This window comes from Eptesicus fuscus, chromosome 5 (genome assembly GCF_027574615.1).
Source record: "Eptesicus fuscus isolate TK198812 chromosome 5, DD_ASM_mEF_20220401, whole genome shotgun sequence".
Classification (NCBI taxonomy): domain Eukaryota; kingdom Metazoa; phylum Chordata; class Mammalia; order Chiroptera; family Vespertilionidae; genus Eptesicus; species Eptesicus fuscus.
The window spans coordinates 12795445-13083802 of record NC_072477.1 but is presented as its reverse complement, the minus strand read 5'-3'; the positions used below and the strand labels follow the sequence as shown (position 1 = coordinate 13083802).

The window sequence follows — 288358 nt, the reverse complement described above, 5'->3', positions numbered from 1 at the left end:
ATTATGCTAAGTGAAATAAGCTAGTCAGAGAAAGACAAGTATCACATGATCTCACTTATATGTGGAATCTAATGAACAAAATAAACTGATGAACAAAATATATCAAGAGACATAGAAGCATGGAACAGACTGATGAATCTCAGAGGGAAGGAGTGGGGAGAGATTAACTTGGGAATTTATATGCATATATGCATAGCCCAGGGACACAGACAGTAATGTGGTGAAGGTGTGGAAAGGGTGGATACGGGTGGAGGGGGTCAATAGAGAAAAAAGGGGGGATGGGCGTCTGTAATACTTTCAACAATAAAGATAATTTTTTTAAAAAAATGTTCAGTAATTCTCAATAAATGATTTTGTCATAGTCATAAACATCTTCAATCATTAGTACAAAGATACCTCAACTGGGAGTAGCCCACTGTGTTATTATCATAGTCAAGTTCTGGGGCATTGAAATATGGACAGCCTGGTAAACTTCTACTTATGAACATCTGACTTGAAGGAGGCCTACTTCAACTAGCAGCTGGACGATAATGTATGTAAACTTAAATTCAAAGGATACTCCAATAAAGGAATTAACTGGGACCTATGGCGGTGTGTTGACCCCATGCATGCTTCCATTTATTCTTTTGAAAGCTATTAAAATACACACTTTTAAAGTCAGCATTAGGAAATTAGAAAAATTTCCTAATGGTGATTTTATACTAAGAATTGAGTGAAGGCTTGCCTTAACCAAAAATGATTGCTCCCCTTTCTAAATTTCTTTTGGTAAAAGCCAGGAAGGAATTAACTTACAAATAAGACTGACTTAAAAATATTCCTACATATGCAAAATAAAATAAAAGAGTAATAAGCAGTTAAATTTCATACCAAGTTGCACTACACTTTGGGTGCTTTTCTCTTCCCTCTCCAAGATTTAGTAACTACCTGTTCTATACCTGAAGCCCACTTTGCTTCTAAAATAATAAAGGCAATGAAAACAGCTAAGACTTATTGAGCATTTTCTAATGCCAGCTTCATTGTACTACCGATGTCATTTCATATAATTCTCACAACCACAAGGGGAGGTTGATAATCCTGTTATTCCCATTTATTCAGAGAAGGAAAGCTTTTAAAGAGATTAAGTAACTTGTCCAAGGTCACTAGAGTTAAAGTCAGAGCCTTTAAACTTTACATGGTATCACTTCTTTAAACTTGGCAGCAAACATCAACTTGTCTTACAGCTAGCTTCTTTTTTGTTTATCATGTAAGATTTGAGCGCCAACTCTCAGAAAAGAGGGTTTTATATTATGCTTTTTGGCATTCTTAGCCCCTGGATCCAGGGCTCAATGAATGAATAACCAAATGGTGAATAAATAAGTGACTAAAAATAATTAAAATACCTTTCAGCCAAGGCAAAATTTACTGTTACTTTCAGTTTTTCACATAGATTATTTTTAATGCTTTAAATCTTTGCAGCAAAGAACAGAAGGCTCATATTTTTGTTTTGAAAATACATTCCAGAATGGTATCAGAGGAACAAAGCTAAATATTATTATAATTTGATGTGAGGATAATTTTTTCATGTGATGATAATTTGGAATCCTTCCTCAGAGACAGCCCACAAGCCAGCAAGGCTTACAGAATTGGCTTCAGAAAGTACAAGGGAGACAAGATTGGACCTATTAAGACCTGGGCCTGCACCTCTGGTTGTTTATCTAAATGAAGGAGCTCATTGGTACGTTTGTTGACCTATACAGAAGCTGAATTTTTTTCTAGAAGTATCTAGTTGAAACCAATTTTCTCAGAATAAATACAGTGGGCAAGTGCATCACTGAACCACATTTCTGGTTCTTGCACTCTTAGTAATGGCACAGATTGAACCCTGTGTCCAAGGTCCTATTTGGAAAACTGCTCCATACTACAGAGTCTTAGACATTTGCTCCCAGAAATGATAGACAGTTTCAAATCCTTTAAAAACAATATTTCCTCTCTTAGCACCATTAAGGTTGGTGACTTTTCAAAAAATACTTGTAATTGATTTTTAGAGAGAGAGGAAGGGAGAGGAGAGAGAGAGAGAGAAACATTAATGTGAGAGCAAAACATCCATCAGCTGCCTCCTGCATACCCCCCTACTGGGCATCAAGCCCAAAACCCTGCCATGTGCCCAGACCAGGAATTGAGCCTGCAAACTTTTGGTGCACTGGACAATGCCCAACCAAGTGAGACACATCAGCCAGGGCAAGATTAGTGGCTTTTAAAATAATTTAATATTTGTCAAACACCTAAAGCTCCTTGAAACATTAATATAAATATGAAAATCACCCACAAGGTAGGCAATAAATGCAAATGACCCTTAATGAAAAGGGAAATGAATCTTGAATTAGGCACAAAGTAAATTAGGCTATTTACCTTATTTGAATAGAATTTGCAAACACTAATCATAGAAGTTTTTCAGTTTCAGTTATTTCTAAACAAAACTTAAAAAAACCTTTTTAGTGCTTTTCAATAGTTGATGGTAAAAATCTGCACACAGAAATAACATTGAGCTAACAATGAGATTAATTTTCAGACTTTTTTTTCCCCATGAAATGTAGGTCTTGAACTGATGTACATCACTCAGTAGAGGCTGGGACAGAGCAGCCACCAAATATCAGATTTGGTGATGAGTATTTACTGGAACTTCTTTGTGTTTATCTCTAAGGTTGTCAATTGCCTTACACCTCTTGGTGTTGAGACACATTTGCAGTTACATTTGTCACAGTCTTGGAACTGTGTCCTAAAGTTTAGTTAAAAGACATAATAAGCTAGGCCAACCTCTCAGAAGTTTGGATGCTTATCTGCACTCCATTAAAAAAATCTAAATGGCTTTTGATATAATATTCTGACACTTTCCATTTAGATCTTGTTTGAAAGAGCAAGGGCAGAGGCAATCAAAAATAAAATAAAAATGTGGGGGGGGGAGAATAAATATTGAAACTTTATGCGCATAAAAGATTTAAATTAAATTTGTGCTGAAGGTCTGAAGAGTGCCCTGATGGAAACTCTGCCTAGCTACTGCTGTAGCCAAACCATTTTCCCTGTCTAGCTGAGAAGTGCACATGTGATAAGGTTAGCCAAAATTCTTGTCTATGCAGACTGTCTATTCCGCAAGTCTCTAACAAGGTGGAATATCAGAGTTAAGACCCTTTTATCTTTCTTTTCTCTCATTTGTTTTTAAACAAGTTCCTGTTTTTACAAGTTCGATTAAAATGGAACAGAACTTGCACAACAAAGACAAGCCACGTCCCCTCATCCTCATGACCCATCCTACCCACCTTATACTAGCACTGCTGATGCTGCTCCTCCTTGCTCAGCGCGGCGCTCACTCCATGTTGTGATGGTGATAAAGGCATACCCAGGGTTGGGTAAGGGAAAACTTGGCCTCAGCATTTAAATGTACCCGGTGGGTGTTTGGGAATCTTTTTTTTTTTAATTCTTTATTGTTGAAAGTAGTGCATATGTCCCCTTTTCCCCTCATTGACCTCTCCCAGCCCACCCCTGAGCCCCAGCCCAGGCCTTCAACCCCCTATTGTCTGTGTCCATTTAGGGTCTGATTGTTTCTTCTACATTCCAATACTTTACATAGACTAATGTTGATCCAATGGAAGGATCGGGAATTAGGAGATGAGATGACTCTCTGAAAAGGAAGAATAATAGAAATAATAGAAATCAGATCATAATGTATACACTGAAATATTACACAGGCATTCAGCTTAAGGAGTGATTGGTAAATAATCACTGGAATGGTTGGAGAAAAATATTTAGCATGTGTTTGACTATCACTGACGGACCCTAACTACTCAGTAAGTGTTAATACAGGAATGAGTGATTGAATGCATAAATAAATGATAATCAATAAAAAGGTCATTCCATCTTTGTATTCACAGTTACTCTATCTAATTATGATTTGAGGAAACAGTGTTGTAATTGGGATGAAAAATAGATAATCAACACAGTCCTTTAATGAATAGAATGCAGCACTTTTTTACTTAGAATGTTTTAATTACTATATCTTTAACTATAGTTGTTATTACAAAATGTTCTAAGCTACAGAAACCACATAAAATAAGTAAACAAATCCTGAGCACATAATTAACATGTTACTATGTCATAGGCATTCCATCCCTTTCTGTTCCTTATATTATGTTGATGTCATTCACTGTAAGTATTTCCTTGGAGCCCAGAATGTGCCAGGTACTATTTTATAAGTTAGAGATACACAAGGAACAAGATGAACAGGTACCTCTGGGGGAAAATTAAGAAACAACCAATAACCAAAATAAATAAATAAATATAGAAACAATGTCATTTCAGAACATAATAAGTAATACAAAAACAATGTGCTATGGTAAAGTTAACTGAGAATAATTGGTGTTTCTTAATTAGAACAGGTGTTTCAGGAGAGACTATCTAAAGAGGTGATAATTAAATGTTTGACCTAGACAACAATACAGTCTAGAAACTTCCCTTTGGTGCCTGATTTTGTCATGGATGTCCTACTGCTAAATTCACACCTACCTTGATAATCTCCAAAAACCACTGCTAGGCTTGACTGAGAAAGAATTCCTCAGAAGGACTTTTAAGACTATACTTGCTCCTTATTTTGTGGATCTTCCAATGCTGTCAGATTTCAGGCTTCTTTTATTTTGACGTTCCTAGATGCATTTTTTTTTTCTTTCCACTAGTTAATTGAGGACATGTCTGCCATTTTTCAGCGGTTGTGCCAGACTCATGGGCACAGTGGGATACTCATCTTCTACATTTGTGTTTCTTGTCAAAAGCAAACAAACAAAAATACCCAAGTTGTTGAAATTGCTGAAGCAGACCACTATCTTTATAGCTGTAGAAAAAATATTCCTTCACATTTTATAAAAACATTTGGTTTATTAATATTAATAATATTAAAAATATTATTTAGCATATCAGATTTTAAAAATATTAATTAGCATATCAGATTTATTTTACACCCACCTTGTATAAGACATAAGTAGGTCATCTGTCTAATGAAAGTATATCAGTAATAAACTATATGCATTGGTGTATCATATGAGGTAAAACAATTACTTGATTTCATTTAGTAAGCACTTCTTAGTTTATTTTGTATGTAGTCAGATTGACTTCTCCAAAAAATAGACTGCTTGTAAGAGAAATCCTTAGTTGGAAATGAAGCCTTCTGACAGTCTAATGCTTCCTGATTTAGTGCTGCTGCCATGAATGACACCTGGGATGTGAGGCTAAAGCCATATGCAATAAAATGACATTCATCCAGTGGCACATCCCCCCCTGCTTTCAAGACACTATCTCTGTTGTCACACACACACACACACACACACACACACACACACACACACACACATACAATGATTTTCACTCATACACAAAAAGAAAACCAAAACACATAAACACAAAATTACAAACAAAAGAACAGGAAAGACACACATACACCATTACTTTCACAAAAAGAAAAACAAAACATAGAAACACAAAAATGCAAACAAAAGAACAGGAAAGACTCTCTCTCTCTCTCTCTCTCTCTCTCTCTCTCTCTCTCTCTCTCTCTCTCTCTCCTCTCTCTCTCTGATGCACACACATCATTAACCCACAGGATTGAAGAGTTTAAAGCATAGCTTCTTTTAGCTTACAGAACAAATGCAGCCATCCTTAGACCTCTAAAGTTTTTAAATAGTACATTATATGATGGTTTCTTTGACAGTACCTAAAAGAGCCTCATGCTGACTTCAACTCGAACACTTACAGATTTTTTTCTTCTTCCTCTTCATTTGGCAATGTAATCACTCATTACCACGTCTGGCAGCTCTTGTATTGGTAACTTGAAATGTAATGTAGTCGGTTCATTTCCCTCAGCAGGTCTCATAATGTCCTCCTTTCTTCTGTCCATCGAGCACTCAGAGCTTCAAGGAAGCGTAGTTCATGTCCATCGATGCTTCCCTATTTTCTGTCAATAATTCAATTGCTTGAATACAAACATACAAATATGCATATAATTACAGAATTGAATAATTAATTAGGACAACAAAAGTTCAGGTAAGCCTTATCTGAAGAAGTAACACTTAGGTTGGGACCAGGTGAGGAGCTGGGGAAAGAACATTCCAGTTAGGCGGAAGAGCAGAAAATAAACAAACCCCAGTGTGGCTGGTGATCAGGGAGCAGAAGGAAGTCCTCCAGCCATAATTCTAGAGGGGAATGCAGAAGCCACATCTTGTGGGTATTTGTAGGACAAGCTATATAGTTAAAATTTTATTCTAAGTGTTAAAAGATGAACTGAGATGTGAATTATGAAGAATTTACTTTGGTAAACATTGATTCCAATTGGGCAATGCCAAATTGGATGTGGTTAGGAGCACTTCACCCACCGGAGCTAGGGACAAGGTGTTTTTGTTTTTTGGTGTTTTTTTTTTCATTAGTTTTGAGAGAGAGAAACATTGATTTGTTGTCGCACTTATTTATGCACTCATTGGTTTGATTCTTGCATGTGTCCTGACCAGGGACTGAACTGCAACCTTGATATATGTGGACAATACTCCAACCAACTGAGCTACTGAGCCAGGGCCAGGAGCAAGGGTTTTATAGAGAAGATGGGGAAGCAGAGCAAGGACATTATTTTGACTGGCTATGATTTAAGTGGTTACATTATTTGGGAAAGTCTACTTGGCTGTTTGTGATTGGTTTTCTTTTTCACCTTGAGACATTTATAGGAATTGACTCTGGCTTCGGTTTTGGTTTGCTTATGTAGGTGACTAAGGCATTAGAACCACCTCAGTTTAATGCCTTATTGTTTGGTTATTTTAACACAAATGTAATGGGAAGTCAGTTAAGGAAATTATAGAGAAGAGTAGAATTTTATATGGTAAAATGATGCCACCTCAATCAAGCTCTCACTGTTCTCTTCTTTTCCACATTGCTTCCAAGTTAACCAACTTCAAAGAAAGTTTCTGGTTCACTTTATTAAACTCTTATAATCTCAACCACTGCTCTTCATGGAGAGCTTGCTGTGTGCATCTCAACATATATGACCACTGTTTGCTGCTACAGAAACTCTGCTGATGGAGGAATTAATATTCTCACCTTAAAGATAAGGGAACTCATGGCTGTATAGTTAAATAGCTTCCCACTTTACTCCAGGTTTGCCTGACTCCCAAGCTTGGTATAAGACATTATCTATTCTCTTCCCAAATCACATTGTCCCCCTTGCCACCTCAATTGCATTTGAACTCATAAATGTCTTCTATAAAGCCTATCTGACTACATTCATACATCCACATTGATCTCCCTCTATTCCCATTAAAAATAACTTTGTAGAATTTGTTTCCTTACCCACCCATCCCTACCTCTGACCTCTTACCATGTATAACAGGCTTATTCTATCACCTTGGATGATAAAATATGTTCTAGAAAAACCGCTGATCAACAGAGAAGCTCAGCTTCAGTCACACTACCTCCACTACTTGGGCCTCACTGAGCCTCACAAAGTCATATTTAAAATAGAAATGGTAATCTTCAGCTTACCTACCCTCCAGGAATGAAGTAAGGAGTCCATTAAATATTGTACATGGAGATTCTCTCTCTCTCTCTCTTTAAGTAATTCTTTTTAAAAATTATATTTTTTATTGATTTCAGAGAGGAAGGGAGAGGGAGAGAGAGAGAGAGAGAGAGAGAGAGAGAGAGAGAGAGAGAGAAACATCAGTGATGAGAGAGAATCATTGATTGGCTGCCTTCTGCATGCCCACTACTGGGGATCAAGCCCACAACCCTGGCATGTGCCCTTAACCAGAAGGATGGAACCTGGGACCCTTCCGTCCACAGGCTAAAGCTCTATCCACTGAGCAAAACTGGCTATGGCTGGAGACTCTCTTTTAACTCTAGAGGATATCTTGTTTTAGACTTTTAAAAAATGTTTGTCTTGAGAGCTACAACTGGTTCCCCATCCTCCTTCTGTCCAAATGCTACCATGTCGAAGAACTGAGAACAAGGAAGTGTTGTGAATGCTAACTGCTGTTATCCTGTGTGCACTCTCCTGTCCATACCTAAGTAAAAATAAATTTGGACCTTTTCTCACGTTTTCCATGTATGGGTAGGCTATCATTGGTGCAAAATCTGTAGAAGAATCATATTTCTGCTATCTGCATCCTCACCAGGCCTTCCATGTTGCCACGAGAAAAGCAAAGCCCAGTGGGTCAGAGAACAGGCCCAAGCAACAGGCAGGTCTGAGTTGGAATCCTGGCTCTTGTACTTACTATCTGGATAATATTGAGCAAAAACATGAACTCTCTTAGCCTTAGTTTTCTCATCTTTCAAATGGGATTGTTAATTACATCTTGTCCCTTGAGTTGTTGTGAAATTTAAGTCAGGAAAAGCATGGGTAACATGGTGTCTGGCTTTCTATTAACTGTTAGTATGATCATCCTTCTAGGTATAAATATTATAGTGCCCATCTGTGTATTTCATTATCATTAGTTTCCTGGAAGTTCCGTTAATGTGCATTTGCTAAATAATTCAATGTATCATCTATTCCTTAGGACTTTTCTATGTAACAGCCATTTTAAGCAATCGAGCTGATCAGATTTTCTCTAACAGATTTCCAATCAGCCTAAGGTAAACGGTAGCCAGGTTGCCTGAAGCCTTCGATGAAAGAAATTGCATTCTGTTTTGTCAGCTGACAATGCCATTTCCCACAGACTACAAGCAGTCTAATTACATTTAATGACTTTTATCAGTTTTTAATCACTGTATTTTAGTGTACTTAATAATTTAAAAGTCATTACTTATATCAAGTCTTATTGTTCATGGAATATAGAAATAGCCCAGCTGCAGAAGTAAAGATAGAGATTGCATTACTGGTTGATTTGCTTGAGATGAATGGTGCCTTTTGTAACACTGCGTAAGCAGAGTATGGAATTGTTCCCACGTGACCATGCAAAGAATGCACCTGTAATTGATTTAGGTTGCCTTCCTTAACCTCTGAAACATTTAAACTAGATATTAACTATCTTATAGTACTACGATAAAATCATCACAAACTTTACATTGTCAATATTTTGAATCTTCTTACCATAAATTAATAACATAGAAAATTTAGGGATAAAATATTAAGTACTTTAGACAAGGAGGGCTTTGGAAAACACTTTACCAAAAAAATCTATATTGCTTTGGAACTATATTAATAAATTTGATTTAAGAAGATTTAATCATGTCAGTTCTTATTTAAATTCATGGGATTAAACTGAAGGCTGGAACTGAGAATAGAGGGTTGGTTTGTATTTTAAAGACATTGTGAACATAATTTGGTGTCTAGATCTTTTGTAATTGAAGAGTTTAGTTCATTAAGCAGGTTGTCTTTAGAGCTAGTGAGACAGAGCCTACCATTACTTTAGAATTTCTTAGAACACTGAAGTCAACTTTGCCAAGAAGTTCTTTGAAACTTTTAACTTTCAACTCGAGGGCATTGATAGACACCTACAACAGGAATAGGGATTCCAGAGCTTAACTGTGTCCAAGCCTCACAGGCAACTGTCCACTGAGGAACACAACTGATTTAGCCCGTCTCTGGTGCTCTGATCTTTGTCCTATCCCACAGCCTGAACTGGCATGTGCGAATTCTCTTCCTTAACAATGGATTGGGGGTTTGGACAGTCTGCTATCAAAACCAAATTCTTCCCACCGGTAGCTGCGTAACACTGGAGAAGTTATTTTATTCCTCTTTTACTTCCATTTCTTAATCTGTAGAGTTAAGATAATATTTATGTTTATGTTAGGAGATTTTGTGAGTATAAAATAAGACAATCTATGTAACTTAAGGTAGTGTGTGTCTAATAAATGTTCACCATTGTTATAATATTCTTATTTATATTAGTAATGTTTTTAATTGATCTTAGAGAGAACAGAGGAAAAGAGAGAGAGAGGCAATCAGTTGCTTCTCATACTCACCCCCACCAGGATCAAACCCACAACTTGAGTATGTGCCCTGACCAGGAATCAAGGCTGACACCTTTTGGTGTACAGAACAGTGTTCCAACCAACTGAGCCACACCAGCCAGGGCTTATTTTTATTATTGACTAGTGGCCCGGTGCACAAAATTTGTGGACATTAAAAGGGAATTAATTAGAGGAAATATTTTAATATTTCTATTTGCCCTTTCTCTATAATAGAAGTGTCAGAGGTGAAAGAAAATTAGTAAAATGTATATGAAAATCTCCCTCCTATCAGAATCTGGGGCGTGCCTCGGGACCTAGAGTCAAGTCCCCGCCCACTACCCGCATGCACTTCAAAAACGCAGGAGACCCATACCCGGCCGGCCCCACCCCCATTGGGTGAGACCCAGCCCCACCCAGCCCCACCCCTGTCAAGCCCTTCCGGGCAGGGGGCACAGCCTCAGGTCCCCCAGCTGGGCACTGTGTGGGGGTTGTGGCCTGAGGTCCCATATCAAGCCCCGCCAGGTGTGGGGCATGGCCTGAGGTCCCCCATCAAGCTTTGCCGGGCGGGGGGACACTGCCTGAGGTCCCCCATCAAGCCTCGTGAGGCAAGGGGCACAGCCTGAGGTTCCCCATCAAGTCCTGCTGGGCGAGGGGCGCAGCCTGAGGTCCCTGTCAAGCCCCGCAGGGCAGGAAGCTTGACCTGAGGTCCCTCGCCCTGGCCAGGTGCCATGTAGCCTCAGGTCCCTGCTGTTCAGTTGTGACGTTATGGCATCCCGGCTAATTTGCATAGTCCTCTATTATATAGATAGATATGTAAAAAACACCAGTAAGAAGGTGGAAATTGCAGAAAACAAAATAGTCTGCTAAGAGGAGTCAGATTTAAAAGGTAGCATTTCTAAAAGTGTCAGTTTCTTCATCTGGAAAATTGGGAATAATTATATTGTCTACTTCTGAGTTGTCTCAAGGATTCAGTGAAATAGTGCATTAAAGCATTTAATCCAGTGCATTGCACATTGTAAACATTTGAAAAATGGTAGCTATTATGATGACGGCAGTGGTAAATAGAATGACATGAGATCAGGGTTATTATCCGTGGAGGAAGCTGGTTGCAATGTTCAGACTACAGGCAGGGAAACCCTTGAAAGGAATGCTGCATCTGTCACTGTCTCACAAAAACATAAAGGAAATTGTCGATCCTCATCTGCTTAAAGCCCCGTACGCCCTTCCCATCGCTGTATCTGAGTCTTTCCCAAATTTGTCATTCAGGTGCCGCTTTCACATATCTTGGCATGCGGTACACTTCCTGACTTTGTCTCCTGCTAAGGAAAAATGTTCAGTAACATGTTCGAGCCTGAGTTATATTTTTCCCAAACACACACACACACAGAAACAAATTTGTAGCTATCAGAGTTAGAAATCAGATCATGTATGCACCAAGGAAAATCCTGCTTGATAGCATGTGTTCTCTTTGGGGAAAACACTGAAACTAACCTCTATTAGTCGCTCCCATCACTGTTGCACGTCAGATCTAATAAAGTGAGGTTCCGAGAACGAGCAGAGCGGTCACACTGAATTCGGTTATTTTGGTCGATTTGTCAACTGTGGCTGTTTGTTGGTTCTCAAAGCCCTTTCCCTCCAGGCAGCCAGTCCTGGAAAACATTCCAAGATCTTAACGTGTTACAAGCAGCTCAGAACTTGCATAATGTTTTCCTTATCTCACTTATTGTGCATGGATGTATGTTATTAGTGTTGCTGTGTATAGTGTGGGCATATGTATATGTATCTTATTATTGTTTTAGTTTGTGTTGCCTAGGCAGATGAAATCAGGATGAGATACTTTGAAATGTGGGCCTAAGGCTTCTATAGAAAACTGAGGTAAAGGACTGAAGTTAGTATTTCCAGAGACCCACTCCTTCCCCCAATCTCTTCTTGTTATTGTTTTCCTTCTTGAAAATGGAAGTAAAGTTGAGTCATTCAGCTCCAGTGGTTCAGGTAATTTTCTCACCTTCACCCTTCACTCTGAAATAGAGGCGATTAATGGTTACAACTCCTAGTAGCCGGCGAGATAAGAAAGATGGACTAAGACAAGGACGGGCATAAAACAGCTCATTAAAGCCTTGGTCTGCCCCCTCTTGGCTCTGAGAGCCGGGGAGCGATCATTATACACCTTGTGATTCTCAGCGTGCGGGGCCCAGCCTTGCGGAGAGGACGGCACAGTCCTCTCTGAACTCCCTGGGAGCCTCGGTCCGGTTTTCATTTCACACTTGATTCAACTCCTCGCTCCAGCGACTGAGCCAAAAACGCACCTGAGCCTGCGTGCGCGCAGCACCGATCATTTCAATTCACGCTGGAGAGGTGGAGAGTCTAATACAAATTCTTCAAAAGCGTACACACTGGGGCTTTTAGGGTGGATTCTCTTCGAAATCACTTCAGAAAATGACACCGTTTGGAGCCAGAAAACAAATTACTTTTTTTTTTTTTAGCTCCTGACCCACCTTCCCAATTATGATATTTCCATGGTCGAGCTTTTCTTTCCAGGGTCTTAATATGGACTTGGACTCGAGTTTACATAAAACAAACATTATTCTTCTTAAATGCAAAATACCCTTCTTTGGTCAAGTTGGCTGAATGCGACAGGCTACTGGAGAGTGAGGAGAATCCATCTTTCATCCTAAATTGGCTCTTGCCTGAAAAATAGCCACATGCTCTAATAATCAAAAGTTACTATTTCCAAACTTGGTATTTTCTAGATGATACCAATATTGATAGTTTAAAGTTAAATATAAAAATTAAAAGTAATAGCAACCCAATAGTGGAACCAATTGGTGATTTAAAAAAGAAACTAAATTAATAGTTGAGTATTTATGACAAATTTTTATTGTTATTTTAGCAATAATGAAACATTTTGTTATTACTAAATTTTTAGTTAACAAATTTAGTAATAACATTTGGAGCTACTGTAAACCTTTTGATTAGCTGAAAATAAAAAAAAACACACAGAGAAATTAATATTAGCCATATTTTGAACTTAACATTTATTTGAAATTTGGTGTAATAGGGGGGGAATATAATTTTTTCTCTATCTTTCTGGAATCTTGGCTGAGATCACCCTGTAGTAAAAGACAGATTAACAGGAGAAAAAAAAACAAAAAAAACCAAATAGACATTAATAACATGAATACCTCTCTTATGCATGGGACACCTTCCATTTCATGGGATATCTTAGCCCTGGGTAATGAATGTTGATTAGACTAGAGAACCAATCCCAGTAAAGCCAACTTAATTGCAGTAATAGGTTTAGGCAGGAGATTTTGACTCAACACGGGACAATAGAAATAAAGGTTGTGGGGGTTTTTCCGGGGGAGGGCGTTTAGGGAGGAGGGATGGGAGGATGATGACAGGAAACTGAGACATGAGAATAGAACAGATCCCTACCTGACCTTGGATATTAAAGCTCATAATGTGATGCTTGGAGCTGCTGTTAGGCATATTGTAAACACATTGCAGAGCTACTGTCCTAGAATAATCCACCTCCAAAATATATTTGTATAGGAGATAAAAAGTTCCTTCTGTTAAAGTAATTTGTAGTAAGATTTTCTGTTAGCCAAACTTAAGAGCATACTAATTCACTTGAACTTCAAGATTTTGGACCTGTCACTAAAAATGTATTGTCCCTTCCCTATGTCTGCTTTAATCAGATTAAACTGAATAAACCAAAGTTTCTTTCCATCTATATAAATTCTGCTGCAGTTCCAGTGGATTTCCAGGTAAACTCTCTAAGTACTTACTTGGAAATTAATTATTCTTCCATCTTATGGCTCTGCCATCTTGATGGATGGTTTCCAGGGTTACTGAATGAGGAGAGGAGAGAGCTAGGGAGTTAGTGCCTCAAAATGATGGTGACTTCCATTCACAGTGCACTGGCCAGAGCTAGACCATAACCCAGATGAACCACAAGAACTTAGAAAGTGTAGAAGCTATTCCATGAGCTTTAAAATCCCGTTACAGTGAACATAGTCTACACTTAGAGATGTTAGATGTTAGGATTAGGGAATTTACTTCTTTTAATATATAAGCATAAGAACAGACTCACCTGATTCCCTTTATTTCTCTCAATCATTTAGAGGAAATCTTTTGGAGATTTAATTACAAAGAAAACGTTTTACAAGAGTTGGGAGAACAGGAAAAGTGTAGGAAACTGTACGTGTGTATAGCAGAAATTTCATAATGATCGTGTCAACATAAGAACGTCCAAACCTATAATTTTTATAAGACTTTATTCGAGCCAAATTGACGACAATGCCAGGAAGCAAGATCTCAAATGCTCCCCTGAATAATTAATCTCTTTTATGCTTATGGAAATTAAAGGACGAAGACATGAAGGTGGTAAAGCCAAGTGAGGATCGGATTATAGGACAGTTGACAAGATCTTGTGCTTTCTTCAGGGTAGTTGTACTTCACAGGTGACTGAAAAAGGCATTTCAAAGGTGTGTTAACCATAGCCTTGGCCAGATGGCTCAGTTGGTTGGAGCATAGTCCCATACACCACAGGTGTGTTAACCTAAATGCACAGAAACAATGGACAGGACTCGCTTAAGACAAGATAAACTTTTTACTAGAGAAGTTATAGGCCTGAGGACTGACTACTTACTATGACCTGCCCAGTTAAGAATTTATGATCAGAACACCCTATGAGGTTACTTTGGTTTAGATTTACTACAGTGCCTCTTTTCATCCCCAGTGGGACTGGTTCGGAGCCCGGACACTGGAGTCCAATGGACCTGTGGTTTTGTACCAGCTTGTTCACACCCTAGCCATATAACTTAGGGAAAGATTTTAAAGTATTTAAGCTTAGACTACTCATCTGGAAAGTGAGAATAATATTAAACTCTGTTCTATACAGTATTACATAAAATGTGCTTGACTCATAGAAAAATGAATAATAATTACAAACATTATTTTTATATGGTACTAGAGGCCTGCTGCACAAAATTCATGCACTGCAGGGGGGGGGGGCGGGTCTCTCAGGGGATGTCTGACTGACAGGGAGCAGGCCTAAGCTGGCAGTCAAACATCCTTAGAGCTGCTGCGGAGGCGGGAGAAGCTCCTGCCACCACCGCTGCGCTCACCAGCCATGAGCCCAGCTCAGGGCTTCTGGCTGAGTGACACTCCCCCTGTGGGAGCACATTGACCACCAGGGAGCAGCTCCTGCATTGAGTGTCATCCCCCTGATGGTCATAACGACCTGTCGTTCCACCATTTGGTCGATTTGCATATTAGCCTTTTATTATATAGGATTATAAGCATGGTGTTCAATAAACTCGTCAATAACCTACATAGAATCTTAACAGTCCCATGTGGCACAGCCATCTCTGTTGTGTGTTTTCCAACAGCAGCAGATAATCCTCTAGTTCTCAACAAACACTGGTTGGGTGTCCCACAAATTCAACTGAATTCTGACTCTGTCCATGTAAAGAGAGTGTCATATCCCACTTGTGGGATTGATGGGCTCAGTCCCACAAGACTGCTCCCACTTTAGACACCAATTACAAGTTTAGGTTATTACCTGAGCTTCTAACAAATTGCTGTAAATCAGAGGTTCCCATCATACACCTCCTTGGATTCAATTAATTTGATCTGGCTCACAGAATTTATAGGAGCATTTATTTACACTTACCAGTTTATTGTGAAGGCTATGATAAAGGACACAGAAAATCTCTCAGATCAAGAGGTACATAGCATGAGGTCAAAAGGGTCCTGAGCATAGGAGCTTCTCTCCTTATGGAACTGGGACTTGTGGAAGCATTCATCAACCCAGAAGTTCACTAATTTTCCTTGTTAGAGAGTTTCTACAGATCTTTAATCTCCAGCCCATCCCCTTTCTCTGAGGAGGGCTGTGGGTGGGGCTGAAAGTTTCAGCTCTGTAATTATTTGGTCTTTCTGGCAAGCAGCCCTATCCTAAGGCTGTCATTGTCCTGCCCCAGTCACCTCATTAGCGTAAACTCAGGTGTGATTGAAAGGGGCTCATTGTGACTAACAATCCCTCAGGAAATTCCAAGGGTTCAAGGAGCTTTGTGCAAGGAACTTGGCACAAAGACCAAATATATTTCTTAAAAATTATACCATACCGACAACATTTTCTTTCAGTCTGTAAGTTTGCTATTCAGCATGTATATATTATCCTTAAAATGCAGAATAGGTAGAATTAATAAATGTGTCTTTGTACAAGGCAAGTAGACCATTATTTCTTAACAAACTTTTTCCTGTTTGCTGTCCATGTTTAGTATTTTATGATCATGTCACAATTCTGTCAGTGGAAAGAGGGTAGCAAAAGGCACTTAAGTAAAGTATATGTATGCATATATTAAGCAATATCAGCAAATGTAATTCCATGCCAATAAAGGGTGGGAGATTTTCTCAATAAATAGAGCTTGGGTTATAAATTCTTCTGCATTGTATTTCCTAACTCTCCGCAGTTATCCATCAGAAAGAATGCCAGAGAGGGTCTGTGATATTGATATTTTAAGTGCATGTTGGCATAAATAGCATCCTTATTCTTCAACCATAATTGTGTCAAAATTTGCTACACTTTCTGATTTAAATACACAGAAAGCAGAAACAGCTTAGGTATAAAAGACTCTTAATCCTTTTATGCCACCAAAGGCCAACTTTTTCTTTAATGAATGGTGTGTGTGTGTGTGTGTGTGTGTGTGTGTGTGTGTGTGTGTGTGTTGGTGGCATGGTTCATTGGAAGACCAGGGGAAGTGGTGTTTGCTTCCCTTTCTTTTAGTAGCTCTCCATTCATTCATCAAATCCTTACTTACCACTTGTTATGTGCTGAAAACTGGACTAAGCACGGGTGACAATACCAAAGAGAGCAAATGCGTTGTGTTTTTAATAAGTGTGAAGCTTAGTAGTAATGATAAATATTAAATAAATAAGATCATTAAAGTGTGATCAATGTCATCGCATGGCAATATGTTATATGAATATTTATCTGGTGCTCTTGATACTGTTGTAATTTAACCTAGTTATCATGAACTGGAAAGGAGTACAGCATAGACCAAATATTATGGGCATGCCATTCATGCAGCTTTGCCAGCAAGCTGCTGTTTAACACTCTCCAGGGCTATTCCCCACAGATCACTGTGGAAAGGTGCACATGCCCAGTAAAGTCTGGGTGAAATAGGGAAGGTACTTGTCTGTTAGTGACACGTGGGAACAGGTCATTGGCCAGAGTAAGTTTGATCACTGCACAGGTGAGAAATTTGGGATATTTAATCTCCTAAACAAGGAGTTCTCTCTCTTGTTTATTCATGCTTGACTCCTGGCTTGCTGGGCTCTCAAGATCCTGCATTCTTTCCCACCTCATGTATTTGTAATTACGAAAATGGAAAAAACATAAAATAAGTATGGATCTGGGTTTTCTGAAGCTGAGTACATCAATTTTCAAGATCTATGGACTTTAGACATGAGCTTAAGGTAGGCAAGAGTCCTGGCTTTCAGTCTGTCTATATTAGAGATAGAATGGGCTGATGGTAGTTGGTTAACTAAACCTCTTGTGTATGGGCTTTTCAATGACTAGAGTTGGTATCATTTACCTGAATATATGAGTATATATAAGTATGTATCTATGATTGTTTTATTACTGGTTTTATAGATTTATTAATTTATTTAAGATGTCAGAGTACTATGAACTTCAGATAAAAAGTATTTTTGACAACTTCTAATTTCAATCTTTTTCTTATTTTTTTTCTTATTACTTTCAGTGGGTGGGGTTCATTACTGGGTGATAATAGATGCTTTTGCACCCTGTTGTAATCATCTTAGAGCAAAAAGCCTTTGTTGGTTTCTTTGTTTTTCTTCTTCAGGTAATTATTTTCTAGAATTCCAGGACTGGTCCAATTCCAGGACTCTGAAATCAAGGTGAAGGAGATTGTAATAATAAAGGTCGTCAATGGCCCTGATATTCATCACATAACTTGTGCTGTATACATGAACTTTTGTCTAATTGTGAATCACTTTGTCTGAAGTCCAGAATGAGATGGTTGGATGAGTGATAATGACTAATTTGGTAGGTTCTAGTGCAAAGCTCAACACAGAAACAAATTGGAAATATCAAAGATGAAGAATAAATGATGGCAGAAGTTACTGAGTTTTGAGGGAATGTGAGGAGGACAGGTGAATGGGGAATTGTGAGTGGAGATAAGGGAGATAAGCTGGTTGGCTATTGTGTAGCTGGGCTACAGAAAGGAGTTATGCCTGTGGACTGCAGTGTGCTTATGGCATAAGAAGTACTGTGTTCTGTGTGTCGAAAGGATGGATGCAGTGTGGTGGCCCGCAAGAATGGGTTAATTGGAAAGAATAAAATGCATCTAAAATGCAGTGCCTCCTGGACACAGTATAATTGGCTCCCAGTGGCACATCGAGGCGATATGCCAGGTGCTGGCGTTGGCAGGGAATGGGTTCTCAATTAGGTAAATCTATCCAGTTCTTACCACCAGCACTGCTCATGCTCAGGTCTTTGGCAAAGCTTATTGCACTAACCGCCTAACAAGTCCCCCTGCTCCCCCTCTTGCCCCTTTACAGTCTGCTTGCCACACATCAGCCCAAGAGATCCTTTCAATTTGTGAAGTTACATTACATCAGTCCTCTGCTCAACAACCTCAAATAGTTCTCATTTACTCAGTAAAAGCCAAAGTTCTCATGGTTTATAAGTTACTATATGTTCTGCTTCCCCTACTCCTTCCCACGTTGACCTTAAATTTGACACCCCTCCCCTGAGTCCGTTTCCCTCCAGCCACAGGTGGCTCCTCACTGTGTCTCCAACACGTGAGGCACACATCTTCCTCCGGGCCTTTGCACTTGGTGCTCCCTCTGTGGACTAAAGAGAAACTGTCTGGAGGTAACATCTCAACAGACTGAGAAAAAGCAGTTTGCAGTTTATTTTCTGCATGTGAGATTCAAGAGGAAATGTAAGGAAGATTACATGAAGGCGGGAGAATGCAAGATGGAGATTGGATTACAGGATAGTTAGGATTCTCTTGAGCTCTTTAGAATGAGGGGTCTGAATGGGGGCATTACAATGGTGTGTTAACCTAAATGCACAGAAACAAATGGGCCTGGCTTGCTTAAGTTAAAGATAAGCCTTTTAGTAAAGAAGTTACATGCCTGGCACATGACTGCCCACCCTGACCAGCTTAGTTAGGAATTTATGATAGATAACCATGTGAAATCACTTTCTTTTCTTTTAAAAAATATTATTGCTTTTTAAAATTTTATTGAATTTATTGGAGTAACATTGGTTAATAAAATTACATAGGTTTCAAGTGTATAGTTCTATAATACATCATCTGTATATTGTAATGTGTTCATCACCCCAAGTTGTCCCTTACATCACCATTCATTCCCACCTTTACCTTCTTCAACCTGCCCCATCCCTCTTTTCCTCAGTTATTACCATACTATTGTCTGTGTCTATGAGGTGTTTTTTTTTAATTAATTCCTTCACCTTTTTCACCCAGCCCCCACAACCTCCTTCCATCTGACAATTGTGAGTCTATTCACTGTATCTATGAGTCTGGTTCTGTTTTGTTTATTTAGTTCATTAAATTGCACATAGAAGTGAGATCATATGGTATTTGCTTTTTTCTGACTGACTTATTTCACTCAGCATAATACTCTTCAGGTCTATCCATGTTGTCACAAAAGGTAAGGTTTTCTTCTTTTTTATGGCCCAATAATACTCAGTTGTGTAAATGTACCACAGCTTTTTCATCTACTCATCGACTGATGGTCCCTTGGGCTGCTTCCAAATTTTGGCTGTTGTAAATAGCATTGTAACGAACATAGGGGAGCATACATTACTCTCCATAGAAACTCTCTCCTGGCATGCTTTACCTTAGTGAGGTATATTATACCTCCTCAGGACTCAGGTTGTGTTAGCTTTTTAGAAAGGCCTTTTGGGCTTTGTCTGCTCTCATAGGTACTCGAAATCCATGTCTCCAACTAAAATTATCTGTATAGCAATTATCAACTTCAAATATATGTGTGTGTGTGTGTGTGTGTGTGTTTATTTTATTTACTTCTCCATCTCCTGACACTTAAACCTGATTTATTCCAGTACTTAAAGGTACCTGGAATGTAGCATATTATCAATATTTGTTTGTTTAAGGAGTGACTCATACAATTGGGCCATCCCTTTAATATACAGAGATACCAACTATGTATATACAAAGCATATGTTGATGAATATATATTACTTATGTTTAATGAGCCAGAAAATAAAAAGTAACAATAACAACAACAACAAAAAAGAAAAACACACAAAAAAACAACACAACAGTGAAAAAAAAGAGGTATGGGTAGGCAGAGAGGGAGGGAGGGAGACAGAGAGAGAAAAGAGGACTGTCAACATTAAGAGCTACCAAAAGAAGAGGACATTTTAGAGAAATCCCAGAAAATGACTTAGAGTGAACCACTGGCTTAAAAGCTGTGGGGTCATTGGGCACCTTTAAGAGGAGATTTTTAATTTTGAGGAGGATGGAAGCAACACATCAAAGTGTTTAAAGGTCAAAATACACCTGGGGAAGAGAGCATAGGCTTCTTGGAGAAATAAGTAATTCCAAGTCTGGGGCAGGAAATGTACCTGGAACATCACTTAAGCGTTGCCAGGTTAGCAGACATTGCCCTGCCCCTCAGTGAAATTTAGTAATGCCCTAGTGAGCCCTGGAGGAAGTGCCCTGCTCCTGAGCAGACTGTGTACCTCTGCTCCCACTGGTTGACTTGTTTGATTGCTAAGAGTCACTTCACATTCATTCCTAAGTTTATTCAGTTGCACTTTTTATTGTAATTATTGAATTTAGTAAAACATTCTAGCCCTGACCGGTTTGGCTCAGCGGATAGAGCGTCGGCCTGCGGACTGAAGGGTTCCAGGTTCGATTCCGGTCAAGGGCATGTACCTTGGTTGCGGGCACATCCCCAGTGGGGAGTATGCAGGAGGCAGCTGATCGATATGACGTTTCTAACTCTCTATCCCTCTTCCTTCCTCTCTGTAAAAAATCAATAAAATATTTAAAAACATTCTATAAATGGATTAAAATATTTTAAGAAAGCTAGCAAAAGAGTACTTGAGAATCAGTTTGAAGAGGGCCCCCATTGTCCAAAAATTGAGACATTAATAACAATAAGTGCTATTGAGTGAAACACATGAAATATGATTATATACGGTACATGCATTCATAGTGAAAACAAAATCAGCAAAGAAAGCAAACTGGTCATCACTGGGAGATACTGGGAACATGCTAATTATTTTGAAATGGGTAAATGAAGAATCGGGCATTTACATTGGCCTTTTGATACTATAAACTAATAAACCAGGTATTAGATGAAGGGAAATTTCTCTTTATACAATGTTTATCTGATAAATAAGGGAGACCTTGTAAAATTTGGAATGGTTGTTTTGAAATTCTATTTGAACTGGTGAACCTAGGCACTGATCATCAACTGTTAACATACAAAGAGAGACAATCAGACACTTTGTTTTCTGATAGAAGAAATACCACCTACCACAGAAGCAGAGCTGCCAGAAGAAACATAACTGAATCTCATCAAGCTTCTATAAACAGCTACCAATTTACAGAGGAACAGATTCATTTGCACCATGGAAATGTAATCAACAAAATGCAGACAGTGGGAAATGTACAGGACAAACAACCCAGTATCTTCAACAAATCAATCACAGGGATAAATAAATTAGGTGGAACTTAGAAAAGAGTCTTAAAGAAACATCAGCCAATTACATTGAGTAGATATTATGTGGACTCTGATTTAAATAAGTAAAAACTAATAGGCATGAGACAATGGAAATTAGAATACATTGGATAGTTGATGTTATTAAGAAATAAATGTTAATTTTATCTTAGCTGTGCTAAGGATGTTTCATTATCCCTTGAAATATTTATGGCTGAAATCTTATTATGTCTGATATTTTCTTCACAATTAATTTTTATTATTTTCCCTTAAAATGTTTCTCTAATAATTAACTCTTTGTGCTAAGCTTGTGTTTGCCAGAGCAAAGGCTGAGATGAGGATTGTGTGTAAGTGGTTTACAAGGAAACCCTCTCAGGAAAAACCCTCAGCAGAAAGAGGATGGGGAAGCAGAAGCATAGTGAAAGGGGAAAACTATTACAAAAAATGTAATTTAATATTTATGAGCTTTCTTTCAATCCTCAATTCGGTTATAATTTCCTTGATAAATAAAATAAAAATCTCTGGTAATTTATTGTACTCCCAGTGGCCTTTCCATTGAGGTGTTCAGTGATATCTGTTAATGCTAAGTAAGCACATAATTAGGATTTTTACTTAATTTGATGATTTTCTTTCTTCAAAAAAAGAAAGAAACCCTCTTTTTTTTTTCACCCACATAGTATCAGCATAAGGGAGGCCTTTATTATTTTCCACTGAAGAGGTCACTTAACCATTATTCTTAAAACTACATAGCCCATAATTAATCTTCATTCTTCATTGTCTCTTCCACACAGAAACAAATTTTATAAAAACCTAAAGAATATTCAAAAGTGGACATCCATGACCATCTGGAATCAGGGACCAGCCTCATTTTCTATCTTTCTCTAATAACATTTCCCTACCCAAACCATCTTTTTCAATCAAATAAGTCAGTACAGTACCTCTTGAAAATTCTTTGGCTTTTTCCACTTTTATTTTTTCTTCAAAGAAAATTCAATAAAAATAATGTATGTGAAGAAATTTTATCTTTAAGATATTTTTGAGGAACAAAAATATCACTGTTGCTATGCCTTCAAAATGCCAATTAAGATTTTTTTTTCTGTTTTTAAACATTTTATCAAGCTGTTGTGCATAGTAAATATAATTGCAAAATTGGGTAAACCTCCATTATACACATAATATTTAACCTCATGTGAGTTTTCTCGTATGTTCAGCAATTATTGATTTGCTTCTATTGAGCTTCTCCCACGGTGTCAATTTTTGGTCACTTTCCTCCTGTACAACATATGCTCTCCCTTCACACTCCCCCCGCCCCCAAAATATCTCCATCTCCAGAGATATTTATTACTGTCTAAGAGGAACATCACAATTCAGAGATTGGTGTCCTTTAATTTACCTCAACATTTCTCTCTAATAATTAACGCCTTGTGCTTAGCCTGTGTTTACAGAAACAGAGCCTGAGATGAAGATTGTGTGCAAGTAATTTGCTAAGGAAGTGATCTCAGAAGAGATCTACAGCAGCTGCTCTCAACCTGTGGGTCGCGACCCACAGGTTGAGAAGCGCTAGCAGGGTCGCCTAAGACCATCGGAAAACACAGATATTTACATTATGATTCATTAACAGTAGCAAAATTACAGTTATGAAGTAGCAAAGAAAATAATTTTATGGTTGGGGGTCACCACAACATGAGAAACTGTATTAAAGGGTGGCGGCATTAGAAAGGTTGAGAACCACTAATCTAGAACAATGTTTGGGTCTTGAACAAATATTAAGAATGATTGATGCCGAAACCGGTTTGGCTCAGTGGATAGAGCGTCGGCCTGCGGACTGAAGGGTCCCAGGTTCGATTCCAGTCAAGGGCATGTACCTTAGTTGCGGGCACATCCCCAGTAGGGGGTGTGCAATAGGCAGCTGATCGATGTTTCTCTCTCATCGATGTTTCGAACTCTCTGTCCCTCTCTCTTCCTCTCTGTAAAAAATCAATAAAATATATTTAAAAAAAAAAGAATGATTGATAATAGATGTTTCCATTGATAGATGTCCTGAAATACACAGTCTGTTTTTAAGGACCCACAAAGTCAGGAAAAAGTATTGGTAATAATAAATATGTGCCTGAGCAAGTAGGTAATGTTTATGAAAGAATAGTAGGGATCCAACCACAGAGATGGAGACTATCTTAGGTGGTTTCCACTGGTAGCAAACTCTGAGATACTGGTTTACATGCATCAAAGAACACTCAGGAGTAGCACCTGTGAGGGTCCAGCAAAGTAGAACTGGAATCTTTAGTAATACCAGAGAGGTAAGGTAGGATCATACTTTCTGGGGGAAATACATGAAAATGAGTCAGGGACTCAAAGTACTACTTGAGTACAGGGACTGAATCCCATGATTTGTTGTATCAAGCGAGAGCTTGAAGCCAAGAGCAAGACAAGATTTTGATTACTGTAAGCAAAATATTATGTAATAGTAGAGCAAACATGAAGGTTAACATGATTATATAGACTGAGTTATCACATTTAACCCTTACAGCAACCCAATAAAAAGTGGTTAATATCATCTTCATTTTAGAGAGGAAAAACCTTAGGTGAAGTTTAAGTAATGTGCCCAAGTTCATACATCTTCTAGATGGAACATTTATGTCTAAATCCCAGATACCTCTAACTCTAGAGCTTAAGTTCTTAACCTCAATGCTGAGATTTTAGTCTTGAGCTTTGGAACTATGGGAGAATCATCAGGCGCTTGACCATTCAGGTTTATAAGGACATGGCCTATTGATGCAATGTGTCCAATATCAAGACGCTCCCCCCAAGACAAAAAAAAAAAATTTCATAATATACTAGAGTTAGAATGCTGTTTCAAACATTAAACATCATTAGTAAAAATCCAGAACAGGCCAAAATTACTCTAAACTTTTTGTTCTTTCTGTGTCATAACTCAGCTCCAGTAAAGATTGGTGTTATGAAGCTGAGTACTTGTCACTATAAGTGTGTTGACAGTGGATTCCAAAGAGGAAAAGCAACATACATCATGGGATTGATTAAGCTCATTGGTCTCAAGCATAGAAACAAAAAGTATGGATAAAATGATATTGTTTGCATCATTGTTCTTTATTAATATGTCAGCAAGCATGAGACCATTTCCATCTAGCTACTATATAATTCCAATTTAGGAACAGTATGAGAGTAATTAGCTCAACATTACCCATAGTCACTTGTTTATCTCTATATATAAAAGCCTAAGAGACCGTTACAACCGAACAACCGGAACAACTGGAATGACCAGTCAACCAGTTGCTGTGATGTGCATTGACCACCAGGGGGCAGATGCTCAACGCAGGAGCTGCCCCCTGGTGGTCAGTGCACTCCCACAGCCAACCTCCTGTGGCCAGCCAATCGCCCATGGTCCCTCCCCCATCTGCCCTCCCCCCGGCCAGAAGGCCCCAATTGGCCTGTCACCCGCCTGCCATGGTGGCACCATGGCAGTGAGGGAAGGAGGGGAGGAAGTGGGGAACCATGTGGTGGTGGGGCACCGATGGATGGTGGCGTCGGTGTCTCGCGTCCGTTGCTTCCGCACCTGGCTAAGTGACCATCGCCTCCTCTTTGGGCCCTGGGCTGGGATGGAGGACCGGGGGTGGGTGGCGGCAGATGAGGCCACTTTCCCAGGGGTGCTGAGAGCCGGCTCTCTCCTTGGGACCAATGGCCAACCTTCCTTCCCCTCCCCTCCACCCCTGGACGGCAGGCCCCGATCAGCCCAGCCCCAATTGGCCCTGATCGTTGGCCAGGCCTATGGACCTCACCGGTGCATGAATATGTGCACCAGGCCTCTAGTCTAAAAATAAAACACTGAAGGGCATGTTGGCAAATTAAATAAACATGAGCCCTGTTCATAATAAAATAAAAATGCAATACATCCAAAGAATGTTCTTATATCAAACTTTCCCCCATGTCCTAATTAACTGGCTGGAATAACTTTCTAAGTTCATCTTATTTAGCATTTGGAAATGCAAGATGTTTCATTTAATGGAAAATCTGCATTTTATTCTAAAGCTAGAAACAAGACTTTGGTTTTGTTGTATTTTGTGAATAACAATTCACAATGGAAACAGATTTATTTTAGGATGATCTTTTATTAAGTATAAAAATACAAATCCTACTAAATTAAAAACTAGAATGAATGTCAGGAGTCCTACTCATATGCAGAAAAACTGTAAAAAAGTTGTTACTAACTGTGATATAAGCAATAGAATAAAAATTCATGAAGTTGGCACATCAATGCTAGTACATAGCACTCAATGACAACAAGCTGAATAAGTTATACATATTCAAAGAATGGCATGAAGAACTGGATGACTGAATAACTGAGTGAGTGAATAAATTCATAATTAAATTTGAAAAGTGAGCTTAAACAATAGTACTGGTTCTAAAATTCTTAGCCATTTTCTGACCTCATTCCAGTTTCTAATATCTGTAAGTTTGAATATTACATATTCTGATTAATTGCATAGGAATCTACTTAAGAAAAAAATTAAGTAGGGGAAGAATTGACAGTATAAATCTATTTGGTTGACACCATATACATCAAGGTGACAACAATCTTTATAAAGTAGCTAGCAGACTTTTTGATGAAAAAAAAATTTTTTTTGAATCAACAAATCATAGACTTCCAGGCAGAACTGTGTTGCAGTCCCGTTTGTATATATCAAACATATGCCATAGATCACAATATGATCTCTCCATACCCACATTAGCAAAACCTAATGCTTGATTAATGCATTATATTATTAAAGGCATAGTTCTCTTCAGCTCCATATGGTATTTTTGAAAAAGAATTTTTTCCTAGAAAATTAAAGAGGCTGATGAGCATTTTTTTCAGTTTGTATCTAAGAATTATGATATCTATCTCAATATTTCAGTTCTGAGAATATTTCAAATAGTATAATGAAGAATTGACTTGTATATATTGCTTATATGGACTTATTGTGCATTTTTTATTAAAAGAAATTTGATATTTACATAAAAGTAATTTGTGAAGGTACCTTGACTATCGATCAGAGGAGTTTGGTTGTTTCTATACCCAAGGTGCGTGAGAAGGAAATATATTTTATTAGATTACATTAAATGTGTTTTATTATTAAAAAGGACTATTGTCAGTGTATGCGCTACAATGTAGATAACAGTTTGGATTCCAATATAATTGAGACATGTCAAAAATGCATCTATTTCACACCAAGAAAAAAAATAGAGAACAAGACAATGTTAGTCTAGAATAACTTAGAACAATGTAGGACTTCTGAAATGGCAAATTGAAAAACTGAAAAATTATCTCCCCCAAAACAATGATCAAAACTGGACAAATTATCAAAACTAACCATTTAAGGACTCTGGAAATTGACTAAAAGCATACAATAAATGAGAGACATGAATTTAAGAAAATAGACTAAGTCTTAGTGAATATAGTGAGGGACTATGGCATTACTCTGTTCTCACCTGCCCCAGCTCTGTCATCCAAAAGTTCCATCTGGGAATGCAGGGCATGCATGGCCTGAGGACCAGTGGGCTCACTGTCAAAAGGTCTGCATGCACAATGCTGTGTGCAAACTTAGGAGAGATTGGAGGGGCCCCAATGAAGCTACTGAATTTTAGGCCTTGAGAATAGATAAAGTAAAACAAGCCACAGACTTATAAATGCCTAATTTTTTTTTTCATCCTCATCTGAGGATGTTTTTCCATTGATTTTTAGAGAGTGGAAAAGAGAGGAAAAGACAGTGAGAAATGTTGATGTGAGAGAGATACATTGATCAGTTGCCTCCTGCATGTGTTCCAACCAGGGCCCGGACCAGGGAGGAGCCTGAAACCAATTCCATGCCCTTGACTGGAATGGAACCCAGGACCCCTCAATCTGCAGGCCAAGGCTCTATTCACTGAGCCAAACAAGCTAGAGCTAAATGTCAAACTTTGAATGCATTCTTCAAACTACAGAGATCTATTGGCAAAACTCAAAAACCCTATTGGTTCAAAGTGTTTGAGTATGACTAAACCAGCATTGACTATATGCTGACCCAAGACTACACCAAAGAAACCAACCTTAAAAATAAAAATTTAGGGGAAAAAAGCACCACAAAACAAACCTATAAACAAGTTACTGAGCTGAGGCACCAGTCACCACCAAGACTGCAAGTTAGTCCAAGCAAGTCACCAAACAAATTATTAAGCAACTGAAAAAATAGAAAGAAATATCAACCATGACAGAAGGAATCAGAATATAGAATTGCTTTAATGTATTATTTTAAAAAGTCTATGTTTTAACAATAAAATCATGAACTATATAAAGACATGAGACTTTTTGACCCATTAAGATTTATATTGTAATTCCTGGAGCAACCATTAAGAAAATACCTTAAAAAACATAGTAAATAACTCAGCAAAAGAATTTGAATGGCAATTAGGTACTTATCAATTTAATAGTAGGAATGGCAATAAAAGAAGAAGAGAGAGAGATAAAAATATATAGGAAATAATATAGCAAATGGCAGACATAAATCCATCCATGCCAACAATGACATTAAGCATTCATGGATTAAAATCTTCAATCAATTCACATGGGAGATATAGCAACTATAAACCTGTACACAACTGACAAATATTCAAAAAATTATGTGAAGCAAATTAACAAAATTAAAGGGAGAAATAGAAAATTAACAAAAATATTTGGAGGTCAACTAGAGTGAAAGCCAGCAAGAGTATTAAAAACAAGACATCTATCCTATATAATAAAAGGCTAATATGCAAATCGACTGAACGGTGGAATGACCGATCGCTATGACATACACTGACCACCGGGGGTCAGATGCTCAATGCAAGAGCCACCCCCTGGTGGTCAGTGCGCTCCCACAGGGGGAGCGCCACTCAGCCAGAAGCCAGGCTCACTGCTGGGGAGCGCAGCGGCAGTGGCAGGAGCCTCTCCTGCCTCTGTGACAGCACTAAGAATGTCTGACTGCTGGCTTAGGCCCACTCCCCAAGGGCTCCCAGACTGCAAGAGGGCACAGGCCGGGCTGCATTCAAAGTTTGACATTTAGCCCGAGTGCAATAAATTTGTGCACTAGGCCTCTAGTATATATATAAAAGCCTAAGCGACTGTTATGGTGAAACGACTGGAATGACCGGTCGCTATGATGCACACTGACCACCATGCAGGGGCGGCCCCCTTGTGGTTAGTGTGCTCCCACAGCGGTAGCGCCACTCAGCCAAGAAGTCGGGCTCACATCTGGCAAGCGCAGCTGCCACAGTGGAAACCTTTCTCGACTATGCGGCAGCACTACCGAGTGGCAGCAGCAGGTGCAGCGGGCCGAGATGAGCACTAGCAGTGTGGCGCCTGGCACCAATTTGGGCTCCTCCCTGGCCGCCTGCCACTTGACGTACTGCTACATCCCACGAGGGGTCCCGGATTGCTAGAGGGATGTCCCACTGCTGGCTTAGGCCTGATCCCAGTGCCGTTCTCTGTAGAAGGCAGTCAGTCTGAACAACTCAGTGACTCAGGGAAGTGCAGGGAACTCAGGGTGAGCCTGCCTCCGTGCTTGACTCACTCACTCGATGGTATTCGCAGGACAGACCGTGGTGGCCCAGCCCGTGCACATTCAGCAGCTGCTGAAGCTCAAGCAGCAGGTCGTGCAGCAGCAGAAGGCCATCCAGCCACAAGCCGGCAGTCGAACATCTCCTGAGGGGTCCTGGACTGTGAGAGGGCACAGGCCAGGCTGAGGGACCCTCCCCCCACCCCAGTGCACAAATTTTGTGTACCGAGCCTCTAGTAAGATTATAAAAGACACTCTCAATAATGATGACTAAACTGACATTTTTAGAGCACTCTAAAAGCAATAGAAAAAAAAAAATACATGGAACATATTCAGGAAAAAAAACTATATGCCAGGCTACTAGAATTCTCATTTTATTTATAATTATTTGATTTCTACAAAGTATGTTTTCTAGTCACAGGGAATTTGCTGTGGAAATAAAAAAAAAAAATTAAAGTGTTAATATATGCATGACCTTGACAATCTTCTCTGCATCTGAAGATTCTGGAAAAAGATAGTTGCAAACTGACCAGTAAGTTGTTTGTTTGTTTTCTTATTCATTTGAGGTCATCAACATGATTCACACATGTTCTTAGTGGTCCCTATTTACAATAGCAGATGCAAATCTGTATTTGTGCCTTGTGTCACTCTGTATCCCCAGCAATCTTGAAAAAATGAAAAATGCTAATTGTTGAAAAGAAGTGATCTCTTTTGTAACTTTAACATATTTATAAATCAGAAATATAAATGTAACTCCATAGATTTTATGCTTATTGATCAAATAATTTTCAAGTAAATTGACTAGGAATAATTTCCTCATAACCTTCCTAAAATGTTATATCACTAACCAAGAAAAATGTACTTAAATTTCATATTTCTCTGTTGGATTTTTATTGCAGAATAGGTGACTGAGTTTTGCCAAATGTTGATTTTTCTTGTTAAAGGCCAATATTTTTCAAGACTAATGTGAGATCATAAACTTCACTTAACAAGTGTCTCAGGGCTGAAGCCTTCAGGAAAATCCCAATGTCCTGGCTATTATTTATAAATTAAAAAAGAGTAGAGAAGTCAAGGAAAGACAATAAGAATGATTCCCTCTTTCTTGCTTTTAGCATCTTTGATATATAATTTTCACCAGAGGATTCTGAACCAACCATACAGTTGATTGATTTGAGCAGGTGATAGGGTAACAACTGCCTTTAACCAAGAAAATAACTTTGTGTTGTGCAGTGAAAAAAATGAGAGTGGCCCAGGTGATTTATATTTTTAGCCTTAGGGCAAATCCATTGATTATTTTATATTTTATTGCGATTTTGTTGAAAGTGGAAGATTTCTCCCTCATGTTGTCTGTCTTTGGTCAAATAAAAAATGGCAGTAGGATTTTCAAGGAGTCACAACAATTCAAGAATGTAGGGTGGGCTTTTTGGATCATGGTGCCTCTGCTGATATTTTGCATGCCAAACACTTTATAATTGTCTACTAAATGCTGTGATACTCCAGCATTTTGCTAGGTGCTACTGGAAAATACTATCAAAGAGTAAAATTTGACCCCAATATATGTGTTTGTATGCATGCAGGTATGTGTTCAGCGATATGTACATTTTCCTCTTTAGCTAGAAATTAAGAGAAAATTCAATGCTACATTTTATGATATTGTCTGTAATTTTAAAAATACAGTTCACAGTGAGCATCTGAACAACATGTTTTGAAGTAAGGTTGAGGAAGACTGTAAGCTCTCCAATTCATCAGTCCTGTGAGAGTAATGAATTTCAATCACCCATCCTCCATCCTTTCTGAATGAAAGGCTCTAGTGATTGAGTGCATGTTGTTTTCATAAAACTGTGCTATGAGACAAACTAGGGGAATCGGAGTCAGTAGAGAAGGTTAAAGTTAGTACTTAGGCCCAAAATGATGTGTCAAGTAGACTTGAGCTCTCAAGCTGGCCTTATTAGCTTTCAGGAGCACCATGCAAGTGAAGGATCAGTTCAGTTCAGGGCTAGCAGACAAGTATATTTATATGTAGATGTACATCCTAGTTTTGGTGGTGAAAATTTCCTCTTCCCTCAATTCCTTCCAATAATTCCAGGATTATCTGTCTAAATCTTTAGGTTAACTTAAGCTTCTACTTTTACAAGCACTCCCTTGCTTATTTTCTACTTTTTTTATTCCAACCAAAATCAGAAAAAAAGCTCTGCCCTCTTATCTTAGTCGTCTTGGGCTTTCATAATAAACTAGAGGCCTGATGCATGAAATTCATGCAAGGGGCTCGATCCTCGCAACCGTGGCGGCTGCCTCAGCTCTCGTAGCCCCGGCTTCGTCTGGAAGGTCATCCGGAAGGACGTCCGGAAGGTTGTTCAGCTCTCTGGTCTAATTAGCATATTATACTTTTATTATTATAGATTATTATAGATTATCTAAGACTGGGTAGTTTAAACAGCAAACATTTATTTCCTCACATTTATGGAGGCTGGAAGTCCAAGACCAGGCCCTGTCCCTGCTTTATAGACAGCTAGCTGTCTTTTTGTTGCATCCTCACATGGTGAAGAGGGAGAGGTCTAGCTATTTTTCTCTTCTTCTAAGGACACTGATTCCATCATGGGGGCTCCATTTTCATGACCTAATTGCTCCCAAAGACTGTACCCGCTAATACCATCTCCTTTGGGGTTATGGATTCAACATATGAATTTTGGAGTGGCTCAAGTATGCAGTCCACAATACCCCTGAACATGTCAGTGCTGATAGGGTCAACCAAGGAGCACCCTCATTGCTTCTGCCACCCAACATTTGCAACACCGTCTTTGCATGTGTGCACATGTGTGTGTTCTTGCATGCATATATTTGTGCACATGTATGTATATGTTAAAGGCACTGTCTTTTATCAGAGGGGACCCTGTGAGTCACTGGCTCCCTGGCTGTAATTTTGTTATTATAATAACTTAGTGAATTGTTATTTCTTAAAGGGCTGAGCTAGAAGACAATGTACTATGCAGTCACTACTCCCACGTTACTTAGTTCATTCTTTTTAAACCAAAGGTATAAGTCTTAATCTCTCACAAAAATTAACTTTTATGAATTTGGTTTATATTTTATTTCATAAACCAATAAGTTTCAACAGAAATGAAGTTTAAACTTTTACTAATAATGAAAGTATATTCCTGGCAACCTAATTTGATAATATAACATACAATCTATAAACCTAAAATTTATCACAATAAATGTAAAGCTAATGGCTTAATTTTAAGCCCATTTGGCTCAGTGGATAGAGAGTCGGCCTAAGGACGAAGGGTCCCAGGTTTGAATCCTGTCAAAGGCATGTACCTCAGTTTCAGGCTCTTCCCTGGTCTCCCTGGTCGGGCTCGTGATGTGTTTCTCTCACATCGATATTTCTCTCTGTCTTTCCCTCTGTCTAAAAATCAATGAAAAAATATCCTAGGGTGAGGATTAAAAAAGAAAAAAAAAAAAAGAACTTACTCTACTTCAATATATTTTTAAGTCTTCTATAAAGATTTCATTTTAAAATTTACAACAAACATGTGGGATATTGTTACTCTACCCATTTTACCAACAAATAGATTGTGTGGTATTGTGAGGATAAGAAACTTGATTAAATGTACATGGTTAGTAAGGGTAGGACCCAGAACACCAACCTGCGACATATGAATTCAGAAAACAAACTTTTAATATAATATCTGCTTAAGGATGGTCTAAATGATTGGTTCATCAGTCTTAGAGGTTTATTAATAATCTGGGTATGCAAATATTTATTCAGTATAAATAAGCCTGTTAACAGCAAAACTTTTCCATAAGTTAAAAAACGAAAGAAAAATATACTCAGTTAATACAAATGAAAGGTTTATACAAACACATATATTATTTCAATGTGTTAAACGCACATTTTACAAAATTCATAAGTCTTCCCATTAATACATTTAAAATAAAAATAAAATAATTATTTTCCATGTCCCTATTCATTTACAGAGAAACACAGGATATCCTTTTTCAAATAAATTGGAAAAGAACAGGATCCTATCACCATTACTGTTGGGAAAAGTCATTTTAGCTGACATTAGTATTGGTAAAACATTTCAAATATTATATTTCCCTCTTCATACTAAAAAAATACAAATACCCCAAACTTGCTAACCAAGCTGATTGCAAAACTAGCCTGCTAACCACAACATTTTCCAGAAAGCTACACAGCTAGCTATATTTTCTCCTCTTAATTTCACTAAGAAATAGTTCCTATTGCAACTTGAAACACTCCACTGACTCATGTGATACCCTCCAGTTGTTTCTCCAATTATCTAAAGAGGCATGCTCCAAAGACCCCAGGCCAACTCTGCGCTGAGGTTTAATGTGATATGCAGGCTCGCTCCTGGGGTGTCCGAGCAATGGAGCCTCTGCTTAGAAACTCCTTTCCAGTGTGAACTGGTCATTTCCGGTTCTACTGGAACACGATATATTTTTATTTGTATTCTGGGTTTGACTATTTTCATCACAGCTTTCAAGAGGAATAAATATTTTTAAACAATTAATAGCATGTAACAAAAAAGAAATCAATGACAACTATACATAGAAAAATATCCAAAAGTAATCAAATTCCTATGTGTAATGCAAAAAATTTGAGAATTAACTGACATGATATTGATGAAATATGAATGCATAGAAAATTAGGATGAGTATATTTGAATAGATCAATTTATCCTCAACTTATTTATTACTTATATTTATTATAAAAATGTAGAAGCTTTCACTATTTTCTTAGCGTTTAACACTGAATTTTTGATCCATTGATGGTTTTATTTAATACTAGAGGCCTGGTGCACAAAATTCATGCACTGGGGGGGGGGGGGGTGTCCCTCAGCCCAGCCTGGACCCTCTCCAAACTGGGACCCCTCGAGGGATGGCCAACTGCCCGTTTAGGCCCAATCTCACCGGGATCGGGCCTAAACCGGCAGGAGGACATTCCTCTCACAATCCGGGACTTCTAGCTCCAAATCGCTCGCCTGCCTGCCTGCCTTCCTGATTGCCCCTAACCGCTTCTGCCTGCCAGCCTGATCACCCCCTAACCACTCCCCTGCCAGCCTGATCTATGCCTAACTGCTCCCCTGCTGGCCCAATTGCCCCCAACTGCCCTCCCCTGCTGGCCCGATTGCCCCCATTACCCTCCCCTGCCTGCCCGGTCGCCCCCAACTGCCCTCCCCTGCAGGCCTGGTCCCCTCCAGCTGCCCTCCCCTGCTGGCCCTGTCACCCCTAACTGCCCTCCCCTGCCAGCCTGGTCACCCCTAACTACCATCCCCTGCAGGCCTGGTCCCCACACAACTGCCCTCCCTCCTCTGCAGGCCCAGGTTACCCCCAACTGTTCTCCCCTGCTGGCCTGGTCACCCCTCACTGCCCTCCCCTGCTGGCCTGATCACCCACAATTGCCTTCCTTTGCCAGCCATCTTGTGGTGGCCATCTTGTGACCACATGGGGGCAGTCATCTTTTGACCACATGGCTGTGGCCATCATGTGTGAGGGTGTGATGGTCAATTTGCATATTACCCATTTATTACCTAGAATATCTGTGAAATTTTACTAAGTTCTTCCCTTTATATAAGTGTTGGACTGTGGGTAAAAGAGAAAAGATTTTGACAACTTTTCAGTTTCTCTTAGGTCTCTGATGTATTCAGGTTTGGTTAATGTCTTTTTGATAAAAATAATATTTTGTGTTTTCTTAGGAAGTTAACTATTTTATCCAGTATTGCTAATGTATTTGCCTATACTTGAATAAACAATTTTTATACTTCCATTATAATACCCTGTATTAATATTTATTTTTATTCTTACTACTAATTTTTTTGTTTTCTCCATTTCTCATGGCTAGATTTCCTAGTTTCTTATTTTTTTAATTATTTATTTTAAATTAGATAAATAATTCTTAGCTTTACTTCTTATTTCTGTTATTTCTTGATTTCTCATTTTATCATTTTCAGCTGTTTTTTTAACTAACCTTTTCCATAAGTTAATTTTGTTATTTTTCCTTACATTTAGTTAAATATAGTACTTCCTTCATTCATTTATTTTAATTCTTTCTTATTTAACAATGTATGCATTTAAGCTTATAATTTTTCTAAAAATAACTTCAGTTTATTACATAAAATATTGTTGTTATTACTCTTTAGATCTGTGTTCTGCACTATGGTAGTTATAAGTCACATGTACTTTCTCAAAGTTAAATTTAACTTGATTAAGATTAAATAAAATTTAAAATTTTATTTTTTCATCACATTAACCACAATAGGTATGCACATACTTACCAGTCTTTTTAAATTTTTGTTTCAGGAGTATTAATTCATACTAGATTAACTCTTTTGTAAATTGATTTATCCTTTTAATAGTACATAAACTATACCATTCAATTTCAATGAAGTGTAGTGAATGTCTGTGTGTCTAGTTCCATAGTCAGAATATTGAGTTCAAATCCTGACCCCTTTATTTAACTGGCTATTTGATCTGGAGATAGTTGCTTAACATTGTAATATTTGTAAATGGAGATTCTCTAGTAACATTCTCATCTAGCTGTTTTGAGTATTAAATGTCATATTACACATACAGAAGTTAGCCTATTGCCAGTTACATAATGATTGTTCAACTAAGTTTAACTTTATAATTATCAGTAGTAATCATGTAGGTTTTCCTCAGTTTGTAGCAAGTGCGTATTCTGCATAACCATTAGGCATTTGGCTATTTACTTACAAGTTTTCATTCTTGAATACAATATCATTTGAGTTCTTGATGTGAATTTTTAAGAATCTCTGTAGGTTGAAACATAACTTTAAATTGTTGGCTAAAAGGGGCTGAGCATTTAAATTGTAATAAATATAGGGAAATCTCCCTAACAATTTACCCTTCAACCAAGAAAGCATGAGCAGAGCTAGTTCCTCACAGTTTTCCAATAGTAGGTCTATCACTATTCTTAATTTTTACCAGAATGATGCAATTAAAACAATTCTAATCATTTTAATTTGCATTTTCATTCTACTAATGAATTTGATTTTTGAATCTTGTTTATTTGCCATTTGCATTTTATTGTGTATAAATTACATGATTGTATACTTTTAGCTTTTCAATAGGGCTGTTTGATTCTCATGGCTTTGTCTGTCTGTGGGCATTCACTTATACATATATTGGGAAATGTAGATATTTTATAAACATTTATCTTTTCTTGTTATACTTGTTGCAAATATTTACAAATGTTAAATGTGAGGAAGTACTTAGATCTTCAAATTCTCTTAGGAATACAGGTGCAAACACTTTGAATAGTAGTTTTTTAAAAATATTATGGTTTCTCAAAATACCTTTGATTCATCGATAGCTGGACTTTTCTGGAGTTAGTAATAAAGAGAAGTAGTAGATTTGGAGTTTATTTCTTTCATTATATGGCAGATAGGCAGGCATTCGATTGTGGTGAGTCAAAATGTTGTTTAAGTTCCCTGGGTAAGGAACAGGCAAGCAACTTGTCTCTCTTTCAAGTAGCTTACATTTTTTGTTTGTTTTGCTTCCTCTATCTTGTAGATTATCTAAAGCTTATTCAAGATGAACCACTCATCTCTCCCATAGGACTTTAATTACTTGTTTTGATGATTCCCTATAATTCAGTAATGCTTCCTGTGCCTCTACTCTCTTGGTTTAAAGTTTTCCCAATGGAAAAACAAAAAAGCAAAAAAAACTCTCTCCTCTGGAGAATCCTACTGGTTGCTTGATAAATAATTTCTTACCTCCTACTTCTCCACCGAATTAATCCTATGGGCATTCCTTCTATTCTTCTTGGGCATTCTGTTCTTCCTGGGTGTCCTCCTCCTCCTTCTTCTTTTCCTTCTTTCCTATCTTTGTAGAAATTCCAATGCAATGTGAGAAAGTAGAAATATGTATAGTCAAAAGTGGTGAACTTGCAATTTGACATTTTCTATAAATGCTTTTCAATGTGCATCCAGCTTTGAGGATTGTAAGAATTTGACAGTTTGTCTTTGATTAGTACATGTTACTTTAAAAATAGATTTTTTTTTTGCCTTTTTTCATTATCACTATGCTTTTTTACCTATTCTTTATATACTAGAGGCCCAGAGCACAAAAATTCGTGCACTGGGAAGGGGTCCCTCAGCTCGGCCTGCCCCCTCTCACAGTCCAGAGCCCTCAGGGGATGTCCTACTAATGGCTTAGGCCCGCTCCCTCTAGGGCTCCCTCAGTGGGAGGTGACCGGGCCGATCAGGGGAAGTCGCCATCCCCATCACCCTGCCACTGCTGCCTCTGGCCTCCCTCTGCAGGAGGTGACCAGGCCTATCAGGGTAAGGCACCGCCCCCATCACCCCACTGCTGCTGTCACTGCTGACCACCGCAGCCACGGCAGCCGCCTGCCCTCAGCCCTCACAGCAACTTTGTCCAGAAGGACGTCTGGAAGACGTCACGTCTATCCAGTCTAATTAGTATATTAACCTTTTATTAGTATAGATTGTTTTAAATGATAACATATGCCACTTTAAGCATGTCAGATTTTCAGAATGATTGTTTTCACTATATTGCCACAATAATTAGGTCAGGTCCCAAGAATTATCACCAGAAAAATTAGTATATTTGATTTTTCCCCCTCATATTTTCAAAGACTAAACTGTTATTTTTTAAAAAATATTTTTATTGATTTTGGAGAGGAAACATCAATGATGAGAATTATAGATTGGCTGCCTCCTGCATGCCCCACACTGGGGATGAAGCCCACAACCCAGGCATGTTCCTTGACCAAGAATTGAACCGTGACCTCCTGCTTCATAGGTCCACGCTCAACCACTGAGCCAAGCTGGCTGGGAAAAACTGTTTTGGTTTTTATCCAATGATATTACTGTCATGCGCATATAAAAATGGTTATTTCTGCTCAATCTGATAAGTTAACAAATGTCATATTGACCATGGTCAGACAGAGTTTTGGCACACACACCAAAAAATTGCAATTGCAAATGATCATTGGTAGCATTCTTCAGGTGTACCCACCAAATAACACAAGTGTGGTTTTTTGAAAGATCTGAACACAATTTACAAGTATATATTAAAAGGTGCTATTAATGCTCTATCAATTTATAACTGAATTCCCAAATTGTGACTTTATTCAAGAGTTAGTAACACAATATCTGAATAAAATGAGTCTCATGGGGTGATCTTATAAAATGGAGGCCTCTGAAATGCAAACTTCTCAGGTTATACAATCTATTAAAGTGGAAGTAATTTAAAACAGTCTGTTTCTTGTTAGTCTTTAAATATGCAAATAAGAAAGACTATTCAATTCATTTGTTTCTATTTATGCCATTTCCAGATGGGAACGTAACTAATCATTGTGAATTCATTCCCACTTTCCAGCCTCTTGAGTTTGTACCCTAGCTTTTAAGAAACAAATTGATGCCTAAATATTACATATTGAATTTTAACTATTATAACTAATTCCAGCCCTAGATGGTATGAATTTATAAACTCCAACAATGAAGTATTGTTGTCAAGTTATTGCCTTGTGCAGTTTAGCCTTGGGCTTTTAATATATGCATATCAAGAAATTCATAATGAGTTTAAATAATACTTCATTAGTGAAGAAAGAATTTTATTTATTATGTTCTCACATTTTACCTTGAATTGAGACTTTGTGACTTCTTGCATTGTTCAAATGAAGTCACTGTATTTTGTTTGTTTGTTTAAGGAAATATCTTCATTTTTCTATCAAGAAAGAGGTATTCAATTTTCACAATTAGAGGAATTTTCCAGATGGGGTTCTAATTCTTTGGTGGAGATGGCCTCCTGTTTGCTATAACATATTCATATAAATGAATTTACTGAATGAAATTAAACTAACCTCATGATTAGAGGGGACTCTAGAAGATTGAAGAATATTATGCTACTTATATGTACTTCTTTAATCAGATACCTAAATTTAATATGAAGTTACCAGATTGTTCTTACCAATTATGGTTCTTTATCACCAGTAAAAGAAGTACGCATCTATTAAATTATTCATTTACTTAATCTAAAATTATTGAGTATTTTCTAAATGTCAAATGTGAATTCTTATCTATATTTTAAAAATACATAATTTGAAGATTTATATTGAACACACACACACACACACACACACACACACACCTTCCTGCTAGCTAGTGTTCACAACCATAGTTACAGCCAAACACTGAAAATTGTCTTTATTTGCTATCTTTACCTCTCAAATACACTTTTCTACCTATTTTACCATAGAATTCATAGGGAAATTGTTTCCCAAAAAGAAAAGATGTACCCAAGGATATCAAAGGTGATAGATCAATTAAGTTAAAGACTGAGTAATGTCAAATTGGATGTTGCTTGTGTTGGATAATTTCAGTAGATGGACAAGGGGTTGTTTGTTGTTAGTTCAGGTAATAACAGCATTAAATACGCTCCAACCATCCTATTACCCCAATATATTATAACAATTTCCTGCTCATTTTTATTTAGCAGAGGGCACCTTTGAGTTCAAAAGTCAGTAATCAACCAAGTAACCAATTACAGCCATTCCCAGTTGTTTGAGCTAGTACTTAAATCCTTCTACAGTAATGCATTGTTATTGACACAGCCTGATCAGAGGTGATATTTTCTTCCTGGTCTGGCATCCTCAATGTATTCCCAGATATTTTTTCATATTTCTGCCAGTATAAATTAGCAACACTTTACAGTTGTTTAATTGTTAAGCTTTCTCCTCTGAAGTTCGACTTTGAGATCCTACTCTCAATTTCAAACTGGGCTATCATTCTTGCTAAAGGTCTGGAGGCAATGGGAAGTGATGAAGACATCTGGCTTCCTGATGCAAGGTGACCCTTCAGGCAAAGTCATTTAAGCAAGGCAGAAGGAGTCTCATCAGCCAGAGGTAGGCAGGCTGCTGCTTCTGGCCAGCAACACTTAGTTGGGATTTAGCATTCAGATTCCCTGAAACACCTAATACACCATCAAATACAAGCTGCTTTTATTTCTTATAGCTCTATTTTATTCCCACCTGAAGCTTTACGTAAGATGCTGGATACAACTATGATTCCAAATTAGCAGGTAACACATGAAATTTTGAATTTGATTTTTGGCTCTGTTGGTCAAAAATGTATTGGGCACCTTTAATATAGAAAATATCAGTAGAGAGATCTACCTTGTAATTTTCTATCTTTATTCTTTGTAATATACATTTCTCTCTTATCCTGCTGTAAATACATTTTATGTATTTTCCTTGTGGTTTAGTTTTAAACAATGTCTATTTTCCAAACTGTGGTGTGTTTTTTTTTGTTTTTTTTGTCTTTTATTATCATTTACTTTTAGCTTTTCTTTACACTTCAGATTAGAGTGTGTTTCTAATGGACATACTAGATTATCTTTGTCTTTTTTATGGTATATTTCACTCAGCTGTATTTAATGCAATTAATGATGTATTTAATTTTAAAATGTAACCTTATGTTGTGCATCATACTTATTTCCTATCATTTTTCCTTTCTAACTTAACTTTATTCATCATTCTTTTTTCTACCCTGTGGTGGCTTAGGGTAAATGTATGTAGATGGTTTTCAACATTGATTAAAGGAGCCCCTGTTGCTTATGGAAGAGCATCTTAGAGAAGGGATTCCTACATGAATCAGCTGCAATCTCTACCACGAGGGAGCTTTAAATCCGTGAAGGGAAAGAGACACAAATAGGGATGCTAACATAAAGTAGACAGCACTGAGATCAATCAGTCTGTGGAAGAGAGATTAACTTAAACAAGGGAGTCCTTTTAGATAACCTGAAAGTTGAGCAAGCGTATTAAAAACAGATGGTAATGCATTAAACACAGGATTGTTGAGTGTAGGTAGAATATAATCACTGCCTTCAAGAAGCATATGATGTGGTTATGTGTAAACATTTCTTTTTTCTCTTTTTATTAATTGAAATAATAATTAAAATTGGTTAATATGTTCACAGTGTTTTTGGAGCATAAGGCTGGTATCAGAAAAGTTTTAGTCTTCTGAGTTAAAAGGGATGATGGGCTCTCTAGGGAAATATTTCCACATCCACAAAATCTTAGGACTGGGAAACGTTTCATCACTGAGATTTTCTTGTGGGGAAATAAACGAATCAATATGATAGTGTATGGCATAGAATAAAAACCTGGGGGAAAATACAGTTGCATTCTGGTTGAGCAGTGTCATTCAACACACAGATCAAGAAAGACATGGGTAACTTTGTACTTTTATGTGGAGTTGTCATTGAGGGAGAGGGTAAGCAATGCTCAATTTTCTCCACAAAGCACCATGGTAGTGTTTTGTGTGTGTTTTGTTTTTTTGTTTGTTTGTTTTTCACAGTATTTCTTCAATATGCCTTAATTAATTCTGTACTACAATCCAGACACATGTGACAAATGCATGAGTAAATAAATGCACTGCAACAAAGTGATCAATACTGATAAAAAGGGAGATTTTCTCTTTGCAAGGCCAATCAGACTTGCTGTCTAAGTAAAACTTGTTATGTAACTAGGATGTTCTAGAGTTGTATGTGTCTAGCTCTTGTGTAGATCCTTCACAGGTGCCCATGTGACATTAATTGTCACAACCCAGGACTACCTTTTGAATCATGGAAATGTCTTAATTTGCAAAACTTTATAGATAGAAGAGATGAGTGGTACAGGGGAAGATCTTTTCTCTAGCATAGGTAGGGAATTAATCAGATGGTTATTAGTACCAAATCCTAAGGTAGTTTAGCTGGTAGAGAAAAGTGAACCTACTGAAATAAATTTAATTGAATGCTAGACATAGAAAATTTTGGTGGTGATTTTTCTGCATATATACTTAGTATATAATTAATAACTTTTAGGTAATATCCAATATTTTGATTAACTTAGGTCTGCAAGGTTAAAAGAATCTGAATAAGGAGGTCAGGAAGTACAATGTGTACTATAAAATCGTAGTTACTAACACAGCACTACATACACGCAGGCACTCAATAAATATTTCTAGATGGGAACTTGATAGGATTGTGAGTACCTAATGTGGCTATTTATTATGTGAGGAAATGGTAATGAGAAAAAGTAGGTATATAACATTTTAATCCATTTTTCTTTGTTCAGGTGCAACTGAAAGCTTTTAAATAATATAGCTAGTAATCAAAAACTGAATGCAGGCCTGATTATACAAACAATTTAGGGCTTTGTCAGTCCTCTTCAAGAACACTTTGATGTGATCCTGAAATGCATTTCAACTTACCAACGTGTAAAAATACAACAGTATCTTCATCAGGGTGCTATTAACATGAGCGTGTCTGCTTTCTAAAATTGATGAGGCTACCTGCTTTTGATTTTTGCACTTTTTTGTATGTATATGATGCTTCAAAAAGAGTTTTGTTAAAAATATTATGGTGCTGTTTTTTGCCCATGGTTATAATATACTGGAAGCCTAGTGCACGAAATTCGTGCACGGAGGGGGGGTTGTCCCTCAGCCCAGCCTGTACCCTCTCCAAAATGGGACATCCCTCTCACAACCCAGGACTGCGGGCTCCCAGCTGTTTGCCTGCCTGCCTTCCTGATTGCCCCTAACCGCTTGCCTGCCTGCCAGCCTGATCACCCCCTAACCACTTCTGCCTGCCAGCCTGTTTGCCCCCAACTTCCCTCCTCTGCCAGCCTGGTCACCCCTAACTGCCCTCTCCTACAGGTCTGATCACCTCCAACTGCCCTCCCTTGCAGGCTTGGTCCCTCTCAACTGCCCTCCCTTGCAGGCCGGGTGCCTCCCAACTGCCCTCTCCTGCTGGCCATCGTGTGGTGGCCATCTTGTGTCCACATGGGGGCAGGGATCTTTGACCACATGGGGGCAGCTATATTGTGTGTTGGAGTGATGGTCAATCTGCATATTACTCTTTTATTAGATAGGATAGAGGCCTGGTACAGGGGTGGGAGCCAGTTGGTTTGTCCTGAAGGGCATCCCAGATCAGGTGGGGGTTCCTTTGGGGTGTTGGGCGGCCTGAGCGAGGGGCCTGTGGTGGTTTGCAGGCCGGCCACGCCCCCTGGCAACCCAAGCAGAGGCCCTGGTATCTGGAATTTATTTTCCTTCTACAATTGAAACTTTGTAGCCTGGAGTGGAGCCAAGCCTGGGGCTCCCTCCGAGGCCCGGCAGCCATTTGTGTTGGGGTTATAATTGAAACTTTGATGCCTTAAGCGGGTGGGCCCAGCCAGGGTGTGCGGAAAGCTTTGCTTCCCCTGTTGCCGGTGGCAACCCTGGCCTGCTCTCTCAAGCTCCATTCTGCTGCCATTTGTTTGAATTTGTTTACCTTCTGTAATTGAAACTTTGTAGCTTGAGTGGAGGCTTAGGCCTGGCCAGGGCAGGTGAAAAGCTTGGCTTCCTCTGTTACCTAGGAAACCTTGCTCTCTGTGGCTGTAGCCATCTTGGTTTGGGTTAATTTGCATACTCGCTCTGATTGGATGGTGGGTGTGGCTTGTGGGCGTGGTTTGTGGGTGTGTCGGAGGTATGGTCAATTTGCATATTTGTCTATTATTAGATAGGATTCTCCAGTTGTTGTTGAATAAAATGGACTTCAGCCAAAACCAGTTTGGCTCAGTGGATAGAGCGTCGGCCTGCAGACTCAAGGGTCCCAGGTTCGATTCCGGTCAGGGGCATGTACCTTGGTTGTGGGCACGTCCCCAGTGGGGGGTGTGCAGGAGGCAGCTGATCGATGTTTCTCTCTCATCGATGTTTCTAACTCTATCCCTCTCTCTTCCCCTCTGTAAAAAATCAATAAAATATGTTTAAAAAAAATTGACTTCATGTGAATTGGGAGACAGTGAATGTGAAGGCCGGATTGGAAGTGGACATGGAATGGAAGTAACAGACAAATCATAGAATGTGTTCATGTGCACAGGTACACCATCAGATTTGTCCCGAGAGAGGGGAGAACCAGTTAAGCATTTTAAGCTGAGGGTGACATGATCCGATTTCTATTTTAGGAAAAACACTCCTGCGGGCAGTGATTAGGCAGGATGTGGGGAGGGCTTTAGAAGGAACACCAGTCTGAAAGGAAAGGATCAGTTTCTTCTGAGGTAGTGCCCTAACTGCTCCTTATCTGATTGTCAGATGGATCACTGGTTGCTCTAACTTCTCTATCTCCAAAGGAGAAATATGTCAGGCAGATATCATGATCCTCTTTCCAGAATTCCCTTAATCACCCTTGCCTTTTCTGTGAGGTAGAGCCAATTTATGTTTTCACTCTCTCCCTTGGATTTAAGGAATCAGACAAGCAGTGTGTTGAGAGGAGGAATAGCAGGGCATGCTGGGTACCCAGATAATGAATCCTGTTTGGCTTTCCCTCCGAGAATGGTGAGTGGTGTCAATATAAATATAAACTGGGCACTCTTAAATTATATTATCCAAAGGAAGAATGTGGCTGATACTCATAGAAACATGGCTATGATCCATTATGTATTTGTTTCTACTAGTGGACATGAAAGTAGGAAAATAAGTATTGCATACAGGATCATGATGTCCAGTTAATTTCCAGATTTGGTTGAACTTCTTCCTTAGGAAACTCATTTTCTGGCTTGAGCTCAGATGTCATCAGTGGTGGAGTGTGGCAGAGCGATACTTCTGATAAAGAACAACTTGAGGACCCTAAATAATAGATTCAATGTTGGGATACATCAAAGTACCCAATTAGAAGACACAGTGGACCAGATTCAATGTGCTGGCAAAAAACTGGTACCCAGGCAGGTCAAGGCACAAGAATAAAACAGAAACATAAATCTCAGTATGTGACACTGGCCAGGCTTATGTTTTCAGCTTTTCTAGTGCTCTGGCATACCCTGGGTCCATCTTCCACGATCCTCATCCCATTTGAACAAGAAACCTTCTGAATTTCCACTAAATAAAGACCTTGTTTAATTGCACAATGAATTGCCAGAATATTTGGATAAAAATGATCACCTTCATTTTGAAGGCATTATCAAATTTGACATTTTTTTAGGGAGTTGGATCTTGAGGCCAGGAGGTCAGTAGATCAGCTGATATTAGACATGAGAAGTTTATGTGAATTGAGTTAGTTGAAACATGGAAGTAAATGAGTTCTGTGAATTGCATTAGTTAAAAACATGAAACTAAATGAGTTCTCATAAGTCTGTAGATTGTAGGGCAGGAAGACAAGTTGCCTAATCATTCTCTCCCTAAATTGGCTAAATTGGATTCCAATATATGGCCAATGCTAAAGAATAAACCAATGTTCATTCAAATAATTATCATCAATAAAGCTGGGGGGGAGGGGGCGTAGTTATAAGGCCAGAATTTCAAAAATAGTCTATTACAACTTTGTTTCAATTTTATAAGTACTGCGTGCTAACCAATTGCGCCACTGGAGCTCCAACTTTGTTTCAATCTTCAAAGTAAATGTGAGGAAAGCCAATGGCTACTAACACCTTCACCAATTTAAAAACATACATTTTCCTTGGACTAGTTTGTTACTTTCAAGCAGGTGAAATCCAGAAAGAAAGGTAAAATGCCAAAATGTGTGGAGTCTGACTGGTCCATGACACTTAAGTACAGGCAACATTCCAAGCATAACAGAATGACATTAGTGAAGCTATGTTCTTGATTTTCCAGAATAAATCTGCAACTCCTAATGGGCTAGATCCGTGGTCGGCAAACTGTGGCTTGCGAGCCACATGCGGTTCTTTGGCCCCTTGAGTGTGGCTCTTCCACTAAATACCACGGCCTGGGCAAGTCTATTTTGAAGAAGTGGTGTTAGAAGAAGTTTAAGTTTAAAAAATTTGGCTCTCAAAAGAAATTTCAATCCTTGTACTGTTGATATTTGGCTCTGTTGACTAATGAGTTTGCCGACCACTGGGCTAGATGATTCAGATAAGCATGGATCTCAATGCAAACTTTTACAAGACTTTTTTTTTTTTTTAAAGTGGGCCCAACCAGAAAGCCTAATAACTCATAATGGTGCATGTTTTGAATTTTCACTTGAAAATGGCTACTGTGCCTAATGAAGCATGCATTACAATATAATTTTATAGCATTGTTCATACAAGGATGGATCCCAACTTATTAGACCTGTATTGCAAATACCATTCTTCTCAATAAGTTATTGGCCAGTGTACCTATAGGTGGAGGGAAGAGATCTGTGAGAATGGGGCCAGATTGACAAGGAAACATCACCTTGCTCATTATGCTCAAGGCTGAGATATGAAGCCTAATGATACACTGACATATCTCTTGAACAGTTTTGCAATACTTGGCCATCCTTGGGGAGTATTGCAGTTTGGGGAGCTTATTTTTCTTTTAGTTCTCTATTTTTTATTAAATCAGGGTGTGGGGGATGGAGAACCAAGTCTACTAGCCAGAAAGTTTAATCATTCTGGTTATACACAGCATGTAAGATTTGACCTACAACTTTGGGAAGATTTTCTCTGCCAAAGAGAAATTTCAATTTGATAAAGACATAAATATACATGTCTTTTGTAGGTATGTATATAAAACCATTTATTAATGTTCAGATTTTAAAATGCTAGAACATTCAGTTACTGCTGCCAACATTATTGCATTTTTAAAATGTTATCTGGTATTATTAGTAACCACAGGATAAAGCTCAGGAAAAATTTCAAAGAAAATTTCATTTTTTGCCTTCAGTCACCAACCATTTATTTAGCATTAACTGTGTGGAATTAACATGGCAAAGGAAAAGGGAGCTACTGGTGGAGGGAGTGATTGATAATGTTTTATTGTTATCTGAGCCACCAAAATATTTTTAAATAAGAAACATTGAACAAAACTTATAGGAAAGATTTAAATTATAATATAGGAGTTAGATTTTAATTAGATTGGGCATTTCATTACTTTCCCCTCATTAACCTATGAATGAGAGCTTTGGAGATAAGCCAATTTACTTACAGGATATTTTTTTAATTGAGATATAATATTGTATATTTTTGGTGTATAACATATTGATTTGACATATTTATATTGCAATATGATTACCATTTTAACATTACCTAACACTTCTATTTCATCACCATAATTATAATATCTTTCTGTGGTGGCAACAATTAAGATCTAGTCTTTTAGGAAATTTAATAATTATAATAGTTTCTCATCTATAATTGCTGTGCTGAGGATTAGATTTCCAGGGCATATTTATCTTCTAGTTACAAATATGTATCCTTAAAAACCATCTCTTTCATCCCTCCAACCCCCAAGAATATATATTTTAAGTATATGAATATATGTAACTATCTACATCTCTAGATATTAATTTGATCATTAGAATTGTAATGAATATTGAGCTTTTTAGTTTGTTATAACTTTCTTAGCCCCAAAAGACAGATACTTACTTTGAAGAATTTTGTGCATTAAGCAGGATAATGGGTGGGATCAATAGAAAAATTATAGACATGAAGAATTTTTCCAGGAACCCACATATTACACTATTTTTTAACTTTCCAAGTCTATTTTATCTCAGTGGTGGCCTTGCATAACCACTAAGGGAATACAAACAAAGGCTTAATTAGGCTCCATTGTCTCCCAAATAAATTTTATGAGGGAACGCCCTGTCTTGTTATTTTGTGAAAAAAAAAAAAAAGATTGTTTTGTTTTATGTGTATTTTCAACTCACCGTTGGGTGGAAAATTGATTGTATCACCCATTCATAGACTCTGCTTGATCAGGAAACTTGAGACAACATGGATAAGCACATACTGTTGAACAAAAGAAACAGCCTCTCTTTCTTATTGGCCAACGGTTTGTCTATATCAACGTAATAAAGTCTTCCAAGATCAACTCATGCTTCCTACACAGAGTTGCATTATAATTCTAAATTTTGGCACTTTGGAAAAATTAGGAGAAAAAGCAGGAAACACTCAAAAATAGCTTTCTTAACTGGTATGCTTAGTTATCATAGTCTAACTCTAAAAGAGATTATCAAGCCCTCTGTAACCTGATAAATAAGATACAGCTGTGTATATCTGTCTTATTATTCAGCTTTATGTACACAATCCATTTATGTTTCTTCTATTTCATCTGCTCTTTTCCTGTCAACCTAAATGAGCTATTTTTTTGAGGGGGATGATTTATCAGGAAAAATGCATTGTAAAATTGCTAGCCACAGAATTTTAATTAGAACTTTAATCAAGAGACAAATTCAAAACTATAATGAATGGTTTTTCTATACCTTGAAATGTTATTGCAGAATTCAAGATTTTGTAGTTAGATACTTATTGTTCTCAAGTAAAGTTCTGTGCCAACTAGTTCAGTTAATTGTTAGCCCCTCAGACAGACAACAGGGTGAGAAAGAATATAGCATTTGTTAAGAAACTGGCATCTCGTTAACAACTTATATATCATGATATAAATCTAAATTTCCTTTTAAGAAATGGTTCAAATGCCATCTCTTTTGAGACACCTTCCCAGACTGGTGGGTCAGTAGCTTCCTTCTTCCTTCTGCAATGCTTTGTGCAGCCATGAAATGATTAAACAGAAAATGCCATGAGTTGCTATTGCCACAAGGGATGCTTAATATCATGCAGAGAATATAAGGCTGACATAGCTGCTTTCCATGGGAGAATCTCTTGTTGCACTCGACCCTAGTTCTGAAGATGTCCCTTTTGCTAAATTATGGAAGAGTAAATGCTCCTAATGAATACCACACAAAGTCAGTAGACCCAGCAGTCCAAAGAAGGAACACAAATGCTGGACAATTTAAGAAAATAAATCTGGAAAAATACCAACCCAGAGATAATTCTTTCAATGACATTTGGATTAGGGCTTTCCCTATTATAGGAGAAAGAGAATGAAAAGTTCTATTCAGAGTCTTTCTGAATATAATTATTTATTATACTTAAGTTAAATGCATGCTAATAAACTGCTTAGTAGTCATTGTGTAGTGTAAAATCAACTATTCTCAAATTATATATATGGCTTTTCCTTTATAAACTTCAAGTTAAAAAATATTAATTACAAAGAGACAGCTGGCTTATTTGAACCTTGAATGCTTTCTAAGAATATGATTCACAGTTAAAGAATAATTCTCAATGATGACTCTTCTGATTTTTACTGAATGTGCTAAACAATGCATAAGTGTATCACTTTATCGTGGCAATTACCATTTTGTTAAAATTGCATATGAATTTTCCTTTTTTAGAGAGAGAGAGAGAGAGAGAGAGAGAGAGAGAGAGAGAGAGAGAGAGAAAGAAAGATCAGTTGTTGTTCCACTTAATGCATTCATTGGTTGATTCTTATATGTGCCCTGACCGGGGACCCAACTTGCAACCTTGGTGAATTAAGACCATGCTCTAAGCAACTGAGCTACCTGGCCAGGACAAATTTTCTATTATTTTATGTATTCCTAGACATAGGAGCTATATTATGACCCTTTATATATGTGTCATAAAGAACACCCAAATTAGGGTATGGATAGAAGCACCATCTTGACCTTAGTTGATTGTTCTAAAAAGAGGCATGCAAGTTAGACCAGTGCATTCTTTCACTAAGATTTCAAACTTCAGATACATCAAACATATTGGTCTTTTTTATTTCTTGGATAAAAATGTGACAGTTAAGGCATTTGCCATGACTTCTACAAGGGTGTATTTTTTGTTTGTTTTTTAATCCTCTCTGTCCTGAGCAAAACAATTTAACTAAGGTATGGATAAAAGCCAAGGCTAGTAACAGGTAGACAAAATCCTAATAAGGTTTTTCTTAAGGACCATATAATTTCTATCTTTGGTTTTTATGAGACTCCTAAAATTCTTTTAAGTTAGTTTGAGATCTGTTTCTGTTAGTTGTAGCCATAAAATCACTAAATAATATGGGTGGTGGGTGTGGAGAGGCAGGAAAGCGTTTCCAGTTAGAAATCATCAGGTTGTAAATATATTCTCTTCACAAGAGTTTGTATATATAAAAAAAGTGTGTCTAACTGGGAAATTAATGAGGATCTCATGGAAATCCAAGAACAGAAACCCTAACTCAGGCAGGCCTGTGACAGCTAGAAAGGGAGATAAAACATCATCAGGCAGGCCCCTCTCTCAGGGGGGAAATTTCTCATGGCACCTGTGTTTCTTTCTGCACGTCGAATCCATTTTCCTTTCTAGACCAATTTGTTTTCACTTACTATTTATGGTCAAGGCTCTACTAAATCATTGGGTTGCCTATGACCTCACCAAGGCACCAAATCACCTTATTATATCTGGTATCTGGGATAATATGAACCACAGAAACAACAATAACTAACATATAAAGTACTTATTATTTTCCTGAAATTCCATCCATTCGAGGCACGGAAATGTGACGAAGGCCCCACTAATCATTCAAATCCATCAGAGATAAGTCAAAAGTTAGTTATGTGAAAAAGCAGGGCTGCGGCCATCCATTTTGGTGATAGTGGGAGTCCCTACATCCCACTGAGAGCATAGGCTGTCCTGTCTCCAATAGCAGTTCCAGTGACAGTACCCACCACTGCTATCAGTGAATAAATTGTGGTCTCTGCTCCTCACAAAAGCAAGAGTGGACTTCAGGAAAAACTCTGCCATACAATTAGAAGTCCGCTAACCTGGGCCCTTTAAGTGTGATCTAAAAAGTTCCCGCAGTTCTATGGTCTTTGTAATATCCTCTTAGATTTTCCAAATGTGGTATAATCACTGAGGTGCATTTTGAGCACACTTGTTATATATTTTAAACCATACAAACACACCTGAAATATCTTTAGCCTTTACTTCTATGTTATTGAAGTGGGTCTAAAAGTAAGCCTAAATAGACATTAGGGAGATTATAAAGCTTCTGAATAGATCCTGTGTAAGCCAGGAGAAACTATAAATGGATCCCAAATCCAAAACATAGATAGATAAGCCAAAAACAAACAAGAATATAAATAAATAAACAAAACTCTTAGAAGGTTCATGCTGCAATATGCCCAGGAGAAGGCAAAATATATTTACATTATTTTTTTAATCTTTATTGTTGAGAGAATTACAGATGTCCCTCATTTTCCCCCTCATTATCTCCCTCCACGTGGTTCCTGCCCCACCTCAGGCCTTTGCCACCCTATTGTCTGTGTCCATAGGTAATGCATATATGCTTATAAGATCTTTGTTTAATCTATTCTGGCCCCTCACCCCCACGTCCCTCTAAGAATCTTCAGTCTGTTCCATTTCCATGCCTCTGATTCTATTTTATTCATCAGGTTTTTTTTTTTTGTTCATTAGATTTATTATTCCTTTATTTTGATTTTTAGATTCAATTGTTGGTAGGTATGTATTTTTTGCCATTTTGTTGTTCATATTTTTATCTTTTTTTTCTTTTTTCTCTTCTTAAAGAATACCCTTCAACATTTGATAAAATATTGGTTTGGTGGTAATGAACTCCTTTAGCTTGTTCTTGTCTGTGAAACTCTTTATCTGGCCTTCAATTCTAAATGATAGTTTTACTGGGTAGAGTAATCTTGATTGTAGGTTCTTGCTATTCATCACTTTGAATATTTCTTGCCACTCCATTCTGGCCTGCATAGTTTCTGTTGAGAAATCAGATGATAGTTGGATGGCATTTCCTCTCGGTAACTAATTGCTTTTCTCTTGCTGCTTTTAAAATTCTCTCTTTGTCTTTAGCCCTTGGCATTTTAATTATGATGTGTCTTGGTTTGGTCCTCTTTGGGTTCCTCTTGATTGGGACCCTCTGTGCTTCCTGGACTTGTAAGTTTATTTCTTTCACCAGATAGGGGAAGTTTTCTGTCATTATTTCTTCAAATAGGTTTTCAATATCTTGCTCTCTCTCTTCTTCTGGCACCCCAATAATGCAAATGTTGGCATGCTTGAAGTTGTCCCAGAGGCTCCTTACACTATATTCATATTTTTAGATTGTTTTTTTCTTTTTGCTCTTCTGATTGGGTGTTTTTTTTTGCTTCATCATATTTCAAATCATTGATTTGATTCTCGGAATATTCTACTCTACTGTTGAATCCCTATATATTTATTTCAGACAGTGTATGCTTAATTTCTGACTGGTCCTTTTCCATTTTTTTTCTTTTTTGGCATTCTTACTAAGATCCTTGAAAATCTCACTAAGTCCCTTGAAGGTTACTAGTAGATTCTTGAATAACCTTATAACTGTGGTTTTGAACTCTATATCCAGTAGTTTCCTTTCTTCTATTTCTTTCATTTGTGACATGTTTCTTTGTCTCCGCATTTTGGCTGCTTCCCTGGATTTGTTTCTATGTATTGGGTAGAGCTTCTATGTCTCCTTGAGTTGATAGAATGGCCTTATGTAGTAGGTGTCCTATAGGGCCCAGTGGCTCAGCCTCCCAAGTCACCTGAGCTGGGCCCTCTAGATACACCCCTTTGTGGGATGTGAGCACAGTCTTGTTATAGTCTCGGCTTGATTGTTATTGGTGTCACTGTGAGGGATTAACCTCCAGGCCAATTGGCTGTGAGGACCAGCTGTAACTACAATGGGAGAGCTGCTGTGCAGGAGATACCCCTATGGAGCAAGACTTGCTTCAGTGGAGTTTTGGTGCTCAATGAGTCTGCCCCTTCAATGTGTCTCTTATGAGTATGTAGAGTTGTCATCTGATATGGTCTGATACTCACTACTGGGTACATTGGCTCTTGGGTCTCCAGGGAAGTGCAAAGTCAGCCACTGCCTGGGGCCACCCAGCAGGAGCTACAGAGAGATCTGCAGATTATTCCTCTCTGTATGGGGTTTGGAAGTGCCCAGACAAGGCCAAGCTATAAAGCAAGGCAGGTTGGTGCTGGTGCAAGGCCTTGGGCATTTTATTGATAGGTTTGGGGTTCCCTGACGCAGCTTCAGCTTGTTTAATTTTAGCCTGAGCAAGGACAGGCAATTTATATGCAAAAGCCTCTGCACAACAGCTTGAGTGGGGTGTAAATTAGAGGAGGTGGGATCTTAGGGAATCACCAAGGTGGAGCAGATAGAAATGGTGCCAGTCAGCCCTGCGACCTTAGAGGTCCCAGTGTAGGAACAATGATCCCTGCTAGTACCTCCCTCTGGGAGAAAGCTGCCCCTGAGCTCCTTCCCCAGTGCCAGACTATCCAGTTCTTCCTCATATGTGTCTCTGTCCCCCAGAGCCTCATCCTGGTGCTGGAGCTCAGAGGAAGCAGGATCTTGTAAGTTCTGTTTGTGGTGCCAGCCTTTTAAAAGGAACAGCTGGGTCACAGAGCCCCAATCCGCACTGTTTTTTACAGCCCATAGTTATGGGGACTTTTCTTTCCAGCTCTGGGACCCTGGGCTGGGGGTCTGGAATGGGCTGGGACCTGTTGCTCCTCTGGACAGCCTCTGCAGAGACGATCTCCCTCATTATTAAATGATTAAAATGATTAAAAAAGAGGCTCACGTGGGTGCCAGATGTGGTTGTGGGAGGCGGTGAATATAAGTGTTACCTATGCTGCCATCTTCCTATTTCCATTCTTGTACAAACACCTAGCCTCATTTAAGTCCTTCTTCAATTCCAGTTTAATTCCAAACATAATAAAGAATCTTTAAGGAAATTTAAAAAATGTACCTGCTACATGCTTTGAGTGCCTATGATAATCTCAGTTGTTCTTGCTGTTTTCTACTATTTGAGGAGTAAATAGCAGCCATAATTGATTCAAATCCCTTAGCACAAGCAAACTAGTTTTGTTATGTTGTTTGCTTAATACAGTAGAATTCTGGCTTCCTGTTTTCCTGATATATCCCCAAAAGTATTTTTAAAGCCATGTATCTTAAAGTTTTTTAAGGTCTCATCTTAAAATTTTTATTTTTACCCGGGCAATGTGGCTCAGTGGCAACATATGAGCCAGAAGGTCACAGTTCAAGTTCCAGTCAGGGCACGTGCCTAGGTTGCTGACTGGATCCCCAGTGGGGGTGTGCAGGAGGCAGCTGATCAATTATTCTCTCTCATCATTGATGTTTCTATCTTTCTCTCCCTCTCCCTTCCTCTCTCTGAAATAAATAAAAACATATTTTTTAAAAACAAACAAAAAAACACCAAATTTTATTCTTAGTTGAAAAAGTTGCAAAGAAGACAATTTCTAGCATATTATCAATACTGACATTTTAAAATAAAACTGTTAACTAGTCTTTTAAATGTACTAAATAACTACAAATATTATTTTATATCCACCTTAAAAATATATATGAACAAGTTTTTCAAGTGATGCACATTTAAATCTCTTCTTTTTCTCCCAAAACATATTCCATTCTACAACCTTCTCATAATGTTATTCTAATTTATTATATACTTGAAAGTATTTTATCAATTACAATTTATATTCTTGTAAGCAATAAATATACATATTGTATATATATATTGTAGAAAATGAAAGGGATGATGTTTAAAAAATTTGTTGTCACTAAAGTCTATAAATCTTTTTAAAACTCTGGATTGTATCATTAGTACAAAATTGATCAAAGCAACATATCTTACAAATTATGTAAAATAGCTATAAAGCATTAAAAGCAACAGTTTTTAGTAATGCATTTCTTAATCAGATATATCATTTTCTTTAAGTAATGCTTGTATTTATGGATGAATATTATTTGTTCCTCACATTGGAAAATATAGATCATTGATTGTATTTCTACTTCACTTTTTATAAATGGAAGCAATAAAATGTTTAGGTCATATAAACAATGTGTAACTAAATTCATTACAAACTATATGCAAGCTATCAGCTGAAACTCTAATTCCATCCTCTTTCATTTTTGTTGAAAACACTAATTTATAAAATGACCATTCTCCAGGAAGTTACTTTGAAAACACCAATTTATAAAATGACCATTCTCCAGGAAGTTACTTCTTAATTTCCATTAATTGTTCCAAAAAAAGAAAAACCCACAAGAAAACAACTTTACTGAGGCTAAATTAATGATTGTTAATTATACTCATTACTCTTTTATTTGGAGGCATCTTATTTAACTGGGCACACTCAAAAATATTTGGAATAGTACTCATATTTACTTTAATTTCATTCGTTAATGCAATCTGTCTTGGTGATAGGATTTAATCTCATTAACTAATTTAAGTATATTTTTATATGCAGATGCAAACCAAAATGTGGGTGAATGAGAGGAGAGTCTGCTCATCCTTGGTGAGAAAGTCCAAAATGCAGAGTGTGCATGGAGGAGCAGACAGGTATTTCTGAGCTGAGTTTGAAAAAGTTTGGATATTCAGAATCTGAGAAATACACAGGGTAATAGCCTCTGGTATGTTATTAATTTTTATAATTTAACTCTCAGATTAAAATTCTTATCTTTCTAATAACTAACTTCTTAAATACTAATAATTGCAGTATTATTATTACTTAAGGCCATCACTATTTTTGTTTGTTTGTTTGCTTTTCTATTAAACAGAAGCAATAGAAACTAAATATAGCTAGGGAATATATATCTAACATAATTAAGTGAGAAAGTTGAGGTCATATCAGTAAAATCATTTGTTATTAAAATTTTCATAGACTCATGTATATAATAGTACTGTTTGAGAATTTTATTGTATAAAAATAATTTATCTGATTTTGCATAAAGGTGATATTTTATTTTTGTTGGTTACGGTCAACTTAAAGTAATCATCTGCTAAAGGCTCACTGTATTTTATAAAGACTAAATTGAGGGAGCCTAAAATTCACTTGGAAACAATATATGAAAGAAAAAAATAAAGAGAGTAAAGGAAAGAAGTACATTAAATAAAATAAATGAAGAGAAAGGAAAGAAAGAAAAAGAAAAGGAAAAACAAATAGCCTTTTTCCAACAAAACTCATTCCCTGCAAAAGGCATATTGAATATTGACATCTGAGTGTGTCTTTCAGATGCGAGATATCTGCTTGTCCAATTGGTATGGCTCAGAGATTGAGCATCGACCTATGAACCAGGAGGTCAAAGTTCAATTCCTGGTCAGGGCACATGCCAGTAGAGGGCATGTGTGTAGGAGGCAGCCAATCAGTGATTCTCTCTCATCATTGATGTGTCTATCTCTCCCTCTCTCTTCCATTCTGAAATCAATACAAATATATTTTTTAAAAAGAAAGAAATCTACTTATTTTGTAGAATTTTATTTCTTCTTAATTTAAAGAGCACAGCAGAATAGGTTGGATATTTTGAATATTTGAAAGCGGCCACATGACTCCCAACTTTCTAAAAAGGAGTCTAAGCATTTAGTAATGCATTTGTTTATTTTTGAATTCTGCTCTATTTCACAGAGTATTTCAAGCAGCTCAGAGTTTCAACATATCAATACAGTTAGAGTACTTATTCTGGCCCTATTCTGTGAAGCTGTTATGTGAGTGATCTATTTTTTTTAGGCACCAGAATTCTGACTACAATTGTCAATATGGTGCATCTGGCTCAGTGCAAGCACTGGTAATTGAAAATATAGAGAAAACCACTAAAATGTTAGAATCTATATGATGGACAAAAAACATATGTGAGTTGTTAACTATTAAACTAAACACATATTTTAGTTCCAACAAATCATAATTAATAGACTATCTACAGCTTGGCTGAAAACATTCTTAGCCAAAAGTGGGTCTGAGATTTATGTATTTTCCATTTAAGTGTGTGTGTTGTTCTTTTTTTTAATATTTCCCATAGTAATTCCTATGATCTCTTCTCTAATTCTTCATTGCAATTGTGCAATTCCAAGTATGGAATTTTCACCAATGTATTTGTCTCACCTCTGCTGTTTTTCTCTAGCTCTTTTTCAGATCCATGCAATGTACAGTTTTAAGTGAGCTTACAATTTCCATTGCATGCTCTAAAATACATATGCAACAATCCTGGAGAGTGGCTATTCATTTTCTAGGATTATCATAGAGAATACCACAATTAGGTGGCTTAAAACAACAAAAATGTATTTTCTCATAGTGCTGGATACTGTAAGTCCAAAATCAATGTGTTGGCCTCCATGGATGGTTCGTTCTTGCCTCGTTCAGCTTCCAATAGCCACAGATGTTCCTTGACTTATAGCAGCATAACTCCAATCTCTAACTCCATCATCACATGGTTGTCTTCCCTGTGTGCCTGTATATTCACATGGCACTCCCCTTTTCTTATAAGTACATCAGTCAAACTGGATTGAGGCCCACCCTCATGCCTTTATCTGTACTTCATTATATCTGCAAGACCTTATTCCAAATACAAAAATATTCATGAGTACCAGGATTAGGGCTTCAACATATAATTTTTTAGGGCAAAAGCCAACCCATAACAGATTAGAAATATTATTTTTCTCTTTGCCCTAAGGTTGAATAGAAGATACTGACTTTAGAGACTGTTAAAGTTTGGGGAGTAAGAAAGTTTATTTCCAAAAGTTTTTGTTTTAATAGGTAATATTTTTTAATCTCTATTTTTATTAATCTGGATAGAAAATACTATACACATTATTTTCCCATTTATTATGAGCTTGCTTTAACCATGTTGACCAAAGTGACTGAGAAAACAATCTGAAAAGGTAAATTCTTCTTTTGGAAATAAGACTCTGGCTTTTTCTGTGTTACTCCTACCCTTGAAAACTATAATCATTGAAAAAAATACTAAAATTACTTTGAAGGCATAAGAAAGCTATCAATACCCTGAAAATATGTAGCTGTGAGATTCATAAAGGGAGGGAGAATTCCTAGGGGTGAGGGGTATGTTTGATCTTAGTATTCCCCTACACACATTTGCTAATTTAAAAGTTAGCTTTTAAATTGTATTATTATCAAAATAATAAAATATAAGTGTTTGTGGGGAAATTAGCTTTTACATTCTATTATTGACTTTGGTATTAATTCATGGTGTGTTCACTTGTGATAATTTATTAACCAAAGACATCAATTTATAAGTTTTTGAATATTAAAATGAAAAACATGAGGGGAGCATTCTATATAATGGGGATTTGGATCTAGATAATGAAAAATTATTAACTTATTAGATTCTCTCAACCTAGTATTCTTCTATATATCAGGCCTTGGTCTCCATAATCATTCTAATGGACAGCCACTACAGGTATGAGGGATTTAGATGTTGTCAGCAGTACAGACCCAGGGGACTACTTGGTTTATAGAATGTCTGTTTCTCTATCATGGTATTCTCCCATCCATCTGCATCCTGCTCAGGGAGATTATTTCCTGGTGTAACTCAATGAACATAGTGTAATAAAGCGTATCCCCACCAGATTGGTATTGGTAATGCTGGCTCATTCAGTAAAATGCAGGCACCTCACTTCTCCCCAGCCTGAGACAGAGATAATAAATAGTTATGCTTTTATTTCACGAAGGAGAAGCTGGAGGGAAGGAATTTCAGGGATTTGCATGAAGTTGCCTATGGGATCAGTAGCAAAGTTGGGAGTGCAGACACTCAGTGTGTTTCTCCAAGTGCCTGATTCCACTGCCAGGTGCATGCTTCCAGTGCGAACTTTTCCTGGGGTAGCACAATAGAATCCACATGGTGGTTAAGGTCCTCGTTATATTTCTCACAGGAAGAATGAAAACTGAGCACCAGCTTTCAGGATACACCGTGATTATTGTGATGCTGGCTACAGTGGATTTTCCCAACAGCTGTAAGATCACAAGTTCAGAGGAAGTTAGATAAAATGACTTTAGGTTTAGGGGTTCGCATTTGAAGAGTCATATTTCAAAGTGCTTTAGGGAATAACAACCAAAAAAATAATAACAATAACACCACTACAACCTCAAAGAAATGACCTTTGCGTAGTAGGTGGAATGGTCATCTGAGAAAAATCCGAGCAGCTTGTGTCTCGCTCCAGCTCAACACGTCATAAACATTCAGTGAGTCAATCCTCCCCTGTAAATAGGCTGCAGATGTGGAGTTAAACAATGGGAATGATTTCTGGTGATGAAAGGTTAGGGAACCAGCCTGGATCCCTTATTGTTTGCTATTGTCCGCTGCATCTGCCATCTGCTGCATTACAAGATTTTGGCACTGGTCAAAGTAAGAAGACGCTTAACTTCTGTGGCCTTCATAAAAGTATATAGGGAACGCAATGGATTTCTTGGAGCCTTTAGAAATATATTTTAAGTTCAGATAAGTTACAGTTGGGAGCTTTGTTCTCTCAGATTGATTTAAATGCCCTTTGTTGGTGTTTATGGGTTCCTGCTGGGGTATAGCCATGAAGTACTCCAGCGATTTTCAACCTTTTTCATCTCATGGCACACACATGCTAATTACTAATATTCTACAGCACGTTTTTTACCAGTCTGACAAAAAAAAAAAAGTATAATTTTGATTCATTCACGCCAAGTGACAATTGTGTTGGCTGTTGTCATTTTTTTTATTTGACAGTCTAAGGGAAGAGAGGTCAATGCCCCTGACTAAATAGTCAGGTACTGCATGTTTTAAAAATTCTTGTGGCATACCAGTTGAAAATCGCTAAAGTAATCAACTATGAGAACTCCAGAAATTAAGAGAAAAATACAACCACCAAACACAAAAGATGCTTCATCTGTCACACCTGTTGCTTTCTGGGTAAGGTGGTAGTTTAGGTAACATAGCCTTGTTTGGGGGTTAGGGGAGGTCACATAACTGTGATTATAGGGCTTCCAAAGTTGACTCTCAGAGAAGTGGCAATGCACAGCAATATTAGCTGTGTAAGTGTGGATTAAAAGAGCATAGACCAACAGCGGGCATATGAATGCTGAAAAACATAGTTTGAATAGGAGGGAGACAGAGAAAGAGAGATAAACAGATAAGGAGAGAGGAGGGGAAAATTCTGTATATTTATGTTTTAGGCAGACAGAGGTGCATGAGGAAAATATATTAAAAGTGAAAATATGTGTAGCCCTAATTCTTGACCTTTAGAATCACCTAATTTATACAGAGTTTATCTAGAATTTCATTGTATGAATTGATTGGCCTTTCTAGGAGATGATGGTTAATGTTGTTGTGCTTTGTTTTGTTTTTTTGTCAGAGTTGACATTTTATTCTTTTTTATTCATGATACAATGTAAAACCAGTGATGACCTATTAGGTCTGACAAGAAGTTGGCCAAAGAAATTAGACATTATTAAGAAATCTATTTGGCCCTAACTGGTTTGGCTCAGTGGATAGAGCATTGGCCTGAAGACTGAAGAGTCCCAAGTTGGATTCCGGTCAAGGGCATGTACCTTGGTTGCGGGCACATCCCCAGTAGGGGGTTGTAGGAGGCAGCTGATCGATGTTTATCTCATCAATGTTTTAAACTCTCTATCCCTTCCCCTTCCTCTCTGTAAAAAAATCAATAAAATACATTAAAAAAAGAAATATATTTGATGTGATTGATTTATTTTTCTAAATTTATCTTTATTGTTGAAAGTATTACAGATGTCCCCCTTCTCCCCCTGTTAACCCCCTTCAACCTGTTACCATCCCCTTCCCAGGCCTTCACCACACTATTGTTTGTCCATGGGCTATACATACATACATATAAGTTCTTTGGTTAATCTCTTCTCAGCCCATCCTCTTCTCTCTGAAATATGTCAGTCTGTTGTATGCTTCAATGTCTCTGGATTTATTTTGTTCATCAGTATTTTGTTCATTAGATTCTACATATAAGTGAGATCAGCTAGGTGTTAATGTTATCAATGGGGTGCCATCTGTGTCCCAATTTGTTACTGGTGGAAGTGGAGTTCTTGTAATGTCACAAGAAAAGGAATTTCCTGAGACTCACATGGTAGGGTGGACGACCTTTATTTCCATGGAATTAAATCCCGGGGTTTCCACTGTCCCATTTCCCTCTGTGCTGCTGTTGGGGAGTACTTACTCCTTCATCCTGCTCAACTATGCCAACCATTGGGTCACAGGCCCTCTGCCAGGAACTGGACCTCCGTGGACACCAGGTATTAGAGAAGTTGTAGGCATATAAAAGAGTCTTTATTGCAGCCCAAATAGCTAATGCTACTAAGGAGCTACCAGATAAAACAGTTCTTCAAAGTAGCCTTACCAAGTAGCCACTGTACAAAGCAGCCCTTGCTAATACAGTAGCAAACACAGGAGCCATACCAAGCAGCCACGCACCAGCTGGTCAGTAATACGTCTTCCCCAACGCAGCCCCGTACTGGCTGGTCAGTAACATACTTAATACCAACATAGACAAAAGTGGTTCCTTGCCAAGTAGTGACATCATTCTTTGGGTTACAGAAAGGCAGGCTTGCGTAGTATAGTGAGATTACTGTGTCCTTGCTTTGCACCTGCCTCTGGGAAACTGGCCTTGGCCTTGAACATCCGGTGTATTCTAGACAGGGCCCCACACCTGCCATGGAAAAAGTCCAATCTTTTCTTGCACAGGGCTAGAATTAAGGCCACCACCCAGGGCCTCTGCTCCGTATGAAAGCACAGTCCAGTCCAGCATCTGGCTAGTTTAGCTTGTGTTCCCGCTGCAGTTCATTGAGTGTGGGGGCCACACAGCCATGGATCATGTGGTTTCTTAATGCTACATGGTTATGGAGAAAAAAACTGGCGAGTGCAAGGGTGAGTTTGGGTCACAGAGCCAGCGCACCAGAGCACAAGGGCAGAACAAAAGAGAGGGATCTCTTTGTTTGGGGTAATATATTCCCAAATCTATATGGGCTTGCAGTCAGGTCTGCCCCTTAGCCAGTCCATTGTTTCCCAGGCTAGAATGACACGGAAGTACCTTTCCTATGGCACCCCGACTTCACTGCACAGGCACCCACCACTCCCTTTGTTAGATCCCTTCTTCCAATGATCTGTAAAGAATAGAAAAGTGGTTTTCTGGGGAGTGTGAAGCTGTAGCTTCCTGGATAAGCTGCCCAGATGACCGTGCTTACAAATGTCTGGCCTCCCTTTTTCTATTATTAATATTAATAAAGTAGCTAATTAGGACAATAACATTGAGACAGATTCTATTTCAGGCCAGGTGTCAGAAGAATCTGGAGCTCTGATAAATGCAAATTTGCTTCCTTCACTCAGAGTTACCTATGGCTCAGACATATAAGCACACATAATAAAGATGGATATGTACTTAAAATGTGGTTTTACAGAGAGCCAGAGACATTCTAAAGGGGGAATAGAACTTGTGTAGACATGGCCTGATTTTCAGACATAAACAAGTGATTATATCAGTCTATCTTGGGTCTTTAATTACCACTTAAAGAAAGAAAATTTTATAAGGTTAAACAAACATTTTGCTCAGAAAACTCTTGCGCTTAATGCACCAGAAAATAGTAGTTTTGTGGAGTGGTTTGGAAAAACTGGCTTATCCGGGAAAGATGGGGTACATTAGAACTTCAACATGAGCTAAAACAGCACCTTCATTGCCCTCTTGCCTCTGAGTGACCTAAAATCTAGTGGGACAATTACGACTCCTGAGACAATCCTAATCCTGAAAAGATACAACTCATCAGAAAACAGAATCATATCCTTTAAGACAATGCTAGCCCACCTCTCCCCATCTATCCCAATATAGCCTGTATTTACTCAAGATAATTCTCTCCACCTAAACCTTCTTATACATCTTCCTTTCTACAGCCCCCTTCACCATGACTGTGTTGAGGTTTTCATCCCATTAACACACCTATTTTTTGTCTTATGGGGAGTCTATTAAAATAGGAATAAATAATAGAAAGATAACTAGAAAATGCTCAAACACTTCAACTTTTTAAGTAAAGGACACTTTTAAGTAACCCATGATTTAAAGTCATAAAGAGAAATAGAAAATGTTTTATCTTAATGTCAAAAGTAAAAGATACCAAGAATCTTTTGATACTCCTAAAGTGATACTTTGTGAGAAATTTATAGCTTTATATATTTTTTTGAAAAAAATAATGGTCTAAAATCAGTGACCTAAGGTAGCATTCTAAGCACCTAGAAAAGGAAGAGATAAGTAAATCCAAAGTAAGGAAGAAAATACTTAATACAAGAGTAAAAAGAAAAATTTAGAAAGCAAAATGCCTCCAATTTTGTTTATTCTTAAGATTGCTTTGACTATTCTGGGTCTTTTGTGGAGCCATATAAATTTTTGGATTCTTTGTTATAGTTCTGTGAAATACACCATTGGTATTTTGACAGGAATTGCTTTGGGTAGTATGGACATTGTAACAACGTTAGTTCTCCCTATCCATGAGCAAGGTATATGCTTCCATTTATCTGTGTCTTCTTCAGTTTCTTTCTTTAGTCTTATAATTTTCCGAGTTCAGGTTATTTACCTCCTTGGTTAAATTTACTCTTTGTTTGTTTTTGTTGTGTGTGTGTGTGTTTTTTATGCAATTATAAACGGGATTGTTTTCTTATTTTCCCTGTCTAAGAGTTCATTATTAGTGTATAAAAATGCAACCAATTTTATTCAATTTATTTGTCAGTTCTAGGTGTGTTTTTTTGGCAGACTCTTTAGGGTTCTATATACAGTATCATGTCATCTGCAAATAATGACAGTTTTGCTTCTTCCTTTCTAATTTGGATGCCCTCTTTTCTTCTTCTTGTCTGATTTCTCTGACTAGGAATTCCAGTGTGATGTTGAATAAGAGTAGTGAAAGGACAATCCTGTCCTTGATCTTAATGTACATATATGCAATGGAATGTCACTCTGCCTTAAAAAAAAGAACAAAACCTTACCATTTTCAACAGCATGGATGGACTTAGAGGGTATTATGCTAAGTGAAATAAGTCAGTCAGAGAAAGACAAATATCCTATGGTTTCACTTTTATGTGGAATCTAAAAAACAATACTAAAAAAAAAAGAGAGAGAAACAGACTCATAGATACAGAAAACAGACTGATGGTTGCCAGAGGGGAGGGAGGTGGGGAACTGGGTGAAAAATGTGAAGGGATTGAGAAGTACAGATTGGTAATTATAAAATAGTAATGGGGATGTAAAGTACAGCATAGGAAATACAGTCAATAGCATTGTAATAACTACGTATGGTGTCAGGTGGGCACTGGAAATATCAGGGGGAATACTTTGTAAAGTATATGATTGTCTAACCACTATACCATATACATGAAACTAATACAAAGTACTATTGAATTTAAAAGATAACTGAAAATAATAAAATAAATAAAACAAAGGACACAATTTGAGAAAATTTGCATTAATACTATTCTCATCCACTAACTCAAGATTCATATAATGTCAATAGACTGTTACTGATATTGTCACTCTTACCTGGTCCCTATCAGAACTCCACATCTCTCTCTCTGTCAGATGAAGGCTAGATATTCTTCCATCATCCACTTGCCATAGTCATTCCCACTATTTTCTACTGCCACATGGCTTTCTTCCATAATGTTTTGAAACTACTTCCTTATTTATAATGTCCCCTTATATTTCTTTAATATTGCTGTGGTGTTTTTTTTTGTGTTTTTTTTTCTCTCACAAATAATCAATGACTCAAATTTAAATCAGTTTACTTACTTTTCTGAAGCCATGATTTTCTTTGCTACTTATGCATCATTTTACGGTCAGTATATCCAGTCAAGGACTATCCATCACAAGTATCTCTTAATAATCCAATTCAATTGTTATCATCTTCTCACTTAATGCAAATTTCCCACCTATCACCTTTCTCATTATGTCGTATATGCAACTGAATCCTGTTGACTTTTCTGAGGCCAGTGGCCTCTTAGTGTTCTGGGTCTTTCCTACCCTCAAGTCAGTATTGCCCAACTGTCCTGTTTTGTATGGCTATTTTACCTCAGATCAACCCCTTCATGTCCTTCCTCCTTGCTTGAGCCTCAACTGATAAGTACTATTGGAGAAATATGCAATAATGTTCCAACCTGCTTCATTAGGAATTCAAACTTATAAGACTCCACTTTGCCTTGATTGATACTCAGCAATCCTTCTGAAACATCTAAAACAGAGCCTGGTATCGAATTTCCCAGTAGCGATAGTCTTCTCTCTAACTACCTCCCCTAATTCCTCTGACCCCTGCCACTTGGAATTACATATTTTGTGCAATTCAAATTGTATCATCACATTGATACTTTTAATATTTTTTCTGCATGAACTTTGATCCTTGTTTAAAATCCATTACCCTCACACAGCAGGTGTGGCTCAGTGGTTGAGGGTTGGCCTATGAACCAGGAGGTCGAGTTTTGATTCCTGGTCAGGGCAAATGCTCAGGTTGCTGGCTTGATCCCCCGTGGAGGGTGATGCAGGAGGCAACTGATAAATGATTCTCTCTCATCATTGATGTTTCTATATCTCTCTCCTTCTCCCTTGCTCTCTGAAATCAATAAAAATATATTTTGGGAAAAAATCCATTACCCTGGTCACAAATCAATCAGTTCTGGACATATTTCTTCAGAATCCCTTACAAAACAAGATAAAGTTCCCTAGCTTCTATTTTCTATAGGTGAAAAAAATTCGATATTTTTATAGTCCTCACATCATACTAAGCAGAGTCTAAAGATTATATTAAGTCATATTAGATGTTAATTTTACTACTTATTTTATTTTTAAAAAATGCATGACTATCTAAAATTCCATTATGTATCTTAAAATGTATAAAATAGTACATTAAAACTGTTCATCCTCCAACCCTAAATGCATTCTCTAAAGACAAATATTGTGGATTGACAATTTGTTGTATTATTGCAATTCTTTCCTATCCCTGTGACATAAATGGGTCACAAAGGTAATAGTGTTGTTGTTTTTTACTTACTCTATTAATCTGAATAGTCTAGTGTCATCTTTGCGCAAAAATATATAGAGATAACATTATTCCATTTTGCTAACTGGATAGTATATTTAGGTAAATTTATAAATTGGGATCCAAAATAAGACAAATATAATAGACACTATTATTGACCTTTCATTCTTAGAAAGCAATGTAATAAAAAAATGAAGTTTCCTCGGTATGATGACCCAATTCATTAATAATCTGATTTTATGAAATTGTCGACAGTAGTGGCTTTGAAAACAGTAAGATATTCTCTCAGAGAGAGATCCTGTCATTTTCAACATAGAGCTCTGACTATCAAAACACTTTTACAAAAAGCTGGTTGTTGTGAACTAAATGACACAATTTAGCCATGATTATATGAAACTATGAATAACGATGAGCTATAATGGGTCTCAATTATACTTTGGAAACCACTCAGATTTCAGAAGGTTTCTTGGACCTTCAAACTGTGAATCTCTTGCACATCAAAGGTTGATAAAATCTGAAATGATTAATGGTCATTCTTATTCAACATAAAAGAGTACAATATATCAGAATGCCTTTAATTTTGTATTGTAAGCTTATTACTGGTTGTTTCAGAATTCCAAATATCAGAAAGCATATGAAACAGAAAGCATGGGAAGGAAATGTTCTACTTGGGAAATAAAACTAGAAAAAGTGAGACTGCCAGTTCTGCAAGGAAAAAAGTCGTTCTTTCTTGTAAGAGTTTCATCATTTTATAAAGATAAAGTAGGACATGCAAACTGTATTATTAAAATTACTAGGTATAGACTTTTGATATCTTTCAAGAATGCCTGGATTTTCTTAATCAAAGAACAAGTGTACTGAAAGGGAGAAATTTTATATTCTGAAAGTGATATCCTAACTGATATTTGTATTATGCTTATTGGAATATATAATAAATTATGTTTTAGTGGGCTAAACTTGGCTGATAAAAAGTGACCTATTTTTTGCACAGTGACCATTGTTAGGGGATAATCTCTCATCTTTTGTGATTGTAACTTTTGATATCAAAGACAAGAACCAAAAACATGGAAATCTTTCTATGAGAAACAAAATTCTCAATAAACTTTTTTGCCCCCTAATATCATCTATTCATGACTATTATAATAGTCTGCTATCTTGGCTTATATTTGTTTCACTTTGAAAGATTCTTTTTAATGCTTTCCCTTCTTTGTGATTGTTTCACTTTTCACATTTTAATAATAACTAACATATACATTTTAAGGCCAAACAAATAATAGCTTTCATGAAAAAAATATTAGCAGCATTTCAAACTAAATTACAGTGCAGAGACTTGTCTTTAAAATCAGTTATAATTTTTCAAAATTATATCTCCTTTATTATGTTGTTAGAGTAATTTAATATACATTATTTTGCTCTACCGAGTTTAAATATAATAGACAATACTTTTAACTTCTCAAAATTACATTTTCTCTGGAGGAGAATATTTTTAAAGGATTACTAGAATTATTCCCTGTTCCCAATAATCCTAGTTTCAGTAATCTCTAAATATTATTTTTATTTGAGGACAATTTTTTCAAATAAATGGAAAAACATGTGCATTAGTGTTAAATCACACACATTTTCACACTACTTTTATTTTCAATTAAAACTTTTTCAAACTTACTGTTGAAGTGTGTGTTTTTTTAAGCAGAGAGTAAAAGTATAAGATAAAAATGATATGTCTTACCATTAGGATAAATTATTTTTTATAATTTAAGAACTTACCTTTTCTCCTATGCATATTTAAAACATATAGTAGTAAGGTCACTTGAGCATATCTGGATAATATATTATTTAAAAATAAATTCCAATGCTGTAACATTTCCCATTATTTTTATTCCATAATACATTGAACTAATTCCTTATTGTAAGATGCATAGGGTGTTCTTTTCATAAAATAAAATATAAATAATTCATAATTTTCTTATGAAATTAATAACAACAGCAACAACAATAATAACATTAGTACAGCAGATATCTATCAAGTGTTCATTATGTCACTATGATAAATTTGTTGCATCTATAACCTCATTTGCTCCTCACAGCAGCCATAATAAGAAGGAATAATAGGTCTCCCCATTTTGCAGATAAAGATGTTGAGGTACAAAAAAAATTGAGTAACTTGATTAAGATCAGGCAGCTAGAAATTGGTGGTTAGAATTGGACTTTGATCAACTGATTCCCAAATCCATGATCTATACTACAAGAGAATATTTGTAGAAGTGGCATTTGCTGTGATTAAATAGACACATGATTAACCCTTTGCACTCGCTTGCTTTTTTCTTGAGCTGCTACCAATGCTAACTGTGTCGAGTCACACTCGACATCCAAGTGCAAAAGGTTAAAACCCTAGATAAATAGTAGTATTGTTGACATTTTTGTCATCTTTATGTACTTGTATATAACCCTATCTAATAAAAGAGTAATATGCAAATTGACTGTCACTCCAAGACACAAGATGGCCGCCCCCATGTGGTCAAAAATGGCTGCCCCCATGTGGAAACAAGATGGCCGCCACAAGATGGCCTTCAGGGGAGGGTAGTTGTGGGCAGTTAGGGGTGACCGGGCCGGCAGAGGAGGGGAGTTGGGGAAACCAGGTCTGCAGGGGAGGGCAGTTGAAAGGGACTCAGGCCTGCAGGGGAGGGCAGTTGGGGGGAAGGCCTGCAGGAGAGAGCAGTTGGGGGGGGACCAGGCCTGCAGGGGAGGGCAGTTGGGGGTGACCAGGCCTGAAGGGGAGGGCAGTTAGGGGTGACCATGCTGGCAGGGGAGGGCAGTTAGGGGCAATTGGGCCAGCCGAGGAGCAGTTAGGCGTTGATCAGGCTGGCAGGAGAGTGGTTAGGGAATGATTAGGCTGGCAGGCAGAAGCAGTTAGGGGCAATGAGGCAGAGGCAGGCGAGCGGTTGGGAGCCAGCAGTCCTGGATTTTGAGAGGGATCCCAGATTGGAGAGGGTGCAGGCTGGGCTGAGGGACCGTGCATGAATTTCATGCATCGGGCCTATAGTACCTATATAATGTTTTATCTTTATTGGCATGATATTTTTTCATGTAATTTTTTTTTTCATTTTTATCTACCCAACTGTATGTTTCTTTATTACTTCATCCATTGTTTTATACTCAAAAGGTCCCAGCATTTCCGGAGACAATTTTATTTTCAACTCTAATTGTTCTAGAATTTTAAAAATAGCTTGATTTCTCACTCTCTGCTGAGATCTCAGCACCAGGTCTAATAATAGTGCCCCTGGATTCTCTGACTGGGGGTTCCTAGACCACCATACACTGAAGGTTGCACCCAGGGTCCAGGAATCTCTTGGTCCACCCTGGACAAGCAGCTCCAGCCCCCACACAGGGAAGACCATCAAAGATTTTCAGATCCACATGATCAGGCTGGGGGCTAGAACGTGCGCAGTAATTTGTGGGCTCCGTACCAAGGGAAAATGTGAGGCCTCTTGTTCACAATGTATCAAGAATTTCAGGATGGTGACAGCAGAACCTTGAAATAGGCACAGACCCTTCAGAGCCCATGGCCCATTTGTCTGCCCCAGTGGCACATCCTCGAAGATGGAAAGGCGAGGGTCCTGTCTTTTCAGTCAGAAAGCCTTATCTCTCAGTGAATTTAAAGCCATTGCACCCATTGCCTACTTATGTGTGTGATATTCCAGGGAAACAACATTCCCATGCCACTACTATCCCCTACACTGATATATTTTATATTCTAGCCTATTAAACATTGTATCTTTTTTTTAAAAATATATTTTATTGATTTTTTTACAGAGAGGAAGGGAGAGGGATAGAGAGTTAGAAACATCGATGAGAGAGAAACATCCATCAGCTGCCTCTTGCACACCCCCTACTGGGGATGTGCCCGCAACCAGGGTACATGCCCTTGACCGGAATCGAACCTGGGACCCTTGAGTCCGCAGGCCAATGCTCTATCCACTGAGCCAAACCGGTTAGGGCAAACTTTGTATCTTTTAAAATTGCCACCATTCTTAAGCAGAATTGTCTTGAATGGTTTACCACTGGATCCTGGATTTTAATTTAAGATAGTTTTCTCATTTTCATTTCGAAGGGTTTCTTTCTTAAGACTTTCCCACAAATGGGCATTCGATTATTTGTTTTCTTATCCGACACCTACTTAAGTAATCATGTGGTTATTGCATATTTGGCATATTGATGTGACATTGATGGCTTATTAATGGCTTTAATAATATGAAACTATCTCTGTATTCCTGGTATGTTAGGAAAATCTATTATTAATTTTTGATGTGTCCTTGCTGTCATAAGGAGAAAAACTATAAAAGCCACTCATCTATTCTCTCTCTCCCTCCAGGAAAGCAGAATATGCCCAGGCCTAATACAGGTCATTTCCACCTCCCACCCCACCCCTCAGTCCAACAGTATTTTCTGTTCTGGACTGAGTTATAGAAAATACCTATACTGGTGTTACTTTGACAATAGGAGTCATCAAAGAGTAAGAGCTGAGTGGATCTATGGGTAACGAAGGAGAAAGGCTGCTATTGGCTAGAGTTTGGGGAATGGTCAGACCATGGGCAAAACAGAGGGGATAAAGACAAGGCCAGGGGCTTCCTTCAGGCATGCAAACATGCTGTCCACTAAAGAGCCAAGGAAGAAACAGAAGCACGGACAATAGTAGCACCTGGTGTTCAATAAGTATCGGGGTTTCGAGGGCAGTAGTGGGGTATCCTGAACTGAGGCTGTGTGTGGCTGAGCACAGGGAGGTATGTCTGAACTGCCTGGAGCATGAGAATTTAGAAGGTGCTCAGGACCAGTGTGCTTGAAAAGAGAAACTGCAGGAAAAATATAAAGAGGCCCCTGAGATGGAAGGATCGGACTCACTCCTGCTCTGGGAACATGTCATTGCTACGTTCTTTGTGTGACACCTTGGGATTGGTGTCAGGGATAGGAGAGAGGTGGGAAATGACTGACTGGAACATGGAGCCAGCTTTAAATTTTATTAAAAGTATAAAGAAAGAAGGTAACTCTTGCTTCTGAGTTCTGAATGACAAATTCACATCTGTTTTAGTGGCATATAAACTTCTTGCACTATTAATTAACATGCTTTTGAATTCTGCTTGCTACTCTTTTATTTAGAACTTCTGGATTGCAACTCCCAGGGAATGGAGCCTTATAAATGTGTGTACAAAAGATAGTGTATGCATGTGATTCATGTGTGTGTGTGTGTGTGCCTTCCTGTTACCTCGTCCAAGTTTCTATGATGGTTATGCTAGCTTCACTAACGTACCTTGATTAGTTACCAAACTTTTCTAAGGTTTGGAAAAATATTTAATTTATACGAATATTATTTGTACCATGCTATTTTGGAAGAACCGTGGACTGCAAAGACATCTAAGCCCAAATCTTTTTTATTTGTGATGAACTATCTCTTTCTCATGTGTGCTACCATGGTTATTGTTCTAAAGAGATTCGCTACTATTTATTTTTTTGCCAATTGCATTTCTAGAAACAGGTCCATTTCAGTGAAATTGCCAATATGTTAACTTACAGAACTGCAATATAGAAGCAGTTTGACCTGGTGACTGTGTTCAGATTATAGGTCTATTTCCCATCTGTGTGGCCTCAGGCAAGTTTGCTGCAGTTTACAAATCTGTAACAATAGGAATAATTATAACATCTGCCTCACAGGGTTATGTTAGCGTTAAATGAGTTAAGACACTTAAAGCCTTTAGAATCAGTGTCACTCCCAATCCATGATGATAAAATATTAGGTATCAATACTTCATCCTCCCACTCCAGTCCTCACTCCACACAGAGGGCCCATGCTCAGAGTGAAGTCTACTCCCTCATCCTCACCCTGTTTTGCAGGGGAATTTTGTTCACCTGAGCCCTAAATAAACAAACTGGAAAGTTACACTTTGATTGTGGTACTTTCCTAAGTAAATTTCCAAAAGAAAACAGATTCGGTGAGATTTTTTTTTTTTTTGCATGTGTGTCATTATGGAAAACTAACTCAGTAATTGTCTCACTAAATCACACTAATGATGAAAATAATTTTGGGATAGATTTTTCAAGGTTATAGGAGAATAAATACCCTTAATAGAAACTTAAAATTACACAAAGCCACACTGTAATTCCTAGATACATTTGGACATGTTTTATTTCTTTAAGCTGCAAAATGCTTACAGGAAACCTATAGAATATTTTCCCGGAATATTTTCTGTGCATTAAAATTTAATATGTGCAAGGCACAATTTAGAATTGAGGATGAATTTCCACATGTAACTCTCCATAATCTCCAACGTTAATATTATATCCTCAATTTAAATATTGGGTCACCTAATTGTAAGTAGTGGAATGAGGAGGATATATAGTCAGGTATACCTGGATCACTACCCTTGCTATTTTCTTTGCATAGTTTTTTATTTAATAAACAGTGATGGGATGCTTTATATGTACCAGCCAATTAGTTAGGTATTGGAGACACACAAAACACACATACAAATAAATAAAATGTGGTGTCTGCTAATAGAGGAAAATATCCAAAGGAAGTGGCAATGAAATTCATTGGTTATTTTGGATGCATGCCATTGCATGCACAAGTACTTACTTTCCAGAGAGAGATCAGGAAAGGCTTTGTGGAGCACATACCTGACCCAAGGATGCAAAGGATGATGATCAGCTGGGAGTGGAGTGAGAAAGGGAAAAGCCACGGGATTTTACATAAAGGGAACAGCAATAGTGGAGTCATCAAGATATAGAGTTCAAGTAGTTTTCTGAGTGAACTTGTACTAGAATGGGACCAATTCCCCAGTAATTCTCTTTGAAGAATAGCTTTGCAGACAGAATGAGAGTGCTTCAATTTTACCATATACCTCATCTCTTTATGTTTTATTAATATAAGAAATACAGATATTGCTATGCCCCTGTTTTTCTGCTGTCCCTCATACCACTCACCCTACCTTCACTCTGGGAAAGCATTCACACAGAGCTGCTATTTCCCCACAATGATAGAAATAAGAATCCTCACTTAGAAATGAATTGCAGCATTACCAGCAATTAGAACCAATAGACACTCCCAGCAAATCAGCCTCAAATTAATTCACACGCCCCTGTGTTCTACAATCATAGATAGAATGTCCATAATGATAATAGAAACAACATCCATTTTCATAGATTTTTACAATTTGTAAGGTGTGTGTGTTTATACTTTATTATTCTATTTAGGTCAAACAGTGTATCAGAGAAACCAGAAGAAGAATCTAGAAAGCAGATGTTTCCCTCTCTCTCAGGTGGCCCTATCATCTGCACTTAGAAACTTCTTTTCCAAACAAACCAAAGGTTTAGAATCACAGATCATCAGGAAAGACTTTGTTTGTGTTAATTCTATAAAGCAATATAAGAGAGTCCAGGACAACAAAAGTCTGCTGGCTGTCCAAATTGTGGATACATGCTCCATTGTCTCTATCCTGCTTAGCAACACAGCTGGGATCATCTCAAAGCTAAACCTTATTCCTTTACTTGGATAAGTGCAACATTTTCTGGGTGCCTCGCATTTTCAGTTCTTCATTTTTATTAGTAGTATTGATCTTAATGAAACTATTGTCTCAGCTTCTTCCTTCTCCCTCATTTGCTTCTGCACAGATACTTCCATTAGACCTATTTCATCTACTTTTGGTCTGTTATCATGCTCTTTTCTCTAGTGCCAGGTGCTGGGGCCATAAAAAAAAAGTATAAGTAATGGACCTTACCCCCAGGAAACTCAACCGAGCAGAAGAAAAATCATGCAGTTAGCTAATCGACAATTACTTGTTGATATTCTTCTCTGTGAGATTAACTGCATACCAGAGATGCAAGGAAAATTGTACAATTACCTGATGGATTGAAATCACCCTGATTTTCATTTCATCCCAGTCTCTTTACATAGCATAACATTGATAATTGCTTTGCAACTGTCCTCCTCTCTCAGAACCTGTCTAGCCAAATGATGTTTTTAAAATATTTGTCATTTCTTTTGTAGTTTAGAAACAATCATCTTTCTCCCCATGGGAATTCTTAGGTAAAACACTTCTTCTTTTTTAATTTTTATTTATTTGGCTTAAAGACCTGTGAGACAACATTAACTTTGTAATTTTTAGGATCTCATTTTTGGGTGTTTGTTGACACTGTACTTGATGGTCTACTTACTAGAGTCAGGGTTTGTTTTTGGTATTGCTGTATATTTTAAGCTGACATAATGGAGAAACTGATTATGGCACTTTAAGCACGTATTTGGAAGGCAGAGGTCACCATATCTTATGAGGCTGATCTTGGGGAAATTTCACTGCTTAAATGTCCTGACCAACAGCTTTCAGAAATTTTTTAAGTGTAGCATTGCTTCCTGGACTATGCTAGTCAGCCACAGTGCCACCTACTGGGGGGTAGAGGGCTAAAAAATAAGTTTTTGTACTGCCTAGACAATTGTGCATCTCAGTCAATCAAACCATGTTAAACAGAAAGTTCTAAAAAATATTATATTAAAGGAAATATGGAATTCTCCAGTCAATTTTAAAATGTAGACTTTTGAGCCTATTGCTCCTTATCTACTGTGTTGCAAATCCCCAGTATTTTCCTAATAGTCTCTGGAAATGTTTTATAATGAGAAGCAGATTGTAGTAATCCACATTGTGATCAAATTACTTTTGTCAGTGTCTTTCATTTAGCAATTATTAAATGTACAAAGCCTAATTTGATAGGTAAAAAAAAATGTTCATTTCTAAGCCACCCTGATTGGCAACTGTCAGCCACTGATAGAGAACGACTCATTGTAGGAACACAATTAGAATCTTAAAATACTAATGGAAGGGCGAATAACTGGAACTCAAGGAGTTTTTAGATCCATTAAATACAGTAAAGCTTACTTATAATGTGCCTACACTCCATGCTTTTCTATACAATCACCGAAGCCACTGAAAATTGGAAAATCCTGACCAATGGCCCAGAAAGTATTATTTCTTGCATTTAGAAATTTTCTCTCTTTTTCACTCATTGCCTTTCAAAAGGCTGATATAAGTTAATCTGTTTCCAACTATTTCATGGCTTTCTATACAGAGAAAAATATGTTAACAGAACCAAGCTGTTGATAAAATTTAGTCTGCAAGAAATGGGAAACAATAAGACAAAAACCCACAATATATGGACCCTTTTACCTCAATCAACCTTGGGGCTAAGGGTCTTGTGTCTCGGATTTCTGCTGAAACCACAAAGATGGAAAAGTAATAGCGATCGCCATCCCTCACATTCTGAGGAGCAGTGATGGACACTCCATGACTGACTTAAAAGATAACAGAGCCAGCCTGTGATTCTCAGTCCTCATCAATGAGCTCTAGTCCCAAAATAGAGACAAGTAGAAATTTAAAAGTGATCAGTAATTAGAGTCAACAAAGTAATGAGCTATAGGCCCCACCTTCCTTCTCCCTTCACTTTGGGGGAAGAGAGAATGAAGTGTTTTAAAGTCTTTTGCTTATGAATTTAGAGATGTTTCTGTTTATAGACGCTCTAGAGGAAATGCTTACAATGGGAGGGTAACAGATTACAAGACAAAACTAAAGTTCCTTTCAACTCAAAGGATAGAATCCAACTTTTGTAATATTAGATGAGGACTTGACAGGCTACTCAACTAGCTGGGACTCAACACCTCGCCATCCCAATTAAACATATACAAAGTCAATTCAGTATCCTCATCAGTAGTTGAACTAATGTTTTTATAAACAGGAAGATGCATCTAGCGACTGCATTCTTACCTAAACAGAAATAAAACAAGGGCATCATTTTTAAGATTTAATTTTAACTGGACTATAAATTTAGTTGAAGGTATGTTATTTTTTTATTAGCTTATCCTCTCACCTTGACATACTTATTACAATAGGATAATATTTCATGGGCTATCAAGGAAATTATATTTCCAATTTAAGGGGGAATATATCTCATATTCCTTTTTGTTGAAATTAGTGTATATGTTTGTGTATGGCAATGAAACCTGAGGACCCAGGTAGATTCATCAACTTTAATAATTTCCCATCACAGGAAGTGAATCTGCAATATGCTATGTTATACAGATAAATAAAAATTTCAAGTTTGTCACAATTTTTACCCCTTAAGAAACCACACTTACAAGGTGGTAATCTTTGAAGTGACAAGCATCACTGCTATTATGGAAACCTCCCTTATCAACTCGTGCAGGAGAGAAATATGTCAGGATGCAACCTTAGCAATTCCAAGCAAATGGTAACATAACATATGGCTGGCCACCTCTCAGGCACCTTGTTAGAAAGCATACCTCAGACTACGTGCAAAAATTCGGGGGATCTCTTGCTGGTTGCTAAATGTCCTGCTTATCATAGTCATAGCAGATTCAAATTATTTTCTAGAAATGACGCTGCCTATATTAACTTGTTAGCTATTGCAACCAAATGTTTTACTCTGGAAGAGTTATTTTATTTAGCAAAATGCTTAATCTCTTTTTCTCCCAACTGCATGAGTAATGAATTGAAGTACGGATAGTACACCTTGGTCATCCCATCCATTTAAGAAATTTAAGCCATTACTATAAATTCTCTCTCTCTCTCTCTCTCTCTCTCTCTCTTTCTCTCTCTCTCTCTCTCTCTTTCATTATTCTACTTTTGACTTCACTAATATCTTTGTACTCATTTAAAAACAAATTATTACAAAGGTAACAGGTGTTATTTTTTCATCTTTAAAGTTTCTTTTCCCTTGACTTCCTTTAAATGTGTGTGATTCTTGGTCAGATTCACAGGGCTTGAGCGGGTCAAAGCTGTCAATTGAATTCCTTCTTGCATGAGTGGATAGGAGGATCTGAGACCCTCTTGCCCTGCTCATCAACATGCTGAATATAGCCTCTGTACTGTAAGTTGACAAGGTAGAGATATAGAGTGCATTATTAAACAAAAAGACAAAAAATGAGCAGTGATAAATACTGGAAAGCTAAAGAATCATATTGATCTACTGAAGTCAGAAAGCAAATGATTCAGAATCTGCTGGGCTTCTATGTGGATGTGAAGATGAACAGTGAGACAGAAAGTCTTTGGATGCAAGCTCAGTGGATTTAAATCCTAGGTCTATGTCTATACTTCACTGGCTTTATAAGTGACTGTCAGTTTCTCTTCCCATCAATTGTTCATAACATCTACCTTGACTGTTTTGGGGGAGAAATTAATGTGGGAATAAATGCCTGTAAATTTCCTGGAACTGTATCTTGTACCATGTGGATACACAGAATTTTGGTGATGGTGCTAGCATTAATAGTGGTAATAGTAATAGCAGAGGTAGATAAAGGAAGTTGAGAGAGTAGAGTAAAATATATGAAATGTCAGAACCTCCTTATAATAAAAGGTAACGTCTCTCATGAGGCTCAACAAACCTCCTTTCTCCTTAGCCCTAACACCTCTCTGGATTTACTATCACACCTGATACTGGACCGGTAGGACTACACAGTTCACCATTAGAGACCCCACAATGTAGAGATGTAGGCCACAGTTTGTGACTAAAGCAACTTTCTACAATCTACTGTGGGACAAATAAAGTGGAACTTGGTGTTTGCATTCCTGGATAATGAATGTGGACTGCTTAGCTCTCTGAGAACAGCCCTGGAATATCTCCATCCACATGGTAACTGCTGCCTTTTAAAAACAGTCTCAGGTAATAGCAACCATCTGGAGTGAGCTCTGATCCAGGGAAAGGGCCAGCAACACGGAGGTCATAGGGAGATGAGTCCAGCTTGACCAACGTATAAAGGAGGGAGCTCAAAAGGACATCTGTGGTTTGAACCACTCTTCATTGGAAAGAAAGCTGTAGGCTGGGAAAAAAAAGAAAATATAAAACTTTATTAAGATTTACAATTGGTCAGTAAACTAAATGTATAAGTAGTAAAAGTCTTTTTTTTTTTTTACCTATTGTCTGTTTTTATTTCTGATTAGTTTTGAATAGATGTTGTTGCTAGGTGTGTGTCTACACATGCATGCTTTTATGGAGGAACTAATAATCCATCTCATCTGCTTGATCTGGTTATGCTTGAGTTTACCTTCAAATGATTAGTGATCTACCAATAATAATATTGGCAACTAGATCAGAAAAACTAAGACTCAAACAGTGCCAAATTCTATGCATTATTGAATTCTTTCAAAAATACACTTTGAAAAAAAAACTGGGTCCCAAATATCCAGCTAGGTACACTGGTGTATATGTTTGTGTAAACATACATATTTAAGGAGAAACACAATTTAAACATCAGATTTCAAAACTGTGGTAATGAGCCTTTTTAAAAGTGACACTGGTCACTGGAGTTGCCTAAGGCATTTATCCAACATTCTTAAAGTTTTATTTGTGAAGAAGGACTGCGAGATTTAAGGGGTAGCATGCCGATTTGCACACACCCCATTGCTAATGGGAGGATTGTCTTACATAACTTTGAATGAGTTTTTAATGAAGGTTATAGAAGCTATTCATCCTGCCTCTATTTTCCTCTCAAAGAAAATCTTCCATTTAATTCTTCTTTCATTCATTCTTTCAATTATTTTAGGCTCTTTATGTGCCAGGCACTCTTTAAGTTGCTGCTAATTCAGAAATGAATGAGAAAGAGGCTAGACAGACCTCCTTTTTAAATATGCTTTTATTGATTTCAGAGAGGAAGGGAGAGGGAAGCTGATGCCCTTCTACCTCTTATATTCTAGTGAGAGTTACCAATCAATCATCAACAACAAAAATAAAGAGAGAAAAAGAAAAGATATGATTCCAGGGAGTGACAGGTTCTGTGGAAAAATATAGAGGGCAAACATGTGGAACTTATCAACAAGAGGGGATCTATGTTGGGTAGGGTGATCAGGAATGGTCTCTCTGAGAAGATGATATTTCAAGAACCTGAGTGATGTAAAAGCGCAGCCCAAGTGAGGGGAGACATTGTTTTCAAAGTGTGGGAAGAGTCTGTAAGTAGCCCTGAAGGAGAACTGTCACCAGATGTTATTCTGTAGTTTGGGGCAAATGCTAAAGATTGGTGTGGATAAGTTAGCAAGCATCGCCATCACTTGACCATCATGTAGTTTTCTTTTGGGTCTGACACTTTACATATATTGTCCAGAAACCCACCTGTAACCTTATCCGCTGCAGAAAAACATATCTATCCCTTGGTTTCCTGGTCTGAAAAAGTTGCACAAATTGATGCACTTAAAAAAGATAAAGTTGGAGTTATATCCTAAAATTAATAAAATGCCTGAAAATGCAAATGCCATAAGATTTCAAAGAAAACTTATCCTCTTCAAATTCCTGTTTCAATATTTATTGGCATGGAATAATAGTTACCCAGAAAATAATGATTATCTTTCTAAGGCAGAATTTCTCCAAATGCAAAAATAGGTTTGGAACAACTGAAAGTCAATTTTATTGAGAGAGAGCAAATGTTAAGAGATATGAGCTACAATTCAGCTTTGTATAACATACTAAACGATACAGGATAGAATAAGGCAAGCTCATATTGTAATACTGAATAGTATGCCACTTCAAAAGGTAATATAATGAATTCCCAAATAGATGTTCATGCAATTGAGTATTTGGAATTATTTTATTAGTTATAATAATGTATATATCATTTGATTCTTTTCTTATATATTTTTATTGATTTCAGAGAGGAAGGGAGAGGGAGAAAGAGATAGAAACATAGATGATGAGAGAGAATCATTGGTTGGCTGCCTCCTGCACACCCCACAATGGGGATAGAGCCCACAACCCAGGCATGTGCCCTGCCTAGGAATTGAACTCTAACCTCCTAGTTTTTACTATAATCTGTAAGGTTATAAGGCCCATTCTTGTAATTTTAAAAATGAGGAAACCAAATGAACAAAGGTAAATAACTTCATTTCCATTCAGCACCTATTTATGTTTTGGCTGCAATGTGTCAAGAACTCTTGTAAATGATGAGGATACAACTAACAAATAGCTAAGCTTTCTTTTCTGCAAAGCTCATAGTCTAGGAGACAAAAGAGGTAAACAAACAAATAATTCTGAAGCAATGATGTGGTTGTGGGGTGAAGTACACAGTGCTAAGAGGACACAGGTGAGGGAATGGTTCATATTCCCTGAGGGCCAGGAAAGAACAGGTGCCTGCACTACCACTGAGATAGATACATACCAAAAGGGACCTAAATGAAGTTGAAGGGAAGGGAGAGAAGAAGACATAATGTTAATTGAGTCCTTACCATATGCCAGACGCTGCGCTCATTAGCTCTTCAAAACAACTCTGTAGGTAGGAATTATTAACTCCATTTAATAGATTAGTAAATGGAGCCTGGAAAAATTAATAAGCTCCATCAAGATAACAAAGTTAGCAAGAAATAGGTTGTGGATTTGCTTTCAGATCCTTCTGGCTTTCTGAGCATGTTGTACTCACTGCTCTGCCATAGATGTCTGGGCTGGGACTCAGAGCATCATAAGGAAAGAAGGAAGTGAGTGGGGGTGGACTGGACTAGGTCAGCTCTAAGGACACTGCCAGGTTGGCAGCTCTGTGGCTTTGACTGATTAATGTCCCAGCATCTGTTCTTAAGAGCACAGCTATTTTTCTCAAAATCAAACAACAACAACAACAATAGAAGGCATGAAGAACCACAGCCACTGCACTTGCCAGCTGTGAGCCCAGCTTCTGGATGAGCGGTGTTACCCCTGTGGGAGCATACCACCACTAGGGTATGAATGTCTGTGTTGAACATCTTCCCCCTGGTGGTTAGTGTGTGTCATATCAACTGGTCGTTCTGCTGGTCATTCCGCTGTTCAGTCGATTTGCATATTAGGCTTTTATTATATAGGATTTTCTCCAGTTCTTTAAACTAGATATATCCTGCTTGTTGATCTCTGTTTCCTTGAATGCTTTCTACAGAACTTTTCTTAAACATGATAGATCTTCACAAGAATAATGTTCTATTCATTTATATAGGATTCTGTTTTAAGTTTTACTCACACTCTGCTTTACCTTCTTCTTTACTGTATTCAGTGTGAGTCTTCTCTTTTTGAAAGGATTGTGAATGGTCTTGATCAAGGGCTGTATCTTATACACATCATCCTACCCTCTTGCAATTCAGGAAATGTGACTCTCAACTATCTATAATAATAAAAGCATAATATGCTAATTAGACTGGACATCCTTCTGGACGAACTTCCAGATGAAGCCAGGGGTGCGAGGGAAGCCCGGTTCCCGGGTGCCTGCCAGCAGCTGGAGGGAAGTCCACGTCCTGGGTGCCAGAGGGAAGCCGGTGCTGGCAACCGGGGGAAAGAAGGCCTACTCTTGCATGAATTTCGTGCATCAGGCCTCTAGTATTTGCATAAAACCCCAGTCTTCATTTCAGCAAGTCAGGCACCAATAATCACTAAATGAAGGAATAATTTTTGGATCAGAATTTACTCCTGAATACCATCATATCATAAAAGTTAATTATATTTGTATAATTGGCCCTGGATGCTTCTAAACTGTTTTATTTTTTTTTATTGTATTAATATTTATGTTTCCTATAGGATGCAGCTTTCTGTGGTTTATAACTTCTTAGTAGTTCATGTTGCGGGCCAGATGGAGTCCTGCCTTCTTTTTTACCATCAATGGTTCATGTGTGTGCACGTGCGTGCGACTCTCATTTCTGAGATCCATGAAAGATGAAAAGAAGAGGAAGGGGGAGGGAAGCTCAGTGGCCATGGGAGGCGCCAGGAATGTGTGGACTGCCAAGTAGGGCCTGCGGACATTTGTCTGACGTAGACTCAGGCTCAGAATTAATGAGATAATTTTCCTCCGAGGATTTACTGGCTTTCAGAACCTTGGGGGAACTTTATTGTTCAGGCAGTGAATTATCGGACCAAGGATGATTATCAGATTTATTACAAATATTATTCTACGCAAACGTTAGGAATTGAAGTGGAACATCATCTAGTGCTGGCTTTCTGCCGATTTGGAGTGAGAATAGTAATGAAGAGAATGTTTAGTATTTATTGTGGTAAATGTTTATTGCTGAAGCTTACTGAGTAGAGAGCAATAGAAATTCCATCCTAAGACTTCGCCTATGAATGATTGCTCCGGGGTATTACTTTGGATCATCAAAATCTATCGGTGGCAAGGTCATTAAAAAAAAAAAAAGGAATCAATTTAAGAAGCAGTATGATATAGTTTAAAGACCCCTGGAGTAAAGTTGGTGAGTCACACCTCATTGCTCTGAATCTGTCTCCTCACCTGCATCCTGGGACAGTCCTACCACAAGCCCTATCGATATCGCTGTCTTTCTAGAATAATCAATGGCAACGTCTGTGGCCATGCAAGGCAAAACGTATTTATTATTACCATGCATTCATCGATGGCTTTTTTTTAAAATCCAGAAGTCATCTCAGTGAGCAGTGGCTTTGTCACTTTCTAAAGCTTGCAGTACTCCCTGTAGCAAATGAATAAGCAAGGAACCCGCAGGATCCATGAGCTGGGCATTAAAGCAATTTGGCCTCTGGGTCCTGATGAATAAAATCCTCTCCCAAGCACTGACTGCCAGGCAGAGACTCTGTTGACACAGGTCTGTTTGACAGTAACAGCCAATTTGAAAGTGACCTGCTGAGCTGAGCGTCTCCACCCCGATTTCATTACCACTGCATCTGTCCTGGTGCAGCTTGGGATGAACACGCTGCCGTTACTGTGCCTTTATTAGGGTGCTTCCCCTCAGACATCCCAAGGCAGTGGCTTTGCATGCAGTCTGGCCACGCCTCAAACTCATGCTGTCGGGTCCCTGCCATGCTTCAGCTCGCAGGCATGCTGGCGGCTGGCTGAGGCAGACCCTGTACCCATCCACCAGTCTCTGCAGGAGCCCAAAAGCATGGGAGCGATGATTCAGTGACTGTGTCTGGGCTGGCTAACTCACAGGCCATGTTCAGTTGCTAATATAATCACAAAGTCTTCCTGAATGGTTTTGCCTATTGCCAATTACACCCTGATCTGTGAAAGGGTTTGGTGCTCTTTCTCCCTTTTCTCTCTTTTTCTCATTCTCTCTCTCTCTCTCTCCCTCTCCTCTCTCCCTCTCTCTCTCTCTCTCTCTCTCTCTCAGGCAGTTCATTATTTTCTTAATAGATATACATGCATCTAGCAGGTATTTAGAGATTCTTAATCCCCTTTTCTACATTTACTGGCACCATTTTTAAAAAAATATATATTTTTTGTGTTTTTTTTACAGAGAGGAAGGGAAAGTGATAGAGAGTTAGAAACATTGATCAGCTGCCTCCTGCACACTCCCCACTGGGGATGTGCCCACAACCAAGGTACATGCCCTTGACCGGAATCAAACCTGGGACCCTTCAGTCTGCAGGCCGATGCTCTATCCACTGAGCCAAACTGATTAGGGCCTGGCACCAGTTTTTGACATTACAGAACACTTGACCCCTTACACTGTCTAGTGCATAATTTATCTACAGACCTGTTACAGTTGACTTAGTAAGGATTTTTTATGTAGTCCAAATCAATCCCCAATTCTAGGGTAAAGTTCTTTAAAATGTGACTCCTCCTAAGATTATCCAAAGTTAAGAGAAAAAAATCTTATTTTTAGGCCTACTCTAAAAAGAATTTTAGACACTAAATCCCAGGATAACAGTGCATCAAAATACCAGGAAAAATAAGAAAAGGGACAAAAGAAAGGAAGGGAAGAAGGAAGGGAGAAGGAAAGAAAAGAAACAAAGGAAATGAAAGAAAAGGAAAAATAAAGGAAAAGGAAAGAGAAAAGAAAAAGAAGAGCAGTGGGTCTTTACAGCATGAAGTGAAAGTCTCTCTCAGGGTAAGACAGTTTAGGAGTGTCTCTGAGAAGTAGAAATTCGATATCTTTTCTCCGGGTCAGCTAAGAGAAGATGAAGTATATGTCAGACACAGGGGTGGTTCTTTTGTGTGTGCAATTTATATAATCTTTACAGAAAAACTCCAACATGGTAGCGATTAACAACCCCAATTTAGAGAATTGGAAAGTGAAGCTAGAGAAGGAAAACCACATGCCCAAGTTTACACAGACTGCAAATTCATAGCTGGTCTTCAGGACAGGTCATCTTTCCTTCCTATGCCACTGTCTCTCGAGTCTTTTAAATGCATGTTGAGGTTGGATTTCATGTATTTTCATGTAAACTAAATGTGCTGTATCTATTTTAAAATATATTTTTATTGATTTCAGAGAGGAAGGGAGAAGGAAAGAAAGATAGAAACATCAATGATGAGAGAGAATCATTGATTGGCTGCTTCCTGCATGACCTTCACTGGGGATGGAGCCTGTAACCCAGGCTTTTTCCCTGACTGGGAATGGGCTTCTGGTTCATAGGTCAATGCTCAACCACTGAGCTACACCAGCAGGAACCATTTGCTGTATTTTTAAAATAAATTTCTTTTTCTATTGATTTATTTTAGAGAGAGAAAGAAAGGAAGGGAGAGGGAGAGAGAGAGAGACTGAGACAGAGACAAATACAGAGAGAAACATTGATTTGTTGTTCCACTTATTTATGTATTCATTGGTTGATTCTTATATGTGCCCTGACCTGGGAACGAACCTGCTACCTTGTTATATGGGGACAATACTCTAACCAACTGAGCTACCCAGCCAGGACCTATTTGCTGTATTATTTGAACCAAAAACAGTTTAAATTTAATTTCTGATATATAAAATCATGGAAAATGCTTAGGATTTCCTCCTTTAACCCTTCCCTAGCTAACTAGGAAAGGCCAGGAGTTCAGGTCATGGTAATGTTTGTTCCTACAAAGCCACAAACTCCACCTCAAACCTTGTACACCAATGTCCATGTGCTGTAAGGGAAGTTAGGCAAGAAAGTAAGCCCAAGCCCAAGCTGATTTTGCTATTTAGGTTGAAGTTTCCATCACACTGAAAATATGTTAAGTTTTATCAACTGCCCAGAGAAACAAAAACATTTATCATTTGGACTCAATATATTTTTAGATATTTTCCATGTTACCAAATTCATTCCACCAATATGTTATGCAGTTATTAGGAATTCACTCATTGCAATTGATTATTCTGTTCACACACCAGGACGCGAAAAGCAATCATGTTGGTGTCAGTTTAAATAAAATGTCTTTGAAATAAAAGTAGACTTACAAGTTTTTTTTGTTCTCCTATATTGCCAAATAAAGTGATTATGCTCTTTATTTTATCCATGTAGGTGCAGTCTAAATGTTCCATTTATCTGCCTGTTTTAGTTCTTTGTCCTCCCAAGTATTTTGCATGTAAAAAAATAAATCATCACTTTCTGAATTTTCAACACCAGGATCTCCAGATATAAAGAACTAAGCTAGGCTTTTATTTCTTGTTGGATTTTATTTTATTTATTTGTTTCTTTTTTATCATCAATGGCCCTTAAGATTATCTTAAAAAATGGTATTACTTAATAGCTATGGACAAGAAATTTGTAGTCAGACAGAACTGAGTTTTAAATCTTGCTCTCCTACTTACTAAGTATGAAATCTTAGGCAAGTTATTTTACCTCTCTAGACTTCAGCACTTTTTGAGTGAGGGCAATGCTCTTTTTTATATGCTGATTATAAGAATTACATGAGGTAATATAAAGTTCTAAGCAAAATAAATTAAGCAATCAATAAACATTTCTTCTAGCAATGTACAATTTTCTCTAATTAGATGACTCTTGGAAATGGGGTAAGGCAGATTTTGGCTTGTTGGATTAATATACCACTACTGGTTCAAGGATCTTGGTGATGAGTTTGCTGGTGGGATACATTCCTCTATCATATTATACTTTATTTTTCTTTTCTTTTTTCTGATATTCCTCATAAGCTATCCTCCACTGTCTTTTTATTGCTGTTTCCATTGTGATGTTTATATGTTTAATATTTCTGTTTACTCACAATTACCATAACAATGGGAAGTATAAACATAAATAGAGCATATAGGAGATAGGCAAGAATTCATGACATCTGTTCCTAGATCCATCCTTGAGTTGCTCTTTAGATGTAGACAAAGTCTTTAAATTGACTAAATGAGAAGCTGTCTTTCAGACAAGTTATCCTCATTTCCAGATCCATTTTTAAGTTTACAAAGGCAGTTTTGTAACTTCAATAGTTTATTTATTTATTTTTTACATAGCTGCATTGACAGGTTTCAATTGTATCCTATGATATTTTCCAACAGAAGAGTTAAATTATACAACAGAAGCTTAAGTGTACGATAAAACTTTGCTAGTTTCTGAGTAGCACAGAAGAGAGGCACTTACCTAACAAAACTTATTTGGTTTCTCCTAAGAGATTTGTGAGAAATTTACTTCACTGCTCTAAAGAGTAATATAGCATTAAAAATTAAGCATTTATTCAAAATTGAGGCACTTGAAGGATAATAATATCATACAAGTATTTTACTTTATATTAGACCTCTTTCTTACAAAAATGAGTCCACACTTAGAATTATTCAAAATAGTTAATAATGGTGAGTGAAATATGCTTGGAAATCATAATGGTACATACACGAGTTAGGAGTAGGGGAATATCCTCCTGTTCTAAATCCAAGCTGGCTGACCTAAAATGCCTCAGCAAACTGAAAGTGCATTGTCTCATTTTTAAATTGATGGACCATTTTAAATATATATTTTGACTACTTTTTGCTGCCAACACAATTTGATCTTTCTCCTATCTCAATGTGAGTAACCTCCTAACCAATGATATGTCTTCTAGGAGTCAGCTTAAACAAGGCTGGCATCCAGTGATCATAAAATATGATCATATGGTAGTCATAATAGTAAATGTTGTATAATAATATAATTTATAATAAAATAGTATATAATAGTACAAATTATGGGCCCTTACTAAAACCTAGGGATGATGCTATGAACACTTCAGATGTGATTTAATTTTATGGTGTAGATGGGAACACAACCATATGTGACACCGGATATTGTAGGAAGCTTTCACCTTTAGGTTTTGGGGTTCTTTTGAAACAGATATATTGAGATATAATTCACATACCAGGTGAAAAACACACTTAAAGTGGAAACTATTTTAGATAATGTAGTTGGGAAAGATTTTTATGTGGAATAGTCCTGTGAAGAGAGGGCTATTAGGAGGATATTAGCATAGTAGGAGGATATCTCTATGAAGGGCATTTGTATTAGAGTGAACAGCAAGCCCCTCTCTTGGCTGGAATGAGAGAAAGCTATAGAGAAACTTTATTTTTTATTTTAATTATTATGAGCTATCTTTGGAGGCTTTTTTAGTAGGACAGACTTATATTTCAAAAGGGCTACTGGAATGTTATCTAGAGGAACTATTAAGAAGACAAATTAAATGCTTTTTGCAGGGACCTGGGCCAGAGACAATGGCGGCTTGCATTCGGAGCATTAGGAAGTGTGAAGAATGGCCAGATTTGGGCCATACGTTAATACTCAGTAGCAACTAATTTTGCATTCATTAATAATTTCTGACCCAGCAAATGTAATTTATACCAGCTGTGTGTGGTTGGTCTATGTCCTGGAATCTTCCCTATTACAGCTTGGCTGCCTTGCCTTTTCTTAAGCTTGTTTACTGTGGAACAGTGGTTCTCCAATGTTACCCTACATCAGAACTCACTTGGGGTCATTAAGGCACACACACTGCAGGGCCTTTCCCTCAGCGTTACAAGTTTAGTAGTCTTAGCTAGGGCCTAAGAATGTACATTTCTTACAAGCTCCTAACTTAATGATGGTACTGGCCTGGGTTTCACACTTTGAGAATCACTGCTTTGAATCAGGATTTGAAAATTTTTCTATAAAGGGCCACATAGTAAATAATTTTGACATTGTGGGTCACAGTCTCTGTCACAGCTATTCAACTCATAGACACTATGCTATACCTATTAATATGTAAGACATAGGCAATATATAAGTGAATGAGCATGGCTGTGCTCCAACAAAATTCATTTACATAACAGAGGTCATGCTGACCCCTGCACTAGACCAATTGCTCTAGTCCTAGCTACCTCCACCTGGCAATATTCTATGTATATATTAAAATATTTGCATATATCCACATATGTATCTGAATAACATGTTTCTTACTATTTCAAAGTTTTCTCTAGTTTATTTCTTATATCTTGCTGATGTAATAAATTAATATCTCTCAGATATTGCAGACTCCATCGTTGGCCTTGACTGGGACATGTGCAGGAGACAACCAATCAATGTGTCTCTCTCACATCAACATTTCTTTCTGTGTCTCTCCCCTTTCCTTCTGCTCTTTCTAAAAATCAGTGGAAAACTATCCTTGGGTGAGGATTAACAACAACAACAAACAGCTGCCTTGTTTCAAAGTAATACATGCAATGAAAATAGTAAGATGGGCCACCTCACAGGAACACCAGTTAGACAAACACTGAGGTGTTGCACATAATGTGTGTTTGCTTGGCACTTTATCCTGTTTTGTAGAAAAATAATATAATTATGTTTTTTTTTTCTTCTTCACATTTTAAAGTGTGAATGCTAAGGCTTTCTCATTATTTTGCAGATACATCATGTGTAATTACCATTACAAGTAAAAAAAAAATGCAATAATCTAGGCAAGGTGACATTAAATATCTGAGAGCTAGTTCACAAATTCAAGTCCATAGACTCCGAATTCACTTTTAACTGTGCCTTGCTGGTTTCGTGGGTACTAGAAAATGTACTGATTGTGAGAACACAGAGTGACTTTCCCACTGTACTGTCTCTCATAAAATACCTGCATATGGGCTGTGGGCCATAGTATCAGAATGTGGTTTGCAGAAAAACAAAGTTGACAACATTTTTATTTAAGTAGAAGACCTATACAGAAAAGTGAATAAGGCTAATGCACAACTCTGGATTGTTACAGTGACCTCATCAGTACAACCATCACCCAGGAAATGGAGCATCCTCAACACCCCAGAGTACTTGGGTCAATGTCGCTTGAGCCAGGAAGTGTATAGTGATGGTGATATTTTCTGAGATGAGAAACTTATAGGAGGAAGAAGTCCATTTGAGAAACGATAATTATTTCTATTATTTTATTTCTATTATGTTGAGAATATTATATTGCTGAGCCAAAATTTACCTTTTCTCTATATTAATAATTGGAGTACTATTTTAGCATGAATCTGTCAATAAAGTGGCATTTATGGCACACATTACAAAGTAATGGTAGGTACAGTAAAAATAAATGAGTGTTCTTGACTTAATAAGGTTGAAAAATCTAGTGGACAAAATGAGGTCAAATAATCATACAGAAAAATACTCATAAAGATCCCAGGTCTCAGCCTTAGAAGAGAAGCTGAGTGTCCTGGGAGTCACTCACTCCAGTTCTCTGTGTCCCTAAGATTCCTATTTCTTTCCTCATTCATATCTTATATCTCCTCTCAAAACCCTATGAATCCAGGATTCTATCTGTATAAAGCAGAAAACAGTCTTTGCTAATTGACTAGTACAGACTGACTGAGATTACACTGAGTAGCCAGATTATTATGCTCTCTGAACACATAATAATCTGGCCACTCAGTGTAAATCCTATAGAATAAAAGGCTAATATGCAAATTGTCCCCTTGACCAGGAGTTCAACCAGCAGGCAGGCTGGCCAACCGCCCAAGTCCCCTCCCCCTGGCCAGGCTGGCCGGACCCCACCCATGCACGAATTTATGAGTGGCCAGATTATTATGAGTTCAGAAATCATAATAATCTGACCACTCAGTGTATATTCCAGAAAGGAGTTCAAAGAAGGGGACCATTGAGATTTCAGTAGGTAATTCATTGATTCTTTCATTCAATACCTATTTATTTAGCAGCTACTGTGTCCAAAGGTCTTTTTTAATCTCATTGGGAAATCTTTAAAGAGGATGTGAAGAATTGTATGGATCTGAAGCACTTTAGTGGCAAAGTGATTGTTTTGATGGATTAAACTAATACCAGTATTAACAGGTTTTTGACATTATTAAAATGGTTATTAAAACTAAATACATTTCAATATTGTGTTAATTATAAATACATAGATAATTAAAATGAAATATTTCCCTCAGAAAAAATAGAAGAAAAATTAAATTAATTGCATATTGATTGGCTGTAACAGAACTCAAGTATTTCTGAGAAGGGAAATCTCTTTCAAATTATTATTATGCACACAAAATGAGAAATATGTAGATAACATTTTAATTGCTATATAAATTCTAAGTAAAATTTATACAGTTTCATGAATAGTAATAGTCTATGTATATTTAGTCTTTCCTTTGACCTTTTAATCAAATTGTTTAAAAATACAGTTATTCTTCAATCTCGATCATTTTGAATATTACTCTATATAAATTTGAAAGAAAAATATATTTGAACAAGAGAGACAAGGATGAAACCATCCAGAAACTTCCTGACAATATCGAGAAATTATTTACATAAATTACAGAAGTTAGGAGGATGTACCTATCAAAGTATGTTGTCTTTAATCCTAAGAGGGGAAAGTTCATTTTTCAAAATGGTGCATGTATATCTTTAATCAGTCTGCTTTAACTATCTTCATGGATTATACCTATGATGCTATATAATTTTACTAACTTACTAGTTTGGGCTTGGTAGTGACTTGATCCACTGGTGAATGATGGAGGATAGTGGGTTTATCTGCCATTAATAAAGATAAATTCAGTAGCTTTTACTAGTATAACTAACAATGGTAAAGGTTAATTTTGGATTTATTTTTCCCTACACAAAAGAGAGGAGCTTCGATGAAAATAAAGAGAACAAAGCTCTCTTTATTTATTTCTTTATTTTTGGTGGGTGTTATTTATTTATTTATTTATTTTGGTTAAATTTCTTAGGATGACATTGGTTAATAAGATTTTATTTGGATATCCTAGCTGCCTAAAGTGCAAAGTGGCATAGCTCCTCTAAAGTCTGCTATCAAAGAGCTCAGGAACCATGGCATCTGCTCTTTCCAGGTCGGGATGTTAAGAAAGTAAACACTCATGCTGCATCCCTCAGGTGTTTCTAGGATCCGAAAATAGTAGGTGGATATCCCTGGTATACGAGGCTTCCTATTGATGTCTTTCTATTCTACGCAGGGGTCTATAGACATACAAGATGAATGTTAAATCAGATGAGAAGGGTACATGACTATATATTAGGTGAAAATAGAGTTTGCAAAATGTTACGTAGAATGTGAAAACACCTTTGTAAAGGTGTTTGCATTTTTAGACACAAGAGAAGGACTAGAATACAGAATTACTAGTTATCATCTCTATGCAATGATGTTATAGGTTATTTTATTTTTAACTGCAGTCAATTCAATTAACAATAGTTTATTTTATACTAGAGGCCAGGTGCACGAATTTGTGCATGGGTGGGGTCCGGCCGGCCCACCCCGATCGGGGTTTCGGGGGCTTATTGGGGCTGGGGCAAGGGGGGGGGGGGAAGGGGCCCTGGGCGGTTGGCAGGCTGGCCCTGCCTCCTGGTCGAACACTGGTCTAACTCCCGGTAGAGGGGACAATTTGCATATTACCCTTTTATTATATAGTATTATGCATTCCTTTAGGGAATTTCTTTAGGGAATGAGGTAAACCTCAGATTACAAAACCAAGGCCAAAATAACTTTGCAGTATTAGAATGGGTTCAAGAAACCAGTTACAATTTAACTGGATCTGACTTCAACAGGGAGATGATTGTGTTCCTCTACATACTCTTCAGTTTAGGAAGCCTACACTCTTCCAACATGGAGAAAGATAATCAATACTCTTTCTTTTGCTCCCAGTTGCTCAGGAGGAAGTTACAATTTCATAATTTAAAAAATTAATTGAATTTCTTCCCAAGAGTATCAACTTGTGACTATATACTAGATTGGCCAAGTTCCCAGAATTTAGACAATCAGGTGCAATTTTGAAGTCAAAGCACCAATACAGATCTTGAATTAGCCATTAGAGGTAAATGGATAAAAATAAATTCCTTAATTATTAATTAACCTTGCTCTGCAGATAATGCATATTGAAAATTAAATAGTGCCCAAATAGCCTCAATAGCTATCACTGTGTCAGTGGTTAATTTTAACATCTAGTGATACCTATAGGACAGATGGATTCTATGACACCTCCACTTCATTGCAGTGATAAAAGAGATAAATGCCCACAATATAGCATTTTGTCAGTTACTGGTGAGTTAGAAATATACACCCCCTCTGCCTCCTCCATTTTTTATATTTCCAAGGACAGATCCAATGCCACTTCTTCATGAATATATTATTTATCTTCCACTTAATTTTACTGCCTCTAATTTCTATAAGAAAAAAAAATCTCTTGCTATATTTTGAAATTGCTAGTTGCCTTTTCATGTATTTACCTAATTTATTCCACAGGACTATGAAGCTCATTGAGAGTAGAACCTACCTTTTACAATTTTTATGTCATAATATTGTAGGTTTTAATATTTATGGAAGACAGTAGCAGTTAAGAGATAGTAGCAATTAAGACTTGGCCCCAAATAGTTTAAGCCCAAGTTGTAGCCTGATACTAATTAGCAGAGTGACCTTGAACTAATAAATCTAAATGTAAGTTCAATGAATTAAACTTCTAGAGGAAAATGTTGCATTAGACAACAGTTTTCCAGGTGTGATAGGAAAAGCAGTAAGCATATAAAGTAATAACTAACATTTTCAAAATAAAATAGTTTGGTCTTGAAAAGACACTATTAAGAAAAGAAAGTTAGAAGACAGACTGGAGAAAATATTCATAATACAAATGACTTCTTTCAACAGTATATAAAGAACTTGACAAGAGAACTCAGTTTTAAAAAGTGTGTAAAACATTTGATTTGGCACTTCACAGGGAAGATACCTGAATGATAAATAAGCAATTAAAAAGCTTCTCAACATCATTAGCCAGCTATTAGGAAAATGCAAATTAAATTCACACTGAGCTACTTTTCTATAATTACTGAGAGACTAAAACAATTTAAAAACAGAATACCTGGTGCTGGCCTGGACATGTAGCAACAAGAGCTTTCATACACAGCTGGGGAAAGTGTAAAATGATACAGTTATCTTTATTTTATTTATTATTATTATCTATTTAAATCATCACCAGTCTATGTGTTTAGAAAGAGGAAGGGAGGGAGAGAGAGAGAGAGAGAAACATTGAAGTGAGAGAGAAAAATTGATCAGTTGCCTCCCATACGTACATGCCCTGACCAAGATTGGACTCACAATCCAGGTATAGGCTCTGAACAGGAATCAAACCCACAAACTTTTGGTGTATGGGATGATGCTCCAACCAACCAAGCCACCTGGTCAGACCTTATTTTATTTTTCAAAACATTGCTGTGAAAATTTTTGTGTGGGCATATGTTTCATTTCTTCTGATAGAATTACTGCGTCTTATGGTAACACAGTGTTTAAGGAACTGAATGATACAATTGCTTTTGTAACTCTTTGGAAATCTCTCTAAAACAGGGATTTTTCAACTGGTGTGCCCCTAGCAGTATACTGGTGTGTCACAAGAATTTGTAAAACATGCAATACCTGATTATTTACTCAAGGGTACTGATCTCTTTTCCCTTGAATTCTTAGATTGCCAAAAATAGAGAGAGGTAGAGAGAGAGACAGAAAGAGAAAGAGAGAGAGAGAGAGAGAGAGAGAGAGAGAAGAGAGAGAGAGAGAGAGAGAGAACAGGCACCAAAACAATAGCCATCCATATCCTGTCTGGAACCATCCTATATAATAAAATGGTAATATGCAAATTGACCCTAACAGTGGAATGACTGGTCGCTATAACACGCACTGACCACCAGGGGGCAGATGCACAACACAGGAGCTGCCCCCTGGTGGTCAGTGCGCTCCCATAGGGGGAGCTCTGCTTAGCCACAAGCTGAACTGATGGCTGCAAGCACAGCAGCAGTGGTGGGAGCCTCTCCTGCCTCCTCGGCAGCACTAAGGATGTCTGACTGATGGCTTAGGCCTGTCAGTCAGACATCCCGCAAGGGCTCCCGGGCTGCCAGAAGCATGTCTGACTGCCAGCTTAGGCCTGATCCCCTTGGAAGTGGGCCCAAGCCATCAGTCAGACATCCCCCATGGGCTCTCAGGCTGCCAGAGGAATGTCTGACTGCTAGGTTAGGCCCAATACCCTGGGCAGCAGGCCTAAGCTGGCAGGTGGACATCCCCCAAGGTGTCTCGACTGCGAAAGGGTGCAGGCCAGGCTAAGGGACCCCACAAGTGCACAAATTTTTGTGCACCAAGCCTCTAGTAAATATATAGTCACATAATAGATTTGCATTTGTTGGTAACATCACATAATAAGGTTGCATCTGTTTGATTAATTCTTGGTACCAGACATCCTATATAATAAAAGCCTAATATGCTAAGTGTCTGGTTGTCCGGTCAGCCATTCAACCAATCAAAGCATGCTATGCTAATAATATGCTAAGGCCGCTCAACTGCTCGCTATGATGTGCACTGACCACCAGGGGCAGGCACTCCAACCAATAGGTTAGCTTGCTGTCGGGGTCTGGCCAATGGGGATTGAGCAAGACGGGCCAGACAGGCTCTGGAGCCCTCCTGTGGTCTCTCCCCAGCTGGCCAACCTCCTGAGTCCCTCCCTGACCCCAATCATGCCCTGGTGCGGTCCCTCGGCCTGGCCTGTGCCCCCTTGCAATCCGGGACCCATTGGGGGATGTTGGAGAGCCGGTTTCGGCGTGACGGCAGAACAACCAGTTGTTATGATGTGCACTGACCACCAGGGGGCAGACGCTCAATGCAGTAGCTGCCCTCTGGTGGTCAGTGCACTCCCACAGGGGGAGAGCTGCTCAGCCACAAGCCAGGCTCACAGCTGGTGAGCACAGTGGCAGCGGCGGGAGCCTCTCTCGCCTCCACAGCAGTTGGACAACCCCCAAGGACTTCCGGACTGCGAGAGGGTGAAGGCCAGGCTGAGGGACACCCCCCTCCCAAACAAGTGCATGAATTTCATACACCAGGCCTCTAGTACTTATATACAAGTATAGGCACTTGATTTTTAAAAACTCACTTTGGAGCAAAAATGGTAGGTAATTACTATTAGTTTTTTTTTTTTTTAAATCAATCAATATTAAACCTACTTTTTGTCAGATTGGCAAAAAATATAGTATATTTTTTGGTGTGCTGTGGAATTTTAGTAATTAGTTTACATCTGCCATGAGATGAAAAAGGTTGAAAATCACTGCTCTAAAAGTTAAACATATTTCTTAAAGAATAATTTATTGGACTCATACATATTTACTCAAAAAAAAAAAAATGAAAGCACATACCCAGACAAAGATTTTACATGAATATCTTTAGTAGAATTATTAATTGTAGCCAAATATGAGAAACAATCTAAATTTTCAAAAGTTGATTGGATATACAACATATGGTATATTCATAGAAAGGGATACTATACTGCTCAGCAGCAAAAATGGTCAAATTGAGACATACATGGGACAATATGAGAGCATCTTAAAATCAGTATGTTGAGTAAAAGAAGCTAGGCCAAATAGAATGCATATTATATAATTCCATTTATATAAAATTTTAGAATATTCACACTAATGTATAGTGTCAGACAGTAGAGCAATGCTTTTCTCTGATGGAGAAGGGGAGATGGATTGGAGAAATCTTTTAGGCGTGAGGGGACTCTGTTCTTAATTGTGGCAGTGGGTTCACAAGCAAATACATTTCTTATAACTTATCTAATGATGCAATTTATGGACACAGTTTATTTTATGTAAGTTACACATCAATAAAGTTGACTTAACATGTTGTTGGGCCCAATAGGTATGAGAACTCTAGGAATAGATGAAAAACAGATATTCAAAGCTTAACATTAACTGTGGAAGAGAAATATATGTATTCCTATGCTGACTATTTGTTATAACACACTAAATCTATAATATTCAGCAAGTACCTGAATCTCCCTTATTTCCTTCTGTAAATAGGAGATAATATCTACTTATCAGAGTTATCTTGAAGCTAATGTGAGACAAAATATGCAAAGCACTTGATACATGGTAGATATTTGCTTATTTCATTTTATTTTTGAAATCCTATTATATCTGTTTTCTTGATTGTTTCTTGTAAGTGATTCCAACTGTTTGGGATAATTTTCCAGCTGCATCACCCACCCTTTGAAATCAAATAATTATTTTTCATTCAACTAGAAACATTACCTTTTTTCCAATCCTTACCATTCACATATTTTTATTGACCAAGTGTTATTTACTTATAGCATAATGAATTGCATTATTTTCACGGGATAGAATACCAATGTTTATCTTTTGAATTGCATTTTCATCGCATGTGTAATATGTATAGAGTAATAAATTAAAATGTAAAAAACTACATCATAATAATGCCTATATGAGTATGCATGTTCAAAAGTAGAGTACCCCTTGTATTAAAGGAACATTTGCATCCCGTGGTGGCAGAAACTGTGACTCTGAATTCCTAAATACCCACTTTCTTTGCCTTCTGACACCTCCACACTCAGTTCTCAAACCAGTTTGAAAACTCAGTTGTTAAGGAGGATATAAGTACTACAACATGTTAACCTAGAATATACACTGAGTGGCCAGATTATTATGATCTCTGAACGCATAATAATCTGGCCACTCAGTGTACATCCTATATAATTAAAGGCTAATATGCAAATTGTCCTCTCGACCAGGAGTTTGACCAGCAGGCAGGCCAGCAACCACCCATGTCCCCTCCCCTTGGCCAGGCTCACCGGACCCCACCCATGCACAAATTCATGCACCAGGCCTCTAATATATATATATACTGAGTGTTCAGAGATCATAATAATCTGGCCACTCAGTGTATATGAGGTTAAATTCTCAAAGCTGGTCCTTATGGGAAGGTAGTACTCTATAATTCAGCATCATTTCGCTTCATTCTGAACATTGTAAAGGAGAGCTATCACCTAAGAAATTACTAGCAGGCTCAGCACCCACTAAAGAAAGACTTCCTTATCTTGAATTGTTGATCGTGGAGCAGGACACTGGCATCAGTAGCTGGGAGGTGTTCCTTTGGCAAAATAATTTTGGATTTCATAGCACCCTAGGCATACTCAGCTGAGTGAGATGTTTCCTTTTCTTGCATTTCAATGCTTCCTTTTCTTGCATTTCAATGCTTCCTTTTCCTCTAGGAATGTCTTAATAAGGAAAGTATTTTTTTGTTGTTGTTGTGCTTCATCTAACATGAGCATCAAATAAGGATCAGAGTGACATAGTTCCTGTTTATTTACCACTTTCTGTATTTCTTACATGTATCACATTTAGTTTGTATGGATGCGTTGGGAGGTACTAGTAAATGCTGCCTATTTCCTTCATCTTATGACAATAGTGGGATACATATTTTTCTCAAGAGCCCACAATTAGCTTGAAGGTTGGAATTTAATTTTAGGAATATTTCCTTATGTTTTCCCTAACAGGATCCCAAGGCAAAGATGTTTCTCAGACTCTTGAGAAACTGATCAAGGTGTATTTTTATAGTTAATCCTAATAATTCTTTCCAGAAACAAAAAAAAAAGTCAAGTATGTTGTTCTTTGGAAATCAATGTTTTTCATTTTAGGCACATATATTGTCTCTGTCCCATTTGTGTGAAGCAGAATCCAGCAGTGTAAGAGATTAATAGCTGCCCTATTATTTCCAGGTTGCATGCCTGCTGTCTACTAATATCCTTTAGACATTTTGATGGATATGGGTCAGAAAACTATCGCAAGTCCATAATTTCATTTAGCCATAGGTGGTTTGAGCTTTTTCTAATTCATTATGAGCACATTGGGGTCGATGAAACACTTTCCCTTGGTGCTCAGTTCCCCTAATGTACTTGGGCAAAAGTATGTATTTGTGATTCAGGAAAGATACAATTATTCTTCTTTTGAAGTCATAACAAGCTGAAGTATATGGTAGAAGGGCCCTAAAGGCCTGTATTCTTTCATCAAGTCACAGCTTAAGCTAGGCCAAGATACACTTATTTGAAGTCCCATGATTAAGTCTGCACAAATATCTAAGTAACCCGCTGTTACTCCCCGGGACTCTTCTACTAGAGTAGAGAAACCTTATTAAGTTGTTCTTCCACAGGGTAGGTGTAGCTGTACAATTTTGGGGAAATTAATTTTCAGTTCCTTGCAATGAAACTACTTCTCCTTCTCTGACATAGGAGGGGTTGAACTAAGACATGTCTCTAGTCATCTTTATAATGACTTTTTTTTTAAATTCTATATTTACTACTTTCAAGAGAAAAATGAAAAATGATTTCACTTCTATTGTATCATCTATGGTGATATTTTTGTGGCTAGTTTTTTTCAGAGACGTCATTTGCATTTTATAAGTTTTAGCTTGGCATTAATAAATGTCTATAGCAAAATTATGAGTGCATGTTAAGCCATTAGTCCTGAAATTGAAAGAAAAAAAAGACAAATGGACAATAACCTGTTGAAAAGATAAACTACATGTTCATTAAGCCAAAATCACCATCTACATCCACCCATGGATTATTTTTTGTATTTTCATAAACTTTAAGTATTTTAAACAACTATAAAGTTCTTTTATTTTTGTCAATATTTCTTATCTGTAATAATAAAAGCATAATATGCTAATTAGACTGGACCTCCTTCCTTCCAGACAAAGCCATAGCAGGCGGGGGCTAGGACCAAGGCCATTGCACGAATTTCATGCATCGGGCCTCTAGTGTAAGATAATTGAGTCATGATGATATCACTTAGTCATTTATGCAATGATCAATCTTTATTCAGATAAAAGAATGAGAGATCAGTGTGATATAGTAGTTAAAAGTTTGTCTTTGTAGCCCTCCCTCGTTTGGCTCAGTGGATAGAGCGTTGGACTTCAGACTGAAGGGTCCCAGGTTCGATTCTGGTCAAGGGCACATGCCCAGGTTGTGGGCTCGATCCCCAGTAAGGGTGTGCAAGAGGTAGTCAATCAATGATTCTCTCTCATCATTGATGTTTCTATCTCTTTATCCCTCTCCCTTCCTCTCTGAAATTAATAAAAATATACTTTTTAAAAATTTGTCTTTGTAGTCAGATAGGCTATGTTCAAATATGATTTTCAACAATTACTAATAATGATGCCTTAGGATTTTATCCAAACTCCATGTGCCCAATGATTAATAAACCAAAACTCAAATGTTAGAGTTTGGTGTAAAGAAAGGTTTATTGATCAAGAAGGTGCCAACTGAGAAGTTAGGAACTCTAGTGGTTCCTCAAATCAATCTGATCAAAGTTCAGAGTTTAGGCTTTTATGACAAGAGAATGGAAAATGCGAGAAACTGCCTTTGTAAAATTCAAGCGCCACGAGCAGAATCCCTCTAATAATTAGCATGTCTACTATATGCGAGAGTAAGCAGAAGCTAATAGGCTGAAGGCCCTGAGAGCAAAGATAAAGTTGAAGAGGCTGAGCATTTCACTCTGTTATACTTTCACAACCTTGTTATAAAAAGTAAGTGACATAAATGTGTATAAACTACCTAAGGCTATTTTTTTTTAATTTTTTGCCATGTCTTTGAATAAGAGCATTGACTGGGTAAGGTCATCAATCCATTCCTCTGTCAGGGGTTTTGATAGACTCAGTGAAAAGTTCCACAGACTAATGGGGTAGTGGTGCCATAATTAAGTCAGATTTTATTTTGATTATTATGAGTATCACCCCATTCCCTTGTCTGGAAAGCAGTGAAATAAGCCTCACTTGAGCCACATTACAAGATAGTGAATTTCATCTTGGAGACTGCACTCTGGAGACAAAGGTAGTAAATGCCTAATATGTTTGAGCAGATCATTTTTACAGGCAGAGAACTGCTGCCAATAATAAATCGTCCAAATAGAATTATAATTATGATATATTCATGAATAAGACACATTCAACTTTTCTTCCTCATCCAGCCAGGAAAAACAAAAAAGAAGCACAACCACATTGCCATGTATGTGTGTGTGTGTGTGTTTTTGTGTGTGTGTATATATATATATATATTTCTTATTTTTTTATTTTGATGTACATATTCATTTTTAATGTAAAATTATACAGTGCCTTGCCCACAAATAGGCCCAGGACACATTATTAATTTGATAAATCAGCATAATTAAATGTGACTGCTTAATAAATAGATTCATAGACTCTTCCATTCACTGTAGAGAGAGTGCATTAATGATCACTTTCATAAGCCATTACAGGCATTTACAAAGCTCCTCTTTCTGGGCATAGAGTAAGAATGTAGATCCCTGCCCCCTTTGAAGTTAGGTGTGGATTTATGACATGCTTTGGCAATTGTGAGCGAATGTGATATATCACTTCTAGATGGAAGCTTGAAGAAACAGTGTGCTATGTGCACTCTGCTGTCCCTCTGCCGTGGGAATCTCGGGAGTACTTGTTAAAATGAACATTGCTTTAGCGGCTCAGTCTGGTTCTTGCATAACCACCATTCCCTGAGCCCTCCTTTTGACCCATATATGATCTGAGGGAGGAATATGTTTATTATATAAAATCACTAGGATTTGAGATGGTCAACAACATAAATACTTATATAACTTGACTCTCCTCATCTGCCAAATTTTATGAGTCCTCTGTTTGTTCATCTATGCATGTAGAATAAATTCCATGCTTCTGGATATGGTGCAGAGAAGGCATTTGTCAAATATTAACACATGTGTGATCTATATATATATATATATGCACACATATATGTGTGTGTGTGTGTGTGTGTGTGTGTATATATATATATATATATATATATATATATATATATGAAGCAGTAATATGCAAATTAGCCAAGATGCCATAACGTCACAACTCCTCAGGAGGAGGCTGCAGGCGCAGGTAGGCAGGAGGGGACTGCGTGCTGGGTAAGGCAAGCCACGGATGGCGCAGGCCTGCAGAGAACAGGGCCTGCCACCCGCACACACCAACAGTCCCACCTCTGTGCATGAGTTGCAGAAGAAACACCTTTTCTGACCACTCATGGGCTAAGCTCCCTGTATGTCACTATCACTGTTCTTGGTAACTTAGGTAATAGGAATCCAAGAAGGTGATCTAGGGTTTTTCAACCTTACTCCTGGAGGAAAAAAATGAAGGTCTGCTGCTTGAGGGACTAAGAAATGTCATATCCTTCCCTAGCTGGTTTGGCTCAGTGGATAGAGCCTCGGTCTGCTGACCACAGGGTCCGGGTTCGATTCTGGTCAAGGGCATGTACCTAGGTTTCAGGCTTCTCCCTGGCTGTGGCTCATGCAGGAGGCAACCAATCAAAGTGTCATTCTCACATTGATGTTTCTCTCTGTCTTTCCCTCTCTCTTCCATGCTCTCTAAAAATCAATAGAAAAATATCCTCAGGTGAGGAAAGAAAGAAAGAAGAAAGAAAGAAAGAAAGAAAGAAAGAAAGAAAGAAAGAAAGAAAGAAAGAAAGAAAAGAAGGAAGGAAGGAAGGAAGGAAGGAAGAAAGAAAGAAAGAAAGAAAGAAAGAAAGAAAGAAAGAAAGAAAGAAAGAAAGAAAGGTCATATCCTATGAAAGAGACACCTTGAAAATGCCTAAAGAAAGTTGTCATTTTTTCATGGTGAAGGGACTGGAGTCCGTGTTGATGAAAACACCTTGACGGCTTCGGCGGCCGGCAGTGGCAGCAGCAGTGGGGTAATGGGGCGGTGCCTTCCCCTGATCAGCCCAGTCTCCTCCTGCAGAGGGAGGCCAGACTGCAGCTTAGGCTCGTTCCCCGTGGGGAGCAGGCCTTAGCTGTCAGTAGGACATCCCCTGAAAGCTCCTGGATTAGAGAGGGTGCTGGTCGGGCTGAGGGACCCCCCACCCCGGTGCACGAATTTCATGCACCAGGCCTCTAGTATACTTAATAAAATAAGACTTAATGGACATATCTATAATATCTATATATAAAAAGCCAAGTGACTGGAACAATAGGAATGATAGGTCACTATGATGCGCGCTGCGGTAGCCAGCTGGCCCGATCGGGCCCCAATCGGCCCCTCCTCAACCTCCTGCAGCCCTCCCCTGGGCCAGCCTGGCCCCCGATCAGGACCCCCCCCCCCGATTGGGGGTAGGGCTGACCTGCCAACCTCCAGTAGCCCCCCTCCCTGAGCCAGCCCCACCTCTGATTGGCCCCAATCAGGGCAGGCCAGCTGGACCTCACCCATGGCCTCTAGTTATTAATATGATAAAGTAAATATCTTAGCCAATAAGCAGGCACTTTACTTAGAAGCAACGCACTATAGGTTTTCCAGCTCTAGTCAAGGAAAGACAAAGGTGCCTTCTTGGCCATCTCATGGAACCAAGAAGAAACAAACAAAATATTAGAGCATAAGATTAAAGTCTTTAAGTCTAGAACCCTGGAGAGCTATACTCTAAGAACAAGTATAAACCAGAAGTAGAGGACGTCTTGCAAAAACCACAAATGGGCCTAGAGTTAGTTCAGACCCCTGACTGGATTAAGGTATTCAGATTATCTCTGTTACTTTATGAGCCTGGTAAAGATAGGCTAAAGCCTCTTGGGAAAATAATAATAGCATCTGGAGATTACATATTTTTCCTGCCCAATGTCTCAGTGTCCAATGTTCACTATATATTTGATATATATATATATATATTTCAAATATATATTTCATACATATTTCACATACACAAAGAGTCAAGCAAAAAATAGAATAAAAAACAGATATTTGAGTAATTATAAATATGAAACTTAAATATTCATATCCCTGTGATTAAAATGTTTGAAAAATATATAAAAAGAGAAATAATTCACCACACAATAGAAATCCTTTAAAATATAAGTGAAATAGAAGACCTTATATTAAATGTACAACTTAATAGATGTTTTATCGGCATACAAGACAACATGAAAAAGAGAATTAGTTAAAGGGATGATAGTTGAGTAGAAATCATGCAAAGAGATTCATGCAAACCATTAAATATCAGAGAACATAGAAAAGTATTTGAGAAACTCATGTGAAAAATATGGCAAAAGGTCTAGCATCACAAGGTGTCCTGGAAGAAAAGGAAGATAATAAGACAGAAGTAATATTCAAAGAATAATGGCTATGCTTTCCCAAAACTTATGTGTGACATTGGAACAGTAAGAAGAGTGAGATAAATAAAAAGAAAACCTGTGTCTGTGCACAGAGGAACATCACAGTAACATTTTCTAGAAACCAGTTAATGAAAGAAAAACTCAAAAGAAGCCAGAGGGGAAAGATGTATGCACACTGAAAGTAAATGTGACTCATTTTGTGAGGCTAACATTAACTTGGTACCAAAATGTACCAAAGATAGACATATTACTGGATAAGCATTTTTAGAAAAAAAAAAACAGTTATAAAAACTATTTAATAGAAGATAAAATTCAACATAAAATAAGTTATGTGTCTCAACTGAATTGGGCTGATTTCATCATTAATGATTGGTTTATATTTAAAATAAGTTTAAGTTTGGATCAGTGGATAGAGTGTCGGCCTGTGGCCTGAAGGGTTCTAGGTTTGATTCCAGTCAAGGGCACATATGTCAGTTGCAGGGTCCTGTCCTGGTTGGGGGCATGTGGGAAGTAACCAATTGATGTGTCTCACTCACATCAGTGTTGCTCTCTTTCTCTCCCTCTCCCTTCCACTCTCTCTAAAAATGAATGGAAAAAATATCCTAGGGTAGGAATTAAAAAAAAAATAATAATAAATTGAAGTTATAATAGTAACCAAAAAATAGAAAACTTCAAAATAAAATAGATACCCTAAAAAGATGCTGAAATTTTTAATAAAATTCAACACATCCTGATAAAAATATTAGTAGCAAACTGAAAATAGAAGGCTCTTTCCTATTTGAGAAAAAAACATGAAAATTAGATGAAATTGTGAAAATATTCCCTATTTTTTCTGAATGAATCAAAAGTGACCTTTTAAAACTATTTTTGTTCAATGCAATAGACATGAAAAAAGTAAAAATGGTATAAATGGAAAGAGATGAACTCAATAGTCATTACTGTCTTATGATACACCAATGTATATGCAGAAAATAAAAAAGAAAACAACTAAATTATTAGAATGAATAAACATAGCAATATCCTTAGGTCTAGGGTAATATAAATAAATATAAGAAAATATGCTCAAGACCTTTAAAATAAAACTATAAATACTGAGGGAAATTAATAGACAAAGACATACATCATGATAAAAAATTGGAGAAGACAATATTGTAAACATGTCAGTTTCCTAAAATTGACCTGTGTGAAATCTCATTCAAAATTCAAGCTGTGTGTGAATGAGTATTTGTGTCTGTTTTCAAATATTCACAATAATTCTAAATTTATATGGAGCTTCAAAAGACTAACAAATTTATTTGTTAAATTAAGACACAATACTTAACTAGCTGTTTTTATTTCATAATTAAAATAGGAAAACAGTGTACATACAAACCCTCAAATATACAATCACTTAAGTTATAACAGCAGTGACACTGAGATAAAATTTACTATCAGTAAGATAAGGGAAAAAAATCAAAATTTGGCAACATATTTGTTGGTGAGGCTGTGGGAAATAGCCATTGTATATTGAGAAACAATTCACCACACAATAGAAATCCTTTTAAAAATAAGTGAAGTAGAAGACCTTATATAAATATAAAATATTTATATAAGGAATATAAAATAGCAAAATTTATATGAGGGGAAATTAGGCCATATTTTCTCCTAACAAAAGTATATTTACCGCTAGGCCAAGAAATATCAGCACTATAAACGTTTTCAGGAATAAATTGGCAAAAAAATATAAAGGGCTATTTCATAAAGTCATATAATTAATAAACTAAGATACCAAATTACCCCATGTATACCCTAAGGGAATTTTAAATTAAGCTCTAGTGTATAAATAAGTTTATTACTATGCACATTGCTAAAAAAAAAACAAAAAAAAAAAAAACAAAAAACTAATAAAATAATATTAAAAAGAGTCAGAGAAAAGGAGTAGGTTACATTGAAGAGAACCATAAAAAGGATGATAGTTAATTTAGTCCAAATAACTAAAGCCAGAGATAAATAATTATGAGAACATAAATCAATATGAGAGCAATTAGAAATATTAGGAAATTGAGCTAGACATATTTAAAAACTAATGAGTGAAAAAGAAACCATTAGCAAAATTAGAAACTATTTTGAACTGAATGATAATTAAAATACATCTTATCAAACTTCATGGGAAATAGCTATAGCAAAGCATGCTAGTAGATGGAAATGTATAGGCTTTAAGAGCTCATATTAAATAAAAAAAAGTGTATAATTAAGGGTTTATGTTTCTACCTTAAAAAAACTAATGAAAAATAGTAATAGTAATTATAACCAAAATATGGCAACAAGAAAAGAATAAAATTTTGAACCAAATGTTAATAAATTAAAAAAAAACTAAAATACAGTAAAATCAATGAAAATAAAGTCTGGTTTCTTGAATAGATCAATAAACTGAGTGTTATCAGGATAAAGAAAGATTAATTATCAAAATCTGAAGTAAAAGATATCACTGTAGATTATATAGACATTAAATATTTTAATCAACAATATACTAAGAACTTTGAGACACTGGAAATACTAATTAAAAGAAACAATTAGCAATGCTGACTTAAAAATTAGATTATTGAATACAGCTATATCTATTAAAGAAGTTACATTCATTATTCATTACTTCCTCTAAAAAATAAAGCATCACCACAGACAACAACGATCAAACTGAAATCCTGGTGACATCACTTGTAAATAAATTTCTCCAAAGATATAGAGAAGAAATAAAACAATTCTAAAATACTCTTTCCATCCCTAACTGGTTTGGCTCAGTGGATAGAACATCATCCTGAGAACTGAAGGGTCCCTGGTTCAATTCTGGTCAACGGCACATACCTCAGTTGTAGGCTCCTCCCTAGCCCGGGCCCTGGTCAGGGCTCCAGCAGGAGACAACCAATCAATGTGTTTCTCTCACATTGACATTTCTCTCTGTCTTTCCCTCTCTCTTCCATTCTCTCTAAAAAATCAATGGAAAAATATCCTCAGGTGAGGATTAAAAAATAATTAATTAATTTAAAAGAAATAATAAAATACTCTTTCCAGAAATGTAAGAAGAAAAAGCAAAGCACTTTCCAACCCAGTATTTTGAACGAAAGAAGGCATTTCACAGATTCTATTGGGGCACAGGGTGTAGGGGGTGGAGGGATTGAGCAAAAAAGAATAGAGAACTCATGGACATGGATAACATTGTGGTGAATGCGGGGTGGGGGGAGAGGGGGGAGCTTGGAGGCGGTGTGGAGGTGGAAGAGGCCATAGAGGGGATAAATAGTGATAAAAAAAATAAAAGGATAAAAAGGAAATACTAGATACATCAACTTAAAGTAGACCAAGTCTTCAAATCTCATAAACTATAAAAATGCATCCAAGCTGAAATGACCTGAATCATCTTATAACTATTAAAGGAACTTAATTTTTAGTTTTAAAAGGAAATATCCAGGACAATTAGTTTAACTGGTAAATGATACAAAGTACTTAAAGGATAAATAATTCCAATTCTATGCAATATTTGCCGGGAAATAGAAGAGAAAGGAACACTTCCCAAATAGCATTTCCCTGATACCAAATGCAGAAATAATATTACAAGAAAAACAAAAACAAAGAAAGAACTACAGATCAATATTTTTCCTGAATATAAAAATAAGTCCTTAATGAAATATTATCATACTGATCCATTAATGTAGAGAAAAGAAACTATATTATATCCAAGTGGCATTTATCTCATTTTGCAAAATTGGTTTATTTTTTAAAAATCAATCAATGTAATCCATAATCTTAAGCAAAGAAAAGAGAAAAACGTAATTGTGTCCATAGCTACAGAAAATAATTTTGCAAAACTCAATACCTATTCTACATAAGAACTCTCATCAAATCAGGAATAAAATGCAATTTCCTACTCCAGCTGGTGAGGTTCAGTGGTTGAGCATTGACCTAGGAACCAGAAGGTCATGGTTCAATTCCGGGTCAGGGCACATCCCTGGGTTGCCTGCCTGATCCCCACTGGCAGAATGCAAGAAGCAGCTGATCAATGATTCTCTGTCAGCATTGATGTTTCTATCTCTCCCTCTTCCTTCCTCTCTGAAATCAATTAAAAAATATATATTTTTTAAAATGGAGCTTCCTAAACCTAAGAAAAAGAATCTAATAAACCCTATAGGTAATATATTATTACTAGAGGCCCAGTGCATGAAATTCGTGCATGGGGGGGGGGGGGGGGGGTCCCCTCAGCCAAGCCTGCACCCTCTCCAATCTGGGACCCCTTGGGGGATTCCGACTGCCAGTTTAGGCCACAAGTAAAAACCAGAAAAGCTTCCTAGAGGAAGTAAGGCTTCTTCTAATCTACTATTGAAACCTTCCATCATGTTTTTTTTAATTTTTTATTTTAGCTATATCATGTTTGATTTCTTCTTTGTTCTTACATAAGTTGTTGATTTTCTCATCCATCCGGTTTATAAACTGTATGACCCTTACTCTGAATTCTTTTTCTAATATATTGCATACTTCCATTTTATTTAGTTCCTTTTCTGGTGATTCCTCCTTTTCTTTCTTTGGAGGGTTGTTTTTTTTTTGTCTCCCTACTTTTGCTATCTCTTTCTGGCCTTGGGCACCCTGCTTGGGGTTTGAGAGGTTGAAGACCCTATCAGGGCAATTGTCCAGAAAACGTTAGCCCAGAAGCTGGGTTTGCCTTGAGTCTCACACCTTTATTGTCTCTGCTCTGAGTTTTATCTCTTCCCCCACCGATCTGGTCCCTCAGTTGTCTGCTTCAGATGCTTGGGGTGGTGGGAGCACATGCACAGTTCCTCTGGTGTGCGATTCCCTGTGAGGACCCAGAGCCCTCTGGCATGCAATTCCCTGTGCAGCCCTGGCACCCGTGGCAGGGTGGCACCCTAAGTCCCTCTGGCAGTGCATTTGTGGCATGGTCCTATAGCCCTACGCTGGGCATATTGGCTTGCTCCAGGTTTCCCAGTTAGCATTCTCCTATTGCCCGGAGTGAGGCATGTGCTGGGTTGCTCCATGTAGCCACTGCAGGACTGTCCCAGGGGCTGGGGAGAAGCGGGTGTGGGTTGCTCTGCATAGCACAGTCCCTGCTTTCTTGTAGCCTGGAGTGAGACACACACTGAATTGCTCCTTTGCCATGCTCTAGGTTGCTCTGGGTTGCCTCGGCAGCAGGTCCCGGTGCTGAGGGTGGAGCAGGTTTCTGGTGGCTTTGGGTCTGGCTAGCAGCATGGTTCTGGGGTCCAGGCTGGGGGTGGGGCACAGGGTTCCCCTAGGCTTGCACTCACTGTGGGGTCTTGGAGCCAGATCCTAGGATGCTGGGCCCCCAAGAGCTGGTGAGGAGGCCTGGTGTGGGAGCTCACTCTGGCAGCACATACCCCCTGCAGATGTCTGGGAGCCTGCCAGGAGGTATTGTGCCATTCACTGCCAGGGCACGGTGGTGGTTCCACATGGGTTATGGCTGGCAAGCAGTGTTCTCTAGGTGTCCTCTGCCCTTCCTTATTGAAAACTGTCTCCTCAGCTGTGTCTAATGTGTTAATTCAGGGGGGATGTTCTCCAATTTAGTTGCTATTCTGGCCTTGCCCTAGGAGGAGGTAGACCACACTGCTGCCTATTCAGCTGCCATTTTCTTTCCTAGGATTTCTTCTTTAGCACTGCTATTTAATATTGTCCTGGAGGCCCTAGTAAGATAGATTGGAAAAGAAGAAGTACAACTATAAAGACACTTTGCTTTCTGAAAATGTAGAAAATTTTAGTTCTCTTCTAGAGAAGCTAACAAAAATTAAAAACTGTTAGAATTTATAAGGTACTCTAACAACGCTTTAGGGTACAGAGTCAATACATGAAAATAAATAATATTATTGTATATGAACAAAAATTGAAAATGAAATTTAAAATACAATTTTGTTTATAATAGAAATATAAGTAAATATTTTAAAAGACACTTCACTAAAAAAGAAAAATTGATAAACAAATAAGTATACAAAGTCAGGAAACTACATTTAAAAACTCTATGATATTACACAACACCAGATAAGCAAAAATGTAGAAAATCTGATAGGTACCAAGTACTGCTGAAGAAATGAAGTTATGACAATATTCAAACAGTGCTATCTGAAAAGTCAGTAAGAAAAATTACTTTGGAAACAAGTTTAACATTACCTAAAAAAGCAAAACATATGCTTTCTATTCCTTGGTATATACCCTAGAAAAACACTGCATATCTTTCTATGTATGTCAATAGATGTTTATAAGGGTTTGTTGTTTTAAGAATGTTGCTTTAAATAACCTAAAATAAATAACTTAAATGTAAGTGAAAATAAAATAGATAAAACAGATCATAGTCTAGTCATATAATCCTGAAGAGCAATTAAAATAAATGAATTATAGCTACAACTGTCAACATGAATTAAAATTATAAACATAATGTGAGGATCAAAATTAATAATAAGAGAATACAGACCATTTTACTATATTTATATAAAGTTCCAAGTTTGGATATTTAAAATAACATGTAGTACCTGAATATATACATAGGCAATAATGCTGCAGTAAATCAAGGGAGTAATTATCATAAAAGTCAAGAGAGTGATTATCCTGATTTGGCCAAGAAGGTTATTATGAGACCCAAACACAAGGCACAGAAAGCTCCTCCTCCTTTACTGGCAATGTCTTAACTTTGGTAATGGTTAAATAGCTTTAATTCTGTTAATATTTTTTAAAATATAATTTATGAACTCTTCTATAGTCATTAAATATTTCCAAATACAAGTTTTTTAAAATGAATACTACCAGTTGATATCAACTGATAGTCCAGACCTATTTAATCAATATAAAATAGTTTAACTGACAGAAGTAATTAGTAAATTGGCCCTCTTCTCATAGTGTAAAGAAACAAATAGTATTTAGAAATAAAAAGACATTTTATATAACAGATTTAAAAATATCTACCTCGGAAGCTATCAGACTCTGAACTACCAGTGTTAAATAGGAATAATGTGCCAACCCCAGCTCAACAAAGCCCTTATGCTTCTATTAGGGAGAAAGGTATCATGTCTAGACAGGATGAAAAAAAAAATCCACACTTATGTAGTTCCCACTAAGACAAATTTCCACCTTCCATCAAGAGAATAGCGATGTCCAATCTAGAACAAGACCATCCAATAGTTATATTTTTTTTTAAATTAGAAGGAGAACTTCTTTTTCTTTTTTACACATCATGAAGTCAGAGGAAAATGTGAGACTGGGATCAAAGAAGTTTATTGATATACATATTGCTTTTAATTTAAAGAACATTTGAGGAGCTGTTAGATGCATTGCCATGGATAGGAGGAAGAGTGTCTCATGATCTATGCATCAAGGAGTTCACAAGCTGATCAAAAAAGAGAAAGAGCCTAAACATGTAACTGCAACATCTATAAATACTATAAACAAAGTATGTACTCCATGCAGGGACACAGTGATAAGAAGTAGTAGACTTTATTCAGAAAGGGAATGGTGAGCCAACCTGAAGAATGATGCATTTGGAGTATTCCAGGTGGAAAACGTGGCATTGATTACTATAAAGACCATGGCATTATTTAGTATTAGTATAAAAATAATGATATCAAAGATTGCAGAAAACATCTTTATATTCTTTTTCAGCTATCATTGATGAAATGTAAATGTTGCATCTTGAAAAATGCACACTTTCCATTCGTCCACCCACTCAACTATACATTGAGGGCCATCTGCGTTCTTCAACTGGAGCAATAACAAAGTCATGGCTCCTGGCCAACCTCTTAGGGCCCACAGACCAGCAGTAATGATTCCATAGGTTTTTATTGTCCATTTCCTCTTACTTTTGTTTTCTTCTTATTCACCCTCACACTCCATTTACATCTTCTCATTTGAAGAAAAGTCTCCTTATAAGTTGAGTGTAGAAACTCTTTTGCTCCTGGGTAGGTTCACAGAGGCTGCAAATTAGCCTTTCTTTATAGAAAATTTGGCCTCCTAATAATAACTCCCTTTATAGGGGCCTTGCAAAGACTTTTTCCTTTCCATGCGGTGTTCAGAGATTAATCGGAATGCTGTCCACATATTTGTGTTCCTGCCAGACTACACCACTTATCTGAAGCCAGTGTCAGGGCCCTGTGACGATTAATCACCTCTCCAGGCTCTGAAATAAAATCTGCATTGTACACTCTTGGACCGAGGAGGGAAAGGGAATGGTGTGGTTTGGGGCTGCTTCTCATCATTAATTTTCAATTATGACTGCAAGAACCATCCCAGCTAAGCCTCAAGTTGGAGGGCAGGGGGTAAAAAAGCCCCCAGGGAAGTCTAATAAGGGCCACATGGAAGGGGGGAAAATCTGGGACTTATAAATTCTTTTTTTTTATTTTTGGAAAAGAAAAATAATAAACAATTTATAAAATTCCTCACAGGGCGGTAAGAAATACATCCAAGCTAATAGGAAAAAGTCACATAAAGGCCAGACAAGAGGTCTTTTAAAGGCATAAATAAAAATGACTAAGCTACACCTTTGCTTAGAGCTCAAATTGTGAACCCGACTTTCTTCACTGTTAAGATAACTGTTTCTGCTTTTAGAAAAAATATGACTGCTTCTTCAGTTTTCCTGGCACTCCTTTCTCAGCCATGGGAAAGTAGTTCCTAGTCTTTAGAGGCCTGTTCAGGCTTTCTTCTGGTACGAATTGAACAAGCACAGGAGATCTGTTCTTAAAAGAAGGAAAGGGGGGGAAAGAGAATCAGCCTTCCTAGCCAGACAAAGAAATGTGAATAATGAAAAAGTAAATTCATGTGTGGTGTTTTATATTTTAGAAATGGGTTTTACATGGAATATTCTCATCTCATAACATTCTATGTTGTCAGTTTTATATAAATCTCACTTTTCAACTATAAAGTAACTAAAGATCAAGAAACAAAATCACAGGCTCCTTTTCATAGGATTCCCATTTCGGTCTTCCGACTGGCACTTTGATGCTTTTGAGTCTTTAGGGATTGGATATGGAAGCATTTATATAACACTTTCACATGAGCTTGCAAACATTCTTACTAACAGAGAAAGCCATCTCACACACACGCAGACGCTCACACAGACCACACATCACATTGGATAGTACTCACTTTTGCATCATCTTTCTTCTCATTCAATTGCATCCCAAATTTTTTATTTCACTTTGTTCTGCCTTAAAAAAATAATGTTTTAATATGAGCGTTTTGTGTGGGGATGCACCTTCAAAGGCCTCATGGGTCAGTTCATGCTGTTCCTGGTTGGTCTTAGTCAATCACACTTTATAACAACATTGAATCCTGAATGAGCAATAAAAAACACAGTCTTCCCAAAATGTGAGACTTTGGCTGTTGTTCACATTCCTTAACTTCTAGAGCAAATGGTTGGCTCTTGTCATTTCACCAAACTTAACCTTTCAGCATTCTATCAATTTGGCGAATTCCTGATATTCTTCCAATATGTTGCCTGGTTGTCTAAGAAATTAATATTCAGTTTCTATAACTCATAATTAAGAATGTAAGAACAGTATCCTTACTCTTTTGCAAGCCTTGAATATTCAGGGACTGTGAAGATACTAGCTTGATTGTAGTGGCTGTGATTTTAGAATCTAAAATAAAAAATATAATTTATTTCAACTTTGAAATTAAGTCTTGACTTAAGACATTGGAGGTAGATTAGATAAACTTCTAAAACATATCTTGGAAGTTTGATGCAGTGCTTCCACGCTAAACACCGGAATGCTGATGCCTTTATAACACTTTTATGAGGCGTTACCTCCTTTATCTATTTGACTCAGGGCATACACAATTTATATATGTATAGAGTAATTTGAATATGCAGTTAAAATTGGCTGAGTAATGCAAAATTCAAAGGTGAGAAGACATTGAAGAATTTTAATGCTTACATTTAGAGACTGCAATACATAAAGTATAAGGTGAACAAATTATTTTTCAGTCTCTTTTAAAAAATATATATTTTTAATGATTTCAGAGAGGAAGGGCCAGGGAGAGAGAGATAGAAACATCAATGATGAGAGAGCGATATAAATTGGTTGCCTCCTGCATGTGCCCACCAGGGCCGGGGATCAAGCCTGCAGTAGAGGTACATGCCCTTGACTGGAATCGTACCTGGGACCCTTCAGTCTGCAGGCTGATGTTCTATTCACTGAGCCAAACTGTCTAGGGCTTCAGTCTTTCTTATATATACCATACCTGAGAAAACTTTCTGAGTTATACTCACATGACTTTTTACAGTACACATGAGTTGGAAAATGTGACAATAAAAGTTATTATGCTTTATAATTTTTATTATTTTGTAGTAACGTTTTTATAAAAACTTCCCCTGGATTAACCAAGAACTTGAAATAAATACTAGGCCTAAAACAGTCAACTTTATATGACTTCCCATTCCTGACTTCAATTTGATCTAGATTTCTGATTTCTGAGTAATAATTCTGGCTTGGGATATGAAAATGACAAATTTTATGAAAAACAATCCTATGTTTTGGAAATTTCAGCCCTATTTTCAAGGTTCATTATTACTCTTTTATATTTTTAAGGCTTTGTCACCAAATGGGCTTTTATAGTAGTATAATACCAAAGTAAAACCACTGGAGAACAGGAGATTTACGTAGTAAGTGTGTTAGAGGAAATCCCTCATTGAGTGGCAAAAGCATGTGTTAAATTTCAAGTTTGATGCAAGTGACACCAGCCTTTATTTATAACGACAGCTGCTTATAAGCTGTGGAGACAAAGTAGATTAAGAATTTCCTGATGCTTTTGCTCTGAAGATCATGCGGCAGGAAGGACTCTGGACTTGGATATTGAAGTAGAAAATATAAATTTAGTTTCCCACTTACCCCTAGGGTTTAAGAGTAGAGGTTGACTGGTCAAGGCACTTGATTGAGTGAAAATGAGCCTGGATATGAAATCAAGGCAACTTATTCACATGGAGGTTGCCATACCTCTTTGTCTGAAAATACATCTATAAGAAATGACTTTATTTATCATGAATAGTCCATGTGGATTTGCATTAGCAAGAATCAAGTTCTTCAGTAAGAAGGTGCATATAAATATGGAATATTTTATGGGGGGAGGGGGCTGCTCCTTAAAGAGTTAAGGAAGGAAGGAAGGAAGGAAGGAAGGAAGGAAGGAAGGAAGGAAGGAAGGACGGAAAGGAGTAAAAGGAGTGCAAGATAAGAGAAAGAAAAGAAAAAGAGGATATCAAAAGAAAGGTAGAAAATGGGCCCAGCCTGCATGGTTCAATGGTTGAGCATTGACCTATGAACCAGGAGGTCATGGTTCAATTCCCTGTCAGGGCACATGCCTGGGTTGCAGGCTCAATCCCCAGTATGGGGCATGCAGGAGACAGCCAATCAATTATTTTCTCATCATTGATCTCTCTCTCCCTCTCTCTCTCTCCATGTCTCTCTCTCTCTTCCTCCCTCACCCCTTCATCTTTGAAATCAATAATTAAAAAAGGTAGAAAATGGAAAACAAGAAAAGAAAGTAAATGACTAAATGTTTAAATATCAAGTGCTATGGCACACAGACTCTAAATCCTGGCTGCCTGGGTTAAAAATTATTATCTGAGTTCATAAACTGTGTGATCCACAGCAAATCAAGTAACCTCCTGGTGGTTCAGTTTAGTCATCTGCAACACAGATTTAACATGGCACTGACTTTATAAGGTTGTATTAAGGATTATAAACATTGAAGTACATGGAATGTTTAGAACAGTTCTTTGCATACCAGACATATTATAAGTGTGTGTTATTATGAATGTAGTTTCCACACCTCTCGTGACTGCCTGAGGTGCTGCCATTCAAAACTGTTCCAGAACTAAGTTGAGGCCTCCTGGCGCCATCTCCCTTCTAGTTTTTCTCAGAAGCCAATAGACTAGTTTCACAGCTTGCTTTTCCTATCTACTATATTCTCAGGCTTCTTTGCAAAAGCTCTCATTTAGAAATGCTATGTCCTTTTTTTGAAGAGCCTGGGTCTGTGTTATGGGATGAATTGTGTCCTCCCCAAAATTCAAACATTGATGTGCTGATGTCCAGGACCTCAGAATGTCATCTTAGTTCAGAAGATGTTTTTGCAGATATAAGCAGTTAACTCAGGATGGGGCAATACTGGAGTAGGACAGGTTCCTAATCCAATATGACTGGTGACCTTATAAAAAGGGTATACAAAGGGGACACTTGAACACAGGGACACAAGAACACCATGTAAAGATTGGAGTTATGATCCCAAGCCAAGGAACACCCAATATTCTGGTCAACTACCAAACACTAACAGACAGCCATGGAGCAGATTTTCCCTCACAGCTCTTCAATGGAACAATCCTGTCAACACCTTGATTTTGGACTTTACCCTCCAGAACCGTGAGACAATGCATTTCTGTTGTTAAGCTACTCAGTTACAGCACCCCTAGAACATGATGACAGCCTCACTGGAGGAAATTGCTCCTGACCTAACTCCAAACAGTTTATGCACATTAGGAAGCCCCCATGTCTGGAAGTAACTCCTTATGGTCATGGCGTTGAAGCTCTTTTATGGTCCTAGGGCAGTGACAGAAAATGTTGTCCACGCTACTGAGACAGACTTATAGCGAGTGTCTCAAGTTCTCTGTCTATGCAGCTCCTCACACTGTTGTATGATGTCATGCCACAGGGGGAATAGGAGAAAGATAATGGGACTCTCCGTTTTGGTGTGTCAGCTCTGCCTCTTGCAAAAGGGTAAATTTGAGCCAATGATCTAAAGTCTGCCTTTCCTACCCCAGATGGTTTGCTCAGTGGATAGAAGGGTCCCAGGTTTGATTCCAGTCAAGGGCACATGCCCGGGTTGCTGGCTCGATCCCCAGTGGGGCACATGCAGGCAGCAGCCAATCAATGAATCTCTCTCATCATTGATGTTTCTATCTCTCTCTCCCTCTTCCTTTCTCTCTGAAATCAATAAAAATATATTAAAAAAAAATAAAGCCTTTCTTTCCTCACTGATATGGTTTCCTGTAACACTTTCCCTTTACTGTTCAATGTGGAGTGAAGTCTTCATAGTTGGTGAGATTAGAAAACATGTTGAACAGTAAACTATTTTTATAAGGTACTACATCAAGTTTCTGAATGAAGGCAATGAGTTTGTCTCTTTGTGTATTCTGAATTCTGAGTTCCTCTCTCAAAAAACTGCTTGCTGATATTTTCCAGAAATGGTACTAAAAGCATGGATAAACAAAAAAATATATATAGATAAATAAATAAAATAACTTGTCCCTTTCCTGCTCTGAGTCTTTTGAAGTATGTCCTCTAGGATTTAGGACTAAGAAACAACTTTGTAGGCCTTTAATATGACAGGATCAAAGAGCTTATTAGAATGAATTACTTGAGAGGACTCAATGATTACATTTCCCTAACCTACAAAAACAAACCGAAAATAAGAAAGGCAGAAAACAATCTCTAAATCATATGGGAACAGATTAGGAGGTACTATGCCCCTGCTTGTTTAATCAGATGTCAGGACAATATGTTGATAATTATAAGCTCTTACATATGTTCTACCTCATTGAATTGTTAACAAATCCTCTACAAATTTAAACACATTTGACAGCTTTATGAGACAATTTTTAAAAAATGAGACTAATATTTAAATCTTTTTATTTTGAAATAATTTTAGATTGACAGAAGAATTGCAATAATAATACAGAATTAATTTAACTCTTCTCCCAGCTATGTCTAATGTTATCCTTTTACAGTCATGTGTATTCATCAAAGCTAAGAAATAAGAAATGGTATATTTATTATTACCTAAACCTCAGGCATATTTTTAATTTCACCAGATTTGCTCTGATGTCCTTTTTCTTGTTCATGATCCAATCCAGGATAATTCATTGCATTGAATTAGCATGTCTTCTCAATATCTTTCAATCTGTGAGAAGTTCATGGTCTTTTATTTTTCCCCTTTCATGACCTTGATAGTTTTGAAGAGTTCTGGCCAATTATTTTACAGAATGCACATCATTTTGGTTTGTCTTATGTTTCCCCATATTGGATAGGAGCCATAGGTTTGTAGGAAGAATACCATTGATAAGGTGCCTTTCCCACAGCATTTAAGTGAGAATGTGATGATAACATGACTTATTACTAGTGCTGCTATCCTTGATCACTTGAATGAAGTGCTGTCTGTTGGGTAAAGTAAGTAGTTTATACTACTTTTCATACTGTATTCTTTAATACCAGTTGATAAATCCAGTTCACACTGGAGGGGAGGAAAATTAAGCTCTCCATTCTGGAGAGGAATTAAGCTTCCCCCTTCTGGAGGGAAGAATGTAAATGAATCTGTAGTGCCTATTAACACAGCCACAGTAACTAATAATTATTTTGGAGGAAGTGCTTTGGGCTAACCAAATATCCTGTTACTCTTTAAAGTTTGCCCACTAATTTGATCAATCATTAATTGCCTGTAAGAATTATTACTGTGCTCTTCTTATGGTTATTTTCTATTTATCTCATCCCTTTTACATTTATTATTTGGAATTCTTCTGTAAGGAAAATCTGTCCTGTTTCTCTCCTGTATTTACCGTTATTTACTCAATTCTTTATTTATGTCACTACAGATACATACTATAAGCTCACACATTATTTTTTGTTTTCTGTGTTAGGATTTGGTATACTTTACTTTTTTAAATATATTTTTATTGATTTCAGAGCAGAAGGAAGAGGGAGAGAGAGATAGAAACATCAAGGATGAGAGAGAATAATTGATTGGCTGCCTCCTGCAGCCCCACACTGGGGATGGAGCCCACAACCTAGGCATGTGCCCTGACCAGGAATCCAACTGTGACCTCCTGGTTCATAGGTTGACACTCAACCACTGAGCCTCACTGGCAAGGCATGGTATACTTTATTTTTATTGCCTATATTAACATTTAAGGAATAGCTATAATGTACATAGCATTACACATTTTATCCAGGAAACCTACTTTAATTTTAATGGAGTTATATTAAGTAATTTTGGTTTGGAAACAAAAATACCATATCAAGTTATTATTTTCCATTCCTATTCCAAAGGAAACTAACCAGTGTTTTGCTGCTTTAAATTTTTTTTCTAGCTCCCAAAAGCCACTTACATGGGTGTATGTGTGTGTGTGGGAAAAGGAAGGCATAACCAGAAAACATGAAAAAGAGACAAAGAATCAAGATCTCAGAGAAGGTTCAAAGAGTAGAAAGAATTAAAGTACAAGAAGAGAAAGATAATCAAAATTCAATTATTTTATGTGTAACATAAATACTCAAAAGTGAGGAATTTACTAAATATATGATGATTACCCATAGGAAGAGATATTACACAGCCATTTATATATATATATATATTTCAGAGAAGAAGGGAAAGGGAAAGAGAGAGAGAGAGAAAAATCAATGATGAGAGAGAATTATTGATTGGCCACCTCCTGCACGCCCCCCACTGGGGATTGAGCCCACAACACAGGCATGTGCTCTTAACCGGGATTGAACCCGGGACTCTTCAGTCCACAGGCTGGAGCTCTATCCACTGAGCTGAACCAGCTAGGGCTACACAGCCATTTTAATGTGTGTGTGTTGTTGTTTTTCAATTTGCAACAGCATGGTAAAGGTCACAAAATAGTGGGGAAAAAATACCAGGATACAAAACTAGACAGTTAACATGATCCTGATTTTGTTTTGTTTTCTAAAGGAAAGGAACATGAAGAAAATAAATATATTTATAAATATGCAAAAATATTCTAAAACTATAAATTACTAAAGGATACACAACATGTAGTACAGTACAATGATGCCTAATAGCCTCATGAGCATCTATTGAATTAATTATTGAATACAAGAAAATGTTAATAGTAGTTATGGCTGGGTGGTAGAATATTTGATGACTTAATATTTCTTCTTTATGTTCTCTGTGTGTTTTTCCAAGTTGTAAAATCTGAACATGTATTATTTCGTATTTCAATAACGAGTTGCAATTTAAACAAAAGTCAGATAGCAGTTGGTTTTCAACTGTTCTCAAGTTTGCAAAAGTGACCCGTGATGAAAAGTGTTTTGCTACTGCATCATCCATAGGTTATTATTAGAAAGAAACAATTTTTGGAAAAAAAAATTAAACAGGTTTTACTTAATTAATCAGCCCAAGAGCTTATCCGCTCAATACGAATGGTGTAGGTCACCTGAAAAGTAAACAGAATAATCATAACTGCTTTAAGAGTCTTTGAAGTTATAGATTAAGCCAGTGGGAAATTAGCCAGATTGCCATTACAGCCGAAAAGAGCTGGAAGGCCCCAGCAGCCAATGTAATTATGCAAGCTTTGTGAGCCTTGAAAATTTTGTGATTGTAATGCATACACTCAGCCTTCATAAACCTGCATTCTTTAAACTGTCTTGCCCAAGGCTGAGTGGTAAAGAAAGAGAGAAAAATAAATATTGTAGTAAATCCTTTCTGCATATCAGGAGTTTCTTTACCTGTTGCTTTCCTAAATAGTGTTGGGTAGACATAGGCTTCCCCCTCCAGTGACTAACTCCACCTGGGTTAGATGGAGAAGCTGCCCTTCCCAGGAGTGTTTTCTTAAAGGGTAGGCACAAGCATGCACATAGCTATGTCTAATTATGGCTGGAATCACAATTATAAAAAGGGCAGCTGAGTGCAGATAGGGGTCATTGAGAAGCTTAAGAACTCATCCTAGTCTGTTAAAGTTTCAAGGCAGTATTCTATGGTATAGGAAAGGTAAATATAAATGATGCCTTTATAATCAACCACCCTAGTAAGATGTGTTTTGGGCTCCCTTGAATATGAATGCTGTTCTAAACTCACATGTCACTCAGATGCAGAGTGAACACAGGGAGGGAGGTCTAGGGGCAATGTGAAATAATTAAGGAAAGAGGTGGGAGGGAGAACACATAATCAAAATATCTTTAGGTTGTACAAGGAAAAATCAGAATTAAAGGGTAAAGGATGACCAGAAGAAAGACTTGCATTCCCATTTGAAGATGCCCTCTGAGGGTAACCAGGGCTGAGGGAGGATTCCACAGAGGAGGATTCTTTGCTAAGAATGAGTGTATTTCATCAAACTCAAGGAGTAAAATCTTTCTTATGTGTGACCTTTGATTCTTCTGCAGATTCCTTGCCAAAGACAGCATTTCAGACAAATAGCATCTGGTTTGGAATATCTGACAGAAATATTGTTCAGGACAGTGGCCTTAATATTTAAGAGACACATATCTCATTAATAATTTAGTAAAAACTATTGATCCCCTCGTACATATTTCTCCATGAACACAAAATGCACTACTCGGTGGGTTCAGAGACCTCCTTAGCAGTCTACTAAAGCACATGAACCCACCAGCCCTAAATTAATAATCCATGATAGAGAAATTGATGACAACTAATTTAGTATACTTTTCTCTTGTGAATTGAAAGAACCATTTTTGAATCTCTAAGCTAATCTAGCTTGATTCTTTTAAAGAAAGATAGACTTTTTTAAGACAAACGGACAACGAGGCAAAAAGAAGTCAAAGGTTGATGATGGTTATTTGGCTGTGATTCAAGACAGAGAAATGTGGTCATCAGCTTCCTATCCTATTGTTCATGAGCCTATTGTTTATTCCAAATTATCAGTTGCTTTGTAAAAATATTAAGGATATTTTAGACTTGGTGAACTATGTCTGTAGAGGCAAAGACAGTTCACAAAAGAAACAAACTATTCCTTAGTGTTTTGATACAACTTCACATAGTGCAAACACAAAGCTACACAGACTATTTTAAACCTTTTCTGTAATTAAGTATATTTAAAAACTAAAAAGATTATACTAAAAATTATAAAAGCATCTATTTTATTTTATTTTTATATATTTTTATTGATTTCAGAGAGGAAGGAAGAGGGAGAGAGATAGAAACATCAATGATGAGAGAGAATAATTGATCAGCCGCCTCCTGCACGCCCCACACTGGGGATTGAGCCTGAAACCCAGGCACATGCCATGACTGGCAATGGAATGGTGACCTCCTGGTTCATAGGTCAATGCTCAACCACTGAGCAACACCATCTGGACCAAAAGGAACTATTTATAAACAGTTGATTTAATCATGCTTAAATCTAATATCTATGTGAGGAAGCGAAAGTATTGCCAACTTATTAAAAAACAACAAAACCTTAAATTAAAAAAAAATTACCAAAATTATATAGTGCTTTCAAAAATAATACCACAATTCAAATTTTAAAATAATTGAAAAAATAATGTCCTCATCTCACTCTTTCCACTCCATTCAGTTGCCTCACTTTGTAACTAGTGATGAATGCCCTTAACAAATTTCCTAAGATCTTTCTCTATATATTGTTTCCTATTCCCAAAGGAATTGTAGAATTTACAGAATATCTATTTAAACTTGGAACCTGAAACATTTTATAAATATGTGTACAAACATACACATGTTTCTGTTAATATCGTTATTCACTTTTACCATAATATTTATCATTTAATTGTCTGGCACTCTATTTTGTTCCAAAGATGTTTGGAGGAGAGAAGCAGTTCTTCATGTGTACAGTGGGAAGAGGGTGTCTTGCCCCCACCACCCACCCAGCTTCCCTCTTCAGGCCCAAACCGCCCCCACCACCCACCCAGCTTCCCTCTTCAGGCCCAAACCGCCCCCACCACCCACCCAGCTTCCCTCTTCAGGCCCAAACCCTTCCTAAAATGCTTAGTGTCATCTGTGGCCAGCTGATAGCTGAGCACTTGTGTAGACTTGCCCAAGGCTAGGGCCCCTTCCAGGGGTCAGCTTTAAACAATGACTGACTGAGGCAAGAATGCAGAAGCCCAGGTACCCCTTGCCTCATTTGGAGATAATTCCAAAGGGCCATCCCAGTCCCAGAGCTCCAGATAGAAGCTCAATTGCAACTGAAACTTGATCACCTTCAACTGTTCAGTCTTCCTCACGTTTCTTTTTTTTTTTTTTTTTTTCAGGGGCAGGTGGGTGTATCCCATCATGCTAATATACTTTTCTTATGTATTTATATTTATGCATTCTTATCTTTATCCATATAAAACATTTTATTAAAAACCTAGAGGCCCGGTGTACAGATCCATGCACATTGAAAGGAAATTAATTAGAAGGTGGCTGGCAGGGAGGGACTGGGTTAGATGGGCCGGACACGCCCTGAAGCCAACCTTCCCCCACCCCAACCCTGTTCCTCCCCAGGGGCTGCACCTGGGGCAGTGTCAGGGTCAAAGGGCATCTGAGGAGTGAGTGGGGTCCCTCTGGCAGGTGGGGTCCCTCGGCCTGGCCTGCGGGGATTGGGCCAAAACCATCAGTCTGACATCCCCTGAGGGGTCCTGGAGTGCAAGAGGGCACTCTGAAAAGTTGCTGTCACCTGGCAGCTCCTGCATTGAGTGTCTGCCCCCTGGTGGTCAGTGTGCATCATACCTACCAGCCGGTCTGCCAGTCGCTTAGCCTTTTATATATAGAGATGGCCATAAAGACTTTATTTGGATTTCATCAGTTTTTCCACAGATGTCATTTTTCTGTTCCAAGATCCAATCAGGATACCACATTGTACTTATTAGTTCTATCCCCTTGGTCACTTCCAATTTATGACAATTTCTCAGTCTTTCCTTGTTTCTCATCATCTTGACAATTTTACAGAGTCTTGGCCAGGTACTTTGTAGAATGTCTCTCACTTTGGGTTTGTCTGATGTTTTCTCATCATCTCCCTGGAGTTACTGATGAGGTAAAATTACCTCAGAGGTGAAATGTTCTCATTGCATCATATCACTGGTACATGATATCAACATGACTTATTACTAGTGACACCAACCTTGATTATTTGCTTAAAGTGGGATCTGCCAAGTTTTCCACTGTAAAACTCCTGGTTTTCCTTCTGACTCTCTCCCGAGGGCATCTCACAATAAAACCTCTACATACAACTCTCAGCCTGAGTCTATTTTCACAAAATCCAAACTTTAAAAAAAAATCATGTGTTATAATATTCACCCATTATATTTCAACCAGTACCCACCACAAATGCTGAATAATTTAGTTCTTGAAATTTAATTTTGTCAGTATCTATAGAAAGGAGACATATCATCACAGTTAACCTTAATTTTCCAGCCATGCTAATGTTTCACCAAGAATTATACACATTTATGAAGTTTACCAGCTTTAATTCAAGTAGCTCATAGAAATAGCAAGATATATCCAATAGTCACATACATATATTACTCACATGTATGTTGTTCCTGGCTGTGATTTGATGTGCAAAATACATGAAACTCCTATCACACCAAAACCAAACTACTAATTAACCACACCAGAAATTCACACAGTCTACTCTGAATCCTCTTGAACTAATTCAATAAGATCATATTTTACAAAATTCACTAGCGTTAGTAGAAGTTACATGGAAAATTACTAGATTCAACATGCTCTTCTTTGTCACGCCAAGGTCTCCATTAGAAAAATCTTTACAGGAGAACTTACTCAACTGTGTAAAATCACTGTCACTTCAGGTTCAATGGCATTTCCTTTATTTTCAGAAAGGAAATATTTATTCAAGAAGAATAAAGTTAGTGATTTTTTTTTACTCTCAATTTATCAAAACTGAGAATTTTCTAATAAAAATCCTCAGATTCTTTCTGGCTCATCTCATTCTCACATGGTAGTATTTAAATATATCTGTCAAATGTTGAGGTATAGCATAAACTTCATACTTTCTGCGAATTAACTAAATTACTTTGATTGTGAAGAAAGGGATGTATTTGTTTTTCACATATTTTAGAAATTCAGCAGTATCTAGCTTCAAAAAAAGACACCTTTTCTTTTCCCCTAAGGAAAGAAACAGTGTGCGAGGTACTTTTTCTTAAAAACAAAAAAACATAGCAATGAAGAGGTGATGATTTAGACCACTGGCTTTTATAACATTTAGTGCAGTCATCTCAGAAGACAAAACATCCTTCATTTTTGTAGGCAAAGTCTTGGAGAAAAGTGTGTGCTGGTGCAGCAACACATCATGTGTGATCATGATGCCAGATTATTCTTCCTCGACATAGCACACAAATCCTGAATTTCACCCCTTGGCATGGCAGGGTCATCCTTGCTCTGAACTGAGTCACATATATCAAATTAAAAGTCTCCTCAGGGGTTCAACAGACTGGTTTTCTTCATAGTTCAATGAAAGGATCCAGACAACCACATGGTTTTCCTCATGCCACTGGTTTCTTTGAGTCACTCCTCAAATGTTACCTTATCATTGAGGACTACCTGAAGACTCCATTTAAAATAACTCACTTCCCCAACATTGTACTCTCTATCTCCCTTCTCTGCTTTATTTTTCCTTTACAGCATTCATTGCTATCCTAATGTTCATCTGTCTGTCTTCTTGTTCTATAATACCAAGTACATAAGAACAGAGATCCCTTTATTTTTTTCCACATTATATTCCAAGTGACTAGAACAGTACCTGACACACAGTAGATGCTTAATAATTTTTAGTGACTACATGGCTGAATGCATTTGTTTAACAAATATGTGTGGATTGTTTGTTACCTTTAATCCTAGGCACCATGACCTTCATGTTATTTTAAGTAAAAAAAAACACCACACACAAATATTAACAATTTTAATATCTTCCTCAAAATATTTTTTTTTTAGTATTATACTACAAGGAACCCATCTCTACTGTAAAACTAATAGCCTATCATTCTCTCCACCCACTTCCCTACATTTGCTATAAATGAAAGAGTGAGTGTAATAGTTGGTCTTTGTTAGACTCTGATTGCTGTAACGATCAAAGTACCAAATTAATTTCTGTAATCTATACTAATAAAAGAGTAATATGCTAATTAGACCAGGAGACCTTCCGGACATCCTTCTGGACAAAGCCATGGTGGTGGAGCCGAGGCAGAGGCGAGTAGGGGTGATCAGGCCAGGAGGGGATGGCAGTTAGGGGTGATCAGGCCAGCGGGGGGGGGGGGCCGTTGGGGGCGAGCAGGCCGGCAGGGGAAGCCATTTGGGGGCAAGTAGGCCAGCAGGGGGGCCAGTTGGAGGTGAGCAGGTTGGCAGTGGGGGGCAGTTGGGGGTGAGCAGGCCTGCAGTGGGGGGCAGTTGAGAGCAAGCAGGCTGGTGGGGGGGGGGGGGAAGTTTGGTGCAATCAGGCCAGCAAGGGGGTGCTGTTGGGAATGAGAAGGCCAGCAGGGGAGGGAGCATTTGGGGGTGAGCAGGCACAGGCAAGCAGGTGAGCAGTTAGAAGCCAGTGGTCCCAGATTGCAAGAGGTATGTCCGACTGCCGGTTTAGGGATTGGGCCTAAACAGGCAATTGGATATCACCTGAGAGGTCCTAGATTAGAGAGGGTGCAGGCCGGGCTGAGGGACACCCCCCCTGCACAAATTTTATGCACCAGGCCACTAGTATTTCTATAATTCAAATACAAGATTCTTCAAAGGGACCATTTTTCTGGAGCAAGATTCATAACCCATAAATAATCTGTTGTGCTGTCCCTGTCAGGGCCAAGATTTACCATTATGTCAGTGTCTATAAATATATACATTTCTAATTGTGTTGACCATCACCATAGGGTTACTTATGGCCTCTGGCATTACAATGTGGTTTATAGAACCTGTTTTGTTTATTCTCTATCCATCTTATTGCATATTTCTGGATGAATTGAGGTTTCCTCCTATTTAATATTAATTCTTGCAACCTTAAAAAATATAGCAAACAATTGCAAGTAATAAGCATTTCTTCATATTTTTTTTTTCAATTGGAAAGTTTAGCTGTCACAGAATACTATATTCTACAAAGATATAAGTCTTCAGGACTTTAAAAGATCAGTAGCAAGAAACCTAATCTTCAGAATTTTATCTCAGTTGCTTAAGATTGTTAGCTGAAGTTTATGGAGGAAAATATTGTAATAATATGCATCATCATCCATAATATGCCAGGTCAGTCTTAATAATGATATTTAAAACTAAAAGGTCATTTTCAGGTGAGGCAAATGGTATAATGCTACACCAATTTTAGAGCCTCATCATTACTGAGATGCTTAGGTTGCCAACTATCATCTTGTATCATTTTTTTACAGCTATGATTTAAGGGTTTTCTTCAGGAAATGTAAAACTAGTGAAGTCGCCTTTATCTATAATTTTGCAAGGGGCATTCCCAAAAGGATGTGTCACAGGTAATAAAATAGAGCAGATGGTAAAAGGAAGTTGAAGCAACAGATCTATTCCTTGTTTGTGCTATTGCGGTGGTTACAGGCTATGGGCAATCGGTTCCATCCATACATTCCTAGTCCCAATCTTTCCAACGCTATTATGAAAATTGCCTTCAGACTGAAACACACACACATCTTTCCTGTCCCTTTGATGGCCGTCATCATCTAAGGAGACAAGCAGCAGCTCGGCATTAGCTCTGGCAGGAAATGTCTGCCTTTGGTGTTGGTTATCTTTGGTTGACTGTGTTCCCGAAAGTGCTGCACATTCCTCTTCCCTTTCCAGGTTCAAAAGCTTATTATTTCAATTTGAATTTCTTATTACAGGAAACTTTCCATTAAAAGAGATTTCAGTTTATGGTCATTTACTTTTAATGTGCTTTTCATCACTTTTCTTGTCACTTTTTTATGTTTTCAAAATGAAAGAGGGACAAAACCTACCTTTTTTGACTAGAACAACTCTATTCACCCTTTCATAAGACAAGGAAGGAGGAGTCCATTTCACATTATTTGAAAGAGTATTTTTTGTTGTTGTTTTGCCATTCTAATGTTCTTTTTTTCTAAAAAAAGAGATGATTTTCTAATGATTATATTTAATACAGTCCTAAACATAGGTTTATAACTACTTTCACTGTAGTATTAGCATTAGAGTAATTTTGTATGGCTTGGAAAATAATTAACTTGTACTATAGAAAAAATATTAAAAGTGCTGGTACTATAAATTTCTCCAGAAATTAATAAATGTTATCTTATTTTTAAAAGTCTCAGTTAAAAAGTTACTCAGAGAAATAACCATAAAACTAAAAAAAGTGACAATCTCAGCTGGTTATGTAAAACACTTGACATATCTATCCTGATGAATTCCCTAAAAAAATTGCTTTAAAACTTTGAGGCTTAACTTAGAGTCTGTGTGTTTTTAGAAATTCTCATTTGTTGGGAAAGATTCCAAGAACTTTAATCATTTATTTAATGGGAACGTTTTCATTGTTTTATCAGTTGCAATAAAAATTATACTAAAAAATAAAATTAGTTCCTTTAGGTAGGAGTATTGTTTCTCAGGGGTCCCCTTAGCCCAGGCATTTTCCATTGTATTACAGATATTAGGCACTCAATGAACATCATGACTACATGAATTGACTAATTTTTCTAATGCACATTTACCCATTGTTTTGTGTGCCTCTTTCTGTCTGCCACTCACTTATTCAAACATTTATTGAGCACACATGTTCCAGGCTTCTTTCTAAATATTCTATCTAATAAAAGAGTAATATGCAAATTGACCATACCTCTGCTACACCCACAAGCCATGCCCACCAGCCAATCAGGAGCAAGTATGCAAATTAACCCGACCAAGATGGCTGTGGCCATGGAGCTGCAGCAAGCAGGAGGCTTGAGTTGCCCCCTGGCGATGGAAGAAGCCAAGTTTCTGCAGCCCTGGCCTGCCTTAGCCTCTGCTAGAAAGTTTCAATTATAGAAGATAAATAAATCCCAACAAAACTGGCTGCGGCCATGGAGTGAGCAGGAGGCTTGGCTCTACTCAAGGCTACAAAGTTTCAATTATAGAAGATAAATAAACCAAAGATACCAGGGCCTCCACTTGGGTTGCTGGGGAGTGTGGCCAGCCTGCAAACCACCACAGGCCCCTCACTCAGGCCACCCCATGCCCCAAGGGAACCCCCACCCTGATCCGGGACACCCTTCAGGGAAAACCAGCTGGCCCCCCACCTGTGCACCAGGCCTCTATCCTATCTAATAAAAGAGTAATATGCAAATTGACCATCACTCCAACACACAAGATGGCTGCCCCCATGTGGTCAAAGATGGCTGCCCCCATGTGGACACAAGATGGCCACGACAAGATGGCCAGCAGGGGAGGGCAGTTGGGAGGGACCAGGCCTGCAAGGGAGGGCAGTTGGGGGTGATCAAGCCTGCAGGGGAGGGCAGTTAGGAGTGACCAGGCCAGCAGAGGAGGGAAGTTGGGGGAGACCGGGCCTGCAGGGAAGGGCAGTTGGGGGGGACCCAAGCCTGCAGAAGAGAGCAATTAGGGTGACCAGGCCTTCAGGGGAGGGCAGTTAGGGTCAATCAGGCTGGCAGAGGAACAGTTAGACATCAATCAGGCTGTCAGAGGAGTGGTTAGGGGGTGATCAGGCTGGCAGGCAGAAGTGGTTAGGGGCAATCAGGAAGGCAAGCAGGCAAGCACTTGGGAGCCAGCAGTCCTGGATTGTGAGAGGGATGTCCAGCTGCCCGTTTATTGGTCCAGCCAGGTAGGATCGGGCCTAAACGGGCAGCTGGACATCCCTTGAGGGGTCCCAGATTGGAGAGGGTGCAGGCTGGGCTGAGGGACACACACCCTGTCAACAAATTTCGTGCACCGGGCCTCTAGTTTATTTAATATTTATCAGTAGAATACAGTAAATGATTGTTGTCTCTTGACACTAATATTCTAAGAAGCTACCCTTGATGAAATTAATTCAATTGACTAGTCATCACATTTTTTCACTGTCATATATTATTCTCTGCAGGGGTTGAGGAGAATGGGGTGCATATGTTATACTTATATATTTCCTCTATATATACATATACATACATTGTATATATTATATGTTTATATGTACATATACATATGTGCAACCCTGTACATATGACATATAATATGATTAGATATGGAACTATAAGTGAAGAAAATATATTTTAGGAAATACATGAGGAGAGATTACTTTTCTCTTATGTTTAAGTATTCTCTCAGTTATTACCTACAAATATTTTAGAGATGTTTATAGAGTGGTTGGCTTTTTGTGAATGTGGTCAAACTCTTTGGTCAGTCTACCAACTCCCTCCAATTTTGCTTAAATATATGTTTATTGCAATTGACTGACACCATCTGCAGAGAGCAAAAAGAGGTCATTTTTAACACCTGGAAGCTCTTCTTCTGGGTAATGGGCAATAATAACCATCCTGTCAGCCATGAATCTCAAGGTTCCTGCCACCTCCTCCAGCGAATTCCCCTATAATAGGTTGGGGGTGGGGTCAAGATGGAATAGTTGCAAGTGACTTCCTTTTGCTAACCTTCATTCCCAGAGCCAGTGGGAAATGGCCTAGAAAAGTGGAATCACACAGATATAGATTCACAGGTAGATCTGAGACATCAATATTCTAAACTATATTTTGCTAATCTGATGATTATCTTAATATCTATTTTGTTATTGGGGTGATTAATTTAAATAACCTATGTCAGGTGATATACACAATTACTGGCATACTATTAAAATAAGTAAAATGTATTAATATCGTCTTACTATGTCAATTCTGAACAAAAGGAAAGGCAGAAATACTTGATTTTCACCTGAATAAAATTATGATAACTGCTGGATTGAAAACCAGGCAATACATAAAAGTGGAAAGATAAAAAAAAAAAAACAAACAAACAAACAAACAAAAAAAAAAAAAACAACTATTCTGAATATTCAGCCATTCACATTTTGACATTGAATTATTTCTCTTTTCCCCCCACATAGTTTGCTCTTTTATTTTTTTAATATTTTCATTGATTTCAGAGAGAAAGATAGAAACATCAATGATGAGAGAGAATCATTGATCAGCTGCCTCCTGCATCCCCCACACTGATCAAACCCGTAACCCAGGCATGTGTCCTGACAGGACATGGAGCTGTGACCTCCTGGTTCACAGGTTAACACTCAATCATTGAGCTGGCAGGCAATAGTTTGCTCTTTAAACAAAGTATAGTTGGTGAAGAAAATTTATACCCCATTGTGTATTTATTTAATTCTCCCATTATTAAAACTACCTTGATTTTGTCTCCATTTACTTGAATTATTTTGGCTAAAATATGTTTTTTTCTGTTGCAGATTAATTGTTCCTTTTGACAGTCTGCATGCACTTAGCTTTTCCTTTGGGTCCCAATAACTTGTTTACAATATTACTGGAAAATGACTTTTTCAATGATCAACTTTTTCTTTATTTTTCTTTTAATTTCTTCTATTACACTGTCCTTATAAAAGTCTTTCTATGGGAAGATTACATACATTTTAAGCTACATTTTACTCAAAATTTTTCACTCTTTTAACTTTTTTATATTTAACTCTTTAATGCCTCTAATTATGTGAATGTAAGAGTTTATGTGTGTTTTGCACCTTTTTTTTATTTAGTATATCAAGAGATTTTAATATAAATTTTTCCAATCTGTTAATTTTCTCAACAATGTGAACCTTCTTGTCTTGTTTACTTCTCTGTTCTTCAATGACTAGAAGATCTGTGAGTTGTTTTTAAGACCAGTAGTTCTCTTTGTTTTTCATAAATATGTTTTAGCTTTTCATTTTATTATTGCTACAAATTAAACAGGATATTTTTAAGCCTTTTTACAAAATCTGAAATGTAATAACAAATTATTGGGGGTTTCTTTTGCTTTTGTTTTCTAATTTGGAATTTTAGATTATTACTGTGATTAATAAAATATTATTTTTCCATTTTATATTTTCCCTTTCAAATGTAAAAACTGATACTTGTAATTTGACCATTATCAGTACTGTGTTACATAACTGGTTTTAGTACTCAACAGTGGGTCTTGAATTTTACATTTGATTTGTTTTTATTTGTCTAGCTTGCATAATTTAAGAAATATTTCAAAAGGATAAGTGATTTCCTGTTTCTTGCCTACACAAATAACCTAGAACATTAATTATAAGCACAATTTCTTGACCTCTTTAATCTTCACATCCTATCTCTAAAAAAAAATGAGGATGAAAATATTACCTAACTCATAAAGTTGGTGTAGGAATGAAATGAATTAAAGCTCCTTAACAGTTGTTAACCACTATGTTTGACCCTCGCAGTTATTACCATTATCTTGAGATTCCTTTACTTTCATTACATAAGGGATGCAACTTAGCAGAAAAAGTCATGGTCATAGGTTTTGTGCCTCAAATTTGTAAGCTGTTTTTTTTTTGTTTTTTTTTTTTTTTAGTATTTAATATGCTAGAGAATAAATATGAAGCTGGCTTGAATCTTATTGTTTTTAGTGTTATGACTGTGCTATTTTAAATAAGTGCTTACAGGGTGTGTTGTTTTCACACTTAAGGAAAGGACAAGTGGTTTTCTCAAGACTGATTTTTCTGATTCACAATGAGGCATTTCAGTCAGTATAGCTACAGTCAGATGTTATTTTCATTTATGAAAATTCTTCTTCAATTAGGTCTATAAGTGTCATTTTTGTTTCAGCTGATTTTTTATATACTCTTCCTCAGAGCCTCCTCTAATTCTAAGGTCGGCTTTCCATTTTCTTTTAATCACACCTGAATTCTTTGTTCTTTTTCTTGCCTCTGGGAGAACTTGTTTTATTTATCAGACTCTCACTGATTTAATGTCCCATTGTATCTATTCATCTGTTTTCTGCCTCAGATGCAGCTTTGTATTTTATTACAAAATACCTAGTTTTCATGTATTTCTTTTTAAAAAAATATATTTTATTGATTTTTTACAGAGAGGAAGGGAGAAGGATAGAGAGCTAGAAACATCGACGAGAGGGAAACTTCCATCAGCTGCCTCCTGCAACACCCCCCACTGGGGATGTGCCCGCAACCAAGGTACATGCCCTTGACCGGAATCGAACCTGGGACCCTTCAGTTCGCAGGCTGATGCTCTATTCACTGAGCCAAAACAGTTAGGGCATGTTATCTCTTTCTGATCTTATATTTAAACTCCACATAGAGGGTTTAAATACATTCCCCCAAAGGTTAATTTCAAGTCCCAAGCCCCAGAACCTGTGAATATAGCCTTATTTGGGAAATAGGATCTTTACAGATGCAAAGTTAATATTTCAAGGTGAGATTATTTTGAATTTAGGATGGACCCTAAATCAAATAACTAGTATGCTTTGAAAAGAAAAGAGAGTGATATTTGAGGCAGAGACATGAAGATGAGGCCACGTGAAGATAGAAGCAAGAGATCTAAACCAAGCGTGAGGGATCACTGACAACAACCAGTAGGCGGGAGAGGGGCATGGGAAGGACTTTCCCTCAGAGCTCCAGAAGGAGCCAACTGGGTTGACACCTTCATTTTGGATTTTTGGTCTCCAGACTGAGAGAATACAGTTCTGATGTTTTCAGCTGCCAGATTTGTGGTAATTTCTTGTGGCAATTTTAGGAAACTCACTTTTCATTTTACACTTTAAAAAATTATTTTCATCTGTTTGGTACTAAATAATAATTCTTTCAAGTGTCAGGAAGTAAGTTAATTATCAGTCCTATTCTTTATTGCCATTTTTAAAGATTTTTCATTTCTTACTTCCTTTCTTTTACTTATTTATTTTCATTTCAATGATATCTTAGTTGGCAATTAAGAAGCCTTCACTGGAGGATGCCAGCCAAATGCTATTATAACCAAAATCTTTACTTATATTGAAGAAGTAATACTCACAATTATAAATCAGGGACACAGTGAAGATCAAATCACATTGTAAATATATGAAAAAAAGAAAATCTAACATACCTTATTATATTTAATATCAACTGTTAGAATAACCCTTTATTTTATAACATCAAAAAGAAAATCATTTGAAGATGTGTATCTTTTAAATTCAATTCATAAAAGCTGTCTTAGTTTGAACTTTCCCAGAAGCAAACCCTAAAGCAAAGATTGGAGTACATTTCGTTTATTTTGGAGGTGATCCCAGGAAACACTGGTAAAGGAGTGAGGAAGTGAGACCAGGAGGGAAAGTCAGCCAATCAGGGTGGCTATCAAGCAATAACCACAGTAGATATGTGGAGCTTAGCCACGCAGGGAACTCTGGGCACCAGTGTTATTTCACTCTAGGGGGGAAGTATTCATGCACCAACTGCCTTCTGTCATTGGTTGAGGCATGCTCTGTTACGTGGGCATGGCAGTGGTCCCTGATCACTGCTGCTTTGCTAATTGGGTGCAAAGTAGGACTTGATGGATGAGAAAGCTCTTAAGGAAAGAATACAGGTGTTTTTAATTAAAAGTGAAGCCAATGCACTCTCAAGTGGTAATGAGCATGGGCAGGGCACCAATGGCATCTGCTACATTGTCATTAAATTAAAGGGACCCTCTCAAAATATCTGAAAGCCCAAGATTAGCAGTTGCCAGCATTGATTCCAAAGGACACAGCCCTCACACAGTGGGAGCTCAGGATGGCATTTCTGCAGTTCTCTTGACATTTCTGTCATAGTTGCTAGTTGGCTGTAGTATTTCCAAGCCTTGAGTTCTTTTAACTTCAGTTAAAGAAGTAAGAAAAGAAATCCTCAATGGAGATTCTGTTTGCATTAGAGTCTTTTAGCAGAAGAGACAAATATTCCCCAGCATTCCCCTCTAGCCAACTTCTTAATACTTCATTATAGAAAGAAAAGGATGGTCCTATTTTCCATCAGGTCAAGAACTGTGAGCCTAATATTTGAATAGAGTTTTGATAGCAAGAAAGATATGGGTGGAGATGGATTTGGAAACCAACAGCTTAGTCTAGTATAAGAAATAAAAGAAAAAATAAGCCTCAAGATGTTTTAGGTGCAAAAATATTTGACTCAGTTTTATTTCTTTAACTATCATATATATATAATATATAATACACATATATACATATATATGTATGTATAATATATTATCTTATAGATAATATATAGATGAATATATAGAAAATACTCATATATATGTATATATATACATATACTTATAAGTAGGTGCATACATCTTTGAGTTAGTAGCAATGTGATAAGCTAAAATTTTCACATTGTTCTCAAAATATAGAAAGGTTATTTTCAATTTTTGAGGTATTTTAGTTTCCTTCCTGTTACTTTGTTTTCTTGCAGCAGATACCCCATATTATGATTCCCATCTAAAATTTTAAGCCTCTTGACATGTGTAACAAAATATATCTACAATTAAAGGACATATTTTGAAAATTCTACAGTCTCTCACTTCTATATTATTTTTGGCCATTTAAATAGTAGATAATGCTGTAAACATGAGTGGCTTTTTAAAAAATATTAATAACAATGTGCACACTATGTTTTTCCATTCCATTGCATTTCAACCAATATTTTCTTAAAAATTAACAGAGATTTATAAGCTTAATTTAAACTTAATTTGAATTAGATCAAGAAAAACAAATTGTTCAGAAAATAATGAAGCGTTATCCTGGATTTGACTAAATAACTTTTAGATTCTAACAAAACCCACACTGTTTGTTTGATTTGGGAAATGCTCACTGCTCTAACAAATAAAACCCTAAGTCTCAGATGCTTAACACAATACATTTTTTTCTCACCTGACCTAAATGAAATTTAAAATGGGTTCCTGGTTGATCCAAGCAGTAATCCCAAACCAGCTCTCGCTTTTGCTTTTGTCTTTTCTGACAAATGGTTTCCAAGGTCACTAAGCTAATCAAGATAGAAAGGGCATGTAGGGGGAATTGGGATATTTTTATGAGTTAAGTCCAAGGACCAGCATACATGCACCAGAAGATATTGTTACTTCCACCTTGTTCTCTCCTATATCATTTACTCTAGTCTAGAGGAAGTCAGCCACCAAGCCAGCTCCATGTCCTGAGAGCTCTCAATCAACCCTATGCAGAGGAACAGAGAGGTCAGTAGCATGGGTCAACTTGCCAGCCATGTAAGCTATCATGGCAGTCAACCTTTTAGATGCCTGCTTTTGGGGCTGACACCTTTACTGTAATTTTATGAGAGACCTTGAACCAGAACTATCGAGAACAATAACATGAGCAGAATAAATCTGGAGATAAGAGAAAACATTCCAGAACTGAAAGTTGTGATATTTGCCTTGAATATATATTTCTTACTGTGGCTTCAGGCTAAACATTTCTGAAAATATCAGAAAGGACATTATAAATTATTAGATTAAAAGGTGATCTTGCATGCAGTTCAGATTCCACAGACTCTTCAGAAGATGGGACAACAATGGCTTTCACATGTCTGTCCTCTCTTTGACTTGTTTCAGTTTAGACTCACATGTTTAATTAGAACAGGTCAAAGTTTGATTATGTCTTTGCATGGGATGAGATGGACGATGCATTGTTTTCATATCCACTTCAAAATACAGAAATGACTTCGTGTGAATTCTCCTCAATTTCCTTCTATATCCTTCATGAGGCTGATCTCTTTGTAAAGATTGCTTTTCTAGTTGAAGGTCTTCTTTCTTACTCTAAATTCATTATTCTTTGGTAAACCTTAGCAATTTTGTTGTTATAAATAATTTCCTATATGCTACCAATTAGGATGATCAATGTAAGCAAAGTTGAATTAGTTTAAGCAAAAGTAGAGAGCTTATTTTAAGGTGTCCGTCCAACCATGACTAGAAGGGTTGAAATTGAATAACAAGATTTCTGGGAGTCATTACCTTTGGAGTTAGAATTACTGTGAGCTCAGTGATGACACACTATGGTGCTATTACAAACGCAAATGCTAAATTTTACAAGAAAGTCTATAGCAAAGTGCTGAGATTATTTTATGTATATTCACATAACAGTGAATCACCATAATTTAAGGAAAGCTATGAAATTGACAGACATAGCATGACTCTTTGTAAATATGATATAGTATTAGTCGTCCTTAATATTAGAGCTTTTTTCTTTCTAAAAGCAAAATTCAAATAATTATTTCATGAAGCTCCATATTATACTGAGGTGCACTTCCTATATATCTTACTATTTTATTTGAAATGTAGAGTTCTATTTGAAATATTAAAATATAACAAATTTATCTGCCTTCTTTCTGTACAAGTTTTAAATTCTAATTGGAAGTTTTGGTCTGATGAAAATAAATCATCTTTATTTATATTAATACAATATCTACACATTTTTATTTAATTATGTAAAATGATTTTATGCAAATAAGAAGTGCTTCCAGTAAAGGGCCTAATACATAAACACCATCTATGTACTGATAAAACTATACATAAGCTTGTTAACATAATCTTCTGTTGTAATCTTAAATCCACAATATGGAATTCTCTTCCTTATAGAAAACTTTATAGTTACCGAATGTATTAACTCTTCCCAAGATTAAAAAAAAATCTTAAGCAAAGGAGTTACATGATGAATTGGTGATGATCTTTCACTGAAACCTAATCAGAAATAGGATCTCTTTGGAAGTATACTTTTAATAGCTTGGCCTAAATTTGAACCAGTGATTTGAGAGAAACAACTCTGTGTTTTACAACTAGGAAAGTATATGAGAGAGGGTTAGATTTTCCCAGAGAATATAAAGGGCTCTTCCTGATTTAGAAGAGATTATCAGGCTCAGAATAATCTTTTTACCAAGCATGTCAAACTCAAAGGCTAACAGGGGCCAAATAAACAAGGTTCAAGTTTATGTGGGCCACAAAAAAACAAAAGCTTTAATTTTCATAGAAACGTAGGTTTATTTTGATAGAAACATGCTAAACACAAAGGGCTGAAATAAGTGAGTAATCGTTAACATAAAATAATAGAACATTTAATAAAAATTAATATTTTTCTTAAATATTAACTTACCAGACACTGACTGCACAAATTAATAAGTGTAATGCAAATAAACCTATATTTCTTGTTCTCCAAAAGTGAAATATTTCCTGTTGCACATACCAAGCAAGTCAGTACAAGACTAATGACATGGCAATCGGCTGCTGCTAAAATATTCACTGCTATTATTGGTGGAGAGAAATGGTGCACCTTCATGTAAGGGAAATTAATGCAACACGATTATAATAGTCATTAGCGAACGTTGTGGTTCGTTATTAATAACTAAAGGCCCGGTGCATGAATTTGTGCACCAGTGGGGTCCCTCGGCCTGGCCTGGGGGATTGGGCCAAAACTGGCTCTCTGACATCCCCTGAGGGGCCCCAGATTGCAAGAGGACACAGGCCAGGCTGAGGGACCCTACCAGTGCACGATTGGGGCTGGGGAGGGATGCGGGAGGTTGGCCAGCTGGGGAGGGACCGTGGGAGGGCTCCAGGGTGTGTCCGCCCTGTCTCACTCAGTTCCGATTGGCCGGACCCCAGCAGCAAGCTAACCTACCGGTCGGAGTATCTCCCCCCTGGTGGTCAGTGCACGTCATAGTGAGCAGTTGAGTGGCCTTAGCATATTATGCTTTGATTGGTTGAACTGACAACCGGATGACCAGACACCTAGAATGTTAGGCTTTTATTATATAGGATTATGTATAACAGGATACTGTAAAAATTAGCTTATGAAAGTTTTATTAAAACATTTCTTACATACCTTTATATTGACTGGGCTGCAAAAATATTCATTGTGGGCCGCAAGTGGCCTGTGGGCTGCCAGTTTGACATGCTTGCTTTAGGTTAATGGCTGCATGTTTACCTTCCAGTCTTTCCTCATCTATTGTGACCCTATGCTTCCCCATTTTAACACCTGTGAATAACATATATTCACATAAAATAAATGCAATATATATTTAATGGTACGCACCTTTTAAGCCTCCCCCCAATTTTGCTGTTGTTTACTGCCAGAGTTGAACTAGTCTTGTACTCCTTCCTTATCCTAGGAACACAAACCCATAATTTATATTAGAGTTTTAGTGAACATTTGGATGCAATAGAGAATAGAGCATAAACTGCACACAAGGTGAATGTCAAGTATTCCTCCTGGAATATCTTAATCCATTTCTCCCTACAGAGAACTTGTTGGTGGTCATGGCCCTCCCTAAGCTCCAGCTGTCACCAGAACATTCATGACCCATTATATCTCACAATCCTCCCTCTCATTTTCTCTATTAGGTTCCTAATACATGTCTCTAAAAAGTGGAAAAGTCCAAATTCCTATTACTGGAATAAAAAGGAAAGAAATAACTGGAAAAATTTTCATCTAAACGTAACCTGAGACATTTTCTTTCAAAGACATTACCTCTAAATATATTCCTTAGCAAAAGAATAATCCTATATAATAAAAGCCTAATATGCTAAGTGTCTAACCGTTTGACCATTCGACCAGTCCTGTAATGTGCACTGACCACCAGGGAGCAGACACTCCTATCAGTAGGTTAGCTTGCTGCTGGGGTCTGGCCAATTGGGATTGGGCAAGATGGGCTGAACATGCCCTGGAGCCCTCCCAAGGTTCCTCACTGGCCCCGATTGTGCACCAATGGGGTCCCTCAGCCTGGCCTGCATCCTCTCGCAATCCAGGACCCCTTGGGGATGTCGGAGAGCCAGTTTCAGCCCAATACCCACAGGCCAGGCCAAGGGACCCCACCGGTGTATGAATCCATGCACCGGCCTTCTAGTTTTATTTATAAGATAATTTATTTATGTGTGTATTTATGTATGGGTGTATGTATGTATTTTAGTCCTTCAAGGCAAGAGGGCTTAAACTGTAGCCATGTGCTAATAACTCTTATGCACCACTATTTGTAACATACAGAATGGGAGATAGTGAAGTAACATAGACATGGTTGCCCAATAGTCTAGGGTGGCTAAAATGAAAACCAGAGATATTACAAAAGAACAACAACAAATCTACTCTAGTTCCTAAATGGAAGAATTCATAATAAATATCCTCCTTATCCTGGAAGTATTCATCTTTTTTAGGAAAATGGCATTTATTTAATTTGATGACAATAACGATGGCTGGAAAAAATAGTATCTTTTCAAGGTATCTAACATTTCCTGGGGTTAGCCAAGGAGTTTATGTAACCTGACTTCATAACAGCATTTTTTATGTTCTCTGTGTTTTTATTTTTGAGCATTTGATGAATTGTTCATTGTTTTTTTGTATGATCATTCACATGGAATTTAACAGAATGTTAATTTTCTATGGATTTGAAACAAAAATTTGGTGGTAACTTTGGAGAGAATACCACCGCTATCTGGGGGCATAAATGGAATTAGATAGTAATGCTGTTGACTTATTTTTTGCACATAAACACAAGGCTAAAATCATCTGCAGATTTAACTCAAGGAAGCAATTTCTTCCTCAGGGCATTTTGGCATTTTGGCAGGGATCTTGGGTTGCTTTTCCTCTCCTCTTTGGCCGTCCTCCCTGGGGCTGAGAACGGGGACTATCTATTAGGATCAGATGCATGTGATCATGATCAATTTCCTGCCAGAGCAGAAGAGGTGGGCACTCAGATGCTTGGCCTCTCATTTTTTACTGTTTCCATGGGTAGTGTTTTTCTATCTGTAATAGCAACTGGATTCCAACTATGTGATGGAGAGGGAAAGAGAGAAAATGAAACTCCTCTTAGGTATAAGAGTATTCCCTATGTGTCTGGTTTCTTTTTCTTTAAGTGAATTTTCTCTAGTTTCAGTTTCTCTGCTGCATGCAATGTGATGAAAGCTATGGGAACCCAGACTCTACTCAGTGTGTACTTAGTTGATGCCACAAACCTGAAGAAATGTCACTTTATTTCAAATGTCAGTATCCAGGGTTTCTTGGAGAACAAATCTGCCTTAGAAAGTCCCCAAAGCACCTCTAACTGGCTGTTGCTTGCTTCAAGCCTCAGCTGTGAAAAGGCATTTTCATTTTTGTTGGCACTCAATATATTTGGGGCTGTAAGGACACCTGGTACATTGACAAATCTTAAGCCAAATAACAAAAGGAAAGCAGAAATGGCTTTCTCTTTTTACACATAATAAATACATACCTATTTTTATATATGTGTGTATATTTATATATATATATATAAGTTTATGCTATATGTGTTAGCCTGTTTTACTCATGAAAATACAGATTCTGACTTTAAAAACTTTCCTAAAAAATTAGATAATTGAGTACCATGATGTCATTTTTTTTTTTCAGTTCCTTTCAAAATATGTCCGTAGCCCTAAAATTTTCTGATTATGCTTTCAGCTTTATATCAAGAACAAAGACTTTATGATGTGTTGCATGGGAGAAAATATTTCTGAATGGGATAAAATATTTTAAAATTATATATTTGATAATTATATAACATGAATGGACCTCGAGGGCATATGGCATTTATTTAATTTGATGTCAGTAACACTGGCTTGAGAAAATAGTATCTTTTCAAGGTATCTAACATTTCCTGGGGTTAGCCAAGGAGTTTATATAACCTGACTTCATAACAGCATTTTTCCGTAGTCTGTGTTTTTATTTTTGAGCATTTGATTAATTGTTAATTGCTTTTTGTATGATCATTCACATAGAATTTAACAGAATGTAATCATAGATAGTACTAAGAACAAAATGCTGGTTTTCTGAGTCAAGGGGATTCAGGGTGGGGGAAATGGGTGAACTGTTTTCTGTTTTTAGTTTAAATAAACTATATATTTTTTAAAAAACACAGATTTTAAAATGTTTGGCATAAAGAATAACCTTTTATGGAACTGTTCCTTCAGAAATATTTCACTATGTTATTCAATCCCTCTTATAAGCAGATCTACACAACAACTAGGAAAAAAAGCATCTCTCATTATGTAATTGTTACTATACAAAGAGAGTGTGTAACACCGTTTCCTTCTAGGAAGCTCATTGCTAAAGTTTATGCTTACCTGGAGTTATTCTCTTTAGCTCAGACATTCTGATAAAACTTTCCACCTCATCTTTATTTATTAACCAGAGGCCCGGTGAATGAAAATTCATGCACTAGAGGGGAGGGTCCCTCAGCCCAGCCTGCTCCCTCTCATAGTCCAGGAGCTCTCAGGGGCAGGAGGAGACCTGGTGATCAGGGGAAGGCAACACCCCCATCACACCTCTGCTGCTGCCACTGCCGGCAATGTAAGCCTCAGCCAGCCCTGGTTACCTGCACCTTGGGCCACCCCTGGGTGGCTGGGCAGCCAACATCCAAGGCTTGCCTGCACTTTGGGCCAGCCCTGGGCAGCTGGGGGGCTGAGGGGACTGGGGGACTCTGGAGGCAGGCATCCCAGCGGGGCTGAGGGGACAGGGCACCACCATCTTGTGGCTGTGGGCACCACCATCTTTGAGGGTAGGATAGCAATTAGCATATTCCCTCCTTATTGGCTGTGGGACCCGCCATCTTTAAGGGTGTGGCAGTCAATTAGCATATTCCCACTTTATTGGCTGTGGGTGCTGCCATCTTTGAGGGTGTGGCAGTTAATTAGCATATTCCCTCCTTATTGGCTGTGGGCACCACCATCTTTGTGATGGCATGGGAGTCAATTAGAATATTCTCTCTTTATTAGATAGAATAATAAAAGTAACTAGCTTTACTTTCCTCACTAAACTCAGATATATCTTAGGGCAAAAGGTGTGATGACTTAGTCATTCTGGAGCCTGGTAGGGGGGCATCTCCCTGGGGTAACTAAAATGATCAAAATATGACAAGCCATGGCTTGTACCACATGGTTTCTACTAGCAGCTAGACAGCAAGAAGGTTTGGTGCAAGCACATGGAATTCCCCTACTCACCTGAAGACTGGATGGTTGACTGACCCAGGTTCTTAGTACATTTATGTATAAGCAGAACAATCAGTTGGTGAGAGTTCCAAGGCAGCAGGCCTTTTGAGAATGCAACTAGTTACCTTCACAATAGATTTTTCTCTTGGACTTTTACTGGCCCCATTACTACAATTTCTCAATCTGTCTTTCTTCCTTCTAATCCTTCCTGGCTTCATGCACACATCCTTTTTAACCCTGAAGACCATGAGCTGTAGCCCGATCTCTTCTTAATTGGAAGTCATCCATGACTGTTCACCAAGAACCTAAATTCCCTGTGAAAAGTAGACCACATGACATTAGCAACAGAACATTTGCCTCTCCAGTCCTTGAATTCAGAGACATAACTAAGTCTTCTGGGACATGACTAAGTGACATCTGTCCAGCAGGGTAAAAATAAATTTTCTGTTCAACCTGACAAATGGTATCTCCACTGTAGAATGGTTTAAACCAATTCTTAAACTGGAGCAAATAAAAAAAAATGCATTGCATTTTCCCATACAAATGGTTTGAAGATTGAAATTCTGCTGATTTTCAATGATCATCAGTGCATTACACTTTATAATTAGATTTCACAGACATCCCCTTCATCCTCATAAAAACACGATTAGTGAGATGTTAATATTATCCTCAAAATGCTGACAGGAAAATAGAGGTGCAGGGAAGTGGGAACTTGACCAGGAGAGCAGGGTAGAAAATGCAAAGCTAGATACTGTGCTTTGTTTTCACCTCATTGCATGTCTAAACCATGTAGTAGTCTTTTCTTGACAATGCTCTATCCCCTTTTATGTTACTAGTTATAGTACATTTTGCTTTTTTTAAATTTTGTTTCTTTATTTTTATGGCAATTCTTGCTGATTTTTTTAATTAACATGGGGTAAAGGTCTTAAATACATTAAAGAATAGTGCTCGATGTTGAAAGAAAACAATGAGTCCACCAATAATGTTAATTCAACTTCCAAACTGCAAATGCTGCATTATTTGGAAGGAATGGAAATACTATTCAATACGTGCCTTCACTGTTTTAAATATAATTCATGGCTAAAATGTATTTTTATGAAAATTTCCCAAACCTTCAAAAATCACTATTGTTTCTAAAGGCGGGACTCAACCCCAAGGATAACCTTGATCTTAATTCTTGCTCTCTCTGAAGATTCCACCCATTTATTTTAATAGATGGACTTTTAACCTCCATCATTCAACTTGAGACTTATGAGAGATTCAAATTAACTAAATGACTGGAAATGTCAAGTAATTAAACATCTGGTTTTTAATATAGAACAAATCACTCCGTCACTTGATCCCTCCCAGTGTTCTTAGTCTTCAAGCTGCTTCTGGCTACAGTTGACCTCTTAGCACAAGCCAGACACAACTCCATATTCCTGTGGTGCTCCTTGGACAGTCTTTTCCCTCGGCCTTCATCTAGGTGTGCTGAACCTGTGGCGCAGCCCTGATTTTAGCCCTAATTTCTCTCTCACTCTCCCTAGGTTAAAATATAGTTGAAGAGAGTGATACTTACATGTGTTAAGCTTTGGCTGGAAGCCTTAATATTCCGTGAGTGGACACAGTAATGGAGGAATCCCTGACACCTCCAATGGTAAGTAGGTCCCTCTCTTGGGAAAAATACACTTTGCTCTGATTATTTAGATGCTCTGTTTGGATGCTTGCGTATTTTTCTCTTTAAAGCTCTGTAATAGGATAAATACTGCAAGGTTTCCACTAGCCGCTGAAAAACAAGTGAGTTCTCCCTTGTACTCATCCATTAGGGTTAGGCTCGCTATCATTGCTCTTCTATTTCCCAATCCCCTGTACTAGTATATATTTTTTTTCTATCCAGAGTAATTTTTAAATTATTTTATTAATTTAAAAAATCACCATTAAGTATTTGGTTAGAATCCCATCAAAGTAGTTGGTTATCCTTGCATTTGGGGCATATTGTAGACTGTAATCTACAGCTACCTAGAGGTTAGGCAAGGTGAAGAGAATAGTCCTGATCAGTGGAATCGGAGAGAGCCCCATTGACATATCTGCTCCCATTTATGGGAACCATTTCCCCAGCTTCCCAACTCTTTTTTGTTATCACATGCTCTAATTTTCAAGGAATTAATAACAAAACCAAAAACACACACACACACACACACACACACACACACACACACACACACACAAAACAAAACAAAACAAAACAAAAAAAAACAACAACACCTAGAAAGCTAAATTAGACTCTCTCTTAGTCTCTGAGGTGAAATTACTTTAGCAAAACTAACGTCCTTTTTGGGGGAAAGGGAGCATATAATCAATAATTCATTTACTTGAAGCCTCAGTGAAGTTTAACATACTTGATAAAATAAAGGGTGAGAGTAGAACAACAAGAACAATAAAATCCAGTCCATGTAAATAAAAAATAAAAACATTAAAAAATGAAGTAAAATGAATGGCAACTGAAATGTCAGATGGTAGCAAAAGTCCAATTGTATTTATTATCAACGTAAACTTGAATGGGCACATTTTCCAATAAAAAGTCGAGTATCAACTAGCGTAAAACAAATATAACTAAATGCTCTTTACAGCGATATAATAAAAGCATAAATCCTGGGACTAAAAAAAGATTTATCAGATAACAGCTATTACGATGAAGCTTATCAAACTATAGTAATGTCAGTCCAAATTCTTTTTTTTAATATAAAAATCTGTTTAATAGCACAGTGATTAATTTTGGCTTAACATCAGAAAGTTACAGAAAATTTGAAAATTAATGCACCTGACAAGATAGTTTCAAATATGTAAATCAAGAAGTCACTGAAATATAAGAAGAATTAGACAAGTCATCCTTACAGTGGAACATTATATATATATATATATATATATATATATATATATATGTATATATATATATATATATATATATATATATATGTGTGTGTGTGTGTGTGTGTGTGTGTGTGTGTGTGTACATACACACACACATATTTAGAAAAGTTAAGGGGAAAATCAGCAAACATATTTTAAAATGTAAATAATTTAATATTTAATCTAAATAACATTCAGAAAATTCTGCATCTAATTCTGCATCCAAAAATTAGGTGTACACATTTTTCCCATATACATGGAACATCTACAAAAATTGACCTCATGTTAGGCTATGAAGTAAACTTCAACATATTTAAATAATAGCTATTATTCACACAATTCTTCTGATATAAACTTCTTCCCATGTATCTCACAAAGAAACTTAATCATGCTAGTTCAATTTAGAAGGTATGTATTTTCTGTTACTTAAAATGTTAAAGTAGCCAGTTTTTGTTTGTTTGTTTGTTTTTACTAAGGGTAATGGTGCCCCATTGTCAAAGGTTAAGAATGTTTTAAGTCAAGCAAATCAGATTTCCAGAGTCTTTTATAAGGTAAGGTAGAGGGCAATAGAGGGAAAGATAAAGTGCTCATCCCTGGTAGAACCTGGCTTACATCCAGCCCTTGACTTTTACTGTATTGTATGTATAAAATGCACAACACATTATGGGGAATGCTACTGTACAGGGATCTTTTTCATTTGATGATTTAGGACTCATTAAATAAAAAGTAACTGAGCACATACTCATTCTTTCAACACATACTCTTGAGCTTCTACTGTGTACCAATTATTTGAGGATCCTACATTGGCAGGTGGGAGAGAAGGTATGGGTATCTTATTCTATCTCAGCTAAAGCTCAATACTTTTCATAGTTGATACATTCCTGTAAATGTCAAAAGTCATCGGGGATGGTCTCTAAATTCAAAAATCTCATAGATTTCTTTTTCCTCCTTAGGACTTGTTTAATTCCTACATAGCAAATTATGGACTTTGAGTTTTACTTTTGTTCCTCATCCTTTTTGATGTCACACAACTAATACTTCCCTCAATAAATACGTTTGTGACTCTGCTTTGGTATGGTACTAGATGCTGAGACTAAAACAGGGACTATGAATGACACAAGTCAGTCTTCGCTGGATTTAAGTCTGTCTTGGGAGAAATCTTTCTTAATAAGCAATGCAAGGACTGCCATACTATTGAGGAACATAGCCTTTAGCTACAGAGGCAACAATTTATATGTAAATTAATATTTAATTAACTTTAATTATCCACATTCTTTTTTTCTGAAAAACACTTAACCAAACAAACAAAACTTCTGACTTTAAACTTACAAAACAATTCACATTATTGACTGGAACAATCCATTGTTGAATTGAAGACATTAGGAATTTGAAAGTAGACAAAATGAGGGTTCTGTCAGGGAGGCTAAAATGGCAAATCTCATTTCTAAGACTAAGTCTTGGGCATCTAAGGAAACTTTGAAAATAGGAACATTGCAAATATCCTGGAACTAGAGTCGCTCCTCACCCAGACACACATAATAAAAGCAACTGGAAAACAATACTGAATATGCATGTGTACAAACGGTATTTGTGTGTGTTTTCCCTAATGAGGCGGTATTGATGGCTTACTTAGCATCTCTTCATTCTGAGCCTCTTTCAAAAATTGGTCTGTCTTTGGCTTTCTGACAGCAAAACACACTGAGAAACAAGATACTCGGCTGATTATGTAAAGCAGGTGAACTAGAAGTCAACTTTAAGTATATCCTCTGTAAGTCACCTTTATAATAAGACTTTCTCCAGACCTCTCCTTTCTGTAGGAATCAGCTGTGTACTGCTAATTAGTTTCTTTATTAGTCTACCTTTTCTTGTAATTGGCACTCTTAATTGTGACTGTGCTTCTCATCCCCCTTCCTCCCAGTCTAACATCTATTACGAACAGGTATAAGAAAGAATTATTTGTGCTTATGTAATAACTTCGTTGATTTGAAAAGGATTCAGTATTGGCAATTAAGTCTAAGCAACAGCCTTTGCAGAAAATATAATTATGAAGACATTTTGATAAGTAGTGGGTGTGGCATAGCCTGCAATTTTAGTCCCTAATTTTTCAGAACTTTTGAGTTGGAGATTGAGTTGGGGAGAAAAGATAACTTTTACCTTTATCCTTCCAAGCTCTTGACTGAGATCTTTATAACAAAGACACATTAACAAGGGAAACGTGTATACATTTATTTAAGATTTAAGTGACATGGGAGCATTCATTTGTAAAGAAATGACCTGAAGAAAAGGTTAAACCTAACTGGTTCTGTGCTAGGTTTGATGAAAAGAGAAAACTCATGGAAAGATATGATGGCACAAAGAGTATTAAGTAAGTGTAGTAAACTGAGGAAAACTTAGCAAGCCTGTTAGTTCAGACTCCTCTGTGTATCCCTTGGTCTTCAGATAGAAAGATGCTCTCTTCCTCAAGTTATGGGGAGGTCATTTCTCACATGAAGATGATATGACCTGCTTCAGAGGAAGTTCAGAAAGTCCTTCCTGCACCTGGCATTAAATATGCCAAATCACTATGTTTTGGGGTATTATGTCCTGAATCCCATAAGACAGAATCAGGGTTTTTGTAGACACCCAAAAAATGGCTTATAGATTCCTGACTCTACCCTCATGGAACCCCAGTTCACTGGTTAGTTGAAAAACATGTAAGGCCATGTCTAGATTTATGCAGAAAATCAGTGGTCCTGATATTGATAACTTAGGGTGTGAACAATGTTATCATTTCAAAGCAAGTGGGAAGAGGAAGTGATTTCACTGGTAAGTGCATTACCTTTTAGAAATTCTACTGTCACTATGTCAAGAATGCAACTCAGCATATGGTTTTATAGAAAACTAGAGTATTTTTTCTAAATATTCATGGTTGTCAAATGTGTGTTTATATTTATGAGTATGTGAAACACATTTTATTCTTATGTTATTATTTATTATTGTATTATTTTTTCACATGAACAACTGTAAACCTAATTTTACTCCACTCTGTATATGTGTCCCTGTGTTCAAATACTTATGTATAGGTGTGATTCTTTCAGAGATATAGAAATCTTTCTATTTTATACACATAGTGAAACAGGAATTTTAGGGAGTGAAAAAGACAAGTTATAGGAAATTTTAGAAATTAAGGGGACCATGGAGGAAGCATGAGGCTGCAGAGTAGGAGAAAGTATATTTCCATAGAATAGGGAAGCTGAAAAACTGCAACAGGTACATTTCCATAGTATAAGGGAGCTGGGAACAGCAAAGGGTCTGTATTTATAAAATGAAGGGAAGAAAGCCCTTCATCCAGAAGGAGAGAAGAAAGCCCAAAGGGATTAGGAAAACATTAAGGAAGGAGGGGGAGAGAACCTCACATGTCCCCTTTGAGGTTCCACCTTTGAGCCTAGGAGTTACTATAGTAACCAGTCAAGGGAATAGTGACCAATCAGAGGGGATATCAAGGCACCAGGATCTGCAGCCTTTATAAGCCATAGGGAAAAGGAACTCAGTGGGACCCTTTCCCCCTCCCTGCATAGCAGTCCATTCTGTGGGATTCTTTCCCTCTCCCCATGTGGGAGTCTGTACTTGTTCTTCAAGAAATCTCCACCTTTGCTATACCACTTTCTGTCCGTGGATTCATTCTTCGATTCCGGCAGACAAAGAATCCGGATTCCAGTCCAAAAATTCTGTTTCAATAGGTTCTGAATGGGTGTGGAGTTGGTGTCTGAGATCTACTGACATTTGAGGTCTGAAAACTTTCTCAGACACCTGGATTTTCAAATATAGCTTGTTTGGTTTTCTGACATGTTGTGTATGATAGTATTCCCCACTGCTTTGTTTCAAACATTTTCTCTGCTTGACCCATCACATAAATTTACCGCGGCATTCTTATAGTGGTCAGTACTTACAGACAAGCAAAGCCCAGGATAGGATACACTCTAGTTTTCAGAAGTTCTAGTGATATTAGAGTAGGAAACCCACGTATAGCTTCTTTTCCACATAGGTTTTTTTCTAATATTTTTAGTGGTGGAGATCTTTTATTAAAACAAAATTTTATGGAGAAGCCTGATATCTAAATATAGAATGAACACCTCTGATTGAATCACAGTAAAGTCCTCCATTCCTACATCTTAAGGACAGTAAATTCTAAACTTCTGTTGCCCCATCATTGAAATCTACTGATGTGTTTTAAGCCCACCATTTTATAAATGACAAAATTGAGACCCAGAGCAGTAAAAATGACTTAGTACTAAAATATATTAGAGAGAGACACCTTAGGCTAGAACATGGGTTAGTGGGCTTTCTAGGCTGTGCCTTACTTGTCTAGCCCATGGCCAACTCTATGGGCAATGCCCATTCCTAGATTTTAAAAAAAATCTCAAAAGTTCATTTGACGTGTGAAATTAAGCAAAGGCTGTTAGGATATTTTACTCATGATATCTGAGAGAAAGGTTTTGCTTTGTTGGTGAAAGATGCTCTCTTATTTTCAGGAGAGTATTCATGCTAAATGGGCGTCTTTCTGAAGGAGGTTTAGCCCTAGCTAACTGTCTGAGCATCTGTTTCTCTGGAGTTGGATGTAAGTGGTGAGCATTAGTAACCTCCATGGAAAGAAAATTTGGTGGGATGCCTCTTAAGTTAGCCAATATTGAATAGAGTTTATATAACATACTGGCAAATGGAAAGCATTAATGTTTATAACTGAAAATAAAATCTGGTTAATTCTCAATGGATTGGAAATAATAGAATTTGTATTCCAAAGAACTTATATAATTATGCTGATCACATTTTGTATTCTTATAATTTTATTGTCTTATAAATTATTCCATATATTTTGTCCAATAAAATTATTTAATTGGTAAAAGAAATTACAGTTTGGATAAAGATACAATTTAGCACACTTTATGCATTTTGGCATATATTCCTTTGTGAAATTCATAAATTACAATGAGTGAGGTCATATAAGTGGAATAAAATGCATCAATATATATGCATTTTTCATAGGTTTCAGCACATTTCAAGAGCACAATAGAAAAGTGAAGCACATTTTTTTTTTTTTTGGTAAATATTGAAAAACAGCATTCAAGGAACCATATTTCTAAAGTAATGTTTTCCAACTCTTCTCGGATTTCTTGAACTTGGTCTATAATTTGCATCTTAATTGGATTTTATTGTTTTTAGGTACACTAGAATAAAAAAAAATACCAAGACAATGTAGTTTATTTAAAACACAGTATAATTAAGATATTGTCATAAATAGAAGGTAGATGATGATAGATAGAAGATAGCTAGCTAGCTAGATAGCTATGACTGTGTACATTTATAACAATACACACAAACACACACACCTTCTGACTACCCACACACACACAGCCATAGCTATAGACATAAAATACATTTCAGAAAACACTATCTCTTTTTACTCTTCCATTGCTTTTGTGATCCCAAATCTAGCATTTAGTTCTCTGGACATTTTAAACAACCTTGTTTCCAAAACATTTTATGATGTTTTTTATTTCCACTCTTTGCACCTACTCTCCCCTTCTGACTACATTGTCTTTCCTCCATGTATGCCTAATAAAATGTCGAGGTTAGACATTATCTCTCTCTGATCTTCATATGTGCAGCATTTTATATATCAACTAGAGGCCCCATGCATGAAATTCATACAAGAGTAGGCCTTCCTTCCCCGCTTCCCCCGCCTGCCGGCACTGGCTTCCCTCTGGCACCCGGGACCCGGGCTTCCCTCGCAGCTCCGGCTTCGTCCAGAAGGATGGAAGGACGTCCGGAAGTATGTCCAGTCTAATTAGCATATTACGCTTATATTATGATACTAGTAGATGATACCTAATAAAGCTGTTAAAAATTCAATCATTGATGCCAATGAGCCTCTTGACATATGAGAACTATTGCATAATTCACAGTATAGCCTTGAAGTCATAGAGAATCTACATATAAATGCTAATATAGTCCTGAACAAGCATATATCATTTCAAGTACTAAATAGTTTATTATAAATTTAATTTATATTACTTAATTGTATATTACAGTAATATACTGTGCTTTTTAAATGATATGTGATAGTAGATTTGGGCATCATAATTTTTAAGCATAGAAAGGAGACTTTTCCACAATATTTATTATAAAAATAAAAAAAAACCTTTGGATTTTATATGCTACATAAGGTTCTACATTAACCTTAATGTGAATAGCATTTTTTATATTTGAGAGAATTACATATACATCATATTTTTTTCTTATGATTTCTGGTTTTTGGAACCTATTGAATTTTTTTTTTTACTCTCCATGGATCACAATAATATTTACATATTTTTCTTCTATTAACTTTTTACCTATAATCTTTATACATAAGTTTAATTCAAAAGGAGTGTATCATCAGATATAATGAGATAACTATTTAGCTTGACATTTTTTGTGTTGTGCATAAATTTTCTTAATGCCATTTGTTTCCCAAAGTTTGTACTTTATCAGAATTTTTTGTGAGGCCACTTTACTAGATATTAATTTCCCACTATCCATGGGCTTCAGAGACCTCTAATGACTTTTTTATTGGTGTGCATTACAGTTCCTGCAAGGATACTTTGCATTTTTTACAATGTGTTTTTGGCATATTATGATATATGTCATTGGTATTTATGAATATATAGCTAAAACATTACTCAGACTATTTTGAATACATACATTTAATGTGGGTGTATTGACATCTTTACACTGTTAATCTGCTGCATTCATTAACAAATGTGTCCCCATTTGTATATAATTATTTGTGTTATTTAATTTTTATTCTCCACATGTATATTGTGCATTCTTTGTTAACTATTGTTATATTTTTATCATTTTTGTTGCTACTGTAAGTTATATATTATGTACTGATTTTTTGGTTAATGATTACCATTATGTATTATTATACTTTTTTCTGTATGATACAGTTTTGCTTCAAATTTTATTTTAACACATTTTAAGAATGCTATCATATTTTTCTTTCAGTTCCTATTTGCCTACTATGGCTTCCTCCATCATTTTATCCCACTCCTCTTTTAAAAGATTTTCTCTTATTTATTATAACTTCTCTGGACACCAATTTGTGGAACATTAAGATAGTGAAACATTGGAAATAAACTAAGGATCCACTATAAAGACAGTAAATATAAAATTTTATATAATGCAGTACTAAAAAAGGACACGATTAAATAACATGACAAGAACTAAAATAGCATTTTAAGTGCAAGTGTTGCATAGCAACACATAAAGTATACAATATAATATATTTATGTCAATTCCTAAAAGTTCTTTTTAAAATATTAAATACTAGAGGTCCGATGCACAAAAATCATGCAAGAGTAGGCCTTCCCTCCCCTGGCTGCTGGCACCAGCTTCCCTCTGGCACCCAGGACCTGGGCTTCCCTCGCAGCCCTGGCTTTGTCCAGAAGGACAGAAGGACATCCAGAAGGATGTCCGGTCTAATTATCATATGGAATAGTGAGGTTAAGCATGCATGGGAGGGATGTTTAAAGAGGTGGAGCACAGAACAGGAACTAGTTAATCCATGCTACAGAAAGCTCAGTTTTTCAAAATTTCACTGGTAGCTGGAACTTATTTCACTACTTTTTTCTACCTTACAATCTAACTGGGAGGTGTGTCGAAAAGGTCTCTGAAATTACATAGAAGATTGTGGCATTATATAATGACTAGAAAGGATTTTTCTCCTGAAAATCTGTCACAAATCTTCAAACAAATAGCAGCTACTATGGAAATTTTTGGATAAATTTACTGCATCATTAGTGGTATTTCTGATACCAAACACATAGCCAGTCAGAAATTTGGTCCTCACACTAGCTCAGCAGAAAAATGTTCTTCAAAAGGGTTCTGTTAGCATAAAATTAATGTAGTTTTAAGAGTCTGCCTTTCTTTACCACTAATTTGACTTGAATGAATCCATCTGGTTGAGCCACTGCTGATGAAAAGATATGTTATGAGAGAATATCATGACTGTGTGTGTGTGTGTGTGTGTGTGTGTGTGTGTGTGTGTGTGTGTTAGGTTGAACCATATGAAATTACCATTTTTATAGGTAAAAAAAAAATAATCAACCCGCCCAGCATGGCTTAGAGGTTGAGTATTAACCTATGAGGTCACGATTCTATTTCTGGTCAGGGCATATACCTGGGTTCCGAGTTCTATCCCCAGTGTGGGGTATGCAGGAGGCAGCTGATCATGATTGTCTCTCATCATTGCTGTTTCTATCTCTATCTTCCTCTCCCTTCTTCTCTGAAATCAATAAAAATATATTTAAGATGAAAATAATAATAAATACCATTCATTTTATATAATTCATAAAAATAAACATATGCATCTAGTTAAATGTATGTGAAATATAACATATTTTGTTTGCTATTATACATAATTCTATTGTAATTAATAATACTTTGCATAAATACAATAGGACATTGACACATGTATTTGTAATTTAACCCTCTTAGTCTTTGTGAATGAATTAGTTCTCTTACCGCATCCCTGTCATAGTGTTATGATGGCTGTCTTGAAAATGAATAGGAAAATCATCACTCAAACCATTTGATTCAGCCAGAATGAAAAATACCATATATTTAGAGCTAAAAAAATATAAAGTTGGTAAAATTCCAAGATATTTTCCTATAGGAAGACCTCTCTCCTTTCAAAGCATTTTTTAAATGCCATGGAACCTAAATTGTGGCAGTTTTTGTAGGACAACACTGACAGCAAATATTGACTATATGGCCTGGCTGGTATAACTCAGTGGTTGAGGTTGACCCATGAAACAGGAGGTCATAGTTCAATTCCTGGTCAGGGCACATTCCCGGTTGCAGGCTCAGTCCCCACTAGGGGGCGTACAGGAGGCAGCAGATCAATGATTCTCTCTCACTGATGTTTCTATCTCTATTTTCATCTCCCTTCCTCTCTCTGAAATCAATTAAAAAGTAAAAAATATTGCAATATATATTTATTAATATTATATTATATATATATATAATTTTAAAGCTAGACACCAAGGTCAGCCTTAAGCAAAATGTGAGGAAGTGAATTTGTCATTTTCATCCTCCCTCTTCTCACATATTATTCTGTGACTAGTAGGTACAAAGCAGTCTGCTTGAAAGTATACTCTGCATAGTGAATTGAATCCCTGTGGACTTTGCCAAGTTTTGTTCACTACACTCTCCAACCCAGAGTAGTTCACCATCAAATTCAAAAGACTAAGCACACTTTTAGAGTTTACTACTGCAATCAAATAAATCTTACGCTATGTTCATCTGTGTAGTATATAATCAAACTCTTCATCTTTATTGCCTGTATAGTAATTCCCCATAAAGGTAAGTAATAAGCATAAACGTTAAACAATTCTACTTTGTCATAGCCAGTCCAGGGAGATCTGTCTGTATTTTAAGTTTGTTAGCTCTACATTATACATACATTCATTTAACAATAGATATGGAGAAACAATTCTAAACAAGGCAGCTCATCCATCTAAATGTCATGGAGTAACAGGTCTCATTGCTTTTTTTAATGCCATTACTATCACATTCAATAACACATAAAGCATAAAGATACTCTTATCTATGAATCACTGGTACTGGATTAAAAGGCCCAATATATGGTTTTCATTTGTTTCCACCTCTGTTTTTCTGCCCAGCTTTACCTACATATACCATATATAAGCCTCAAGGGCAGAGCTTACTCATTTATCTTTATACTAGGCACCAGCAAAATTATTTCCTGACCTCTCTTTTCTGGATAAGAGATGATGTGTCACTGAGGTCTTGGTAATGGAATGTGGATTTTAAAAAAAATGCTACTTGGAAAAAATGTTTGGATACAGAAAAAGTCAGGAAGAACTCTCAAAATGGAGAAAAATCTTGGGGCCCTGAATGACCCAGTAGTATCTCCAATTTTTCTTTCTTTCTTTTTTTTAAATATATTTTTATTAATTTTTTACAGAGAGGAAGGGAGAGGGATAGAGAGTTAGAAACATCGAGGAGAGAAAAACATCCATCAGCTGCCTCCTGGGCCCGCCCCTACTGGGGATGTGCCCGCAACCAAGGTACATGCCCTTGACTGGAATCGAACCTGGGACCCTCCAGTCCGAAGGCCGACGCTCTATCCACTGAGCCACACCGACCAGGGCCCCAATTTTTCTTAAAACAATTTTTTTTCTTAACCTATTACTATTTTGAGGTTATTTGTTTTAGCTTTTAACCTGATCTGACTAATACAATCTTTATAATGAATGTTTCTGGTTTTGGAACATACACTCCAACCTTACACTAATGTTCTGCTCTTGCAAATGGAGTTAAAAATCACAGAATGGAACGATTTAGAGCTTCTTATTGTGCTAACTCAAGTTTGAAGAGGAAGGGGGCAATTTGTTGACTTAAAAAATCTTATTAAACTGCAACTGAGTTTTGGTGCAAATGTAATTGATAACAATGAAGTATTTTCTTATGGTGGGGAGAAGATGAATTCAGAAATCAGGAAGATACAAGGTGTGTATAAATGCCCAGTGGAATGTGAGAGCTCACCTGGGCTTGGGGATGAGAGGGAAGGAGAAAAAAGAGAGAGAGAAGAGAGAGAGAGAGAGAGAGAGAGAGAGAGAGAGAGAGAGAGAGAGAGAGAGACACAGAAGGGGAGCCTTCCCGACCTCAGTATTGAAATACACTGTGACAGCTATTTATAAATATTTGGAGGGGGCATTCATTCACTACAACTCCAGAGCATATAACAAAGACTCATAGATATATTCAATGCAGGGAAATCCCCCTTAATACTAGGAGAAACCATTGCTAATTAGAGCTAAGCCAATCCATCCTTCATCACTGGGAGTATCCAGGAGCTCTGGATGACAAACTCTCAGGAAAAACAACAAACAAACAAAAAACCTCTATCACCTATTGGCCAAGCTGGTGTACTTCCATTTCCACAGCTGTGATCATCATTTTGATACTTTTATTAGAACCTCAAATCCCCTTGGTGGATTTGAGGTGGTCTGCACTGTGCTCAAATGCCTTACAGGTAGTTGACATCTGATTCAGATGCCATGTCCTCCAGGCCTCTGGCTCTATAGTATCTCCATGTTTTATGACATTTGTCACTTTCTTTGTGTAAATATAATTACCTCAAGATATAAAAAACAAAACATATCTTTATTTTAGAATTCCCTATCTATATACTCACAAAACAGTTTAGTAATCAATTAATTTTTGTCTTTGTAGATACTGCAGTCTGGATGCCTCTGAGACATCAATTCTAAAGTTTCTTCCTTCTAAAGTGGAAAATAAAAATTCAATCAATTCTCTTTTATTGGGTGGTTGATAGACTTGGGAAAATTTTCAGAGGTATTATGTGCTTCTAGGAGACTAGGAAACTCAATAACATCTTTTAGGTTATCACTTTCTCCCCTAGCTTGAGGCATTTCTTTTTTTTCACTGCCAGACCATATTTTTTTTTTATTTTTATTTTTCTCATCACGTGCTTTTATCTAAAATATTCTCTGCATATAAATAATGTCCCTCCCATGTTATCCTTTTCAAAATCCATCCCAGTTTTATATTTTTCAGTTATTGTTTTGCCTCCATAAATGAACTGATTGTCATTCTTTCTCTCTCCATATATATGTAATATATTTGAATATTACATATTTCTCTATGTCACATATATGATATATGCTTTTACATTATTATATAATATATTAATAAATACACCTTATATATCATGCAAGATATATATAAACATGATACATGTATCATTATATGACACATATCACACTATATATATGTTATATTATCCCAATATATCATGCATAAGATATATATTATACTACTATCTTATGGTGACAACACATGTATTTTAGAGACTTGATTTCTGCTTGTCATCGTATATTAGCTGTGCAATTTAAAATATAATAATTAAATTCTTTATGTCTCAGTTTACTTATCTATAAAAGGAAAAATTGCATTTATCTTATAGAATTGGTAAGGATATTAAAAAGACCATACTTATAACGTGCTGAAAATAGACTCCCTGTCCATAACAGGCACCAAGTAAATTATAGTTGTTTATTAATATTAAAATCACACACAATGTCCAGCTATTTTGAGTGCTTGGTGCATAATTATTTTTATAAATATATTTTTATTAATTTCAGAGAGGGAGAGGAAGAGAGAGAGAAGCATCAATGATGAGAGGGAATCATTGATTGGCTGCCCCCTGCACACACCCTACTGGGGATTTAGCCTCTAACAAAGGCATGTGCCCTTGACTGGAGTCTGCAAGCTGATGCTCTATCCACTGAGCCAAATTGGCGAGGGCTTGGTGCATAACTGGTGCTTTAAAATATTTTAAATGGAGATAGACCATGTCATCAACTATTTATAATTTTACTAAAAACACATTATATCTCAGATCTTATTATTCCAAGATAAAACCTTGCAAGTATCTCATTTCTCAGCATATATGTTATATCCTGACTTATGGGGTCTGTGGATATCCCTAATTCCCTAGATGGTGAACCAAATTGTTCAAGAAGAGCTCAACTTTCAGGTAATTCAACTTCGTTAGGCATAACCCTTTGTGACTTTAACAGAGGTCGCATTCCAAAGCTAAATAATGATCATTCCCACTATTTCTGAATAAGTGCAGGATGAATCAAAAAGTGTCTTAAAATGTGTCTCCAAGTCCTGTAAGATTGACACCTAATAGAGTAGATCACATATTATAACAATTTCCTATCACACTGACTAATGATCCATATACAGCTCTCTCATCACCTGTTCAAGTGAGGCTGCCAGTTGTAATTTCTGGTCTCTCACCTTGTAGTTCAAACTGGCCTATGGCACTATGAGTCTCCTGGGCAATTATCATTGTTGAATTCATTAATTCCGCTCCCCAAACACCCTTGTTCATCCTCAGACTGAATTTATGAGCAAATGACCTGGGAATGAACGACCTTCCATGGAGCTCCTCTGCTCTTTCTCAGCCTGGCACATATAACAAAGGTTTATGATACACAGATGAGAATGTTAATTGAGTGTTATTAGGAGGGAATTTGCAACGTAACCTGGTAGGGAGACTAATATGGTAGATATGCTTTGGTTTGATGTGGAATACAAGTCATGCGTATTGTCTAAACAAGAATTCAATAACTTGTTTGTAGAGAATTAAAAGGTACATGCATTCTTTAGTTATTTCTTCTGAGTTTGTAAATTAGAATGTGAAACTCCACATAACTTGTCAGTGTGTAGGTTAGCATTACCCGGGATCTGGTCTATAGTACACACTGGGCTATTTAAATAATTTAAAGTATTGTTTGGCAAATGGTTATGTTGACTTGACAAATTGGGATTCCTTATTAGTTTCAGTGTTGCTTTTGGCTCCGGTCTCTTTCAAGCTGGATAATAGCAGTCTTGGACATATTGCAAAGGTTGTGTGTGGTGGAAATAGGGGGTAGGGTAAGATAAGCATATTGTAATGTCTTAAAAGTTTTAAAGTGTATTAAACAAACTTTCTTTAAATAGTGTAGAAGATGCCTGATCTGCACTACTTTACATTTTCTGGAATTCTTGAAACATGGGACCTGCTTACACATTAACAAAGGGAGTTGCTGACAGTAAAATCCTGCTTGCCCTAAGAGATGTGATAGCCAGATGTGATAGCTTCCAGATATGGCCTGCTCCAGCGGGCATGCCACCAAAAGGATGGGACTTGGCAATGACAACTATTCCACTATCTATCGAACCAGGTTCTGATATCAACAACATCAACAAGTCAATTACAGTCAACCATAATTGGCAACTTTCTAGACTACAGAAAGCAGAGAATTTTAGAACAAAGGAGGTCACTGGAAATTATTGTGTCCAGATTTTTTACTTTATAGATATAGAAGTATAGGCTAAATGACATTAAGTAACTTGCCCCAAATCAAACAACTAGATGCAATGCATGTATGTCTTCCAAAAATATTTAAGTTTGAAATAAACTCTTCTGAGATTAGAATATAGATCTCTTAACAACAGTGTACTGATTTTCCTTTTTATAATAGAATTTCCAGAGATTATAAACCAAACTATTTATGAGAAGTAGCACAACACAGGTTTAAATTATTTTTCCCAATGTGCACTACTTAGATAGTCTACCAAAATTAAACAATCAAATTAATGTAGATCAGAGAAATGCTCATTGTACATTAGACACAAAAAAATTATATATGTAATTATGCTCCTGGAATGTTAAAAGTCTTAAGAAAAAAATAGATTTTTTTTAAAAATTACAGTTCAACAGTTGAAGAGAGTAATATATATTAAATACTAGAGGCCTGGTGCACAAAATTGGTGCACTTGGGGGTGAGGGGGTCCCTTAGCCCAGCCTGTGCCCTCTCGCAGTCTGGGAGTTCTGGGGGGATGTCTGACTGATGTCTGACTGCCGGCTTAGGAGTGGGACCAAGCCGGCAGTCGGACAACCTTAGTGCTGCCGCGGAAGACTCCCGCCACCACCACTGCACTCAACAGCTGTAAGCCCAGCTTCTGGCTGAGCAGCGCTCCCCCTGTGGGAGCACACTGACCACCAGGGGGCAGCTCCTGTGTTGAGCATCTGCCCCTGGTGGTCAGTGTGCATCATAGCGACTGGTCATTCTGCCATTCGGTCGATTTGCATATTAGCCTTTTATTATATGGGATGTGGTCCCTAAGATTATAATGATCCTCAAAAATTCCTGTCACCTAGTGACATTATAACTGTCTTAATGTCATAGCACAATGCATTACTCACGTATTTGTGGTAATGTCTCTGATGACGCTGGTGTAAACAAACCTGCTGCACTACCAGTTGTATATAAAAGTATAGCATATACAATTATGTTCAGTACATACTACTTTATAATGATAATAAATGACAACATTACTGGTTTGTGTGTTTACCTTTTATTGTTACTTTATAATGTATTTATTCTACTTTAAAAAATTGCCATAAAACAGTATGCTCTGTTATGACAGATTACATCTTGTGTTGATCACATCTCTTGATTGAATTATTTTCTCTTGTGCTTGATTTAATTTCAGGTTTTTTAAATAAATTTAGTATACCCTAAGAATACAATGTTTATAAATTCTGCAGTAATATACAGTCATGTCCTAGGCCTTCACATTCACTCACCACTCACTCACTGACTTACCCAGGACAACTTCCAGTTCTGCAGGTTTCCCTTATGGTAAGTGCACTATACAGGTTATACAATTTTTTAGCTTTTATGCTATATTTTCACTGTGCCTTCTCTATGTTGGAAATAAAAAATGCCATTGTGTTACAATAGCTTGCAGTATTCAACACAGTAACATGCCGTACAGGTTTGTAGCCTAGGAGCAATAGGCCAGACTATATAGCAGGCTGTGCCATCTAGGTTTGTGTGAGTGCACTCTATGATGTTTGCACAGTAATGAAATAGCTCAATGACGCATTTCTCGGAACATAACTTTATTGTTAAGCGACGTGACTACTCGGCTTCTTACAGAGATAGGAACATACACTGAAAAGGCTTCAGAAAGGAATAGTGTGAAATGGAAATGTACTTGGAGGAATTTATGGTGAGAGAGAGTATGAAATGGCTTTCGGAAGAGAGAAAAATATGCCATTAACCTAAATAGTTGACAGATAGAAGAGAGGAAAAAAAATGTGTGAAAGGTTTATTTTAAATGAGCAAGTCAGACTACAGTGACAGTGTAAGCAGGGGAGGGAAGCAGATGAATAGAGGAACTTGAAGGCTTTGAATAGTCATTCTTATTTTTTAGGTTAGACAGTTCGGAGAAAGTGGTAAACTTGCATCAAGAGCCTATATGATTGGAACCTTTATGCAATGATTTTCACTATTATTCCTAAATCAAAAGGTAATCAAGAAAGTAGTGGAGACTTTGAAATGAAATCCACATTGCTGTCATTGGGTTAGTTGAAGCATACAACAGTTAAGACCAGGAGAAGGAGACACATCCCTCTGGATCATGGGTGATTGGCTCTGGCAATAGATTATATGGTGTGTGTATAGTAACGATTCAGCTTTCCAATGTGAGCTATGGAGAGAATGTGCATGATTGGCTGCAGTGAGACGCTGCTGTTGAGGGGATGCCGTTGGGAGAGCTATGGAAAAACTGAAATGGTGATACTGTCAAATTTTTAAAAAATTAGACATTCAGGTGGTGGGACTTCTGACTAAGGAACTTGGCAGACCCTCGACCCACCAAAACAGCAGTTTAAATGGTGAAGGTTTTTTAAAACTATCACTTAAAAATCCAATTTTTCCAAATGGAGAAACATTCATTCAAGAAAATCTACTAAGTCTTGGCAGGAACAGTGAAATCACTGTTAAGAAGATAATGATAGGCACAAAATGGCACTGCTCGTGCTAAAAGCCCATCATAGCAAACCTAGACTTAATACCTGATCCAATTTTAGTCTCAACCTCTCCCCTAAATGGAATCTTAACCAGTCTGGAATTTCCTGGCCACGCACCAATAGGGTAATCTGTCAAGTGGCCTTTTCACACCCTCCCTCTCCACTCATCACAGACAGAAACAGCAATGGGCTCGATACAATCTCTTGCTGTACTCTGAAAAAAAGATGTCCTGTTCCAAAAATTATCCTTTCTTTTCTTTTGTTGATAGCTCCCTTGCCCCACAATTCTTCCTCTGAAAACCTTTCATCATATACAACCCATCCTTGTAGTGTTCCTCTAGTTTCTAGATGGGATGCTGCCAGGTTAATGAATTTCTTAATAAAGCCAATCTGATCTTCAAATTTAATCCATTCAACTTTGTCTTTCAACATAACCGATCCCTAATCTGCTCCAGCCCAATTCCATATTGCAGAAGCTCTACCCAGGTTATGTATAGCCAAGAAGAGAGGGGCTCCTTACTCTCCCAGCTCCAAGGTGGGGGTTATAGTTTCATAGCAGGAGGGGCAGGTTATTGTTTCCCCACCTTACTACTTACCCAGTCCCCAATTGTAGGCTCCCCTATCACTCATTCACACTCAGGATAGAAACTTTATTTCAGGGGCTGTAGGCTAACAATACTGAGTCCTTGACCACCCACACCCCACCTGTCTTTTAGGGTGAACGTTTCATGTGAAAGAGGCAGATACCATTTCTCTTAGTGCCCCTATGGAACAAGAGTGTCACTTCAGAAAAAAGCACATTCTAGTTCTAGTTTGGCACCCAGCTCCAGGCAATAGACCAAGGCCAAAAGAATACGCTAGGGCAGTGGTTGGCAAACTCATTAGTCAACAGAGCCAAATATCAACAGTATAACGATTAAAATTTCTTTTGAGAGCCAAATTTTTTAAACTTAAACTTCTTCTAACACCACTTCTTCAAAATAGACTCACCCAGGCCGTGGTTATTTTGTGGAAGAGCCACACTCAAGGGGCCAAAGAGTCGCATGTGGCTCGTGAGCCGCAGTTTGCTGACCTCGGTCAGAGGGAATAAAGAGCTCCAGAACTCTGCCTGAAGGGACTGACTTTATTTAGAACAACACGTGGATAAACCCTTGCTTCAGGGAATTGCTGAAAATATTGGAGATTTCAGAGAAGAGCAATTGAGAAGAACTGGTAGTTTCTTACTCCCAGCCAGCAAAGTGGTAGAATAGCAGGAAGTTTATTATAGGAACCATGAAAGAAGATAGCAAAGAAGTGCCCACTGGGTTCACAAGTAACCCATGGGGTGGGGAAGTCTGTGCACTTGTGAATGGTCAGCACCTACTGAGGAGCAATCAGAGCAGGACATGGGTCCTACTTGGTCGAATTACCCAGCTGCACCCATACTCATCAAGACAGGACAGAAGCTTCACTAGTATAAGGGGCTTAAATGTAACCTCAAAACAAACACTGACAATAAGATATCTGACTCAAACATAACTTCTAAGAAACCAGCTTGGAAAATAAAATTACACACCTCCCTGGCATCCTAAAATTCTATGTGTGCCTGAGGCTACAGCCTCTTAGTAGAAATCAGGGAGGTAACATCCAGCTACAAGTCCCTGGCTAAATGTGGAATGTAAACAAAGGTATAATCTCACTGAAACCTGAGCGTAGCCTACAAGCCACACATATATCTGGTGCTAATATCTAACTAAGAGGGCTTAAGTACAACCTTTAATCACTAAGTGATCACTAAGAGGGGTAACCCTCGGAAGCTAAATTAAAAGACATAAACAAGTGTGGGGAATCTGAGTTGAGGCATTAAGATTGCATATTTTGGGAGAAAAAGACTTCACAGAATTACTTCAGCCAAGTCACTAAACAAATAAATGAACAAGAAAACAGCAACAACATTGCTGGAGGCAAAGACCAACAAGTAGTTAGCATAATAAATGCCAGAGGTCCTGTCAGAAGGGTGATGGACCTGGAGGCTTTAGCAAGGGTTAAAAGCTATGCACAGACTGTTCTGTGGAGACAATGGTGGCTGAAGGCAACCTCCTAACCTGATAATCTTTTACTATTTACCAAACCTTACCTTTGGTATGTCTGTTTAGTTTGCTAAAGGGTGAATGTATATTCCAGTAAATAAAAAGCTATGGGTCCAGAGATTCAGAGAGCCACTCCACTAGAGAGTAGGTTTCTGCCTGGTTCCTCCCAATGCCTTCCAAATTTACATTTCTTATCTAGTATATCCATTTGTGCGTGACCCCTTCTCCAGATTCTGAATCCTTGCTGCAAAAGGTGTGGCAAATATATAGTGGGAGTGGTGAGCAGTTTCCACAGTATTTAAAATGATCAACTTTCACCAAAAGTATTATGTCATAATACATATGCTTCAAGAACTAAAGGAAACCATGCTTAAAGGATTAAAGGAAGCTATGAAGCCAATAATATTGATAAAAGAGTTGCTCCATCAAGAAGACAACAATTATAGAAATAGCCAGTCAGTGTGGCTCAGTGGTTGAGCATCAACCCATGAACTAGGAGGTCATGGTTCCATTCCAGGGCACATGCATGGGTTTTGGGTTTGAAACCCAGTAGGGGGTGTGCAGGAGGCAGCCAATCAATGATTCACTCTCATCATTGATGTTTCTAGCTCTCCTTCTCTCTCTCTTTCTTTCTCTGAAATCAATAAAAATTTGAACAAAATTTAATAGTTAATTCAATGATAACAGAGACTTATATCCTTACTTTCAGTAATGGATAGAGCAATTAGGTGGTAGACCGACAAAGAAATAAGCCTAAAAAATGCAAGAATTAATAGATGTCCATAGAGGGCTTCACTCAACTGCATCAGAAACATATTTTTTTCAAACATACTTGGAATATTTTTCAAGATAAGACATACCAGAAAAGCCCAGAAGCAAATGACTTCACTGGTGACTTCTACCAAATGTTTACAGGAGTAGCACAAATCCTTCACAAACTTCCAAAAAAACTAGAAAGGGAAGAATCAGTTCCAATGCATTCTGTGAGGCCAGTATTACTTTGATACCAAGAGAAAGTGAAGACATCACAAACACACATAAAAACGACAGATTTTTCTACCTCCTATGACTATAGACCAGTGATTTTCAACCTTTTTTATCTCATGGCACACATAAACTATTACTAAAATTCTGTGGTGCACCAAAAATATGTAATTTTTGCTGATCTAACAAAAAATAATAGGTATTTTTTTTTATTCATTCACACTGGATGTTTTTTGTTGTGTTGGCTACTGACATTTTTTTATTTGACAATCTAAGAGAAAAGAGGTTAGTGCCCCTGACTAAGTAGTAAGAGGCATGTTTGAAAAATTATTGCAGCACACTGGTTGAAAGTCACTGCTATAGATTATAGACACAAAAATGCTCTACAAAATTTGAGAAAACCAAATTCTGCATTATAATAAAAGGATTAAACACCACACCAAAATGGGGTCTATCCTAGAAATATAAAATATACAGAAATAAATTCATGTAATATTCCATATAAATAGAAAAATGGGGGGAAACAACACATAATGGTCTCAATAGGTACTAAGAAAGCATTTGACAAAATCCAACACCTTTCATGAAAAAACACTTTGCAAACTAGGAATAGATGGGAACTTCCTCAACCTGATGAAACCTTGGCTGAGATCATATATAATGATGAAAGACTGAAAACTTTCCCCAAAAGGTCAGGCATAAGAAAAAAAACCATGAACTCTTGTGACTTGTAGTCATCATTGTACTATAGGATTGAGCTTGGGCATTTATGCAAGATCTATATATATGAAAGCCTAAGCGACCAAATGACCGAATGACTGATTGACCGGTCGCTATGATGCACATTGGCCACCAGGGAGGAAGATGCCCAACACAGGAGTTGCCCCCTGGTGGTCAGTGTGCTCCCACAGCAGGAGTGCTGCTCAGCTGACTGACCCATCCCAGCATCCCACCAGCCCGGAGGCAGCCACTCACTCCCTCAGTAGGTCTGCAGGTCCAATCTCCTGAGAACAGGCCAGGAACTGATGGACAGGTGCCGCCGGCATGATCTCAACAGTGCTGCTGGCCTCCTGGAAGTCAGCCTCGGGAACAGTGGCTGCTTCTCCTCCCTAGACTCTCTGCAAGGAAGAAATGATATAAAAGCGACCACCAGGTGGCTCCTGACAACCAGCACGAACATCAGCAGGATGGATCAGGATCCAGGCTTGCAAGGGTGTCCCACTGCCCACCCAGAGGGCCAATTGCATCCCGGCACCCCCACCCCCTAGGGACGGGCACCAGATTCAGAGCTCACAGCGGGTGAGTGCCACTGTGGTGGCATGAGCCTCTCCCAATCAGGACTGACTGGGCGCGAGCTTGCGGCAGGCACAACAGGGCCAGGATGAGTAGGAGGGGCAGGCAGGAGCAGAAGGCGGCATTGGACTGCCAGTATTGCCCCAATTTCTGCAGGCCATCCCAAGGGACCCCACCAATGCACAGATTCATGCACTGGGCCTCTAGTAATGAAATAAAAGGATTCTAAATTGTGAAGAAAGACATGAAACTATATCTATTTGCAGATTATATGATCTTATATATAGAAAATCCAAGTAAACCTACACACATAAAACAAAACAACTAGAGCTAATAAAAATTTAATTTCATATACAAAAAGTAAGTTGTATTGCCTAAACTATCAATGAACAATTTGAAAATGTATTTATGAAACAATTACATTTAAAATAGCATCAAAAGTAATAAAATACTTAGGAATTAATTTAACAAAATAAATGCAAGACTTGTACACTGACAATAATAATAAAACATTGTTGAAAGGAGTTAAAGCAGACTTAAGTAATTAGAGTAATGGTTCATGTATGGCTTGGAGGAAAAGACAAGATTGTAAAAATGACAATACTCCCCAAATTGATCTACAGATTCAATGCCATCCCTCCTTAAACACCAGTTGTCTCTTTGGTATAAATTGTTAAGCTAATTTTAAAATTCTTATGAAAATGTAAGGATTCATAATAGCAAAAATATCTTTCAAAATTAAGAGTGGTGGATTTTATACTTCCCTATTTCTATTCTTAATACAAACCTACAGCAATAAATATAGTGTGATATTGGCAAAAGCAAAGACATATAGAATAAAATTGAGAAGACAGAAATAAACCCTTACATTGATGACCAATAAATTTATGATGAGTGGGGGCTGAAAACACAGGATACCACATATAGAAGAATAGAAGGGTAGCTACTACCTCTTACCATAAACAAAAGAAACTCTAAATGGATCATAAACCGAAAAGTAAGAAATAAAACTTTAACAACTTTAAAAGGAAAGCTTGGGAGTAGGTAATCTTCATGACTTTTGGTTAAGCAATGCTTAAATGAAGCCAAAAATTACAATTGACAACAGCAACCAAAAGATAAATTCAAAATTTAAAACTTTTGTGCTACAGATAATACCATCTATACTAATAAAAGGGTAATATGCAAATTAGACCAGACATCTTCCAGAAGTCCTTCTGGACAAAGCCACAGCAGCTGCAAGGACTGAGGGCCAGGAGCCATTGCGAGGGCTGAGGGCTGACAGTGCAGGAGAGGCAGTGGCGCAGGCCGGTCCAGCGCCAAGGCCCCTTTTGCAGAGGCTGCGGGAGAGCCAGTGATGGGCCCATGAGAGGCCACATGAGAGCCATCGCTGTGCAAGAGGCCAAGGCCATGGGAGAACTGATGCCATGCAAGAGGCCTCGCGAGAGTTGGCACCTCGTGAGAGGCTGAGGCCAAAGCCACAGGAGGGGGCGGTGCTGCGGCTGCAGGAGAGCTGCGAAAGGCCGAGGCTGTGGGAGAGGGTGGTGCCGTGGCCCCTTTCACAGAGGCAGCAGGAGAGAGGGCTGCACGGTCCTGGTCCCAGTGCTGCCCCTTCCGCAGACGCAGCCACAGAGGTGCAGCACAGGCCAGTCCCAGCACTACGCTTCAGCAGAGGCTAGACAGGGTGCAACCTGCTGTGCCTCAACTTCCCACAGCCCCTCCCCCAGCCAGCCTGGCCCCAGATCACCCCCAACCACCAGTGGGTGGGAAGCGGGGCCAGCACTAAGAAAGGAGGGCCAGCAGTGGCAGCAGCAGCAGGGTGATGGGGGCGGTGCCTTCCCCTGATCCTCCTGGTTGCCTCCTGCAGAGGGAGGCTAGACTGTGGCTTAAGCCATCAGTAGGACATCCCCTGATCTCTCCTGGACTGTGAGAGGGGCAGGCCAGGCTGAGGGAACCCCCCTCCCCCCCACCCCCCGCCCTCCACTGCATGAATTTTCATGCACCGGGCCTCTAGTTGAGAATAGAAAAAGACAACTTACAGGATAGTGAAAATATTTATAGTTAATATATCTGGTAAGGGCTTTTATCCAAAATATTTAAAGTACCCCTTCAATTCAGCACTGGGAAAAAAATCCAATTTTTAACATAGGCAAAAATTTGAATAGATATTTATCCAAAGAAGCCAATTGGCAATAGGCCCAAAAAACGATGTTCAACATCATTAGTCATTAGAGAAAAGCTAATCAAAACCATGAGAAGATGCCACTTCACACTTACTCAAATAGCTATAATCAAGAAGACAATAGCAAGTGTTGGTAAGGATGTGGAGAAATCGAAATTATCATACATTGCTTGTGAGATTGTAAAATGGTACAGCTGCTTTGGAAAAATAGTTTGACAGTTTCTCAAAATTTTAAACAGTTTCTATATGACCTAGCAATTCAACTCTAGGAGAAAGGAAAACATATATCTGCACGATGTTTGTAGCTGTATTATTCAGAGTAGCCCAATGTAGTAACAACCCAAATAGCCATCAAATGATTGAATAAATAAATAATATATGATATTTTGATACAATAGAATATTATTAGGTAATAAAAATGAATGACTGGCCTGGCCGGCATGGCTAAGTGCTGAATGTAGAACTATGAACCAAGAGGTCACAGTTTGATTCCCGGTCAAGGTCAGAGCACACGCCCAGGTTGCAGGCTCAATCTCCAGTGTGGAGCATGCAGGAGGCAGCCCATCAAAGACTCTCTCTCATCATTGATGTTTCTATCTCTCTCTCCCTCTCTGAAATCAATAAGAATATATATTTTTTAAAAATGAAAGACTGACTTATACACACTACAACATGTGAGAACCTTCAAAACATTAAGTGAAAAGAAGCCAGACACAAATGGTCATGTAACATGTAATTTTATTTATATGAAATGTCAGAATTAAATCTCAATAAAACTATTAAAAGGAAAGAGCACTTTCAATTGTAAGGAACTATGTAATTAAATGTAGATAGATGAATATAATTTATGAAGGAACTTTTATATGATTCCTATGCTGGAATATTTTTAAATATCATATCCACTTTTCAGAAAATAGTTCATTTTTATTTAGGTCCCAGAGAACCACTGAAATTCTCTCCTAACAACCAGAACTTTAAAAAAATAAATCTAGTGTGTTTTATATTTTCTCTTCTCATGGTTCTAGCTTTAGACTACTTCTAACTAACCCCTCAACCCCCACAATTATTTGAGTATGAGTTGCTAATATTCTTCTGTATGGAGCTAGTGTAATGTGATATAATTCAAAGGTCAGATTTTTTGTATGTCTAGAAAGAAGTATATATGTCCAGTTATTTTGGATTCATTTTATCTGTGCCTAAAATGATGCCATTTTGGTTGAAATTACAGAATCTATTTTAGGATGGTAGAATTGAAAATTTTTAGTCTGCTTTCTTTGTTTCTTGAAAAGGTGGTCATTTTAATAAGAATTCTCTCTAAAACAGCTTCTATTGAAAGCACTTCTGTTTAAATGTTATGATACCTGGAATTCAATTCATAATTACATGGGAGATGAAATCTCTGAACTGGAGAGTTAATAGTACCAGACTGGCTGTGGATCAAATGTTGTTGGGAGTGAGTGGTGGTACACAGGGGCTTATTATTTTATTTTTATTCTTGTTGTGTCTTTATACATGATTCTCAGTTTTAAAAGCAACAACATAAAAACAAAATCTACAATACTAAGTAATGAAGAACTCAGGTTAAGTCTAAGTAACATATGAGAAGATAAATCTATTGGCACAAACAAAGCTAGCATTTAAGAGAGAAAATGAGATTTTTATGTTTAAGTGGGATACCATTATATAATTTAATATCTATTGGCAAATGTCTTATGTAAACTATAAGATGGTATAAAAGTAGTATTTTGTTTTGGTCAAAAGATAATAAATGAGGAGCTAAAAGAGTTACACACCACCAAAAAAAAAAAAAATGGAGCAGCACTTAATATTTTTAAGTTATAACACTTTATGCAATGAAAAGAAAAACTTTTTAGCATAAGATAAAATGTCTCTTTTACCCTCAACATTCCACTAAACACTATACTTCTGACATCAGAATGTGGATTTTCCACACTTTAATCAATTCTGTGACACCTTCTGGGAGGTCCTATACTAGTAAATGCAACTCAATTCTGACACTATTTACCTGGAGGTAACATCAGATTAAGGACTCAGTCCCAAAAGACTGTCCCCTCCCTCCATATCGGTCTCTAATCACAAGTCCAAGTTGTCACCTGTGCTTCTAACTGACTGGCTATAATTCAGGATTCCTATGACCTCCTCTTTGGGTTTGATTAATTTGTTAGAGTGGCTCACGGAATTCAGTGAAATAGCTTACATACCAGACTACTGATTTATTACAAAAAGATATTTAACAATAGGAATGGACAGCCAGACAAAGAGATACACAGGGCATGTTCCAGAGGGACTAGGATTCCAGAAGGGATTAATGTTTGTGTTATTCGATTGAACTGGCCTTTTTAATACCTGAAAGTGACTAGAAAAGAAATGTAATCTCCTTGAGAATTAATCAAAAGTCAGAGAAGAATAATTGAATAAACAGGGAAGAATAATTGCGTACAGCAAGTTTTAAAAGTCAACTTTGAACTAATTAGATAAAGAAGTAGGTTGTTTTATGTTCAGCTAATAAACAAAATGTATATGGGTATGACTAGTGCATGCATTAGAAATTGGCATATAAATAAATTGTGAGCCATTTTTAAACCACTCTAACAAAACCAGCATTCAGCCACTTTTGTCAATTTCTCCTGCATTCATTTCTCTATAAACTTATAATTATAATGTAAATCTAGTTGCAACATTCTATTTTTTTACTTAACGACACGTAGTAAGACATTTCTACATGATAAGATCTTATTTAATTTTTTAAATAATGGATCACTGTACAATATTAAATGACTGTGTAATATCTTAGCAAATCATACTTCTACTTTGGAATATTTAAATTATTTTGTGTTTTCCCAAAATATATGATACTGTATTAAATATATTTTTAGTTTAAAGTTTTTTTTAATTTAATTTGAATTATTTATGTGGACGCATTCCAATAATTTTTTTATAGTTTTAATACAGTTATGCAAATACCTCAAATATTTTCCATTATATCAATTTACACTTCCATATTTAGTGTATGCATGTCCACAATGCTGTATTCTTGATAACATTAAATTATTTTGCAAAATTTTGAAGGTCTAATTAGATTTCACTCTGAGAAGAAATGAAAAGCATATCTGTTAATTTACAACCAATTTATAGATAAGCCTATGATATAGGACAAAATTTAGATTTTCTTCTGATGTAAAGATCTATAGATATCTATTTATCTATTCAAGGGTAGAAACTGTCACCTTCAGTTTTCAAAGAATTTGTTTTCTGTTGTTGGCTTAAACAGTGTCTACTTTATATTGGGATTTGCAATATATATGACTAATATGCATCATCAGGTCTCAAACTTTTCAGGATAATTTTGTTTATCATGAGCAAAACAATGTTATTTATTTATTTATTTATTTATCCTCACTCAAGGATATTTTTTCATAGATTTTTTTAGGGAGAGGGAAGAGAGAGGGAAAGACAGAGAGAAACATCGATATGAGAGAAACATATAGATTGGTTGCCTCCTGCATGAGCCCCAACCAGGGCCCAGGCCAGGGAGGAGCCTGCAACCAAGGTACTTGCCCTTGACCGGAATCAAACCCCAGACCCTTTGGTTCACAGGCCAATGCTCTATCCACTGAGCCAAACTGGCTAGGGCCAAAGTTATCTTTCATAGGTCAGGAACAAAATGGTATAATAGGGTTCTCATACAGCTTTACAGATTTAAAAGATTGTGCTACAGCCTACACTGTATATCAACCACCTGTAACATGAGTATAGTTAGAATTAGCATAATTTTTCTCCCTTTCTATTGAGTTTTTCAAATATTACTCATTATAATATTTTACAAAAAAGGTATAAAATCAGTTCCAGTTTTATGGCATCTAATTTTTTGGTTAAAAATTAGACTATTGAAGTTTTCTATTTAATCTAATGCAAAGTGCCTGCAAAGCATGATGGACTTTTCTAAGTTCAGCTTGAGACTCTTGAAAATGTAAAATAAGGAAAGAAAATCAAAAAAGGAAAAATAAGCAAAAACAAAATTGAAAGAATCCTATAAGATTATATATTTAAATTTTTTTTATTTAGAAGTTACATTCTTAAGCATCAGTCTACTGTGAGCTCCTTGCCATGAATTTAGCTCTCCCTTGCCTCCTCGAGTTTTAAGAATAGAAAATAAAGTGCACCATGTGGGCTTCAAGCTGTAATTTTCATTGAAATTGCTGCAGTCAGAAATTGCAAGTGGGAACCAAAAGATGAAATTACAACCTTTCTAATGCCCCAACCAGGTACACTTATTTTTACATAATGGATGTTTCCGCCAACTCCACCAACACCAAATTTGCACACAATTGCCATTGAAATAACTTTATGTAAAGTAAAAGGCAAGGACAACCACTGAGTTTGAAACTATTGTCACTTTCAAAAATTCTTTCAGGCACAAATGATTTTTTTCAATAATTAAAATGAAAAAAGAAATCAATAACAAATAGAGGTTAGCCATTTAAAGAAATAGTTCTTCATTTACCATATATGAGATGATCTAAGTAGACATTTCTTAATTCTTTTTGTTTCAGGGCTTCCTTTATGAATGGCAATGTAAGAAGATAGAAAGAGATAACAAATGTGAATGGTTTGAAATCATTATTTTAAAATATATATATTTTAAACATTTCATTATAGACCTATTATGAGCATTATTAATTGCCTAAAGATGATACTTTTAAAATAATGATAACCTAGAGGCTTTATAAAACACAATATTAATATTCTATCACCCAAAATGGTATGATTTACTTAACATTCTAGCAATCCTTCCCCCAAATTGGACTACATAAGTAGTACATAAAAGGTTGAAGATAAAGATACTTCAGTCATGCCTTAGTCGGTTTAGCTCAGTGGATAGAGCATCAGCCTGTAGACCAAAGGGTCTGGTGTTCAATTCCAGTCAAGGGCACGTACCTTGGTTGCAGTCTCCTCCCCAGCCCAGTCCCTGGTCAGGGCTCATGCAGGAAGCAACCAATCTATGTGTTTCTCTCACATCGATGTTTCTCTCTATCTTTCCCTCTCTCTTCCACTCTCCCTAAAAATCAATGGAAAGATATCCTTAAAATATCCTTGGGTGAGGGTTAAAGAAAAAAGATACTTCATTCACTCAAGTAGAAATTAAAATTATACTTTTGGAATGGATAAGCTAGCTAATGAAGGAAAACAGTATATTAAAAGTTGATGAGAAAAGGACATTGGAGAATACCTACATTTAGAGGACTGGCCTAGGTAAAGACAGACCCCAAAAATAATCATGCTAAAATGTAAAGTAATACATGATACAGAAATTTTGTTGAGGTTCATAGGTATGCACCTAAAATAAATGAAAACATATCCACACACACACTTATATGTTAATGTTCACAGCAGCATTTATATTAGCAAGAAAGTGGAAACAACCCAAATGTATATCCATCAATTAGTGAATGTGTAAGCACAATGATGAGTCCATACAATAGAATACTACTCAGTAACAAAAAGAATAGAGTATTGCTATATGTTCCTGCACGAATGAACCCCCCTCAAATATATAACTGAAAGAAGTCAGTCATAAAAAACAGCACTTACTATATAAAACAGTTTAAGGTAAAATATGTAGAAAAGGCAAATGTGCACTTAGAGAAAGTAGACTAGTGGTGGCCTAGGTCTAGGGGTTGGGATAAGGAATAATGGCTAATGATTTCTTTTTAGATAGAAGCATTCTAAAATTGGATTGTGATGTTGCTAGGCAACTCTCTGAATTTATTAAAAATTATTGAATTACATACTAGATAAGTCAATATTGTGATATATACATCATCAATAAAGTGGAAATAAGTTTGGTTGAGATTCAAAAGAGACAAAGACTAGTCCTATGTAATACAAGGGAAATATGCAAATTGACCCTACGGCAGAACGACCAGAATGACCACTCGACCAGTCACTATGAGGCACACTGACCACCTCTCGGTCCCTTTCCCTGGCCAGTAGGCTCCGATAGCCCGATGGCAAATGGGGAACTGGGGGTGGGTGGCAGGGGATGCCAGTGGCACCAGGCCAAGGCCTTCACGCCACCAGTCACCCCACACATAGAGGGCAACCTGCAGCAGGGGCAGGGCCGGTGAGCAGGCGGAACAGCCGACCTCTTGGTCCCTCCTCCTGGCTAGCAGGCTCTAATTGCCCAATGGTGAATGGGGAACCAGGGGTATGGTGGGCAGGGCCCACTGTGGGCAGCCAGGGAAGATGACCCTGAACGGAGGCCAGGCCTAGGAACCATACATAAGAATTTTGTGCACCGGGCCTCTAGTTGTAGTTACAAAAGAACCTCATGGAAGAGGAGATATTTCAGAGATATTTTAATAGTAAAGAGTAGGTATGGTTTCATTTTATTTATCAAACCTGTCTTCTTCTGAAAGGAATGAAGGCAGCATATGTAAAAGTTATATTTGAATTTGAATTAAACATCAATACAATATGAAAGAAAAACATCTAACTATAAGGGATGAGACAGATAAAAAGTACTAAAAATATCTATTTCAGTTACAAACCTTTGGGTAATAGGACCCAGAGAACAATGTGAGACATCTCAAGGTCATAATTCTCATTGCTTAAACAAAGCAGGAGTTGGTTATGTGAAGTTCAGTTATACACGTGGAGGAAAGGGTGTGACAGTGGGGATATTCAAGCAACAGTAGAGAAGCTAGAATTTCAGGGCATAAGTGAGACACACTTCAGTAATAGCAGCCAGAGTTTACCAAGCTCTTAATTATGTTTTATCCTCCAAACTAAATGCTTACCATGCTGTATCATTTATTCCTCATAACAATGCTAAGTATTATCATCGCATTCATTTTACTAATGAAGAAACTGATTCAACATTGTTTATATGGCACCCCTGCCCCTCAACTCACAAAAGCTGGTATGTGTGAGAGCTGAGACTGAAACCCAGGCAGACATCCCAATATGAGACACCTACTATTCAACAATACTCTTCCTTCCATTTGCTTATCAGGATGCTCTTTCAAGTGTGAGATCATTACCATTCTGCAGCATGATTTCCATTGCATTTTGTAGGCAAATTATATGGAGCACATCTACATTGTCTTCATGGGTCTACCATGATTTTCAACATTTTTATAGATTGCCCCCACCCCTCTCATTCTGGCATCTCCTCTCTTTACTACCAGCCTTTTCTCCACTCTGCTGTGGTCCAGTTCAACTACCCACTGCACATAGTCCCTTTGCTGATGTCTGTTTACCTAGATTCATGGAAAATAGTTCATAATATAAATTGAAGTTTGTCTGTAAGGGGCAATCCCCATTATATATAATTGGTTTAGATGCATTCTTTTACAATTTAACCCAGATACTCTGAAGCTCTGAATTGTAATTTGATTTTTATGAAAAGTATAATTAATATTGGTTCTACTCTTTTTACGGCATTTTCAAATAGTATGCCTGTACATTTCTGAGTAGCATTGGTGTTAGGATTATTCATCCTGAACCCCAAATCAGAACACTAATCTGCTCTTTCCTTTTGCAGGAGCATTATAGGAGATGCAGTTGCAATTTATTTAGCCTTTTTTTTAACTTCATGCGGAACAGTAGTTTAAAACAAGAATAGAATATGGCAGATTAAACACAGTTGATTATCTTAGGTCTTTTCCGAAGCTTTCCTAAATTAAAAGGATAATAAAGAGGAACATTTTAAATACATAAATATACAGGTCAAAAGAGAATAGAAAATGTGACAGTAGTACATGAGAGACATCAACAGTTTTGTGAGGATGGGAATCAGAGGTGGGAATAATGGCACTGACCTACTAGAGAAGAGGAAACTGCAGCCAGTGTGTGCAGATGGATGTTGATTCACAGAATCACACAGAGGTGATGGGCTTCTAAAACCCAGTACAAACAACCATAGAAGTGACTTATAGCCCTCAAATCACACGAATGAGCTTAAAGCTCATTTCACTTTCTTCAAAACTACACAACTCTAGAGGTTAGGTGGGCACTTCTTGTCCACACTTGCAACATACTAGAGACTTTTTGTGAGAAATAAAACCCAGGAGTATAGGTACTTGGAGACACCTAACACAAAAGAGCAGAAGTTAGAACCAAGGAGAAGAAAAAAGGGGTAATTGAGTCTAATCAACTTCCTTTAAAATCCATGGGGAAGATAATATACCTAGCTAAACTGTGAATAAAGTATGTTAAAACCAAAACATTTTCAGACATAAAACCATTTTTTTTAAGTTGTTACCCCAATGATGTGCCTTTTCTTAGAAAATTACTAGAAGTTCTTATTCTGAAAAGTGAGTATAGGTTCAAAACCTCAAAAGCTCACCAGGCAAAATCTGAAACTGGAGGGCAAGAGACCAAAAAAGAAATTTGTTTTTGCCAAATTAAACAATCCTAATAAATACTGAGGATGATACATAATATGTATATTGAGGAGGAAATAGGTGATGGCTATGCATAACATAAAAAAGGAAAATCTATCTCTCTTCTCCTAAAGTGTGATATATTTGGATGTTTCTGTGAATCTTAATTGTGGGTAGTATCCTTTTCCCTGGAAAATGTTAATTTTAAGAAACACTATTTTAATATTTGGTTTTGAATATTTCAAATGCTCCAGAAAAAAAATTAAGAATTTAGCTAATAGCTAAATTTTAAAATATTAAGTTTATTCCTGAAACTATAATAGAAGTAAATAATGATAACAGAAATGTTTTAATTGACCATTTATTAAAAGTGTTAATATTACAATTAATATTAACTGTAATAAGGGTGGGACTGTTACAATTTGTATCTTCATTTCTTAAATTAGAACTCCATTATCTCACAGATAGTAAATTTCAGATTTGGAATTTGTATCTGCTACACAAAATACATATCTAATTAGTACACAAAGAGTATTTTTGTTCTGAATATTAGTATTAAACAGAAAATACAATCATATATTTAAGGTGTATATTTCTTAGCAAATGTAAACTTTCAAAGATACTCATTGTCTTCTTGTCAGGATTCATATTGACTTTTTTTTTTCTGTTGAAAAAGTTCTTTCTCTGTTTCATATCAGCTACTTAAACTTATTAAAGACAAATAAAAGGAAAATAATTTTTATTAAAGATGAATTTATGAACCTGGCCAACAGATATTTTAATTCAAAGGGAACTTTGCTCTTTCATACGATGTGTATTGTCTCAGAAAGAAAATACAAATATTGTTACCATAACAACAATCACACTTCTGATTTATTTAGTTTTGGATTTTTAGGAAAAATATTGTAAAAAGAGTGCAATGGTTGGGTTTATATCTCTAAAGAGTAATAACAGGAGACAATTAACTGGTAATTATTTCCACCTGCTGAACTCTATTTTGAGAAGATTTGATTAATTAACAGCAAAGATCTGTCATCATTAGTTCCAGAGTCTCTTATTTTTCTTTTTCAAAATACCAAAATATTATTAATATTAGTTTGGAACAGAGTCTCCTGTCCATTTTCTGGGTCATTGCTCCTGAACTCATTACCAACATAATTGGAAAATGTGGCTACTGTTAATCAGTTTGAAATGTGATTTCCCTTAAAAAAGTTAATGGTGATTTTGAAAAATAGAAAAATATACTTGGAAAAAAAAGGAAAATAGCATCTGGATGATTATACCAAATGTTTGATTTAATATTCAAGAATATTTTTATTCAAGTCAAATTATTGTTTTTATATTTGAAAGGAAAATTAGTAATATACTGAGAGATTTGCTTGTGTCTTTCTTATATACATGAGTGACAATGGGATCTGGAATTCGTGCTGATTTAAGATTATATAGAAGCAAATAGCCCTATGTCTTGGTTCTTTTTTCTCTCTTCTGAGATTAATGCATTGTAATACTGTATGAACTTCCTGATCAGAGCATACAACTGAGATGTTTCCCATTTTTAATCTTCATTCTACAAATTAGGCAGTAAACAAAGGCCAGCATGAGCATTGAAAAGTAGAAAAATATGCAAAGGGTTTTGTTTTTTTTTCTTAAAAAAATCATGAACATGCTGACACAGTAGCCCAACTGTGAGTGTTAAATTTTTTCATAAATTTCATAAATCCAAATTGACAAGTTCAATCTTGTAAATGTTATGTGAATTAAGCTGAGGGAATTCATCATGCTTTCTATCTCATTTAGAGAGAAGAAAAATCATATTCTGAAAAAGTAGAAAGTATACCGTAATGAGTATTTAAACTTCTGAAAGCTTAGTTTCCTCACTTTTGGATTTTTAAAAGCATAAAATTTGCCTTTATCATTATGAGTGCTGACTGGAGGAGAGGAGGCACAGATTTTTCCAGTCCTCCTTATGATTTAGTTGCTATATTTGATCAGAATTCATTTTCTGCTTGTCATAAGTATGCCATTATGATATGTATTTAAGTAGTCTTCCAGGAGAGCAGTTTGGAATATTGGGAAGAAGTCACCATAGCTTAGGTTGTGTTTCTGATGCAAACTCACACAGCAGGAGATGGATTTTAAAATAAATTAAAGATATAAATATGCCCAGTTTATAAACAAACGAGTTACCCTTCTTAATATTCTCTTTCTTATGGAAGGTTCTGTAAAAGAAAATAAAGAATGTATAATCTTGTAATAACCAAAATAAATGTACCAACTAACATACTAACAAGCCTATTGGAACAAAAACAGGAACAACAACAACAAAAAATAACTAATAGTCTCTATTTAGCATATTGCAGGGCCCACCAGTTCCAGTTCCTGCCTGGAAGGGAGTAGCCCAACCACAGGAATTTGGCTGACACAGATCAATTCAACATACTGATGCAAAGATCCTTATCAAAATAAGGTAGAACACTGCTTGTACCTACCCACTACCTTACCCTTTTTCTTATAAAAGTTACTGGCTTGACCAGAGATATTAAGATGTATTTTTAGGACAGGAGGCTGCCAGCATCTGAATAAACCTCTTTTCTTTGCACGACCACCTGTCTTGGGAGTAGTATTGGCTTTTGTCACAGCAGACATTTGTGACTATACCGCCATTTAAAACTTAAAAGTGATAACTTTAAGCCATCCCAAGTAATGTCATATACTTTTTCCTCCTGAATGAGAAATGCTCAGAGCTGAATAAATGTTTAGATATAACTTGATTACCCCTTCAGTAAATAAGTTTATAGCATTGTTATCCATGTTTAGAATATCCAATATATAAAAGCCTAAGCGACTGACCGAGTAATAACATCCGACCATCTGACCGTCTGACCAGTAGCTATGACGCACACTGACCACCAGGGGCAAGATGCTCAACACAGGAGCTGCCAAGCTGCGATGACTTGACAGCTGCAGTTCTCGGGTGATGCACCCAGAACCAGAGAGGAGGTAGCCCGATTCTGGGATGCATCACCCGAGAACCACCCTCTCGCAATCCGGGACCCCTGGGGGGATGTCGGAGAGCCAGTTTAGTCCCCATCCCTGCAGGCCAAGCAGAGGGACCCCCACTGGTGCATGAATTTATACACTGAGCCTCTAGTGCATACATAAACATTTATTTAAAGTCATAGCTTAACAACAAACGAACAAATGATTAGCTTTCACAAGTCTATGCTTGGCAACCTTATCTGAAGCTTCCAAACAATTTCTGAACCAAAAATATTTTGTCATTAATATATTCTAGTCATTGACTTTCCAAAACAGAACCAGGCCTATTGAAATTATAGATTTACCTTTTTTCTCTAATTGCTCGTCTCCATTATCATTCTTATTCTTAAATAAAGCATATTTATATCTTTTAATGATGTCATATTTAAGATTTTTTAAAATTTTAATTTATTTTCTGTAGAGAAGCAGAAATAGGAGAATGAGGAGGAGGAAATAGAGGGAAAGAAGAAAGAGGAGACTATATGTGCTCTATAAGAAATATGTTCTTTAGTGTTTAATAGTTTTGAATATGAGGTCTGACCATGTGAGTTCAAATCCTGGCGTTGCTGCTTTAGAGATACCTGAGTTTGGGAAAATTACTTATCTCAGATTTGGGCCCAGTTTCCCCACATGAAAAGAAGTTAACTGCTTGCTTTTTGTGAAAATTATATGGATTAATTCCATACAAATTTCTTTACACAAAGTCTGGCATATAATGCATTCTCAGTAACTCTTAACTCTTAAGTAATAATAAAAGATCCTTACAGCTAACCTTGGTCAGGTATAAATCTAAACCAATCTAATTTAAAACTTATGCTTATTCCATAAGAAAACCACCCATCCAATGTTCATGTACTTTGTTGCTCTGGAATTTGGGCTGACGATGAAGCAATTTTTACTTAAGAAGTCACATTTCAAACTCATAACAATTTAAATTTGGTTCTCGAGGTGCCTTGATGACACATCTGGAAAAAGTGGAATTCCTTGGCACAGAAACCATTTCACACACAGTAATGTCTGATTCGTGACACTGTTGTTTGGCCTCACAGTTGATCTTGTGATAGAACGATCCAGATGTGCAGCAAGCCCTGCTTTTCCAGCGTGGTCTTGCTAATGCATACAGGGATGGAGCGAGTCCTGGCGATGTTATCAATAAGCAGAGCAGAAGAGTGATTCAAGGCAGATGGCAGATCACGTTTTGTGTAAAAATGACCACAGAACATGTACTCTTTGCAGTTTTGTTCTACAGCCTTTCCATCTTACAACGTGGTCTGAGTGACTAATTTAAACCGAAGCCATCCATATCTACCAGGTAGACCTGCATACGAGATTGAAAGTTGACTCTGAATAAGGAAACGTTTTCAAAGGGAAAATTCTGGCAGGGTTTTGTGAATGGCTTAAATGACAGGTACCACTGGAACTTTCTAAGAGTTAAAGACTTTTGATTTTCTCCTTCAGTGTCTAGCCTTGCCACTTACTAAGTCTGTGAACTTGGAAAGGTTACTTAAAGGCTCCCTGTTTCAGTTTTCTCATCAGTGAAGAGGGGATGACATTATCACCCTCTCATAGACATTTGTAAGAATTTAATGAGTCCATGTGTGTAAACCACTTAGAATGATGCCTGGCACATGATAACCCAAAAACCAATAACCAGAGAATATATAAAATACATTCAAAGTGTATAGGGAATGAGAACTAAGATCCACTCTCTAGTGAGTTCCCAAAACTTGGCATAGTATCTGCTCTGACCCTGTTTCCCAATCCCACCTCGTCAAATCAGGGTTTTTATTGACCCCTTCCTCCATAAATTTTTTATAAAGTGTATTTTGTAACTAAATTGGTACAAAGGCAAATACACATATTAATATATATTAAAACATTTTTTGGTCTAAAAGTTCAGCATGTTTTTCTTTTCTTTCTGGTTTTGAAAGAAGTTAAAACATGTTTGTTGGTCCCTAAAAGTATTTCAGACTCCAGGCACTGTGCCTAATGGAGAAGTCAGCCTCACACTGAAGACCATTAATGCCATTTAATTGTTGAAAATCAGAAAGTTTGGAAACTTAATGCAGATTTACAGAGTTAATATGTGGCAGAACAGGGACTGAAACTGGCTTAACTCTGGAGTTTATGTTCTTGCATTCTCACTCAGCACTCCTTTAGGGGAGGCACATTGATATGGCCCAACTTCATCTTTGCCCCTAGCCCCTATCCCTCTCCCAGGGCCACCTTCTCCTTGTTGACATTCGTTGGCTGACATCCCTCGTCCTTCTTCCTATATCCAATCTCCTTTCTTAACATCTTTCCAAAATTCTCTCTATTTTTCCCAGTAACAATACATTCATTTGCTCCCAATTAGTAACCATAGTTAAAGCAATCTCATAGACTATATTTCACAAAGATATTAATGATTGATAATGCATGTGTTGCCCATGGAAGAATGTTCTCCCTTTAACAAAGAAATCCTAAAAATTGTATTATTCATCTCGGGTTCCCGTAACAAAGTACCAAAAAACTGGGTCACTTAGACAACAGAAATTTATTACCTCACAATTCTGGAGAAGTCCAAAATCAAACTGTCGGTAGTTTCATTACCTCTTAGGTTTCTGAGGGAAGGGCCCATGAGCGGGCTCTCTTCTTGGCATGTAGATGACTACCCATTCTTACCTCATTTTCTCTGTATGCCTGTCTGTGAGTCCAAATTTCCCTTTTCATAAGCAGGAGTCACATTAGATGAGGGTGCAACCTAATGCCTCATTGTAACTTGACTACATCTATAAAAACTCTGTTCTCACAAACGCACACATTCTAACAACTGGGAGTGAGCCCTTCAACATGTGAATTTTGAGGGACAACACTGAAACCCTAACAATAATATTGAAGATTGAAATATAATAAAAGATTAATTGTGGAGAACGTTTTATTAGAAGGTACTTTCAAACCTCCCTGACACCTCTCTATTAAATAATAAATAAGTAAATAAATAAATAAATAAATAATAAATAGGTCCCCTCATTCCATGGGCAATTCATTCAGATCCATAGCTTCTTTCCCCAGTCTACTATAAGAATATACTTTCTTGTCTTGCAGCTTTATTTCATCAGCATTTCTTATAAATACATAAATATTAATATTAGGAGGCAAAAGGGTAATAATATATCTGAACCAGAATTGTACAACTTTGGCACTGTTGGTATTTTGGGCCAGAAATATTTTAGGTGTGGGGGCCATTCTGTGCATTGTAGGATGTTGATATAGCCTGGCCTCTGCCTACTAGATGCCAACAGCATTTTCTGACAATCAAAAGTGTCTCTAGGAGATAACCAAAAATGTCCTGAGGAAGTGAGTAGCAAAATCACCTCCAGGTAAGAACCATGAGTCTAAACAAGTGTAATTGAAATGCTTTGGCCAACAAGGTGTTGACAGTTACTTTAGAGAAAAATTCTATTAATGAACAGCCATAGTCTTAAAAGAACTTTAAGATCTTTTACAACAAAGCTATATATATATATATTTTTTTTCTTTAAAACAAAGTAGGAGCTTAAAGAGATTAATCAACACCAGTAATAAAGGCCAGGACATAGACTACATGGCAATTAAAAAAAAAAAAAGCTGACTGAAATTAATGATTGATAGAATGGACATCCTCTCTTGGCCATACTCCTGACACTGGGGACTGAATTATGTGTCCCTTTGTACCTCAGTGATCTCTCAGAAACTGTGCATGCTTATAACATGGACAAACACAATTTTTATAATGTGTTTATTTGTATGAAGTGTCAAGAAAATAGTGGCATTTTGGAAGCCAAGACCTTAGGTATTTTACTTCTATTCATAGACTGTCATTATTTATGGCATACTTTTTTTTTTTTTTTTTTTTGCTTGCATCCATACATATGTTCATTCATTCAGTCATTCACACATTCATTCATTTGTCAAATTTGAGGAGTACCTACTGAGGACCAGATGCTAGGTTAGACATCATGGAAACAAAATCAGTACAAATCATAGAAACATTTATTATTGTGGAAAACACAGGATATAGAGGGATCTGAGTACTTGGTAACTAAAATCAATTATTACACAATAATTGGTTCAGAGGAGGAAATGTAACTCAGGCTTATCTAATATGAGTCGTGCAGGTCAAGATTTTTCTGTCAGAAAACTGGGAGAAGAAAACATTTGTTCCTGTTAAACATGAATGAGGATGCCAACAGCCTTGGTTGTTGCTGGCAGCTGACTCACTACCACAGGGAGAAGTGGCCTTAGGTTGTGGAAAAGAGAAGTGAGAGCTGAGAGCTGAAAGGAAGCTGGTTCTCGATGGCATCATTAAGGAACTAGGTCCACCTTTTTCTGAAGCTTGAAATGCTGCTATTTTCTGGAACTGTGTCAATTATTTTAATTTTTCAATTAAAAATATTGTGCAGTGTATGTATAACTTGCTTCTAAAAGCATTCTATCCAATTCAATCCTCCTAGACAAAGATGGCAACTTGGCGGTGACAATGTTGTTTTTTTTTTTTTTTAATAATACCTTGAGGCTGTTTATTTTAAGCAGATTAAATATCTCTCCCTGGTTGATGTGAAGAATGGAAAGTCTTTTATGCCCTTTAGAGGAGAAGACACTGATGTGCTGTGAATGGAGCTTCTCCCTTTCTAGTCTCTTGTCAAAGCAGAATTCTATGAATTCTGCCCAGTTGCCTGATGGTATAGTTTTGCCTGAGAACCTCTAATGGCACCATATTGCTGGTCTGATCATTCTAAAGCTCAACTCATTATTTCCATAATTTTTTTTTCACTTGAACTTTATTTTTATTGTTGACACGATTACAGGTGTCCCCACCCCTACCCACAGCCCTCTTTGGCCACCTCCATCCAGCCCCTAATCCCCTTCCCTCTGGCCATCACCACACTGTTGTCAGTTTTTATGGGTTATGCATATTTGTTCTTTGGCTAAACCCTTCACATGCTTTCATCCAGTCCCCCAACTCCCCTCCTCTCTGACAGCTGTCAGACTGTTCCACTTGCACCTCGAGCCTCAAACTTCAGACTCATTCTGAAAGGTTTGCGTTGTTGGTTGCCTTTGTGAGATGAAAAATAGAAATATTCTTTAAAAATAAATTACATATTTTCAGCCTGAAAATAGTATTTCTTATAAATTAAAATGCAGAGATTTTTAAGCCTTAGAGGAAATTATAACGAAAAAAAAAATTCCTGCTATTCTTGTATATGTGACCTGTTCTATAATAGCCATGGAATTGATCCTGGTCCAGGCAGGACCCAGTGGGATCTGCATGCTGCTCAGATGCTTCCTCCTCATCTGTGTTCTGGTCTTTTATCAATTTATCTTGGGAGCCTGTGAAACCTTGCTCCTGCAGTCTTTCAGGCACCCTGATGAATGACTTTCCAAACATTTCCATTACACCTCCTCTACATCAATTTCAGATCAGCAAGTTCTGCAGATGGTTTATTTTGATTAAGTATATCAATGTAGAAGACTGTATTTGATAGAAGAAAAGTGTGAGTTGTTTATTCCTGATAATTGTCACATTTTTCATTGTGAAATTTTCATTACTGATCATTGTCACATTTTTATTTGTTAACAAAATGCAAATGCCCATCCATGTTATTGTAAATGGTAAAATTTTATTCAAACATATTTTTAAAAAACTCTAAATCCTCAGGCCTGTCCCCAATTTCCAAGAGAGTGTGATAACTGGAGAGTCTGGTAAGTTCACTACTGGATTATTCTCTTTATTAGCTTTCCGGTTTTATTGTTGAGAAATAATCATACCTTGCATAAAGGACATCTGTCTACTAGTGGATGGGGAAATTTGTTGATTCTGATACCTGAATAGGCCATGTTTATAATCAAACCTTGTATCCTTTGTGCATCTTTTACTTCACGCAGATGTGGTCAACCACTGTTTTGAAAATATCACCACTATTATCAACAGGTCACAAAAAAAGGGAATTTTACTCTTATTTACATGGGCTGGAACCTATTCTCCAATGAGCTATAACTACACACACACACACACACACACACACACACACACACACACAGCTACAAACACTTTCTCACTGTCCATGCATATCTGTTCTGTTTCCTCCTTTCTCTACATTTCCCTCTCTGAGTCCCAATCCTCCAATGTTTTCACTTCCAAACATCTTCACTTCCTGTCACAAGTTCAGACATCATTTCCTCAGCAAAGTGTATCCTGACTTCTTCCCTATTAGATCGTCTCAGGAAGTGCTATCCTATTTAATAAGAAATGTTCTAATAATATTGAACATCAAAAGAAAAATGGTCAGAGAAATGATCTCTTGCCACCCAAGAGGCTAAAAAAACTTTATGCAAATATACCAGGGTCCTCCCCAGGGATCACATCATTAGACCATAAAGTGTCTGCCACAGGATGCCTACTGACCTTGCATCTGCATAATCTGGAATAGCCCTTCAATTGTTCTAGAAAGAGTAGAGAGAGTCCTCGCAAGGCAATTTTTGAGTTCTTAAAAACTAAAGTGTTTGCTCTCTTCTCAAGTTATAGCATTTTAAGTTCTGCCTCACCAGGCAAGCAGGTAGCTGCTTAGGATGAGTTCTTTTCAAAATTTTTACAGGAGTACACATTCATGGGAGTATGCAAATATACCATTCATAAGTAGAGGACAGGAATAGCTTTTCAGATGACATCTGATTCTAGACATGCAATTTTAAAAAGCAGAAATAAATTATAACCCCTGTTACTTGAAATTTGTTTTACTTGGTCTTAAATTTTGATACTTGATGATAGAGGTTTTTCATAAGAGAAACATTTATAAATGTTTCTCCCATTTATAAACATTATCCCTGAATGAGTGACTGAAGAAAATCGAATATCCTAACTAATTTGGGGATACATTCCAGAATAATTTGGGGTTATAGTTACTGCTAACAAGGTTTCTAGAAGCTATTTAGGCATCAGGGTTTAAAAATAACAGGGTTTGAACAGGACTTATCTATTTACTAGTAGCCCATTTGCAGGAAGAATCCTGCAAGAGGCCATTGTGGCCACGTGTGCTGCGCTGCTGCTGCCGCCTTGAGGCCTCCATGCCTGCACCCACACTTCTGCCACCCACCCCGCTCCGCCCCGCTCCACCCGGGCTTTCCATCTGGCAGCCACCTTGCTTTCTGCTTTTCCTCCCTCTTCCTTCTAAGTTGTCTTCAGTCTTCACTCTTCCCTCCCTCAGCATATGCAAATTAACTGCCATCTTTGTTGGGTAATTTGCATACTCTCCCTGATTGGCTGGTGGGTGTGGCTTTGGCTGGTGGGCGTGGTTTGGGCGTGGTGAAGATTCAGTCAATTTGCATATTGCTATTTTATTAGGTAGGACTTGTTTTCCATGGCTGTCAAAAATAAGCTATAGAGATTAGATTTGGGGGCACTCTCTTTGAATAGTTAGAGAAAAATACTTAGATATTTAGGGGGAAATAACCGAATACTCAAGTGATCCCTGTAATCAGACAGGACATCCTTTAGAGACATATAAAACGAAACCAATAAAGATCCCTTTACCCTACAGGATGACCTACAGGATTAACAATTCTTAGAAATAAGGCCCGATGCTTGGCCCACAGCCCAAATGAATCTGTTTTTCATATATCCACCTGAGACATTTGTTTAAATTAAATTTATTAGGGCAAAATTGGCTAATAAAATTATATGGTTTCAAGTGTACAATTTTGTGATACATCATCTATATGTTGCATATGTTTACCACCCAAATTAAAAAAAAATCTCTTTCATCACCATTTATTTGACCCCCTTGCTGTACAATATGTTAGAGAAAAGAGCATGCATTTATAATTAGAAAATGATTACTTTAAAATCTGTAAAAAACACCTAATATCTTTAAACCTCAGTTTTCTTTTAAAAAATGGGATTGTAATCCTAGTTGCTGTGTGATTGTAGATGTTAAAGTATATCAATTATAAACAAGTATCTATTATACTCCCTGTCACATCACTGACATTCAATGAATTATTTTTCTGACATCTTTTTTTGTCGTGTAACTATCTGATTTCAAAAATTCAAGTCTTATTAGCGCTCTCTCTCTCTCTCTCTCTCTCTCTCTCTCTCTCTCTCTTTTCACTTAAAATGTAAATAGATTCTCTTGCAAAAGTAAAATAAATTAAAATTTAGTTTGCTTGGCTACTCTCTTACATAAGAATCAAAGATTTAAAGAAAATGAGAGCTACTCAAATTTATTTAAGAAAAAAAAAGAGGCTTTTTGGAAGGTTGTGGAGATTTCACATGGACAGGGAACGTGGTCAGGCCTAAGAGGGGCTGGTTGCAGCAGCTGACATGTCATTGGCTACAAAGAAAATGTTTAACCACACCCTCTTCGGGCCGGCGTGTTCTCTTCACTTATGGTTTGACCCAGCTGCCCCAGTTAGCTTCATTTCCCAAAGCCCCATGTTATGTGGACATGCTGGTCCAGAGATCACACCTAATATACCTAGTTGCTTCTGGACCACATTGTCTTCATGATTCTGCCTCTATGAGTTAAAAGTCTACCTTCAGTTCAATTTTTCTTGGGTGAATTAGGAAGATGACAGTGGATGGAGGATAGCAAAGTATATAGCAAAGGGTTCCATAGCACACAACTCGTGTCACCAAGATGGTGAGTTGGACAAGTTCTCTATGACAGATATTTGGGACAAGGTAAAAATGTTGAGCATTTCACAAACGTTCACCTTCTGTTAAAGTGAGTCATACACAAGAGGGCTGCCAACCACTGACTTACCTCTCCAGGAGAAATCAAATAGTTACCACTTTATATGACAAATTACTGAGCTTGTGACAAGATGATCAGAGATCCTTGGAGGTGGTTGTCAAGGCCATGTCTGAGTCATATTTCATCTTTTTCTCACTGTTTCTTTTGATCCATTTCTTAAAATCTTAAAGCCAATTTCTTCCTTTGATAATTAGTAGATGAAAAATATAAATGCCGTGGTCATTAAAAGTATTCACCTGAACTCGGTACCAAGATAACTTATCTAGAAAATGATGTTTATATAAATTCGCTGCTATAATACCAAACTCCATTTCTCCCCCTAAAAATAAATTTAAATATGTTATCTGTATTTACATTGAAATCATGGCATATTGACAAGCATATTTTGAGATGGGATAACCAGGATCTTCTGGATTGCACCAATCATACATTCTCTATGTCACTTCAAGTATTTTAATTTAACATCTCACAAAAGAAATTTTTTCTTCTTGCATCTCAGTGACGGACTCGTCTGTATAAAAATGCAACATCTGCTAGAGCTATAAAGCAAATGAAAAATTAATTAGGTATTTGAAGGTCTCCTTTTGAGACAATGGAGTTTAGTGGTGTCTTAAATCCTCTTACTGCTTAAACTGTGTGTTCAGTCTGGAAAAGATTTTTTCCTTATTTCCTGATCATTGTGTTTTCAGATCATTTTCTTCTTGGCTGGCATGAGAGTTTTGGTTGGAGGAGCTGCAATGTCCTTCATTAAGTTACAAATGCTTCCTCAGCATGCAGAAAGCTGGCTAAGAACATCTCCACGCCTTTAATAACTTTCTTATTCTTAAATCTTGCAGTACCAAGATAACTTATGAGAAATACTTTTATAAAACTTAAAAAAATATCCAGTAAGTGTTTTTGCAAGAATCTATTTTGCAGCTTACTTACATTCACTTTTTAAACCTCTTGCCTTCTTCTGGGTTCTCTTAATTTTAATGTATCGCACTTCAAGTTACTTCCTAATGCACTAGTATTTTTCAAAATAGATGTACTGAATGTTTTTTAAGCACCAGATAAACACACTAGGTGCCAAGATCATGTAAATAAAAAGCCAGGTATTGCCTTCTGGGAAGTTTAAGTAGTCACATTTAAAAATATAGTGTGTTGAAATTTTGATGGAAGTTTGCTAGAATATGTACAAGCTACTTTCTCCGAGGTCAACTCTTATGGGACTTTGTGAAGGTTTCTATAGGGAGGAGACTCTTGATGTGTTTGAAAAGATGAGAAGTTAATTTCTGAGTGGATGGGAGGTTTTCCAGGTAGTACAAGAGCATGGACAAACATCTGTGGTGAGAAAGACACAATTGAAGATGGGATTATTTTACATACTTGCACCATAAGAGTGACCGCCATATTGTGACCTCACACGCACACACAAACACAAAAACAAGAAAAAGCAAATGAATTATATACTGACAGAATTTCAAAATATATTTAAGGGCTGAGAGAAGGGGTGTTTAATTTCCCTGACAATTTTCTAAGAAGCAAAGCCCTTTTTCCACCAGGAGTTTGCAGATGTGTTCCCCAAACACTCTGACACTCTTTTCCTGGCACCATTGTAACCACAAGGGCATGCACCTCAGTGGCAGCTGCTCCAAACACCACTGGACCATCCCTAGGCCTGGAATGAGCTGCTTTCCAAGAACTGCATGAGCACTAACCCTGGGCAACTAAGAGAAGGGTCATGCAGTGGCTGCTCTGCTGTCCTAACTCTGGACTTAATTACATTCCTGAGCTCATCTCCTGTGGCTGGTCATCATGGAAGGTATCTGGTCAAAGAACCAAAAGATCATTACAAAATTCACTTTTGTGTCTTTCTTTTCCTAAATCTGATAGGTAACCCCAAAAATAGTTATTTGCAGGTTATTCTTATAATCCTTTCCTGCCTCTATTTTATCAGAAGGTTTATATGGGAAATAACCAAGTTGGCAGCTAGTGCTTTTCTAGGATGCTGAGCACATGGGATGTAAAGATTCTGTATTTTAATCATACATGTCTAAATGAAATGCCTTGTCATCATGTCTGATCCGTCTTGCCAAGCCCAGAACTTTTTCAAGATTTATGTCTTGCTTGTTTGAAAAATGTTCTCTTTTATAAAAATCATGTGTTCTTAGTATAGAAAATTTAGAAATTATAGAAAATTACATAGACATAACCACAAATTAGGTGTAATTATACCACCTCATGCTGGTTAACTACTCTAATACCTTTGGTCCATTTTTTCCTAATTTCTCTCCTATGTATTAGCTTGCTGGGACTCTGTTTAAAAAAGCACTACAAATAAATGGCTTAAACAACAGAAATTTATTGTTTTACAATTCTGGAGGCCAGGCGTTCAAGATCAAGATATTGGCAAAATTAGTTTCTTCTGAGGATTTTGAGGGAATGATCTGTTTCTTGGTTGTAGATGATCTTCTCCCTGTGTCTCTATATCATCCTCCTTCCATGTGTGTCTCTGCCCAAATTCCCCTTTTCTTTTTTTAAAATATTTTTTTATTGATTTCAGAGAGGAAGGAAGAGGGAGAGAGAGATAAAAACATCAATGATAAAAGAGAATAATTGATCAGCTGCCTCCTGCATGCCTCCTACTGGGGATTAAGCTTGGCATGTGCCCTTGACTAGAATCGAACACAGGACCCTTCAGTCCACAGGCCAACACATTATCCACTGAGCCAAACTGGCTAGGGCCCAAATCTCCCCTCTCTATAAGGGAAGCAGCCATGTTGGATTAGGGTCCATCTTAATGACCTCTCTTTAAATTGATTATTCTGTAAAGACCGTTTTTCCAAATAAGGTCACATTCTGAGGTAATGAGAGTTAGGACTTCAACATACAAATTTGAATGGGATAGTTCAACCTATAGCAATGTAATTAAGGTCAAAATGAAATTTGACATTCTGTGCTTTTGTTGAATACTATAATAAGAACACTTTTCTATATTATTAACAGATCTTCAGAAGGACAAATTTTAAAATATGTCAAAAATGTTTGTGATGAATTAAGTGAAAGAAATAGGTTTTAGATAATAACCCACCCCTGTATTTATAAGCTTATAAATATATTTGTGTGTGCATCTGTTTTATATATATATATATATATATATATATATATATAGATATATAGAGAGAGAGAGAGAGAGAGAGAGAACAAGAGAACACAATCAAACCAATGTTATCTTGAACCTCTTAAAGTCCTGCTCAGATATATTACCCAGCACTTCCATTTATATTGCATTGACCAAATTTTATTGCCAAGACTAATGTCAGTGATATGTAAATATAATCATCTTACAGAAATATACTGCATTTTACAAGGTGTTTGGTAAGAGTATAGGAATGGTAGAAAGTAATTGAAAATAATAATAATAATGCAATCTAGTAATGACCACCCCTTTTTGCCACAAAGATTCCTTTACTCCTGGACATAAAATATACTCATTTATTTCCAAAGGAATGTGTCCTAAAGACCTCATCCAGTCATAGCATTAGGCTCAAAGTCCAGAATCTGTGGTAGTTTCTACGTCAAATGCAGATAAGAGTCCTATTGATGTAGCCATTGTTGAACTATAAAGGAAACTTACCTGTCCCCTCCCCCAAAACCTGCTCAATGCAGAGTGGTAGGTAAAAGGCAGAACACAATGGCCACTTCTATTTAGAAATCTGGATAATGGGAGGCATACAATAGCTCCTGTTCCAAAGCAATTCTGAGATCCTGTTGTGCAGATGTTTAGGGGGCTTTCAACCCTGAGAGTAGGGAGTACTTTTTGGTTAGCTTCTGGTACTCCTCCATAGAAATAGCAACTTAGCCCATTGTACTTTATGGTTCTTGAATTAGAGGGAAAGAGATCAATGCCAGAACCATGAGATGACTCTTAAAGTTTCTGCATATGTTACTCTGTATCCATTGCATTGGCCAACGCATGTCACGTGGACAAGACTGGCATTAATAGGACACAGAAAAGTGCTTCTGCAACATAAATGTTCTGCAGGTCACACAACTGTAATCTGGATGCAAGATCCTGCAGTGAGAGAGAAGAGGAGGAGAGGAAGGAAAATGCTTGGAAACAATCATGGAATCTATGTCCATGAATATTTTAATGTAGAGTTAGGAACAATTTGGCCTTATGCTCCATGAGTCAAAAATGTTTAAGTTGTTCATTTCTAACCCCCCCCCCATCACCCCCAAATGGAATAATAACCTCTCAAGTAGGGAAATAGGCAAATGTCCCTTATTTCTGAACAGTTAATACTATAGTTTGGCCTTTTTTCCCTCACTTAGACCAAAACTATTGTTGAACATTTAAAAGGAATGCCTATTAAAAAGTAAGCTGGATCTACTTTTATTTTTACTGGTGATGCCAGGTAGCTGTTGCAAGTTTGACAGTGCTGAGTAAAAAAAATCATGCAACTAGATTTTATATGGTTTAAACAGCAGCTAACAATACAAATATTTTAAAGAAAATGAGAAAAGATGTTTCCAAACGTTGCAGGTTCTCCCATCTTGCACCAGGGTCAGCTTCTATGCCCCTGTAATAAGAAGTTATTTTATTAGTTGTGCCCCCAGAAGATTACAGTTATTTCCTCCCATGTTCAATTTTGTTTCCAAAATCTAAGAAGAAAAAAATCAGAAGGCTTCTGTGTCTGTGTCTTCAAAACCTATGGCCCTACACTCAATTTCACGTTATTGTTATTTTGAAAGATAGAGCTGGGTCAATAAAAACCCTGAGAAAACTGAATTTCCTGGAAGACTCTGTAGCCAGGATACAAAGCTATGCTGACTCACAGTGTACTAGTTTTAAAACTATAGAGACTGCTGTTGGTCAGCAATAAAACTCAGAGGAAGTTGGGGTCAGACAGAAAGACAGAGAAAAGAAACCCTATTATCTGCTAGTAGTAAAACATAATCCCTCAAAAGATGGCATTGGAATAAGCCATTGGGTAAAATCTGTCATGTTCTGAATGGAAAGAAATAGCCTTTACCCCAGAGCTCGCTAACCCTTGGACAGAAGTTGGTTGATGCAGCAGGATTACTATGAAATATAGAGCCACTTTTGGCTATTTATTTCTGCTTCTCTAAAATGAAATCCTGAAATTTTATAATGGGGCTTTTGAAAGAAGCAGTGGCAGAAGGAAACGATGCCTCACTTATTAAGGTGAAAGGAAGAGTTAATTAGAAAAATGGAGTGAATACAGAAATTCTTAGATTCATTTCCTGTGGAGCTTGTCTGAGAACAGATAAAACCGAAGAAATATTTGATGCTACACATGTCCCAACTGTTTGTGCACTGTGCTATTTCCACTATAAAAAAATAAATAAATTGAGATGCAATCGATGTACCATAAAATTCATCCATTTAATGTGCGCAATATGTGGTTTTAATACATTCATAGAGTGATATAACCATCAGTACAACCTAACTTAAGAATATTTTTATCATCTTAAGAAAGAAACTGTATGCATTAGCAGTCACCTTCTCCCTTCCCCCCATTCCCACAGACTCCTAACCCTAGTCAATCACAAGTCTAATTTCTGGCTCTATATATTTGCCTATTATTGACATTTTATATAAATATAATCATACAATATGTATCCTTTTGGTATCTTTCATTTAGCATTATGTTTTCAAGGTGCATGTTGTAACATGTATGAGTATTTTATTCCTTTTTATTGCCTAGTAACAGCCCATTGAATGGATACACCTCGTTTTGTTTACCCTTTGATCAGCCAATGGGCATTTGGATTTTTTTCTACTTTTTGGCTAATGTGCATATTTCTACTATAAAACTCCATTTTTGTGTGGATGCATTTTGATTTCTTCTGTGTATATACCTGACAGTCCAACTACTGGGTCACATAGCATCTCTATGTTTACCTTTTGAGGAACTGCCAAATTGTTTTCCAAAGAGGCTGCACCATTTTACAGTCCTGGCATCCATATGTCCCATCTACAGTTTAAACTCTTCATTTTCATAACCCTAATTTATAGCAGGTGTGCTGGAATACCAATGGACTACTTACAGATAAGGGTCAGAACATGGTTGATGGCATAATAAAGTGAAGGTCGAATTAAATTAGCCCTGAAATCCCATAAGCCTCTTTGGAAAGTGTCAGTAAATAGTCTTCACAGTTGCCATCATCACAGTAAGCTGTGTAATTATAAGCTGATATCCAAAGAGATCCTGGCTCTCATTAATATGTACAACCCCCCCTGGGTTTTAGGGAAGGAGCCTTCACACTTTTAATTATGACAGGACAAGGTAGGTGCTATGAATTGCTGTGGTCCCAAGTCTTTAGTTGGGAAGAAGAAAAGAAAATTCCCCGAGCACCAACAAACATGCTGGAGTACAGAGTTGCTCCGAGGGCCTGAAAGGGCTCTATTTATCACATTGAAAAGGAGATATACTTTTCTTCTAAGAATTGGATAGCAACAACAGGAAGGAAATCTCCTGCCATGTGATTTATTAGAATCCAATAAATGAGTTGTCCATTCACTGTTAGATTTAAAATAGAGATACATGGATTTATCTGGCTAGAAGTTTGAAAGGGACACTTCAAGGGGAAATTAATTATCATTATTAAATAAATGAAACAAACACTAGAGAAATCTTTTAAATATCACAATTATCTTTAAAGATTAAGTATTGTTAGGAAGGGTGCCATTCAGTCATATATAATACTAGAGGCCCAATGCATGAAGATTCGTGCAAGAATGGGCCTTCCTTCCCTTGGTTGCTGGCACTGCCTTTGCTCTGACCCGGAGCCGCCTTTTCGCCTTCCCACGCTGCCCAGAGGCCCAGAGCAGCGTGGAACGCCTGCGTCATCACCATGGTGATGACAGAAGCATCCCACTCCGCCCCTGGCCACTTGGCACCTGTGTATGAAAATTAACCCTCCATCTTTGTTAATTTGCATACTCACTCCTGATTGGCTGGGTGGGCATTGCAAAGTTATGGTCAATTTGCATCTTACTCTTTTATTAGTGTAGATTTGCCCAGATGCTCATTAGCAGCTGAAAGGGTAAGAGAAAAGAAGAATGGGAGTTCAGAGGAGCCACACTGCCTTTTACATTTTTAAAGCTATGAACAATTGATCTTCCTATTCTGCACTGTAAAGAACATATACACTCTGTGTGCCACGTGGAAATTTTGGAACTGGTCCCAATAATTTGTAGTCACAACTTTTATGAAAGATTTGGGGATTTTTGTGTGTGTTTTTATTTAGATTAATTAAATGATTTTCTTATTACTTGGTTGATCTGTATTTTCAAGCTTATCCCCACCATTTATGATCTCATACCATTGAATTTTTTCCTCCTGCTTACATAGGGAGCTGATTCTTAGTGTGAAATTTACTCACCATTGCCTTCTGCATGGCTCCCCAGATATGAAGTGGGCTCATATAGTACAGAGGAGCCAAAGGCTGGCTGCTTGTTTGTGAGTTTATTTCTGTGTACTTTTCCTTGAGCTCTAGCTACCCTTCTACATGTTGCAGTGTGTCAAGTATGTCACATTCCTTAAGGTGTAAATGCTATCCTTCCCACCCTTAAAACTCCTAATAAAAGCAAGAAATGGCCATTAAAAATGCCATTTTTGTGGCAGTAATCAATTTATCTTATAACTTAACAGGAATGGAAGTACATGTTTCCCTACTGGATAGAAGAGCTGGTATTTTATTAAAAGAGTATCCCTTGTGCCCTGACCAGTTTGGCTCAGTGGATAGAGCATTGGCCTGCGGACTGGGGGGTCCCTGGTTCGATTCTGGTCAAGGGCATGTACCTTAGTTGCGAGCACATCCCCAGTAGGAGATGTGCAGGAGGCAGCTGATCAATGTTTCTCTCATCGATGTTTCTAACTCTCTATCCCTCTCCCTTCCTTTCTGTAAAAAAAATCAATAAATATATATTTATATATATATAAAGAGTATCCCCTTGCATGCATTATGCCCTTGGGATTACAGTTGGGACAACTCTGTGTTGCATAAATGACTGAATTTCAATTGTATTTACTTTATTTGAACCAACATAATCCTTAAAAAATGGAGCTAACAATAAAATAATGCTGTTTGAAAATAGAATATAATAGACATTGGCTCTTACTTCAACCATCTGCAATCTACCTAGTGAACAATGTTCTATATCCTATATCCAAACCTGCGAATACATTTTTGGCCTCTTAACCTTGTAAAGTTGTAGAACCTGGGTTTGTGGTCAGGGAGGTGAATTTGATTCCAGCACTACCACTAATTAATTAAAAAAAACAAACCTGAGGCATTTATTATAATGATGGTATACCTTAGTTTTTGCATTTTTAAATGGGCCAATATTGCTAGTTAATTATTAGATTTCAATGGACTGTCTTGCCCAGTGTGAGTATGTGTTCTGGATTTCTATGGATATTAGAGCACCTCAGTTCTTACAGTGGAATTTCATACCAAGCTTCTTTGCTCTCCTTTGCCTGCTAAATTGCTAAGAGATTTAGCCCAAATCTCTTTAAGTTTATATCAGTTTTAAAAAATATATATTTTAATGTAAAATATAAAGAATATATTAATTATATGAGTATATTTCAGAATATAAACATTAGCTTAGAAAATAGCTAATTACCAGGACTCAGAAGCTCCCTGAATTTTTCATTAATAATTTTGTTTTGGTTTACAGTGCTACCATTTATATATGTATCATTGACTTTGAAAATTTACTTTGTTTCATGAATTAATCCATGTGTGTTCTTCTGTCAGTTGCTTCTTTTGAACAATAGCTATTTGGAATGTATCTAAATTGATGTGTATTACTACTGTGCATTCACATCTGCTGCTTTGAACATATCACAATGTGTTTATTCTTTCTGTCATTCATGGGCAATTGGATCATTTCCAGGTTTTTGTTGTGCAAAACGCTTCAATGAACATCTCAGTATATGTTGTCAAAGGCACACATATAAGAGCTCCTCTAGGGTTTGCACATCATGTGTCAATGAGTCTAATATGCCATCGATAGTAAGGCACATACCCATGGTTGTGCACAACTAAGAAAGAACATTTTCCAATTAAATGCATATATTGTCACATGCTATCTTAGAAAGCATTTCATTATGGAAACAGTAAACTGTGGGGGGGGGGGGAAGGTGTTTTGAAATCAATGAAACAGAGTAACTGAGGGTGGAATTGCTGGACCACAGAGCATGAGCACCTTCAAATCTACTAAGAAGCATACTTCATGGATTTCTAGAGTGGTTGCAGGGATTTCCACACTCATCCACAGAGCTTCCGTGTCCCAGTCGCTTTACATCTCGCTTTCACTTTGTTTTGGCCACTGCAGAGTGTGGCTCTTCCACAAAATATCATGGCCTGGGCGAGTCTATTTTGAAGAAGTGGCATTAGAAGAAGTTTAAGTTTAAAAAATTTGGCTCTCAAAAGAAGTTTCAATCTTTGTACTGTTGATACTTGGCTCTGTTGACTAATGAGTTTGCTGACCACTGATTTAGCCCAAGCTTCACCTCCTCTAGGCTTCCTTTTCAGATGCTCTCTGGAAAGATAGGTCCTCTGGCTTCAGGAAACCTCTTTACCTTTTGGATTGTATTTAAAAGTTTACATACAGGGGTGGGCAAAAGTAGGTTTACAGTTGTGAGTCCTTAAGTGTTTATTCTTGTACTAGAGGCCCGATGCATGAAATTCGTGAAAGAATAGGCCTTCCTTCCCCCGGCAGCCAGCACCGGCTTCCCTTTGGCACCCGGAACTCAGACTTCCCTTGCAGCCCCGGCTTCATCCTGAAGGTCGCCTGGTCTAACTAGCATATTATGCTTTTATTATTATAGATTATTATTGATCAATTATCACATTGTTTTCCATACAAACCCCTGGAAACCTACTTTTGCCCACCCCTGTATTTATAATCCCAATAGATTACAGACTTTACTTGTGATTACTATTTAGTGTAATTACTATCTATCTGCTTATTACTAGAAGCCATATTTTCCTCTTAAGGGATTCTTTTTTTAAAATATGTTTTTATTGATTTCAGAGAGAGGAAGGGAGAGGGATAGAGAGACAGAAACATCAGTGATGTGAGAAAAACATCAATAGGCTGCCTCCTGCAGGCCCCCTACTGGGGATCCAGTCTGCAACCCAGGCATGTGTCTTGGCCAGGAATCACACCCTAAGCTCCTGGTTCATGGGTCAATGATCAACCACTGAGCTACACTAGCCAGGCACGATTCTTGTGTTCTTGTGGCCAAGACTCTGCTTCCAGCCTAACTTTCTTCTTTAGTTATTGGCTCCATGGCTTGCTTAGATTGTAATTTCTCCTCTCCAGCCTCTTCCAGGTTGAACAAATAGTACCTGTTACAAGTATGCACAGACCTGTAATTATATAAATTGGTGATACGAGAAAAGAACAGACAGCACTAGGTGGGGAAAATTTAGCACTCATCTCCATCATGTAATTACTTATAGATTTTTCCTCCTTCATATTCCTCAAATTAGTACATCCCTGCCATTGTGTCAGTTTAAAGCCTCAAGTATTTCTTTAGCTGTGATAGCTCTCAACCAGAGACAGATTTTCATAAAAGAGCTCCTTTTCACATACCTGGGCTCCTTCTATGGCCCAGGGAAGGACCATGGCATTGTGTTCCTGTGTTTATGTAAAATCTCCAAGAGGAAGCTGTGTGAACCATAATATGTTTAACATTCTATCTCTTTCTCCCTCCATTTCTCCTTCACATTTCCTAAGTGACTTGGTTTATTTATTTATTTATTTGTTTGTTTGTTTGTTTTTTAATTTTATTTTTATTGATTTCAGAGAGGAAAGGAGAGGGAGAGATAGAAACATCAATGATGAGGGAGAATCATTGATTGGCTGCTTCCTGCATGTCCCACACTGTGGATCAAGCCTGCAACCCAGGAATGTGCCCTGACCTGGAATTGAACCTTGACCTATGAACTGGTTCATAGGTCGATTCTCAACCACTGAGCCACATCTAAGTGGCTTGTTTTGATGTGCTTATGGGCATTTTTTAAATCTAGCTAGATGGTGATTAACAATGAAGATAACATAAAACACAAAATGGACCATGATAGCAGAGACATCCAGAACTAATAGATTAGTAACAATAATTTAAATAGAATTTCACTTCAACCACTATGCAAAAACAAACAAACTTGAAATGCTATTTCACTTAGATGTGAAATAAATTTGATAGAGATATCACCAAATTTTATATCAAACTGAAAAGACTTTTATGGCATTACCAAAGAGTTACTAAGCTTAAAATATTTTTTGGATCATTAATTGAAAAAGAGAGTAAATCAAATTTTGATCATCAGAAGAAAGACTGAAATACCTTTCTATTTTCTCTATAGAAAAATAAAGTCATTCAAAAAATTAATAAGATTTAAGAAAAAATATTGTAGGGAGTGTCAGTGAGTTAGTTTATATAAAGAGTATCTTACCTTATATTGTCTGATGTTTGTGTATAATGTCAACTTTCTAAGATTTGTAATTTGTGACTTCATATTTGAAATAAATATTTACCTATGGATTTAATTTTGCCTTTTTTTTCTTAAATTGTCCCCTCCCCTCACTAATATAAGTTTAAGGCTCCATACAAGTTGGAGGAAGCCTTGATACCCTTGGGCTTATAACTGATTTCTCTTCCCATACTCACTGCTTTCAATATATTCTCTGTGTATGGGACGCCTGTAAAACCCAATGTTTCCCTACTGTATATATGTGATGCATATTGTAGGAAATTCAGAAAATATTTTTGGAATTAAGGAATGAATGACTTAATTAATCAAACTATACATATTATTCAAACATTGACCTTCCCTTCTCATTAGACTGGTTGCCTCTTAAAAGTATTTTCAACAAAGTATAAATATATCTTGCATAGAGTAGTTGCTCAATAAGTGTTTGATGGGTTAGTGAGCTTATCAATGGATTAATAAATATGTAAGTTAGAACTATCTCTATGTCCTGGCTACTTCCTTTGTAATTTCCCCTCCCATATTACAATTTCTTTCTGTCCAGAATATTTATAAATATTTTTTAGCTAATACTATTTTACTCTTAATAAAGTTAAACATTTATATGACATTCCTAAATAATTTGCTACTGATACAACTGGATCTAAAAAACAAACTCAAATAAGGGGCAAAATTAAAATGAATTTCTATTTCCTTTGTATGGTTCCCCTATAACAAAAGAAGAGTGTATTCATCTTTCCTTTCCTTTACCAATGACAATTTCTTTCCCATATAAGAAATAATAGAATTATATAAGAGGTGAAGTGACCTGTCTTCTTGAGTAAAATATGGTAAAAATCAATTAAAAATGATTGTCAGAGAATAAGAGACATCAAGTAATGATGAGACAGCTGATTCCAAGGTGCAAAAGATTCTAATGTCAGTAGGTAGATTTAATAGCTATGGTATGTTGAAAGACAGTATTAAAAAATGGATTCTGTTTTAGAACATTTTGTTTCTCAGGAAGGTTTTTCTTCCCAGAAGTCACTAATGGGCACAGTATGGTACCAAAAGCTAAAAGAAAATAATAATAGTAATAATAAAAACGAAGAACTCTATGCTCAAATCTATTTCTTTGGCCATGGGTGGACTTTCTCTTTCCAAATAATCTTACAAAGTATCAAGACTACAATAAATAGAATAAAACTTTTCTGTAGAAGAGCTCATTTCAAAATATTTTCTTGGGTATATTTGTATGGTATATTTTGAAAGAATTTTTTTTTGTTAAATGTTTTAGTAATCAGGGCACTGAATAAATTGGCTCATAAGATTTCACTCATGTGAATTGTATCTCCTTTACATGGTAATAGACAAAGTAAGCCCATAATACTGTCATGTTGCTGTAGCAAAAAGAGAGAAAGTGCTAAGAATAGCCCAACCACTAGCATCATCCAGTGAATAAACCACACAGAGGATTCTGGAAAATAGAATAGAGTCCATTTCTTTCTCCTGCATACATGGAGCTCTGCTCCCAGGAATCCTTTCCTCCTTCTTCCTCTCTCCTTCTTACTTCTTAAAACCAGCTTTTTCCTCCTTGAAGAGACCTATAGAGTCATTTTTAGAAAGACATGGAGTTTATGCCATATTTATAACTTACAGACATTAAGCTTCAGGGTGAGGCTTTTGATCTTAGACATTGAACAGCTAACTTTATTAGAAAGGTCTGAAATTAGGACCTGCCAGAGTTATTACTTTTCTCCGATTAGTTCATTTGATGGAAAGGCTAGTTATCTTTAAGGATTTCATAACTGAGATCATATATGGAAAGATAAGCTAATTAAACTCTAAGAACATGCAAACAGTTACTACTGCCAAACAGATTAATTCTTATAAAAATAATGTGAGAAAACATGATCATTGTTTTTCCCCATTTTGCCCAGGAAAAAATAAATTACCAGTCCACGCTTACTCTGCTATTACATTCTGAAACTAGAATTGAAATCCAGAGCCTCTTACTAATATGCTAACCCGATTTAAAATACCAGTTGGCAACAAATTCTAAGACAGAAGACATTGCCTATGCTAATGACATAACTATATTAAAAGAGTGCCTCATGTCTTTTCTTCTAAGATAAGATCTTTCCAATTACACTACCACTATATTTTTTATTTTTGTTGCTGTTGTTTTTTGCCTTGTTTTCTTATAACAATGTATTCATTTTGAATTCACCCCTAGTTGGGAATATTTCTTTTAGGAGAGATGCCATTGATTTATTTTTTTTCCTTTAGAAACAATGTCCTTTCATCTTGCCATTTTTTTTTCTTCTTTTAATAATAGGCTGGGGAGTTCATAAACAGTGAAACAAATTCTCACTTGTCTTTTTTCTGTATCCAGTCTTTGGAATGCATACTTGACAAATGTCTGCCTTTTGCTGGGTTTAAAAAAAAGAAAAGAAAAGAAAATCTTGAGTTCACTGTTCACTTTTCAGCTTGTCATTTGACAGTGGAGGCTCTCACACTGGTGCTGGTTTCCTTGAAAGTGTCTTCCTGTTGCGATATCATTATGACAGTATGTTGCATAGTGACCCATAAAGCCCACGGGGGTTTGGGAGAGCCAGTTCAAGGTTCAGAAAGACAAAATCAACATTCCATTCTTCCCCCTTTTCTTACAGATGCTGGTTTGTACATGAGATATTCACAAACCCATTAGAATCAAATATAACCCTACCCAGCAAAAGAGTCCCCCACACTCACTCTTAGACAGGTGAAATTCTGGTGGAGCCAATTGTGAGAGAAGAATGTTCCCACAGTGCTATCCTGTAAACTGAAAGAAAATGTAGCAGATATAGAAAAACAAAATAAAAAACAAAGCACATGAAAATTTTGACTCCCTGATTCTGTATGTCTCTGTGATAGTAGTGGTGTTGGAGAGTGTCTGAGAACCTAAATGCATTTTGGTCACCTAAATTTATGGGGAAAGGGAAGAGGTATATTCTGAGGACAAGACATTCTTGGATCTCTTCTTTTGTCCCTGTATGCTTGCCTAGCATTGGTGATAAAAGTAGTATGGCTACTAATCCTAACATAGCACTTTCTAATTTATTCAAATAATTCCTACTCACTTGAACACCATAGTTATTCAAACTATATAATAATGTAAATATGCTTCAGATATCCATATGCTTATCCAAAAGGAGACTTCTTAGAAATAGTAAAATTAATTAGTACACATTATGTATGTTTGATTTAGCCTATAAAATACCGTAATACAATGTCATATTAAAGAGTGGGCATCCTATTTTTACTAGTAACTAAAATAAAATAGCAAAACAAAGGAAATATATTGAATATTATTTTTCCCAAATAACTAAGCCTCTACTGCATCTTTATGTCAATTTTTGATTACTCCATTAATGACTCTGGAAAAATACAAAAGGAGTGGTGGGTAGTGGTGGCAAGTGGGTTTTCTATTTTTATGAGTCTTAAGTGAGAAAAAGAGATTGTCCAAGGAAAGAACATCTCAATTGTTTTATCTCCTACATCCCACACACTCTCTTTTCATCTCATGTGAGTTGGTAGACAAATCAGAAAAAAAAAGGAAAAAAAAGAAAAGAAAAATGGTGCTTCTATGAAGGAATATTTTTCACATGGTGACTGAGTGAGAAAAAAATAGGCAAGTGACCTTTAAGATATTGAGAAAGTGAGCTTTCAATGAATGTAGCAAATTCAATCTTTAAAGATTGTTCATACACTATCAGACTATAATTCTAAGTACTTTCTAGACTGTTTCATGAAAGAACAGGTACCTGTAGTCAATAAGCAAGTACGTCTTGGCCAGCAGCTGGAAGATGTATAAAGCACAGAGGGAATAATTGAGACTTCTTTCTTCTTTCAAATATACTAGATATTAACTAGATATTACTAAATACTAAGCCTCAGTCAATGATAATGTTTATTACTTGTTAGTAATTATCTCCCAATAAGAATTTGTTGGGAAAATCTTCAAGTTTAATTCATTATTTTGCCTATATAACCCATGGAACCTGAAAAAAAAATAATGGAGAAGAAACTGAGATGAGTTAAAGGAAGGCAAATTAGAATCTCTCCACTGAGCCTCATTCAAGAAGAGAGGAACAGTAGATAAAATGGTCTCCACAATTTCAATTTTTATTTATTTTCTCTATGTCTCTTCGCAAAGCACATATAGTTGACTTTATGTAAGTTAAGTGCACATAGAATGGGACTTGATACAGATTAGGCCATCTGCTTCATAACCATTGCTATTTAGAGACAATTTTGAAACATACCATATTCCTGACACAGGTCTCATATCTCAAGTCATTGTGTGATTGCATTCGTACCTACTGCTAAATTTCAGAAAATATCTCCTACAAAGAATCAAGAAAAAATTACCTAACATTATATATATATTTAATGCACACACATATATTGCTTGCTATATTTAACCATAAGCACAATTGAATTGGAGAATGGGGATATAATGACTGTATGGTAGAAAAGTACTATATAAATCAGAGGCTATAAATGCACTACATATAAAACATCCTAGTGCAAATTTAAAATTTAATAACTTTGGATGAAGCTATGAGAGAAGCAAATGGCAAGCATCATGTGAAAGTATATTTCATAGACTCTAATGTGAATATTTAATGCCCCTTTATCAGTAGTTACTGGGTTCTTAGAAAGTAATGCATCCTTGCTCTATGAGTTTCCATAAAAGCAATGGTCAATGTTAAAGTTACCTTTTTGTAGTTTGTAGCATTGCATTTGTCTGGATCTCTGATGGTGACAATTTAGCCTCTTCCAACATACTACTGTGTCGGCCACTCTGTTTTGAATACTTGACCATAGCGGACCATTGCATTTTCAGATCAAATTATATGTTGATCAATTTCTTGCTATCTTATTTGCTTACACATATGGCAATGCATCTATTTGACCATTAGCAAAATTTTACTTTGCTTATCATGACATTATTTAGAAACTATACTAGATGACAAAGCTGATCTTTATTGGTCCTAGCTCATGGTAAATTTTCATCAAGTTATTATTTTTTTCTTGAAATTTAAGCAGAAATTTAAATTCTTTGTTAATATTCATAAGTTTCTAGTAATTCCTTTGTTTTTGTTTAGTTTTTTTTATGCACTGCCATTCAGTTTATACTAATCAATCTAATCCCCATGGCCAAAACAAATCCCCATACTGTACTCCTTTTAACCTAACATGTGAACGGTAAAGATTAAAATGCATTAGGAAGTGGAAACAAAAGAAATATGTTTCTTTTGTCTTTCCATACAAAACCATAAAAACATTATAAACCTCACTTAATAGAGGTGTGAGTAGCATTATTAGAACAAACAAAAGAGGGTGACGCTCCAAGAGATTAGCAACAGAGGGAACTACTTACCACCTAAAAGCTAAAGAGATGATGGAAGGAAATAGAATGACCAGAGTCCACTGAGGGTAGAAAGTTTGGAAGAGGCCACTGTAGTCATGTGAGGATGTAGCTAGTAGCAAAGATGTAACTTTGCTGAAGGAACAAGGAAGAAGTAATCCTCCTCTGTCTCTCCTCACCCTGCTATGTCCTACTGGTGCTTTTCATTGGATGAACCCAAATCAAAACCATTTAGCAAAGTTATCTGGAGAATATAATCTTCAAGGTTCATCCTCTTAGACACTGAACAAGGCAGAGAAGTTTGGAGAAGATTCTGATAGGAACAAAAGAGAGGCTTACTTGAAGTTACAGAAATGATCTCTTCACCAGGGAGACCTCACATGGGTCGTGTCCTTTGAGCCAACTTCCTCCTATTTTGCAGTCATTCTGTGCTTGGAGAACCTGAACAACACTATGCCTTCTGAGACTGACCCAGTCACAGAATGAAGGTCATAGAAGTGACCCATTTGTTAGCCTTGCTTAAATAAGAACATATGACATGCTTTGCATAAATATACCTTTTTCAGGGTACACTATTTATTATCCATTTCAAACATCCTATATAATAAAAGCCTAATATGCTAAGTATCCAACCGTTCTACCAGTCACTATGATGCACACTGACCACCAGGGGACAGATGCTCTGACCAGTAGCTTAGCTTGCTGTTGGGGTCCAGCCAATGGGGACTGGGTGAGATGGGGCCAGACATGCCCTGGAGCCCTCTCATGGTCCCTCCCTGGCTCCAATCGTGCACCAGTGGGGTCCCTTGGCCTGGCCTGCACCCTATTGCAATCCAGGACCCCTTGGGGGATGTTGGAGAGCCCTATAGGCTAGGCTGAGGGACCCCATCCATGCACAAATCCATGCACCGAGCCTCTAGTGTATTCATAAAAGGATCAATTTTAGCCATTTTCTTGGTGGAGATCCATTTTATCTTGTGTAACATCTCTAAGATCACCAATAATAGCTATGCACTGTTATCTTGGGGACTCTAACCACTCCACCTTATATATTCTTTGAGTTTTAAAAGGTTGGTTTCCATGACCAACCAATGATCAATCATGCTAATCCTTGGCAATGACTGGCTATGCCATGCCAAGCAAATATCTCCCACACCCAGGATGAGTCACTGATCTCTAATCTTTGAGTCATGTCCAGAAATACATGCTAATTGCTGAAATAGTCGTCAAGCAAATAAAAGTACCTAGTACAACAATGCATACACAAGGCCTTCTGGGTGTGATGCTCAGAGACAAGTAGTCACAGACAATCAGATTCTCATTGAAGTTCTGAGAGGCAGCTTATTGGGATCTAAGAGAACCAGACATCAGAGTCTAATGAGGAATCCTGCCTTAGGTTGTTATACATTTAAGCTTCATGATGAGGGGAAGTATCAGCTTCTCCCCTAGAGTAATTGGCGTATGTCAGAACCTGGATCTGGATCTCTGTTTCATTATAATGATGGCTCATAGTGCACCATCCACTCTCTGGCATAATCAGAGGTTAGTTTCAACTGTACAACATGGCAGAACCAATTGGCATAGCTACCATTTCACACTTTATCAAAATGAACTGAACTCAGGTGTAGCCAGTTTCCGGAAGAGCATTCCAGGAAGCCAAGCTATATGAAGTCAGTCTTAAGAAAAGTAACCCTCTACTCTTGTTTCTCTATGTTCAACTTTTTGGATAAGGATACATATTTTTTTAATGCTTATGTTAAAAATGTTTAAACAAAATTTTTAAAAGTTTACAATATTTATATTTAAGCTGGTAATATTTTAGCAATGTACATAAATACATAAAGCAATTATATTTATGCCATACTATAAAGATATTAAATCTATATAATACCATAATAATCATATGAGCCTACAATAATCACGAGCTTACTTATGAATCCCACAAACATTCATGCCTGAAGGAAAGATTTTAGCTAATGGTTGAACCTACACACAGCTATTAATTGGAAACATAATTTAAGTCAGCAAAATCAATATTTTGTTATCATTTACTGAGGACCATCATTTTCTGTCAGTCAGTAATGATGTGGTTGCATCTCACTGCTGTGTATGTTTTACAGTTGTATTCAATATTTTTATAAATTTGCTGTCAGTGTGAAGGATAAGCATCTTATAAGCAATTACTCTTCATGATAGAATTATAGCTATGACTTACTTGTACTGATATAATAATAGTTGTTACCTTTTTAGGCATAGATACCTCTTACATAGCACTTGGTGATGATGGTGGAAATGCCTGTATTTTTTCCTTTGTATCACTGGATGTGGTTATATCTATTCATTTCAGGATCACTGTGTCATTTATAAAACTTTAGGTTAAATACCCTATGAAGTTAAGATTTAGGTAGAGTTAACACACAAACCCTGCTGTCATTCTTTCATTTAACCAATATTTATTGAGCTGATGTGACCAACTGTGTCAGTTTGCCTGGACCTCAGAGGTTGCCTGCAGTACTAAAACCAGGTAAATTCTAGGCAAACTACATTGATTTGGTCACCCTATGCACCTACTATGTGCCAGCCATATGAAAAGTCCAACATACTCTTGTCTCCTTCCACTAGACCTATGCACTATAGGAAGGAGACAAGAGTATGTTGGAGTATGATTTGTTAATAATGATCTCATAGATATTAAAAGGGCTTCTAATTTGGGTTAGGGTTGCCAGGAAGAGTTATTGGAAAGGGGAAATTGAAGAATTTAAGTAAAACATTAAAGAGGTGAAATAACTAATGTGCTGCTCTCTGGGAGGACAGGTAAGAGGCCCAAGAAACAAAAGTCAGAGTCCCTGAGGTGAAGTTGTATCTGGTGTGATCTAAGAACATCAAAGATGATAGCTTGGCATGACTCTAGTAACTGAGAAGGGTTACCCAGAGATGAAGTCAGAAGAGTAATGGGTCAGAAAATATTCATACAAATGGATCATTGTAAGGACTTGGGCTTTGGACCCTATTGAGCAGAGATATAATATGCTTTCACTTAAATTTAAAAAGTATTGTGTTGCAGGCTATGGGAAAGGAGCAATAATTAAAAATAGAAATCTTATGGGAGGCTACTGTAATAATCCAAATGAAAGGTAATGCTGGATTGAACCAGAGAGGTAAATGGAGAGGGAGAGGGAATTGGTCATATCCTGGACATATTCTGAAAGTAAAGTGGATAGTATTTCCTAAGGGGTTGGGTGTGATATATGGATGAAAAAGGAGTTAAAGATGACTGTAATATTTTGACCTAAGAAACTAATTTTGTTGCTTATTATTGAAATGGGGAAAATTGAGAAGAGTTGGGCTGCAGAGAATGGGGAACCCCAGAAGTATAATTTGAGGCATATTATACTTTAAATGTCTGTGAGTCCTCCAAGTAGATATGTTGAATAGGCAGGTGGCTATGCAAGTCTAGAGTCCAAAGGAAAGGGGTGAGCTTGTTAGTGTTTAAGACCATGAAATCAAGTGAGTGTAGAGATTAAAGAAAAGAGACACAGGCAGGACTGATCCCTGGGCACTGCAGATTATGGAGGTCTAGGAGAAGAAGAAGAAAAAAGCATCAGAGAAGTAGGAGGCAAACTAGCATACGCTATCCGGGAAGAAAAGGAAGTATTTGAAGGAAGAGAGGGATCAACTTTATTGCATGCTGCTGCTAAGTGGAGCAGGGGAAGAACTAAAGGTGGCTTCACAATGAGGAGGTCGGCTTAGTGATGTGAGGTCACTGGGGACTTTGAAAAGAGCAGTTCCAGTGGAAAAGCCTGACTGAAGTGAGCTCAGGAGGGAATGGGAGAAGATAAGGTGGAGAGAGGGAATATAGATAAAACTCGGAGTTCTGCTGAAAAGGGACAGTGATAATGGGAGGCAGAAGCTTGACATGGAAGCTTGGTTAACACAGAGGGACTTTTCAGAGAAAGACGAATACCATATGATTTCACTTATATGTAAAATATAAAGAATAAAATAAATGAACAAACAAAATTGAAACAGACTCATAGATACAGAGAACAGACTAATGGTTACCAATGAGGAGGGAGGGGGTTGAGGGGCTGGGTGAAAAAGGACAAGGGGTTGATTGATAGTTACAGAATAGTCACAGGCTATAAAGTGCAGCATAGGGAATATAGTCGGTAATATTGCAATAACTATGCATGGTGCCAGGTGGGTGTTGGAAATAGTGGAGGAACACTTTGCAAAATATGTGATTATCTAACCACTGTGGTGTCCAAATACAAAATAATATTAAATGTAAACTGTAATTGAAAAATAAAATTAAAAAGAAAACATTTAAAAGTCAGAGGTGCTCTAGCCAGTTTGGCTCAGTGATAGAGCATTGGCCTGCAGACTGAAGGGTCCTGGGTTTGATTTCGGTCAAGGGCACATGCCCAGGTTTGGGGCTCAATCCCCAGTAGGGGGCATGCAGGAGGCGCTTCTAATTTGGTGCTTCTCCCTCATCATTGATGTTTCTATCTCTCTCTCCCTCTCCCTTCCTCTCTGAAATCAATAAAAAAATATATATATATTTAAAGTCAGAGGCACTTTTTGAGATCGGAGAAACAATAGCTTAGGGATGTACTGCTGAGAAAAATTCAGAAAAGAGGAGAAAAGTTCATGGAGAGGCAGACAGAAGAGAGAATTCCGAAGCAAGATCCTTAGGTAGGTGAGAGAACCCAAGTGTTGGGGTTGTTCGCCAGTCAATGTTCTTGAAAGCAGGTAATAGAACCTACTCTAGTTTAAGGGAACAGGGACTTACAAGAGATACTAGGACATTCACAGACTCGAGGCAGGACAGCAGAAACAATATCTAAATTATAATGTGGGAGCGCCCCATTAGAGACCCCACTGCCCCTGCTCTGAACCTGGATGTGATGGCTGGAACCATGGCTACTGTGACCCAAACAGAGCTGGCCGCCTCTGCCACCTTCCTCTGAGGGAGAATCTGTAGCGCCTCCTTCACTGTTTGAAGCACCGTCTGATTGGGTGAGCTTATGTAGCTTACACGTCTCCATTGCTCGAGAGGACATAAAAGAGATGTACCTGTCTTCTACTTTGAAGAGGTGTGGACCACTTACATGTGGGACATTTCTCATACATAGGAAGGATCCTCAATGATAGCAAGTGGCATATCTCTTCTAGTGTCTTTCTTTCAAGGCTTAAAAATTCCTTGAATTTCTGAACAAGACAAAAGAGTTGAAAATGTATTCCTACGAGCCAATTACATGCATATAGATGTATATTAAATATACACTAGAGGCCCGGTGCACGAAATTTGTACATGGGAGGGGTTTTCCCTCAGCCCGGCCTGCACCCTCTCTAATCTGGGACCCCTCGTGGGATGTCCTAAACCAGCAGTCAGACATCCCTCTCACAATCTGGGACTGCTGGCTCCTAACCACTTGCCTGCCTGCCTGCCTCCCTGATTGTCCCTAACTGCTTCTGCCTGCCAGCCTGATTGCCCCCTAACCACTCCCCTGCTGGCCTGATTGACACCTAACTGCTCCCCTGCCGGCCCGATCACACCCAACTGCCCTCCCCTGCTGGCCTGTTCGCCTCCAACTGCCCTCCCCTGCCAGCCTGATTGCCCACAACTGTCCTCTCCTGCTGGTCATCTTGTGGTGGCCATGTTGTGGCAGCCATCTTATGATGACATGAGGGATGTCGTGCAAGGGTGTGAGGACCACCTAGGCTTTTATTAGTATAGATGTTTATGTATATATTGATATCTCTTTATATATGCATATACATGCACATGCATGTGCCTGCACATATTAGTTTTGTATCTTCATAAGGCTTGCAATGGAATCAACACTCATACATGAATGAGTAAAATTTTATCCTATCATTCTATATTAAGGGACTGGGGTGATTTTGGTTTAAAGTGAGCATGTTATGTTAAACGCATTTTCAGATTCAGTGTTGGTGCTTGTTGGCTTACTTTACTGAATGATAATTCCTCTTCCTAGAGCAATAAGAAGGCTCTGTACACAGAGGAGTTAGTTACTTTGCACAAAAAAGTGTATATTAAAAAGGAGATTTTTTTTTAAAACATACATGCATGCAACCTGAGCAATGTGAAATATCTCATTTTATTCAGAAATCCTTCAACATAAAATTCCTTATTTATACTTCATTTCCATTTAAAGTCTCCATGCCAGCAACTGAACTAATATATTTGCATAATAGAATGTGTCTCTTTGGGATAATAAAACCTTATGTTTTATGTATTCAAACTTCTAAAGAGTCACCTTTTATCTTTCCCTCCTAGCCTAAAATAAAACTCTAATTAATATAAAAGCACAGTCATGCACCGTATAATGATGTTTCTGTCAACAACAGACCACATATACAATGGTGGTCCCATCAGATGAGGATGGAGCTAGGTTTCCTGTAAGAAATGATAGGATATGTGGTGCAGGAGGAATTTTTTTCTCTCTGTTGGAGTAATATTTGTGGGACTTGGCAACAGGTTCCCTCTCACTCGCAGCAGCTGGAGTTTGAGTGCACAGATGACATCCCAGCCTGCCAGCCGCTGGCCTGTTTCAGCACAGAGGAGCCCGTCCCTCAGCCCCACACATGCAGAGGTGCTACAGCCTCCTGATGTAGCTGGACGGTCCCCACAGAGCATTGCTGTAAGTTCTTTGTGAGGACTAGGGCCTTGTACACGGACACAGGGCCACGGAGCTTCCTGCACAACTATGAAGTGCCTCTGCCACTCGAGTGAAAGCTTTCTGTGGTGGTGTGGGGCCAGCCTGCCCCTGTACCTTGGAAATATTTTCAGGTTATAATGATGTAAAGCAAGAGAAGTTTCATTTCTTTCATCCATTCAAATCCAGAGAGAGTCCCTTATGTGAGTTACAATCAATAGAACTATCCAATCTAATGAAGAGGGAATATGCTAATCGACCCTCATGCCATCGCAAAGATGGCAGCACCCATAGCAAATAAGGAGGGAATATGCTAATTTACTGCCCCACCCTCAAATATGGCGGCGCCCACAGCCAATAAGGAGGGAATATGCTAATTGACTGCCCCGCCCTCAAAGATGGTGGTGCCCACAGCCACAAGATGGTGGCGCTCAGTCTCCTTAGCCCCGCCAGGGTGGCAGGCATGCGGCAAGACCCAGCCACTCCACGCACCTGCCTCCGGAGTCCCCCAGTCCCCTCAGCCCCCCATCTGCCCAGGGCTGGCCTGAGGCGCAGGCAAGCCTCAGATGGTGGCTGCCCAGCGACCCAGGGCTACCTGAAGCTCAGGTAACCAGGACCGGCCAAGGCTTGCGCTGCCAACAGTGACAGCAGCAGAGGTGTGATTGGGGCATCACCTTCCCCTAATTGCCAGGTTGCCTCCTGCCCCTGAGGGCTCCCGGACTGTGAGAGGGGGCAGGCTAGGCTGAGGAAGGGACCCCCACTTCAGTGCATGAATTTTCATGCACTGAGCCTCTAGTGTATATGTGTGTGTGTGTGTGTGTGTATATATATATGCCTAATATGCAAAGTGTGTCCCCTCAGGAGTTCGACTGCTCACTATGACATGCACTGACCACCAGGGGGTGGTGCAAAATGAAGGAAGGCCCCAGCTGGCAGCCAGAAGGTCCTGATTGGCCCTAATCACCAGCCAGACCTAAGGACTCTACCCATGAAAGAATTTCGTGCACCGGACCTCTAGTGTGTGTGTGTGTGTGTGTGTGTGTGTGTGTGTGTGTGTGTGTGTGTGCGCGCGCGTGTGTGTGTGCGTGTGTGTGTTTCCAAAGTAAAAATATTGAGTCCTGCATTCTATGCCCTCTTTATGTGAAACACCTCTTTTTAATGAAAACCACAAATGAACTCAGTCTGACCATTGCCTCAACATGCAGTAGTCAAAATCACATCGCCCTGACAGGCCCCTGTGTTCCTTTATCTCTCTCTTAATTTCTTATTCCTACTGGTCCTCAGGCCACCTTTTATTTGCTCCTGACAGTCCCTATTATGGTGGTCTATGCCTTTCCCAGACAGTTTCTCCTTCTCATTTTCAATTAATTCAACCCACACTCCAGTTCATGGAGCAGTATTGCCAATTGTGATGTTTTATTTCTGACCCTACAAAGGGAAGCAGGGACAAAGTTTGTGGGACTGTGTCTATAAAGTACACAATAGTGTATGGTAATGCCCCAGCCTCCATATTCACTCACCACTCACTCACTGACTCACTCAGAGCAACTTGCAGTTCTCCAAGCTCCACTCATGGTAAGTGCCCTATACAGGTGTACATTTTTTTTTACTTTTTTACTATACCTTTTCTATATTTAGATATGTTTAGATACACAAATACTATTGTGCTGTAAATGCTTGCAGAATTCAGCACGGTAACAGGTCGTATGGGTTGGCAGCCTAGGTGTGTCCCATCTCTGTTTGTGTAAGTGCACTCTGTGATGTTCACACAATGACAATTGCCTAATGATGCATTTCTCAGAACGAATTCCCATCATTAAGCCACACGTGACTGTATATTTTGGGAGGATATTTATCATGATTTGAGAAGAGAATTTATCAGTTTCTCAAATAAAATTTTGAAGGGTCAATATATTATTCTAGGTTCCAACTTCATTGTTAATGAGTTTTCTTTTGTAGATAAATTCACTGAACTGCGTCAGTTAATGCAAATGTTTCTACGTAGAAGCACTTTGACACAGTATGATCAAAGGAGTCAAATTATCTCTGTAAATTGCTGAGACCCGTGTTCCACACAGTGTTGGAAGTGGTTTGAGCAGGTTTTAGATACTGAGCTAACCAGGCTCCACTGAGGAAGTTTCTGCGTCCAAAAACAAACCAACATCCCATCTCTAATGCCGCCCAGGTTTTTTAAAGATATGGTTACACCCTAAACAGGGCCAGTGAATTACTCTGGGAAAAAGCCCAAAGTAGCAGAGACAAATTGTTACTCCCAAAATGGACTCCTGGTGATAAATCACAGCAGAGAATTGGCTTAGACTGGATAAATGAACAACAAAACATATCATTTGGATTATGGAAAGTTTTCTAGGATCACTTAGTGGAGAAGGGAACTAGGAAAAATTCAAAGGGCCAAGGACCACTCAGAACTCTGAAAATTATATTATAGAGTCTACAAATTGGAGATATGTGTACCAGACATCTCGGTTTCTGTATTAGAGTAATAGGAGGCCACTACCATCCCATTTTTTCCCAACTCCAGCTTCCACACAACAAACACACACTCCACAGATTTAGCCAATGATACTTGTTTTTGTCAATAAAGACTTGAATGTATAATCATATATATATATATATATATATATATATATATGCATGAATATCTTCAAAGAGATTAACCTGAGCATCCAACAGTTAAGGTTGGCTATTTTGTAAAATTAGTAAATGATTCTTACTGGATTGCTCTTGTCTGTACATTTTTATCATAGTTTATTTATAATAAAGTTTACATAACTGTGAGGAACTTTGCCAGGTCTTATGAATGCTAAAATGAAAAACTGAGGCATTAGAGTCAGAAGTTCCAGATACGAATCATGACTCCACTAGTTCATATTTAAGCAAAAGCCTTAATCTCTCTGTGTCTGAAATTCCTAATCTGAAGCAGGGATAAAGATACCTCATCTCTAGTGTGGGCAGAAGATGAAATTGGGTTGTGTATATAAAGTGGGAATGCAGACTGGTGCAGCCACTTGGAGAACAGTATGGAGTTTCCTCAAAAAACTGAAAATGGAACTCCCATTTGACCCAGTAATCCCACTCCTGGGAATATATCCGAAGAAACTAGAAACACCAATCAGAAAGGATATATGCACCACTATGTTCATAGCAGCAAATTTCAATAGCTAAGATTTGGAAACAGCCTAGGTGCCCATCAGCAGATGACTGGATCGGAAAACTGTGGTACATCTACACAATGGAATACTATGCTGCCATAAAAAAGAAGGAATTCTCATCATTTGCAGCAACCTGGATGGAATGGAGAACATTATGCTAGTGAAATAAGCCAGTCAATGAAAGAAAAATACCACATGATCTCACTCATTTAGGGATAGTAAAGAACATTATAAATGGTGAACAAAAAGATAGATACAGAGACAGTAAAGCATCAAACAGTATATAAAGTACCTGGAATGCCATAAGCCAAAAATAAAAAGTTACTTATCTTTCATTTGGTCTGCCCTCTGAGGATGAAAATTATGGGGAGGATGTAAGACAAGTATAGAAACCATTTAATTGCAGTACAATTTTTTCTTTAAAAAAAGAAGCATGATATGGAAGATTAAGAAGGTGAACAAGAGTTAGAATGACCAATTTTCCTTGAGGAGAATTTCTTGATATACTTTTTGATACAACAAAAGCTCTTCTGTAAGACAAGGGAGAGTAGGGATATTTCATATCTTAGGAATGGTACCACAGTTGTAATGAGGAGTCTAAAGTACAGAAGGGAAAGAAAACATTTTTCTAAGTGTTCTAAAGATGGGGCTGGAGTTGAGAGATGGCATTCTGTAAATAGATGTCAAGATTTAGAACACCTTTGCCCATTCACTCATTCTATACTTATTAGTCATCTTTCATGGTCAAGCATGTGACAGAAGCTGGGGTTCCATAGAGTGGAGGACATTAAGGACTCTGATTTTATGAGATCAAAACCTGTCTAAAGGCCAGGCATCTGTCCCTTAAAGGTTGAAATCTTGCAGGTGAGCATTGGTTAATGCATATGGCTTGTGTACTCACTCCACACTATTCAACCCCACCTCCCACATACACATTAAAAAAAAATGTTTATATTGATTTTAGAGAGGAAGGAAAAAGGAGAGAGAGAGATAGAAACATCAATGATGAGAGAGAATCATTGATTGGCAGCCTCCTGTACACCCCACAATGGGATCAAGCCCACAACCCGAGCATGTGCCCTTGACCAGAATCGAACCTGGGACACTTCAGTCTGCAGGCTGACACTCTATCCACTGAGCCAAACCGGCTAAGGCCACATACACACTTTTTTAATTAGAAAGAAGATCAAGGTATCAAGCACTGCATATCAAGTATAGAGCTTTCTTTCAATAAATATCATATACATCATAAAATATTGTTTTGGGAGAAAGGAAGCAGCCATGGAATTAAGAAATGACTAGAATAAAGAAATACTACTGAGAGTGCAAGCCAATGATAACAAACAAGTGCCAGAATTAAATCAACACATTAATTTCTTCTTCAAGATAATATTGTTAACAACAACAAAAAAGAATAAAGAAAAAATTAGCTAAATTAACAGAGTTTATTTTTATTTTGTCACAGCTCTTTGTCTCATCATGGACTGGTAGCAAAGACTGCAGATTCACAGTACATCTGCTGACCCCATTTTGAGTAGCCTAGCCATAGAGGACAAGGGACAAGGGAATTTTAAGAGGAGAAGAGTGGTCAGCCACGTAAAATGCTGCATAATTCAGGCAAGCTGAAGGCTCAGAAAATGTGACCAAATTTGGCAGACAATGCCTGTCAACCTCACATAGGTAGGACAGTTTGGAAAGAGAAGTAGTGTTGACAAGTTGTCTAATGAAAAGAATACATCTTGTTTGTCATTCACCTCTCTATCTTTAGCTACTTACATAATGCCTGGTAACTAAAACACATGAATTACCTGACAAGTATTAATTGAGTGTGGTAGTAAAGAAGTGAGTGGGTAGAAAATGGAGAAAACAGCAACACACAAGTCATAATTTTGAGGATGTGACAGAGAATAGAATTATTTGAGTTCTCTTAATGTAAGCATTTCTGAGCATGGAGGTAACAGAGGAAGTGACTTGATGTCATTCTTTGAAGTTGAAAAGGGAGTAGGGAAGTGAATATGAAAATATTAGTTGAAAGAGAGTGAAGAAGTAGAAAAGACAGAATAATAGAGTAAGGTAATTATGAAGCCATTACTATTCTGCACCTGTCATTTACTAAGAGGTTTAAGAGAAATGGCCAACCATGAGTTCCCATACCATCAGATAGTTTTGAAATACAATAATAGATTAAGTATAATTATCATAATTTTACTAGTCAGAGTAAGAATCATGACCACCTCAACTCCCACCTACATGCATACCCCTACACTCAAACCCAGACTGCTAACCTAGAGTTGGTAGTGGGTCCAGAATAATTTGCTTCAAATACAACCTCAATTGAATAGAGCAAAGGGAAGGGTCAGACCTTGAACCCCAGATATTGTACTGATTCCACACAGAGCACAATGAATATACAGGTGAGTATTTAGAAGGCCTCATTACCTTCTGAGTAATCTGTGTGTCCTATAATAAACAATCTAACTAATTCTTGGGATATTTGAAGGATCCAAACCTCAAGTTTCCAAACATAATTAATAAGGAAAATGGAGTTGGGAAATTAAGCCTTTTTTTTTCCATTTCCCATTATACTACAGGATGACAGTGAAATGTGTTAATAGCACTCTAGAGCCAGACTATTCAGTTTGAACCTTCAGGCTTACCCATGCATAATTAGCCTTACGGGACCCTGGGAATGACTTAATCTATAGAAGCTCTATAAAAAAATGTGTGGTAATAGCAGTACACACTTCGTAGGGTTAATGCAATTACTAAATGAGTTAATACATGTAAACACTTAAAAAATGTCTGGCAAATCGAACAAATGCAATAAAATATTTGCTATTAACATTGTAAACTTATAACTATATAAAGTCAAACTGATTCTAATTAGCACTGCTTACCAATTCCCTGATCACCTCTAAATGCTTTGGGATTCTTTATTTATATAAGTCATTTATACCTACTTGAAGTCATTCCAGAGCATGGTGTATTTCTTTATTTTTTAATCCCCCCATTTGATTTTTCTGAAGATATTGACATGGATGGAATTTTCATTAAGAACCAGTTATTGCAGCTATGAAGTCTTCACCAACAACCTAGATTATCCTTATGTGCAGCAAAGCACTTTGTGTCAGAATGCTGAGATATATTCACATGATTTTCCTAGTTTGATTTGATTTTCTCCCAGAATGTTCTCAAAATTGACTTATTAAATAACTAGAGGCCTGATGCATGAAATTTGTGCAAGGGGCTCGGCCCTCGCAGCCCCGGCTTTGTCCCAAAGGTCATCCGGATGATCGTTCCACTGTTGGGCCATTCAGTGGATTTGCATGTTATGCTTTTATTATTATAGATGGGTTTTGAAAGGGGCCTTTCAACATTACATGGTGCAGGCATGAAAACAGCCAGGATTTCTAATTTTTTTAATCGCCTTTGCATTGCTTTCAGAAAGCAGCAGAAGGGGGGAGCGCTGGTGGTGGGGTGGAGGCTGTGATAGAGGCAATAAAGGCATGCCACAGTTTTCAGCTTAGAAAAGCTATTTTTAGACTTTGCAGAAGGAAAACTCACTTGCAGAAAATCAAGAACTTCCCATAGCTTTTATTCTGTTCTGTCATTTTAATTAAATGAAATCAATGCAGAACTGACCTGGAGAACTCAGAATCAAATATAACTAGTCTTGGAGTGACAATTTTGAGAAAGGATTACAGGTGAGGTAATTCTCCTGATCACAGAGCCTTCTTGAGAAGAGTACTGTGGGAAAAACGAAACAAAGTTCATGCGCTTTAAAATATTAATTAGTACTTTGACATTACTGAGACATGGCAACGTTTTGCAAATGGAGCAAAAGTAGAGACAAGAAATAGGAAATGATTTACTTCAAGCCTCAAAGCTATTTTATCTATAAATCTAGAACTAAATACTTTTGACTCATTAACTTAAAAATTGTCTTTCATGAAATTTGCATTTAATTATTTTCAAAATCATTGCCAGTTCTTTTATCCCAGAATTGTTCGTTATTTTTTTTTATGCATACCTCAGCTAGCAGGAGAATATTTTCTAGTGCTATTTTCAGGAACCATAATTAAATGATATATTTTCTGAATGTTTGCATATCTTTTTCCCATCTTCCATGTGAATGCCTATGTCCAAATTTCTCTTAACTTCTGTCTTTCAAAATTCTTTAGATACTGCTATGTATCTATACATATGTATCTTAAACACTATACATTTGTAGTGTTTAAGCATTCTGAATATGACTCCTTTGTAGGTGTTATGTTTTACTAACTGGATGCTTGAAATATTATTTTTTCTTTTCCCTTAAATTCAAAAATTCTCCAGGCTATAGATTGATGGTATTACCATTGTATCAATATTTAATAATACTTTTATGAGTTTTTTAATCTGGACACTCAAGCTCTTCATCAGCTCAGGAAAAAAAAAATGATTCCAGTACATTTCTTAATAATGTTTCTCTTTCAATTGTCTTATTGATGCATCATTGTTCTAAGTGTTTAATCTATATGTTTCTTTACATGCTAAGAGAGTTTAAGTTTTTCTTTGAAAATTTATCTTGTTCTTCTGTCTTTTGCTGTTATGAAGATAAAAGTCCATCACTCTTGTTTTATAAATTTCACTCTCATTTTTTAAAATTCCTTTAAAACAGATCCTCTAATTTCAACTCCTGTTCTCTCCTTATATCTTCTCCAACTTTGCATCATTTTTCAGTATATCAGCCATATATTCTCTCAAATTTTCATCAATTTCCTTGAGTAAATAATTTTCAGTGATCTGCTCTTCAGAGAGACATTCCTTGGTGGGAACATCTGGACAGCATTTATTACTCCTTTTCATTCACTATCATTTTCCTAGTGCCGCTTCTGGTTTCTGTTTACTTATCCTTGAATGGTGTGGGATCTATTTAGCAGTTGGCACCACACAGGCTGATCGAGTGCCCTTTATTTCTCACTATTGCTTAGGTGAAAATGAGAAGTTTCTCTTCCTCACCTTCATCGTCTATGATAAGGCTGTTGTGCCTAATAGTCACCCACTTATGTTAGTTAGCAGTAGGATCTTCTTCAGTTTGAATTTTCCAGTCCTCCAACATATCCTTTTAGGCAGGTGTAGGTGTTCACTGTCCAGAATGAACTGCTCCTAGTGTGGCTGTCTCCACCCCCAATTATGATGCTCTCATTAGCCCCTAAGCATCATAGACTCCTGTGCCTACATCCATCCTTCTAATTTTTTGTCTGTGTTGCATAATGAGAGCTATAATCTGGGGCAGTGGTCGGCAAACTGCGGTTCGCGAGCCACATGCGGCTCTTTGGCCCCTTGAGTGCGGCTCTTCCACAAAATACCACATGCGGGCGCGCACGTACAGTGCGATTGAAACTTCGTAGCCCATGCGCAGAAGTCGGTTTTTGGCTCTCAAAAGAAATTTCAATCGTTGTACTGTTGATATTTGGCTCTGTTGACTAATGAGTTTGCCAACCACTGATCTGGGGGAAGAAAACAGGGGGTAGCTTATGTCTCCTCCCCCACTGGCCATTTATATCAGTATGTTCTCAATATGTTACTTTTTACTTAGGTTATCCCACAATACTACGTTTATTAATCACATTGCTAACCTTGTTCTAGCTTTGCCATTGATAGTTCTCTCTATCAGGCTCTTGTGTCTCTTTAATATGCCTCCAACCTTTTGTTTATTTGAACAGTTCCTTATTTTCTGACAATACAACATTCCCAAGACTCATTTTGTATATTTCCAGCATCAACCCTAGAATCAGTCATTTCTCCAAGGAGCCCCAGTTCCTTTCATTGGCAAATGCTATTTGGAAACCAGGATACAGGTGTTATGTATAATTTTTCTTTAAAACAAAAACCAATGAACTAATGTTTACTTCCATGACTATCTGAAATTCGTATCAGTTCATTCTCATATTTTGATTTGCTCTTCTGCTAAGCTAGCAAAGATGATGTGAGGTGTAGCTTCTAGATTAACATTTTCCAAATGAATTTTATGTTTTATTATTCCATCCAATTCAATTGTTAACATTTTATATTGTGTGAATTCATTTGAACAAAATAACAAATTAAAAATATTCACACAAACTAAAATTAAAGCCTAATATACTATTATTTATGACCATGTCTTTAAAATATTTTTCTTTCTTAGTTTTGGAATAAAAGATCAGAAACAGAAGCTTTGAAATGTTAAGAAGAATGCTTTTCTGTTTTGCTTTAATTTTAGCATTTATAACCTGACAACTATGTCACAAACTATAACACAGCGTTTTTGGTATCTCTTATAAAACTAGTAACAAAGTAACTCATGGAATTAGACAATAAATTATAGGCACCAGAGAAGGGAATTAATGTGAAATTAGTAGAGAAAATCTAGTTTCACATGAAGTTTAGAAAAATACACAAAGTGAAATTCTAAGAAAAACTGTATTGTGTTTGGAACTTGGATACATTCCGAATCCACAGGCAGACGTGTGTATAACTTGGGGTCAGTTACTGATCTGCAGTTTTCTTATTGAATTTGAAGAGAACTTCCCATCCCCATCCCTTACTGCACAGTGTTTTTGTGAGATCAAAAAACATAATGCGCATGAGGGCTATTTATAAAATGCAAAATGCTATACAAATGTAAATTACTTTTGTTAGTCTTATTGAATATGCATCATGGCATTATAAATAGGAACTGAAAGTTTTTTACTATAGGGAAAAGAGGAGATAATAAAGTGATCTTAAAGGTATGTCCAGGAAATTCACAGCTCATCTTTGTAATTTTAACAGTTAACATGGTATAGTGTCAATCACAGTTAGTAAATGCCTGAATTAAAGTAAAGAACATCAAAAATTACAAATCTTCTCTTTCTGTCTCTACTGCCAGTGTCCTCATTCAGCATGAGTTACTTTGATGATCTTCAAACCAACCAATTTCTCCTTATATTCTAACCAATTAGCCTAAACAGAACTGCAGTAGTTATCTTTCTAAAGCCCAGAATAACTGTACTATTCCATTGATCTGCAATAACCAATGCCTCCTCGTTGCTATAGGAAAAAAAATATATATATATATATATAAATTTTCCAACATAACATGAAAACATCAACTTACCTTTCCATGTTTATTTTCACTCTTCCATCACAAAAAAGTGATGCCTCAAGCAAAATCAATTACTACTTTTTTTGATGACTATTTCTTGTTCCTACTTAAAAATGATAGGTAGTATTTATCCCAAACAAGTGACAAGTATGCATTTACCTCTTGCTAAATAGTACTACATCAACAATTGTACATGAAAGGAAGGGAAAGGAAATTCGAGTTAATATTTTCAAATTACAAATATTTGTGGCCAGCAGATACAATTGACTCAGAAGCAAAAAACAACAACAAAAACATGAGTAACTATAGATAAATTATTGGTTTAGATTCATACGTTTATTGGGAATTTAAAGAAAAAGACTGCTGAATATTGAAAGGAAATTCAAAAGAGTAAACAAGGCTTGAAATGACTCTTGATTGATGACAGGAATTTATCTGTATGCTATCTACATCTGAGTGAATATTCTCTTTGGAAGAAAAATTGCAAATTGATGGGTAAAATTATTATAGTGAAGAATATCCCCCAGTCTGTTATTCATCCTCTCTTTTATTCATTAATTCAACACACATTTATTGAGCACCTTCTATGTGCCAGACACTATTCCTTCTACTAGAGATAAAGCAGCAAACAAACAGGCCCCAGCTCTCAAAGCCCTTCAATTTGAATGGAGGCAGACATACTAAACTAAGATGCAAAAAGTTGTAATATGTCAGGTAGCAGTCAATGCTATGAAGAAAAATAGAGCTGAGGATGGTCCCGAGAGTGATGCGGGCAGGCAGCGTGGTGGCCTTTCTGAACAGGGAAGTCTGGGAAGACCTTCCTGGTAATCAACCTCCATGAGAGAGACCTGTGTACTTGAGGGAGTGAGTCTTGTGCACACCTGGGAGAAGGCCATCTAGAAGAGAGGAAGTGCCCAAACCCAGAGGCAGCAGCATGCTTGAATAGTTCTGGCCCAGTCATGAGACTGTGACTGCAGCAGAGTGAGCCAGGGAACACAGAGTTAGATGATGAGGTCAGGGATGTGGCTGTGAACACAGTCATCCAGGGCCTTGAGGCCAGCAGATGGACTTGGGATGCTATTCTGGGCAAGACAGGATGTTAGTAATTGCCATTGAGCAGACAAGTAACACAAGCTGACCTGAGTTTAAATCAATCCCTCTGGCTGTTGCTGAGAATAGACCTTGAGAGGGAAACGGAGAAAGCAGGGAGCAGTGAGGAAGACAGAGTAATATTCAGGTGAGGGAAGCTGGGGTTGGCCTTGGACGGGAGCTACAGAGAAGGTGAGACATGCCCCTCAATGGTTTTCTGCTGCCTTTGAGATAAAGCTGACATCCTTCACTTGGTCTAAAGTCCTGTGAGGTGCCATCCCTCCTTCTGTCGACACATTTGCCAGCTTTTCTTGTTCCCATAACTCTCCACACTACTTTTTTTGTTTCCACTCAGTCTTTCAATGCAGGATCTCTGTAGAGGTTATTTCCTTTACCAACTAGTCTTCCTATTTTTATTCACCTTTTAAGTTTTAGTTCTTCAGAGAAGTTCTCTCCAATTTAAATGACTGGGTCAAATTCCCTTCATATAAGCTTCCATCACATGCTGTTTTCACACTACAGAGCATGGCTATGATTATAATTTTACATGCATTTTTGTGACTCTTTTATTATTATATCTGTCCCAATAAAATGTGAGTACAATTAGGGAAGAAACAATGTAATTTCTGTGCTTGTCTTTAACCACTTTAAGATCTAATATAGAGCTTTTATTTTTTGAGAAAGAAGGAATGAATTTCAAGTAGGTAGTTGAGCCAGTCTCATGCAAAGAGAACAGTATTTGGCATGAGAATAAATGGGTTAATATCAATTTTTCATGTTAAAGCTGAAGGGCTTTGGTTTCTCCATATATAACATTCAGAATTTTTGTGATAAGTGGGACAATCCTATATAATAAAGAGGTAATATGCAAATTGACCATCACTCCAACACACAAGATGGTTGCCCCCATGTGGTCAAAGATGGCCACCCCCATGTGGACACAAGATGGCCAGCAGGGAAGGGCAGTTAGGGGTGACCAGACCTGCAGGGGAGAACAGTTAGGGGTGACCAGGCTGGCAGGGAAGGGCAGTTAGGGGTGACCAGACCAGCAGGGGAGGGCAATTAGGGGCAATTGGGCCGGCAAGGGAGCAGTTAAGTGTCGATCAGGCTGGTAGGAGAGTGGTTAGGGGGTGATCAGGCTGGCAGGCAGAAGTGATTAGGGGCAATCAGGCAGGCAGGCAGTGAGTGGTTGGGAGCCAGCACTCCTGGATTATGAGAGGGATCCCAGGTTGGAGAGGGTGCAGGCTGGGCTGAGGGACACACACAAATATCTCATCCCCCTGTCCCCCGTGCACAAATTTCATACACCAGGCCTCTAGTAGACTATAAGTTTCCTTGATATTCTTGAACTTAAGACAAGTAATATTGTTCTAGCTGGTTTGGTTCAGTGGATAGACTAAAGGGTCCCAGGTTTGATTCCAGCCAAGAGCACATGCCCGAGTTTCAGGCTGGATCTCCAGTAGAGGGCATGCAGGAAGCAGCCAATCAATGATTCTCTCTCATCCTTGATGTTTATCTCTCTTTCTCCTTCTCCCTTCCCCTCTGAAATCAATAAAATATATTTTTAAAAAAGACAAGTAGTATTGCTACTGACAAAATATTAATTTCCTCTTTTACCTTTAGCACAATGTTTGCATAATTTTAAGAAATTGAGTAACTGCAATTACACTTTTTAGATTAAGAGGAATGAGTCTAAAAAATATAAGAATTCACATTTGAATTAGAAGAGGTTACCAACTAAAATGAACATGAAATAGAAGGAGCAAATTAAGATAAGTGAGTTTGCCCTAGTTGGTCAGCCCATGGGATGAAGAGTCCCGAGCTTGATTCTAGTCAAGGGCACGTATCTATACCTTGGTTGCAGGCTTGATCCCCAGTCTTGGTCTGGGCACATGCAGGGAGACAACCAATATCTCTCTCACATCGATGATGTTCCTCTCTGTCTCTCCCCCTCCCTTCTATTTTCTCTAAAAATCAATAGAAAAATATCCTCAGGTGAGGGTTAAAAAAAAAAGGATTAATGAAGTTTGAAAGAAGATGGATCTCAAGAAAGTTTTGGCAACTCTGCATATAGGTAGATGGAACAGGTACTTGGTGTGGTGTCATGAGAGATGTATGTGGTGTCAGAAACCAGGATTTAGCATATGGATTCTGGAGAATATCCATGAGCGAAACAATTTTTTTTAATAGTGGTCCAAAATCAGAGCTTGAGCATCACCCTTGTGACTTATTTAGTACCCAAGCAAAAGGTCATTTTAAGGGCTTAACATCTGCCCATTTTCCAAAAAGAGGAGAGGGTCCTCCTAGCTGTCATTGAGTGTATAGGAGTCACCCCCAAATTATGTGATTTTAGTAAAAATAGTAGAGGAAAATATACACTGAAGAAATTTATCAGATTAATACTCATGAGAGTACATGCTATGCTTGTGTGTGTTTGAGAGGAAAATTGATAATTCTAAGCAAGACAGCAACTCAATATTTGCTTCTGAACAAAATTTTGAAAAATGACAGGGCTATGAAGGCCAAAAGATACAAGTTCTTAATGATTTCTTTCCTTTTTTCTATTTAAAAAATAAAATGTTAATGTTACACTAATGTGCACTTTAACACCATTGGGTAGAAACAAAACATGTTTTCTCTCATATAGACCTATGAATTTCTCATCTCATCAATGTCCATTTCTCCCAATAGTACTGGAAAAACTAATTGAAAATGCCTATAATATGACATCTATAATATGATGTGTTCTCTCAATTTGAGAAATAATCAGTGAGGGTGTTTGAAGAAACATAAGGAAATTGGAGCAGGATGATTAAAGATGCATACCCATTTGTCACGTGCCATGCTTGACAGCTAAGCTATATATAGGAGGTAGAAGTATAATGTACATACAAGGGTGACATTAACCCTTTCACTCGCTTGCTTTTTTCTCGATTCCTTTATTCTACTCGGGATTTAATTTTTTAAATACCCTAGATTTTACAAAGCGCGGCAGTAGAATAAAAAACTGGACTTTCTTTTCATACAAACTTATTTATTTGGATTTTTTTATATTTCAAATTATTGATACATTCAATAACCGTCACTCTCGACATCCGAGTGCAAAAGGTTAAAGATGTGATAGTTCTGTGAGTAACAACTGATTTGGCCTGGGAGTAGGGATATCTGTGCATGTCTAAATGGTGACAAATAATCTATTTGAATAAAAGCATTTAAAATAAAACAACCACCCATTTAGTTTATCTGCTAGCACTCTTGAGAAGGCAGATCAAGGTCTTACCTTGGACTGTCATGAGCAGTGCCAGGTTTCAAACAAGCCTACCCACTCACATGTCTTGAATTGAGTTTGTTTCTTTATTTTCTATAATTCCCAGTCTCCTTGACTAGTCACTGCTGAAAATTCAGTAGCATAAATCTTAGAAATAATATCTGTGACATTTTTTATATCCAGAGAAAAAGAATCCCTTTTGAATAGAGCACATACTCTTTTGACCTCCCCTTCATTTCCTTTTCTCTCTCTCATTCGAGCCATGGAATTTTTTCAATTCTACCAAATTTCCTTAGAAACAAAAACTCAATGAAATTCTCCATCTGGCAGGATAACATTTTGAACCACTAGGCAAAAAAACAATTTTTAGTTTCCAAGCACGTACTATTTATTCTTGTCATCGATACTTTGCTATTGATAAGGATAGTATTAATCACATAAAACTTGATATTATCCAGTACAATAAGGCAGAATAAAGGAAGGAAATTACTTTAGCAAAGGGCCAAAAAGGGCTTCCTGTGTTTTTATATAACCCAGAATTGAGCACATGGCACACATATTACTGACTCTAGCCAAGAGATCTTTGACTGGATTTTTTAAATTAAGACTTTATTTATTTATTTATTTATTTATTTATTTATTTTAAGAGCAATGCAGCAGTCTTGGGTTCACAGAAAAATTGAGGGGAAGACATAGAGATTTCCCACATATCCCTACCCCCAATCACAAACATCCTCTCTCATTATCTACATTCTCCATAGGATGTGGTATATCTGTTACAACTGATAAAACTACATTGACACATCATTATCACCCAGAGTTCATAGTTTACATTAGGGATCACTCTTAGCCTTGTACATTTTCTGGGTTTGAATAAATGTATAATGACAAGTTTCCATTACTATCATATATAAAGTATTTTCAACTGCTCTAAAAATCTTCTGTGCTCTGCCTATTCATTTCTCCCACCAACCCCTAGAAACCATTAATCTATTCCTGAGATGCATTACTAAGAGTTTTTATCGTGAATAATGGATTTTGTCAAATGTTTATTGATATAATTGTGATTTTTCTTTTATAGCCTATTGATGAAATGGATTACATTAATTGGCTTTTGATTGTTAAACCAGCCTTGAATACTTGGAATTTATTCAATTTGGTAAATCATTGTTTTCATACATTGTTCAATTTAATTTGCTAATATTTTCTTGAGGATCTATGCTCATGGGAGATATTTGTCTCTAGTTTTCTTTTGTAATATTTTGTCTGGTTTTGGTATTAGGGTAATATTCCTAGACTCATAGAAAGAGTTAGGAAATATTCTTTCTGCTTCTATCTTCTGAATGAGATTGTTATAAAGAATTGGCATAATTTCTTCCTTAAATGTTTGGTAGAATTTAACAATAAACCCATGTGGTGCCTTCTGATTTTTGAAGGGTATTAGGTCAGCATCTAGCTTCATTTTTCTGCACGTGGATGTCCAGAAATGGTACTTGTTTAAGTACCATTTGTTGAAAATAATATTTTTGTTCCATTTTGTGCATTTGTTCATTTGTAAAGATCAGTTGATGCTATTTGTATGAGTCTATTTCTAAGCTATTTTGTTTCATAGATCTGTTTGTTTCTTCTTTTACCAATACCACATTGTCTTGATTACATTAGCTTTATAGTACGTCTTGATATCAGGTAGTTTTTGTCCTCCAACTTTGTTCTTCTTCCTTCAATATTGTGTTGGTTATTCTGGATCTTTTGCCTCTCTATGTAAACTTTAGAAGAATCATTTGCCAAGTATTTGCTGGAATTTTTATTTGGATTATTTGGATCTTCAGATCTAGTTGAGAAGAATTGATTGCTTAAGAACATCATGTCTTACTATTCATGACTGGGTTATCTCTATATTTATTTAGTTCTTTTTATTTATCAGAATTTTTCCCATATAGATCTTTGTTAGAGTTCTATCTACTAGTAAGTATTGCATTTAGTGGGGAGGGGTACTAATTTAAATAGTACTGTACTGTATTTTTAAATTACACTTATTTTTGGTTTATATAGAAAAATAATTAATTTTTATATATTAACCTTCTATCCTGAAACCTGATTACAATTGCTTATTTCTTCAAGATTTGTTGTTGGTGATTCTTTGAGATTTTCTACAGTTGTTTACTTTTTATCTTTAGTCTTACCTGACAAATACATGTAAAGCTATACATTTTTATCTAAGTACTGCTTTACTTTTGTACCTTCTAACTTGCAGTGTGATATTATCATAGATATTGTCATATTTCTTGATTAACTTTTTTTTTTAACTGAACAGTTCCTTGGTAATACATAATTTTTAAAGATACATGCTTCAGGTTTCCATTATTGCCCAATGCACAGTCTGTGGTGTTTTTTTTGTTTTTGTATTTTTTTTTATAAATGATTCATGGTGTTAAAAACAAACTAGCCTCTTTGTTGTGTGTAGTTCTCTTTCTATGTCTAATAGTTTGCATGTATCATTACATTGTTCAGATTCTCAGTGTTTTGGCTTTTCTGTTTCAGCTATTAGTTTTTGAAGAGAGTTGGTCAAAAATCAAACTATAATAGTTGTTTGTCATGACTTCATCCTGCAGTTCCATCCATTGTTTTTGATATATTATCGGTTAATTTTTTTATGTCCATACATTATAATAGCTATATTTTTATGAACTATTCTTTAATTTACAAGCATGTAAGAACAATGTTTCACACTTCTCTTTAAATTCTCATTTGTAAGATATAAAATGGCTACCTTAGTTTACTTTTGGTTTCTATTTGGCTGAAGTACATCTTTTTTTCTGTTTTTAATTATTAACCTTTTTAAAATTTACTTCATATGTGCATCGATTTAATTGTTTATGTAAACCCATTTAACCCCCCCCCATTTGACACTGAATGGATACGTTATTTGAGGACCTGTTATAGATGTGCTTTAGAAGCCTCTCTGCAAAACCCTATACATGCATAATTACCTGGAATATTAACTAACTATTGGAGTAAGGAATATTTCCAATAATAGAAACAAAACTATAAGCTATATTCAGTAATCAGGAGTACACTTTAATGTCTCTTGACCTTAAAATGTTATATGTCAGCTCTATAGACCAATATACCTATTTTAATAGGTAGTTCTGATGGAAGAAATTATTTAAAGAAAGCATGAAAGTAGAGAAAAATTTTGCAGGAAATGTAATTTAACTGATATGTAATATATATCAATAGATATATATGTAGATATCTATTGATATATAACATATAATATGTTAGGAATCTTTCCCCTCCCAATCCCCTCTCTGCTAAGTAGTGCTTTGTAAGTTCTTGTTCTTTTAAATAAAAGTTAATGAAATTAATATCTGATGAGGTTTTTCAGGTTTTTTTTAATTGAATTTATTGAGGGAACATTGGTTACTATAAGTATATAAGTTTCAGTTATACAATTCTACAATACATCATCTGTATATTGCATTGTGCATTCACCACCTCAAATCAAGTCTCCTTCTATCCCCATTTATAGCCCCTTTACCTTCTCCTAGGTTTTTCAGTTCTTATACAAGTTACTTGAATGTCACTTTCAAGACATTGACTAAGACTTCAACCAGAAAGATTATGCAACCCACATTAATGCCCTATTAAATACCTGTTCCTTGCTTCCTTAATTTTCGTGGTCCTAAACATATAAACAAAAATGAGGCCCTGCATTCTCATGTGGTATGAGGATTTTGTCTGGAAGTCTACAACCAATCATAGAAATAGAAGGAGCAAAATACCCACTATCCCACCCTTCCCCTGTAGACTGGGGCTCAACTCTATGTATTTGAGCCCATCATCAAACAGGCTGTATTTTGATCTCTTTAGATTCTCAAAGATTCACATTTTTGCTAAATAGTCGGAGATACCATTTCAATATTTGGCATTGCACTTAATGTGCTATAAAGCAAGTGCGATCTTTTGCTTGGTTTCTGTATTTTTACAAGTCATTTCTCTTCCCTTGTCTACCAATGACCAAAATTGTATGCTGGCCCAGAAAGAGGAAGCAGCTGTCAATTTGACAGACAAGTCAATAATTTAAAGATAAGTAAAAATGTAAATTACTAGTAGAGAAATAAAAAATAAGGCTGGTAAATTAGGCTGAACAGTTGGGGCAGGTTAAAGGCTACTGAGAAGGAATGAAAACTTTATTCAACGTGCAATGCAAAGATTTTGAAAATTTGTTATATAAATAAACAATATGAACTCTGCTTTAAAAAAATAATCAAATGTCAATTATATTATATATGACAGATGTCAGTTTCACATTGCCCATAATGGCATAAAAAGAAATATATCAATTAAAAATGATTAGTTCAGTTAGTTAATAAAAGCCTTCTTTACTAATTAGAGCCAAGGACTCAGATGGGATTGAATTAATGGTGAATCTTAGGGCATGTCAGTAGGAGGCATAACCCAGACTTGATTTTAAGTGTAAACTTGTTGCTATTTTTTAAATTCTGTTCCAAGTATAGAATTTTAACTTTTTAGCTCTTTTGTTTGTTTTGTACCTTGGTTAGTATTCTTATCATATATAATTGAAGTGTAAATGTCACCGTATTTCTTTAAAAACAAATGCCAATTAAAGTGAGAGATGTTGGCAACAGGCACAGGCTCACTTCATTTATTATAACATGTCCTGACCTTTTCATTATTTTGGTGGTGATTATTCTATGTTTATGCCACCAACAAAAGTTCAGATGGATTATTTGATACAGCTCTTATTTAATGCAGAGTTCATATTTTTTCTTCTTCTCCTAAGGATCATACTGACTTTCGTAGCTCTATTTCCAAGCCTTCTTTAACTAATAGCTGATTTGTAGGTTTGGCTCATTTAAATTTCGGGGGGGGGGGGGGGGGGGGCGGGGAATCAACAATTTAATGGCTTAAATTCTCTCAATTACCAATTGTTGTCCATTAACTCCACTTTGAACATTTATATTGTTACAATGTTCGTTTTTGTTTTTTTGGGTTGTTTTTAGCACATAAAGGAAAACTTAAAGGGGAAGACAGTATCTCATTCATCTTTCTATCTTCAGCATCTAGGACACTCACTGAGACAGATGATCATTTTTTATTATTAAATTAAAGAAGGTGTGCTTATATCTGCAAACCTCTAACCACTTTTATTTATTTTATTTTTTAACATTTTTATTGATTTCAAAGAGGAAGGGAGAGGGAAAATCATTGGTCGGCTGCCTTTTGAACTCCTCCTAGTGGGGATCGAGCCCGCAACCCAAGCATGTGCCTTTGAGCAAAATCGAACCCAGGACCCTCAGTCCATGGGCTGCCGCTCTATCCACTGAGCCAAACCAGCTAGGGCTATTTAACCACTTTTAAAATACTATTGTAGGTTTCTAGAAGGTAGTAACTGTTTTTTACCTACAGCCGTAACAAAGTACTTTGCCTCAAATTTAAGCAAAAAAGAATTATTTAAAATATCTTTTGATTGTCCATTAGTTCTTAGCTTGATAGTGGGTGGTTCTTTTATATTGAGCATGTTAGTTTTCATAAACTAGACAGTGCATTGTATTTTTAAAGCAGCAAAACTAAACAAAACAAACAAATAGGAAACAATGCCTAACAGAAACAAACAAGTCTCTAGTTTCTGGGTACAGATAAAGAATTCCTTCAATGTGTCCTGCCGATTTAATAATCACTGTTTACCTCTAAGGCACCCTGGAAATGGGGTCTATCTAGATCCAGGATAACAAAGAAAATGAGTTGTGCAGAAAGTCAGTACTAATTTGTGATTTCTGCATGCACTATTGAGAAAAGGTGGCACAGAGATTCTCACTTCTAAGTAAAAAAAGAAAAAAAAAGCCAGTATTGTTAGAATACAATATGCTCTAATGAATAAAAAAAAAATCAGTGTATATAACTGGTAATTGTGTGTGTGTTTGTCTATCTCTCTCTCTCTCTCTCTCTCTCTCTCTCTCTGTGTGTGTGTGTGTGTGTGTGTTCAGAAAAAAGAACAAGATATAAATGACTATGGGATATACTAAAGACTGCAGTATGACAGAAGCTGTGAGAACTGAATGGCAGGTATTCATCTAATGACAGAGAGTATATAACTTGTCCATAGAAAAACCACAAGGACTGATAAATGGCATCCAAGTTGGGAATAGAGATATGGCACAAGTAGATAATGCAACTCCAATCAGTGTTTAGGAGGAAAAAAATACAGTTGTTGTCCAGTAAATGACAACTTCCTTGAATCAGTGAGAAAGAACCTTGAATTGTTAGGTTCAGAGGTGTGTGAAAGCATAGATGTGACCTGAGAGCACCCAGCGCCCCAGTTAAAGCTGTGAACCAGATGTGGCCAGCAGCATGAGACCTGAGTGGGGCTTGAGCTTCGTTTGGCTCTCACTCTCCACACCTCAACTCTTCATGATGCCTGGGGAAGCCTCTCAGTATCAGGTAGAGGCTCAAAATCCTAAGATAATGTGGTCTTTTTTGGCTTCATTATTCTTTCAATCTGACTGAGGCAAATATCACAGCTCATTAAGAGGAAGTGATGGGGATCAATAGAGATCCCAGATAAGTATCTCAACTTAGACACTGAATTTTAATTTTTTTGCAGCTTTATATCAACCTATGCTGAAGAAATGAATGAGAGAACAAAGGAAGTTGCAGTAATTCAGATTTGTGCCCATATCTTGGGTCAGTTCGTGAGTGTTATGACATGAGTCATTTCATGTTTAACAAGGTATGCTCTCTTCATTAAGCTCAAACCTAAATGGAAGTTCACCCTCATGGTGATGATGTCATTACCTTATGCTGGAGTAGGCAAATGAAATAATAGTGCTGATAATTTGCATGATTTAATCATTATCCACATACATAACTATATATGTCAAAATTTCAACTAATAATTTCTAAAGAATTTAACACATACAAAAAACGTGTTTCTTTAAACCAGGAGTTGGCAAATTATTTTTTTTACAGATACAGATAGTTAATATTTTTGGCTTTCCAACACTATAATCTCTATGGAAACTAGTCAATTCTACTGTTTTAGTGAGAAAACAGCTACCAAAAAAAGCAAATAAATCAGAGGGCTGTGCTCAAGTAAAACTTTCTGAGCTGATGTTGATCCAATGGCCATAGTTTACCAACACCTGTCTTTAATAGTTACTAAAATTTCTATCTGAATTCTTAAAACCTTTAGTATTTCAGATAGCCTTCTACAGTACTGTTTTCTGTAAGGTCATGGAAACTTTTAGGTCAACACTCATTCTCTCAGTAACAAAGGAAGCTTAAGGATGATCATTCAGGCTGCCTATTCCAGACCATGTGTGTCTCTGAGATTTCCCCATGGAAGGAGGAGGTAAGGAGGATTCCACTCTGAGACAAATGAGGGATAAGAAAGAAGAGGATGTATCAGGATCCCAGGACACATTCCCACTTCTAATGAAACTACTTTTGATTTAAATGAAGAGTATTGCATTCACTAGTCATAAAATGCTAGGCTAAATTACTATCAAGCTTTCCATCTCTTTTTAAGAATTCTTATGATGTGTTCTGTAACATAGATGTCACATAAATAAATGATGCTTACATAATGGATCATTTGTTTCAAATAAATTAGTTCATCATTAACAAGTGAGATCTAGAGGGGAAAAAATGCAGTTTGTACAACTTGTCCTGAATGCCCTATTTGATTAAGTTCATTAAAAGCATATCTGATGAATTCACCCTAAGATATATCTTACGTTTACCATTTAGATAGGTACTCTGATAAGTACTAAGGCATATGAGTTTGAACCACATGAAATTGCTGTTTTGAAATGAAGAAACAATGAAGTATCAGCAATTTTATGAGCCTAAAAAAAGCAGTGAAGAATATTGTCATTGACTTTTTCCCCAGATCATGTATAGTTTATCTTGGACAAGTAATAAATATAATTAATGTTACCAACAGGGAAATGTAGGGTACAACAGAAGCTTAGAATGACAGGATATAACAGGTTCAGGATATCAGGGAAGGCACCCTGAGTTGGGGTACTGACATGAAGGTCAAGGTCAGTGGGATTTAGAAAACCCAAGATGGAAAGAAGAAGAAAGAACAAAAAAGCTACAGAGAATGTCACAAAACTTGGGAGTCATTTATCTCCATTGTTAAAGTATAATGACAATTTCCTTCTGACATTTCACCAACACTATGTCATGATACCCGGAATGCATACTTTTCCACTTCCCTGCTTGTGTTTTAAGAGTATATATTTCAGCATTTCAGTTTGTTAGTAAATCTAAGGATGGAAGTGCCTTCTGAAAATGTCCTTAGGTGGAACACACGTGTGTGAGTCCTTGTTTGCCATTTTGTGAGGGTCAAATGACTTTTGTAGCATTGAACATAATGCTTCTCTCCAGGTACAGGGAATTCCCTCAACCCTGCAGAATAACCCCTAGGAACTGTTTTCATTGTATGTATTTGCTAATAATTTTCAGCAAATAAATGCCTACATGCATGATGTGAGACTTCCTTGCACTATAAACTGGTAGTGATATTGGGGGTGGGATGGGGTGTAGTTAACCTACAACTTTTCTGGTAGCTACTGTTTACCAAAAGTAATCTAAGAGATTTGCATAAAACAACTGAGTAAGAGCCAGTGGAGGACAGTTTGTGATTCATCTGTGATTATAACATTCTCTTTATCAAATAGCGTACGCTTTTTATTTGGGGAAACAAGTTGTGTGACAAAGAGCTGTCATACCTTTGTAATTCTCTCAAAACCAAGCATTGTAAAATATGTTTAAAGCACCTTCACTTTGGAGGAAAGAATGATAACCATTCCTAATCTTCAATTTTCTCATTTACAGCATTCAAAGTCCTTACCCCATTTGATGTGGCATTGACATAATCTCTGTCACTTGGCTAAAGAGCTGAGGTCATTTGTGGCTAACCCTACAACTCTCCTTGACTCCTACTCCCATCCACTCCCCAAATCTGTTTAGGAATGAGGGCTTAATTTGGTATACCTCACTCTTGGCAACAGTCTCTATTGACATTGCCTTCTATGAGTTAAAAAAATTATCAAGGGGACAAGTCAGGAAATTTTTTGTCACCTTGCTCACTGACTAAGGGAAGTGATATCTGCTTTAAGGTTAAATCAAGGACAGCCAATGTCTGTTTGTTTTTTAAGAAGTTCAGGCATTGAGGGGGTTGTTAACATCCTATTCTATTTGAATCAAACACCTGCGTTTACTTGCCCTGAATAATGAGGAAAAATGGGGTCTCTTAAATGTAGCCCTTTGCTATAAATAGACAATCCATCTTAAATTTAATTATTGTCATTGTCAGAGCATAGACTCGGCGAGGCAGAGTGGTGTCTCGAAAATTATCCTTGACTGGAGGTAGGCGCCTGGTTCCAATCGCAGCTCTGGTACTCATTAAGTGTGTGGCCCAGCTTGATTAATTCCCCATCTTCAGTCCCCTCTGTTTTCTGGAGTATCCATTTTCTCTCTTAATGGTCTTCAGGGTGTCTTGATTTTCCACTCTCACTGAGGCTGCTTGTACCAGGACCTCATTGTTTCTTACTTCGATTATTATTAGAAGCTCCTATCTGGTTGCCATTTTTCAAGTCTCACCTCTTTATACACCCCAAACTCTGCCAAATCTATCTTTTATATTGCTGTCAGCAGCAGCTTATGAAAATGTTAATCTCATCCTATCGCTTTCTCAATTAGAGTCTTTCTAGGGTTCCCTGTAGTTTTCAACATGAAGGCCCGAATCTTCAGCTTGGCAGAAGCAGAGCTGCAGGAATTCAGGATGTCTGTTTAGTTCACAGGAAGTTTCCTGCAGTCTGATCATTCCAACCTATTATGTTTTCCTGAATATGTTCTTTCTATTTAGCTCTGGATTTTATAATTCCGTGAGTTTTACTCTCTGCCCTTCTCTACATAGTCACTTGGCTCACTCCTTTTAATTCACCAGCAGGCTCAGACATTGCCTTTCTCTGAAAGCTTTCCCTGACTTGCCCAGTCTGGATCTAAGTCTGCCTGTTTGCAGGTATCACACACTGAGACAATCCAGCATAAAGCTTTGCAGTGAACATTGATGGTGACTACCTCCCTTCTGCCTCCAGCCATTCCTAATCGGATGTAAGTTTTTTTTTATATTGTTTTAATATACTTTTATTGATTTTAGAGAGGGAGAGGGAGATAGAAACATCAATAATGGGAGAATCATTGATCAACTGCCTCCTGTACCCCCCACACTGGGGATCGAACCAGCAATCTGGGCATGTGTTCCGACCACTGGCCTGGCTATAAGTGTTTTTAGAGGAAGACCCATGCTTTCATCTCTATTTCTTCTGCAAAATATCTGATACACGGCTGGTGTGCAGCAAATAAAAACAAGATGAGTAGCTAAGAAGGTTAGTTGCTAATAGCTCACCCATTCATGACAGTCCATGAATGTATAAACACTCAAAATAATTTTGCTTCTAGGAAGTTACTGGCACAGAGTTTGATCTTCCCTTTTGATCCAAAAAACAGGAGAGTGAATTAAGTAGGTATTTGCAGAATAGAAAGGATTGTCAATTCCTAAATCTGCACCTGATATCAAGTGGCAGCCCTGCCCTCCCCCACACACACACACACACATACACAACACCAGTGTCAGTTGATTACTATCCGGAAGAGTCATATTGTAAGAGATGTAGGTTAATAGATGCCAATCGCAGTTCAGTGAAGATAAAAAGCAGAGTAATGAGCTCGAGAGCAAAGATGAAAATGAGAACTGATAAATGTAAAGCACTTTGGGTTGACCAGAAATTAGATTCATGAAATACCCATTAAACATTTTTTTTTTCTCAAAGCTAGTAGCAATAAGAAGAAAATTACAGAAAAAAAAAGAAAATGCATGAAAGGTGGTCCCATATTTTAATCAATATTTGGAAAACAAGGATACTATTATATAACTTGTGATAAGAAGTCAGATACACAGTGGTAAAGAGGAGACAGTAAGTGGTCTGGAAATTAAGCCATATGGTTTCTGTTTCTAAATCTATGGTAACTTCTGGTATGACTCTGAGTTGGTTTCTTAATGTCTCTGGGCTTCTTCTTTTTTTTTTTTTTTTTTCTTCTTGGCTGTGGACTAAGGGAGGGTGTGATTTATATTATTCTAATTTTCTGCCAGTGTAACATCCTATGAACCTGCAAACATCAAGCAGCAGTAAACAATGAATCTAGTACCTAAACCTCTGTTCTCTCTTGTGATAAGAGATAGGAAAATTAGGAGAGAACCAGTAACCTGATGGGATGTCTGGGGAAGAAAAATGAGAATAGAAACCATAGTTATTTTAGGATATAGACAAGCTTCTTAGGAAGGAAATCTCATCAGCTTTCAGATGAAATGGGCTGGGAATTAACAAAGGAAACTGAGATGTGCATTGAAGCCCACCCAATTTCTAGCCTCTCAGAAGTTGTGGTCCTTTCTGAGAATCATTAATCTTCCCCTTGCCACAGGTAACTGGTAGAGACTTTATAGATGATTGAGTTCAAATCCCTCATTTGATTTTCCTGAGTCCCAAGAAGGTGAGTGTTGGCATAATCTCATGAGTAGGGTGGACTGTTTTGTACTGGCACCTTTCCTCCTGCCCTCTGCTTGCTCCTTCTGCCCCGAAGGTGTTATTTCCCCCACCCCATGCCTACCCATACACTTGAACTTTTCCAATACTGCCTCTGAAAGGAAAAAAATTGAGTTCTCTGCTACCTTAGGTGGCAAATCTAAATTTAGTTTTCTCACCTTACCTATCCAAATGACTTTGCTCATCTCTCTCCCCAATGATAACAGCCAAATCACACAGCGCAGTCTTCTTTAAAGAGCATCAGCAAGAAATTAATATTTTGTAGAATTAAGCTTCTCAGCTATTTAATGACCTTGATTTTTACTTATGAAAACTATCTTTATTTACAGAAACCAGGGGATGCTTTGTTTGGAACGAGCCAAAAGACTGATCTTTTTTATTCCCCATGGCTTTAGATAAACATTAATTATCGTATTCAGATGTAAATATAATCATGGAAGCCATAGTCATAGGCAGGATAGCGTCATTTGAGCCTTCACTAAATTAACTCACTTTGTGCTACATTTTTTTCTTCAATAACTTTTCAGCCTAGTCTTGTAAGGTTCTTCCCATCTGTGGTGTGTGGCTCCCTTAAGGTATCCTTCTCTCACTGGTTTCCTATGTTTGAGCATTTGAATGCTGTCAGAGCAGAAGCATTCTGATTTCCTGCCAGTTCATCACTGTGTGATAAAAAACTATAGATGTGCAAGCTTTTGTGTGGTGTTTCTTTCATTACTGAGACATGTTTTTTGTTTGTTTGTTTGTTTGTTTTCCCCCTTGGTCCCTACATTTTAAATTAAAAAAATTAAGTAAGAATAAATAAATAACACTAACCACTCATTATCAAATTGCTGTCATGTTCTGACTATCTATTGAAAAGAAATAGAGTTGCTGATATGTCCTGTATTTGCATTAGAATAATATGTGGATTGAAAATAATATCCCAAGTTGAAGTCTAAGATGAAATTTTTAAAAATGAAGATAAAATAGTAAAGGAAATACCAAGTCAGAAGAAAATAAAAGATTAACATAAATGTGAGTAAAACACAATTTGACCTTAATGGACAATGTTCACTTCTTGAATTAGCCTCATTGGTAGATTCCTTCCTCACCTACAACATGCTTAAGTCAGCAAATTTTTATTCTGTTTCTCACATGGGCAAGGAAAATATAGTTGCTTTATTTCTCCATTTTCTTGGTTATATTTGATTTCATAACACTTTATTTAGCTTAATACTTATACCACCCATAAAGCTAGGAAAAATGATTTGTAATTAAAGTCTTAAATATTTTAACAGGCTATCCCAAAATGCTTCTGAACAAGTATTACCGTAGTGGGGTAGTCATGGAGCACATTTTCCTGTTTCATTTGTTAAATAAATTAGCACATATTAATTTCTGTTATATTGCTGAAGAAGACAGTATAACTATTGAAATTAGATGCTGCAATTTTGAGATGGTTTAAGTGTTATTTTTAAAATTAACTTTATTGCATCTTTTTACTAGAACTTTGACAGAATTCACTTTTAGCTGATTCTGAATTATTTTAATAATAAAAATCCTTTGTAATTGCAAAGCACACGTTATTTTAAACTTTTCTCTGGAGGAAAGAAGTCTCAGCTGCTGAGTAAATATTGCTAGTACAGAGAATCTGCTGAGAAAGACAATAATGCTGAGGTTTTCACATGGTCTACGATCATCAAGGAACTTCCTTCTCAGGACATCACTATTAAAATCATCTGCCAATTTAGATTGGGCCCACTGGAAACTCATACTCTCATTCTACTGGAGTTGCAAAATGATTTAATGACATGATAATGTTGCAAGGGGGGCATGAGAGCTAAGTTAAGGCATCGGTATTGACAAGTATAATTAATATATAATGAGCAGTTCCAAATTCATGTTACCAGTCACCTTTTTAGAGATATCACTACACACTTGATAGTTTCTTATTGATTTATGTATGCAATGGGAAGTAAACATGGTACATATTATATGCCAGAGATATTTATGAGAATTTTCATGAAAGAGTGCAGAAATGCCTACATTTGTCCCACGCGAGTTGTGTTCTTTGTGAAGCCCTTTGTGTTGATGGGCATAATAGGAAATTTATGTTCTTCCTTTGTAGGTGGTTTAGTTGACTTTCAATATATCCACTAAACCTTCCTGACTGATTTTAATTCTAACCATTGTGCACACAGGCATTCACATATGCTGCTTCTCTTCATTCATTCCAGAAACTACCAATTTCACCGATGTATTTCAGGCCATAATGAAGGGACTGTAGACCATCATACATTTTCAAAGCTAGAAATGTTGACAATATCAACTCCACTTCAGCCCCTGTCTTCTTCAGATATTGATGGTCTTCTCCCCCACGCTTGGATTTCTTGGTTTTTATTATCAACATCCATAGAGGAGAGATAAATTTGCACTGGTTGTCAAAGTATTGTTCCTAACTACCAGAATCAGAGGTATCTATGATACTTTTAAAATATTCACATTTCTTGGTCACTCGCCACAGCCTGATTCAGAATCCCTAGGGTAGTTTGAATTTGAATATTTTATGAGCTCATTATAAACACTAAACTTAGGGGTCCACTGAGATGAGAGGATTCACCTTATGGACAAGTTTTTATCAAACACTACAAAGTAAAACCTCCGACTTATATTGCTGATTTAATGAGAAAATTATCAGAAGTCAGGGCTCTGATGTAAGCATAAATCACAAACATGCAATACCACACTTCTCCTGGAATAACTACAAAGCTGCAAATAGACGGGGCTCAATATTAAATTGAAAAGATTAAATTTCAATTAAATTTCAATTAAATAAAATAATGCACGTTTTGATGCATTAAATAAATTTATTTAAGCTACTATTTTCATGATTTTATTTATAATCATGTGGATGTATCTTCTATATTTTCCATTAATATTATTAAAGAGTAATATTCATTAAGCACTCACCACAAAGTCACTGCTCTTAGCATTTTACATGCATTATTACACTTGATTCTTCCAACAAAGTTATCCCAGTTTTACATATTAAGAAACCTGAGGCTTGGTAAGATCCAGTAAATCACAGCTAATAAATGGAAGAGCAAAATTCTAATTCAAGTCTGTATGATTCCTCATGTCAACTTTCATTTGTATAAGCATTAGATGATTATTTCCTCTTCACTTGGTAAGTTTCTAAAAGCAGGAGCTCTGTCTTCTACAGCTTTGTATACTTGTTACATTATCAATAACTAGAGGCCCGGTACACGAAATTCGTGCACGGAGGGGGGTTGTCCCTCAGCCCAGCCTGTACCCTCTCCAATCTGGGACCCCTCAAGGGATGTCCGACTTCCCTCTCACAATCCAGGACTGCTGGCTCCCAACTGCTTGCCTGCCTGCCTTCCTGATTGACCCTAACCGCTTCTGCCTGCCAGCCTGATCACCCCCTAACCACTCCAATGCCAGCCTGTTTGCCCCCAACTTCCCTCCTCTGCCGGCCTGGTTACCTCTAACTGCCCTCTCCTGCTGGCCATCTTGTGGTGGCCATCTTATGTCTACATGGGGGCAGGATCTTTGACCACATGGGGGCAGCTATATTGTGTGTTGCAGTGATGATCAATCTGCATAGTACTCTTTTATTAGATAGGATAGAGGCCTGGTACAGGGGTGGGGGCCAGCTGGTTTGCCCTGAAGGGTGTCCCTGATCAGGGTGGGTTTCCCTTGGGGTGTGGGGCGGCCTGAGTGAGGGGCCTGTGGTGGTTTTCAGGCCGGCCACGCCCCCTAGCAACCCAAGCAGAGGCCCTGGTATCTGGAATTTATTTTCCTTCTACAATTGAAACTTTGTAGCCTGGAGCAGAGCCAAGCCTGGGGCTCCCTCTGAGGCTGGAAGCCATTTGTGTTGGGGTTATAATTGAAACTTTGTTGCCTTAAGCGGGTGGGCCCAGCCAGGGTGTGTGGAAAGCTTTGCTTCCCCTGTTGCCAGCAGCAACCCTGGCCTGCTCTCTCAAGCTCCATTCTGCCGCCATTTGTTTGAATTTGTTTACCTTCTGTAATTGAAACTTTATAGCTTGAGTGGAGGCTTAGGCCTGCAACGGCTGGCAGAAAGCTTGGCTTCCTCTGTTACCTAGGAAACCTTGCTCTCTGTGGCTGTAGCCATCTTGGTTTGGGTTAATTTGCATATTCACTCTGATTGGATGGTGGGCGTGGCTTGTGGGCATGGCTTGTGGGTGTGTCGGAGGTATGGTCAATTTGCATATTTGTCTATTATTAGATAGGATAACATCATACATGCTAGACAATAGAAAAGCCAAGAAGGCAAATATTTACCAGGTCTTTCCAGCATAAAACCCTCCCCAAATCCTATCTTGACGATGTAATCAGGTGACAATTACAGTCAGTGTAGTTTTGGGTCTATAGATTTAGTCTAAGTGAAAATGATTACCAATCTCATCTATTTTCCCTGTAAAATAATCTATATATATAAAAAGCCAGTGTCCCTGATGACCAAAACAACCAGAGACCAGAACACCACGGCCCCTAGCCCAGGCTGGCCCCACCCCCCAGGGTACAGTTAAGGGGCACTTCTAGATAACGTGATAGGGTGTGAGTTTGATGGGGGAAAGTCAAAGAATTAGGTGGGAAGGTTTTAAGGGTCTGCGGGGTTGGGGTGGTCGGCTGGAGTAGGTTTGGAGTGTGCTGGGGAAGGAAGAGTAAGATCCAACTGGGAAACGGCTCAGCACAGTACCATTCTCATTGCGGACCAGGATGGCACCAGCTGTGGACTGAATGGGCAGTTATTTTGTGAGTTTGTTTAGGACTGACATGTTCATGGCAGCGGCAGTACTCCCAAAACTTCACTGACTCCAAATAATAAACAGCTATCAACGCCAAAGAACAGAAAAATCCTCTCCAACTAGAGGCCCTGGACGCTGCAAGGCAACTGAAGGAAACACCACTTAAGGAGGAGCTAGAAAAACCAGAAGTATGTGACCAGAGGATTGTGGGATTGTGGAGGACGCCTGGGCACCTAGGGCTAGAACGTGAGCCTGTTACTGCGCATGTACATAGGCAGCCCTATAGTCCTCAGTCTGGCAGTATTTGGACGTGACTTCTGGCGGGAAATTGTTTGTAACCTTAGTTTGAAGTGGAGGACAGGAGCCGTGAGTACGACCAGCTCTGCGAGGAGTACACTCGCACCTCCCAGGAACTGCAGATGAAGTGCACCATAATTGAAGCCTTCAATGAAACCATTAAGATCTTCCAAGAGCAGGGCCAGACTCAAGGAAGTGCAGCAAGGAGTATCTGGAGTGCTTCCGGCATGAGGGCAATGAAAAAGAGATGCAGAGGATCCTGCTGAACTCAGGACGGCTCAAGGCTCGCATCGCTGAGATCCCCAAGAGCGAACGAAGCTGGAACAAGAGCTGCGGACACAGGCCTTGGACAACTGAGATAAGTGCATGAACAGCCTGAAGCCAGACCTCATGCAGCTGCGCAAGATCCGAGACCAGCACCTGCTTTGGCTCACCCAGAAAGGCGCCCGGCAGAAGAAAATCAATGAGTGGTTGGGAATCGAAAATGAGACTGAAGACCAGTATGCACTGATGGAGCATGAGGATGACCTCCCCACCATGAGGAACGAACCTGGTATGTGGGCAAGATCAACCGCACGCAGGCTGAGGAAATGTTGAATGACAAGCGGGATGGTACCTTCCTCACCCGTGAGAGAAGCCAGCGGGGCTGCTATGCCTGCTCTGTAGTGGTGGACAGCGATACCAAGCACTGTGTCATCTACCACACGGCCACTGGCTTGGGTTTTGTGGAGGCCTACAGCCTGTACGGGTCTCTGAAGGAGCTGGTGCTGCATTGCCAGCACACCTCCCTCGTGCAACACAACGATGCACTCACTGCCACACTGGCACATCCTGTGCCAGCCCTGCCCTCCCCCCTGCCCGCTGACTCATACAGAGCAGGACTCCATCTTTCTGTCTGTCTGTCTCTCTTCTTTGTGAATCTTTCTCTGTCTCAATCTCTCTTGCTTTCTCTGAGTCTCTCTCTTCCTGTCACTCTTTCTATCCCCATCTCTGTCCTCTCTGTCTCTCTTAGTCTCTGTACCTCTAAGTCTCTTTTAGAGCATACCTCCTCCACCCCATGCCCCCTTTCCCCATGGGCACTGCCCTCCCCTGGCTCTGGCTGCCCACCCCCATTCCTACAGTTCCCCCAAGCTCCCCCTGCCTGTACCTGCCATGTTTACAAAGGTCCCTGGGGTGCTCAGCCCCAGCCTGGTGCCCTGATTTTTAAGTCATAGACCTGGGGTCAGAGCAGGAAGAAGGCAGGAAGGAACTTCGCAGGGCCACTTCCAAGAACCTCAGCTGTTACATTTTGGGCTGGGTGGGTCCGCCCCACAGACCCAACTTCCCCTCCTAACCCTGAAGTGAAACCCGCACTGGTTACCCCCACATGGAGCTGCTGCCCAGAAGCCCTCCTCCCCCAAAAGCAAAATTATAAAAAATAACCTCAAGAGCTGAGCCCTATCTGACCCCAGGCTTCCCAGGAGCCGAGGCTGCTGCAGGTACTGCTGGGCCAGCCGAGATGCACTGCTGCCCACAGCACCTCCGCTCCATGCAGTTTCAAGGCTTCTCCTTGATCATGTTGGGTTCTGATTTTGTTTCCTTGACTGTAAACCCATTTTCTCCTCTTTTGGGACAAGAACCCCGGTTTTTCTATGCTGCCATGGACCCACCTTCTGCCTGCTCAGCAAGGCTGGCAGGTGGGTTTTGTATGGTATGTTGATACTGATGTGGATATAAAACATTGAACTCAAAAAAAAAAAAAAAAAAAAAGGAAAATGGTATAGTGACGAATAAGAAACTTTGGGGACAGTGAAAGGCAGTTTGTCCAGACTGTTGAGAACTAAGAATTAGAGTTCAATTGGGATAGAAATCCTGCTAATAGCACCTGATGCCTGAAATCTGAGCATTCTACTTTTAGGTTTTCCAATTCAAGTTTTTGGAGACTGACTATTAAACATTCCTGATTGGAAAGTGTTTGTATAGAAGCCCATAAGTATTAAGCATTTGCTGTGTTTACCATGCTTAGCTCTCTGTAAGGAATATGGAATAATGTTAAATGCCTCATGTTCTCAAGAAGCTTGACTTTTAAAATAAAAAATAAAGAAGAAATATAAATATTAAAAATAAAAAAAGAAGCTTGAGTTTTAGGGGCAATCAGTCAGGCAGGCGAGTGGTTAGGAGCCAGCAGTCCCAGATTGCGAGAGGGTGCAGGCCGGGAAGATAGCCTCCCCCACCCCCGGGCATGAATTTTGTGCACTGGGCCTCTAGTACTGTAATAATAGTGATAGAAAGATAAAGACTGATACACTAAATTCACAAACTAACAACGCTGGTTAAATGAAATTTCAAGATAAATGCTCATAATAAAATAAAACCTAAGTCAATGGATTCAATAGTATTTAATTAGTTCCATGGTTAATGCTCAAAATCCCACATGCTTCCTCTCACTTAATTTCTATGTTAATAATGTTACATCTAGAACCACTTCAATAGATAACTGATTAATGTCACAAAGTGATTGGAAATGTATAATTAGAAATAAGATGAAAAAATGACTTAATTAAATTCACCTCCATTGTAACCAGTGAGCATTTAGTGAAATTTGCCTAAAAGCAAAGCTTTGCTCTATCTATGGATTCAGAGTTGGAAAGGAACTCTTACAATCAAGAGATATAGCTCTAAGCTTCCAAATAATCCAAATCACTACCCAAGATATTTAACAGTCCCAGTGGTAATGATGATCACATGATTCATTCAGGAAAGTAGTCACTAGATATATTTTTAAGTACACAGTGAATTACTGTTAACTGTAAACACTATGTTGTGTAGTAGACCTACCCATTGAACAGTAACCCCTTCCCCTATCCCCTGATAATTGCCATTCTGTTATATATTTCTATACTTTTTACTATTTTAGATGCTTTATATATGAGGAATCATGCAGTGTTTATCCTTCTGTGACTAACTTATTTCACTTGCAGGTCTATCCATGTTGTCACAAATGGTAACAGTTCCTTTTTCAAGGCTAAATAATATTCTATTGTATGTATATACCACATTTTCTTTACCTATTCAACTGTTGATGGACACTGGATTGTTTCCATAGCATGGCTATTGTGAAAAATACTGTAGTAAACTTGTAAACTCTTTGAGATGCTGATTTCATTTTTTTTTTTGGGGGGGGTATATGTATCCAGAAATAGAATTGCTGGATTCCACAGTAGTTCTATTTTTAATTTTTTGAGGAGCCTCTATACTCTTTTTCATCACATTTTCACTAACAGTATACAGGGTTCTAATTTCTCCACTACATTGCCAACTCTTATTATCTTTTGTTTTATTGACAATAGCCATTGAGATGTGAGGTAATGTTCAACATGGTTTTGATTTGCATTTCCCTGATGATTGAAAAAAATTTTGTATACCCATTGGTCATTTGCATGTCTTTTTTTGGAGAACTATCTGTTCAAGTCCTTTGCCCATTGTTTAATTGGAATATTTGTTGTTGTTTGTTGTTGTTGTTATTGAGTTACTCAATATGTTTTGAGAATTAACCCCTTATCAGATACTAGTGACCTGGTGCATGGATTCATGCACATTGAAAGGAAATTAATAAGAAGGTGGCTGGTGGGGTGGCAGTGGGTGAGCCGGGCTGGATACACCATGGGGCCAACCTCCCACAGTCCCTTCCTAGCATCTGCAGAGTGAGTGGGGTCCCTCCAGCAGGTGGGGTCCCTCGACCTGGCCTGTGGGGATCAGGCCAAAACTGGCACTCTGACATCCCCCGAGGGCTCCCAGAGTACAAGAGGGCACTCTGCAAAGTCACCATCATACAGAGTGTGGAACGCAAACACAAGTGTGCAGTAAACCAGATTCGGAGCCAACAGTGCCCCAGCAACAACATAACCCACAGCCGAAGGTGGAATTGCACAGCCCTGCCAGGAATTGGGCTCCCCCCTCTCTGTTTCTGGGTTGTGTCACCCGAGAATACCACTGCCAAGTCACTGCAGCTCGGCAGCTCCTGTGTTGAGTGTCTGCTCCCTAGTGGTCAATGCGTGTCATAGCAATCAGTCCGATGGTTGGACACGTAGCATATTAGCGTTTTATATATATAGATATGGGTTGCAAGTATTTTCTCCCAATTTGTAGGTTGCCTTTTCACTCTGTTTATTGATTCCTTTATTGTCCACAGCCTTTTAATTTGATGTAGTCCTGCTTATGTATTTTTGTCTTTGTTGTCTGTGCTTTTTATGTGTTATATCCAAGAACTTATTTATTAAGAATGTAGATATCATGTAAGTGTTGCTTTTTTTAAAACAACAAAAAACAGGAAAATTTTAGAGGTGATGGATTTGTTTGTTACTTAGATTGTTGTGATGGTAATGTGAATGCATACATAGGTCTAAACTCACCAAACTCCATATATTAATCATGTACAGTTTTCACATATGAATTATCCTGTACTAGAGGCCCAGTGCATGAAATTCCTGCATGGGTAGGGTCCCTAGGCCTGGCCGGCAATCAGGGCCGATCTGTGGGACAACTAGTGGGGTAATCTGGGGGCCCCCACTGGCACCCGTCTTGGCTGGCCAGGGGCCTGCAGGCTGGAGGCAGCTCCTGCATTGAGCGTCTTCCCCTTGGTGGTCAGTGTGTGTCATAGTGACCAGTCATTCCACTGGTCTTTCCACCAGTCAGGGGCAGCTTCTGCATTGAGCATCTGCCCCCCGAGAGGGAGGTGACCGGCTGTAGTGATTGTGGGGTGGGGCTGGCTGGTGGGCAGCGCCAGGCCACCAGCCAAGGCAGGTGCCAACGAGGGCCCCCTGATCACCCTGCGCACTAGTCACCCCACAGATGGCCCTGATCATTGGCCAGGCCTAGGAACCCTACCCTATATATTGGGAACAGTCTCTTAGATTTAAAAATTAAAACCTGGCAAGGCTACCTCTAACACTGAAAAAAGAGGATGATGCAGTGATGACATGCATGGACTCTGGCTTGCACATTTTGTGGTCAGCCCTGATTCTGACACTTATAACTGTGTGACAATGCCAATTACTTAACTTCTCTCTGCTTCAGTGTTTCCACCAATAAGATGGGGAAAATAGTACTACTGCCTCAGAAGGATCATGTTATGTACTACTTTTTATAATCAGGGCAAAAAAATATAGCTGCCCATACAACAGCAAGATGCCTTTCACCTCTATGAAAAGTATGGTCACTGGTGCATGCAGCATCCCGGATTGTGAGAGGGATGTCAGACTGCTGGTTTAGACCCGACATCCCCTGAGGGGTCCCAGATAGTAAGAGGATGCAGGCTGGGCTGATGGACCAACCCCCTACCCCCGCCCCCTGCAGGAATTTTTTGCACTGGACTGCTAATACATTACTAAAGAATCTAGGGGGAGGCAAATTTGGAAAATAGCTGTTAAAAATACTCGTGCTTACCTAAAATTGTTTCTAAGATTGACGTCTTTTTTTCTTCACTCAGATACCAAGTTGTTATATGATTCAATTTATTCAACTTGCTCAAGCTGATTATATTGCAGCAATAAGCATAAAGTTGTAATGCTGATCAGAATTACATTACTTATGAATACCATGATGTAGCCAATAGAATAGGCATTTTTATTAACCCATCAGATATCTGTCATTGTCTGACAATGCTTGCAGCCTATTGACCTTAAAACAAAAAGCTAGTCAGATATTTCTCTAGCAAAATGGTTTCATTTGCAAACAACAAAGAGTTTCAATCACCTGAAACATGCAACTATGGTGGGCCATATGAAAGTCAGCTAAAACAAAGTAGAGCAAACTCTTTTGTAGCAGAATTCTCCCTATTGTACTTGTGATTAACTAGGGCATGAGACCTTCCCCTCTGGTCCCCTGACTTCATTTTTTAAAAAGTGTATATTTTTATTGATTTCAGAGAGGAAGAAAGAAGAAGAGAGAAAGAAACAGCAGTGATGAGAGAGAATAATTGATCAGCTGCCTCCTGCACACTCCATACTGGGGATTGAGCTCACAACCTGGGCATGTGCCCTGATCAGGAATCGAACCGTGGTTCACAGGTCGACATTCAACCACTGAGCCACACCAGCCAGGCCCCCTGATTTCATTTTAAATGAAGTTTCTGTTTAATAACTTTTTATACCCCTTGTCAATGGCCTCTTTATAAGCAGACCCTTTCACCTATAATTTCTGTCCTGTAGTCCCCTCTCACTCTGACTCTGGCCCAGTTATGTGATTGCTTTGGCCAATGAGATATTAGCATCTTGATACAAACGGAGGCTTGAAAAATCTCTTGCACATTTTCACTTCTATTTCTTGCCGCCCTGCAATTACTAGTAGAATGAGTTGGTTTGAGCTAGGCTGAAAACAACCCTGAGCTGGCCAAACAGAGAAGGAAAGAGCATATGGAGCGCAGGCACATCATCTGAGCCAAAGTCTGAGAATGTGTGACACAGCCGTGACCAGCCAAACCTCCAAGCCAACCTCAGCTGATTGTAGGCCCCTGGGGTCCTGAGCAATCATAAACAGCTAGTCATTTAAGCCACTATGTTTTGGGGAGGGAGAGTAGCTGATATATATGGAAGGGTATTTTATGAAGGATATTTGAATTATACTGATTATATAATCTCTCTGTCTTATTTGTGAATGCAGACATGGAGGAAGTTACCAAAATGCATATACTTTAACATAAAACTAGAGATTGCCAATGCATCAAAGGGGTTGTAAAGGATAGTAAGGTATTATAAATCAGAACTACCACACTAACTACATTGTTGAGGTGTATCTGCCCTGTGGCAGTCATAGGTATATATGGATTGGATTTACAAATTAAGTCAGAAAATACTTTCATCACTAATCTGTTCTCAATAAAATCATGACTGTGCATCAGAAAGGATTTTTGTATTACACTTAGGAATACAACAATAATTTAGCTTTATTCTGTGCAACAAAATAATTTTGCATAATTCTTTCAATCTTAGTAGCAGAAATTATAAAAAAAAATGTGACTGTTCTCTTTTGAAACCCTGCCCTCTACTAAAAACAGTTATTGGCATTCTTTCTTTCTGGTTTTAACCCAAGTTGAAAATAGATATTTAATTATGTTTTTGCAGTTTCTATGTCCTATGGCCAAAATGCAAATACGGCATCAGATTTCTTATAGAGATTTCAGCCACACCTGGCAAAATTCTGTTTTCTCTCAGCTACTTCTTAATAACAAATTTATAGAAGACAAATGCAGAAACCTGTTTATAAGACTCAGTGAAGTCAATGTTGAGCTGCATGACCTTGGACAAATAGCTTCATTTCTGTTTGACTCTGTTTACTCATCAGGGGAAGAGAGACCAAGAACCAACACTCTTTCATTTCAGTGTCTTTAGGAAGCTTCGAGTCAGACAGACCCTGTAAAAATCCCAGCTTAGCCCTGGCTGGTGTTCTCAGTGGTTAGAGCATTGGCCTGTACATAGAAGGGTCTCAGGTTTGATTCCTGGTCAAGGGCACATACCTGGGCTGCAGGTAAGAGCCCTAGCCCCAGTAGGGGTCCATGCAGGAGACAACCAATTGACCAATTGATGTGTCTCTCTCACCTCTCTCTCTCCCTCTTTCTCTCTCTCTCTGTGTGTGTGTGTGTGTGTGTGTGTCTTTCTCTCTCTCTCTCTCTCCCCTCCCTTTCACCAGATAGAATAAAAAAACTTTGGGTGTGGATTAACCAAAAAACAAACCAAAAAACAAACAAACACAAACACACAACAAAAACAAACAAATCCCAGCTCAAACATTTACAATGTAACATTGACCATTATAATCATCAAGGTCTCCTTTCTCATTTGTAAAATGAGATATCTTAAGGGCTATTGAATGGATTAAATGGATAAAAGTAATTTTCAATGTTGTAAACCTTTGGTCTTCAAAGGAGCCTTCAGTAAATAGACTCTCTCTTCTCAACTAGATTCTGAAGGTTTTGAGAAATAAGACAGGAAGTAGGTAAGGTGCCCAAAATATCCTTAAGATCAATGGGAAAAGGTAGCCTTGAGAGACAGCCACATGAGCCTTCTAAGGAAAAGCCAGACTTAGGCAAATTTTACCCACCAGTCACAAGTAGAGCTGGAGCAAAGCAGGAGTTAACAAAGTGCAGGTAATGTTTAGCACAGAAGGGAGCACAATTTCTGGGGGTAATTTTGTTCACAAGAGAAATAAAGGGTAGGACTGAGCCAAATATGCACACTTCACAAATTACTAATCAGATAAGTTGCCTTGCCTCCCCTTGGTTGGGATAAGAGACAGCCAAGAGGTCAACAATTATGATGATTGGATTATCTCTCTCCCGAAGGAAAGTTTTAGAATGGGTTAGAAGTATGGCTGCTCATACTAAACGACCGATATCTAATAATTAGTGTGATTATTTTTTGAAATGTTACATTACTTTTTTTTAAGGACACTACAATTTTGTTTAAATCTTTTTGATATGCAGTTACTTTCACTTACATACAAGGATATTAGTCAAAATTTGCAAAATGAACTCTTATCATGCTAAATTGTCTCTTTCTGGGAGTACTTTTCTCCAAAGAATATTATAAAATTCTGTGCAAGATACTAAAGGTTGCCCAATGTTATTTTTAGATTTCCAATGTTAATTAGAAAGTCAATCATTGTGAGACTATTGTGATAGGCATCGTGTGTTAGTATATCTCAAAACATCTATAACAAAAACAAAATGAATGGCAAAATGTTGGACTTGTAATGAAATGTGGTCAAGATAAATGGATTTAGAAAGATCAAAAGTTATCAAATTTAATTGTTTTGTTCTTATATATGAGACCAAGATTTCTGCAGCTTTCAAATTTTCTGAGATAATATAAAAATTAAAATAAAGTTTTTATTAAAATATGAGCATTTGGTATTGGCATTAGTCCCAAACATAAACTTGATTTGCCCAAGAACAATCCCCTGGAAATAAGAAAATTCTCCCTGAAGTCTCATACTTATAGTTATACTAGAGGCCTGGTACACAAAATTCGTGCATGGGGGTGGGGGTCCCCTGAGCTCAGCCAGCACCCTCTCCAATCCAGGACCCCTTGGGGGATGTCTGATTGCTGGTTTAGGCCCGATTCTCAGGACATCCCTCTCACAATCCTGGACCACTGGCTCTTAATTGCTCACCTGCCTGCCTGCCTGGTCACCCCTTACTGCCACCCCCTACCGGCCTGGTCACCCACAACTGCCCCCCCCCCTGCCAGCCTAATCACCCCCAACTATTCCCCCTGCTGTCCTGGTCACCCCCAACTGCACCCCACGCCCCGCCAGCCTGGTCACCTCTTACTGCACCCCCTGCCGGCCTGGTCACCCCCAACTGTCCCCCCACTGGCCTGCTATTCAGTTGTTTGGTGGTCCCTCACTAACCCCCCTGCCGGCCTGGTCCCAGGCAGCCATCTTATGAGGACATGAGGGTTAATTTGCATGTTACCTCTTTATTATATAGGATTCATGATTGTAGAAGAAATCTCCTACTGGACCCCTGATTGAAACTCTCTTAGTTTTATCTCCTGTGAAATGAAGTAACATTTTCTCTTCCTATCACAAATTGTGTAACGAGGTTACAATAATAACACAATGAGTAGAGAAGTTCTTTAAATAATACCAGTACTGACAAATACACAAAGTTATTTTTGGATGCGATCCCAATATTTTTCTGAACAGAAGTCCCACATTTCCTCTATCCTTTATGACTCATTGCCACTGCTTGAGGCAGATGGTATAAAGACAACTTTACAAATTCATACAGAGTATGATACAAAAACTGCCTAATGTGAGTATTGATGGAAAATCTATATGAATTTCCTGACAGGTCAGGAAAAAGAATGCATATAAGACAGCATTGTTATCTTGTCTACTGGGCATGTGTGTATGGGGTTGATGGAGTGGGGACAAGTGGCACTAATGCAATGCCCAGAACATTGGCAACATTCACTGATATGGGCAGAGACAGAATAAGTTTCTTGCCCTTAAATGTCCAGGTGATCTTCCTTCTAGTGAGATCCTGTCAAGAAGGGGGAGAATGTAGCCCCACTGTATACACAGTTAAATCACCCTCAAATCCAATAAAAGCTGTAATAAGGATAAAGTGAACATTCCAAGTGAAAAGAGAATTGAGTTGTCCTAACAAGAATTCTTTTTTGCAAGAATAGGCCAGGACTTGTAGTTCCAAGGAGCTCTAAGAGCCTTGGGAAGAATGGGGAGAGGGAAATAAAGGTCCTTCCTTCCCTATTCCACATTAAAGCTACAAAGATGCCTTCTGATAGGAGAATATACTGTAATTTTGTTTTAATGTCTTCAGGAGAATGGTGCCATTTAGTTCAGCTTTTAATGTGGCCCTAAATTGCTATTTTATTACCCTTGTTGACATTCTGGAAGCATGAAATTAGCAAATTACATTAAAGAAGCAAACAAAAAAAAGCACGAAACCTCAGCCTAGTTAAACAATGCCAGCATAAGCCACATATTTGAATAATGTTCTTACCTTAAAACACTGAGCATATATTTATCTGAAGGCTTCTTTTTCCATAGCCTATGAATTAGTTTTATGAATAATTGCATATTCCATTACTTTGCAAATGCATGCACTCATGGTGACCTTGAACGATGCTTTGTGTTGTGTGAGAGAAACAAGACAGTTTGTAATTCTTCTGCTGCCTTTTGAGAAATAAGATTCCTCTTGACTCCACTTGATGAAAGCATCCTGTTCTTAAAATGCTTGTCAATACCTTTGCTGCTCCACCCAGAAGGCTCTTCCTTCTGTTATGATACAACAGTGATAATTTTATTTCAGACGAAAGCAATTTCACACAAAGTGAAAACTGTGTCGATCAAGAAATCTGTACTCTATGTTATAATTCAAAATGTAGCTAATTACGTATATTTTCTTATCGAACTAAAACTAATAATGTAAAATACATGAGTATGTTTATATTCCTTGTTCTTGTTAAATTAAACAATCTCACATAGTCATTTCAGTGGAGTGTAATAAATAAAGGGCATGCTTTTTATAGTACACTTTTTTTTTTTTCTCTTTGGCATCCATTTTCCCCTTTCTGATAATGCCCTAATTTCATGATGAGAAATTAGCTTTTTCTCCTAGAATTAGGCTGGGGGAACTGTAATTAGGGTTTTTTCCTCTACTAGCCAAAGGATGAAAAGTACCATCAAAGGAGGCTAATATGATGACCTTGTCATTCAATTTGAATTTTGAGCAGATCAAAAAGACTGAAAATCCTTGGCATTCTTACAGAAAGTGGTGTCCCTGTTCTACAGAACATAAGGGCCAGCCCTCCAGGCTTAAATCCTAACTGTGACTTATTAAGGTGAGTGGCATTTGACAGAGAGCTGCACCATTCTGCCTGAGTTTGCTCATTTATAAATGAGGAGAATGGCAACACTGAATTTACAGGGTTGTGATGATGATTAAATGAGCTAATATGTAAATACATAGTAATTGATGCATGTTGGACTCTGTTTTTTTTTTTAATCCTCATCCAGGGATATTTTTCCATTGATTTTTAATGAGAGTAGGAGAGAGAGAGAGAGAGAGAGAGAGAGAGAGAGAGAGAGAGGAGAGATGTGACCCACGTACATGCCCTTGACAGGGAATTGAATCTGAGACCCTTGGTGCACAGACCAACGTTCTAACCACTGAGCAACACAGGCTAGGACTGCATGTTGACTCTTTGTCAATATTCAGCAGTGGCACCTTGCATATTTTACTTTCTTGGGATATCTTCTCCCCATGCACCCCCCCATATTCCTGCTTTCCAGCTTTCAGATCTGCCTTGGTGCTCCTCATTTTCAAGTTGTTTCTCCAAATTTCTGTTGATCCTGAGTTCCTGGTGATCTTCTAATGAATTATTCTGTATTTAACTTATTCAGAGCCACCCTCTGATGCTCATAACTAGAGAAATTCTTTGGATACACATTTATATTGAGATAATGTCTAGACAAATCCAGTACAGATAATAAGGTTTTAATTTTCAAAAATCAAGCTGTGGAAACTGGCATATAAAGAGATTGGTGTTCAGCCTGTAACAGTAAGATATTTTGAATTCTAAATATGAAAACTTGGAAGGTATTCCTTTGATTAGTTTCTCTGCAAAAATGACTCAGTTAATTATCAACCACAATCAGCAGGGTAGTGTATTTCTTCTTCAAGTAGATTTGAGTCCATAAGATGTATAAATATATTACTAGAAACTCTCCTAGGAATAGTAATGCAATTAAAGTCATATCTAAAGCATTATTTCATCTTTTGTGTCCTGTACTTAAAACAAGAAATTAAGACCTTAATGAGAGCCCAGAGGAGCATAGAAAAAATTATTAAAAGAATGAATGAATAGCTTCTATAAGGAAAGTCTAGAAGAATTGAACATATTTCAGAACAGCAAAGGAAGGCCCTATAAAGTACTAGCTTTAAATAAATATTGAATATTATGTTATGAATAGTGAGACTTTTTTCTTTCAGATCTATATCAAATAATCTTACTCATAAAATATAGATTATGCAGGAAGAAGACCTATAGACTGTACATTTAAAATACTTTTATTAATTTTTAGAGAAAGAGGCAGGAAGAGAGAAACATCCATGTGAGAGGGAAACATTCATCAGCTGCTTCCTGAACTCCTCCTAGAGGGGATTGAGCTCACAACTGGGCATGTGCCCTGACCAGAAACCACACTGGCAATCTTTTGTTGGATGGGATGATGCCCAACCAACTGAGACACCACAACCAGGGCTAGACTCCACATTTTATGGGAAACAGAAACATAGAATCAAGGAAAGTTTGGAATATAATTCTTCTAGAATTTATTGTAGAGACGGATCTGACATGGTTTGGCCCAGGGTGACCCAAGGCTCATAGCTACCCTACCTAATTCATAGGTGTGGCAGACTAGGTAACGTCCTCCTGATTCCACACCAAAGCTGTATTATTTAAGTACCTCTACCAAAAAGTTCAAGGAGTCTATTCTTACATATGCACATTGGGAAAGAGAAACATGATGAGGCTTGATGTGTGTATTAGCCCTATCCTGGATTGGACTGGAGAGTAAACAGAACATTCCAGTTGTAAGTCCACCTGGCTAGAAACTTTGTGATGCTTTGAACTAAAGATTTCTATTCTCATGGACACACTCTAAACATGAAGAGTTCATGTGTGAGACATTTTTAGTTTGTTTTCATGTAGACTGTCTCTAAAGCATCTACTTTCCCCATTGGTATCTTCTATTTTTTTTTTAAGCATTAACAATTCTTTTTATTTTTTTCTTTATTTTAATTAAATTTATTTAATTAAATTTATTGGGGCAATATATATATATATATAAAGAGCCAGGGTCCGTAATGTCCAAAACAACTGAAGGTATGACCAAATGCAAGGCTGCCCCTGCAGCGGGCTCAGGTGGGCAGGGACTGGCAAGCAGGCTGAACTGCTGACCTCTCAGAAACAGAGGCGGGGCTGATCAATGGCTGCTGGCGAGGCCCTGAGAGAGAAGCCGGGTCTGATCTGCAGCCTCCGTGGCACCTGCTGATCAGACCTTGCATCTCTCTCTTTCTGGGTCTCAACAGCAGCTGCGCCTCTCTCTCCAAGAGGTCAGCAGTTCAGCCTGCTCGCCAGTAGCTTGGGGCGGCTGCTCTGCCTCTCTAATCAGGCCCGGAGATAGGTCTGGAGACACTGACTGGCATAGAAACTGACCAATCAGAACAAATCTGGGTGAACTGTGAGGAGCCAATGGCTCCCCTGAAGGCAGAGCTTTTGACGCTGACTGGCATAGAAACCAACCAATCAGAACCAAATCTGGGTGAAGTGCCAGGAGCCAATGGCTGCCTAGGAGGCAGAGCTTTTGAAGCTGACTAGCCTAGAAACCCACCAATCAGAACATAATCTGGGTGAACTGCGAAGACAGAAACTAAGGTGGGGGCTGAGGAGGGGTTTTAAGGGTAACAGCTGTTTCGTGTAAGGTGTAAGAAAATGGTTCAATTTTTTAATGACTGGTTTGGGAGTATAGTGCATATGACTGGCTATCAGTCCAGATATAGGGATTATGTATTTTTGTCTGCCAAGAGCATCTCCTCCTGCTCAAAAAGCCCCCCACCATTCAAGCAATCCTATTCTATATAATCTATTTATACTAATAAAAGAGTAATATGCTAATTAGACTTGGTTGACCAGCCATCTTCCAGATGTCCGACTTCCTTCCAGATGTCTGACTTCCTTCCGGACAAAGCCATGTTGGTGGGGGCTGAGGCAGAGGCAGTTAAGGCAATCAAGTCAGCAGGGGAGGGCACTTGGGGGCAAGATCAGGCTGGCAGGGGAGGGCAGTTAGGGGCAATCAGGCAGGCAGAGGCAGTTAGGGGTGATCAGGCAGGCAGAGAGGTTAGGGGCAATCAGGCAGGCAGGCAGAGGCAGTTAGGGGCGATCAAGCAGGCAGACAGGTGAGTGGTTAGGAGCCAGCGGTCCCAGATTGTGAGAGGGATGTCCGACTGCCGGTTTAGGCCCGATAGGGCCTAAACCGGCAGTCGGACATCCCCCAAGGGTTCCCTGATTGAAGAGGGTGCAGGCTGGGCTGAGGGAACCCCCTCCTGTGCACGAATTTTGTGTACCGGGCCACTAATTGGTTAATAATATTTCATAGTTTTCAAGTATCTATTTCTAGAAACATGATCTTCATATTGCCTTGTGCACCCACCACCCAAAGTCTAATCATCTATTGTCATCATATATTTGACCACTCTTTACCTTTTAATATCCCCCAACCCCTCTTTCCTCTGGTAACCACCATACTATTGTTTGTGTCTGTCAATTTTTGTTTGTTTTTCTTGTTTGTTCATTTGTTGCTTTCAGGTTTATAGTCCACATATACTTGAAATCATAAGGTTCTTAACTTTTTCTGTTCTTATTCTGTAACAAAATTGTCTGTTTTTATTTTTTAAGGGAAATGCAAAAGTTTAACAAATTTTTAGTAGGAAACTGATGAAAAATGAAGAGCAAGTGGTTATAGTATACATTGTATAGTTAAATGGTTCTTATAACTTTGGGGGTGATCTGAGTTATCTATTTCAACTACTAGTATATCTTCTAGAAAATGGGGATAATGATAAAGGCTTCATCAGTATTACCTTCTTTAGAAAGTTACTGTGAGGAACAGAATCCAGAGGTTGCCAGGTGTTCTGGTCTCATACATCAATCTGGAATATCACAGTTAAGATAACTAGGATTCACAGATACATTTTAGAATAGAATTCTTATTTGTACTTATAAAATAATAAAAATGCAAACTCTAGAATAAAGATAATTTTTTTACAAATACTTATACAGTGCTCCTAGTCACCTCAAGAATGTTTAATTAATTCAATCATCATAAGCAATCTATGAGGCATGTCCTGTTATTATTACATACTTTTTTACAAATAAGGAAATTGAGGCCTAAAATTGTCCAATAACTTTCCCAGTATTAAACAACCATAGGGAGGTAGATCCAAATTTGAACCCAGGAATTTTGGCTGCCAATTCTGTGCTGGTAACCACACTCCATTCTGCCTCACTGGAACATGGTCATGGGTAGTATAACTTCCAAACAAGGGAAGGTAATCAAAGAGATGTAGGAAAGCTTGGGACTAGTGCACATCTTTTCCAGACAACTTCTTAAGATTTCCTCCAGACTAATTTTGTGCTGTTCTACACTTGACAAAGGAGAGGCTGACATACTGTAATTGGTGACCCATGTGAGCACATTATGTCTCTAAAGCTCTTTGAAGACTTTTTTTCCCAGGTACTCACAGTGCTACTTGTACTTCTATCCTCTGAAAAATAACAAAGTCAAGATGGTCTGATATTTGCAGTTTGAGAATTTGAATGGTCAAGTTGTAATTGGCAAAAATGTTCTTTCAAGAAGTCTGTTGTCATTGTTGACAATCAAAACCAAAAATATGGGCTGCTGTCCAGAATTTATATAGGTGTGAGAACCTGAGATTTATGAGATTAAACAGGTATGTAATGGGAATTCAGGAAGCAATCCAAGAAACAAAAAAGAAGGAAGAAAAATCCAGTGGAATGTGTCTCTTTCTAATGCTAGAGTATAGACAATGACCTTAGGTGAAAGTAACAGGACTGAATGAAATCCAGCTATTGATTTAGTTGGGTTAAATCAGAAAGCATTTTTAAATGTATTCCTAATTATTAACTGCTAATAATATGAGAAAAATAAATGTATACCAAGTTATATTCTATAAAGTTATTTTGTACAATCTTGCTGAGAAGAGCCAAGGAAAGTCAAATTATGTTATGAATATAGACTTTTGGGAAGCTCCCTATCTCAGAAAAATAAGCACCATTATACATCAATAGGGTTGGTTCTGCAAACATATTTTTACCATACTATTAAACAGATATTATTATGTACTAGAGGCCTGATGCACGAAATTCATGCAAGAGTAGGCCTTCTCAGCCCTGACTTCGTCCTAAAGGTCATCTGGATGGTCGTTCCACTGTTCGGCTGTCCGGTCTAATTAGCATATTACGCTTTTATTATTATAGATTATGCCCCTCACCCTCCAAACCAGTGAACTTCACTCTGTAATTCCTAAGTGGAATTTACAGTCTAAGTAGAGAAAGTGGATATTTAAAGGAATTAAAAATTAATTTCAAATTTAAAAAAAAATATGATAAACAATGTGATTGACTTTAAGAATAATTGGGGGAGGAGAAGTAATGGAGACCACAGAAGGTTTCCATAAACAAACATTTTTCTAGTCCTAAATATTTCCTTGCTCAGAGATACCCTCAACTGATTAAGCAATACATTTTAATTGAAGGAACACAAGCCTTAAAATTAAAGGCAAGAGTTAAAATGGAACTCTACAGTTCGGGCAAGTTATTTCACTTTCTTGATCATCACCTTCCTTGTCAGTAAAATGGAATCATTAACTTGAAGAGTTGTTTGGAGATGTACAACAATGTCAACTGTCTGGCACATAGTAGAAACTCAATAAATTATACAATTATGCCTGATGCCATTTTTATTACTGTCAATGATAGCAATAAAAATGCATTTGTTAAGTCTTGAGCTATCTGCCTCTTTAAAAAGTAAACATGTAAATTTTTAGGTTAGTATATTGATTTGTGTTGGTAAAATCTTACACTGCTAAATTACTTTAGTGTATACATGAATGCAGAAGCTGTCATTAATGGAGTTTGTTCATTGTAAAATGTGCAAAAGTCAGGAAAACTGACAGTTTTACTGGGAAGTTAGAATACAAAGTAAGTAACTCTGATTTCAATACTTTATTGAGCTCTGTGTTAATTGTCTGTGAAAGTGTGAACATGAAAGATAATGTGGTTGTCATCACATAAGTCCCCAAGTGATTTCATGAACAATTTCATTGAAATAAAACATTTCAATCAAGTCTCATGCATTGATGTGTGCACAATAGAATCCAATGTAGCTATTCTCTTCTTGAACATTTCCATCAGAAAAAGAAAAAAGAAATCTGGCAACTTCACTGACTGAGCATCATCAATGTTTTTAAGCCTTCAGTATTTTTAAGGAGAATCTGCAAGTTGCTCCAGTCAAGTGTTTGCCTTTTTGGCTTTAGAAAATAACTAGATGGATTAGAAACAGGAATTTAAAGAGCTTTAAGTTAGACAGAAATAGGAACTACTGAATGTCTGGTCCCCCTTTTTGGATGGGACAGAAGACCTGATTGCAAGTGACCTGAAAACTTGTGTTGGTCACGAAGGAAGAGATCCTTTGGGGTCAATCTTGTGAAAAATTGGAGTCTGGGAGCAATTAACAAGGACTGAGTTCTGAGAATTTCCAATTCTCACAGGAAGTCTACCAGGAATTTGTTAAAGTGTGGTCCATGATAACATGCTTTAAAACGATACAATTGAGTCTCTTAAAAATCCCTGAGTCTCTCTCTCACACACACACACACCAAAAAAAAAAAAACACACACAACAACTGTGGGATTAGATTCTCTGGGGGTAGGTCCCAGAGATCAGCTGCTCTAACAAGTTCCCCAGGTCTTGCTCAATATGTTTGGGTGGTATTCAGGTAGACAATCCAGGTCTAGGTTACCAAATCCATCCTGTGAAATAAAATAGGGCCCATGGATCCTGGAGAGCAGGTGTGCATCAAGTGTTTGGAGCAGGTTTTAGAAAGAAGAAACTAAGAAATTTTCCTGAACTCAAAAGCAAACAACTTTCTTAGAATTGCATACTGGCGTGTTATCATGTTGGCACACTGAGGGGTGAAGTAAGCAGGTCTGGAAAGACAGCAGAGAGCTAGGAAAGGCTTTTAATTGAGATGGCTTTTCCTGTCTTGCTTAAGAAATGCTTTTCAAGCAGGATATTGAAGGCATAAATGATGTCAGCATTTTTTTTTTTTCCTGCTAGTGTGTAATTTTGAAAATTTCTTGTTTGGAAAAGTATCTACCATAACTAAGTTCTACATCTGGCATATTTATTTACTAACCTGATTTTTAAATATATTTTATTGATTTTTTACAGAGAGGAAGGAAGAGTGATATAGAGTTAGAAACATCGATGAGAGAGAAACATCGATCGGCTGCCTCTCACACACCCCCTACTGGGGATGTGCCCGCAACCAAGGTACATGCTCTTGACCAGAATCGAACCTGGGACCCTTGAGTCCACAGGCCGACGCTCTATCCACTGAGCCAAACCGGTTTCGGCACTAACCTGATTTTTAAATTGCACGTATAAAAGAAAATGCACCAGATATTTGTTAAAAATGGCAAGGAAGATGGAATTTAAAATTATTACAGCAAGGGTCAAGACTATGCAATAGGGATGAGAGAATGAGCTCAACTTCTCTGAAATAAAAAGTGAAGAAATTTTAAACAATGAGTTGTGCTAATGGAAAAAAGTACTGATGACTTTAGGGAGGAGGTGGTCAAGGTTAATAGGGTCACCTGTGTTTGCTGTTTGTCACTTATGGAAGTTAGGCTCCTACCCTACCATAGAGAACAGGAGATGGGGCCCTATCTTCCTTTCTTTTTGAATCCTCATCCAAGGATAGGTTTTTCTTTTACTGATTTTGAAGGGAAAGGAAGGGAGAGAGAGGAGAGAGAGAGAGAGAGAGAGAGAGAGAGAGAGAGAGAGAGAGAGAGAGAGAGACATTGAATAGTTGCCTCCTTATGTGCTCTGACCAGGGATCGAACCCATACCTTAGCCATGTGCCCTGCCTGGTAATTGAAACACTTTTTGGTGTCCAGGATGATGCTCCAACCAACTGAGTCACTAGGCCAGGACCTATGTTTCTTATAATTACACTAGAGGCCCGGTGCACGAAATTCATGCATGGGGGGGGGGGGGTTGTGTCCCTCAGCCCAGCCTACACCCTCTCCAATGTGGGACCCCATGAGGGATCAGTCAGACATCCCTCTCACAATCCAGGACTGCTGGCTCCCAACTGCTCGCCTGCCTGCCTTCCTGATTTCCCCTAACCGCTTCTGCCTGCCAGCCTGATCACCCCCTAACCACTCCAATGCCAGCCTGATTGATGTCTAACTGCTCCCCTGCCAGCCTGTTTGCCCCCAACTTCCCCCCTCTGCTGGCCTGGTCACCCCTAACTGCCCTCCCCTGCTGGCCATCTTGTGGTGGCCATCTTGAGTCCACATGGGGGCAGGATCTTTGACCACATGGGGGCATCCATATTGTGTGTTGGAATGATGGTCAATCTGCATATTACTCTTTTATTAGATAGGATAGAGGCCTGGTACAGGGTGGGGGCCAGCTGGTTTGCCCTGAAGGGTGTCCCGGATCAGGGTAGGGGGTCCCTTGGGATGTGGGGTGGCCTGAGCAAGGGGCCTGTGGTGGTTTGCAGGCCAGCCACGCCCCCTGGCAACCCAAGCGGAGGCCCTGGTATCTGGAATTTATTTACCTTCTATAATTGAAACTTTGTAGCCTGGAGTGGAGCCAAGCCTCCTGCTCGCTCCATGGCCAGCAGCTATTTCTGTTGGGGTTTGTGTATATCTTCTATAATTGAAACTTTGTAGGCTGGAGTGGAGGCCTGGGCCGGCCAGGGTGTGCGGAAAGCAGGGGGCAACCCTAGCCTCCTGCTCTTTCCAGGTCCGTGGCTGCCGCCATTTCTGTTTAGATTTGTTTACTTTCTATAATTGAAACTTTGTAGCCTTGAGTGGAGGCTTAGGCTGGGAAGGATAGGCGGAAAGCTTGGCTTCATCCGTTGCCTGGGAAACCCAAGCCTCCCTCCTGCTCTCTGTGGCTGCAGCCATCTTGGTTGGGTTTATTTGCATACTGGCTCTGATTGGCTGGTGGGCGTGGCTTGTGGGTGTAATGGAGCAATGGTTAATTTGCATATTACTCTTTTATTAGGTAGGATTTCAAAAGGACTCCCATCCTTTTCTCTTTGATAAAGTCACTTCTGAATTATACAATATTCACATTGCAAAGGGGCAGAGAAAGAAGTTATAATTGCAAGTTTTTTCATGTAAATGATTCAAGGAAAGGGAGCTCAGGGGCTCATCATCTGGAAGAAGCCTGTCTAAGCTTTAGTCAAGTTGAGGGGACAGTGAAGGCCAGCTTAGTCACTGAATGTAAACTAGGAAATACTGTTTCCTTAAAGGCAGGTGGAAGTTTCTCTCTTTTTCAGTCTTTTCTGGGATGAGCCTTGTTTTGAACAGTATCACCCATGTTCCCCATTGTGTATCCTACTTGTCAGAAGAGGAACCCTAGTTCTTAGATCACCACTGTGTGCCAGTGACATATGGAAATACTTCACTTACATTTGCTTCTTTGGTTTGTTTGGACCCAGCGTTGTTAAATATAGAGATCAAATCTGAAATATGAATCATCCTGATGGTCAAAATAAAATGCATATTTAGCTCTGTATAGCCTAAGGATGGAGGTTTTTCATTTTCATCTGGGAGTTTGCTAGCATATGTACACAGCAGATCTTTTTTTGGAATTTGCAGACAATGATATATGAAAGCTGATTCTCAGTGTTTGATCACTTTTTCATCTTATCGTCTCTGACATGCTGTGGGTGTCATTTTGTGTTTCAGAAAAATCAAGCACCGAGGTAGGCATGAACTTGACTTCAAGAACTAATGAAAGGTATACCTTAAATCAAAGCCCACGATAGTTTACTAAGATTAAAAATATGGGTCCTAGCCAGGCAGGCATGGCTCAGTGGTTGAGTGTCAACCCATGAACTAAGAGTTCACCAGTTCCATTCCAGGTCAGGGCACATGCCAGGGTTGCAGGCTCAATCCCTGGTGGTGGGTGTGCAGGAGGCAGCTGATGGATGATGAGAGCTCTCTCATCGATGTTTCTATCTCTCTATCTCTTTTCTTTCCTCTCTTTCTAAAAACAAAACAAACAAACAAACAAAACAACAATAATAAAATAGGTCTTGGTTACCTGATCAAACAGGCCCCAACACCTTGCTTAAAACATATGGGGCCTAATTGCACATTTTCTCTTTTCTCAGATTTTATGATAATGTCACTTTTACTCATTCTGCTCATGAGGGCTCTGTATGCTCTGCTTTTTCCACTGTTTGCATGTAACGACACCTTTGCCACTTAAGTGTGAGGTGCTGTCAGTCCCATAAGATGTCTGCGCCTGCTCCAACTTTTCACAACATCCTGCAGAAATCGATAGGAAACTGCCCGTTTGTAAATAAATCTGCAACTAAGATGTAATGAATTTTAAATGAGAAATGATTTCTTTTAAGTGTGACTGAGGACTATGCATTCGTAGTGAAATGAGAGAAGGACAGTACAAACTCACCTTTGAGCTCTAGCTCTGGGCTTTGCCTTCTCGTTTCCATGATCTTGGAATTTACAACTATAAAATCTGTACATTTTTTTCTCAGCCCCAGGTCATCTAGACAAGAAATACCTGGTGGATTGAACATAGTCTATTTTTAAGGGCATTGCTTAAAGGTCGAAAGGTAAATTTAGTGATTAAAAAAATGGCTTGGGATAGTTTATGAGTCTGAGGGCTGGTGTATCTCCATCTAGACAAGTCTTAATTAGAGTAATTTTATTCTTGTGTTTCTATAGTAATTTTTCTAGAAGTAAAAAATCCAAGCCCAGTCTTTAATTAAGGCATCAAATGTTACTGGTTATTTTCACAGCTTAGTGAGTAGTGCTTAACATTTACATCCTTCCATAAAGAAGACAGGAGAGAATTTTAACATCTCTAGAACAGGATCATTTTATGAGTCCGTGTCCCTGCTGTCCTCTTTAGCTACCCACCAAAGAGCTACAGCGCATCCCATTCCAAGCGCCATGGGACAAATTCCCCCATCATCCACTTCCTCTCCCACACCACAACAGTCATTAAAATAATTCAGTTCTGTAATATTAACATATCTAGCTGCCACCTCCTCTACTCCCTCAATTCCTCCTGTTATTTTGTGAAACCTAAAATATTATCACACTCTTCTCATTAAGCTTTTTTACCTTCTATTTCTCCCAACTCCAACCAACCCTGCTATTCATCTTCCTAGAGTACAATTTATTTATTTGTCCTATTGAAAAACAGTCAGTAGCTTTCCATCATCCAACACAAAGTCTTGTATGACATTCAAATCCTCTGTCATCTGGTCCCAGCATACTATTTCAGCACTGTTACCTGTCATTGTCTTCAATTAAACCAATAAATAAAGAGCTGCCCACTGCAATTCCCACCGAGGCATCCCTCTGATCATCATCATTTTGTGCAGGTCTAAATTGTAGCTGTCCTTTAAATTCTGTATTAAAGCAATAACCTTTGACACCTTCCCTGATATCAAGAGCAGCTAGATGGTATCTTCCCTTCCCACGAACCCCTGTAAAATTTTAGCTGCCATTTCCTTGGTGACACTAGCATTTTGTATTGTTGTTAAGAATGTTTTATTTTTCTTCATAAAGTATAACTCCTTGAAGGAAGGACGATGTCAGATCCATTACTTTTTTGTTGTTGTTGTTAAGATTCAGCAAAGTATGGGACAGTTTCTTTGAGATAGGCAGTCTTTAATAACTTTGAGCCATACTTGGATGAAGTGTTGATTAACAATGAAGTAGTATGGATAGAGAATATGAATAATCTGTTGGTTATAAGCAAGTCTCCCTGTAATTGCCAATTTTACTTAAATGCTAACCCTAACTTATAATTATTTATTTTTGTGAGCGTTCCTTATATATTCAAGTTTAATTCAATATTAAACCAAATATGTTGCTTTTCTTTCCATCACTGTCAAACCCAAAACCCTTAGTCTTCAGAACAATTTTAAAACTTAGATTCAATTTCCAGCATAAACCACGGGAACTGCAACACATTTCAAAAATGGCAATGCATGATTCTCAAACATTCTGGTAACATTCAGGATTGCACTAGCCCCAATTATATCTATTTATGTGGATGGTGGAAATACTTGATCCAGAGTAGAGATCCTCTCACATAACCAAAGCATTGACTTCCATAATTCAAAAGCTTTGCAATCTATAATAATAAAAGGGTAATATGCTAATTAGACTGGATGTCATTCCGGACATCCTTCCTGACGAAGCTGGGGCCAGAGGGAAGCCAGCCCAGGTCCTGGTGCCTACGGGGCGACGGAAGGAAGCAGCGCGGGTCCTGGGTGCCAGAGGGAAGCGAGTGCCGGCAGCCAGGGGAAGGAAGGCCTACTCTTGCACGAATTTTCATGCATCTGGCCTCTAGTATATAAATAATGAAAGTTACCTTCCAGATAGAAAAAAAGTGTGTTATACAAGGATACTCATGTTCCCAGTCATACAAAAAAAAAAAAAAAAGTCAGTTCCTCGTGGCTGTGAAAGAATATGTAAATATGAAGCTGATGATTTACACTGTCGATGGTGCAACTGTACTGAATCATCTCTAAAATATAATAAGTTCCAGTTAAGTGTAGACCTGCAGTTGCTGGCCTCTTTATTACCTGATTCATCGTGTTACACACACTTGGGAGGGAAAATGAGCTCATCCATCAGCTGATAATGTTTACCCATGCTGTTTTCTTCTGAGCCGATAACTTTCAGTAGCAAAAATACATGAATAGCTTTGTAAGCGTCTCTGGGATAAAGACTTGGCCATTTCTCTATGATTCACAGGCGAACATTCTTTCACTCAAAGCACCTAACCTTTCTGCTAGATTAATCTGACCAGTCACGAATGCAGAGGGACCTACATTCCAGGACTCCAACGCTATTTGAAGTCAGACACTCTTGTTGAGGAATTCCCCCGGTTCTATGTGTGGAACGTGCTGTACTGTGCTGTGGAATAGCTCCCTTTAGAAGGGTGCTCCTAGTTTTAAAATATATTTGTATTGATTTCAGAGAGGAAGGGAGAGGGGGAGAGAGATAGAAACATCAATGACAGGAGAAAATCATCAATTGGCTGCCTCCTGCACTGCCCCCACAGGGGACTGAGCCTGCAACTCACAACTTGGGCATATGCCCTGACCAGGAATTGAACCTTGACCAACCTGATCGCCCTCAACTGCCCTCCCATGCTGGCCTGTTCACCCCCAACTGCCCTCCCCTGCTGGCCTGATCACCCACAACTTTCCTCTCCTGCCGGCCATCTTGTGGTGGCCATCTTGTGATGGCCATCTTGTGATGGCCATCTTGTGGTGGCCATTTTGTGATGGCCATCTTGTGGCGCCATCTTGTGGCAGCCATCTTGTGATGACATGAGGGCGCAAGGGCCACCTAGGCTTTTATTAGTGTAGATAACTCTCTTAGACTAATGTTTCAACTGTATTATTTTTTATGCTGTTCCTTTATGTCTTCACCTCTGCTCAAGAAGCAAGGTCCATATTAAGTGTCTTGGCATTCCAGGTGCCCTTAAAACTTTCCCTAAACTCATATGCAAAAACCTGAGCCTCTTTTCAAACTAATTTTCCAAAATAATGTACATTGATTTCCACCTACCACTCATCTTTTGAATGGGTGCTTAAGCCTTCATTTATCCCAGTTATGTCTGCCTTCTCTCTATGTGCAGAACCTGCTCCCATTTAGACTGTAAGCCAACACTTACCCCCTTGGCATTCAGTGTTGGGTTCAGGGAGGCCCTCAATAAATATGCAAGATTATCATGATAGAGTTGTAAGGTCAATTTTTCTTCCAGGAAATGCAAGTTTAAATAATCATTTGCTATAGCATTTAATTTTAGGCCCAAATGTGTAGGTATGTGTGGTGGTGGGAAGGGAGTGGGAGGATGGAAAAAAAATATTAGTCTCCAATCCAATTGAAAATATATAAATAAGCCCAGCACGCATGGGACCATGGTTGACTGTCAACCTATGAACCAGGAGGAAGTCACCTTTTTATTCCTGATCAGAGCACATGCCTAGGTTGTGGGCTCGATCCCCAGATCCCCAGTGTGGGGCGTGTAAGAGGCAAGCTGATCAATGATTATCTCTCATCATTGATGTTTCATCTCTCTCTCCTTCTCCCTTCCTTTTAGATGTATACACAGGGCCTATACATTAATAATGATTCAGTAGATGCTGTATCAAACAGTGTAGGTTGACATTGCTACTCTCTTGCTGCCTTCCAATATAGCTGGAAAACACAAAACATTTTGTAGCCCATACCGTTTTAGAAAAGTATTCTGGAGGTATCTGAGAAACTTTTATTTCCTCTGTCTTCCAGTCTTGAACACAGAAGAGAGGTAGCTGGGGAAGCCCTCCTGTCATTCTGCTTAGACAGGCCAAGAGAATCACAGAGAAAGGCAGCAGTCCCAGCATGCATTGAAGCAATTGCTGGTGGTATTTCATCTCACTTGCAATGAAAAGACCATCTATCTGATAGAGGCCACAGCTACTATTATTACCTATTTTTATAGAAACTTGATTCCCCTGTGGATGAACTGATGAGCCATATACAGAACAAAGAATGGTTTATAAATTGATGCTTCCTGGCTACATTATTCACATGAGGTCCTGCCTTGAGTAAGTGTATCTATTGCACATGAAGATAATTTGCCTTTCAGAAAAATGGGGTCTTTAAATATTTAAATGTGGGAAAATGAATTATCAAGCTAGAAGACATGATTTTGTAGGATTCGTTTAGATGTATCAATAACTGGTATCAATGAGTATTAACTTTGTGTTGGTAAGCAGTGAGCCAAATATTTTTGAACACCATAATATTTGATCATTTCAACTATGCTATGTGGTCAGTACTACAAACTGCTATATCAACGAGGAATATGCCTGGAAAAGTTAAGTGTTTTGTTCAAGATCAAAAAGATAGCTGCAGAGGTGGGAATCAAATGACTTTGCCCACTTTTAAATCTGTAATCTGAAATATTCTTTTATATTCTCTCATAACAGTCTAATCCAGAGAATTAAACATACACAAAAATGACTACTTATAACTTTAAATCCATTTTGTTTTGTAGTGTTAGCCCCAAAATAACATATTTCAAAAGTGCCTTTTATTCATTCAGTCAATACTTATTTAGTGACTACTCTGTGCAGATGCTAGGCCTTAGGAATGTAACACTAGACAAAATGTTCCATGGTTTCTGTCTGCAGCAAAGGTTAATGTTAAAATAAACAATAACTATTAACATAAGTCTTATGTGAGAAATCAGAGGTCACTTCACCCATTTTGTGGCATTGGAGATGGTACTGAATTATCTAATCTGAGATCTGAAAATGAATAGTAACAAGGAAACCTAAGGGGCAAAAAAGTCAAGATCCTTCTTATTAAAGAGAATAACCTGTGACATTTAGGGGGGAAAAAAAGAGTGGATATAGATTTAGGAGTCAAATTGCAGTGAGACATGAGAGCTTTAATAATTATTTATTTATGTACCTTTTTAACTAAAAGAAATAGGAGTTATTAAAATGAGCTTTCCATGCCAGAATAACAGACTCAGGTTTGCATTTGAGAAAGGTCACTTGGGCTTATGGTGCAGTGAATAAATTAGAGGCACTTGCCTGAAAGCAGGGAGAGTTTCCGCTCATTTGCATATCTGTCTCAGGTTGTCAGTCCAGAGGCATTTGCAATATCCTGAGACATGGTGGTCAAGACCTGACTTGGACATGGACAAAGCATTCTGGAAATGCTGGTATCAGTGGATGCCCTCGTGTTCCTGGATCTCAGGCCAGCAGGGTGTGTAAATTAAGCAGCCATCCCCTCTGCTCCTAGAAGTGATATTACAATATTACAAATCTTAGCTCATTTTCTTTCCTGATGAAATTCTTGCTCCCTATGCCAAAGATAAAATCTAAGCTTAATATAAGTCGCATGGTCCTTTATAATGAGGACCCTGTCCACCTATTCTACCCATGGCTGGAGTTCATGCTTCATTTACTTTTTGAGTTTCCAAGTTTTACAAATATCAGAGTTTCTTATTCTTACACGTAGTATTTCAACAGCCTCAAATGCCCTACCTTCTCATCCCTCGATTAATATTAAAAATAGTTCTTGAATATTATTGATATTTGAAACTATAATGAAGTGTAAAAAACAAGTCAAAATGACCCTTCTTAGAGATTATTATTCTTAACTTTTTTTTTCTTTCCGTTTTCCTGTACTTGGGATCATTTTATCCCATTTTATTATAAATACAACTAGAGGCCCAGCGTGTGAAATCACGTGAGACCCCAGACCTACTGTACATGAGTAGCCCCCGTGCTGCACGAGCCGCGAGCCCGCCTCGCCACATGTGCCCCTCCATGCCACGCAAACCCCTCCACAGAGCCCGAGCCGCAAGAGCCGCAAGAGCCGCAAGAGCCGCAAGAGCCGCAAGAGCCGCAAGCCCGACCCCGCCGCCGCAAGTGGATCGTGGGCTGGATGGGGAGGGACTGAGAGGTGCTCCATGCACCTCCTGGTGACCAGTTGTTAGGTCATTCTGGTGTTATGGCCACTGGTCTTTTATAATATAGATGCTATTGAATAAGCATTTCTATGTAAATAAAATATGTTTAAACATTCTTATCAGTGATTGCATGATAGTTTATTTTATGCACAATCTATAATTTATGTAACTAATTTAATAGTATTTTGCTTTTTATGTTTCATCTATTTTCTGTTTATTATTAAAATCATTAAAATGAGTATTTCTGTACATGTACATTTCTCAACATTTTTTATAATTACCCATAATTTCATTATTTTCATGGAATCATTTGCCAGAACCAGATCACTAGATCAAAGAATATAAATATTTTAAAAGTTTATACTCCCAGAAGTGCATACAATTTCTGCCTGCCCTCTACTCACCAAGATTGCAGAGGTTCATTTTTAATCTTTTGCTCCTTTATTATTATTATTATGGATCCTACCAAAACAATAATCATACTTTTTGAGCACCAAACATATGTCAGACTCAGTAGGAAATACTGTATTAAAATATTATTTAGCCCTAACCAGTTTGGCTCAGTGGATAGAGCATCAGCCTGCGGACTGAAGGGTCCCAGGTTCGATTCCGGCCAAGGGCATGTACCTTCGTTGCCAGCACATCCCCAGTAGGGGGTGTGCAGGAGGCAGCTGTTTGATGTTTCTCTCTCATTGATGTTTCAAATTCTCTGTAAAAAATCAATAGAATATATTTTAAAAAATAAAAATAAAAAATTATTTATGTCATGCATAACCCATGGACACACAATAGGGTGGTGAAGGCCTGGGGTAAGGAGTGGGGTGTGGGGTGGAGGGGATCAATGGGGGAACAAAAGGGACATATGTAATACTTTCAACAATAAAGATTTTTAAAAATTTATTTAATTATCATACTGACTCTTTTTTGAAATATTAGTTTATATAATTTTCTTATTTATCTAGTTTAGTCCTAGTATTGTTTTTATCATTTTGTACAAGCTCCATAGGTAGTAAAATATTAATCTCTTCTTTGTATTATCTGTTTTGTTGTTATTAATCCTCATTTCCATTGATTTTTAGAGACAGTGGAAGAAAGGGGGAGAAATAGAGAAACATCAATGTGAGACATTGATTGGTTATCTCCTACATGTGCCCTGACTGAGGCCAGAGATGGAGCCTGAAACCAAGGTATGTGCCCTTGAATGGAATCAAACCCACGACCCTTCAGTCCATAGGACCGATGCTCCATCCTCTGAGCCAAACTGGATAGGGCAAAATATTAATCTTTTCTTTCTCATTATATTGATGGCATTTCAATTTACTTAGCAATAAAACAATGCTTAATTTTAAAAATTTACAATATGTATAAAGTTATTAGCTATATAATTACATTGTAAGCCTATATGTGGCAAATTAACCACTTAACACTTTAAAATAATATTTAATCCTTTTTCTAATGTAATAATTTAGTGCATTGTCTTGATACCTTTGTAAGTGTAATATATAAACATTTTTCACTTATTTTTCAAAACAATATTTTAAAAAACTAAGTGAATAAATGTATTTTAAACTCAATGACTGTATCTTCATTTTCTTTTGAAGAACTAAATGAATGTAACTTCATTTTTATAATTAACAATTAATGCTATTATCAGGCATTTGTGTGAGTCATACTTTTACATTTTTAAATGATGTTGTAAGCGTCCTTGCATGCAAACATTTGTGTTGGTTTCTAATGATATCCTTAGGTGGGATTTTTGGAGACTGAATCATGAATTTAAATGAATGTATTTGCTAAAGAGATCTGGCCTTATGCTTTTGTGGGAACTGGTTAAGCGGGCACTGGAATGGCTGTTTTCTGCATGTCTGATGCTGGATCTTGAAGTCTGCAGGGCAGGTAGTCAAGATGGGAGAGTGGATGTAAAGAAGTGAGGGGCAGCAAGAGCAAGCTGGGGCCCACAGCGCTAGGACATCTATTCATGCACATCCTAGTGAGTCTGCTTCTCTGATTGAAACAGAAAAATACCAGAAAAAAAAAACAGAAAGTCAGATATGATGACATTAATGATAGCTAACCCTTACATAGCACTTACTATATACAGGCACTATTTAAAATGATTAATACATCTATAATAATAAAAGCATAATATACTAATTAGACTGGATGTCCTTCCGAATGACCTTCTAGACGAAGCCAGGGCTGCGAGGGAAGCCCATGTCCTGTGTGCCTGCTGGTGACTGGAGGGAAGCCCGGGTCCCGGGTGCCAGAGGGAAGCCAGTGCTGGCAGCTGGGGTAAGGAAGGCTTACTCTTGCATGAATTTCATGCATCGGGCCTCTAGTATATAATAAAACATTTAATTCCCACAATAACCCTATGAGATAACTACCATTCTCCTTTTTATCCATGAAAAAAAATTGAGGCTCAGAGATATTACGTAACTACTAAAGGACTCTTGGATAGTATGCTTGCATCCAAAAAAAATTTTGAAAAAAACAAAACTGATACTTTCATTTACTAATATGTGTTTGTTTCACTTTTCTTTTTTCTTGGTACTTCCTATTGTCAAAACTTGGTTATAGGGAGACATCTGTTGTCAGGCAATCTGAAGCGGAGGGAGTCTGAGGCTGGAGGCAGGAAAGGTTTGTAGTCATTCTGAATTTGCAATTTCTATTGTGACCTCCAGCAGTTCAACTTTCTTGAGTTTTATTTTCCTTATCATTAGCTATTGAGTGGTTAACTTATTGGCTCCATGGTGTGTTGATTGCCTATATGTCATTGTTTTTAAACATCTTGGGTTTAATCTCAAAATCTTGAAGTTGTTTTTGAGGCAAAGAAAGCTGCATGGTTAGGCTGTAAAATTTCAAAGAACGAGGATAAGAAGGGAGAAGGGAAGCTTCTTTTTGACATGCATAAAGGCATTCATTAAGCTTTAACAGATCTATTTGAACTTGCTTTATCTTAATATATATATATATATATATATATATATATATATATATATATATATATATAGCAAGAGGGCTTGAACAATAAAAAACAATTTATTGTTACTTAGCACAGAAGAGTAAATTAATTTGTCTTGAATATGGAGAAGCAGCCAGACCAGAAAGAGCAATAAGAGTGTAGAAATTAAGGTGATGCCTAGGGATTTTAAATCAATAGATTGAGGTGAGAGATCAGCAAATCTATATGTTCAAAATGTCCAGACATATCCAAAGTGAGCTGAGTTCAGAACCATCACTCTAAGCATCAATGAGATTCATTGGAGTTTTTAATCAGTACTATAAAGAATCAGATTGGCATCTCAAAATGACCTCTTTTTACCTTATTGGAGAATAGATTACAATAGAAAACAGAAGAAAGTCTAAAAAACCTCATAAATTAAAGATTTATAATATTATCTAAGGAAATGAATAGGAATATTTCTATCTGGACCTGTTTTTGGACATGGTCAGTTATATGTTGCTTTCTCTCGAGTTCAAAGAGCGTGACATTAAAGTTGTAAATACTGCATCACAAGGGAAATCAGTCAAGCACTCTGAAAGTGTTTTTACTCTTAATGTGGTATACAGGGAGATATTAGAATAAGTTTAATCAATTTATCAGTCATTGTATCAATGTTTTTATACCATGTCTTTGTTGTTGTTATATCATGTTGTTGTTGTTTATTTATCAATTTATATATTATTTTCATATATATTTTACTAATTTTCTTTCATCTCTGACACTTCTATTATAGAGAAAGGGTGAATAGTGATATTAAAATATTTCTTCTAATTAATTTTCTTTCAATGTGCACAAATCCGTGCACTGGGCCACTAGTGTACTAGTATACATAATACACCCTATCATCTGCCCAGATATCTGCCAGCCTGTTAGCAAGCTCTGCTGTGATATGTTCTAAAACTGGAAACAGAATCCTTTCACTGCATTGTAGGAAATTCTTGTTTAAAATAAAATTATATAGGCTAAGAAAAGTCCAACCATTTTCTTTGTGTAGCATCTTCAAGCTGCTGCTGATTGGTCCAGTTTCAGTTGTGATATAATTCAAGAGGAAAATAATAAATTGAGAAAGGAGAAAGAGTAAAGAGAAAGGAAATGGGGAGGAGACAAGGAAGAATAAAGGAGTAAAATTAGAGTGAGTAAGGGCAAAGGGTAATGCAGAAATGACTTTGAAAATGATTTTGAAGAAAAGAACCAGGAACAACTTAACCTTATCTTCACTTTGCCCATAACCCACAGTGGCTCTTACCAATACAGTTCCCATGGGTATCACTTTAATATGATGCAGAATGAAAAGAGCTGTTGGTGATATTTCCTTTTAGATAACAAGTACATCATTTTTCACACAATAATAACTGAATATTAGACTGAAAAATCCACACTCACACAAGACATAATTTGAAAATATTCAAATTAAACACAATTTCAATTAGTACTATAATCATTAGCATGTCCTTACTTCCATGTTCATCTTTGTCTTTGACAATGTTGACTTTTATCTGAGGCATGTGTTCCTGAAAAGCAGGAAAGATCTAGAGCCCCCCAACATTTTTGTGGCTCATCACAAAGGACTGTTCTGCTCTCATATATCTGGTTATCAGAATCACCTCTACTCTACTTCAATTACTTTTATGAAACTCACAAATAAGACCCACCTCCATCCTTCCTCCTGACTTCAATAAAACTGGTGATGACTCCTTTATCTGCCTCTATAAAACCAGGTTCCATTGACAAAAATTCTCCTATTTATGAAAAGTCTGCTACTGCAATAACCTGAATACAATCACCTCCTTAATTTGGGGTTAAATTATATCTTCTACACTCTCTCTTTACCGAGCAGTTTCTGGAACTCCTTATCATGCCCTATTATATTGCACTATTTAACACTTCATAGTGGTTCCTTCTTCAAGTAGCAGTTTGGAGCATTTATTTTGTTTTAAGCATTTTACATCAATGTAGTATGCACTTTCACTTATCTTCTCCTCCCACCCCCGCTGAATCTGAGCTTCCCGTTTAAGAAACCGATGCTACTTTGTCTCTTTGAAAACTATCATAATACCAAAACGTAGCTGTTTTTTAATATTTTGTGAATAAATGAATGTATATATGTATGAATACTCTATGTAGCTGACATGAAACATTTGGCAATAAGATATGCAGTATCTATAGGTGTTTTTAGTTCTCCTTTGGAGGTATTGGTTAACTGCCCAAGAACTTATCACAAACAAATCTCTTCTTTTTGTGAATTTTAATTAAAAGAATTCTCATGTGCTCCATAGTTACATTAGATAGTAATTATAGTTGCCTTCTCAACTCCTAACTAAATTGGTAGAAAATAGTAGAAACATCCGGAAATGGCAATCCTATCCTCATGTATCAGCTATCTATTGCTGAATAATGACCTAAAACACACCTTAATGACTTAAAATAATACTTTTTTTTTTTTCAACTCAGGCGTCTTTGGGTCTGTTGGACACTCCTATTTATTATGTATGAACTCAATCACACACTCATTCAGCTGTGAGTCCCCCCAGCATCTCTGCTAATGTTGGCTGGGCTTGGCTCAGCAGTTCTGGCTTCTGCTGGGAGTCATTCACATGCCTGATAATTGGCTGGCTGCCATTCTGGTGTGACTGGCTTGACTAGGTCACCTGTCTTGCATCCGCCAATAGGCTAGTTTTGTCTTGTATTTGTAGCATGGCAAAAGTACAAGAGGGAAACCAGAAGCACATAGATATCCTGGAGCCTAGACTTGGAAATGACATTCAACTGCATGCTATTGGCCAGATTAAGTAAGTCATGAAGGCAGCCCAGAGGCGAGGCTGGGAAAACAGAACCATCTTTTGATGAAAAGAGCTACAAACGTACATTAAACAGGGTGTGCACCCAGGGAGGAGTGAAGCATTGGAAATATATCTGCAATCAGTCTATCACACGTCATTTGTCGAAATCTGAACAATTTTGCTCTCTCCTGGGATAAGTAAGTAAAAGCCAATCCTAGAGAAACGCTTTAACCCAGAAGATATTTAAAACCACAATGGAGACACTAAAAAAGAAAATGAACCCTAACCATTCTGATTTCCTACTGTGCATGGGTTTCAGTGTGTACTCAGCACATTTGACTTATTAGGTTATAAGATTCTCACTATAAAGACCCACCCCAAGAAGATATTATTTCCCCCTTAGTTTTCAAATAAAAAAAAATTAAAGTAAAAGAATTTTAACTATATTTCTCAATGTCACAATCCAAATAAGTGGCTGAGCCACGATTCTGATCCAGTTCCAAAATTCATGTTCTTTACTCGACCACAACTGCTGCTCTTGCTTGCTCCTCTGTCTTTTTGGTTTGCTTAATTCCCCAAAGCACAATAAGCCTTAGAAGACAGAGACCTTGCATCCCTTTTCAAACATCCATTACTTCTAGTAGAACGATGCTATTGGTTTGCAAGTATGAATATATTCAAATGTCTTATTATTTTTTTTAAATATATTTTATTGATTTCCTACAGAGAAGAAGGGAGAAGGAGAGAGAGATAGAAACTTTAGTGATGAGAGAGAAACATCGATCAGCTGCCTCCCGCACACCCCCCACTGGGGATGTGCCCGCAACCAAGGCACATGCCCCTGACCGGAATCGAACCCGGGACCCCTGAGTCCGCAGGCCGACGCCCTATCCACTGAGCCAAACCGGCTAGGGCTATTCAAATGTCTTATTATTAAAAGAAAAAGTCTCAATTAGATTTGGAATAAATAAATAGAAAAGTCTGTTTCAATGGTACTAAGAAAAATAATGAAATATTCTTGGAATCAACAAGGACACAATGATAATAATTCTTTCCCCCTCGTGATTATAGTTCCAAAGCCCATTAACTCCCCTACAATTTCCATGAATAAAAACCAAAGACAGTTACCGGGGAGGTTTGGGAGGAATGGAGGCTTTCACTTTAGTCCCATACTGAATAATTCTGTAATAAGATAGTGAATAAAAAATAAGTTTTCATCAAGTTAGCCTATCCACCAAAGACAGATCTTTTCATCTTGGTCCCCAGGAGGGTGAGGTAGCTGTAGGGAATCTCTTCAGCTGCTGCTTTCTCCTGCTTTTGTTCAGGAGGCAGAAACAAATCTTCCCAAAATGAACCCTTTAACTATGAAATGATCACCAGAGGCTAATTGAAATAACAGACAATTGAAACACATTATGCATTCTTCCTTTAAATAAGAGACTTAAATTGTAAATCCTTCAAGACTAGGAAGTATGAAATAAATTGAAATGCAATCAAGTGTCAGAATTAATGACATCTCTCCAAGTTATTTCTTATAGAATCTCTTGAAATGCATGAAGGACTGGGGAACTCAGTAATCTTAATCAAAGTTTCCTCAAGTTTTGTTTAAAAGAAAAAGTGGACCTTAAGATCAGCTTCTCAATCTCTCCCTGAAAATGTAAGTCTTTTTTTTTTGTTTGTTTCTTTGCTTTTCTTCCACCCACTTCACTCCTTTTTAACTAGCATTTGATTGAGCAAGAGGCAGCCTGGGCAGCATGACCTTTTTCAAATCATCAAGTCGGTTCTATCTTCCTTGGTTATTATTATTATGTGAAGTTGATTAAAATGGATAATTCTATGGAGTTTTCATGCTGGAAATTGTACCAAGTTGATAAAGTTGGAAGTAAAGTCACTTCCAAGAGCTGAGGAACTCCTGCTGCTGCTGAATTTGATGTGAATGGATATCCACATGATTTGTTTGGCTGGCATTTTGTTTTATTAGATCAGCCTGAGAGTGACTAAAATGATTTGGTTCAGCAAAGGGTGAGGGTCTGTGATAGGACCTACTGAGGAACACTGTATTTGTGCCCAGTGTCCTATTCAGAAGGAATCAATTTTTCCCTAACACATACAGATACTGGAGAAGTAAACTAATATCCCTGACACTTAAAAAATCATCAGGGCTAATGAATGGTATAAGGTGCTGATGTCCTCCTGAGAAAATAAAATTTAATGTGTCTTTTATGAAATTTTGACTAGAACAGGACATAGACTGAGACAAAAGAACTTTAAGTATGCAGATGTCAAATTTTCTGTGGAACAAAATAAGTAGTTATAAAAGAAACAAAACCACCTACATTCAGAGTCTAAAAATCACTGCTATTACTTTAATGACAAAAAAAAGAAAACTATAAAAAATAATTTATTTTTAAAAAACCTAGAGAAATAGAGCATTCATCTTCCCAAATGTCAGGGGAATTAAATGAACTCCTCTCTTTGGTAAGGCCTGACATATACCATGTGTTTTGTTTTTACTTATTACAAAGTAAAGACCCTCTGATCCCTATGTTACTTCAGAGGAATCTAATTATCTAAAAATATTAGAAAGAGATAAAGAAAAATGCCATATAAAAAAAAAGGAAAGAGTTTAATTTAGAGCTGGAAACAAAGAATGTTGACTGCAAGGTCTAGACTCAAGGGAATTTCTGTATTTCCATTGGAATATTAGGCAAAAGTTCTTTTGAGATAAAAGCTCTGACTCTGTATGAACTAGTGCCATGTCATGTTATGTGTAAATCCACCAAATTAATGTCATCATAAAGCTGTATAACCTCAAAGGAATTGCATAAATAAACAACGTTGCTCAGAAATGCACTTCCTTACACATAAACAAGTTCAAGTCCTAAGGTTGAAAAAATCTTTTATTTTCCATGTTATAAAAACATAGATGACATTTTTTTTCCTAAATCATATTATTAAGAAATGTCTGGCTGTCTCCATCTGGGTTGCCGATCATATATTAAACCATCTTGACTGTCTTGTATGCATTGTCTAGACTAGATTATGAGTTCCCGAAGGACTGGGACACTATCATTATAAGTTGAAATTTTAGGTCCTTCTGCAAATATTTAAAGAAAAGGACCTTTCTTCATTGCAAAGTAAGCAAAAGTCCCTTGGAATGAGCAAGGACACAATGATTGGGCATCATGGCCTAGCTGAGTTAACACATTAAATTAATTATCACACCATAGATAATTTTTAAATTAAACTTTTAATTTTAGAATAGTTTTAGATTTACAAAAAAGTTGTGAAGATAGTACACAGAGTTTTTCTATATTCCACATTCAGATTCTCCCATTATTACTGTTTTATGTTTGTATGGGGCATGTATGACAATTAGGGAATCAACTTTGTCACATTGTTATTCAATAAAATCCATACTTTGCTCAGATTTCTCTAGTTTTGTCTAAGTTATTTTTCTGTTCCAAGATTCCACCAATGATACTATACTACATTTAGTCCTGGTATCTCTTAGGCTCCTTTTGGAAGTGACAGTTTCACAGACTTCCTTTGTTTTTTGATAATCTTGACAGTTGTGACGAGTGCTGGTCAGGAATGTAAAATGTACCCGATTCAAATTTGTTTAATGTGTTCCTCATGATTATACTGGGGTTTATGGTTTGGGGGACTAAACCACAGAGGTAAACTACAATACTCATCATATCAAGGGTACATATGTATCATGTGATTTATCACTGCTGACATTAACCTTGATCACCTGGCTTAGGTAGTACATAACTTTTTCTAACTTTTTTATGTCCTTCAAGAGCCAGTCTAGAACTATAACTGTTAATGTGTTTGTATACATATGTGTGTTTAAAAAATACAGGGTGGGACAAAAGTAGGTTTACAGTTGTGCCTACAGGAGACAATAATTTATTTTTGTATTATTATTTATTGTATTATTTTCCATATGAACAACTATAAACCTACTTTTGCCATGTACATGTACCATATATATTTATATATATATATATGAATATACATATGTGTTTATCTGTATATATATATTTTACTTAATGCACAATGGAGACCATGCTATCGACTCATATACTGAGAGGGGACTTGTCATTCTCAAGAGTAGCATAGTATTTCATTATATAAATGGACTAATTTTTTAAACTATCACCTATTGAAGAATATATACTTTGTTTTGACTTTTTTACTTTTACAAACAATGCTGCAATGGGTATGTTTGTATATATTGAGCTCAAAGCACAGAAAAATCTGTAAGACGAATTCTGCAAAATACAAACCTGGAACAGGTATATGCGTCTTCAATTTGATGGAGGTGACAATATTAAACTCCCTGAAGTTGTAACAATTTGCATTGTGTGCCTGTTTCTTCATACAGTTGCCAACACAGTATATTATCAAATGTTCTTACCTTTTTTAACCTGATAGGTAAAAGTAAAATATTTTAGCGCAGTTTAAATTGGCTGTTCTTGTGAATGAAGGCAAGTCTCTTTTCATGTTTGAAAGACATCTGTTTTTTCTTTCCTAAGAAATACCTTGGTCTTTTGCCCAGTTTTCTGTTGAATTGCTGATAATTTCTTATTAACTGGACCTAGAAAATAAGCACATTATGGTATAATTTGCAAACATTTCTTAATGTGTCAATGTCTTACATTTTAAGGTCTGTTTTTAAACATTACACAGATTTTTTAGTTATTTGATTTTTAAAAGATTTAAAAAATATTTTCTGCATTTTTCATTGCACTTTGATCTTTCAATGTTCTTTCTTAGTATTTCATTAATTTATGTTTTAGAGTTAAAACTTTAATTTGACCAAAATTTGTTTTGGAATATATACATGCATGTATATATGTTATATGACATATATGAATATGTATATTACACATATAAATAGAGGGTGAAATCTTTCAAGACTGATAAAGCCGTCATAAATCTCTTCTATCATTTTGTGTTAAGCTATTTATCTTGTGTTTTTTAATTTGTGTTTTTCAACTTGTGAGCTGAAAAGAATGCTGTGGATGGAATTTCTGAGCTTTTGCTGGTGAGTACACTAGCTAAAATGGTCTTTTCTCTTTGGGTCTCTAAATCCAAGGGTGAAATTATAGCACAAACATGTCCAGAATCCATCACTGGTTTCACTGAAAATGCAGTGAGTTTACTCTTTTAATCAGAGAGATATTACTACTTGAGCAGTTCTTTTTATGCTTAAAAAAGCAACAAATAACTTCCAAATAACAAAACTTAAAAATTATTTGCATGAAATTGGAACCATTTCTTTGTACTTCTGTTGATTAAATATTCTGATGGAAACAATTGTTTATCTATAAAGGTAAGACAGATAGACACATAGAATAGGTTATGTGATTCTTCACAAAACATCCCGTGCTGTGTGCATCACAGTAAGAAACCATTCATTTTGGCTTTATATAAATATTCCAATGGCCAGTACTTTATTCTTTTTTTTTTTTTAAGGAGCCCAATTATTCTTGAATAACAGCTGTGCAAGCTGTGAAGTAAGTGAATTAATCTTTTGCGCTTTTGGTACAAGTTCAAGATCTTACAATCAGCATGAAATATATACAGTTCTCTGCTCATTGCTGTAACATCCATGAGCTCTGGTCCATTTTAAGCAATGTTGAAAATGTGGTTAAGGCCCAAATTGGCTTTATGTCTTTTTTCTTTCAGCATCTATGTAAAATGAGCCCCCTATTTAGCAGATATCTTCTTGTATTCTGTGTTTTAGCTCAAGAAAAATAAAGGGCTTATCTATCATTAGAACTTTGGGGTATGGAGGGTAGATAAAAGGCCAACTGGCTCCAATTTTACCAAATGCATCATTAAAATATTTGCCAACTACAGAGACTTTTCCAGCAATTGCCTACTACTGGTTCGCATACTGATCTGATATGCTAGCAACGTTTATGGTTGGGACTGCCAAAGCCTTCCACAGATGTATGCAATGTACACCAAGGATTGCATCACCCACCACTGAAGAGCAGCCACCTCCCTTATGAGACACAGACCACTATACTTTAGTAGGGCAGAGCAAGAATATGGAATAGGTATGTTTTTCAGGCTGAGAGTGCAGGAAACTAACTCAAGTTTACAATAAATTTAGGCAGTAAAATGCAATTGTTAGGATTCTGGGAGAAATAGTTTTATATACTTTATGGTGTTGTTTTCTAGATCTTAAAAGGAACCTTCAAAAAAAAAATCAATGTTTAATCAGCTTAAGAATGAGGACAGCTTTCAGCTTTTACATAAGAATGGGTGTAGGGAGTAAAGAGAAAATGAGAGAGGAAGAAAGGAGACTGGGAATTTTATCTCATACACTCATTTGTTTCAACAGGATTTGTTGATCTCAGTCCTGCAGTGCAATAAACTTTTCCTGATACCACACAGAGGCAATGATAAGAACTATCCAGATGATCATTCTTAGCTTTTAAGCTAATTGATGGTTCCCCTAACATCCCCCCAAAAGAAAACAAAAAAAAGTAAAACTTTAAGAGCACTAGTTATGGAAGAGTCTTATTATTCCCACAACAACAAGCACACTTAAAAAAATGTTTGTTCTTTGTATGACTTTTTTTTTAAGTCAGCATTAGTACCTGCCTTGAACTTGGAGAGCACAATTCTTCAATGTTCTCCTTGCAATGAGTATATTTCAATTTGGGCTTTGAGTAGGTTTTTGAATGTCTTTGGCTCTTTTCTCACTGCAAAGTTAAAAAAGGAAGAAAGAAAGAAAGAAAAGAAAGAAAGAAAAAAGAAAGAAAGAAAGAAAGAAAGAAAGAAAGGAAGGAAGGAAGGAAGGAAGGAAGGAAGGAAGGAAGGAAGGAAGGAAGGAAGGAAGGAAGGAAGGACCTCTTTATAAGACTGCCATAGGTTTAAAGTAGTTAATGTACTTTAAGATAGGGTGGTAGGAAGTACAACTTGACACCTGTGGTCTCTCACTGATTCTCATCATTATCTGAGAATTTTATCCATAGGCACATTCTCTGTTTGCTTTCGATGACCTTCAGCCAAAATATGACAGTTAATTTTTGAGATGACTTTTCAACTTTCCCAGCTTATCCTGAGATACTAATTACTTCAATAGAGGCCATGAAATTGCATTTGTCTGAGGTACATTTTCCCTGTTTTCTAAGTGGTTCACATAATAATAGGTACTGGTATTCTATAATATAGTCTATGGGAAGCTATGTTTTGGACTATGTAGTTATGCAATAAAAGTTTGTATATTTAAGGGTTATTTCTCAAAGATATTTACATTTGACAGTCAGAGATAAATTCTGACATCAAAAAGAAATCTGGCCCGGCCTGTGTGGCTCAGTTGGTTGAGCATCGTCCTGTGCACCAAGAAGTCACTGGTTTCGTTCCTGTCAGGGTACATGCAGTCTCAATCCCCAGTAGGGGGTGTGTTGTTTATCTCTCATGACTGTTTCTCTCTCCCTCTCCCTCTCTCTCTAAAATCAATAAAAAATATATATTTTTAAAACAAGAAGTTCAATGTTTTATTTCTACCTCATTCTTCAGTGGCCTATCACAAGCATGTTCCCCAAGTTTCCAAGGAGAAATGAAGGTGAGAGAATTGTGATCATTGGCTAAAGAGAATAAGTAATGTTCTCCATAACATAATTTTGCAAAGCTCACCATCATGACGATACATCTTCCAAGTACAAAATGACATTTCATTTAAATGGTAGTTTTTGGACATACAAGTTCCTTATAGTCCTCAGTTTTTGAAGTGTGGATTCCTTAATTATCCTATACTAGCATTCCCATTGCAGGAAAAATCCTGCAATAGGATTTCCTGCTGCACTCTACCCCGCCTCCGTTCCTCCCTTGTCGCCCGCCCCGCCTTCTCCTCCAGCCCGCCTGCATTTCCCTTTGCCCCCAGCCCCGCCTCCGCTCCGCCCTTGTCGCCCGCCCAGCCTTCTCCAGCCCACCCGCGTTTCCCTTCGCCCCCGGCCCTGACTTCGCTCCTCCCTTCTCCTTTCCCCCGCCCCCCTGGCTTGCTTGCTTCTTCAAAGCTTTACTCCCTTTTGCAGCTCTTGGCTTCTTTCGACACTGTCTTGATATGCAAATTAGCCGCCATCTTTGTTGGGGTAATTTGCATACTCGTCCTGATTGGTTGGTAGGCGTGGCTTGGCTGGTGGGCGTGGCTTAGGTGTAGCGAAGGTGTGGTCAATTTGCATATTTGTCTATTATTAGATTAGATAATAAAAGGCTAATATGCAAGTAGACTGAACGGCGGAACAACTGGAACAACCAAACAACCAGTCACTATGACGTGTGCTGACTACCAGGGTGTGTGTGTGGAACATGGTCGGCGTTGGCTGTGGCAGGATGGTGGAGCAGGTGAGTGGGGGTGCCAGACCAAGGTGGGGTGCCAGTCGCTATCATCAGGGCAAGCTCCTGGTGGTTACTGAAAATTCTTTGCTCCCGTGAGCCTCGGTCCCGCCTGGCGCATGCACCCACTGCTGGCACCAGCCCCACTCGCACCTGCTGCCAGTGCCTGGCACCAGTCCCGATCACTCAACGCCATCAGCAGGTGCGAGTAGCGGCTGCCTGCCCGATCTTCCCTGAGCGTTTCTCCACCTCCCCCTGCTCCTGAGGGGTGATCTGGCAGCAGCTGCTGCGCATGCCTGCTGATGGGCCTGGCCCCACTTGCACCTGTTGCTGGCACTGGCCTCAATCACTCTGCACTGTCAGTGGGTGCGAGTGGGGCAGGCGCCGTCAGGCAGGAGCGGGGATGCTGGCAGACAGGGAACTGGGGGCTGTGGCAGGAGGGTCCAGGCGAGGGTGCGGAGGATGGGCCAAGACCCACCCTTGTGCCTACTGCAGCCTTAAGGCCCACAGTCCTTTCAAGGTGCACGAATTCGTACACTGGGCCCCTAGTTACAATTATAATGACCCAAATAAATAAATTTTAAATCTAAATGTTACTTTCTCTTGATCTGACCCATTTCTTGTTTAACATCATATTTTACTACTTATCTTTTAAAATCATTTTTCTATTTCTTATGAAATAATATATGTTGGGTTCTTACAATAACGTTGATTTTGAACATTAATGAAGCTCTGCCAGTTGTAGCACTTATGCTGTGTAACATTCTTTATCATTTGTTTATCATTCTTTATCCTTTCATCATAAAGGGCAAAATATCCCCATCATTACTACCATTTTTAAATCTTTTTCCTGCTGAATTCTCAGAAGAAAATGATTCTATGCAAATGCTATACCTTTGTGGATCATCTCACCTCATGTACTGTTCATCTCCCTCAAAACATGAGTCTCATTTTAATCATAAATAGAACAAAATAAAAATAAAGTTATCCTGGTTATTGAGTAAGGCTGCATCAAGACAGAAGAGATCCAAATAGGCAACATCTGTGTTCAGGAAACAATCAATGGCCCTGCTCATCGTTGCTGTCTTTACTCTTCTGTGCCTAAGAAGCCCAACAATTAATTTTGAAGAGATGTTGAAATTTCATATTATTGTGGTTTCATTGTCCATTCGTCTTTCCTTTCTTTCTGTCTAGGGATCATTGTGCATTCTCCCTTTCATCGTCCTCCACAGTGACCCACGACCAAATGACTAATTATGTTTTAGTGAGCTGGTTCCTGCATTTCTGGAGCCACTAAATACTCCCTTTAAATAGCGGGCTCTTGCCCCATTTTTATCTTCACTGTGCTGATGTAGGAGCTTTCTAAGTGCATCTTATGAATACTTTACCATCCTCAGGAGTAAGCCAAATTTCTGTAATGCTTCATATGTCATCTGCTTCTTTGTCACACACATGGCTCCAATTTTAGTACTTTATTTCCAGTTGGCCCAACAATTTAGTTTATTTTTCCCTGATTGTATCCATTTATTTTAAGTCTCCTATTTCTGTGTTTGGATTTCTACCCCTGTCATTCCCACACCCTTTGGTTTGTAATTTTGTTTTTCTATCAAAATATTTGATCTGATTCCTCCCTGTTCTTTTTATCCTCATCTGTGTTTCATCTTAATCTTTCTTTTTTTTTTTTTTATTCCTACAAAGTGTTTTCAGTGCTCATAAACATCCACTGGCTCCTTTTGAACTAGCCATTTTGAAGCAGCCTTTCAGGTTTTCACATCACAGTAACTCCTTGTAAAAATTCATAGCCCTTGCAATGTAGGCTTAGGCTGGGGAGCAGGTCTCTGGTCAGTTTAAATAAGAGTTAGTCTCCAACAATGGCCACCCTTTTAGTCTGCCATACTCAACACCAGTCACCCCTACATGGACGTCAGCCTCAGGATGTTCACAAAACAGAAAAAGGAGACAAGTCAGGCAAGAGGGAGAAACTGGAGACTAAGACCTATTTGATCCTCTTGCTAATAATTTTTGGACTTTGTCCTTCAAAATTCTGATGCAGGTCTTCTTTGATCCAGAGTTAAAAAATAGTATCATCTACTCTGACTTCAAAAATAACTCAGTTTAAGTTATGTATAAAATGGAATAGTGCTATTCTGCTTGCTTGAATATAATTAATCAAAGTAATAGTATTTTTTATCTACTGCTGCTGCTGATAATAATTTTACTTATTTATTTCCCATCACATGTAGGTTTTAGGATGGAAACTCTCAACCTATGAACAGAATATAATTAAATTAGAATTATTTATTGCATTCTACTCCCAACTCCATCACTAATTCTTCTCATCTAGAGCACTTATGGACAGAATCCATTTTCCTATATTTTTAAAGCACTCTGAAACAGTTATTTTTCCATCAAATATATTTTGCTAATATCTTTGTTGTTATATGTACAATAAACTCATAAATTTAAATAATTTGATTTGTTACATTTGGAACACAGATAGCTATAATATATTTCAATGCAATTCAAATTATAAAAATGCACAGTCTCTCTTCTCTCTCTCTCTCTCTCTCTCTCTCTCTCTCTCTCTCTCTCTCTCCTGTATAAAGACTAGAAGATAGGAAAGCATAATGATGAGTTTTGACAGAGCTAGATTGTCTAAGTCTCACTTGCCATATTAGAAATTTTAGACTTGAGAATTGAAACACTTATAACCACTTAGTTTATGGTCTACCACATAAGCATATTTTTACAAGAATTTTAGGAAATTCTTGCCCAGGGATAAAATGATGCAAGTAACCTTATTTTTTGTTTCAGGAACTTTCTAAAAATGTATTTATCTGGACAACTTGTACTGTCAAGGTAAATGGCACCTTCTCAAAAACAGTTGGCTTATACAACTGTTTATACTTCTAAAACTCACTTTAAAGTATCATAAACTTTGCTTGATCCCAATCAAGTCCTTGTGTTCTACCTTAACTACCCCCGAGTTGATAAGTATCTTGTCTTTTATCTTCCATTTTTGAGTTGATACTGAGATTGTCAAACTAGTGACCTCCTTTACTGCTGTAGGCAAAATCTTGCTTTATTAAGAAATTAGTTTGGTGGGTTTTCATCTAGGAGTTGGCATTCAATAGAATTTATCTTTAATTGCTTTAAAATTTTTTATTTTGTTTTAAATTCTCATGGGTTCATGATACTTGAATCATGAAGAGTATAAGAATGACAGTCAGAGAATAATAAGCCAAAATAGAGAAGAGAGACAGAAAAATCAAGACAAAGCCTATTAAAAGCATCTAGGAAAAAGCCAATAAATTGAACTGAAGTAGTGGAAATGCAGATGGAAAGAGGAGATCAGATTAGAGTGGCATGTCTGTTGGAGGATCTATAGGGCTTTGGGAGGATTAAGATTTAGAGGTAAGAAAGAACTATAATAGAGAACAAAGATGTAAGAATTGTGGGGTGGGGTTGGGTGGGTAATGGTGTTGGTGTTTAATTGCTAAATTTGAAGAATTTATAGCCGTAGATCTCAACTGGAAACACTTTCAATCCCAAAAATGGGATAATGTCTGGAGACATTTTGGGTGTAATGGCCATGGTATCTAGTGAATCAGAACCAGGGATGCTGCAAAATAAACATCCTAGATGTACAGGACAGCCCCCCAAACAAAGAAGTATTCTATCTAAAAATAAATAGTAGTGCCACAGTTGAGAACCCTGATCCAAGGACAAAAAGATAACAAAAATTATTTGTTAAAATACTTGTTGAATTAATTACTCCAATACCGAAAAGTAAATCTAAGGCAATTCAT

At 37.6% G+C, this 288358-nt stretch overlaps 1 pseudogene; it reads left to right on the top strand.

The window, feature by feature from the left end:
* Positions 1 to 58708: 58708 nt before the first annotated feature.
* Positions 58709 to 248089, top strand: LOC103292274 (phosphatidylinositol 3-kinase regulatory subunit beta-like; annotated as a pseudogene).
* The last annotated feature ends 40269 nt before the right edge of the window (positions 248090 to 288358 follow it).